Source organism: Thamnophis sirtalis, unplaced genomic scaffold (genome assembly GCF_051295495.1).
Source record: "Thamnophis sirtalis isolate CommonGarterSnake01/CBP01778 unplaced genomic scaffold, rThaSir2_p1.2 scaffold_10, whole genome shotgun sequence".
Lineage (NCBI taxonomy): Eukaryota > Metazoa > Chordata > Lepidosauria > Squamata > Natricidae > Thamnophis > Thamnophis sirtalis.
Window position 1 is genome coordinate 3,228,851 of NW_028261390.1, and position 243,213 is coordinate 3,472,063.

Genomic DNA, 243,213 nt, shown 5'->3' on the forward strand with positions numbered 1-243,213 from the left:
TGTTCCTGTCTTTTTTTTTTTTATACCTTTAAATTAAACCGCATACCTATGAATTTAATTGAAGGGCAAGGCACTGAATAAATAAACCTCATAAAAATCTTTCTGCTTTTGTCGTGGCTCAGTTCAGGCGGGTTAACTTCAATTTATTAGGTGGGTTAAAGAACAATAAATAAAATATGGAGAGAGAGAGAAAAAAAAACAACCCCTCACGAGATATTAAAAATGACTGCAAGTAAAGGAAGCTATATTTCTTCCAAATTTATAACATCTAAAATGAGGAATCGTAACTCCCCGTTTGAGGGGGAGCATGAAAGATTCATGTAAGAGTCCAAGGAATCTATTAAAAGAGGTGAATAAAATGAATGTGAGAAATTTAACACTTCCAAGCTCAGTCTATCTATCTGGATCTCTCCTGAAGTTTGTTTTCGTGCCTAAAAATGAATTAATTTTCAATCTATCTGTTCTGAGCTAGGCTTCCCCCAAAAAGCCCGAGGCATAGTCTTGGTCCCAACAAAACCCCTTTTATTAAACAAAGATGAATTCCTCTCCTTCACATTCAGCCAAGGTTTGGCAAACAGTCTTTCCAAGGAATATTTATGACCACAGACCTTATCTATCTTGGAAGGCTGCCATGTAAATATCTTCCAAATGAGGTGCTGTGCAAGGAAAGGCTGGGCACAGAGTCTCTGAGATTCAGGGACAGATCTTCACACTCCTGAAACGAATCTAACAAACGAACGAAGGGATTGTTTCCTGCAAAAGCCCCCTCCCCTTTCGCTCCTCTTTTATGTCCTCTGGGAGGGGCCATTCACCGTCCACCTGTGATCTTACTCCCAAGTGGACCCCTGTTCTTTAGCTCTTCCCTTCGTCTGGCAACTCTGTGCATGCACTCATTGGGAAGAGGCTCCACCTGTTCTTCTGCCTCACCGATGTCTGACTCTGAAGGCACCTGATCACTGCCAGACGGCCTCGGCCCCCCTCTCTGCCTCCGACGCAGACTCCTCGTCCGAGTCTTCCCCAGCCTCCAGGACTGGCCCATGCTCCTCCCCAACCCTCCTCACTGTCCGTCTCTGCGGCTGGCTCTGCTGGCGGGCCACAACACAATCGTTGTTTTGTAAGCCGTCATTCTATCAACAGGGTTCTTGATCTACAGTGTCATTGTGACTTATGGTACAGGCAGTCCTTGACTTACGACGGCAATTGAACCCAATTTTTTCTGTTGCTAAGCAAGACAGGTGTTAATTGACTTTTCTTCCATTTTACGACCGTTCTTGCCACCATTGCTAAGCGAACCCCTGCAGTTGTTAAGTTAGTCACATGGTTATTAAGTGAAACTGGTTTTGTTGGTTGAAAGGCTGCCCCCCCCCAAAAAAATGATCACATGACCCGAGGAAATACGAAATAGTTGCCTGGTGTCTGATATTTTGATGACGTGGCTGTGGGCAACCTCCAACGGTCGTTAAGTGTGAAAAATGGTCATAACACACTTTTTTCAGTAACGGTCGTTAAATGAATGGCTGTAAGTCAAGGACTATCTGTACTTGGATGTGCAAAGCGTTTTTTAGCTTCTATGCACTTTGTTTTTTAAAAAAATCTCTGTCCAGCATTTTTTTCCCCTCAAATAATTTTTGGAGTGAATGCGCAGTGAATAAATAACAAGAGTTACTTCGGAGGGGGAAAAATACAGAGAAGCGAGATGCAGAAGAAAATTACGTTCTTTGAACTTCGAAGGAATTGGGTTTCAGTCGGCAACAAGACACAATACCTTCGGCAACATAAATTGGAATAAGCTCTCTGCATAGCGCAGATTTCCTCCACTGCAGAAACAAATACAAAACCTCTGAATTTTTGAGAAATCTGTTGTGCTGAACACTGTGCATGGATCAGAGAGTGTGGGAGTCTACGGATGTCGGGAACATAGCTAAGTTTATTCTAAAATGTGCTGCAAGTTTGCAATTGTGGCAGAAAAACACATTAAAAAAATTCCATTAGATTTCTTTTAACCCACCTGTATTATTTGTATACATAGAGCAAGGCGAAGAATATCCCTAATAACCTTCCTCTTTTCCCCGTAACGACAACCCTGTGCGGTGAGGTGGGTTGAGTTGGGCTGAGAGAGAATATCACGACGTCACCCAGCTGGCGTTTCTGCCTAAAGTGGGACTAGAACTCCCAGGCTCCCGGTGGTTAGCCAAAAGTCACCCAACCTGGCTTTCAGGCCTAAGGCGGGACTAGAATTCACCATCTCCTAATGATTGGCCTGAAGGCATCCCGAGTCAATCTGGATGAAGGCAATCCAGAGCCAATCACCAGGAGACGGTGAGTTCTACTCCCGCCTTAAGGCATGAAAGTCGGCTGGGTGACTTTGGGCCAATCACCAGGAGATGGTGAGTTGTAGCCCTACTTTAAGCACAGACGTGTGGGCAACTTAGGGCCAATCACCAGGAGACAGTGAGTTCTAGCCCCGTCTTAGGCATGAAAGCTGTCTGGCAGGGCTAGAACTCACTGTCTCCTGGTGATTGAGCCAAAGTCACCCAGCTGGCTTTCACACCTAAGGTGGAACTAGAACTCACCATCTCCTGGTGATTGGCTCAAAGTCACCCAGCCAGCTTTCATGCCTAAGGCGGGACTAGAACTCATGTCTCCTGGTGATTGAGCCAAAGTCACCCAGTTGGTTTACACGCCTAAGGTGGAACTATAACTCACCATCTCCTGGTGATTGGCTCAAAGTCACCAAGCCAACTTTCATGCCTAAGGCGGGGACTAGAACTCACCATCTCCTGGTGATTGGCCCAAAGTCACCCAGCCAGCTTTCATGGCTAAGGCATAAGAAACTCACAATCTCTGGCTTTCTAACTGCTGCCTTCTCCACTAGAGTTAATGTCTACTCGCAAAACATCCCTGGCCTGCTCTTGAGTTGCCATAGGCAGGAGGGTGGGGGGGGAACTGACAGGAGCAGCATGGCAGCATGAATCAGAAGCACATTTCATGCATCTTTTTCTCAAGGCTGTATCCCAGGATTCCTGCAACAGCTGGAGGGCATAATCTCTACAGCCTGCAAAAGTGCTGCAGTTGGAGAATGTGATTTATGACACACCCTGGGAAGTGTGGGGGAAACAGGGTCATAGTTCGGCCGTAAATTACATGGGGTCAGAGCTGGCTTCACTTAGGTACCTGCTGACATGTTGCTCCTAATAAATAACTGGGTTTCTTTTGAAGCTTGGCTCGAGGCTCAGGCTCTCTGTATTTTACATTACATATTAGACTTCTGCATCAAAAGCAATCCAGGGATATTATTTCACAGGTGTTTCACAACAGCCGTCAAATGCAGTAAGCATTTGAATTAGCCAAATATTTATTTATGATAATATAAAGCCGAGATTCTCAACCCTTGGCAGATTGAAGATGTGTGGCTTTCAACTCCCAGAATTCCCCAGCCGGCCCGATGTAGAAAATAATATTCCAACAATAGTTAAGATTGAAAGGGCTTCCTACTGCAGGGTTTTTTGTGAAAAGCCGCTTCTGCAGATCCCTGCAATTCCACGAGAAGTTAATTAGATCCCAAAAGATTAAAAAGGGGTGGGGGGGAGACCCTCTCAATTTCCACACAAACTTAATTTCCCCTTTTTAAGATTTGGCACCGAATGCCCCAAAAGAAGTTGCTTTGTAAATTATCAAACGTGTCATCTAAATTGGAAGGTGGTTTTTTAACAGGCCCAAACACTCTCTCTGTTGTAGGAAATCTCAAGAGTTTAAATACTTGGGAAAACCAAGGAAGGTTTGCATGCCAATGACTGCATGCCAGAATCAACCCAAAAGAAACACTGGTTTTAATCCAAAATTACGCTTCAGATGGAATTTAAATGGGGGGGATGCAGCGTCCACCTCAAGATATTTGAGTTTGCCAAGTCATTAAGGGAGATTCCCACCAAGAGGCTCTAAGCTTTCGGAGTTACTGGATCTATTTGCAAATTGGTAAAGGTTCCCCTCGCACATATGTGCTTGTCGTTCCCGACTCTAGGGGGCGGTGCTCATCTCCCTTTCAAAGCCGAAGAGCCAGCGCTGTCCGAAGACGTCTCCGTGGTCACGTGGCCGCCATTACTAAACGCCGAAGGCACACGGAACGCTATTCCCTTCCCACCAAAGGTTTCCCTATTTTTCTACTTGCATTTTTTAACCTGCTTTCGAACTGCTAGGTTGGCAGAATCTGGGACAAGGAACGGGAGCTCACTCCGTTACGCGGCGCTTAGGGATTCGAACTGCCGAACTACCAACCTTTCTGATCAAGCTCAGCGTCTTAGCCACTGAGCCGCCACGTCCCTTACTTGCAAATCTGTGTGTATGCTAATTAGAGAGTTAGTTTGGTCCAGTGGTTAAGGGACCAGGCTAGAAAGCTGGAGATCATGAGTTCAAGTCATGTCTTAGCCGTGAAAGCCGGTTGGGTGACTTTGAGCCCATCACCAGGAGGCAGTGAGTTCTAGTCCCGCCTTAGCTGTGAAATTCAGCTGGGTGACTAAACCAATCACCAGGAGGCAGTGAGTTCTAGTCCCGGCTTAGCTGTGAAATTCAGCTGGGTGACTTTGAGCCAATCACCAGGAGATGGTGAATTCTAGTCCCATCTTAGGCGTGAAAGCCGGCTGAGTGACTTTGAGCCAATCACCAGGAGATGGTGAGTTCTAGTCCCATCTTAGGCATGAAAGAAGGATGGGTGACTTTGAGTCAATCACCAGGAGATGGTGAGTTCTAGTCCCACCTTAGGCATGAAAGCTGGTTGGGTGACTGGAATGTCATGCTGGCAAGGGAATTCTGGGAGTTGAAGTCCACAAGACTTAAAAAGTTGCCAAAATTGGATACCCCTATGTTAAAGAAAGGAGAGAAAGTGTTGCGTCTTGCAGCACCCCACAAAGGCGCATGGGAAATGAAAAATAAAGAGGGTCAACCTGGTATCTGAAGAGCAGAGCAAGAGGAGGGAGGTGACTTGATCTCCATTTTTTGGAAGACTAGAACCAAGAGTTTGACTTTGCAAGGAAACAGATTGCGGAGCACTGATAAATATCAATTATTTAACATTTAAAAAAAATACTCCCAAAGCAGATTTTGGTTAAATATACGGAAAGTTCTCCAACACTTACAAGCTGTTCAACAGTGTGACAGCTTTAATTTGGAGGTGGTGGTAAGTGCCCTTTTGCGGAGACATTTAAAGGGATACATAAAGAATGGTCTCTAGTGAGAAAATCCATGTACCAAGCAGGGAGCGTCTTTCAAATAAGGGCCTGCAAGATTACATTTGAATGATAAAACTCGGAATTCTTATGGGAAATAAACTCCTACAGAACCAAAGGTGCTTTTTCCCAAAAAATTTTATTACCGGTTCTGTGGGTGTGGCTGGGTGGGCGTGGCAGGGGAAGGATACTGCAAAATCCCCATTCCCTGCCCACTTCAAAGGAAGGATACTGCAAAATCCCCATTCCTTGCCCACTTCAAGGGAAGGATACTGCAAAATCTACATTTCTACTCCACTCCAGGGGAAGGATACTGCAAAATCCCCATTTCCATTCCACTCCAGGGGAAGGATACTGCAAAATCCCCATTCCCTGCCCACTTCAAAGGAAGGATACTGCAAAATCCCCATTTCCACTCCACTCCAGGGGAAGGATACTGCAAAATCCCCATTCCCTGCCCACTTCAAAGGAAGGATACTGCAAAATCCCCATTTCCACTCCACTCCAGGGGAAGGATACTGCAAAATCCCCATTCCCTGCCCACTTCAAGGGAAGGATACTGCAAAATCTACATTTCCACTCCACTCCAGGGGAAGGATACTGCAAAATCCCCATTTCCACTCCACTCCAGGGGAAGGATACTGCAAAATCCCCATTCCCTCCCTACTCCAGGGGAAGGATACTGCAAAATCCCCATTTCCACTCCACTCCAGGGGAAGGATACTGCAAAATCCCCATTCCCACCCCACTCCAGGGGAAGGATACTGCAAAACCCCCACTTCCACCCCACTCTGGGGCCAGCCAGAGATGGTATTTGCTGGTTCTCCGAACTACTCAAGATTTTCGTTACTGGTTCTCCAGAACCTGCTGAATTTCACCCCTGCTTTTCCCCCAAAAAGGCAATTTGACTTTTTTCTGTTTCTCCCCCCCCTCTTGCGCTTAAAGAACTGAAAATGAAAGAATAAAAGAACAACAACAACAACAACAACAACAAAACAAGAAAGTCTACTTGCCTTTTAGAAAAAACACTTTTAGGACAACCATGATCTCATGATCAAGAAAACCATAGAGAAACTCCCATAGAGTTTTAAGACCTATGGGTATTGACATCCAAAATCCCAGATTATGTTGGGTTCATAACAGCTAAGGAACAAGGGTCGATGGGAGTGAGGCCATAGGTGGATGGTGAATGGCCCCTCCCAGAGGGAATAAAAGAGGAGCGAAAGGGGAGTGGAGTTTGCAGGAGACCATAACTTCATTCCTGCATTCTTGCCAAGCATTGCGGCGTCTGAAAGATATCGGCCTGATATCTCCAAGCCTGATAAAGGTCGGTAATTGTGAGCTATCTTGAAAGACTGTGGGAGAGGAAAGACTTTGCTGGAGATGAATTCACTGTCAATTAAATAAAAGGGGTTTATCGGGACGAGGACTCGGCTTCGGGCTGCTGGGGAAGCCTAGATCAGAACATGAATGAATGAATGAACCATTTCTCTGTTAAGATGATACTCAAACACACGACGAATCCACTCAAATTCATACCTCTTGTTCAAATGGAAAACATCAATGTGAACTGGGTTCTTTTTAGGAACATATGCTACGTGTTTTTCAAAACTCTTTTATTAACCATATCAAGGAGAGAAGCAACTTAGAACTGAGGAGAAATTTCCTGACAGTGAGAACAATTAATCAGTGGAACAGAAATTGCCTCCAGAAGTTGTGAATGCCCCAACACTGGAAGTCTTTAAGAAGATGTTGGGTAGACATTTGTCTGAAATGGTATAGGGCAGTGGTTCCCAAACTTGGCAACTTTAAGACTTGTGGATTTCAACTCCCAGAATTCTCCAGCCAGCTCTGCTGGCTGGAGAATTCTGGAAGTTGAAATCCACAAGTCTTAAAGTTGCCAAGTTTGGGAACCACTGGTATAGGGTATCCTGCCTAGACAGGGGGTTGGACTAGAAGACCTCCAAGGTCCCTTCCAACTCTGCTATTGTATTGCATTGTATTATTATTGTATAAATATATTCGGTTTCTGATTTTTATTTGCTACCCCATAACTACATAAACATAGCTCAGAAGCATTAAAATGTCGTTCTATTTCAAAAAGCTTGTTAGACACAATTGTCCGTTTTGGCGTAATCAGCCTATTCTTTTGAACATTTGATAATTGTTAAATGTTATTGCTTGGAGTCCCACTTTTATAATACCTTGGGCGTGAATTAAGACCGACTACTGCTCGCTGTAACTCCAGCATTTTAGGTTCTTAACTTAGCAGATCAAGAGAGAGAATGTGTAACATTCCCTGTACAGATGCCAGTTGAATTGGTTGCAGCGATGATCAACATCCTAAAGAAAAGACAAACGTGAGCAATTTTTGCTGGTCGCAATAATTGTAGAAATGGACATGAATATCGTAAAATTGGCATGAAAGCTGTCTGACGGGGCTAGAACTCACTGTCTCCTGGTGATTGGCCCAAAGTCACCCAGTTGCCTTTCATGCCTAAGGCGGGACTAGAATTCACTGTCTCCTGGTATTGGCTCAAAGTCACCCAGCTGGCTTTCTTGCCTAAGGTGGCACCAGAATTCTCTGTCGCCTGGTGATTGGCCCAAAGCTCCCAATCAGATTTCCTGCTTGATAAGACTAGAACTCACCATCTCCTGGTGATAGGCCCAAAGTCACCCAGTTGGCTTCCCTGCCTAAGGAACTAGAATTCACCACCTCCTGGTGATTGTCCCAAAAAATCCCCCAACCAGCTTTTCTGCTCAAGATGGCACTAGAACTCACCATGTCCTGGTGATTGGTACAAAGGCACCCAGCCAGCTTTCATGCCTGGCGGGACTACAATTCACCATCTCCTGGTGATTGTCCCAAAGTCCCCCAAACGGTTTTCCTGCTTGATAAGACTAGAACTCACCATCTCCTGGTGATTGTCCCAAAGCCACCAAGTTGGCCTTCTTGCTTGATATGTCTAGAATTCATCATCTCCTGGTGATAGGCCCAAAGCCACCCAGCTGGCTTTCATGTCTAAGGTGGGACTAGAACTCACCATCTCCTGGTTTCTCGGCCCATCCCTTAACCACTAGGCCAAACTGGCTCCCTGATCATGAGGGGGAGCTGCCTGTTTGAATGCAGTCAATTTAGAAACAGAACAATCTAAATAAATATCATTGACTGACAGATACCTCGATTGATTCAACTCTGCAAAACATTGCCTAGATCAATTCCACCCCCATGCCACGCCGAATTAAACAGAGCCAAAAAGTTCCTGTTTCGACAAAGTCCCTCAATTGGCCAGAAGGGAACTCTTTATCTATCTATGTATCGCAAGCACAATTTTCAATTAAAAACACAAAAAAAGGCAACGAGAGATATGAATTTGACGCCTGGCGGGTGAATCATCCGTGCGGTTTTCTTGGCTGAGTTACAAAAGTGGTTTTGCCAATAATACGTATTCCCAGAGATTTTCTTTAAAAACATTGCAAAACCCAACAATTTCTCAGTCTAGCCAACAATCTTGGGAAACCCCGGGTTGCAATGATCGAAGTCTTAACCACAGCCAATCCTGGTTAACCCTTGAGATCAGTCTGTTCTGACCCAGGCTTCCTGAGAGCATGAAGCCACCTCCTTGTCCCGACAAAAACCCCTTTTATTAATTGACTGTGAATTCTGCTCATTCACATCCAGCAAAGTCTTTCAAGGGAGGATTTACAGTCACAGACCTTATCTGGCTTGGAGAGCTGCCAGGCAGATCTCTGCAAAACTTGGCAAGGAGTCTCGGAGAGTCACGAACCAATTAAGCGAACTGATTGTCTCCTGCAAACTCCACTCCCCTTTCGCTCCTCTTTTATTCCCTCTGGGAGGGGCCATTCACCGTCCACCTGTGGCCTTACTCCCAAGTCGACCCCTGTTCTTTAGCTCTTCCCTTCGTCTGGCAGCTCTGCGCATGCGCACACTGGGAACAGGCTCCAGCTGTTCTTCTGCCTCACTGATGTCTGACTCCGAAGGCAGCTGATGACTGGCATGTGGCCCAGGCCCCCTCTCTGCCTCTGACACAGAGCCCTCATCAGAGCCCTCCCCAGACTCCAGGACTGGCCCATCTTCCTCCCCAACCTCCTCGCTGTCCGAATCTGCTGCCTGCTCTGCTGGCGGGCCGCAACACAGTTAAGGAGAACCTTTCTACTGGCCCTGCAGAAGTTTGGAGACCCGATTATTTCTTTAAAAAATGCCCCCGTTTGGTGTGCCAACCAATCACAGATTTGCCATCATCCAAGCTAATTTCCGGAACCACAACTACAGGTAGTTTTCAACTTTCAACCACTCATTTAGTGCTACAGAGGCAGTGGGGGGGGGGGAAGGATTTGTGGCCATTTTCCACCCTTAGGACCCTTGCAGCATCCCCATGGTCATGTGATCAAAATTCAGATGCTTGGCAACTGGCATGTACTGATGACAGTTGCTGCGTCCCGGGGTCACGTGACTTTTGCGACCTTTCAGACAAACAAAAACTCATTGGAGGACCCAAATGCACTTTAAGAACTGCAGACGGTAATTGTTATGTTTGTAACCACAGCAGAGATTGGAAGTTAGTTCTTTAGATATCTTTTTTTAAAAAATTCTTTCATCTTTCCTTTTTTCTACTTTTCCTTTTAAGTTTCTGCAGTAATCCCCGCTAAATTTTTCTTTGAATTAAAAATTAGATTTAAAAAGAAAAGGAAACATTGTACGGCCCCAATAAAAAACCACTTGAACTGTCTCAATGAATTATTCTCTTCGTTAACACTGCAACATCATTCGCTTAATAGATATACATTAATCCCCAAAAGATTCTCCCAAAGTTTTGGTCCAATAAAGTTTACTTCAAAGCACTTTTCCTCCTCCAATACTAGCTGATAACCCGGCGTTTCCCCGGATATTTATTTATAGGGGAGAAATGTCCGAACCAAATGTAATTTCTAATGTTGGATTTCTCCCCTTACCAGAGGAAGCCCACTTGTGGAGGACTGTGAAGCTGTTACCAGGGCAACTCCACTGCTCTGTACAATAGAAGCCATTTTATACCAGTACAGTAGAAGCCATTTTAAGGCACAACAGGCTGTATCTTAACAGTACACATAGCCCAAGGGGTTTTAGGCGGGTCTTACCCTCACAGTATTTGTTTCCAGAGAATAAGTCATCTGCGTACCAAGTTTGGTTGAAATTGCTCGAGGCGTTCCAATTATGCTGGAAAACACACACACACACACACACACCATTTGTGCTGATAAATAAAGGGAGACTAGTATAGATCTATTTCAATCTATTTAGCTCACACATCCGTTTCTATATATTTATTTTCAATATGTAACATTAATTAAATATCTCTAGCGGATAAATCCACAATGGGTATTGTGATCCTTCCTACATACAGCCATACACAAACCAAGAGCCGCTTATAAATCTTTATCTTCTTAAAATAAATGCAACCTTAGACTTACTTTTAGAGATCATAAACACACACACACAAACTCCTCGAGTTATGGCCACTGTTAAGCCCCAAATTTCCATTGCTGAGCGAGGCAGTTAAGTGAGTTTCGCCCCATTTTGTGACCCTTCTTGTCACAGTCGTTAAGTGAGTTGCTGCATTTTTAAAGCGAGTACCACGGTCGTTAAGTGAATCTGGCTCCACCCCCGTGGACTCTGCTTGTCAGAAGGTCGCAAAGTGAATCCCGTGAAACAGCCCCCTCCCCCCAGGCCGGGGGGGCACTACAACCGTCATAAATACGCGTCAGTTCTCAAGCGTCTGAATTTCGATCCCGTGACCATGGGGAATGCTCCAAGGGTCGTAAGTGTGAAAAACGGTCGTTAAGTCCCTTCCTTCGGTGCCGTTAACTATGATCGGCCACTAAGCAACCCGTTGCAAGCCTGAGGACTTCCTGTATTACAGAAAGTGTCCTCTTTTCATAGGGCAATTTTTGTATCCCAATCCTGCAAAACCTCTATATTTGTGGTTGTCAGATTATAATCTTTGAATAAATATTTCCCTTTGGGGGGGGGGGAAACATACTCATGGCTCTAATTCCAGATATTCACTCTGACAAAGCCTCTGTGTCACCCAAAAAAACTATTATTTTCCAGCCGGTAGGTTTTTGTTAGCGCCCCGGTTAAAATGAGGCAGTTTGCACACCAGATGCAAATGTGAGAATGACCAGTTTCCATCTCCTTCTAAAAACTATTTCTCTGCATCCGTCGGGGGCACAAGAATGAGGAGAAGCTAAGTTCGATGTAAAGATGTTATCAATTTTTTATTCTTTTTTCCAATATATTTTAGACTGCTTTTGGGTAAAGATTTATACCTTGTATGGGTTCTGGGAAGTTGGGGAGGGAAGGTTGGGGGGGTTAGGGGGGAGGGTGGGAGGGAGGGATATATATTAGGTTTGACGAGAGGTGTTAGATTTTAACGTAAATTGATTCCACACGTATACTGTCTTCTCTTATTTTTTTCTTTAAAACTAGGAGATGTTAAGTATATTGATATGGAAGCGGAAATAGACACCAAGGAGGGGAGGAGTGGGAAATAGAAGGGAGAAGAAAGATGGGAAGAGAGGGATAGGAGAGAGGGTAAGGGGGGGAAGATGAGGAGGATAAGGAGGAGTGGAATGTAGAGAGAGGAGAAGGAGAAAGGAAGGGGAAGTAGAGTAGAAAAGGATGATGGAGGGAAGAAAGGAGGTAGGAGAGAGGCAGAAGAAAGAGGTGTATGGAGAGTAGAAGAGCTAATAATGGGTTTTTATCTTTCTGGGCGTTGATGACAAGAGGAACTGTTGCAATTACTATTTAATACTATAGGATACTGGCTATGTATAGTATACATGTGATTGTATGTTATGAAAACGGAAAAAATAAATTTAAAAAAAAAAAGAATGAGGAGGAGAAAATCTCATGAAAATATATTTCCCTGTGTATTTGATCCATTGGTGAACTCCGGGGTCTGTGGTGCTCTCTGAACTTGATTGTTTTCTGGCAGGCGTTTCACGACCCAACTAGGGAACATCATCAGTGCTAGAAGGGAGAGAGGGAAGGTGGGAGGGAGGGAGATGGAGAGGACTGTGGGGTCCTTGGTGCTCTCTGAACTTGGTTGTTTTCTGGCAGACGTTTCACGACCCAACTAGGGAATATCATCAGTGTTAGAAAGGGCTTAGCTGTTTTCTCGCACATTTTTTACCCAACTGGGTAACATCATCAGTGCTAGAAGGGAGTAAGATTCTCAAAGGTTGAAGTCCACGCATCTTCGGGGTTGACAAAAACCCTGTTTTAGGGTTTCAATTGACACTCATACACAACACTCAACCGACAGAAAAACTCCAGTGGGAGAATTTTTTGGTACAAGGAAGAAAAAATGCTCAAGACTCTTAATCTTCTTCTCCTTTTTTCCCCCCCAAGATTTCAAAATTATGCCTCACGGAAACTCTGTGGCAGCTTTCTTCCTTGTGAAGGAGAGCTCAAACAAGGACACAATGTTGTATATGCGTACTCATTTCCTTTCCTTAAAAAGATGTTTCTGCGCTAATGGATTTTATTACATCCTTGATCATTTCCTAAAGAAAAATACCAGATTGATCTCAGGACTGACTTGCTATTCAAATGGACTTCATTTCATTTAACCAAGCGCAACCATCCAGCCATTAGAATTAGGAGAACACAGTTTAAAATCATGAATTGTTATCGCAGGAAGAAGAAGACAAAAAAAACCTCCACTATCCTTTTTATTCCTTTTAAAAAATAATAATGAAATAAGTTCATTATACTCACTAGCTGATAACCTGGCTTAACCCGGGTATGTATTTATCCAAATCCTGTATTGGAGTGAGCCCCCTTGCGGAGTAACGTGAAGCTGTTACCATGGCTACTCCACCGTGCTGTACAGTAGAAGCCATTTTAAGGCACAACAGGCTGCATCTTAACAGGACTTGAATCCAAAATGCACACTATCATTGTCAAAAGTACTGTGACTTGACACTATAGATATAATTCAGTCCTTTTCATTTGAGCGGCCCAGGCGTTCCGGAGTTACGCTGAAACACATACACACATGGACACACACACCCCGAGGGGTTTTAGGGGTGTCTTACCCCCACAGTATTTGTACATCATCTGTGTACCAAGTTTGGTTGAAATTGCTCGAGGCGTTCCAGAATTATGCTGGAACACACACATACACAGCCATTTCTATATATTTATTTTCAATATGTAACACACTACACAATATGTAACACACACACACACACACACACACACACACACAGAAGGAAGGAGGGAGGGAGGGAGAGAAAGATAGATAGAGATAGATAGATGATAGATAGATAGATAGATAGATATAGATAGATGATAGATGACAGACAGACAGACAGACAGACAGACAGATAGAGCCAGCGGTGTCTGAAGACATCTCCGTGGTCATGTGGCTGGCATGACTCAACGCCGAAGCCGCATGGAACGCTGTTCCCTTCCCACCAAAGGTGGTTCCTATTTTTCTACTTGCATTTTTACATGCTTTTGAACTGGTAGGTTGGCAGAAACTGGGACAAGTCATGGGAGCTCACTCCATTACAGGGTGCTAGGGATTCGAACAGCCGAACTGCCAACCTTTCTGGTCGACAAGCTCAGCGTCTTAGCCACTGAGCCACCACGTTCCTCTAGATAGATATAGATAGGTAATAATAATAGTTGAATGTGCCTTAAAACCTGCTCGCTGCCCACAATCACTTGGCGAGATGGGTGTGTGTGTGTGTGTGTGTGTAGACACAGAATTAAATAAATCCTTTTAAAAAACAAACAAGCAAAACGTAATAACGAACATTCACATTCGCTTGCTTTCTTTTCCCATCTTTTATTACTGAGCTACTACACTTTTAAGCCGCTTGGGAATCCCCGGGTTGCACCGTTTTGTCTCTGAACCAGGCTGCGGAAATGTTTGAAGGCGGATTAACGTAAGCGTCGGACTCTGCTTACCCCGTATTCTAGGCAAAATCGGTCACTTGAGGAGGAGGATTCCGTGGACGTCGAATCTTCAACTCAGGAGGGCTGCAAATCAAACAGGCAAAAAATTAGGTTTGACTTTGGCGGCTCCGCTGCAACGAGCACATAAAAAGGAGAAGAAGAAAAATAAAGGTTCTACACTTAGGTGGGAAAAACCGAAAGGAATGAGGAACAGGTTAAGCCAGGGGTCAGCAAACTGCGGCTCCGGAGCCGCATGTGGCTCTTTTCTCCCTCTGCTGCGGCTCCGGAGCCGCATGTGGCTCTTTTCTCCCTCTGCTGCGGCTCCGGAGCCGCATGTGGCTCTTTCCTCCCTCTGCTGCGGCTCCGTCACCGGTCGGCGTCACAATTTTGAAAGGAGTTTCCAATGGGGCGGGAGGGGGGGGGGAGAGAAGCACAGTGCGCCAGGAGAAGACTCCATGGCAAGGGGAGGGTTTCCCAGTTGTCTCCACAATCGATAGGGCTTTCGGTTAGGACAGGCAGAGGAAAAAGGATGCCGCGCTAGGAGGAGACTCTACGGTGGCTAACCTTTTGCAGGCCGAGTGTCGAAAGCACGAGCGTGCACATGGGAATATGTGCATGTGTGCCTGAACCCCCACAGTGCAATGCGCGTGGAGCCCCCATGCATGCGCCCCACCCCTCCTGGACATGCCCCACCACCCCGCACATACACGGCAGAGATCCTGGCCGGCGGGAGGCGCAACGCATATGCACAGTGGAGCCGAAGTGGGGCGACAGCTCACATGCCCACAGAGAGGGCGCTGCGTGCCACCTGTGGCACGCGTGGCATAGGTTGGACATCACGGGAGTTAGGCGGAACCCGGCTCAAATGCAGTTAACTGTGAGAGGGATCTTGGAGTCAATCACTTAAATATGAGCTAGTGGTATGCGGTGGCAGCCCAAAAAGTTAATACAAATAAATAAGTACAAATACAATAGGAGAGTTGGAAGGGACCTTGGAGGTCTTCTAGTCCAACCCCCTGCCTAGGCAGGAAACCCTATACCGTTCCAGACAAATGGCTATCCAGCATCTTTTTAAAGGCTTCCAGTGTTGGGGCATTCACAACTTCTGGAGGCAACTTGATTAATTGTTCTAACTGTCAGGAAATTTCTCCTCAGTTCTAAGTTGCTTCTCTCCTTGATTAGTTTCCACCCATTGCTTCTTGTTCTACACTCAGGTGGCCTGGAGAATAATTTGACTCCCTCTTCAATCCTTGGTTGTGAATGGAGTGATATAGTCAAAATCATAAGTGTTAGTACTACTTTACAAAACCTTAGAATGGAATGCCACATCCAATTTTGGTCACCCCGTTATGAAAAAGAAAATGTGGAGACTTTGGGGGGAAAAAATGCAGAGAAGAGCAACAAAGAGGATTAGGGAAATGGAGGCTAAAACATAGGAAGAACGGTTACAGGAACTGGGTATGTCTAGTTTAATGAAAAGAAGGACCAGGGGAGACACGATAGCACTCTTCCAATATCTCAGGGGCTGCCACAAAGAAGAAGGAGTCAAACTATTCTCCAAAGCACCTGAGGGCAGGACAAGAAGAAATGGTTGGAAACTAATCAAGGAGAGAAGCAACTTAGAACCGAGGAGAAGTTTCCTGACAGTTAGAACAATTAACCAGTGGAACTACTTGCTTCCAGAAGTTGTGATTGCTCTAACACTGGAGGTTTTTAAGAAGAGATTGGACAACCATTTGTCTGAAATGGTATAGGGTCTTATGCTTGAGCAGGGGGTTGGACTAGAAGACCTCCAAGGTGCCCTCCATCCCTATTATTCTGTATTCTTTAAGAGAGGGAGGGAGGGAGGGAGAGAAGGAATGGAGAGAAGAAAGGGAGGAAGGGAAGGCAGGAAAGAATGGAAAGGAAGGGAGGGAGGGAAGAAATGAAGGGTGGGAGGGACGGAAGATAGAAAGGAAGAAGGGAGGGAAGGAGAAATAGAGGGACGGAAGAAATGTAGAAAGATGGGAGGGAGGGAGAAAGGAAGGAAGGAGAGAATTGGGGGAGGGAGGGAGAAAGAAATGAAACGACGGAGGAAGGAAGGATGAAGGAAGGAGTAATAGAGGGAAGGAAGAAATGAAGATAGGACAGAGGGAGGGAGGGAGGGAGGGTGGGAGGGAAGAAGGAAGGAAGGAAGGAAGGAAGGAAGGAAGGAAGGAAGGAAGGAAGGAGAGAATTGGGGGAGGGAGGGAGGAAGGAAGAAAGGGATGGAGGAAGGAAGGGATGGAGAAAGGAAGGAAGTAGAAATAGAGGGAAGGAGAAATGAAGGAAGGTGGGAGGGAGGGGGAGAAGGGAGGGAGATAAATGTTTATACACTAACTTTGTTTTGAACTTACAAAAGGGTCACCCCAAATTTCCCCAAGCTCTTATTTTTTTAACAGTCGACTCTACGATGAAGTCTGTTTAGACATTTCTGGTAACGAACAAAAACTGCAAGGAATTAATATTTTTTCACAGCAACGGCAGGTATTTAGCACCTTGAAGTATTTAGCACTCTCGTTTCTCTGTCGCTTGAACTCAAATTTGTTACGGGCATTTAATTTTCAGAAAAAATCACTGCGGCATCATTTTTTTAAAAAAAAGGCTTCAACTTCGAAGAGAGACAGATAAATAAGGTTGTGTTACAGCCCTTCGGGAACAGCTGCTCAGCCCAGATGTTGTCATGCAAAGGAAATCTAAGGAAATTATTATGTTATCCAGAGACGCCTGGGCTGTAATTTATTCATTTTCTTACTACCTCAATTTATATGCTCTTTAATCTCCCATTCCCTTAAGTGGGATATTTGCTTTTCTGGTATTATTTGCTCCCTGTATATCATTTCATCCACAATTTAAAAAGTTGCCTGCCATAAAATAATTTCTTTTTTGCCTCCCAAAGCCCCGTCCCTTCACCAAAATGGCCGTGCGTAGCCGCTAAGAGGCTTTCAGAGAGCTCCTGGGGGGCTGGGGAGGGCAGAAATGAGTGGGAAACGGCCCGAATCACGAACCAATGAAGCGAACTAATTGCCTCCTGCAAACTCCACTCCCCTGTTGCTCCCCTTTTATTCCCTCTGGGAGGGGCCATTCACCATCCACCTGTGGCCTTACTCCCAAGTCGACCCCTGTTCTTTAGCTCTTCTCTTCATCCTGCCACTCTGCGCATGCACACACTGGGAACAGGCTCCAGCTGTTCTTCTGCCTCACTGATGTCCGACTCTGAAGGCAGCTGATAACTGGCATATGGCTCTGTCCCCCTCTCTGTCTCCGACACAGAGCCCTCGTCTGAGCCCTCCCCAGACTCTAGGACTGGCCCAGGTTCCTCCCCAACCCTCCTCATTCTCCGAATCTGCTGCCTGCTCCGCTGGCGGGCCGCAACACACACACACACACACAAACATTTTAATCAAACATGCTTTGATTCTCTTCGGACATAAAAATTTGCACTTTTGCTCAGCTAAGTGAGTTTTCAGAAGGGTTTGCAAGCCTCAGGCCTGCCCAAAAAACCACGAAACGGCGAGCTGTTGCTTGTAACAGATGCACCGAGGCAGCGGAAAGTGGGTTTAGCTGTTACTGTGGTTGATGAGGTTCAGAAGTCCCAAGGGCTTGCCCACCTGTCAAATCCAACACATTTCCTGCCTTGCTTGCAGAGACTTCACACTTTGAATTTTAAAGTGACAACTGTAGAGGTTAATCGAAAAGGAGGATCTTTTCAAAAGTCATTCTGGCCTTTTCCAAACGTCCAGAAGTAATCGCTTCAAAACCTTCTCGACTCTGGATTTGCGACGGCGATGGGAGAAAAAACCCAAGCCTTTCCACATCATTTATAGCTCGTTCTCTCGCTTGCTCAATACTCAACTTTGTTTCCATTGGGTGAAATCCTAATTACCCTATTTTTCAGAGTATAAGACGCACCTTTTTCCCTCAAAAAAGAGGCTGAAAATCTGGGGGGGGGGGGTCTTATATACTGAATATACCATTTTTTCCTCCCCAAACTCCACCCGCCTCACCAAGGTCTTTAGGAGGCTTCCAGAGTCCTCCTGGGGGCTGGGGAAGGCAGAAATGAGTGGAAAACGTGCCATTTTTTGCTCAATTTTGCCCCCTCCCAGCCCCCAGGAGCACTCTATAAGCCTCCTAAAGGCTATGTATGCCCCCTTTTTTTTTGGACAAAAAAGGGGCTCAGTTTTGTGAAAAATGGCCCATTTTTTGCTTGTTTTTGGGGGGTGGGCAGCACCCAGGAGTACAAGCCTCCTAAAGGCTATGCATTCCCCTTTTGGGGGGAAAAACGGGCCTGTTTCTGCGAAAAACGGGACTTTTGGGGAGGTTGCAGAGTTCAAAAACTTTTTAAAAAAAATTTGCCTTTTCAAAATCTTGGTGGGTCTTATACTCTGAAAAATATGGTAATCCGTTCTAATTAATTCCGAATCGATGCATATGTTTATATCAGTGGTGGGTTCCTACCGGTTCAGACCGGTTCGGCTGAAGCGGTAGTGGTTTGGTGGCCTGGATCGCTGGAACCTGCAGCAACCCAGGCCAGCCACGCCCCCAAACCGATTCTCCTATGGCGGTAATATTTTGATTTTAGGTTCTGCGCATGCGCAGAAAAATTTTCATTGAAAAAAATAATTTTGCTTTCATTTTTTAACATTTTGTGCATGCGCAGACCTATTTATGCGCAATTTTGTGTGTGTGTGCGCGCGCACCAAACCGGCAATAACGCCAACAGCATCCCACTCCTGGTTTACGTGTTCCGTTAGTTAGAAGGTTTAGAGGCCGTTCAGTTTCAACGGTACTGAAAAAAATGACTTATGTCCGTTTTTCACACTTAAGGACCGCTGCAGCATATCTGTGGTTACAGGATCCAAATTCAGAAGCTTGGCCACTGACTCATATTTATGACGGTTGCAGCATCCCGGGGTCATAAGGTCAACTTTTGCGACCAATCAGAACAAGCAAAGTCGACGGGGAAGCCAGCTTTACCTGACAACTGTGTGACTAATTGCAGTGGTGCACTTAACAACTGTGGCAAGTAAGGTCGTGAAATGGGGCAAAACTCACTTAGCAACTGTCTCGCTTAGCAACAGAAATGATGGGCTCAATTGTAGTCGTAAATCGAGGAGTATCTTTAGGTGGCTAACTAACTCGTACTATGTAACTCTGGACAGCAATTGCCGATCAGACTAAGAGAAAAATAACACAGGTAGTCCTCAACTTACAACAGTTCGCTTAGTGACCGTTGGAAGTTACAATGCACTGAGAAACATGATTCATGTCCATTTTTCACACTTACGACCATTGCAGCATCCGCGTTGTGACGTGATTTACATTCAGGATGCTTGACAAGTAACTCATACTTATGACGGTTGCAGTGTCCCAGGATCACACGATCCCCTTCTGCGACCTTCTGATGCGCAAAGTCAATGGAGAAGCCAGATTCGCTTAGCAACCGTGTTACTAATTTAACAACGGCAGTGATTCACTTAACAACTGGCAGGGAAGTTCGTGAAACGGGGCAAAGCTCACTTCGAAACTGTCTCGCTTAGCAAAACCTAACTTCTGGGCTCACTTGTACGTCGCAAGTCGAGGGCTAGCGGTAAACACCACCACCAACTAAAGCAATTCAAAGAGAATCGACGTTAGAAGTATGTTTGTTGAATCATGACGATTCATCCTAGATAGCTGGGCAGCCTTTTACATTTCAAGAAACGATCAGAAATAGGAAGCAAACTCACAATTAACTTTAAGGATGCCACCTTGACATTTTGAAAAGCAAAAATAAAAAGGAAAAAGAAGTACACAGAACTAAAAAAAAGCAAAAAAAATGCAACTTACCATCCATTATTTCCCAATTCTGATTTCTTTGAAAGCCAGACACAAGGGTAAATTTTTCCCCGCCATTAGCTTGCAAAACTCATTTAAACTTTTAAATATTTCTCCACTCAGTTCTGACATCCGTTTACCTCGAGAAAACCTACTCGGCGCTGATTTCTTTTAAAAGTTATTTTCTCTCTCCTTGAATGAACACCCCACATGCTCTGCGTGCGATGGCTCCAAATCGAGGCAACTCTTCCTGCTTCTCCTACGCTACTCCAAGGATGGGCATTTTTCTTGGTTGAACAAGGAAGCGAGAGCAAGGGAGCGTGTCTTTAGGAAGCAGGGAGAGAGGGAAAGAATCAGCTGCGAAAGGATAAGCAAGAGTCCCTGGGTTTTCCTTCGCTGGGAAATGGCTCCAGAGCACCCTAATTAAGGAGGCAAATCGAAAAGAAAGGTAGCAATTTTCTACCAAACGACATTCAGAGGGAAGTAACCGGGCTGGTTCGCACCGCCAGCCTCAAGGAAGGAAGCTGCAAATTCTCCAATGAAGAGTCATAAATTAATCACTGCTTCAGCTCCTTCAGTCAAATGCATCTCTAAAAAGGACAGAATAGAATTCTACGTTGGCCAAGCGTGATTGGACACACAAGGGATCTGTCTTCGGTGCATAAGCTCTCAGTGTGCCTAAAAACCACATCCATCAAGAATCAGAAGATACAACGCTTAGTGACGGTCATAGGATAGTAAATAAGCAATCAAAATCATACGGGGAAACTAAATAAAGCAATATAGCAATAGCAATAGCAATAGCAATAGCAGTAGACTTATATACCGCTTCATAGGGCTTTCAGCCCTCTCTAAGTGGTTTACAGAGTCAGCATATCGCCCCCAACAACAATCCGGGTCCTCATTTTACCCACCTCGGAAGGATGGAAGGCTGAGTCAACCCTGAGCCGGTGAGATTTGAACCGCTGAACTGCTGATCTAGCAGTCAGCTGAAGTAGCCTGCAGTGCTGCATTTAACCACTGCGCCACCTCGGCTCAAATTGTAATGATACAAGCAACAAGGTTATAGTCGTAAGTTCATCCGGCCCTCTCAACTCCTGGGAAATAGATGGGGAAGAAATGGAGGTAGTGACAGATTTTATTTTCCTGGGCTCCAAGATCACCGCAGATGGGGACTACAGGCGAGAAATGAAGAGACGTTTGCTCCCGGGGAGGAAAGCGATGGCAAATCTAGACAGCATCCTAAAAAGCAGAGACATCACCATGCCAACAAAAGTACAGTCAAATGCTATGGTTTCCCCAGTTGCAATGGATGGCGGTGAAGGTTGGACCATAAGGAAGGCTGAGCGCCAAAGAATGGAGGCCTTTGAACTCGGGTGCTGGAGAAGACTCCTGCCTTGAGTCCCTTGGACTGCAAGGCCATCCAACCGGTCAGTCCTAGAGGAGATCAACCCTGACCGCTCTTTAGAAGGCCAGATCCTGAAGAGGAAACTCAAATGCTTTGGCCACCTAATGGGAAGGAAGAAGGACACCCTGGAGAAGAGCCTCATGCTGGGAACGACGGAGGGCAAAAGAAGAAGAAAGGGACGACAGAGAAGGAGGTGGCTGGATGGAGTCACCAAAGCAGTCGGCGTGAGTTTCAATGGACTCCAGAGGATGGGAGAGGACAGGAAGGCCTGGAGGAACGTTGTCCATGGGGTCGCGATGGGTCGGACACGACTTTGCAACTAACAACAACAATAGGAAGGATGAGAAAAGTAATAGTAACACAGCCTTAGTAAACAGTTTGATTAATAGATTGCTCTCTACTTAAATCTTTTCTTGCAGGGGTGACTTATGGGAACTAAGATATAGCAATAAAGGATAATATTTGCAGCTCAGGGTTGAACTGTGGGGTCCTCCTTGGTGCTCTCTGAGCTTGGTGGTTTTCTTGCAGACGTTTCAGGACCCAACTAGGTCACATTATCAGTGCCAGAAGGGAGTTATTGAGAGGAGGAGGAGGAGGAGGAGGAGGAGGAGGAGGAGGAGGAGGAGGACGACGACAACTGTGGGGTTAAATGAACTTGGTGTTTTCCTTGTAGATGTTTCACTACCCAACTAGGTAACGGTTCCACCACAAAACCGCGGTAGAATAAAGCGCGCTCGACGAAAGCGCATACGTGACGTCATCACAGCGCGACAAAAACATCATGCTGTGAACGGTAAATTTAAAATTAAAGCGAAAACCTTACCCTAACCCCCCCAAACCTAACCCTAAACCTAACCCTAAACCTAACCCTTAACCTAACCCTAAACCTAACCCTTAACCTAATGCTAAACCTAACGCTAACCCTTAACCTAACCCTAACCCTAACCCTAACGCTTAACGTAACCCTAACCCTAACCCTAACCCTTAACCTAACCCTAAACCTAACCCTTACCTTTATGTGAATCGGCTTGCTTTAATTTTATTTTAATTTATTTTAATTTATTTTTCGTCGCGCTGCTGCTGACGTCACGTACGCAATTTAATCGGGCGCGCTTTAGTGGACCGCGGTTTTGACGGGTCACGCTAGGTAACATCATCAAACACTTGATGTTACCTAGTTTTCCTAATAAAACGTCTGTTGGTTAAGCTCAAAGAGGAGCAAGAACCTCCCATTTCAACCCTTCGTTAAAAAAGAAGTATTTTGGAGATAAATATATAGTGTGGCCCTCAATTTATGACTGATTACCCAGCAACCATCTAAAGTTACAACTGATGATGTTTAATCAAGTAGGTGTCTTCTTTCACCCACGGGACTCACTAAAGTCCTATTCACATCTCATAAAAACCAAGTTTTCTTTTTAAAACAAAATCGGGATTTATTAGCTATGCCGTCGTTTGTGAGATTGACACAGCGTGTGAAATGCAAATCTAATATTACAGGTAGCCCTCAGTTGGAAAATAGGAGGAGGAGGGAAGAGTACGCCCACTGCCTTGATAGGAAAATAATAAAGGAGGGATATAAATAAAATACATAAAGGAATGCTGAATATCCAGTGGCTTCTTCTTACACCTACTTCCTATGACTGCTGCGGATCGGAGCCTCAAAGCTTTCCGAAAACAGCGCCATGAAAAACAAGAAAGGTTTCTGCAGGGGGTTTTTGGGGGGGGGTTGGACTGGGTGTGTGTTTTCGTGTGCTACAACTGCAGTGTCACAACGCAGTCCAATGGCCAGGAAAAAATCATGCGGTTTCTCTTGCCCATTCATGCATCACAGCCCCACAGTGACACAACAGCGCACATTGGCTTGGAAACACAAGTTGGGGGTGGGTGGGAAAAGCAGATAGCAAGGAAACACACTACACACACACACACACACACACACACTCATGTACAGTTTACCACAAGCCAGTAACTGAAAGGCATTATTTGCGGGGGAAGGAAAGCTTGCCGACTTGCGATGAAATGCATCACCCAGGAAGACACACATGGGACATCAAGCCAGCCATTTTTTTCTCTTGTTCCCACTCCCCATCTGCCTCCCCAGTCTGTTGAGTTGTGAGAAGCCATGGCTGAAATTTACGCAATGCGCTTTGCGGTTAGGCATAGCCCTTGTCTGAATGACACAATTCTGAACACACCAAAGGAAGGGGTGGGAAGGAGAGGTGTGAAAATATATGTGTCCCAACTTGGGAACTTTGAAGACTTGTGGACTTCAACTCCCAGAATTCCCCAGCCAGCATGGCTGGCTGGGGAATTCTGGGAGTTGACGTCCCCATGTGTTCAAGTGGCAAAGGTTGAGAAACACTGAGTTATGATGGCTGGGGAATTCTGGGAGTTGAAGTCCCCATGTCTTCAAGTGGCAAAGGTTGAGAAGCACTGAGTTATGATGGCTGGGGAATTCTGGGAGTTGAAGTCCCCATGTCTTCAAGTGGCACTGAGAAACACTGGGTCATGCTGACTAGGGAATTCTGGGAGTTGAAGTCCCCATGTCTTCAAGTGGCACTGAGAAACACTGAGTTATGATGGCTGGGGAATTCTGGGAGTCGAAGTCCCCATGTGTTCAAGTGGCAAAGGTTAAGAAACACTGAGTTATGATGGCCGGGGAATTCTGGGAATTGAAGTCCCCATGTCTTCAAGTGGCACTGAGAAACACTGGGTCATGCTGACTAGGGAATTCTGGGAGTCGAAGTCCCCATGTCTTCAAGTGGCACTGAGAAACACTGGGTCATGCTGACTAGGGAATTCTGGGAGTCGAAGTCCCCATGTCTTCAAGTGGCACTGAGAAACACTGGGTCATGCTGACTAGGGAATTCTGGGAGTTGAAGTCCCCATGTCTTCAAGTGGCAAAGGTTGAGAAACACTGAGTTATGATGGCTGGGGAATTCTGGGAATTGAAGTCCCCATGTCTTCAAGTGGCACTGAGAAACACTGGGTTATGATGGCTGGGGAATTCTGGGAGTTGAAGTCCCCATGTCTTCAAGTGGCAAAGATTGAGAAACACTGAGTTATGATGGCCGGGGAATTCTGGGAATTGAAGTCCCCATGTCGTCAAGTGGCACTGAGAAACACTGGGTCATGCTGACTAGGGAATTCTGGGAGTTGAAGTCCCCATGTCTTCAAGTGGCAAAGGTTGAGAAACACTGAGTTATGATGGCTGGGGAATTCTGGGAATTGAAGTCCCCATGTCGTCAAGTGGCACTGAGAAACACTGGGTCATGCTGACTAGGGAATTCTGGGAGTTGAAGTCCCCATGTCTTCAAGTGGCCAAGGTCTGAGAAATATTGAGTCATGCTGGCTGGGGAATTCTGGGAGTTGAAGTCCACACGCATTCAAGTTTCCAAGGTTGGACACCCCTAATTTAAACGGAAGAGTGCTGACACAATGGTACAATTTTTCAGAGAACTGGCAGTGAATCTAATACGGTCCAAACTTCCCACTGCTAAGCGAGACGGTTGTTGAGTGAATTTTGCACCCCTTTACGACCTTCCTTGCCACGGTTGCTAAGTGAATCACCGCAGGTGTTAAGGTACTAACACGGTTGTTAAGTGAATCTGGCTTCCTCCCTTGACTTGGTTTGTCAGGAGGTCGCAAAAGGAGGATTTATGTGACCTCCGGGACATTGCAACCGTCTTAAGTACATGCCAGTTGCCAAGCATCTGAATTTTGATCATGTGACTATGGGACGCTGCAACAGTTCTAAATGTGGAAAATGGTCATAAGTCACTTTTTCCAGCAATGTTGTAACTTTGAGACGTCACTAAATGAACTGTTGTACGTCAAGGACTGCCTGTACAGCGCACTCAAGTCGATATCCTCCTTTATAATCATTTCTCTTTTCCGCCCTCAGAAAAAAGGGACAAAGTGTTAGGTCACTTTGAGGAAAACGAGGTTAAGTAAACCAAGTTAAGATCTGCATTGTAGGTATATTTTTAGATGATTTCTAGGCTTTCCCAGCTTGGGACCCTGGAGAATTTGGAACACACGGTCAACTAAACAAGAGAATATTGTTCAAAAAAGCCCTTTCTAAGGTTCCAGGTTTATCAAAAGCACATTATTCAGTTATAAGTGTATGTTCCTTGCTTCCTTCCTTCCTTTCCCCCCTCCCTCCCTTCTTCCTCTTTTCCTTTCTTTCCTATTTCTCTTTCTGACTATTTTCTGTCTTTTTCTTTTCCTTCCTTTCCTTTCTCTTTCTGCCTGTTTTCCTTTCTTCCCTATCTCGCTTCTTATTCAGCTGTGTTTTTTCTTCCTCCCTTCCTCCTCTTTTCCTTTCTTTCCTATTTCTCTTTCTGACTATTTTCTGTCTTTTTCTTTTCCTTCCTTTCCTTTCTCTTTCTGCCTGTTTTCCTTTCTTCCCTATCTCGCTTCTTATTCAGCTGTGTTTTTTCTTTCTCCCTTCCTCCTCTTTTCCTTTCTTTCCTGTTTCTCTTTCCATTTTCTGCCTTTCTCTTTTCCTTCTTTCCTTCCTTCCTTTTCTTTCTCTTTCTGTCTCTTTTCCTTTCTCCCCCATCTCCCTCCCTATTTAGCTATGTGTTTTCCTTCCTTCCTTCCTTCCTTCCTTCCTTCCTTCCTTCCTTCCTTCCTCCCTTCCCTTCCCTTCCCCTCCCTCGAATTCAGCTGTTTCTTTTCAGAAAGCAACTTCCAAAGACGAATCAAGTTTTAAGCAAATGTATAAATATCTGAAAAGAAAAAGGAAACAATTTGCTCCCATCCGTTCTCTTCCTTTCATCTTCCTCTTCATTCCCCCCCCCCGGTCCTCTCACCCCCCAAATTAGTTCAGGATTTCATTCAGCAGCGCATTCTGCCTTCCAATCTGTTCTTTTTTTTTTTACAGCTTGGTGCCGTTTCCCAAACATCTAGCGATTTCCAAATAGATCCAGAGCCTCCTTTCTGTTATTTTATGGAATGGAAGACTCGGAAAAATCCTTCGGACGCTTTTATTCAGCCACTGGGAAATGAGGACAAAACCATAAATGTTAAAAATAGAAGTGATCAAAGACAAGATAAACAGGCCAAAAGAAAAAGAAAAAAAAAAGAGAGAGAGAAAAGGCAGAGTTATCTCAAAAGAGGGGAAAAAACAGCTTCTGGATTTCAACTCCCAGAATAATTCCACACAATATCATCGTCTAAATACAATGAAGTCAACCTAACCTATCTATCTATCTATCTATCTATCTATCTATCTATCTATCTATCTATCTATCTATCTATTTATCTATCTATCATCCTATCTATCTATAATCTATCTATCTATCTATCTATCTATCTATCTATCTATCTATCTATCTATTTATCTATCTATCATCCTATCTATCTATAATCTATCTATCTATCTATCTATCTATCTATCTATCTATCTATCTATCATCTTATCTATCTATCTATCTATCTATCTATCATCTCATCTATCTGTCTATCTATGTATCTATCATCTTATCTATCTATCTATCTATCTATCTATCTATCTATCTATCTATCTATCTATCTATCATCCTATCTATCTATCTATCTATCTATCTATCTATCTATCTATCTATCTATCTATCTATCTATCTATCTATCTATCATCTACCTACCTACCTACCTATCTATCGGCATAGGGTTTCCTGCCTGAGCAGGGGTTGGACTAGAAGACCTCCAAGGTCCCTTTCCAACTCTGTCATTCTATTCCAAAACCACTTTTCAACAATATTCTCTTGTTTATTCTCCAGGGTCCCAAACTGGAAAAGACTAGAAATTATCCACCCCGCGCTTCCAACCATCCATAGAATCTGTTCCATGTGTCATAATAGTCTGTCTCTCTTTTGTCTTTTATTTTTAGCGTTGGTCTATCCGTTTCTACAGACTAGTACAGTGTTGGTGAACCTTTTCGGCAACAAAACGGAGGCCTGCGCGCACCCGAAACCAAAAGAGCAGCCGCCCGGTGTGCATGCATGCTCTGGGAAGATGATCTTCCAGTTTCCGGCGTGCGCATACGCACCGCCCACCTGGCCTTCCGGTTTCAGATGCGCATGTGCGTGCAAATCCCAGCATGCGCACAGGGGAAGGTGGTTTTCCAGTTTCTGAAGTGCACACGCGCACCGGCCAACTGGTCTTCTAGTTTATGGCACGAATGCGTGCATGAATACCACCCGGCCAGAGCACATGCATGTGCTGGAAACTGGATCTCATCTTCCTGGCACACACATGCGCACCGGGTGGCTTCTCTTCCAGTTTCCAGCGCTCCCACGTGCATGAAGACCAGCTGGCCGGTGCACCGGAACCTGGAAGAGCAACCGGCCACGGCTCGCGTGTCCCGGAGAGATGGCTCTGCATGCCACTTCCAGCACACTTGCCATAGGTTTGTGTTGTGGCCCAGCAGGAGCCGTTGGAGCTGCAAACAGACTCCAATAGCGAGGGCCCCTATGAGTCGGCTCTGGAAGATGTGGAGGACCCTGGACAGGGTTCCGACTCGAGGGCACAGAGAGGCTGGTTGGCCACCAGGAGGCGCCTGAGGCATGGAGCAGCGGTGAAAGCCGAAGGGAGTGTGCCCATGACGTCAGGCCCTGGAGCAGTGGTGAAGACGTCAGGCCTTTGAGCAGTGATGAGGTTCAGAGGTAATTGGTCCCGGACGCCCGGCAGAGGCGGGCAGATAAATGCCAGCAGCAATTAAGGAGACAAAGGAGATAATTGGACCCAGGTGGTTGTGATTAGGCCCCTCCCAAGAGAGTATATAAGGAGAGACTTTGGGAGGAGGCTGTTTGCAGGATTCAACTATAATACTAATGCTGGAGAAGCTCTCGTGTGTATTTCTTATCTTGGAAGTCTGGGTTGCTGCCAAAGTCTTGTCGGTGTGTTAATTTACTGTCTAGCAGTAATCTTGCGTTGATCTCCCCCTCTGAAGGGGTGTTTTCACTCTTCCACTGCTGCACATACACAATTAGGTATATTGTCCCTTTATCATAACCTTCTGCTATAATGCCCAATCAAAATAATTCTGGCTTGAACCCTATACGTTGCCTAGCCATTTTTTCTAACCGCGTACGAACTCGTATCCAAAATTTCCTTGCTTTTTTTTACAGCTCCACCACATGTGGTCGTATGGGCCTGGTAATTTGTTCACCACACAACACGGTCGTGAAAACATAATGAAGGATTTCATTTACCACCCCGAAGTGATTTTCTAGCAGTTCCGCCTCCCTGTATTCTTATGCATTTGCCACTGTCGGCCGAGAAAGACACAAAAAGCTGTTCTTCTGCAAAATTAAAGTTGTTTTTGTGGTGTCGCGAGAATGCAAGAGACCACCAAAAGTGGCAGCTACAATATTCGACTCAGAAGCCAGGTACCAATTGCTGAATTATGGTTACACAATGAAATAAGGAGTTTCAACTCTCCCTTGCTTTCCGGATAACCACGAGTAACGTTTCTGGGAGAGCAGCAAGCCCATAATGGCTAAGGACATCTCCAAACAGAATTGACACAACACAAAAGCCAGTATCCACCCCCCCAAGACCCGAAGGCGGTTAACCTCAAGCTTTAAGTCCACAATTAGCTACAACACAACGCCGTACACTTTGGGGATATTTTATTTCCTGGACCCTCAAACAAAACCAGGTTTTCACATCAGTCAGAAAACAGGATGTGGTTTCTACCTCCAAGAAATGCAAATTCACTGCAGGTTTTTCGTTGGTGCAGTAGGGGCCCCCGTGCAGCTCAACATATAACGGGTGTGTCAGTGTGCCTGTGTGTTGTGTACGCTCTGCAATTCACCATTTCAGTAGCACCCCAAAATAAACAATTGCTGCTCCCGGGAAAGGCACAATGTAGGTAGTCCTCAACTTACAACCATAACTGAAACCAGAATTTCTGCCCATCAGCAAGGCAGTTGTTAAGTTTGAGTCATGCCCGATTTTACTGCCTTTTTTTGCCATGGTTGTTAAGCGAATCATTGTGGTTCGCCGAGTGAATCCCATGTCACAACAACTGCAGCGATTCACTTAACAACCATGGCATGAAATGTTCTGACCGAGGCTGCCCAAGAGCCTGAAGCAAATTCCTTGTCCCGACAAAAACCCCTTTTATTAATTTCCTGTGAATTCTGCTCATTCACATCCAGCAAAGTCTTTCAAGGGAGGATTTACGGTCACAGACCTTATCTGGCTTGGAGAGCTGCCAGGCCGAGATCTGCAAAACGTGGCCAGGAGTCTCGGAGGGTCAAGAACCAATTAAGCGAACTCATTATCTCCTGCAAACTCCACTCCCCTTTCGCTCCCCTTTTATTCCCTCTGGGAGGGGCCATTCACCATCCACCTGTGGCCTTACTCGACCCCTGTTCTTTAGCTCTTAGCAATAGCAGTTAGACTTATATACCGCTTCATGGGGCTTTCAGCCCTCTCTAAGCGGTTTACAGAGTCGGCATATTGCCCCCACAGTCTGGGTCCTCATTTTATCCACCTCGGAAGGATGGAAGGCTGAGTCAACCCTGAGCCGGTGAGATTTGAACCGCCGAGCTGCAGAACTAGAAGTCAGCTGAAGTAGCCTGCAGTGCTGCATTTAACCACTGCGCCACCTCGGCTCTGAGCTCTTCCCTTCGCCTGGCAACTCTGTGCATGCGCACACTGGGAACAGGCTCCACCTGTTCTTCTGCCTCATTGATGTCCAACTCCAAATGCAGCTGATAACTGTCATAGCCCCCTCTCTGCCTCCGACACAGAGCCCTCATCAGAGCCTTCCCCGGACTCCAGGACTGGCCCAGGTTCCTCCCCAACCTCCTCACTGTCCGAATCTGCTCTGCTGGCAGCTGGCGGGCCACATCGTAAAAAGAGCCAAAACTCAGTTAACAACTCTCCTGCTTAGCAACACAAATTTGAGGCACAGCTGCCGGTGTAAGTTGAGGCAGACCTGTGCACCAATTTCAGAATCTCTTGTGTTTGTTAGTTACCTCCAGCAAACAGGCCCACACCTCCCATGGAGGTGGCTGGTTGGATGCTGGCAGGATGTCAGTTTTCCAGAGAAAGCAAAGAGGTGGGAGGGAGGGATGGGGGAGGAACCCACATCTTCCCATGGAAGATCCCCACAGGTTAAGCCAGGAAGGAACCCCACTTTCCAGGGAGAAGCCCGCAGATTATCTGTTGGGTGTCTTTGATTGGCATTCCCACTCCGCGAAGCTGTTTTCATTTCAGCCCCAAAGATGCCAGCTTCCAGCTTTTCTCCCCCTTCTGGATGCCAAGATCGTTTGCAAAGCCAGGAAGTTGCAATTAAAAAAGAAAAAGAAAATGCATGTTTACTTGGAAAGACCTCTGGCTCCATCGGACGCGCTTGTTCAAGGAGCGCAACGAGATTGTTAGCCGGAAGGTCAAATCCGGCACCAGAGAACAGATCCCAGTTGGAATCCACCAACTTTGGACAGCGGGGCGGTGGGGGGAAACTAATTATACGGCTCAACAAGTTATAGGGAGAGAGGGGGTGGGTGGGCTCGAAGTTCGCTTCCTGGGAAAATTCCAATTTTTATGCCCCAAATTTCTCAGGGCCGAAGGAGGCCACCGGAACTAGTAAATACTAAAAGAGCGCATGCGTTAGGTCCCAGACGAAAAGCAGATTGAAAAGGCAGCAAACACAGATTAATAGAACTACCGTATTTTTCAGAGTATAAGACGCACTGGAGTATAAGACGCACCAAGGTTTTGAAGAGGCAAATTTTTTTAAAAAGTTGGTAGTTAGTTAGTTTAGTTAGTTTACTGGTTTTCTATGCCGCCCACTCCCGAAGGACTCCGGGCGGCTTACAATAAAAGGGGAGGGGGAATAAATAAGACACTACAAAATTTAAAATACAACAACATTCACAATTAAAGTGGGGCTGAATATTTCAACAGCCCCAGGCCTGCTGGAACAGCCAGAACTGTTGGCTGGTAGGTAGGTAGAGGGATAGATAACGAGTGTGTAGGTAAATTGGTAGGTAGAGGGACAGAGAGAGAGAAATAGAAAGAGATAGAGAGAAATGCAGTAGATAGGTAGGGAGAGAGTAGTTAGGTAGGTAGGTAAAGGGAGAGAGAGAGAAATAGAGAGAGAGAAATACAGTAGGGAGGGAGGGAGGGAGAGAGTGGGTGTAGGTAGGTAGGGAGAGATTTCTCAGGGCCGAAGGAGGCCACTGGAACTAGAAATATTAAAAGAGCGCATGTGTTTGTCCCAGACGAAAAGCAGATTGAAAAGGCAGCAAACACACATTAATAGAACTACCGTATTTTTCAGAGTATAAGACGCACCAAGGTTTTGAAGAGGCTTTTTTTTAAAAAAAAAAAGTAGGTAGGTAGAGGGATAGAGAGAGAGAGAAATAAAAAGAGATAGAGAGAAATACAGTAGATAGGTAGGGGGAGAGAGAGTAGTTAGGTAGGTAGATAAAGGGATAGAGAGAGAGAGAAATAGAGAGATAGAGAAAAACAGTAGGGAGGGAGGGAGGGAGGGAAAGAGAGTGTGTAGGTAGGTTGGTAGGTAGAGGGATAGAGAGAGAGAAATAGAAAGAGATAGAGAGAAATACAGTAGATAGGTAGGGAGAGAGAGTAGTTAGGTAGGTAGATAAAGGGATAGAGAGAGAAAGAGAGAGATAGAGAAAAACAGTAGGGAAGGAGGGAGGGAGGGAAAGAGTGTGTAGGTAGAGGGCTAGAGAGAGATAAAGAAAGATAAAGAGAAATACAGTAGATAGGTAGGGAGAGAGAGAGTAGTTAGGTAGGTAGATAAAGGGATAGAGAGAGAGAAATGGAGAGAGATAGAGAAAAACAGTAGGGAGGGAGAGAGTGTGTGTAGGTAGGTAGGTAAAGGGATAGAGAGAAATAGAGATAGAAATACAGTAGATAGGTAGGTGTTTCTGCTGGCACAGCACCTGATCAATGTCATTCTCATCAATCAGTTAAAGAGCTTTCCAAAAGGGGGGGAAAAAGGTTTTTGTACTCTGCAAACCTCCCAAAAACGGGCCCGTTTTTCGCGAACGGGCGTGGCCATACACCTGCCTGTGCAGGTGCTTTCAACACGCGAGTCCAGTCTTCTGCTTAGCAACTAAAGTTTTGGGCTCAGCTGTTTTTGTAAGTCGAGGACTTACCTTGAATACCTTAAGTATAAAATTAAATTAAACCGCTTCCCGGTTGCAAATCAGCCACATTGAGTGCTTCCGATGCTAAAGCCCTTAATTTTTCTACAAAAGAAGTCCCCCCCCCCTTTTTTTTTTCATTTCCTTTCGCCCAGGACAGACTCGCGCTTCACGAAGACGGCAATCGCTCCATTCCTGGATTTCTTAATCCGATCTTAAGGTTTCCCTTGTGGCAAGGCGGCGGGTTGCAGAGACCAATGAACAAATACACTTCCAAGCTCCAGATGCCATATAATTATCCAGGACAAGCAGTTTGTTAAGTAACCCCGGGGATGTCAGCCTACAATTTCTCTTACACTTTCAACAGGAGTCTTTTTTTTTTCCCCCCTTCCAAAAACGAATAATTAGCTGTGATATTTCACAGATGGGGTGAAGGGCTTCTCTGAAAAATTCAGAACAGCTTTGCATAGACAGGGGGGGGGGGAGTCTCTAGCCAGCTCTTGGGCTAAATCTGTGATGGCAAACCTATGCCACATGTGCCACATGTGGCATGCAGAGCCCTCGTTGGGGGGCACGCACACCATCAACAGCTGCTCTTCTGGTTTCATCCTAAAAAACGGCCAAAAAAACCAGGCATGCGTGCGCTGGCCAGCTGGTCTTTGATTTTGACCAAAGACCAGCTGGCTGGGAGGGGGGGCGCATGTACACACATTCCAGTTTCAGCACTCGGTGCCGAAAAGATTCGCCGTCACTAGGCTAAATTCACCTTCCAGTCCAAAAATTCGCATTTTACTCTGAGCTTACGTAGGGCAAGAGAAGGGGGAAACTTGCGGTTTCCTTAATGACCGCGTGATTCATTTAACAAGGGGAACGATTTGATTAACGACGGTGTCCAAAAAAAAAAGCATCGTAAAATCAGGGGGAAACTCATTTAACCACCACTTTGCTTGATTAGTGATGGAAATTCTTCTACCCCATGTAATAACCGAAACTAAACCCAACAATTAATGCTAATTCTTGTACAGCGCACTCAATATATCCTCCTCTATAATCATTTCACTTTTCCGCTCTTAGAAAAAGGACAAGCTGTAGGTCACTTTTGGGGGGAGGGGGAAATGAGGTTAGGTAAACCAAGTTAGATCTGCATTGTAGGTATATTTTGGGGATATTTTCTAGTTTTTTCCAGTTTGGGACCCCTGGAGAATAAACAAGAGAATGTTGTTCAAAAGTGGTTTTGGAATAGAATGACAGAGTTGGAAAGGAACCGTGGAAGTCTTCTAGTCCAACCCCCTGCTCAGGCAGGAAACCCTATGCCAATAGATAGACAGGTAGGTAGGTAAGGTAGATGATAGATAGATAAGATAGATAGATAGATAGATAGATAGATAGATAGATAGATAGATAGATAGATAGATAGATAGATAGATAGATAGATAAGGTTGACTTCATTGTATTTAGACGATGATATTGTGTGGAATTATTCTGGGAGTTGAAATCCAGAAGCTGGATTGGATGGATGGATGGATGGATGGATGGATGGATCCAGAATGACACAGTTGGAAGAGACCTTGGAGGTCTTCTAATCCAACCCCCTGCCTAGGCAGGAAACCTTATACCGTTTCAGACAAATGGCTATCCAGCATCTTCTTAAAGACTTCCAGTGTTGGGGCATTCACAACTTCTGGAGGCAACTTCTGTTCCACTGATTAATTGTTCTAACTGTCAGGAAATTTCTCCTTAGTTTTAGGTTGCTTCTCTCTTTGATTAGTTTCCACCCATCTTTGCAAGGTTTCAGGTTTTAAAAAGCACATTATTCAGATGTCTATTTTCCTTCCTTCCTTCCTTCCTTCCTCCTTCCTTCCTTCCTTCTCTCCTGCTCTTCTTTCCTAATTCCTCCTTCCTTCCCTCTCCCTCCGTCCCTCTCGTCTTTCCTCTTTCCTAATTCCTTCCTTCCTTTCCTTTTTATCAGTGCCACCGAAACCTCGAACGGCCACTAAACGAAACGTCCGGAAGTTGAGGACTCCCTGCCAAAGAAATCAAGAGCGTTGAAAGGCGCAGTTCAGCACTCCGGATTCCGTCCAATTTGCAGCCCCGTTGTTTGATGGCTGTCGACACCCCGCCTCTTTGTGAGTTTGTGAGTCTGTTTGGGCACACTCAGCAAATATATATATATATTTATATATTTATATATTTATATATATATATATATATATATATATATATATATATATATATATATATATATATATATATATATATATATATATATATATATATATATATATATATATATATATATATATATATATATATTTATATATTTATATATTTATATATATATATATATATATATATATATATATATATATATATATATATATATATATATATATATATATATATATATATATATATATATATATATATATATATATATATATATATATATATATATATATATATATATATAAAGCACGCACCACAGCCCTGGGCTGTCCAGTCACAAACATTTCTTCCTGTTAGGTTGTGATTAATATTTAGCTGACCCGTTTCCCTTCCTTGGATGTGACTTTCTCCTAAGATTGGAAACCTCCTGTCCTATTTCCCTGGCTCTTCTTAAAGCCTAAATAAACTTCATTCCCTCGTAAAAATTAGATTTCTAATCCTCCATTCGTCCCCCGGTTTCTGTTCTCTAAACATCCCGGTTTCCTGAAACCTCCCTTTAAAAAAATGCAATTCCCAGAACTGGACATTCTAATCAAGTTGGGGTTGGTTGGATGGATGCAGAATAAAATTAAGCATTTATTTCTCGGAGTTTGGAAACAATGCTCTTAATGGATACTGACTATAATTGGACTGGCCTTTTTCGTTTATTTTTGCAACACCTATTTCAGGAGTCAGGGGACACGGTGGCTCAGGGGCTAAGAGGCTGAGCTTGTCGATCAGAAAGGTCGGCAGTTCGGCGGTTCGAATCCCTAGCGCCGTGTAATGGAATGAGCTCCCGTGACTTGTCCCAGCTTCTGCCAACCTAGCAGTTCAAAAGCACGTAAGAAATGCAAGTAGGAAAATAGGAACCACCTTTGGTGGGAAGGGAACAGTGTTCCGTGCGCCTTTGCCGTTGAGTCATGCCAGCCACATGACCACGGAGACGTCTTCGGACAGCGCTGGCTCTTCGGCTTTGAAACGGAGATGAGCATGGGTTGTAAGCGTGGAAAACGGTCATCAGTCACGTCTTCCAGTGCTGTTGTTAACTTCACTAAACAGTCACTAAATGAACCGTTGCAAGCCAAGGATTACCTGTAGTAATACAGTAGCTCTGAATCTTTACCTGAGTTTGCTTTCTTTGGAAGAAGGCAATTCCTAATCTTTTAGCATTTTTCCTTCTCTGGGTTTAGATTCCAAATAAATCAGGAAAAAACAAAACAAAACAGGGCCGTAACTTATTTCCACAGTACAAGTATGATTCATGCAGCTGCTTTTCCATTTTTTATTAAAGAGAGAGAGAAAGAGAGAGAGAGAGAAAGGGAGGGAGGAGAAAGAGTTAGAGGGAGGAAGAAAGAAAGAAAAAGAAAGCAAGAAAAAAGAAAGAGGAAGGAGAGAGAGAGTTAGAGGGTGGGAGAAAGAAAAAGAGGAAGGGAAGGAGGGAGGGAGAGAAGAAAGAAAAATGAAGGGAAGAAAGGAGGGAGGAGGGAGGAGAGAGAGAGGGAGGAGGAGGGTGGGAGAAAGAAAAAGAGGAAGGGAAGGAGGGAGGGAGAGAAGAAAGAAAGAAAAATGAAGGAAAGAAAGGAGGGAGGAAGGAGGAGAGAGAGAGGGAGAAGGAGGGAGAAAGAAAAATGAAGAAGGAAAGAAAGAAGGGAGGAGGGAGGGAGGAGAGAGGGAGGGAGAAGGAGGGAGAAAGAAAAAGAGGAAGGGAAGGAGGGTGGGAGAGAAGAAAGAAAGAAAAAATGAAGAAGGAAAGAAAGAAGGGAGGAAGGAGGGAGGAGAGAGAGAGGGAGAAGGAGGGAGAAAGAAAAAGAAAGGAAGAAGGAAAGAAAGAAGGAAGGAAGGAGAGAGAGTTAGAGGGAGGGAGAAAGAAACAGAGGAAGGAAGAGAAGAAAGAAAGAGTTACAGGGAGGGAGAAAGAAAAAGAGAGAAAGAAGAGAGGGTGGGAAGAAAGAAAGAAAGAAAGAAAGAAAGAAAGAAAGAAAGAAAGAAGGAAGGAAGAAATCCCAGGGAAGCTTAACTTTTATTAACAAGCAAAAGCAAGAAAAAGAGAGAAAGAGAGGGTGGGAAGAAAGAAAGAAAAGAAAAGAAAAGAAAAGAAAAGAAAGAAAGAAAGAAAGAAAGAAAGAAAGAAAGAAGAAATCCCAGGGAAGCTTAACTATTGTTAACAAGCAAAAGCAAGAAAAGGAGAGAAAGAGAGGGTGGGAAGAAAGAAAGAAAAGAAAAGAAAAGAAAAGAAAAGAAAAGAAAAGAAAGAAAGAAAGAAAGAAAGAAAGAAAGAAAGAAAGAAAGAAAGAAAGAAAGAAAGAAAGAAAGAAAGAAAGAAAGAAGAAATCCCAGGGAAGTTTAACTTTTGCTAACAAGCAAACCCCACCCTTTTTGGGGAGTGGGGTAAAACAGGCTCCTGCATCTTATATAAACTGACATGTTTTCCCTCTTTCCGAAATCCACATTCCCTTCCCCTGAGGCCTCACCCACACCCTTTCCCAAGAGGAATTCCACAGCAGAGTCTAAGCTTAAAGGGGTTAGAAACCAATTGGATGCAATTAACTAACAGAAGTCAATGTAAGTAAACAAGTAAAAAAATAAGTATCTTTATAAGTAAGGAACAAATTTATCCGGTTTCTATTGTTTTCTACCGTAGCCGGTTTTGGGACGGTTAAGGCGTCCACGATCCTCCAATGAGATGGTTGGCTACAGAAATTGGATTAAAGAAACGCATAATCAGCTTATTAAGATGGAAAACTTCATCATACAAGAGAGACGTCGATGTAATTTTCGGAGTTTCTTTTTCCCCCCCTAAGTTGTGGTCAACTTTGAAAGGTGAAGAACACAAAACAACTTTACGTGGACTTCCTAAATTGCATTCCATATGGATTCAATAGGGAACGCGGTGGCTCAGTGGCTAAGCTTGTCAATCAGAAAGTTCGGCAGTTGGGCGGTTCGAATCCCGAGCGCCGCATAACGGAGTGAGCTCCCGTGACTTGTCCCAGCTTCTGCCAACCGAGCAGTTCGAAAGCAGGTAAAAAAATGCAAGTAGAAAAATAGGGACCACCTTTGGTGGGAAGGTCACATGACCACGGAGACAGCACTGGCTCTTCGGCTTTGGAACGGAGGTGAGCACCGCCCCCTAGAGTCGGGGATGACTAGCGTGCATGCGCGAGGGGAGCTTTTATCTTTACTTATTGACAGAATGCTTCCTTCCTCTCTATTTTCAACCCTCAAAGTCATCCAAATAATCGAATGCCAATCTTCAATTAATGCAAAGCGGTCCCTGTATTGAAACGGCACAAGATATCAAGTTAACAACAAAGGGATAAAGGAGTTTCAAAATCTCGTTTTCCTCTGTGGCAACCTACCCCTCTCCTAGAAAAATGAAGATATTTTAGGAAAAAATTAAAAGGGCACAGAGTATTTCCCCTAAAAAGGAGGCAGAAACTCACACACACACACCCTTTGTCAATGGGCCATTAAGGCCTGGGTCAGTTCTATTCTACATAACAAAGGTCTACCTCCTTCAGGCAGAGCCATAACAGGAATTGCCCAAAGCACTTTCATTACATCATCACCCAGCAAGAGTCAACCAAGCTTGGGACTCAGGACAGCCTACAGAGTTGCCCCCCGCATGGCCCCAAGGGAGTCTGACAACCAATCAGAATACCGGCTCAAATTCAAAAGGCCAGAGAGGGTATAAAACCCAGGCACGCTCAGCATCTCTCCCCTTTTTTTTCTTTCTTCAACCAACATCTTCAAGGCATGTGGTCCTGTCCACCATTAAACCATCTTTCCAAGCAGCCTCCATGTTTCCAGGGTCTTTTTCTCCACTTAACCCAGATGGACGTTTCTTCCAACACATCCACAAACACGGGTAGTCCTCCACTTATGAGCACCACTGCGCCCCAAATGTTCGTTGTTAAGAGAAATGGCGGTGAAGTGTATTTTTGCTCCGGACGGAATTTATTTTTAACCATGGCTTTGTTGGAAGTTAAACCCCACCCCTCTCTCCTAGGGAAATGAAATATTTTAGGAAATGTTGAAAAGGCGGAATATTTCCCCTAAAAGGAGAAGTAGAAACTCAGCCGCCCCCACCTTTGTCGATGGGCCATTAAAGGGCCCGAGGCAATCTATTCTACATAACAAAGATCCCCGCCCCCATTCAGCTCCAGGGCGACAGGATTAAGGCATGACAGTATTAGCCCTCACCACAGGGCACCTGGGAGGAAGCGATGCTCACCCAAATGTGGACTCACACCCTGCATGGACCCACCAATCAGAATACAAGCTCAGGTTCAAAGGCCAGAGAGGGCATAAAACCAGGCACTTGTTGAGTAAAGTGAGAATTGTCTGATCTCCCATCAATGAGGCTAAGCATTTCTATACATGACATTATTATGTATACATTACACGTTGGATATATGACATTATCCCCAAATAAACAAAGAGCATTACAGGCTAATATTAGCATGTAAGGGAGGGGGGGAAACACACCTGGATAGGTTTCCACCCTGCATTTAAAAAAATCAACTTGAATTAAACCCGGAGAGGAAAAAGGATGCACCATTTTGAGTGGCCAGCAAACAAACTTTAGGCATTAGTGCCATAGTGCAAACTTCCCATTGCAGAAAATTTAGCAATAGCAATAGCAGTTAGACTTATATACCGCTTCATAGGGCTTTCAGCCCTCTCTAAGCGGTTTACAGAGTCAGCTTATTGCCCCCAACAACAATCCGGGTCCTCATTTTACCCACCTCGGAAGGATGGAAGGCTGAGTCAACCCTGAGCCGGTGAGATTTGAACAGCCGAACTGCAGAACTGCAGTCAGCTGAAGTAGCCTGCAGTGCTGCATTTAACCACTGCGCCACCTTGGCTCTTGCCGGATTCCCGGATTCAATTTGTAATCAGAAGCTGATCTTCCAGAATTTAGGATAACTACATTGTCACTTTGAATGTACACGAATCAGCATAGATTAAAATGAAATTTCGACCGACGCAGCTCCCTTGCGGGAGTACTGTGAAGCCGTTCCCATGGCAATTCTACTGTGCTGTACAGTAGGCGCCATCTTAAGGCACAACAGGCTGTATCCTAACACTATCACTCTAACGCACGCTGTCACTGTCAAAAGTACTGTGATTTGACACTATAGATATGATTCATTCCTTTCCGTTTCAGTAGCAGTTATACTGGAACACACACACACACACACACACAGAGACAAACACACACACACACACCCTGAGTGGTGTCTTACCTCCATTGTTATTTGTTTCCAGAGAGTAAGTCATCTGTGTACCAAGTTTGGTTGAAATGGCATTCCAGAGTTATGCTGAAACATACATGTTTTTATATATGTATATATAGATAACTCAGAGAAACAACAGTCTAGTTCAAATATATACATATATAAATGATAATTCTCCAATTTATTACACAAAGACACACTTTTGAATAGTAATGGTAGAGGTTCCCCTCGCACATATGTGCTAGTCCATCCAACCACCTCCTTCTCTGCCGTCCCCTTCTTCTTCTTCTGCCCTCCATCGTTCCCAGCATGAGGCTCTTCTCCAGGGAGTCCTTCTTCCTTCTCCTTAGGTGGCCAAAGCGTTTGAGTTTCCTCTTCAGAATCTGGCCTTCTAAAGGGCAGTCAGGGTTGATCTCCTCCAGGACTGACCGGTTGGATGGCCTTGCAGTCCAAGGGACTCAATGCAGGAGTCTTCTTCTCCAGCACCAGAGTTCAAAGGCCTCCATTCTTTGGTGCTCAGCCTTCCTTATGGTCCAACCTTCACAGCCATCCATTGCAAGTGGGGAAACCACAGCCTTGACTATATGCACTTTTATTGGCAGGGTGATCGATGTCTCTGCTTTTTAATAAGCTGTCCAGATTTGCCATCTCTTTCCTCCCCAAGAGGAAGTGTCTTTGAATTTCTTGACTGCCGTCCCCATCTGCGGTGATCTTGGAGCCCAGGAAAAAGGGCGTCGGTACTTACCTGATACGCCTCTTCTCATAGTGGGGGAGGAGTAGCCAGGATGGGATGACCTTATCCTCTCGTTGATTGGACTGAGTCAGATAAGCTCTTGGTCATCTTGGCAGGCTTAATTGTACGCAGAAACGATTCTGGGGGAGTTGGCTTTCCAAATGAAAGGGAAAGAAAAATATTGTTCGAATAAAAACCAGATCTTTTCTTAAGACCCAGAACCGGAGCTAAAAACCCTGGCTCCTTTCTCTAGCCGGCTGAAAACCAGATATTGAGTTATATTATGAATCAGAGCACCATGCCGCTATCATTCTTAAATCTTTTTATCTTTCTTCAATTGTCAGAAGGGTGGCTGACATCCCAGTTCTTCTGCAACTGAAGACAAAACGCTTGTCAGTGGCAATTCACCTTCTAGAAAGCTTCTCTCTACACAAGCAGGGCGGGGCGGGGGGGAAACCCATGCAGTTGAATTTCGCTGGGCTGTTTAATCACGCTAAGCATGGCAGTTTCTAGCAAGTCCTGTGGTCTGAGTGATCCCTTTGCATTATCTGTTCCTCTTCTGGAAATCCCATGACCACCAAAAAAATAATAATAATAAAAGGAAAGGAAACTCACAGGGGTTTTCACAACAAATGAGGGCAGGGTGTTTAACAAACTTGCCCCCCCCCACCCCGTGACTTCAGGGGATGGAGGGGAGGAAAGGGGGGGGTGCAAACCAAGAGGTTGTACTTGGGAAAAGTGGCCCAAAGCATCACATTCCTCTTTAGAAATCTTACTCTCGGGGGTTACAAGCCAGCAGCTCCGTAAATGAAAATAGTGCGGGAAATGAGCAAAATACTAAAGGGAAGGATGGATGGGTGGGTGGGTGGGTGGGTGGGTGGATGGATGGATGGATGGATGGAAGGAAGGAAGGAAGGAAGGAAGGAAGGAAGGAAGGCAGGCAGGCCTGGAATTTTGGATGGATTAATGGCCTGGAAGTATGTATGTATGTATGTATGGATGGATGAAGGAATGGATGATGGATAGAAGGAAGACCTGGAATTATGGATTGATGGTCTGGAATTTAGGATGGATGGATGAATGGATGGCTCAGTGGCTAAGAACCTGAGCTTGTCGGTCAGAAAGGTTGGCAGTTCAGTAGTTCAAATCCCTAGCGCCGCATAACGGAGTGAGCTCCCGTTACTTGTCCCAGCTTCTGCCAACCTAGCAGTTCGAAAGCACATAAAAAATGCAAGTAGAAAAACAGGAACCACCTTTAGTGGGAAGGTAACAGCGTTCCGTGCGCCTTCGGCGTTGAGTCATGCCGGCCACATGGCCACGGAGACGTCTTCGGACAGCGCTGGCTCTTTGGCTTTGAAATGGGGATGAGCACCGCCCCCTAGAGTCAGGAAGGACTAGCACATATGTGCGAAGGGAACCTTTATCTTTAGCTAAACATTTTAGCAAGTCATATAAATCCCGTTGTTGACCAGTTTCTGGATGGTTCTATCAGAAATCTCTGTGTGTCTCCATGCCAAGGTGGCGCAGTGGTTAAATGCAGCACTGCAGGCTACTGCTAGATCAGCAGGTCAGCGGTTCAAATCTCACCGGCTCAGGGTTGACTCAGCCTTCCATCCTTCCGAGGTGGGTAAAATGAGGACCCAGATTGTTGGGGGCAATATGCTGACTCTCTGTAAACCGCTTAGAGAGGCCTGAAAGGCCTATGAAGCGGTATATAAGTCTACTGCTATTGCCCTAAATCCCACGCTCACTCAAGGTGTAAAGCTGAAAGGAGATTAGACCTTTCAACAAGTCGAAAATCCAAATCAACCACAAAGTTCTTATAGTAAAGAATGCAAAAAGAGAGAGAGAGAGAGAGAAAAGTTTTAGAATGGTCTTCACAATCTTTGGGCTTCAAAATTATTGAATATCATTTGGGGAGCTCTCCAACACGCAGTGCTGGCAAGAATATTCCTGAACTAGAAAATTTCTGTAAGAAAGAGGGAGGGGGGTGGGAAGCAAGAATAAAAATCCTCGGCTGACAGATAGAAGTTGTTTTTTGCCGAAGGAGAAACCGCAAAGTATTCATTACGAGAGGGCCCAAACTTTTCTGCCCATCATATTCACCGCTTTCTTAATTTGAATCCGTCAGCAACGGGCACGCCAGCTGTAGCAAACCTGTTCACGTTTACACAACAATGCTGTGTTTACTTGTGGCACGTAGACATTGCGTCAGCGTATGCTGACTTGGGGGTGCCTTGAAACGTACAATTGGATGTGCGGTGTCCTAAATTTTAGTTACGGCTGCAAATTACACATTAGCCTCGTTTCCTTTAAATATTTTTGGCTCTGTGTGAAGTCCAAACAGCTGCGATTCTTCACTATGTGCAAGTTGCAACGCCTGTGTCATTTTATCAATGTTGGCATCTTGATTACATCAGAGAAAGTGTCCCAATTTCCCATCTAAGCCAGACTGCAACAATGATGCTTGTCAGAACGCTCAGTTCCTGGGTTGGTACAGGTGGTCCTTGACTTACGAACATTCATTTAGCAAACATTTGGAATTATGAGGACACTGGAAAGAGTGAGAATTAACACAAGTGCTTTTGGCTCTACTCGGAAACCACTTCTGGACTTTGTACTTGAGGAGGGGAGGAGGGAATGAAACTTTGATTTTGGGTTTAGATCGATCTGTTATAGAAATGCCTAGTTTATATTACTATGCAAACGTAAATATTTCAGGTTTGATATTACTTCTTATTATACTGCAGCAAAGAGAGTCCAGAGTCAATGTCTTTTCTTTCTATCTTTCTTTCCTTCTTTCTCCCCTCCCTCCTTTCTTTCTCTTTTTTCTTCCTTCCTCTAACTCCTTCCTTCCTTCCCTTCTTCCTTCCTTTCTTTCTTTCTTTCTTCCCTCCCTTTCTTTCTTTTTCTTTCTCCCGCCAATTCCTTCCTTCCTTCCTTTCCTTCTTCCTTTCTCTTTCTTCCCTCCCTTTCTTTCTCTTTTTTCTCCCTCCCTCTAACTCCTTCCTTCCCTTCTTTCCTTCTTCCTTTCTCTTTCTTTCTTTCTTCCCTTCCTTTCTTTCTTTTTCTTTCTCCCTCCAATTCCTTCCTTCCTTTCCTTCTTCCTTTCTCTTGCTTCCCTCCCTCCTCTTTCTCTTTTTTCTCCCTTCCTCTAACTCCTTCCTTCCCTTCTTCCTTTCTTCCGTTCTTTCTTCCCTCCCTCCCTCCCTTTCTTTTTCTTTCTCCCTTCCTCTAGCTCCTTCCTTCCTTCCCTTCTTTCTTCCTTCCTTCCTTCCTTTCCTCCCTCCTTTCTTTCTGTTTTTTCTCCCTCCCTCTAACTCCTTCTTTCCTTCCTTCCTCTCTACACTTTTCCTCCCCTATTTTTTCCTATTACAGGTAGTCTTCGACTTACAACCGTCCGCTTAGTGACCGTTCAAAGTTGCAACGGCACTGAAAAAAGTGACTTACGACCGTTTTTCACATTTATGGCCGTTGCAGCTTCCCCATGGTCACAATTCAAGCACTTGGCAACTGATTCCTATTTATGACGGTCGCAGTGTCCCGTGTGTGTGTGTGTGTGTGTGTGTGTGTGTGTGTGTGTCACACGATCCCCCGTTGCAACCTTCTGATAAGCAAAGTCAAGGGGGAAGCTGGATTCACTTAACAACAGGTCGTAAGTGTGAAAAACAGTCATAAGCCGGGTTTTTTCTGTGCCATTGTGACTTTGAACGGTCACGAAGTGAACTGTTGTAAGTCGAGGACTACCTGTACCGGTGATGGGTTCAAGAAAAAAAAGGAAACTCTCGTTCTTCACCACAAAGCTCTCCCAAACATCCTAAGCCCATGATGGGGAACCTATGACACATGTGCCACAGGTGGCATGCCAGCCATCGCCCCAGCCCAGCTCCAACACGCGTGTGTGCACGCCTCCCACCGGCCAGCTGATCTTTGGGTCTCTGCCGCGCATGCACGGGGGGAGGGCACATGCGGGGGACACCCGCACGCATGCACGGGGGTGCATGTGCGTGGGGCACTTACATTGCATTTGGAGGGGGTTGCACAAATGCATGCATCCCCGTGCCCCATTTTGAGCCTCCTGAACCAACCTGGGGATGCGCATGCATGCGTGGGGGAGGGGGGCACTTGCATTGCATTTGGGGGGTTTGCGCGCACGCGCTTTGGGCATCACCGAAAGGTTTAGCCATCTCTGTCCTAAGCAAACCCCCAAAACCCAGCAACCCCAGAAGAAAAAATGGGGGTCATCTATAATGTAAGAACTGCAACGGTCACTATGTGGGACAAAGAGGCAGAAGCGTGGCAGAAGGCATCCATCAACCCCAACTGGTCGTCAAAGAGACAACGGACCTTCTTCTATTCCACAACATACAGACAGATTTAACCGTAGTTTGGATTGGGAAAGCGTGACCCTCCTAGGCGAAGGGCCAAGTCCCAAAAACGGAGCCTGGCCCTTGGACAAATCGGCCATCGACGGACACATAGACATTAACAACAGCTACAGACAATGCCAAAGAGACAATCAAGCAGCCCAAAAGGACTCCAGCCACTCTCCACCAGGAATCCGCACTCAGACCAAGGTTAACTTAGGACCAACAATCAAGTAAATTACCCCCCCCCAATCAAGAAACTGCCAAAGAGCCATCAGTAAACAGCCCAACCAAAGGGATCTCTAAGGCTGCCCCCAACCCGCAAGACCCCCAGAATATAAACTGACAGCAAACAACTCTCCTTCATAGCACTGATGATGTTACCTAGTTGGGTCATGAAACGTCTGCACGAAAACAAGCGAGCTCAGGTTGGCTTTTCCAGCAAGCCGGCCTGGCCTGAACAAAATAAAATAAATGATTGATTACACTGTTAATTTTAATCTAATGTTTAAAATGTTTTGTTAATATTAATTGGGTTTGTTTTTCGATACTCTTATCTAATTTTCTTTTTAACTTTTGTAATATATATTTTTTAATGTTGTACGCCACCCTGAGTCCTTTGGGAGAAGCGCGGCATATAAATCTAATAAACAAACAAACAGAAAGTACCAAAGTCGCCTAAAATATTCATCTCATTTTTCCCTTCTAAAGGAATGCAGGAAAGATATAAAGTCCTCCTGCTTCCAATCCCCACTTCCTTCTAGCACTGATGATGTTACCTAGTTGGGTCATGAAACTTCTTGAAGGAAACAAGCAAGCACAGAGAGCACCAAGAACCCCCACAGTCCTCCTCCTCCTCCTCCCTCCTTCATCCTCCTCTTCCTCTCCGCAAGCCCCACTCCCTTCTAGCACTGATGAAGTTACCTAGTTGGGTCGTGAAACATCTGCAAGAAATCAACCAAGCTCAGAGAGCACCAAGGACCCACAATTCTTACAAAAAAGCATCTGTCTGGAGAATGTGACGCTCTGCAGCATTCGGGGGGGGGGGGGGAGGAATCATAACGCAACGACTCTGAACTAGGAAGAAACGTCAGACCTAGTTTTGAATCTATAAAATGTCTCCAGGACTAAGATTATTAATTTTTTTCCCCTTGGGCAGAAGTCTCTGGAGAATCCAGGGACAATTTTATCCTTCCCCGAGAACACCTTGACCCAAAACCTACCGTATTTTTCAGATTATAAGACGCAGTGGTGTATAAGATGCACCAAGGTTTCGAAGAGGTAAGTTAGAAAAAAAAAAGTTTTTTGCCTTTCCCCAGCCCCCAGAGGCACTCTGCAGGCTTCAGCAGGCCTGGGGGAAGGGGGGGGAAAAAACCCAGTTTTTGCGAGAAATGGCCCATTTTTCACAAAAATGGGATGTGGGAGCAAGGCTTTGGGAAGTGAAAAATGGCTGCATTCGGTGTATAAGACGCGCCAACATTTCCACGCTCTTATACTCCGAAAAATACAGTATTTATTTGCACAGATCGGTGAAGAGGTGAAAATGGTGTTTTTTAAAGTCCTCCTTCTCAAATGCTGATTTACAATACAATACAATAGCAGAGTTGGAAGGGACCGTGGAGGTCTTCTAGTCCAATCCCCTGCCTAGGCAGGAAACCCTATACCGTTCCAGACAAATGGCTATCCAACCTCTTCTTAAAGGCTTCCAGTGTTGGGGCATTCACAAGTTCTGGAGGCAAGCTGTTCCACTGATTAATTGTTCTCACTGTCAGGAAATTTCTCCTCAGTTCTAAGTTGCTTCTCTCCTTGATTAGTTTCCACCCATTGCTTCTTGTTCTGCCCTCAGGTGCCTTGGAGAATAGCTTGACTCCCTCTTCTTTGTGGCAACCCCTGAGATATTGGAGGACTGCTATCATGTCTCCCCTGGTTCTTCTTTTCATTAAACTAGACATACCCAGTTCCTGCAACCGTTCTTCATATGTTTTAGCCTCCAGTCCCCTAATCCTCTTTGTTGCTCTTCTCTGCACTCTTTCTAGAGTCTCCACATCTTTTCTACATCGTGGCGACCAAAACTGGATGCCGTATTTCAAGTGTGGCCTTATAAAGTGGTATTAACCCTTCATGTGATCTTGACTCTCTCCCTTCATTTATGCAGCCTAGAACTGTGTTGGCTTTTTTGGCAGCTGCTGCACACGGCTGGCTCCTATTTAAATGCTTGTCCACTAGGACTCCAAGATCCCTTTGATTTGAAGGAACCCATTGGAGGTACAGATTCAGGTAGTCCTTAATTTACAACAGTTCATTTAGCGACCGTACGAAGTTAAAACGGCTATGAAAAAAAGCGACTCACGACCATTTTTCACACTGATGACGGTGGCAGCATCCCCCATGCGATTTGCATTCGGATGGTTGGTTAACTGCTTCGTATTTGTGACCCTTGCTATGTCCCAGACTGTTGCTGTGATCCCTTTTGCGACCTTCCGACAAGCGGGGAAGCCTGATTCACTTAATGACCATGCTACTAATTGAACCATTGCAGTGATTCACTTAACAACGGTGGCAAACAAAAGTCACAAAATGAGGCGGAACCCGTTTAACATCTCGCTTAGCAGCAGAAATTTTGGGCTCAACTGTGGTTAGCAATAGCAATTAGACTTATATACCGCTTCATAGGGCTTTCAGCCCTCTCTAAGCGGTTTACAGAGTCAGCATATTGCCCCCAACAACAATCCGGGTCCTCATTTCACCCACCTCGGAAGGATGGAAGGCTGAGTCAACCTTGAGCCGGTGAGATTTGAACCGCCGAACTGCTGAACTGCAGTCAGCTGAAATAGCCTGCAGTGCTGCACTCTAACCACTGCGCCACCTCGGCTCTATAAGTAAGTCAAGGACTAACTATGGTCAATGGAACAGCTTGCCTCCTGTGGTGGGGGACGCCCCATCGCTGGAGATCTTCAAAAGATTGGACGACCCCTGGGTCTTATTATCATATGTGGTGGACGTGTGTAGAAGCAAAAAAAATACTGGACAAAAATACATACATGGTTGGAGAAGAGGATAAAACAGCACCTGGATTTAATGCCAGAAATATTGCTGTTGGGGATTTTTACCTGAAACCCATAGTAAAGGGAACACATATTTAATTATTCACGTATTAACCACCGCTAGAATTGTATTTGCACAACATTGGAAAAGTGAAGAGATCCCTACCGATGAGAAGATGATTAGGAAAATATTAGAACTGTGCAGAAATAAATAGATTAATGCTGGCAATTAAGGAGAAAGAACAAGCTGAATATTGTATGCTACGGGAATTGTTTTATCAATAGTTAGAGAATAAAAATGGAAATTGGAAATAAAAGGAGGAGTTTAAAGAAGGGTAGGAAATATGTTAAGATAGAGATGTAAACGATATCATTGTTAATATTACGATGGGAATACTGTATTTTTTCAGAGGATAAGGCCCACCTTTCCCCCCCCCCCTAAAAGGGCATGGAAATGTCGGTGTGCTTTATACACTGAATACAGCCATTTTGGCCTCCTGAAGCCCCATCTCTGCATCCCATTCTTGCAAAAAAACAGGTGGAAAACAGGCTGTTTTTCGCAAAAACGGAGGCATTTTTGTCTCCCCTCCCCCCCAGCACTCTGCAGGCTTCAACAGGGCTGGAGGAAGGCAAAAATGCCCCCGTTTTTGTGAAAAATGGCCCGTTTTCTGCAAAAACGGGGGCATTTTTGCCTCCCTCCCAGCCCTGCTGAAGCCTGCAGAGTGCTCCTGGGGGGCGGGGAGGACAAAACCTTTTATTTTCCTTACTTACCTCTTTGAAATCTTGGTGCGTCTTATACACTGGCGCATCTTACAGCCCGAAAAATACAGCATATTAAATATTATTATTACATTTTCATTAGAAGATACATTAAGAGTGAAAAATGAAAAGGCTTTTTACTATGTTCAACCGTTTAATATACCATAATTTTAAGATTAGAGGATTAATACTAATGTGAACGATGTTGTAAATTGTGATGGTTATTATTGCACAGAGATCTTGGTACCCAGACGGCACGCTGTTTAAAGGAAGATGGGATGCTCATGTTTTTAATAAATAAATAAATAAATAAATAATAATAATAGATTGGACAATAATTTGTTCAGCCTGGTAGAAGGACTCCTGCCTTGGGCAGGGGGTTGGACTAGAAGACCTCCCGAGGTCTCTTCCAGTTCTAGGATTCTATGATATGTTGATGTCCTAAATAGGACAACTCATTTTGGGCACCTGGATTCTGAAGCTAATTTTGGCTAGCTGGCAGGCGAATCACATCGTTCATCAGTAATTTGTGCTTTAAAAATCAATGTTAACCATCCAGCCTAGGATTTGCGGGTGAAAGTCTGCCAGTTCAAAGTGCATTCCTTCATGGCAATGATTACATCACGCAGGGAAAGACAGCGCGGTGCAGTGGTGAAAGGTTAGAAACTAGGAGATTGGGAGTTCTAGTTCTTCCTTGGGCACAAAGCTAGTTGCCCCCACGATCCCCCATTTGCAACCTTCCCAATTGGCTTCTGACAAGCAAAAACGGGGGGAAGTTGGATTCTCTTAGCGACCACGTGATTCGCTTAGCAACCGTAGCAAAAAAAAAAAGGATTTAAATTCAGACGCGCCTCACTTAATGATCGCCTCACTTAAGCCATGGAAATCCTGCTACCCTATTTTGTTGTACAACCCTGCTAAATTCAGGACGGATCCCACTAAGCCATGAGGACTAGCTGCATTTAAGGAGGAGTTTGCAATCCTTGGGAATGATTGCAGAGTTAGCATGTATTTTTCCCCCTCCCTCTCCGGTCGATTAATTATTAATTGACTCAAAAATTGGCTCAGTTCTGTAATTGGTATCTGGAAACCCCATGACTTTTTTCACTGTGGTGTTTAATGCACCTTTGTGTTTCTTTTCAATAATTTAACTTTGTAGCCAAGCAAGAGCGATCCTGTTGCATTTAAAAAAAAAAAGTCTGCAAGGAAATGTTGAGTTTGATCCAATACCGTTGCTTGTTTAACAAGCTACATAAACACAGTAGCCATGCTCTCTTTGCACAACTGGAGCTAAAAGTTTTGCAACAGTAACCGTCCACCAGTAAGTTCAAAAAGAAACAACTCAATTTTTCCTCCTCATTTGAAAAGATGGAAAAGATAAAAAACCTTGTTTAAAAACAAAACGATCACACGGTTTTTGTAGCCAGCCCCGAACCGTTGACTCAATCTTGAAACTGTCAAGATCACTGCTCCGATTTCCAAATAATTCAAAATTATCTATACCTCCAAACCCAATTTTCCAGGCCCTGCCAGCCTCCGCTCTAATTAATAATTCTCCCTTTATTGGAATATATGCATGGGTGGGTGGGTGTGTGTGTGTGTGTCGCACTCAAACATATAAACATCAACAGGTATTATAATCCCTAATTCAAAGGATTGCAACAGATGGAAAACATGGCTAAATAAGATAATTATTCCCTTTCCCGAATGCCATCACTCTGCTAAACAACTAATTCCCATAACAGTCAAATTATTTACTAAGACTGGATTGCTATTATTCTTCTCATCCTTCCTAGTTCCTACCTCTTCCCACTTATGATTATAACCATGTTGCTTCTATCTTTAAAACTGATATTGTTTTATTTGTTTCCCACTATGATTTGACTGCTTATTAGTAACCTATGACCATTCACTCAGTGTTGCATCTTATGATTCCTGATGAACATATTCTATTTTATTTTTCTTTATGTACCAAAGACAAATTCCTTGTGTGTCCAATTACACTTGGCCAATAAAGAATTCTATTCTATATTCTATATTCTGTATTCTGTATTCTATATTCTATTTAAATACAAAAATGAAGAAGCTAACCTTAATGGAGAAATCAAGTTTGAAATATAGGAGTAGCAAAATCTGAGAGGAATTACAAGATAGATAGATAGATGATAGATAGATAGATAGATAGATAGATAGATAGATAGATAGATAGATAGATATAGATAGATAAATAGATAGGTAGGTAGGTAGATAGGTATAAATAGATATAGATAGATAGATAGATAGATAGATAGATATAGACAGACAGATAGATATAAATAGATAGAGATAGATATAAATAGATAGAGATAGATAGATAAATAGACAGACAGATAGATAGATAGATAGATAGATAGATAGATAGATAGATAGATGATAGCTAGATAGATATAAATAGATAGATAGATAGATAAATAGATAGGTAGGTAGGTAGGTAGCTATAAATAGATATAGATAGATAGATAGATAGATAGATAGATAGATAGATAGATAGATAGACAGATATAAATAGATAGAGATAGATATAAATAGAGATAGATAGATAATAGACAGACAGATAGATAGATAGATAGATAGATAGATAGATAGATAGATAGATGATAGATAGATATAGATATAAATAGATAAATAGATAAATAGATAGGTAGGTAGGTAGGTAGGTAGGTATAAATAGATATAAATAGATAGATAGATAGATAGATAGATATAGATAGATAGATAGATAGATAGATAGATAGATAGATAGATAGATAGATAGATAGATAATAGACAGACAGACATAGATAGATAGATAGATAGATAGATAGATAGATAGATAGATAGATAGATAGATATAGATAGATAGATATAAATAGAGATAGATAGATAGATGATAGATAGATAGATAGATAGATAGATAGATAGATAGATAGATAATAGACAGACAGACAGACATAGATAGATAGATAGATAGATAGATAGATAGATAGATAGATAGATAGAAATAGATAGATATAATAAATAGTTAGGTAGATAGAGATAGATAGATATAGATAGATAGACAGACATATCTCCTCGAACAATATTGCATGAAGTTTCTTGAAGACAGAACATTCTTAAAAACAATGATTTTTTCAGACTGTAAGGAGAAAGAGAGACCTGCTATTACAAAGAGGTTTCATTATATCCAGACTTTTTTTTTAAATGCATCACCGGAACATTTTAGGTTACCCTATGATGTTCTAAGGATGAATTCCCAAAGGAGGAAGATTGCACAAATTATAAGGAAATAATTAGTTTAAAATCCATGGGGCCTTTGGAAAGAACATTAAAGCTTTTTCAGAAGAACAAAACGTTACTTATTCCGCAGTAGCAACCGACTTAAAAGGGTCACAGAAGCGTCCCTTTTGCTCCACGGATGAAGCCAAAGCAGGGAGAGAGATCCCTAGTCGATCCCTCTCTCCAGGGGATCAAGTTTGAAATCCCTGCTGTGGTTCAGAGCACACAATGGGTAGAGACTTCAAGAGTCAAACAGTCTGGGTTTGAGTTACAAGGCACTTCCCGCGATGCAGGCCGGAGATAAGGAAGGGCCCGGCCCCCGTTGACATTTTAAGTCACAGTTCGGATCCAAAGCAAGAAAGAAAAATCATCCTTCAAACTACTTTTTCAGCCCCGGGAGGAAAGGGACACTGCAGGAGGAGGGTTCTCTCCTACTAAAATCCACCTTTAAATGAAAATATTTGTAGCTCAGGGGTCCTTGGTGGTCTCTGAGCTTGGCTGTTTTCTTGCGGACGTTTCATGGCCCAACTAGAGAACATCATCAGTGCTCTGACGGTAGTGGGTCATGAAATGTCTGCAAGAAAACAGCCAAAATTGAGAAACCACCAAGGAGCCCTCAAAATCCACCCTGAAATACAGGCAAGTCTCGACTTAATAACCACAATCGAGCCCAAAATTTATGTCGCTAATTGTTCCCCAAAGTATATCAAGCTTTAATTTCTGTAGGGGCAGTCCTTGAATTAGGACAATAACCGAGCCCAACATTTCTGTGGCTAAGCTAGAAAATGGTCAAGTGCCCTGTTTTACAACCTTTCTTGCCACGGTGGTTAAGAGAATCTCACTGCAGCTGTTCAATTAATAACAAGGTTGTTAAGTGAATCCCTCTCCCCCCCCCATTGGCTGGGCTTGTTGTACGGTCCAATTGGTGGGTCCTGGATCCCGTCGCAACCGGTACGCTGCGATGGGGCCGGGCATCCACCTCGGGCATCCACGCACGCTGTGCACACTTGCGCATGCCACTGCCCTGCGAGGCCCCAGCTGCTCGGCGGAGGTTGCGCAGGCGCCGTACGCTGTGCGCGCAATTGGCCGATTTCCCTCAAAAAGCGGTAAGGAACGCGGGTGGGCCCAACGAGCCACCGTTCCGGTACGGTGGCCGCTTCTCCCAGCGGCCACCGGTATGCCCATACCGGACCATACTGCCCAGAACCCACCACTGGTTGCAAAACGGTATCACATGACCCCCAACACCCGTCATAAATATGAGTCAGGTGCTGAGCATCTGAATTTTGATCACATGACCCTGGGGGGTGTCACAACCGTCGTAAGTGTGAAAAAATGTCCAGGGGTTGTTTTTTCCCCCAGTGCTTTTGTTACTTCGAATAGTAATTTAAGTCAAAGGACTGCCTGTGCTGAATCTCAGAATCAGAATAGAGCTGGAAGGGACCTTTGGAGGCCTTATAGTCCAGCCCCCCCCCTGCTCAAGGAGGAGACCCTATTTCAGACAAGTGACCGTCCGGTCTCAATCCATCGCTTTGGATGGATGGAGGCCAACCAAAGACAAAAGTGGGGAAAGACCCCCTCTGAATCCCACCCAAATATTTCCTTTTCCTTTCGCCTCGGCTTTATAGATGTATACACATACATACATGCACATGTACACATCATGCATTCACACACAGACACACAGACACACAAAATGCCCCTTTTGGGAAAGGCCTCGAAAAGTCGCCTTTCGCAACAGGCTCTGCTCTCATTCCTTCCTGCATCTCGGGCCGGCCGGAGGGAGAGAAGGAAAAACAGGGTGGAAAGCATCTGTATGAATGCCAAGCGGGCTGGGCCAGAGGCCTGGGCTCACTTCCTCACCGCCGGAAAAGAAGAGAAGGGCCTTGTTAAGCCACCACGGTTAGATAGATTTCCCCCCCCCCCCTGGATTCCCCCAAAAATGATGCATGCGCTTCCTGTATCGGAGAATATACATATAGATATTACGTGCTTTTCCCTTATCTTGGCATGGAAGGATGTTTCTCGCAATCAGACAAACTTGCAGATTCTGGGAGGGGTCAGCAACGCAGCTCCAAAAAAAAAAAAAATCCAGCTTCTCCAGAAAAATATTCCATTCCCCCCCCCCCTCCCGTCTCTTCCCAAAACAACCCACCCCTTTGGCAGATCCAAATCGAAAGAAAAAGCAGTCGGAAATACTTTTCCATCGAGAGAATCGTAGGTAACCCACGGTCAGGAAAACACCCAGCAACAGGGGAGGGGAGGGGGGGAGGCTTTGGGGGCTGGGGTGCAAAGGTGAATTCCGGAGCCTTGCATGGCTGGGCAGCCCGTAAACCTGGTTTATTTCCTGGCAATAACTAGGTTAAAAGCAAGGTTGGAAGGGGGCAGCCCAGGAGGATGGGGACTGGGAAAGGAGGAGGGAAGAAGGTAATCTGCCTTCCATTAAAATACTAATATTACTAATATTACTAATATTACTAATATTACTAATATTACTAATATTACTAATATTACTAATATTACTAATATTACTAATATTACTAATATTACTAATATTACTAATATTACTAATATTACTAATATTACTAATATTACTAATATTACTAATATTACTAATATTACTAATATTACTAATATTACTAATATTACTAATACTACTAATACTACTAATATTACTAATATTACTAATAATAATAACATAATAATAATAAGAATAATTCATAAGCACCAGTCTATGATATTTGCAAACATTTTTCAATGTTCAGTTGACATAGTTTCATGTTTCATGAATAAAAGAGATGATAATAATAATAATAATTACCATCTATATTTGCAATTAAAGGTTCAGTTGACTGAGTTTCAGGTTTCATGAATAAGAGATAATAATACTAATCACCAGTCTATATTTGCGATACATTTTTAAATGTTCAGTTGACTGTTTCATGTTTCATAAATAAAAGAGATAATAATAATAATACTAATAATTACCATCTATATTTGCGATTAAAGGTTCAGTTGACTGTTTCATGTTTCACGAATAAGAGATAATAATACTAATAATACGAATCGCCAGTCTATATTTGCGATACATTTTTAAATGTTCAGTTGACTGTTTCATGAATGCAAGAGATAATAATATTAATAATAATAAATAATAGTAATCATGAGGAAATTTGCACTGGGGAGGGGAAAGGGGGGAAAAGGGGGGGGATTCCACCACCCCAAAGAGAAGCTCAAAGGAGAGTTTGAAGGGTTTCTTCGGGGGGGGGGGTAAGGGGGGTGCTGCGGATGATGGGAGATGGATTCCAGCTCCAACCTTCAAAGGGGGCTGACTTGCACGCCGAAAGGAGCGGGTGCAAAAGTGCAAACGAGGGAGGGGGGGTTAAGGGGGGTTGGGGAGGCGTTCCCCCCGCAGAGAAAGGGAAGAGGGGGAGGGAGGGGGGGAAATGACTCGGACTTACGACGGGCGGAGCTCACAGCCTCCTCCTCCGGTCCCGGGCGCGACGGCGGCGGCACCTCCCTTTCCCCAGCGGCGGCTGCCGAGCCTGCCCGCCGCCCTCGCCGCCACCGCGGTGCCGCTCCATGCACGGGGACGACGAGCGAGGGCGGCGGCGGAGGCGCTTCCAGCAGCCCGAAAGGAGGAGGGGGAGGAGGGTCCGCAGCAACGGCCAGCGCGGGCGGGCGGGCGGCGCTTCCCAACCAGGCGCTCGCGGGCGGCGGCGGCGGCGGCAGCAACAGCGGCGGCGTCTCCCTCCCTCCCTCGCTCGCTCGCTCCCCGAAGCCCCGGCCCACGCGCCCGCTGGCGCATGGAAGCCGCGCGGCGATTGGGCGGATGAGAGGGAGGCTCTGGTTGGACGGGGCCGGACGCCACGCTCCGCCCACCCCCCCACCCACTCTCCCCTTCCCCCCGACCCGACCCGACCCGAGAGGGCAGCCCGCGCTCGCGCCCTGGGACTCGGGAAGCCTCGGCCACCTTCGGAAAAGGGAGGGAGGGAGGGAAAGAGGGAGGCCGTTGGCATGGCAACGGGCGGGGAAAGGGAAGGAGGGGGGGCGTGGAGGGCCCGGGAAGGGGAGGATGAAAGTAACAGATTACAGAGTTTGATTTTATTTATTTATTTTATTTATTTTATTTATTTTATTTTATTTAGTTTATTTAGTTTATTTAGTTTATTTAGTTTATTTAGTTTATTTAGTTTATTTAGTTTATTTAGTTTATTTAGTTTATTTAGTTTATTTAGTTTATTTAGTTTATTATTTATTTTATTTAGTTTATTTTATTTAGTTTATTTAGTTTATTTTATTTAGTTTATTTATTTTATTTATTTTATTTATATTTTATTTATTTATTTTATTTGTTTTATTTGTTTTATTCATTTTTTATATTATTTATTTTGTTTATTTGTTTTATTCATTTTGTTTGCTTTATTTATTTTATTTTATTTATTTTATTTGTTTATATATTTTATTTATTTATTATTTTATTTAGTTTATTTAGTTTATTAGTTTATATATTTTATTTATTTTATTTTATTTGTTTTATTCATTTTGTTTATTTGTATTTATTTTATTTATTTTGCTTAATTTGTTTTTCTTTTCTTTTATTTCTTTTATTTATTTTTATTTCTCTATTTTCTTTTATTTCCTTATTTCCTTTTATTTCCTTATTTCCTTTTATTTCTTTTCTTTTATTTATTTATCTTTTATTTATTTTTATTCATTTTATTTGTCAGCATGTAGAAGGTAACAGGTGTTAGCATAGACATGGGCATTGTCGCATGGGATTGGTACAGATTAGATGGATATAAATAAGTACGACATGGCCATGAACACATAAAATGAGCACATATCAATGGAGGTCATCTAGTCCAACCTCCGGCCCAAGCAGGAAACCCTACATCTGCCTCTACCTGGGATCTAGGATCTCTGCCTAGGTAGTCCTCGACTTGCAACGGTTCTGTTTATTGGCCATTTGAAGTTGTAACGGCACTGGGAAAAGGGATTTATAACCGTTTTTACACATTTATGACCATTAGAGGACAAAACACAAAAAGAAAATGTGAGTAAAAATAATTAGCGGTAAAAACACAACATTCATTCAACATTCGGGAGGGGCGAGAGTAAAGTCTTATCCCCAGGCCTGACGGGCTAGCCAGATCTTGAGGGCTGTGCGGAAGGCCTGGACGGTGGTGAGGGTGCAGATCTCCACGGGGAGATTGTTCCATAGCGTCGGAGCTGCAACTGAGAAGGCTCTCTCGGCACTGACTGGCGGATGGAATTCGGAGGAGGCCTACTCTATGCGATCTGATGGGACGCCCTCTCCAGCCTGTTGCACTGACATAGTATATACTGCATGTATATACATATACATATATACATACACACACACACACACACACACACACACACATATATATATATATGTTGTATTTGTGCTGATAAATAAATAAAGGGAGACTAGTATAGATCTATTTCAAGCTATTTAGCTCTCATCTATTTAGATTTTACAACCCCCGGTATGCCCAAATATGGGAGGAAGATCACTACTTCCATTCTCTGTCCATTGGCTCGTCACAAGAGTCCATTGCGACAGAAACCCAATATTATTACTGTTGCCTTTGTTACATTTGTGTCATATCTGTGCTGATAAATAAATAAAGGGAGACTAGTATAGATCTATTTCAAGCTATTTAGCTCTCATCAGCTAGCCATACCCTTACTGGGATTCGAGTCTGTGCTATATTACATCGTAGGCAGACGTCTTAGCCATTAAGCCACAGGCTCTCCTCCTTATCAGCTGAAGCCATGGAGGAAGGTATATATTTAGTGTCACAACCCCTGGTAAGCCCCAATTATGGGAGGAAGCTAACTGCTTCCATATCTGTCAATCGGCTCATCACAAGAGTCCATCATGACAGAAACCTAATATTTTTACTGTTGCCTTTTGTACATTTGTGTTGTATTTTTGCTGATATATATATATATATATATATATATATATATATATATATATATATATATATATATATATATATATATATATATATATATATATATATATATATATATATATATATATATATATATATATATATATATATATATATGTGTATGTATGTATGTATGTATGTATGTATGTATGTATGTATGTATGTATGTATGTATGTATATATAATTCATTTCCATCAGCTGGAGAACAAATCGAAATGTTTTGGCCCTTTCGTGCCATCTAGTGACCGAAATCGGAATTACAGGCACAGAAAGACCAGCATGACAGTTCATTAATACGCCTTAAGTTCCCTAAACTTCATCTCTCATCATTCTTGAGGGATTTGCTGCAAATTTGAGTAGGGTTCCGAGTTTCATTCAGCCACAGACTGAAGATTGGAGGCTCAAAGACTCTGATCCAGTAATCTTGGAATCTAGGCAGTGGAAGAGGGTAGAGATGAGAAAAATACCGAGATTGAACAGCCAAAACATAGATGCAGAGAGAGACACAGATAAAAAGAGAGGAATATGGGAGGAAAGTCAAAAAAAAGCATAGGAATGAAAGTACTGGAGTGGGCAAGAGACGATGGATAGATGATTTCTTTTTATGGTTATTGTTCTGATTTACTTCTCTCTCTCTCTCTCTCTCTCTTCCCCTTTTTATTGTTCTGTTTTACTTCTCTCTCTCTATTGTTCTGATTTGCTTCTCTCTCTCTCTCTCTCTTCCCCTTTTTATTGTTCTGTTTTACTTCTCTCTCTCTCTCTCCCTTTTTATTGTTCTGATTTGCTTCTCTCTCTCTCTCTCTCTTCCCCTTTTTATTGTTCTGTTTTACTTCTCTCTCTCTCTCCCTTTTTATTGTTCTGATTTGCTTCTCTCTCTCTCCCTCCCTCTCTCTTCCTTTTTTAGGTAGGTGACATGATTAGAAGTTAGGTAGGATAGAAAGAAAGTGCGCCTCTGCGCCCGGATATCATCACGTCCGTTTCTGATCCTCTGCGCATGCGCAGAACGTTGCGCGCGCGCCCACCTTTGTGAACCGTTAGCAGAGGTAGGTAGATCTCCCCCCTGGGTTGAAGGAAAGAGGACAATCAGCGGCAAAGAGGATGAATTTGGCTACACGAGCAATGATGGATCACCAGAAAGGTTCGGTTAGGGAAGAGATCATTGCAGGGAAAAAATCGATTTGGTTGCCAAGAATCGAAAATGCCTTGAGGGCCTTCAATCCATCAATGGATCGAAGCAAAGGAAGTGGTGGTTTATTGGAGCCCCAGAACAAGAGATCAATAAAGCCCCAATTCGGTCCCTTGGTTTGAAAAAGGACAGCGAAGGATGGTGCTATCGTCAGAAGAAGGAAACAATTGTTGCATCTCCATCTGTGCATTTTTGGGAAGATGAAATTATTTCCCCCGAATAATATATGAACTTCCGGTAGGCCTGTTGGGTCTGTTTTGTGCCCTCCCTAGGCTCAGGAAGCATGGGGGGGGGGCTTTGCATTATGGGTGCTGACATTATGGGTGTTGTTCAAAGTTCCAATTTATTAAGACAGCCATGCTGGGACATCTGGGGAGGGGGAACCCGAATCTGAAGCTTCTTCCGTTCCCCCCCCCCAAGTTAAAGTTCAAGATCTTGCCCCCACACCTACAAGTCCATCACATGGTCCAATCTCCCACTGCCATGCTGGCTGCCCCACCCATCCAGTTCCGGTCAGGTGCAGAGAGAAATGATGACCTTGGCTTTCTATAAAGGAATTTTGCTTTGGCTACATAACATTCTACTCCGTACTATCCCCCCTCCCATTTCCCCACTATAGAAACAGCATAGTAGCATAGAAGTGTGGCAGGCTGCAGGCCTGATGCTCACATTTTTGGCACCCAACAACAAAAAGGTTCATCATGACTGGTATACAGGGTTTCCTGCCGAAGCAGGGGGTTGGACTAGAAGACCTCCAAGGTCCCTTCCAACTCTGTTGTGGTTTTCTTCCTCTTTCTCACCTTCCCACTCTCTTCCCTCTTCTGCTCCCTTTGTCCTTCTCTCACCTTACCTCCTTTTTTTCCTCTCCCTCTCCTTTCTGTCTCCCTCCCCGTCTCTTCCCTCCCTCGCCACTTCCTTCTCTCCCTCCCCTTCCCCTCCTGCCTCTTCCCTCCTTCCCTTTCACTCTCTTCTTTCTCCCCACTTCCCTCCTCTGTCTCTCCTCTTCCCTCTTTCATCCTTTCTCTCCCTCCCTCTTTCCCCTCCCTTTCTCTTCTCTTTCACCCTCTTCCCTTCTCTCTCCCCTCCCTTTTGCCTCTCCCTCTGCCCTTCTCCCTCCCCTCCCTTCTCTCCCCTTTCATCCTCTTCCCTTCTCTCTTTCTCCCTCCTCTTCCCTCCCTTTTTGCCTCCCCCTTTCTCCCTCCCTCCCCTCTCTCCCTCTTTCCCCTCCCTTTCTCTCCCCCTTTCACCCTCTTCCCTTCTCTCTCTCCCCTTCCTCCTTCTCTCCTCTTCCCTCCCTTTTTGCCTCTCCCTCTGCCCTTCTCCCTCCCTCCCTTTCCCCTCCCCTCCTCTTTCACCATTCCCTTCTCTCTCTTTCTCTCTCTCCTCTTCCCTCCCTTTTTGCCTCTCCCTCTGCCCTCTCCCTCCCCTCCTTTCTCTCCCCTTTCATCCTCTTCCCTTCTCTCTCTCTCTCCCCTTCCTTTCTCTCCTCTTCCCTCCCTTTTTGCCTCTCTCTCTGCCCTTCTCCCCCTTCTCTTTCTCCCTTTTTGTCTCTCCCTTTCTCCCTCCCCTCCCTTTCTCTCCCCTTTCATCCTCTTCCCTTTTCTCTCTCTCTCCTTCCTCCTTCTCCCCCTTCCCTCCCTTTTCGCCTCTCCCTCTGCCCTTCTCCCTCCCCTCCTTTCTCTCCCCTTTCATCCTCTTCCCTTCTCTCTCTCTCTCCTTCCTCCTTCTCTCCTCTTCCCTCCCTTTTTGCCTCTCCCTCTGCCCTCTCCCTCCCCTCCTTTCTCTCCCCTTTCATCCTCTTCCCTTCTCTCTCTCTCTCTCCTTCCTCCTTCTCTCCTCTTCCCCCCCTTTTTGCCTCTCCCTCTGCCCTTCTCCCCCTTCTCTTTCTCCCTTTTTGTCTCTCCCTTTCTCCCTCCCCTCCCTTTCTCTCCCCTTTCATCCTCTTCCCTTTTCTCTCTCTCTCCTTCCTCCTTCTCCCCCTTCCCTCCCTTTTCGCCTCTCCCTCTGCCCTTCTCCCTCCCCTCCTTTCTCTCCCCTTTCATCCTCTTCCCTTCTCTCTCTCTCTCCCCTTCCTTTCTCTCCTCTTCCCCCCCTTTTTGCCTCTCCCTCTGCCCTTCTCCCTCCCTCTCCTGGGCCTTCTCCAGCAACCCAACCTTCCCAAACGGGCCGAGCGGAAATGAGGCAGGCAGCAGGCAGGAGGTGGGCGGAGGGCGGGCGGAGAACCTTCCCCTGGAAGAAGGGCCCGACTTGCGCCGTTTGCAAAAGAAAGCAGCCGCCGGCCTCGCCCCGACGCCGCCCAGGCCTCCCCAAAACCCCAGAAAATCAGGTAAAACAAAACAAAACCCGAGAGCGCCAGGAAACCCGCTGCCCCCCCCCCGCTTGCAAAAGAAAAGAAGGAGGGGAAAGTTGCAAAAAGAAAAGGTTACCCCGGAATAACCCCGCTTCCCTCGTGGGTGCAGCGTTGCGTGGGAAGTGTGTGTGGGGGGAAAAAAGAGCCGATGGAAGACTTAGGGTAGAATAACCAGAGTTGGAAGGGACCTTAGAGATCTTCTAGTCCAACCCCCCTGCTTAAGCAGGAAAAAAAGAAGAAAAGGTTAAACGGAGGGGGAGGTTTATCACGCAATCGGATGCTGTGTGTGTGTGTGTCCACAAATCTTAAAAGTGGTCCAGTTTGAAGACCTCTGAACTAAGCCTTTCTTTGAATTGCCTCCATTCTCACGCGGGTTCCTGAAAAACACGCATCGGCCCGCCCACACTCGAAACGGCAGAAGATCTCCTGGTTGAGCAGGGGGGGGGGGTGGACTAGAAGACCTCCAAGGTCCCTGACTCTGCTCTTCTGCAATTCTCTGCAAAAGTCTCCCACGCGTGGCTGGAGGCCAGGCCGTCATGTGTGCGTGCAGACAGAGACTTAATTTAAAAAAAAAAAAACAACCTGCAGAAATGCAGGATCGGAATCGATCCTTTGCAAAGAGATGGATTTTTTTTCTCCACCCACGCGTGACCCAACTCCTAACCATCCTCTAGAATCAGATCTTGATTTTGCTGGCTTAAGAGCTTTAACTTTCGGCCTTGGAAAGTCCACCCATCCGCTTCCGATCTTAAAACATTTAACAAGAGTTGGAAGGGATCTTTCAGGTCATCTAGTCCAACCCCCTGCCCAAGCATCTACATCTGCCTCTGCCTAGGATCGAACGCACAACCTCCTGATTGTGAGGCTAGGGCTCCACCTCTAGCTTGGTTTTCCCTTGATGGCGAGTTGCACTTAACCAGGATTGCAGCAGGGACCCATCCTGGTTTGTGGGATTTTTTTGGGCCCCTCTAGCTGAAGGACCGAAGTCCAGGAAAGCTCAGCTGGCTTTCTTTCTTTCTTTCTTTCTTTCTTTCTTTCTTTCTTTCTTTCTTTCTTTCTTTCTTTCTTTCTTTCTTTCTTTCTTTCTTTCTTTCTTTCTTTCTTTCTTTTCTTTTCTTTCTCTTTCCCTTTCTTTCCTCCCGATCTCTCTTTGTCTGTTTCTTTCTTCCTTCCTTTCCTTCTTTCTTGTTTTCCTTCTCTTTCCCTTTCTCTCTTCCTTTCTTCCCTCCTATCTCTCTTTCTGCCTGTTTTTCTGTCCCTTCCTTCTCTTTCCTCCCTCCCTATCTCTCTTTGTCTGTTTCTTTCTTCCTTTCCTTCCTTCCTTTCCACTTCTTTCTTTCTCTTTCCTCCCTATCTCTCTCTTAATCTGTTACTTCCATTACTCTCTTTCTGTTTCTTTGTCTGTGAAGGCCACAATTGGCTTTTTTCAGGCTGACGCCGTGGCGTGCATATTTTCCAATGAGACAAACGTAAGACCGGAAAATTCATTTTATTACAGTTTTATCAGAATATTCAGACCAAAGGAATTCCTCTCATGGAAAAAGAGAACCCGGAACTTTAGCTTGCATCCCTTTTTACAGTTAATATAACAAAGAAAAATGAAAGAGGAAAGTTGATAGGACAGGACAAAAGTCACCTCCCCTTTGCCTAGGAAATCAATGACGTGTAGTCAAACATGTCACGTATTTGCATCCAATGTTCATTAAAATGAGATTTGGCATCTGAAGGGGCCTAAATTGTAAGGCAAAAAGGTTGTTCACAAAAGAGATAAACCAGACAGACAAACTTTTTCTTATATGGAGCTCCTCTCCAGCCAGCTTGATCAGTTTAGGAATGTTAAAAGCTAATAAACCTGAACATCATTTTAAGAGAGAGAGAGAGAATAAATCAAATTACAATACAGAGTCATTATGTTTGTTAACGAATTACAAAACCCACGCCATTTGCCCCTCACTGTTTTTCTGTCTCTTTCTCCCTTCCTTCCTTCCTCTCTCTCTTCCTTTCTCTTTTCTTTCCTCCCTATATATCTGTCTCCATTTTTCTGTCTTCCTTTTTTCCTTTCTTTCTTCCCTGTGTCTCTTTCTGTCTGTTTTTCTCTTTTCCTTCCTTCCTTTCCCTTCCTTCCTTTTCTCCCCGTGTGTCTCTTTCTGTTTCTCTCTTTTCCTTCCTTCTTTCCTTCCTTCTTCTCTTTCCTCCCTTTGTATCTCTTTATGTCTGTTTTTCTCTTTTCCTTCCTTTTCCTTTCTTTCCTCCCTATATGTCTCTTTTGGTCTGTTTTTATGTCTTTTCCTTCCTTCCTTTCTGTTTGGTATTGGTATTGGTATTTATTCAATTTGTAAGCCGCCCTATTCCCCGAAGGGACTCAGGGCGGCTGAACAAAAACCAGGGGAAGGGGAAAACAGATACAGAAAGTAAGACAAACAGGACAGTGATTCAACAATTTAAAAAACACAGCAAGCACAGCAAATTCGAGTAGTGGGTGGGGGGGGGGACGGGGACTCAACCCCAGGCTTGCTGGGACAGCCAGGCCTTAACGGCTGTCTGTCCAGAAGGCCTGAAGGGTGGCGAGGGTCCGAATCTCCACGGGGAGCTCGTTCCAAAGGGCCGGAGCAGCCACAGAGAAGGCCCTCCTCCAGGTGGTCGACAGCCGGCATTGGCCGGCAGATGGAATTCAGAGGAGGCCTAATCTGTGGGATTTAATGGGTCTATGGGAGGTAATTGGCAGGAGGCGGTCTCTCAAGTACCCAGGTCCAATACCATGTAGGCCTTTATAAGTAATAACTAGCACCTTGAAGAAAGTTTTCCTTTCTTCCTGCCCTATCTCCCTCTTTCTCTCTCTATCATTCTCTCATCTCTCGCTTTCTCACTTTTCCCTCCACTGCTGCAGTTGCGACCCTCCCACTGGATTTCAGGAAAGCCCCTAACCGTGTTTGCTTAGCTGCAAAAGAATTTGATTTTGCAATTTTTCTCTCAAAAGAGAGAATTCTGGGACGGTTCTGAGTGACAAAACAGCCAAAGTATTCCCTATTTTGTTTTGTTTTTTTTCCTTTTGCAATCTTCTCCTTTAGCTTCAATACACTTTTTTTTTTTATTGCTTCCTGCATGTTTTAATCCCACCTGAGGGCTTTAGGAGAACTTTCCTTCCAGGATGAATTTTCAGATTGCAAAGTGTTGCTGTGTGTGTGTGTGTGTGTGTGTGTGTGTTGGGGGCGTGGCTTTCAGAATGAATGGAAAGGTCCACCACGAAGATTTCCCCCCTCCCCTCCATTCATCAGATTGGGCAACAAAAGCACTGTTGAGAAATTTCAGATAAATCCTTAATTATCCCAAAAAAATGGAAACCTTTTCTGTTGCTCAGGTGAAGGTTGGAGTTTTTCAACTGGCAGATATATTTTTTAAAAAATGATCCAAACATCTGATTAGATTTCCAGCAATTCTTAAGAGAATTTTAATGCACAAGACTAGAATAATATATGCACATTTTTAAAAAAACAAAACACCTCAGTTTTCTGTGATTATAATATTTGGAATACAGGAAGTTCTCAACCCACAACAGATTATTTACTCACTGTGACCTTTATAGCGTTCCTTTGGTCACGTCAACATTCAGATGCTTGGCCAGACTCATACTTATGACGATGATTGCGGTGTCCCTTTTGCAACCTTCTGACAAGCAGATTCACTTAACAACCCTGTACTAACTTATCAGCTGCAGTAATTCACTTAACAACTGAGGCAAGAAAGATTGTAAAGGGGGGGGCAAACTTCACTTAACAACTGTCTCGCTTAGCGACAGAAATTTTGAGCACTGTTGTGGTCGTAAGCTCAGGACTTAACCTGTACAGTGCATTTTGGGTTCTTCTTTCAATCGAATTCTTAATTTTTGCACTTCTATTGCTGCGTCTCAAATCCTGCAAACTTTTTTTGACCGGCTTAGATCCTAAATTGTATTTCACCAACGTTTTATAAAATGAGACGTTTTGAATTTTGGGCGCGAAGAGATTTCTCCGGGGAGTTAGGTTTAAACCCAAATAAATAAATCGAGACTGGGCAGGTTTTTATCTTTGCCTTGTTACAAATGAATCCTGCAACCTGAACAAGATAATTAACTTCCCACCAAGAGCAGGTCTGGTGATTTCCCACTTCATAAAAATAGACATTTAATAACAGAGTGAAGGGAGAGAAAGCTGCACTTTAATCTTTCTGTGTGGTTGCCCCAGACATTCAGTAAATCCATTTATTTATTTAGTTTATATCTCACCTTTATTATTGTTTATATAAGCAACTCAAGGCAGTGAAGGAAACTAATGTCTCTCTTTTTGCACAATAATAACCCTGTAAGATCGATTAAAAGAGACTTAGTTGTTTAGCTGGTTTTCAGGCCTAAGACAGGACTAGAACTCACAGCCTCTTGGTGATTGGCCCCAAATCAACCAATAGGCTTTCATGTCTGAGGGAGGACTAGGACTTACCATCTCCTGGTGATTGGCCCAGTAGACTTTCATGTCTGAGATGGGACTAGAACTCATCATCTCCTGGTGATTGGCCCCAAATCAACCAATAGGCGGGACTAGAATTCACTATCTCCTGGTGATTGGCCTAAAGCAGTGTTTCTCAACCTTGGCGACTTTAAATCCTGTGGACTTCAACTCCCAGAATCCCCCAGCCAGCTATGCTGGCTGGGGGATTCTGAGAATTGAAGTCCACAGGACTTAAAGCCGCCAAGGTTGAGAAACACTGGCCTAAAATCACCCAGCCGCCTTTCCTTCCTAAAGCAGAACTAGAACTCACTGTCTCCTACTTTCGGGCCTGGTGGCTCGAAATTGGCTCTCTTTTACGATCCCTTGCAAACTTTTTTGGGTAACAGATCTTTCTGCAAACCATTTATATGGTCCTGCTCCTTCGGTAGAAGTGACTGGGCCATAATGGGATTTGATCTCTTCTCAAGACCCCTGTTAAGCACTAGCGAATTTGAAATTTGGAGCCGCTGGTCCAAATTTGCTGTTTGTCGAATCCTGCGTCATCTGGGAATCGATCCTTGGCGTTTTATTTGGAAAAGCTTACCCAAACGATGGGAGATTTCTGCAATCACAAAGGGTCTCCATCGCCTTGACCACTTTGAAGGCTTGTTGTAAGACTTCAACTCCCAGAATTCCTCAGCCAGCAATATAATCCCAAATAATTCAGATTCTTGGGATTTCTCCCGAGGAGACGACAAAGAGAGGGGCATTTTTTTTTTTTTTTTTTTTTTAACAGAACTTTTTTTATTTTTCTTTAAAAAAAAACACAAATATGTCATCATTTGTCAATCATTAAAACATTGAAGTACATTTTTTTTTTGTGTACCCCTCCCTCCCTCCACCCCCCCACCCCCCCTCCTCCTCCCCCCCCCCGACTTCCCAGAACCCGTACACGGTATAGAATTTTAACTAACACAGTCTAAAATCTATTGAGAAAAAAGAAATAAAGAAATTAATGACATTCTAGATTGACCTTAGCTTCTTCTTACTGAACTAACTTTAAACAATTTAAATCATTTCTGATCTTAAGCATAGGCTAACTGGAATTTCTTAGTCCCGTATTTATTTTGTATATAATCAATCCATTTTTTCCAGTCTCGTTTATATCTCTCATTTGAATGATCTTTGAGATATGCCGATATTTTAGCCATTTCAGCTAAGTTTGTTACTTTCAATGTCCATTCTTGAATTGTAGGCAAGTCTTCCTTCTTCCAATATTGCGCCACCAACAGTCTTGCTGCAGTTATCAGGTGCAGAGTCAAATTGGTCTCTACCACTGTAAAGTCAGTACATATACCTAGTAAAAATAACTGAGGACTAAACTTTATCCTTCTTTTAAAAACATTTTGCATGACCCACCATATTTTTATCCAAAATGCTTTAACCTTTTGGCAGGTCCACCATATATGATAATATGTAGCATCGAGAGAACCACATCTCCAACATTTAGGCTGTACATTCGGATACATAGAAGCCAACTTTTTAGGATCTAAATGCCATCTATAGAACATCTTGTAAAAATTTTCTCTCAGATTTTGAGCTTGTGTAAATTTCACATTTCTTACCCAGATTCTTTCCCATGTATCCAACATTATTGGTTCCTCAATATTTTGAGCCCATTTTATCATACAATCTTTAACTAATTCTGTTTCCGAATCCATCTGTATCAATACATTATATATCCTCTTTATATGCATTAAGCTTTGATCTCTTATTTGTTTAAACAAATTGTCCTCAACTTGAATAAAACCAATTTTTTGATCTATTTTCCACCTAGCCTGTAATTGCCCATACTGGAACCATGTTTGAACTACCTTCTCCTCTTTTAATACCTCTAAAGATTTTAATTGTAATACCCCCCTTTCCGAGGTAAGAAGCTGTCTGTAGGTAATTCTGTCCTGTTTTTGTGCTGTATTCATATTTTCAATTGCGTGTCTAGGAATTGCCCACATGGGTATCTTGTCATTTAATTTATATTGATATTTCTTCCAGACCCGCAATAAAGCATTTCTTAAAATATGACTTTTAAAGTTCTTATCCAATTTTTTGTTGAATAACAGGTAAGCATGCCAACCAAATACCAGATCGTGTCCCTCAATGTTCAATATTCTATCATTGGTTAAGTGAATCCAGTCACTAATTACAGATAATACCACTGCATCATAATATATTTTTAAATTAGGTAGTTTCAGTCCTCCTCTCTCACGTACATCTTGCATTATTTTCATCTTTACCCTCGGCTTCTTTCCTGCCCACACAAATTTGTTGATACCCTTCTGCCATTCTAAAAGGTTCGCATCTTTTTTAAGTATAGGTAACATTTGGAAGAGAAATAAAAATTTTGGTAAAATGTTCATTTTCACTGCCGCTATCCTACCCAGCAAAGATAAGTGCAATTTCTCCCATTTTTTCATCTCTGTCTGTATGCTATGCCAAAGTGGTTCATAATTATGCTTATATAATTTCCCATTTGAAGTTAAAATGTTAACTCCAAGATATTTAACTTTTTTAACTACCTCACATCCTAGCATCACTCCTAATTCTTCCTTTTGTTTAATATTCATATTTATAGCTAATATTTTGGTTTTTCCTAAGTTTATTTTAAAGCCCGACACTTGACCATATTGATTAATCATATTCATTAAAACCATACTAGATTCCTGCGGTTGTTCCAATATTATGACCAAATCATCCGCAAAAGCGCGGACTCTATATTCTTGCTGCCTAATCTTGATCCCTTTTAAACCATCCAAGCCCCGTATTTTATTCAACAATACTTCCAAAGTTATAATAAACAATAATGGGGACAAAGGACAGCCCTGTCTTGTACCTTTTCCAATTTGAAAAGAGTCTGTTAGACTTCCATTGACTATAATTTGTGCTGTTTGCTGTTGGTATATTGCTTTAATTGACTGTAGAAAGTTATCTCCTATCTGCATTTTTTGCAGTATCTTCAACAGAAATTGCCAGTTAACTCGATCAAAGGCCTTCTCAGCATCCAAAAATATAAACGCAGCAGGGATCTGGTTGTTCTTTCCCAAATATTCTAATGCATTAATAATTAATCTAACATTACTTTTCATCTGTCTCCCTTGTATAAAACCTGTTTGGTCCGTGTGTATCAATTGTTGAATGACCAACATTAACCTATTTGCTAATATTTTAGTAAAAATTTTATAATCTACATTCAGTAATGAAATAGGTCTATAATTTTTGGGTTGAGTAGTATCTTGTTCTTCTTTGGGTATCAAAGATATAAACGCTGTCTTCCAAGATGGAGGGACTTTACCTTCCGTTTGAATCATATTAAATAATTCTCTAAGAGGTTCTACCATTTCTAACTGTAAGTTTTTATAGTAAACCGCTGTCAAGCCATCTGTACCTGGTGCTTTCCCTAACTTTAATTGCTTAATTACCTGCAGGATTTCCCCGGAGGTTATTGGTTGATTCAATTTTTGCCTGTGTTCTTCTCTAACTGAAGGTATTTTCTCTTTGTCTAAATATTTGTCTATGTCTAAACCATTAATTTTATCCCCTTTATACAGTTCTGTAAAAAATTCCCAGAAAGCCTTTTGAATCTCTTCCTGTTGAAACACCTCCTTCCCTCTGTAAAACAGTTTAGATATATTTCGAGTTTTCCTTTTTTTCCTAATCTGATAAGCTAACCATCTGCCAGGTTTGTTTGCATTACAAAAAGTATTGTGTTTTGCATATAATAGATTAGTAGCCACCTGGTCAGAGATCAACATGTCAAATTGAGATTTTAATATGTTAATAGCTTCCTTAACCTTTGTATCGTCTGGGTTCATTGTTAACTCCAGCTCTTTTCTCTTAATTTCCTCTTCCAGTTCTGTTCGTTTTAACCCTTGCTTATTTCTATGTGTTTTATTTATATTCATCAAAACTCCTCTCATATACGCTTTGCTTGCGTCCCATACAAATTCCATAGATGTACCCTTATTCATATTCAAAACAAAATATTCAGATAATAATTTTTTACAATCATTAATATACTTTTCATATCTAAATAAGTTTTCATTCAATCTCCAAGACCTTCTTGCCTGCACTACCCTTCCCAACTCCATCCAAACTGGATTATGGTCAGAAAGGACCCTAACTGCAATCTTTGTTTTCTTGACCCTAGAAAGCAAATCGTTAGTGGTTAGGATAAAATCAATCCTTGAAAGTGATTGATGCCTGTCCGAGAAGAAAGTGAAGTCATATTCCTCTGCATTTCTTTCTCGCCAAATATCTCTCAATTCAAAATCATCCATAATGTCAAAGAAAGATTTGGGTAACTTTGCTCGCATCTTGGTATTTAGGCGGGAAATCTTCTTATCTCTCTTAGTGTCTATCACTCCATTCCAGTCACCCAATAGTATACAGGAACTATAGTCCCACTGTACTAATTTAGCATGAAGATTTCTATAGAATCTATCTTGCTGTTGATTGGGAGCATAAATTCCCAAAAGTAAAGTCTTTTTCCCTTCTAAGATTAAGTCTAAAGCAATATATCTTCCGAAGGGATCTGCTTCTATTAATTCAGCTTTCATATCTTTTCTTAAGTATACAACTATACCATTCTTCTTTTCCATAGCAGAAGCTGCAAAATGTTGACCAAGTTTTGAGTTGATCAAATATTTTTGATCAGTTGACTTGATATGAGTTTCTTGCAAACAAATTACATCGTTCTTAAACTGTTTGAGATAATGAAATATTTTCTTCCTCTTCTGTGGAGAGTTCAGTCCATTGACATTCCATGTTAAAATCTTAGTTGTCATTTTTGGTTGGTTGAAGCATTTTTAGAGCTTCCTGCACGGCCTGTTTAACCTTAGGTCTAGCTCCTCCCATTGCTTCCAGATTTGTTGTTGTAGATCCTTGATCGATGGCCGATGATTGTTGATGCTGTTGCTTTTTAGCTTGTTTCTCCATACGTCTAGTAGTCGTGCGGCTAGGTCTTGGTTCCATAGCACCTTGCACTTCTAGAGAAGGAAGATGCTCCATCTTGTCTGATGGTTGTGTAATTTGCTGTCTATCCTGTCTTTCTTGTGGTCTTTCTCTGGGTCCAGATGGTGCAGGGTGTCCGGCCTTCAATATATTATAATAAAAATCTCGGGCTTTCCATACAGAGTTGAGGCGGTACCTTTGCTTATCAAATGTAAATATGATGCCAAATGGTGCATCCCATCTATACTGTATCTGACGCTTTCTGAGTTCTTCAACCAAAAAAGCGTAGTCTCTCCTGGCTCTTAACATTGGAGGTGGTATCTCTTTCAAAACAACCAGGTCTTGACCGCCAATTTGAAGCTTAGTGTTATAAGATGCTTGCAGTACCATATTTCTAAACTCTCTTGTAGTAAAATATATAACGATGTCTCGAGGAAGCTGCTTCTGCTTTGCCAGCCAGGAGTTGACGCGGTAAGCTTTGTCAATTTGCCAGCCTTGATTGGTCCCTGGTCTTCCCATCAGGCGGTCAAAAGCTTCCGATAGGATCTGTTTCAGGTTCTCCTGTTTCTCCTCACGCAGCCCCCTTACTCTTAATGCGGACTCCATTTGTCGGTACTGTATCATAATAATTTCTTTTTCAGCATTTTCCACTTTTTGTTCCACCATCTCTGTTTTCAATGTCAAGTTAGCATTGGCATCATTAAGAACCTCTAAAGTATCTTCCACTCCAGAAATATGTTCTGTTAATACAGTTACAAGACTCAGCATGTCGTCTCTAATTTTATCAACCTTAGCCTCAAATTTCTCATACAACTCCTGTTTAAGTCCTTTTATTTCACTTTTAATTTCATTTTTAATTTCTTCTTTCATTTCTTTTATTTCCTCTTTTCTCTCCTCTCTATTATCTCTAAATTTATCTTCCATTTTAATTGTCTGTGCATTAAGAGCCTCTCTTAGATTACTCAGAAAAAATTCTTTCGTTAACACATCCCCAGCAGGGGGCGTAGGAAGCGGAGGCTGCAGCTTTGTGCCAGGCACTGAGAATGTGCCCCTGGAAGTAGAGGGTGACGACTTCAAGTTAATATTTGGTTTTGAGGCCATTTCAAAATTTATCTGCCTGCAGTTAATAAAACTCTATTGCCTAAATAAGCAGCTTTAAAAAAAGAGGCTTTTATTTTGAAGTTTAAGGCTTGGCAAAACTTTCAGTGAGTAAACATTGTAACAAGACCATTCAGCAGATTCATCACCATTTAACTTCCAAATAAGCAAGGTTAATAAAGGAGTAAAATTCTTCTATTGTGAAACCAAAACAAAAGATAAGCAATCTCTCTTGTTTTGAATTCTTTTGAGGATTTGCTTTGTCTAGCAAAAAGTGTTCGTTATTACCGGAGAAACCAGGCTGCTCGGCGCCATTTTAGAAGCCTCTGAGTAAATAATTTTTCGGAGGAGAAAAGAAAAGAAGCTAAAATGTTGATAAGCAATTAATGTCCACAGTGAACGGATCCAGCTCGTGATAAGAATAAATTAAACAAAACTTTGATCAGAGTGGGAGAGACCTACTTTATCCTGCGCAAGGCAGTTTGAAGTTCCCAGCACGGACGGCCGTTCTGCCTTGGGCTAGCCCCCCTTTCCTTGCAAGCACAAAAGCTGCAAAAATCGAAGAGCATTTGCCAGCAAAACAGTTTCTTCTTTCCTTCTTGCCTGAAGGATAAGAAAACCTGATAAGACGTCAGATGGAAGATCCTCTAAACAGGTACGTAGCCAGGAATTCGGAGGCAGCTGATTTTTTGCTGCTTCCACCAGTAGGCTCCTCCCAGGAAGTCAAAGAGAGGGGCATTTTTCAGAGGGCGCCCAGCCTGGAGAAAATGGCATCTCTGTAGGCTGCACCAGCCTGTTGCTATTTGTGTATTGGCAACACAAGTGTGTAAAGAGCCAACATTGGAATGCCCTTTGAAGTGGCAATTGTAATGACCTTCGGACTGGCATTCTTTATCGGTTCCTTAGAGCAGTTTTGCTTTTTCATTACACAGCGAAGATAATAACATCTTATCTTCTATCTATATATTGTATTTTTTCGGAGTATAAGATGCTCCAAAGTATAAGACGCACCTAGCTTTTGGGAAGGAAAACAAGGGGGGGGGGAAATCTGCCTCTGCCCTCCTAGCAATTTGCCTCCTTGCAATAAACAGAAAACAGTTCAGGCAATATACACTGTGTGTAGTGTTACATTTCAGTCTATACTTCTACAGATGCTGTTGAAATTGAGGTGGCTTTCTGGAAGTATCTCTTATCTCTGCTATTTAAAAGAAGATTACAATAGCCCTGGGCCTCTTCAGATCAAGCATTTATTCTAAAAAGCTTCTTCATTTTGTTAAGCTGTCTAGAACAAGAATAAAGCAGTGTATAAAAAAATAAGTCTAATAATTTGAACATTCTATAGGCATTTATAGTGGTTCCACCACAAAACCGCGGGGGACAAAATCGCGCTCGACGAAAGCGCGCATTTGACGTCATCACAGCGCAACGAAAACATCGCGCTGTGATCGAAAAATGTAAAAATAAAGCGAAAACCTTACCCTAACCCCCCCAAACCTAACCCTAATCCTAACCCTTAACCTAACCCTAAATCTAACCCTAAACGTAACCCTTAACCTAACGCTAAACCTAACGCTAACCCTTAACCTAACGCTAAACGTAACCCTAACGCTCTAAACCTAACCCTAACCCTAACCCTAAACCTAACCCTTACCTTTATGTGAATCGGCTTGCTTTAATTTTATTTTTATTTCAATTTTTAATTTTTTTCGTCGCGCTGTGATGACGTCAAATGCGCGCTTTCGTCGAGCGCGATTTTGTCCTCCGCGGTTTTGACGGGTCACGTTTATAGTTATTGACTTACCTCCTTGCACAAAACAGCCTGTTTAAGTTTAGCCTGATTAGAAGGGAAAAAATCTGCCTTTGCCTCCTTGCAGCAAACAGCTTTCACTTTCACTTTGATCAGCTGTTTCAGGCTGCATGGATTGCCATAGCCTATAGCCACCCCCTCAAGCCCCGTTTTCTCCTTTTGCTGCAAGGAGGTAAATTGCTGGGAGGCAGAGGCCAAAATGTGGAGGCTGGTGGGTGGGAGGAGCTACATCCAGTGCATAAGGCGCATCCAAATTTTCACCCTCTTTTAGGAGGGAGAAAGGTGTGTCTTATACTCCGAAAAATACGGTATATAACTATGACTATGTGTATGTTCCAGCATAACTCTGGAACGCCTCGAGCAATTTCAAACAAACTTGGTAAACAGATGACTTACTCTCTGGAAAAAAATACTGTGGGGTTAAGATCCCTCGGGTGTATGTGTTCTGTTAAGATACAGCCTGTTGTGCCCTCTGGAACGAGCTCCCTGTTGCGATCCGGATCCTTACTACCCTCCCGGCCTTCCGCAAAGCCACCAAGTCCTGGCTGTTCCAGCAGGCTGGGGGGAGCTGAGAAGCATCTACCTCCACAGAAATTGTGAATGTTGGTTTTGTTTTTAATATGTTGTCTTTGTCTCATTCCCCCCTTTCCCTTGTCTTTTGTGAGCCACCCGGAGTCCTCCGGGAGTGGGCGGCATACAAGACAAATAAAACGAAACTAAACTAAAACGGCTTCTACTGTACAGTAGAAGTGCAGTGTACTGCAGTGGCGTTGCCATGGTAACGACTTCACAGTACTCCAATGGTACTCCCTCTGGTAAGGGGGAAAATCCAACATTAGAAATTACATTTGGTCCAGACATTTCCCCCTATAAATATTCAAAAGCATGTCATATTTCAAGTACTGGTAGCCCTCAACTTACCAGAATTCATTTAGTGACCATTCAAAGTTACAAGGGCACGGAACAAAGTGAGTTACGGCCATTTTTCACACGACCATTGCAGAATCCCTGTGATCACCTGAGCAAAATTCAGACATATGGCAGCTGGCTCCTATATATGACGGTTGCGGTGTCCCGGGGTCCTGTGACCCATCTTTTGCAACGTGAAAAGTCAGTGGGGGAAGCCAAATTCACTTAATGGCTATGTTATGCCTTAGCAACTGCAGTGATTCACTTAACAACCGTGGCGAGAGCTGATCACATGTCTCTGGGTCAGTTTCCAAGCGTCCAAATTTTGATCCCGCAACCTTGGAGATGCCGCAACGGTCGTAAGTGTGAAAAACAGTCCTAGGTCACTTTCTTTCATTGCTGTTGTAAGTTCGAACAGTCACTGAATGGTTGTAAGCCGGGGACTGCCTATTGTGTAGATTAAGCTGTTCCTCTTGTTTTTTCCTAGTCACTAACTGGAGATGTCCGTCCCGGGAAGAGAACTGGCTGAAGAGCAGGTGAAGAAATATATTTATCGCAACCTACACATGTTCCATCGCGTCCAAGTGAGCCAAATGATCCACTTGCCGTGTTTCACCGAAACAGACCGGGTAATTATACAGTCTTTTTACACACACACACACACACACACACTTTGTGTAAAAATTGGGGCTGTTCTGGTAAACAGTTTTGAATTGATCGCAATAGCACTTACATACCACTTCACAGGGCTTCACAGTCCTCTCTAAGCACTTTACAGAGTCAGCCTCTTGCCCCCCAACAAGCTGGGTCCTCGTTTTACCCGCCTCGGAAGGATGGAAGGCTGAGTCAACCTTAAGCCGGCCAGGAACGACCTCCTGGCAGTCGGCAGAATTAGCCTGCAATATTGCATTCTAACCACTGCACCACCAGGAAGAAGAATGAGAAAGGGAATTAAGAGAGGAAGGAAGGAAGGAATGGAGCCAGGAAAGAAAGAAAGAAAGAAGGGAGGGAGGGAGGGAAGGAAGGAAGGAAGGAAAGAAAGAAAAGAAAAGAAAGAGCAATAGAACTTAGACTTATATACTGCTTTGCGGTGCTTTTACAGCCCTCTCTAAGCAGTTTATAGAATCAGCCTCTTGCCCCCAAACAATCTGGGAACTCGTTTTACCCGCCTCGGAAGGATGGAAGGCTGAGTCCACCTTGAGCCGGTCAGGATCGAACTCCTGGCAGTCGGCAGAATTAGCCTGCAATATTGCATTCTAACCACTGTGTCACCAGGAAGGAGAATGAGAAAGGGAATAGAGAGAGGGAGGCAAGGAAGGAAGGAAGGAAAGGGAAGGGGAAGAGGAATAGCTCTTAGACTTATATACCGCTTCACAAGCCTTTACACAGCCTTCTTTAAGCAGTTGCTAAGTGAATCTGGCTTCCCCATTGACCTTAATTGTCAGGGGGTGGCAAAAGGTGATCACATGATCCTGGGACATTGCAATCGTCATAAATGTGAGTCAGTTGTCAAGTATCTGAATGTAAATCGCGTGACCATGAGGATGCTACTAGAATGGTCCTAATGCCGTGATGGCGAACCATGGCACGCGTGGCACAGGTGGCACACGGAGCCATTTGTCAGGGCACGCGAGGCACAGCTGATTTCAGCCTTTTGAGGCCATTTTTCGTCCTCTGGAGGCTTCCCTGAATGCTCCGGAGGGCTAAAACCAGCCCTATGAGCAACCTGGACTTCCGGTTTGCTTGTACGGTTATTTTTTGCCCTCTGGAGCCTTTAGGGAAGCCCCCAGAAGGTCCCTGAAGGCTCCGGAGGACTAAAACCGGCCCTATGAGCAAACTGGAAGTCTGTTCCTGAACTTCCGGTTTGCCCGTAGGGCCGGTTTTTCACGCTCCGGGGGCTTCAGGGAAGCTCTGAAGCCTCTGGAGGGCGTCCGGGGAGAGGAGGCAGGGGATGCTGTTTTTGCCCTCCCCAGGCTCCTATAAAGCCTCTGGAAAGGGCGAAAAAAGCACACCAAAAATTGGGGGGGGGGAGCGCTGGTCCTGCGTGCATGCGCATTGGGGTCATGCGCAAAGCATTATGGGTGTGGCACGACCGCGCACGACTCCCCTGAGCTCCCCCCTTGCTTTTGTCACACGAGCCAAGAAAGGTTCGCCATCACTGTCGAGGGCTATCTGAGTCTGCCTCAGCTCCGGCCCACCTCGCAGTTCGAAAGCCTACAGCTGCAAGTAGATGAATAGGTACCATTGGGGAAAGTTAACAGCATTCCATGATCCTTGGCCTAGAGTAGAGATGGCTAACCTTTTTGCCATCGCAGGCCAAAAGCGGGAGCAGTGCAGGGGTGTCGTGCGCATGCGTGCCCACCCCCATAATTTTAGGCGCCCTCCCCTGCGCGTGTGCGCGCGACCCCCGCTTTTGGCGTGCGATGGCATGGTGGACCTATTTTTTGCCCTTCCTAGGCTCCAGACCCTTTCTAGGAGCCTGGGGAGGACAAAAGCGATCCTCCCAACCCTCTCGGCGGCCATCTGGAGGCCGAAAACAGCCTGCTTCCTGATTTCTGGTAGGAAACAGGAAGGCCTGAAAATTGGCTGCCTGTGCCGAAGCTCAGCTTGCGTGCCCACCAATATGGCTCTGTGCGCCACAGGTTCGCCACCACGAGGCCACCACGGGCCTAGAGTCGTGTCGTCTACCTTTTTACAACTTTTTCCCCCCCTCCCTTCCTCTCCTTTTCGTAGCAAAATATCAGAGCGAGCTGCGCCAACAAAGGAAACAACGAGACCATCTTCCCTTTTTTTCAATGCTTATGCTGCAGGGAAGGCTGGGTGCCGCTCTTTGTCAACGAGCTCCGGGAACAGAACATGAGCGAATTGGCCGACAGGCTGGATGCTCTGTATCGCAGCAAACTCCTTCGTAAGAAGCTTTTCCTTCTCTTGCAGATTCTTTGTGCTTCTCCCCGCCTCTCGGGGCAAAAAGCCGGCTTTGGAAGGAAGGTTGGCTCCTTTGGGACCCCCCAAAACCTCCCCTCTCCCCTCCTCACCCCCAAGAGAAGGTCCGGGAGGACTTTGGAGGTCTCAAACAAATATACCTTGGATGGAGTGTGAATTCGTTCATCCCTAAAGTATTTGTCTTCTCCAGTAGCTGACACTGTGATACAGGTAGTCCTCGACTTACGACCACAGTTGGCAGCAGAATTTCCCTGGCTAACTGAGGCAGTTGTTAAGTGAGTTGCAATTTTTACAATTTTTTTTCTTTTTTGCCACAGTTACAGGGGTGGGTTTCAACCGGTTCGCGGCGGTCCCTGCGATCCGGTTGGTCGCCGAACCCGGAAGTAAGTAACTTCCGGGAACGGCGAAGCCCCCCCCCCCCCCCTGCCCGTGCCCGCCCGCGCCCGCTCCTTACCCAGTTTTGCCAAATTCTGCGCTTCCACACATGCGCAGGACGCATACAGCGCCTGCACGATCCTCCAGGAGCAGCTGGAGCATCGCACAGATGCTAGTACGCATGTGCGTGCGCGCGAGGACGCCGCCGGCCTTGTTCCAACCGAACCGGTTGGAACGGGGCGAGAAACCCACCCCTGCACAGTTAGTAAGAATAACGGAGTTGGAAGGGACTTTGGAGGTCTTCTAGTCCAACCTCCTGCTCAAGCAGGAAACTTCATACTATTTCAGACAAATGGTTGTCCAATTTCTCCAGTGATGGAGGAGGACCCTCAACTTCTGGTGGCAAGCTGTTCCACTGGTTCATGAATGTCAGGAAATTTCTCCGTTCTCTCCTTAGAGAGATTCTCCCCTCTTAAGAGAATCAACGAGTTGTTAAGTGAATCGTGTGGTTGTTCAGTGAATCTGGCTTCCCCTATTGAAGGTCGCAAAAGGGGGTGCCATGACCCAGGGAAGCGGCCACCGTCATAAAAGCAGGCCAGTTGCCAAGCTTCTGAATTTTGATGACGTGACCGCAAAGATTCCACAAATAGTTGGAAACGGTGAGAACCAACCGCGTCACATTTTTTCAACAGCGTCGTAACTTGGAACGACGGCTAAATCGGGGCTCTCCAAACTTGGCAACTTGAAGTCTTATGGCGATGATGGGGAACCTGTGGCATGCGTACTGGAAGTGGCACATAGAGTCATCACTCTGGCATGCGAGCCATCACCTGTTGCTCTTCCGGGTCCTGGCGCACCAGCTCCCACCTCCCACACACATGGGAGCGCCAAAACCTGGAAGAGCATCCACACTGGGGAGATTATCTTCTGCTTTCTGGCGCGCATATGTGCGCCGGCCAGCTGGTCTTCGCACACACATAAGTGACAGAAAGAAGAGAACCAGGTGGCCGGTGTGCATGCATGCGCTGGGAACCAGAAGATCATTTTCCCCGCACACGCATGTGCACCAGGCGGCTGCTCTTCTGTTTTCCAGCACACACATGCACACCCCCGTTTCGGCACTCGGTGCTAAAAAGGTTCGCCAACATTGTCTTATGGATTTCCAATTCTCCTCTCATTTCCTAAGCCAAGCTGGCTGTGGAATTCTGGGAGTTGGAGTCCACAAGTCTCAAAAGTTGCCAAGTTTTGGAGAGTGTGGGCTCAAAGGATGGTTGTAAGTCGAGGACTGCCTGTACGTGAGAAAGATTTTGGGAGTCATGACTACCATATTTTTCGGAGTATAAGACGCTCCAAAGTATAAGACGCACCTAGCTTTTGGGGAGGAAAACAAGGAATCTGCCTCCCAGCAATTTGCCTCCTTGCAACAAACAGCAAACAGTACAGACGATATATACACTGTTTGTGGTGTTACATTTTAGACTATATTTGTACAGAGGCTGCTAAAATTGATGTGGCTTTCTGGAAGTATAGTTATTCTCTGCTATTTAAAAGAAGATTACAATAGCCCTGGGCCTCTTCAGATCAAGCATTTATTTTAAAAAGCTTCTTCATTTTGTTAAGCTGCCTAGAACAATAATAAAGCAGTGTTTAAAAAATAAGTCTAATAATTTGAACATTCTATAGGCATTTATATTTATTGACTTACCTCCTTGCAGCAAACAGCAAACAGCCTGATTAGCACAAGAAAAAAAATCTGTTTCTGCCTCCCAGCAATTTGCCTGGTGGAGCAAACAGCAAGTTTCACTTTCAGTTTAAGCGAGCCTCCCGATCATCAGCTGTTTCAGGCTGCAGGGATTGCCATAGCCTATTGCCAAGCCCCATTTTCCCCATTTGCTGCAAGGAGGGAAATTGCTGGGAGGCAGAGGCCAAAGGGTGGGGGACGGTGGGTGAGTGGGGCTGCCTTCAGTGTATAAGACACACCCAAATTTTTGCCCTCGTTTAGTGGGGAAAAGATGCGTCTTATACTCTGGAAAATACGGTAAGCGGTATCTAGGCAGCGGTCGGATAAAGAGGCAGCATAGCCCTGAACAGGATAATGCCCTCTGGAGTTTCTTGGGTTGTAAATGGGAGAAATGTACTTTCTGACTTGCAAAATTCTGCTAATGTAGTTTTACAATACAGGGGGTCCTCGACTTACAACCACAACTGACGCCAATTCTTTCTGTTGCTAAGCGAGATTAACAACGATCTCCGCCGAGCGACAGAAATTGGAATAGAAATGCCCCGTTTTGCAACCTTTCTTCCCACCGTTGTTCAGCGAGATCGCTGCCGTTGTTAAGTGAGGAACACGGTTGTTAAGGGAAACCCGGCTTCCCCGTTGACTTTGCTTGCCAGGAGGTCGCAAAAGGAGATGACGCGACTCCGGGACATTGCTAAATGTGAGCTAATTATCAAGCACCCAAATTCATGAGGATGGTGCCACAGTCAGTAAGTATGAAAAACCGTCCTAAGCCACTTTTTTTTCAGTTCGGTTGCAACTTTGAACGGTCACTAAATGAATGGTTGTAAGTCGAGGACTGTGTGTAAAGTAGAATTAGGTCACCTGGTGGCATTTCCTGTCTGGTCTAGTAGGACTGACACTGCATCTTTTCCTTCTCTCTCTCCCCCTCCATATAATGTCCACCTGCATGCAACGTTGTCCTCCCCCAGCCCCGCGAAAGACCCCTCCAGCAGTTTCGGCAACCCCAGCTGCCCATCAGCCTTTGGCTCCGCCTCTCTGGCCTGAAGCAAATCAGCAGAATCATCCTGGACATGTCCTATCGTCTCCTCCGCGATTGGCTGCTCCATCTGCCAATCTGCCCCCCCAGGATACGGGGGATTGCCGGATTCCCGTTCAAGAAAACAGCCATCCGGCTGAAAAGACCAAGTTAGCGGTACATCCTAAGGTATGTGTATCCATGCGTGTGTGTATGCATGTATGTATGTATGACATTTATTTGCTGCTCATCTTGCTTGAGGTGACTCTGGGCAGCTTTTGGATTGATTTTTAGATTGATTGCTTAAACGCCAGGTGAATGCTAGCTCTTTCAGTCAGTTTATGTTATGTTATGCTATGTCATATAATTACATTATATATTATATATATTACATCATATATATATACCATTATACATACATTATCTTATATGTGATATATATTACATCATATATAGCATCATACATTATGTACATATTATATATAATTATAATGTATACGATTGTATATTCTATATTGTTTATATTATAGCATTGCATTGCATTATTATTTTATTTTGTATTTTTATCATGCCTTTTATTACTTTTTATAAATAATTCAAGGCTACAAACATATCCAATACAACCTCCCCCCCCCTCCCCCGGTTTTCCTCACAACGACAACCCTGTGGGGAGGGTTGGGCTGAGAGGAAGGAACTGGTCTGGAGTCAGTCAGCCACCTTTCATGCCTAAACTGGGACTAGAACTCACTGTCTCCTGGTGTTTGACCCAAAGTCACCTAGCTGCCTTTTATGCCTAAAGTGGGACTAGAACTCACTGTCTCTGGGTGATTGGCTAAAAGTTACCCAGCTGTCTTCCATGCCTAAGGCGGGACTAGAACTCACCGTCTCCGGGTGATTGGTTAAAAGTCACCCAGCCATCTTCCATGCCTAAGGCGGGACTAGAACTCACTGTCTCCGGGTGATTGGCTAAAAGTCACCCAGCCATCTTCCATGCCTAAGGCGGGACTAGAACTCACAGTCTCCGGGTGATTGGCTAAAAGTCACCCAGCCATCTTCCATGCCTAAGGCGGGACTAGAACTCACTGTCTCCGGGTGATTGGCCCAAAGTCACCCAGCCATCTTCCATGCCTAAGGCGGGACTAGAACTCACCGTCTCCGGGTGATTGGCTAAAAGTCATCCAGCCGCCTTTCATGCCTAAGGCAGGATTAGAATTCACTGTCTCCTGGTGATTGGCCCAAAGTCACCCAGCCAGCTTTCATTCCTAAGGCAGGACTAGAACTCACCGTCTCCTACTTTCGGGCCTAGTCCTTTAACCAGTAGATGAAACCGGCTTTCATTGGCAGTTCTGTGCATCAATCCCGGTAGTGTGAGAGACAGGAATCCTATCACCCCAGGCTGGTGAGTTTGCTCCTTTATAGCAATGCTCTGCGCAGTGTACAATATAATCAGTATATAAACAGTGTATAAAATTAGCTTAACGTCAGAAATAATACCCTCCTTTTTTGCAGACCGCAGACAAAGGAGCAGAGCCAGGTTTTTCCTCCACTTCTGACGTCAGTTCGGCATCTAATATCGGAGCGGCCGTCGGAGGAGACGCAGCGGTTGAGTCTCCAGGGCCGTATCCTGTCAAAGAGTCGGTCCCGCTTCCCTCGCAATCGATTTCAACCTCGGCTGAGGTGGAGCAGAAGTGGGACGGACGTCAGCACCGCCCGGTGACGGTGAAAAACGGGTGCTTTGGCAACGCGCACCGCTCAGAGGAGAGTGTGACGAGTTCAGCGTTGCCCACAGGCACTTCTAGCAATCAGCCCGAAGAGGATTATTATTCGAGCGATAGCGGCTTGTTGGCGTTGGGCGGTCCGAGAGAGGATTTGGCGGCCGAACGGAAGGTCCATGTCCTCCGAGGGGACCAAAAGTGGGGAAATCCGCCAGCTGCGGACAGTCTACAAAGTCGCCAAGATGACCCGAGGAAAAATCTCCCAGGTGAAAAGCTGGGGTCAAACTCCAAAGGGGAAAGGTCGCATAAGCCTCCCGCACAAGAGTTGAGGGTGTCCTGTCTTGATTCAAACAACCAGGTTGCCCCAGTGTTGTTGGCCTACATCAATGTTGGCGAACCTTTTTGGCACCGAGTGCCGAAACAGGAACGCACAGACATGGGGGAGCACTGGAAACTGGAAGAGTAGCTCCCCCTGGTGTGCATGTGCGGGAGTGCCGGAAACTTGAAGAGCAGTTCTTAGGTGCGCTGGGAAGCTGAGCTTCCAGTTTTCAATGTGCACATGTGCGCTGATGACCTGGAGTTCTGGTTTCTGGCATGCACACGGGCCAGAACCCAGACGGTTAGAGGCCGATGGCTGACATGCCCGGAGAGATGGCTCTGCTTGCCACTTCCGGCACATGTGCCATAGGTTCGCCCTCATGGGCCTACATCAACGGTCCCCAACCTTTCTAGCTTGGTGGCCCGCTGGGGAGGGAGGGAATAGTTCCATGTTTAGTGGCAGCTGGGGAGGGGCAAATGCGTGCAACTCTATTTGTGTAAGCGGTAGGCACAAGCCCTCGCCCACCATTTGTGCAGCCCGCTTCCAAACAGGTAGTGGGACGCAGCCGGGGGGGGGGGGGGAGATCAGGGACCCTCGGCTGACCTCCTTGCAAGATGTCGCAGATAGTCCTCAACGTACGATTACAATTGAGACTAGAATTTGGGTTCCTAAGCCACGTGCGGCTTAAGGAAGTCGTGGCCAGTTTTACGACTTTATTCCGCAGTCGCTATGCACGTCAGCACAGTTGTTAAGCAAATCAGGCAGTCGTTAAACAACACCCCGCTTCCCCTATTGTTGGAAGCAGGCTGGGAAGGTCACAAATGTGGATCAGGCGACCCTGGGATGCTGCAGTCGTCATAAATACATGCCGGGTTGCCAAGTGTCCCGATTTTGATCATGTGACGGTGGGGATGTTGCAGCAGTTGTGAGTGTGAAAAACTGTCTTTTTTTCTCTCCCTCCAGTATGTTGTAAATATGAACCATCGCTAAACAAAGGATTGTAAGTCGAGGATTATAATCTGTGGTTGTTTGTGCCCTATGTACCGCTATATTTCACACTTGGTGTTTAGTAGTTACGCTCCCGGAGGAGGGCAGCTGTTGGGTGCTCAGAAAATGCACGACTTGTAGTGTGTCAGTGGTGTGCAAATAAATTGTGTCGATACTGTTTCTGTGCAGCTTACGAGGGCTCGCCGGAAGAGCAGACGCAGCCCTTTATGGATCCTTCGTCTCGTGGCGCTCCAGCGAATGATGCCCAGCTGTCCTTTACACAAATGGGAACGAAGTCTCCGTTTCCGGTAACCAGCCCGATGCGTCTCCCGCCTTCGGATTTGGACGGTGTCTCTTCCGTTGAAAGAAAGGCACCAAAGCCTCCTCGGGAGGTTTCAGCTGCCGGAGGTGATACACCCTCAGGTGGCTCTAAGCTTCCCAGCACGGGTGCCTTGGGAGGAAGGCCGCAGCGGGTAAGTTGGAGAGCAAGAAATGGGGGAAGCCGATGTTGTCCCAGAAAGAGTAAGGGGACAACTGCAGGGGAGGGTCAACACGGGGATATAGGAAGCTTTGGGCAGTCCTCGACTCTCGGCTGTTTGTTTAGTGATGTGTTCTGACCCACCTCGTTCCACACCAAAGCACACTCCGAGCCAGAGATAAATTACAGCATTTAATTAACAGACAAACAGGTCCTTGGCAGCAACCCAGCACCGACAAGCTTGGGCAGCATTAAACGTAGATAAGACTTGGCAGCAATCCAGCAGCTCCGACATTCGATTCTGTGTTGACTTCTGCAAAGAGGACGTGTGCACAAGTAGCCTTTTTATAGTCTGGAGAGGAGCCTAATAACCATCAGCTGAGTGCAATTACCTCCTGTAATTGTGTAATTGTTCCTGACGCCTAGTAGCTCTTCGATGGCGTGAATCCAGGAACAACTCACTGCTGGCTTCTGGATCACTCTCCCTTGTCTCCTCCCCACTGGTCCAAGGCTCAGGCGCCACCTGGTGGCCAACCAGTCTCTCTACGCCCTGCTCGGAGTCGGAACCCTGTCCAGGGTCCTCCACATCCTCCAGAGCCGACTCGTAGGGCCCCTCGCTGTCGGAGTCTGGTGGCAGCTCCAACGGCTCCTGCTGGGCCACAACACTGACGGTACAGAATTAGAGCTGCTTGGAAAAAATGCGACTTACGACTAGCCCTGGCTCTTGGAACGGTGGCAACACTGTTATGGTCATGAGGTCAAAATTTGGGCACTTGGTAACCAGCACGTGTTGTTGCCGAATCTACTTAACAGTTGCATGATTCGCTCAACAGCTGTGGTGATTCACTTAACCACGATTGTAAAACAAGGTCCTAAAATTCACTGCCTCCCGATGGTCACCCAGCTGGCTTTCATGCCTAAGGTGTGACTAGTATTCCCCATCTCCTGGTGATTGGCTCCAAGACACCTAGATGGCGTTGATGCGTAATTTAGGATTAGAACTCACTATCTCCTGGTAATTGCCCCACAGTCACCCAGCCGGCTTTCATGGCTAAAGCCGAACTAGAACTTCCTGTCTCCTGCTTTCTAGACCATCACTTTAACCACTGGACCAAACTGTTTAATATTTGTGCCTTAACTGTCTATTGCGCTGCTTAACATTGTTTCGGGCGATTCCAGTAGATCACTGACATGTCCTCAGATAGGCTTATTTATTTACGGTCTTAAGATTTCTCTCCCACTTTTTCCTCTGGGAGCTTGACGAAAGAATTTCTTCCCCTGTTGCAAGATTCCTGTAAGGTGGATGAATCCGCACAGGCAGCTCCAAAAGTGATTTTTCCAAAGGCAGCTGATCTTTGTTTTTCCTTGAAGAGGTTTCGCTTCTCATCCAAGAAGTTTCTTCAGTTCTGAATGAATGGCGGAAGGATGGAAGGATTTCTATTCCTTGCGGTCGTCTTTCAAACCTTCACCATTTGGGTGTCAAACTCAATGTCATTGAGGGCCACATCCCGGCTGTAGGCTGACTTCGGGAGATAAGCTGGGTGTGGCCGAGTGGGCGTGGCCACCTTGACGCCACTCCCCAAACCGCTGGCATGTTTCCTCTTCGCATTGGATAGACCGGGCTGAATCCATGCGGGACAGCCCCTTACATTTTCCAGGACAGTCCCGCAGGCTGGATCTGACCACCTCCAGCCTGTGGGCCTTGAGTTTGACACCCCTGAGTTAGAACCAAAGAATCTTCTTGAACGACTTGTACTTGTACTTGACGCCTCTTCACCCATCGTGGGTATAGGCGACTTCCATGGAAATTTAGATACGGCGATCCATGGAAGCTGTTTCGGCTGGATATACCCAAGGGGACGCCAGTCCCAAGGGTCGACAGAGCCCGATTGGTGGGAACGGGGGGCACCACGTGAAGGCCGGGTTGTCGTTTGATAGTTGAGAGGCTTTGCAATAAGCGTTGCAATGTATATTTTGCGCATCAACTATCCTTGCCCCCCAACGTTGAACGACAAGCAAAACGTCTTCACAGAGAAACAAAGCCCAGTTGCCTTTGGAAAAAGCACCTTTGGGAAAACCATGGATGACGGAGAATCTCCACAGGGAATTATTAGCACAGGCGTTTATTTGACCTCTTTGTCCTGTCTCCTTAGGGGATGGAGACTCGGCCTTCCGCTGTTGAGGACCATAAGCGAGACAGCCGCATCTTTCACAGCAACTGTAGTGAGAACGATATGCCTTCCAAGCCGGGCCTTCTGTCTGCAGAGCTCAGTTCAGACGGTGCCGGCGAGACCGGCAATGTGTATTCCGGGTCGTCAGAAAGATTACGCATGAGCAACAGTGACTCCGCTTCGGTGAGCACGAGCAACAGCGACCCCATTTTGATCAGCGAAAGCAGCTTGGTTACCCATCCCCCCATGAGCACCACGTGGGAAAGAAATCGGCCGAGCGGTGCCATTGACGCTACTCTTCCCCCCGAGGTTGACGCTGGTGAAGAAGACACGTCCTTCAGGAGTCACCATGTGCTGGTGGAGGAGAATCGAAGTATGGATCTCATGGGGGTTCCTCCGGAGAGGGCTTCCTGGCAACCTTCCCCGGATTCAACATCCAACGGTCAGCCAGAGAACAAAGCCAAGGACCAGCCGGCGGGTCCTTCTCTTCTAGACAAAGATACGAGTCCTTCACACGACAATTGGATGCTTTTTGCGGGATTTGTTGTGGCCCTTCTGGCAAGCGCAGCTTATGTGCTGTATAAGAAGAAGTAAGCACTGGAGTCACCGATCGGTTGTTGGCCGACTGAAATTCACACCCGGCCACAATCCCTTCCTCCCGTTGCTTGATCCTCTACGGAAGGGAAGCTCGCTGTCTTTGGCTCGCTTTCCGTCACCGATGAGTGATGCGTTGAATCCTTACCCTCACAACACGCCTTGCTTATTTCCTGTAGTCTGCCTTGGGGTCATTAATAACGTCTTTCGATCCAGGTTATTTTAGATCGGTGCCTTCAGTGGCCTCATTTCCCCCCTCCCCCGAATAGCCAAGCGGATCAGAACTAGGACTTTTCCGAGAAATCGCCAGAAAAGCAAAAAATCTGGACATCATAGCAAAATCATGAACGCTCGCTTCCACATCGTTGGCAAGGGAATTGCAGGATCTTGGCGGATTTTCATTTTTTTATTTTAGAAAAGGTCGCATCGCAAAGAATACGCCAGCTGATGTGGACGAGTGACCGCCTTCGTGATTTTAGTGGATCGGTCCATTGGATGTGGCTTAGAAAAGAGAAAGGCAAGCAGCATCTTTGCTTTGTCCCGAACACGACGTTGTTTTTTGGATACGCAAGATGTTACTGTCGAATCCTTAGAAAGTAGCATTCGGATGCCCAGCTCCGTTTTTCCGGAATTAACGCCCGCTCAGGGAAAAAGCAGTAGACTTCACCGAACTGTTTGGGAAAACCCTTGTTCTTCCTTTTCCATTTCTTGAGAAAGAGGAAGCGTAGAAGTTTGTTTTTCAACGATTACAGGAAAAGCCTGTAACACGAACTGCCGCTGTTTGGCATTTTATCCATTGATGTTAATGGAAACGGAATATCTTCGTTCTGTTTTTTTCTGGATGTTATATTTTTTCTGCCGAGGTGGTTACGGCGTGATCTTCGCAAAGTCATTTGTTCCTGGCCATTAAATGACAGGCAGTCCTCGATTTAATGGCCGTAATGAAGGATGATAGATTAGGATGAGTCTGCTGAAACATTCCTGTGGTCGAACAGTCATGAGGCGAGGACTGCCTGGCACCCAAAAAGGGCTAGATTTCACCCTACTGAGAATTTGGGGGGGGGGGGGACGGGACGTGAAGGCTTAATTGCTTGTCTTTTTTTAATGAGCAAGTTATCTTTGAAACAAGCAGGCTGGCTAGGAAATTCTAGGAATTGAAAGCCAGAAGTTACACAGAAACGCTGATTCAATGTGTTCTGTGTATCCACATATGCACCGTCTCCCCAGGAGTTAAATCAGGGTGTGTCCATTCACACTAGTATATGTGTCTATTCATACTGATTATGGTTCCATTTAAAAAAAGGAAAAAGTCGTGTTTTCTTTCTACTTCTGACAGATAGTCAAACCCAAGTTCTAGCTTTCTTTCTATCTTTCCAACGTTCTGTAGCGTTGGGAAAATCAAAACGCTTGAGACTTCCGAATCGAATAACTTTCTTGTCATTAACCAGGAAAAAGAATGAAGGGGGAAAGGGGGGGATTTCAAATATACAGAGCATCCAAAAATAAAAAGGAGGGAGTGATGCGTAGAAAATATGCTAAAAGGCTTCCTTCTTATTAGCTTAAAACTAAGCTAAACTCTAGAATTATAGAGTCCCTGGCAAAATTGAGAATTCCTACTAGAGTTCCTTCCCATTCTTCCCAGTACATCTGCTCACCAAACTGGTCTCTCACGTGCTGATTAAAAAAAAAAAGTTATTGGGTGAAAAATGTGTTGTTATTTCATTCCTCCCAGTTTAATTTCCAGAAGGTTTATTTTGTTCGTGACAACAAGCTGTTGTGTAGATAAATTTTGGATGGGTGGGAGCAAGAAACTTCCAATGGTACAGATTTATATGTGAATAGTAATTTTGTGGAGAAACCTCAGATTTTATTTTGCTGTAGTTGAAAGCCACTTTATTTGTGGACTTCAACTCCCAGAATTCCTGAGCCAGCTGGCTCAGGAATTCTGGGAGTTGAAGTCCACAAGTCATTAAGGGGCCATATTTCCCCACCTTTGCCATGGTCACTTAAATTCACCCAAAGTGTTGATTTGGAAATTGGCATTCATCCTGTACTTTCCATTCTTAATTTTCTTTGGAGTTTCGATGGATCCCTAAATAAATATTCCACTTGTATATATATTTTAAAACCACATTTCTTTCCCATCAAAAAAAAACTCACCGTGACTTGTTCCTTGAAATCTCAGCAACAAGTACGTTCCCATTTCAGTAGGAAAGATTTAATGGAGAAGACGGATACTCATATAGTGAAGAAAGTAAAACATCTGGGTATTCATTTATCAGCGAGATGTGCAACTATAAAAGAAGATTATTAGCTTTAGCAGAGTAAGGAAGACACTCAGAGATGATTCACACCCTGGTCAGTGTCTCTTTTCACTTCTACCTTCGGGCAGAAGACATCAAAGTATAGCCAGCCGAACAAACAGGTTTAAAGATAGTTTCTATCCTTGGTCTGTGAGACTTTTCAATACAACCACAATCATTCCATGCACACGCTATTTTTTTTCCTTTCTTTTTTCGTTTCTGCTATAATTTTGCTCCAGTGACGTTAAAACCAATTTGTACAATGACAATAAAGGTTATACTTACACTTATTATGCTAAATTGATTCAGCAAATTAAACTTGACTTGGAAAAGTGGAAAAACCTGCAGCTATCACTAATAGGAAAAATAGCCACCATTAAAATGAATAATCTACCGAGATTACTATACCTGTTCCAAACAATTCCAATAAAGCTGGAAAAGAAATACTTCAAGGAATTAAACAGATTAATATCAAAATTTACCTGGCAATTTTAAAAAAGCATGAATAAGTCGGAAACTGTTGCAAGACTCTAGTAATAGAGGAGGCTTTGGGTCGCCAGATTGGGAGTTCTATTACCAGGTATCTGCACTTATGTGGCTAAAAGAATGGATAACTTTTGAGACATAAACAATTATTAATTTTGGAGGGACACGATTTGCAACTGGGGTGGCATGCCTTTCCATGGTATGGAAACAATAAATATTTCCAAGGACACTACGTTAGAAATGCTCTGTTTTCAGTATGGGCAAAAATTTGCGAACCAGTAGGGAAAGTAAGTTGTTGGAAAAGTGTGAAACCAAGTTTGATAAATACCAGGTAGTCCCTTGACTTGCAACAGTTCACTTAGTGACCGTTCAAAATTACAACAGCACTGGGAAAAAATGACTCATGTCGATTTTTCATACTTACGACCACTGCAACATCCCCATGGTTCCGTGATTTATTCGGATGATTGACAGCCGACTCATCTTTATGACGGTTGCAGTGTCCCGGGGTCATGTGATTCCCTTCGTGACCTGACAAGCGAAGTCAATGGGAAAACCAGATTCTTTTAACAACGGTGTAGTAATATAACAACTGCAGTGATTCACTTATCAAATGTGGCAAGAAAAGTGATAATAAATGAGGCAAAACTCACTTAACAAATTTCTTACTCAGCAACATATAAATTTTGGGCTCAGTTGTGGTCCTAAGTTGAGGACTAACTGTACCTTGCAAGATTTTTTGTTGGTTGCTACACTGGTGCAATTAAGAAAAAACAAGTAAGGTAATTCTGGCGACTACGCGAAGGAGAGCCTTCTCAGTTGCAGCTCCGACGCTATGAAACAATCTCCCCGTGGAGATCCGCACCCTCACCACCGTCCAGGCCTTCCGCACAGCCCTCAAGATCTGGCTATCCCGTCAGGCCTGGGGATAAGACTTTACTTTCGCCCCTCCCGAATGTTGAATGAATGTTGTGTTTTTACTGCTAATTATTTGTTACTCACTGTTTCTTTTGTGTTTTGTCCTGCACTCCCCTCCCCTATTATTGTAAGCCGCCCTGAGTCCCCTCAGGGAAAAGGGCGGCCTATAAATGTTTAATAAAACTAAACTAAAAAAACTAAACTAATTAACAGGTATGGTGGTTATGCACCTAGATAATTAACCATACTTGACATGTGAAAATCTTCACTTACCTAGAGGTATTCTCGGCTTCCAACCATTCATTTAGCAACCGGTCAAAGTTAATGGCACTGCAAAAAAAAATCAGCTTTACAATCAGTCCTTGCACTTAACGACCATCCTAGCATGTCTATAGAGGGTCACACAACCAAAAATTGAATGTTTGGCAACCCACCTGTACTGCAATTTGATAGTTAAGTGAAGCAGCAGTCCCTAAGTGAAGCAGCAAGTATCCTTAAAATAGGATTTCGGCTTTCCTTTACTTCGCAGATATCAATGCAAGACAGGTTGTAAAAGTTACTTTTTCTTCACCACCTGCAACAGGCTCCATGAGGTCTGTTTGTATACTTTCCCCTTATTTCTTCCATTTGTACGCTGAATGTATATTAATGGGAGCTGGATTAGAAGATGGACATAATTTTAAAATTGGAGGAAGAAATAGTAGTAATGCTGATGACGTGTGTGTGTGTGTGTGTGTGTGTGTGTGTAATGTATGCATATATGTATATGTATTTGAATGGATAGATATAAAGAAAGAATAGAGATAGATGATAGATAGAAATATAGATATAGATAGATAGATGAGATAGAATAGAGAGATGATGGATGGATAGATATAAAGAAAGAATAGAGATGATAGAAAGAGAGATCGATGAGATAGAATAGAGATGATGGATAGATAGACAGGTATAAAGAAAGAACAGAGATAAATGATATAGGATAGAGAGAAAGATAGGTAGGATAGAGATAGATGATAGATGAGATAGAATAGATGATGGATGGATAGATAGATATAAAGAAATAATAGAGATAGAAAGAGATAGATAGATGAGATAGAATAGAGAGATGATGGATGGATAGATAGACAGGTATAAAGAAAGAATAGAAATAAATGATATAGGATAGAGATAAAGATAGATAGGATAGAGATAGATGATAGATAGATGAGATAGAATAGAGATGATAGATGGATGGATATAAAGAAAGGATATAGATGATAGATAGGATAGAGATAGAATAGAGAGATGATGGATGGATGGTTAGATATAAAAAAGAATAAAGATAAATGATAGAGATAGGATAGAGATAGACGATAGATAAGAGATTTGGATGGATAGATGTAGATATATGGAGTAGATATATATATATTTACATATTTATATAGCACATGTATATGTGTGTTATGTATGTTTGGGTAGATACACACATTCTCTTGACAGCAGGCAACACAATTTCATTTTTAATGGGCCAGTGTGCTCTCAGTCAAATGACAGTTATTTTAGATATTTTGATGGGTTAAAATGCAAAGGATCTGAAAAGTCTAGTAGTAAAAATCAAGGCGCAGAATGAAAAAGATGGAATTCATATTAAATATAAAGAAGGCCAAACTAATTTCACACATAGTGCAGTATATATTTGCACATCGATTAATATGCTTGCATTTATTTCTTGCTGCAAATTCCCTCCCTGTTTAGGTAGCCATGGAGACCCGGCCTGGCCATCATCACCTTAAATCCAGCCTCTAGCATCATTTTTTTTTCATTGGGCAGACCGACTGTCAGTCTCCCCTGCGGAGCAGCGGATTGGCTACGGTGATTCCGTTATTCACCCCGCCCCTTTCAGGCCTAACTCTCAGTACCACATCTTACCGCGCGAGGCTTTTATTTTTTGGGGGGCCTTTTGTCGCTCAACCAAGGCAGACGCACGCTCATTGGAAGGATTCCCCTTTCATCCCAGCCCCGCAGGCTTCGCTTCATTCTCATTGGCTTCTTTATCTGTCGCCGCAAAGGCGAATGCTTCCGATTGGACAGATATCTTTTTTGAAGGCCCCGTACTCTGAGGGAGGAAAGAGAAGGCGAGGGAATACTTCGACGCAGGCGCAGTTGCCTGCTTTGGCTGCTGTCGCCGCGGCGTATGGAGCCGCTGCAGAATGGAAGTGACAAGCGACAAGCTAACGCGGAGCCGCCGCCGCCGCCCGCCATGGAGACGGGAAGCGAAGCCGGAGGATCCTCGGAGGAACGGCGGCGGCGGGGGGTATCGGCCTCGGGCATCCGTCGGCGCGCAAGTGGGCCGAGCAAGGCGGAGGCCGCCGCGGGCCGCGAGAAAGAGCGTGATGGCCCCGCCCCCCGGCCGCGCCCGGATTGCCACCGCAAGAGCCGCCCCCGTGAGTGGCCACTAGAGGGCGCGGGCGCTCAAGTGGGCGGGGCCCAAAGGGAAGGGGCGGGGTCTTCGGGCGATTTTGAAAAAAAACATTTAAAGCTGCAGCTGATGGGAGTTCAATGGGAAATTTGGGGGCGCCTTTTGTTTAAGGGGGACCTCCGGCCTCCTGCAGGCTCAGGATGCAGAAGGCCCGAGGATTGGAGGGCTAATAGAATTATTTGAACTCACAACAATCCTGTGAGGTAGGACAGCTTCTCTTGTTATCCTTACACTCTGATGGGCATGATGTCAGAGTAAGAGATTCCTCCTTTTGTTTTATACCTTCCATTTCTTTAGCTAATTAATTGTTTAATGCCTGTTCTGCTTTTTTTTTTTTTGCAAAGTGCAAAAAAAATCATTTATCCCTGAAGGGAGTGCGATATAAGCTCTCTCTCTGTGTGTGTGTGTTTGTGTGTATACGTACAAAATTGGCCCAGATATCATATCTTGGCCTGGCTAGTATACTTGTTTTTAGAATTTTTTTGTTCATGGGCATTAATTGAGAGTATCTCTCTCTCTCTCACACACCATCCATCCTATATCTATCTATCCATCATCTCTATCTCTCAATTCATCCATCCATCATCTATATCTTTCCATGTATTTATTGCTCCATCTATCCATTCTGTCATCTGTCCATTCATTCATAGATTATATCTATCTATCTCCATTTCCATCTCCCTCCAATATATATCTGTCTATCTGTCTATCATTTCATTCTATCTATCAATCGTTTCTTTCTATCTATCATTTCATTCTATCAATCATTTCATTCTATCTATATATCATCTATCATCTATCTGGTATTTATCATCTATCGATGTCTATCATTTCATTCTATCTATCAATCGTTTCTTTCTATCTATCATTTCGTTCTATCAATCATTTCATTCTATCTATATATCATCTATCTATCATCTATCTGGTATTTATCATCTATCGATGTCTATCTATCTATCATTTCATTCTATCTATCAATTATTTCATTCTGTCTATCCATCCATCTATCATTTCATTCTATCAATCATTTCAATCAATCTATCTATCATCTATCTATGGTATTTATCATCTATCGGTGTCTGTTTATCTATCATTTCATTCTGTCAATCATTTCATTCTATATCTATCCATCCATCTATCCATCCATCCAATTTATCATCTTCACAACATCCTTTTCCGAGTTCTCTGCCTGGATTTTAACAGCCCAGGTTTTTTTAAAAAAAGAAATAAAATTTGGCCAATGATAGATGAATGGTGAGCTGAAAAAAAAGGGCTGCACTTTTTATTTATTTATTTCTTTGCGCATGACATCTACAAAGGTCCTGTAATCACTGATAGACAAATATAAGTCTAATACAGCATCAACATCTATCTATCTATCTATCTATCTATCTATCTATCTATCTATCTATCTATCTATCTATCTATCTATCTATCTATCTATCTACCTACCTACCTACCTACCTACCTACCTACCTACCTACCTACCTACCTACCTACCTATCTATCAATCTATCAATCTATCAATCTATCAATCTAATCTATGGTGTCATCTTCTCTTATCTCTATGAAATCTCACCATCTTGTGTGACTCCGGCCGGCTTTCATAGTTACACACCTTTCCAAAATTATGGCTTATCTGGTGAGCCATGTATTTATTTATATCCTGCTTCTTAATAAAATGCCTGCAAAGATTTAATAAATTTCAAGTATGCCAAAGATATAGGACTGCTCCACCAAATATCTCAAACCAGTTTCTCTAAATTGGGCTATCTATTCTGGGCTGCAGAAATCCAAAAGACTCCCTCATACTTTTTCTGAGTTCTCTTCCTGGATTTTAACAGCACTTAGCCCAAGTTTAAAAAAAAAAAATCAAATAAAATTTGGCCAATGATAGCTGAATGGTGAGCTGGGAAAAAAGGGTTTTTTAAAATATTTTTTTTTGCATATGGCATCTATGGAGGTAATGCAATCTCTGATATACAAATATAAATTTAAATTAAGCATCAACATGTATACATATAGAAATACATATACTTATATATTGTCGTAAGTCGAGGGCTGCCTGTCTCCTGCCTTTTATTACAAAAAGAATGGTGCACATTCTGAAACATGAGATGCTTAACATAAGCACAGATTATAGCAACTGGGTTACGAGAAACGCCAGGGAAGGATTTTTATGATCAGAGGGAGAGATTATCTGTCATTATCTGTCACATTGGAAAGATCGGATTATCAACAGCTTCCTATTTTTTTCCTGCCAAAAGTTTGAATATTGGATTGAGGAAGGAGAGAATTCTCCTGCTGCAGTTGATAAGCCATTCTATTATTCTATTCTATTCTATTCCCTTCTCTTCTCTTCTCCTTCCCTCCCCTTCTCCCCATCCCCATTCTGCCTTTGTTTGGTGAAGTGCTGAAATAGTTGTATTAAAATGTAGAGCTGATTTATGGTTTTAAATAGAATGTGTGTGTGTGCATGTGAGGATAGATAGATGATAGACAGATAGGTAGGTAGGTAGGTAGGTAGGTAGGTAGGTAGGTAGGTAGGTAGGTAGGTAGGTAGATAGATAGATAGATAGATAGATAGATAGATAGATAGATAGATAGATAGATGAATGATAGATGAATGATAGATAGATAGATAGATAGATAGATAGATAGATAGATAGATGAATGATAGATGAATGATAGATAGATAGATAGATAGATAGATAGATGATATGATATAGATAGATAGATAGATAGATAGAATCTGCCACTTAGAACCATTTGTTTAGAGACCGTTCAAACATACAATGGTACTGAAAAAAGTGACTTATGACAGTTTTTTCAGACTTAAAACCATTGCGACCTGTCCATAGTCAAATTCAGACCCTTAGCAACTGACTCCTATTTATGACGGTCGCATCATCCCGGGGTCACGGGATGCCTTTTACGACCTCCTGAAGCACAAAGTCCACGGAGGAGCCAAGGTTCACTTAACAACGGTTTCCTTAACCTAACCTCCGCGACCGTGGGCCAGAAAGGTCGTACAGTGGAGCAAAACTCCCTTAACCGCCGCCTGGCTTAAAATTGGTGGGGGGGGGGAGACACACACCCCCTCCCCTCCAACGTCACATTTTAAATCCATTTTTCCCCCTCCCTCCTTCAGCTTTCCCTTGGTTCGGCTTGGACATCGGCGGGACGTTGGTGAAGCTGGTTTATTTCGAGCCCAAGGACATCACCACGGAGGAGGAGGAAGAGGAAGTGGAGAGCTTGAAAAGCATCCGCAAGTACCTGACCTCCAACACGGCCTACGGCGCCACCGGCCTCCGCGACGTCCACCTGGAGCTCAGGGACCTTACGCTGTGTGGACGTAAAGGCAATCTGCACTTTATTCGCTTCCCCACTCACGACATGCCCGCTTTTATTCAGATGGGCAGCGAGAAACATTTCTCCAGCCTCCACACCACGTTGTGTGCCACTGGAGGCGGAGCGTATAAATTTGAGCAGGACTTTCTCACAGTAGGCAATTCTTTTGGCTTCTCTCCCCCCCCCCACCCCCCCACACCTCGCCCCTTTGGGAAAGGAACAGGATTCTGAAAAGGGGTGTGTGGATTAACAGGTGGTCCTCGAATGACGAACTACAAGGGAGCCCAGGATTTTGTGCCGATGGAAAATATAATGTGGATGTAAAAACTTGTTAAGGGAGTTTTTCCCCATTTTATAACTTTCCTTGCTAAGTGAATAACTGCTGTGATACTATCTGTCTGTCTGTCTATCTCTCTCTCTCTCTCTCTCTCTCTATTATATCTCCATCCATCTATCATCTATCACCTATATCATATCTATCTATCTATCTATCTATCTATCTATCTATCTATCTATCTATCTATCATCTATCTATCATCACCTGTCTCTATTTATTATATATCCATCCATCCATCCATCTCTGTCTATATCATCTATCTATCACCTATCTATATCTGTTATATTTCTATCATCTATCTATCTATCTATCTATCTATCTATCTATCTATCTATCTATCTATCAGCTATCTATATCTATGATATTTCTATCAGCTATCAATCAATCAATCACCTATCTCTGTCTGTCTATCTATCTATCTATCTATCTATCTATCTATCTATCTATCTATCTCTATTATATCTCCATCCATCTATCATCTATCACCTATATCTATTATATCTCTATATCTCTATATCTATCTATCTATCTATCTATCTATCTATCTATCTATCTATCTATCTATCTATCGTCACCTGTCTCTATTATATATCCATCCATCCATCCATCCATCTCTGTCTATATCATCTATCTATCACCTATCTATATCTATTATATTTCTATCATCTATTTATCTATCAGCTCTCTATATCTATGATATTTCTACCAGCTATCAATCAATCAGTCAATCACTTATCTCTGTCTGTCTGTCTGTCTGTCTGTCTGTCTATCTATCTATCTATCTATCTATCTATCTATCTATCTATCTATCTATCTCCTATCTATATATTATATTTCTATCATCTATCAGCTATTTATATCTATTATATTTCTATCAGCTATCAATCAAATCACCTATATCTATCTATCTATATCTATCTATCTATCTATCTATCTTTCTATCTATCTATCACCTATCTATATATTTCTATCATCTATCAGCTATCTATATCTATTATATTTCTATCAGCTATCAATCAATCAATCAATCAATCACCTCTATCTATCATCCATCCATCCATCCATCCATCCATCCATCTATCTATCTATCACCAATCTATATCTATTATATCTCCATCCATCCATCTATCTATCTAGTTTCCCCCAAAATAAGGCAGGGTCTTATTTTCTTTTGACCCCCGAAATAAGCGCTTGGCCTTATTTCCGGGGAGGTCTTATTATTTTTGAGGCACAGGAGGCGGCGAGCGTGGTCACCTCGTGGCTGCTGCTGTGTTGCGATATTTTCGGGGAGGGCTTATTATCCGGGGAGGTCTTGTTTTCGGGGAAACAAGGTAGGAACCCGGCTGTTAAGTGAATCTGGGCTTCCCCATTGATTTTGCTTGCCAGGAAGTCACAAAAGGGGATCACGTAACCTTGGGACCAAGCCAAGGTCAGTTGCCAAGCGCCTGAATTTTCATCCTGTGGCCATGAGGATGCTGCGAAGGGCGAAAAGAAGTCCTAAGTCCCTTTTTTCACTGCTGTTGTAACTTCAAACGGTCGCTGAATGAACTGCTGTATGTCGAGGACTACAGTGCCTGTCATTTGCCAATGGCAGCCTTCGTTGTGATCCCTTTAAGCCCATGTAATCTGCTGATCTGGGTGCGAGAGGATAGCTTTTCAGCAGATATATTGGGTTGGTTTTAAAACCTCTAGTTCCGTGAAGCTTTGGCAAGCGTGCCGGAAGTGGCACACACCGCCATCTCTCCGGCCACGCGAGCCGTCGCCTGTTTCTCTTCTGGGTTCCGGTGCTCCTGGCCAGCTGGTTTTCACACGCGCGGCAGCGCCGGAAACCGGAAGAGCAGTTGCCCGGTGCGCATGCACATGCCGGGAAGCTGATCTTCCCGTTTCCTGTGTGCACATGCGCCCCGGCCAGCTGGTCTTTGGTGCGTATGCACGCCAGAAACCGGAAGATCATCCTCCCGGGGCGTGCATGCGCACCGGGCAACTATACCCTTTCAGACAAGAGGCTGTTCAGTCTCTTCTTAACACCCCTCCCCTCCCCCCCAGTAAAACCCAGAACTTCTGGTGGCGAGCTGTTCCATTGGCTCATTGTCATTTTTAGGCCATTTTTGCCCCCCCAAAACGGTCTTTTTTGCAGTTTTTCGGGCCGTTTTGAGGCACTCCGATGCCCCCGAAGACCAGCTGGCTGGCACACATGTGAAGAAGAAAGAGGGGAAGGGAGGAGTGGGGGAAGAGAGGGGAAGAAAGGAGGAAGGATGAGGAGGGAAAGGAAGAAAGGGCAAAGCAGAGGAAGTAAGGGAGGAGAATTAAGAGAAGGAGAGAGGGTAAGAAGAAGGAGAAGAGAGGAGAAGGGGAGGAGGAGAGGGGAAGAAGGGAGGAAGGAGAGGAGGAAAGAAGAAAGGGGAGAAGGGAGGAGGAGGTGGGAAGAGAGGGGAAGAAGAAAGGAGGAAGGATGAGGAGGGAAAGGAAGAAAGGGTCAAAGCAGAGGAAGTAAGGGAGGGGAATTAAGAGTAGGAGAGAGGGTAAGAAGGAGAAGAGAGGAGAAGGGGAGGAGGAGAGGGGAAGAAGGGAGGAAGGAGAGGAGGAAAGAAGAAAGCGGAGAAGGGAGGAGGGGGGAAGAGAGGGGAAGAAGAAAGGAGGAAGGATGAGGAGGGAAAGGAAGAAAGGGTCAAAGCAGAGGAAGTAAGGGAGGGGAATTAAGAGTAGGAGAGAGGGTAAGAAGGAGAAGAGAGGAGAAGGGGAGGAGGAGAGGGGAAGAAGGGAGGAAGGAGAGGAGGAAAGAAGAAAGCGGAGAAGGGAGGAGGGGGGAAGAGAGGGGAAGAAGAAAGGAGGAAGGATGAGGAGGGAAAGGAAGAAAGGGTCAAAGCAGAGGAAGTAAGGGAGGGGAATTAAGAGTAGGAGAGAGGGTAAGAAGGAGAAGAGAGGAGAAGGGGAGGAGGAGAGGGGAAGAAGGGAGGAAGGAGAGGAGGAAAGAAGAACGGAGAAGGGAGGAGTGGGGAAGAGAGGGGAAGAAGAAAGGAGGAAGGATGAGGAGGGAAAGGAAGAAAGGGTCAAAGCAGAGGAAGTAAGGGAGGGGAATTAAGAGTAGGAGAGAGGGTAAGAAGGAGAAGGGGAGGAGGAGAGGGGAAGAAGGGAGGAAGGAGAGGAGGAAAGAAGAAAGCGGAGAAGGGAGGAGGAGGAGGGAAGAGAGGGGAAGAAGAAAGGATGGATGAGGAGGGAAAGGAAGAAAGGGTCAAAGCAGAGGAAGTAAGGGAGGGGAATTAAGAGTAGGAGAAAGGGTAAGAAGGAGAAGAGAGGAGAAGGGGAGGAGGAGAGGGGAAGAAGGGAGGAAGGAGAGGAGGAAAGAAGAAAGCGGAGAAGGGAGGAGGGGGGGAAGAGAGGGAAGAAGAAAGGAGGAAGGATGAGGAGGGAAAGGAAGAAAGGGCACATTGGAAGCCAGAAGAACAGCTGGCGATGGTGCATATGCCCACAGAGAAGTCTCCACATGCCACAGGGTGTAGGGTTTCCTGCCTGAGCAGGGGGTTGGACTAGAAGACCTCCAAGGTCCCTTCCAACCGTGCAATTCTATTCTTACCTGGTTCTTAGAGAGAAAGATCACCCTCCCGCCCCCCTCCGATCATTCCCACGACCCCCTCCGCTCCCCCCCCCAAAGCTTTCTCTCCGGCTCTCTTCAAAGCTTCTCTCTCCGAACAGATGGGCGACCTCCAGCTGTGTAAAATGGACGAGCTGGACTGCCTTATCAAGGGGGTTCTCTACATTGATTCGGTGGGCTTCAACGGACACTCGGAGTGCTACTATTTTGAGGACCCCACGGATCCCGAGAAATGCCAGAAGGTCCCTTTCAACTTGGAGGACCCTTACCCTCTCCTGCTGGTCAACATCGGCTCCGGAGTCAGCATCCTGGCCGTCTATTCCGAAGGCAATTACAAGCGAGTGACCGGCACCAGGTGAGGACTCGGTCCGGAGGCTAGTTGTGCCCCTGGGGGGCGGAGGGGTGTGTGTGTTTCCACGTCGGACCCAGAGGCTTTCAATTCAGGCAGTCCTCGAGTTACGAGCGCAGCTGAGCCCGCTATTCGTGAAGTGAAATGTTTGTTCCAGTGGTGTTTGCCCCGCTTTACGACTTGTTTTTTTTTTAGAGAGTATTTTTTTTTAGTTTTTCTCTTTCAAATTGATTCACAAATATAAGACTCTTATAATTACTTTTAACGTTTATCGATTCGTCATTAATCTTTTATCATTGTTTTCTTACAAATATATAGAATACAGTTTGGGTCACTTTCTTGCCACCCCATGAATCCCATCTTATTTCGCAACAACCTTGCTCCTTCCACCTTCTCAACCTCCCTTCTCTGCCGCCTTCTTTCCTCCTCTCCTTCCTCCCTTCTTCCCCTCTCTCCCTCCCCTTCTCCTCTCTTCTCCTTCTTCTTCCCCTCTCTCCTACTCTTAATTCCCCTCCCTTACTTCCTCTGCTTTGACCTTTTCTTCCTTCCCTCCTCATCCTTCCTCCTTCCCCTCCTCCTCCGCTTTTTTCTTTCCTCCTCTCCTTCCTCCCTTCTTCCCCTCTCTTCCCCCCTCCTCCCTTCTCTGCTTTCTTACTCTCTCTCCTTCTCATGATTGATCATGTCTTCTTTGCCAGCCTCGGAGGAGGGACCTTTTTCGGCCTCTGCTGCCTCCTGACCGGCTGCTCCACCTTCGAAGAAGCTCTCGAAATGGCCTCCCGGGGAGACAGCACGAAAGTGGACAAACTCGTGCGGGATATTTACGGAGGGGACTACGAGCGCTTTGGCCTGCCAGGTTGGACCATAGCATCCAGGTAAGGCCACCCGGAGATGGTTTCCGCTGAGGGCGTTAACACAACCTAGAAACCCCCCCCCCCCCCCCACTCGTCTGTCGTCAGGCTGGGATCCTCACAAGTCAAGGTTGTGTGGCTGGCTTAGTAAATCCACATGTGACCCGACAAAAGCACGCACGACAAAAGCGCAACGACAAAAGCGCGTCGCTAAAACCGCGACGTCATCACCACGACGCCAACAGCGCGGCAACAGAAGGGCGCTTTATAACAGCGCGGCGACAGAAAGCCGATTTAAGTTAAAGTAAGGTTTAGGGTGAGGGTTAGGGTTAGGGTTAGCTTTTGAATGCTAGTAAAAGCATTTTGCTGAGCGCTTCGGAGGGCGCGGATTTGCCCTCCGCGGTTATGTCGGCGCGCTAGGGTCGCCTTTTTCCTTAGCGCTTCGGACGGCGCGGATTTGCCCTCTGCGGTTATGTCGGCGCGTAAAAGGGCTTCGCAGTTTTGTCGGTGAACCAATCCACCTGGGGTGGCAGAGAGCAGGGGTCCCCCAACCCATCCAGGCCGCGGACTGGTACCAGTCTGGAGCTGGTTAGGAACCAGGCCCCACACTTGGAGGTGAGCGGTGGGTGAGCAAGTGAAGCTTCATCTACGCACGAGTGCCTGCGAAAACACCCCCCCCCCCACACACACACACCAGTCTGTGTAAAAATTATGTTCCACGAAACTGATCCCTGGTGCCAAAAAGTGTGGACTGCTGGCATAGAGTCCCAAAGGTGCTTTTTCAGGAGCCAATTGGTCTTTCTGGTTATTCTATTCTATTCCATTCGATTCCCTATTCTGTTCTGTTCTATTCTATTCCATATTCCATTAATTATTTTATTCCATTCTATTCTATACCCATTCCATTCTATTCTATCCTACATTCTATTCTATTCCCCATTCCATTCCGTATTCTATTCTGTTCTATTCTATTCTATTCCATATTCCATTAATTATTTTATTCCATTCTATTCTATTCTATTCCCATTCCATTCTATTCTATTCTATTCCCATTCCCTATTCTGTTCTATTCTATTCCATATTCCATTAATTATTTTATTCCATTCTATTCTATTCCCATTCCATTCTATTCTATTCTATTCCCTATTCTGTTCTATTCTATTCCATATTCCATTAATTATTCTATTCTATTCCATTCCCTATTCTGTTCTATTCTATTCCAATTCCATATTCCATTAATTATTTTATTCCATTCCATTCCATTCTATTCTATTCTATTCCATATTCCATTAATTATTCTATTCTATTCTATTCCATTAATTATTTTATTCCATTCTATTCTATTCTATTCCATATTCCATTAATTATTTTATTCCACTCCATTCTATTCTATTCCATATTCCATTAATTATTTTATTCCACTCCATTCTATTCTATTCCATATTCCATTAATTATTTTATTCCATTCCGTTCTGTTCTGTTCCATTCTCTTCTCACTCCATTCTAAAAACTGCCTGTCTCCCCTTTTTCCATCCAGCTTTGGAAACATGATGAGCAAAGAGAAACGAGAGGCGGCCAGTAAGGAGGACTTGGCCCGGGCAGCCTTGATCACCATCACCAACAACATCGGCTCCATCGCACGCATGTGCGCGCTGAATGAGGTACAGCCTATTTGGAGCTCAGGGTTGAAATGCGAGGTCCTCGGCGCTCCCTGAGCTTGATGGTTTTCTCGTGGACGTTTCATGACCCAACTAGGGAACATCATCAGTGTCAGAAGGGAATGGGGTTTATAGGGAGGAGGACTGTGGGGTCCTTGGTGTTTCCTGAGCTTGGTTGCTTTCTTGCAGACCTTTCTTGACCCAACTAGGTAACATCATCAGTGCTGGAAGGAAGAGGGGTTTAATAGGGAAGTTTATAGGAACTTACCTTGTGCACTCCTTGGCCGTGGCTCTGCGGACTAGCATCGGTCTGCTTGTGGCTGGACTTCATTGGAATAGTTCTGGGGTTTGGAAGAAGGGAGTTGGGGAGTGTGTATGTGTGTGTGAGAGAGAGAGAGACAAAGAGAGAGCTGGACAACACAACTCCCTGAAAAGCCGGAAGTCCCTGCGCTTGTTTCCACCGTGGGAATGAAGCTGGGTGCTTCCAGCTTCTTTACAGTGCTGCCTTGTTGTGACCATGTCAAGCAGCATTGTACAGGGCTATGAAAGACCCCAAGCACGTCTTCTTCTTCGGCGGCGGCGGCCCTGGGCTCACGCGATTCCCCTTTTGCGACTCTCTGTAGGTCAGTGAGCCTGTGGGCTAATGTGGAGAATCAAAACCCCAAATCTGAGCAGAGGGTTGGACTAGAAGACCTCCTTCCAACTCTTCTGTTATTCTGAAAAGAAATAACAACTTCTCGATCGATTGTGTGCCCTCAAATCCGCGTCGACCGTTAATAACCCCCTGCGCAGATTTCCTCCAGGTTGGATCTGACCTCATGTAGGCGCTTCAGGTCTCAGACCTGCCCACCCATCTCCATCGAATCCATTCGTCTGGCTGCTGCTTCTCTTTGACCTAAATCAGGGGTCGGCAACCTTAAACCCTCGAAGAGCCGTTTGGACCTGTTTCCCACAGAAAAGAAAACGCCGGGAGCCGCAAAGCCCTTCCCGCGCCTGACTATTTCCTGAGTGGACACAAAACTGGCATATTATGTAGTTGAATTCAATGTTCTGTTTTCTTCTGAAACTTTCCTTTTCTTGGATTTATTCACGGTTGGCCCACCGGGGGTCGAAAAGCTCAATTAATCGCCTGCCGGGCAGTTGTGATACGTATTTTGAGCGACAGGGAGCCGCAGCAGGGGGATGAAAGAGCCACATGCAGCTCCGGAGCCGTCTTAATTTATTCTTCCTTAGCATCAGCTTCTAATATTATTTTTTTCTCTCTCTTTTCCCCCCAGAACATTAATAAAGTGGTTTTTGTGGGGAACTTTTTGAGAATCAACACAATCTCCATGAAGTTTCTGGCCTACGCTTTGGACTACTGGTCAAAGGGACAACTGAAGGCTCTTTTTCTGGAACATGAGGTAAAAAGTTACGCTGTGGGTCGGAGTTTGTGTTGTCTTCCCTTTTCCCTTTAAAAAAAACCACCCCTTGATTAGTTTCCACCCATTGCTTCTTGTCCTGCCTTCAGGTGCCTTGGAGAATAGCTTGACTCCCTCTCTTTTGTGGCAACCCCTGAGATATTGGAAGACTGCTATCATGTCTCCCCTGGTCCTTCTTTTCATTCAACTAGACATGCCCAGTTCCTGCAACCGTTCTTCCTATATTTTAGCCTCCAGTCCCTTAATCCTCTTTGTTGCTCTTCTCTGCACCCTTTCCAGAGTCTCCACATCTTTTCTACATCGTGGTGACCATATAATGTGACACACCTTGCAGGACGTTAATGGGAACTGTTTCGTATGAAATTGTCCACTTCAACTCATGTGGCATTCTACAATCAATCCTCAGTGGCATGACATGTAGTAATATTTAAACGATGCATTTAATCATTTAGGGTTTCTTCTTCTTTTGTTTTAAAACAGGGATATTTCGGAGCCGTGGGAGCTCTCCTGGAGCTGTTGGAATCATCCTGAATCCATGAAGAAAGCCCGAATCCCGGGTTCAACAGAGCACTTTTTTTTTTAAAACCCAAGACGGAGTTCCTTTGATTCCATTTTGTAAAAACCAGACGGCCTGGTCACAGCGGAAACGAAGGGATCGTGAATGACGTCAGCCGTTCTCTGCCGAAAATGAAAGACAAACGGAGTTGTTTGTTCTCAGCGGTAACCGCGCATGTAGGTTAGTTGGTCAGAAAGCTTCTCTGGCTATGACAACTGTGTGGACGGCGCAAATGTGAAGACGAGGGTTTGCTCTCGTTTGGGTTGAGTCCCGTTTCTTTCGGGGACGTCCAGCTGGCTGCAGCAGTGGTGACGTCAAACAAGGTTTGTGCTCTCCTCAGAATTATTTTAAGGGTGGTTCTGTTTTGTGCAGCTGACTTTTTCACCGTGGCGTCCAGATGCGCACAATATGAAAACCCACCAACCGTATTAAAATTGATTTTCTTAAAAGAGCGGGTCTCGTCCCTTGATTGCGACTACGGGGACTGGTCTCCCACTAACTGTCCCTGTGCATTTCGTTCTACATTTAGGCAAGAAAAACGAAATGCGCAGGGACAGCATAGGTGGTACCTTGCTCAATAGTAGCAACTGTGAAAGGGATCTTGGAGTCCTAGTGGACAACCATTTAAATAGGAGCCAGCCGTGGGCAGCAGCTGCCAAAAAAGCCAACACAGTTCTAGGCTGCATCAACAGAGGGAGAGAATCAAGATCACGTAAGTGTTTATAAGACCTTGGTGAGGCCACACTTGGAATACGGCTTTCAGTTCTGGCCGCCACGATGTAGAAAAGATGTGGAGACTCTAGAAAGAGTGCAGAGAAGAGCAACAAAGAGGATTAGGGGACTGGAGACTAAAACATACAAAGAACAGTTTCAGGAACTGGGTATGTCTAGTTTAATGAAAAGAAGGACCAGGGATGACATGACAGAAGTCTTCCAATCTCTCAGAGGTTGCCACAAAGAAGAGGGAGTCAAACTATTCTCCAAAGCACTCGAGGGCAGAACAAGAAGCAATGGGTGGAAATTAATCAAGGAGAGAAGCAACCTAGAACTGAGGAGAAATTTCCTGACAGAACAATTAACCAGTGGAACAATTTGCCTCCAGAAGTTGTAAATGCCCCAACACTGGAAGTCTTTAAAAAAATGTTGAATAGCCATTTGTCTGAAGTGGTGTAGGGTTTCCTGCCTAGGCAGAGGGTTGGACTAGAAGACCCCCAAGGTCCCTTCCAACTCTGCTATTCTATTGTATAATAAACCGAAGTGAGAGAGGAGAGGCAAAAGGGGGGAGGAAACGAAACCCGGGTTCACAATTTTGTTTACAATGCGACAATGAACCATCGGCTTTCTCCTGCAGAAAATTAAAGGGATGATCAAACATTTCGGTGCTTATTTTCTTGACCTGTTTGACATAGATCTGGGGGGGCTGGGGGGGGTTGTCAAACTCGCATCGTCATCCGGTAAGCCGGGGGGGGGGCAGGGTCAGCACGTGACCCAATTGGCCTGCAGTTCGCGGGTTTGACACCCCTGCCATATATCAAAATCGACCATAGAAACCACTGTGGCCGAGAAGAGAGTTGGTAGAATAGAATAGAGTAGAACAGAGAATCGAATAGAAAAATGAGAGAATAGAGTAATTAATAGAAGAGAAATAGAAAGAAGAGAACTGAACAGAACAGAGGGTAGGAAAGAATAGGGAGTAAGGGAGCAGAGCAGAGCAGAATGGAATATTCTTAATTGGCCAAATGTGATTGGACTCTTAAAGGAATTTGTCTGCAGTGCTGAAACTCTCAAGCAACAAAATGATATAAGACGCCAATAGAATTGTAGATATTATTGTGAATAGCTTTGAACTTTGCTTTTAAGTCTTTGCTATTCAACAGTGCCATGAGTTCAAGTCTTAAACCGACTGGAGTTGAATAACGGTGTTACAGAAATGCCTTACTTAAGGCCCTCTTTCCTCTCTGGCTTTTGAATGCGCCGAAACTCCTGAATCAATTCCATCGTACTTTGGTCTTTCGGTGATTTCTATCTTCCTTGCTTCAAATGATCTTCCGTTCTCCTGCCGATTTGCCACAATCTCTCTGAAATAATTTAGATTCAAGGTCAAGGTTCCCCTCGCGCATATGTGCTAGTCGTTCCCAACTCCAGGGGGTGGTGCTCACCTCCGTTTCAAAGCTGAAGAGCCAGCCCTATCCGAAGAAGTCTCCGTGGTCATGTGGCTGGCATGACTCAATGCCGAAGGCGCATGGAGCGCTGTTCCCTTCCCACCAAAGGTGGTTCCTGTTTTTCTACTTGCGTTTTTTTTACGAGCTTTCGAACTGCTAGGTTGGCAGGAGCTGGGACAAGTCACGGGAGCTCCCTCCGTTAGGCGGCGCTAGGGATTCGGACTGCCAATGTTTCTGATTGACAAGCTCATCACCTGAGCCACCGCGTCCCTTCCTTAGATTTACAGAATACTAAAAAATGGTTTTGCCCTACTTGTTGTTTCCTGCAAGAGGCTTCTTGTCTTGCCTACCCTGAATATGAATTTAGTGACAATTTCTATTTCTCTCTCCACTTATAAATCACCTGTTGGAACAGAGATGGGAACACAGATTGGGTATCGGTGTGGGTTGGAGCAAATTTTTTATCACATCACACAACCCAGTATACCTCTTCATAGTTCCCCCGGGGGGGAGTAATCGTTTTTTTTACACCTAAAGTAGGTTAAAAGTTAATGTACAAATAGATTGAATTCACAACCCAGTTCCATACAGCTAAGTCCTCAATCACAACTGTGCCCATCAGTTCTAGAAGGGATTGGGGTTTGAAGAGGAGGAGGAGGAGGAAGAAGAGGAAGAGGAGGAGGAAAAGGACTGTGGGCTCCTTGGTGCTCTCTGAGCACTGTTTTGTTGTAAACATTTCATGATCCAACTAGGGAACATCATCAGGGCTAGAAGGGATAGGGGTTTGGAGAGGAGGAGGAGGAGGAGGAGGAGGAAGAAGGGAAGAGGAGGAGGAAGCGAGACCTTCAGTGAATTTAGTCCCATTTTATGACTTTTCTTGCCCTGGCCGTTAAGTGAATTGCAGCCATCGTCGTTAAGCGAATCTGGCTTCACGTTTTGACTCTGCTTGTCAGAAAGTCACCAAAGGGGATCCTGTCACCCTGGGACGCTGCGGCCGTCATAAGTAGGAGGCGGTTGCCCAGGCTCTGAATGTTGATTCCGAATTTTGACCGCGTGACCTTGGGGATGCTACAACAGTCGTAAAGTGTGAAAAATGGCCGTAAGTCACTTTCTAAAGCGATGTTGTAACTTTGAACGGTCACTAAATGAACTGTTGTAAGTCGAGGACTACCTGTGCTTGCTGAGCTCAACTCTTTCCATCCATGGCCTGTAGGGGGCAGGCTAGTCCTTCCCAAACAGCCTGGAATGAACAGTTCTTGGTGCTTAAATCTTCTTCTGATATTCAGATATTTCCCAAATGTTCGAATTATTTTTCAGATTCAAATATTAATAGAAAGAGAGCTGATGAGAACAGGAAAAATTTAACTTAAAGCTAGAAATGAGCCCAACATTTCTATTGCTCAGCGATAAGTGAGTTTCATTTTATGACTTTCTTGGCACTGTTGTTAAGTGAATCCTTGCAGTCTAATGTAATAAGTATGGTCGTTAAGCAAATCTGGCTTCCCCGTTGATTTTACTAGTCAGAAGATTGCAGAAGTGGGCCACATGACTCCCGGAACACTGCTGCGACCGTCGTAAATACGAGTCAGATGTCAAGCCTCTGAATTATAATCGCGTGACTCCGGGGATGCTACAATGGTCATAAGTGTGAACAATGGCCCCTAAGTCCCTTTTTTCCGTGCCTTTGTAACTTTTAATAGTCACTAATAAACAAAAAGGTTATAAGTTGAGGATTATCTGCGTTGCAAAAATCACTTGCCCCAGAGGGTGATTTTAACTCTGCACCAGCATTTTACAGGAGATATCTTGGTGTATATATAGGAACGTGGTGGCTCAGTGGCTAAGTCGCTGACCTTGTCAATCGGAAAGGTCGGCAGTTCGGCGGTTCGAATCCCTAGCGCCGCGTAACGGAGTGAGCTCCCATGACTTGTCCCGGCTTCTGCCAACCTAGCAGTTCGAAAGCATGTAAAAAATGCAAGTAGAGAAATAGGAACCACCTTTGGTGGGAAGGGAACAGCGTTCCGTGCGCCTTTGCTGTTGAGTCATGCCGGCCACATGACCACGGAGACGTCTTCGGACAGTCGCTGCTCTAGGAGACTCTATGGTGGGGGAAACCGGACTTCCGGTTGGCAGCGGGAAAAAGACGCTGCGCTAGGAGACTCTATGGTGGGGGGAACCGGACTTCCGGTTGGCTCCAGAATCGAGTGGGGGGCTTCCGGTTACAACCTTTGCGTCGCCGACCCTGGTATAGGGTCTCCTTCCTGAGCAGGGGGCTGGACTAGAAGACCTCCAAGGTCCCTTCCCACCCTATTCTAAAATACTAACTGCAGTGGTTCACTTGAGAAGCGCGGCCAGAAAAGAGTGAAATTGGGCAAATTTGGCTCACTTAATAACCACCTTGCTTAGCCGTGTAAAGTTTGGGGCGGCGGTTGAAGACCACCTGCATTCCAGGAACTGCCCTGGGCTGCAATATGGGTGTGTGTGTGTGTGTGTGCGTGTGTGTAGGAAAACCATGTGTACTGGCCCAATTGACAGTTCTGTGCAAGATACGTGCGAGACAGGCACCCGAAATGCTACGCTCGCAAAGTGTCCCGGCAATCGGAGATGGTAAACATGGCTCGCCGCCTCCCTCCAGACTTGAAAGAGTTCCAGATTCTTCCAACTGCCAGCCTAGCTTGCATCTAATTCTGCTTTCTGCAAGTGTTTGCAAATTGCACTTGGCAATCCAGAGAGAGAAAAGAAGGAAGGGGGGGGGAAGGGGGCGGCACATGAGAGCAGTAATGCGGTATTTGAGGGACTGCCCCCCCCAAAGAGGAGGGGGGGCTCAATTTATTCTCCAAAGCACCCCAGAAGGCAGGACAAGAAGCAACGGGTGGAAACTAATCTCAAGGAGAGGGATTTCCTAACAGGAAGAACAGTGGAACAGCTTGCCACAAGAAGTTATAGAGGCTTCCTCACTGGAGGTTTTTAAGAGGAGACTGGACAGTCTGAGATGGCTGACCTTTGTCTCCTCGCGGGCCAAAATCATGTGCTCACACCCATAATGCATATGTGCCCCTATTCATGCACGCATGACCCCCTGTGCATATGTGCTACCCCTCCCCGTGTCTGATTTGGGCCTAGCGGGCCTCCCTGAAGCCTCCTGGGAGCAAAAATCGCCGTGTATCTTCCGCATGTGCAGCAGGGCCCCGAAAATCAGTTGGCCAGCGGGATGCGCCGGTGGAGCTGAGCTGGGGAGACGGCTCGCATGCCCGCAGAAAGGGCTCCGCGTGCCAGGGGGGGGGGGAAAGACACTGCGCTAGGAGACTCTATGGTGGGGGAAACCGGACTTCCGGTCGTCTCCAGAATTGAATGGGGGGGCTTCCGGTTACAACCTTTGCGTTGCTGACCCTGGTCTCCTTCCTGAGCAGGGGGCTGGACTAGAAGACCTCCAAGGTCTCTTCCGGCTCTATTCTTTGTGCAAGGAATGGAACCAAACCAAAAGACATCGGCTTGGGATGCCCCATTTGGCAGGGTTCACACAACGTGGTTAACCCGGTTTAACGAAGGAAATCTATTTCCTGTGTTTTGACAACATGCAGGTACGGTCATGAGATTTACATCCCGGATGCTTGACGGCTGACTCATATTTATGACGGTTGCAGTGTCCCGGGGGGGGAGGGGGGCACATGATCCCCTTTTTGCGGCTTTCTGACCAGCAAATTCAATGAGGAAGCCGGATTCACTCAACAACCGTGTTACTCGCTTAACAGCTGCAGTGATTGGCTTCAGGGGTGCGTCAAGAAAGGTCGTAAAAGGGGCCAAAACGTAACACGGGTCTCACTTAGCAGCACAAATCTTGGGCTCCATTCTGTTCGTAAATCGAGGACTGCCTGTATTACTACCACGTTTGCGAATAGAATTCCCCTCCTTTTGTTGTTTCCTCTTATGACGACGTTACTAAACTGGGATTATCCAAAGCCCCTTTGCCCCATACAGATCCATCATCCGCTCTGTGATGTCCAAAATTTGCTTTTTATTTACATTTCAAGTCAAATCGCATGCGAATGCCCGCCCCGGTTTTTTCTTTTAAGAAGTGTGTGTTTGTGTGTGTGTGTGTGTGTGTGTATGATTAGCAAAAAAGATGCATTAGAGTTTTAAAATAGCAATTAAATATACAAAAATAGAGCTTACAAAATAAAACCCCAGCGAGTCATTTTCTTTTGTCCTTTTCTTTAAAACAAAAAATTCTGCTGCAGAACTATATATATATATATAATTTATTTGTTGTATTTGTGCTGATAAATAAATATCAGTAATTATATATATATATAATTAGTGTACAAATATGTCTGGATCCATGTTGGATCACTAAGGTTCATAAACTCTCAAGAGTCAGGCGTATTTACAAAATGGTGGGTTTTTTGTGGGGGGGAAACAGGAGGGGGACGACTGGACTTGGGGGTCCTCTAAGGTGGTTAAGGACAATTGTGTGCCTGGGCCGTTCTTGCCAACTCCATGAAACTTGTTGCCAGAAATCAGGAACTGTTGTTATCGGAGGGCCCGAAGGAACAGTGATGTATATCAGGGTGTCCAACTTTGGCATGGCTCCGGGGTGGGAGGGGAAGAGTGCATAAATCAGATGGAAGTCCAGATTTTGATGAGCGGAAAATAAAGGATTTGGAAGGAAAGTGTTCTCGTCTCGGTAGCTTGCCGTTCTCAGCTGCCCTCCAGATGGTTTGCGGGCTGCCGTTCCTAGAATTCTCAGTTTGGAATGGCTGGGGATTTTGGGAGCTGTAGTCCTACACCAGTTTGGGGATGGGATGCATGTGCAATGGAGGAGTGGTGCGGTGGCCTAGAGGTGGAACTCTCGCCTCACAATCAGGAGGCTGTGAGTTCAATCCTAGGTAGAGGCAGATATTCCTCTCTCTGAGCATGAGGACAATGCATCTGCCAAATATAACTCCGTATTGGCAACAGAAAGGCATCCGGCCAGTAAATACTTCACTCCATTCAGTTGCCTAAACTCCACCCCGCAAGGGATTATGGGGTTGTTAAAAGAAGAAGAAGATGATGATGATGATATAAGTGCAATGGGTAGAAGCCATTCCAGTTGCTTCCCCATAATTTTAATAAAACATTTGTGAAAATCGGACAAATTCTGGCTGATTTCACACAAGAGGGAAACATGATTCTCGGCAATATCACGAGATTCCGGGAAAGATTGGGGTGAGCCTTTTCACAATTCCTCAGCTTTCCCTCATATATTTATTTTTCATCTTGGTCGACCAGCGCGTGTACAACCTAAATCTGGGCCGGGAAGACTTTTTTTTTTTTTTTACGACCTAGAGGAATTGTACCACCCAAATCTGCCCGTCACTCTTGCAAAACCCGTTTCAACACTCCATCAGGGCCCCGAAATGTATCTCACTTTTACATTGGAAAAAAAAAGAAAGAAAATCAAATCCACGCGAATTCTGCAAGATAATCTTTCTGTGCCGGCAAACCATTCGGGAAAAAATTCCCATGAGGGGAACGAGAGACGGAGGCCGTACGGCCAGTCCCATCGTCCCTACAATGTCCAAGGAATTTATTCGGGACCTCATCGGCTCCTCAATGTCTCCGAAAGTAGCCGACAGTCGGCGAGAAGCTTTTTCTTCCCCTCCTTCCCTTTTCAACGGGGAATCCCCCGAGGCTCGGGGAGATTGGCAAACGCCCCCTCCCCAAAGTCACAATTCCGACAGAACCCCATTCTCGTTTTAAACCAAGCCGTGTTTCCTCTGGAGGCGACTCGTTTACCGATCCCGAAGTCGCGGGAATTGCAACGAACGACACACAATCTTATCCTTATCCCGGCTCTTCCTCCAACAAGGATTTCCTTGCTTTGGATTTCGGCCCCGGGATCTCCCCCAGCAAATCTGTGAGAAGATCATCCTACATGCTGGAATCGAACGCAATTTTTCTCACGTTGCGGCCTCTCTCTCTCGCGCGCTCTCTCTCTCTCTCTCTCCCTCGGGACACTTGCTCCCTACGGCGAATCCCATTTTTGAAGTCTCCCTTTCTTTCTCTCTCTGGCCGTCTGATTTGAATCCAAGACCGGCAGCTGACCTCCGCACGCCTCTCTCGGTAAAGTGCACGTATAAAAAGAAAAATAAAATTTAAGAGACAAACAAAACCGCAGACTCGCCAGTGTCCTGGCGGGTTCCTGTCCTTTCGGGTGTTTTCCCCCCCTACTCGGAGCATCGGTTCCCCTTCGGTGCGTCCCGGATGTTTTTCATGAGATAAAGGGAGTCCGGGAAAATGCTTGGAGGCCGTGAGCAGCAGGGTCAGAGACTGGCGAGTCTCTGTGGGAATTGGAGTCTGTTAGGGAGGAGAAAGGGGCAGCCGGCGGGGAGCTATACGATGTTGGCTGTGCCGGGCAGGGGTTCCTGGGGCGGTCCGGGGTGATCTGGCTTGCTGTGAAGCTGGGCCAACTGTAGGACGGCCATGTTGCAGAGAGGACAAACTTTCCGGACCTCCAACCATTTAATGAGGCATCTGTCAAAAGAGAGAAAGAGAAAGGAAGAAAAAAGTAAGCCTTACTGATAGTCCTCAGTTTATGACCACAATTGAGCCTAGCGTTCTGACCTAGGCTTCACCAGAGCAGGAAGCCAACTCCTGGTCCCGACAAAACCCCCTTTTATTAATATCCTGTGAATTATGCTCATTCACAGAGAGAAAAGTCTTTCAAGGGAGGATTTATAGTCACAGACCTTATCTGGCTTGGAGAGCTGCCAGGCCGAGATCTGCAGAAATTGGCAAGGAGTCTCGGAGAGTCACGTACCCAATTAGCAAACTAATTGTCTCCTACAAACTCCACTCCCCTTTCGCTCCTCTTTTATTTCCTCTGGGAGGGGCCATTCACCGTCCACCAGTGCCTTTACTCACAAGTCGACCCCTGTTCTTTAGCTGTTCCCTTCGTCTGGCAGCTCTGTGCATGCACACACTGAGAACAGGCTCCAGCTGTTCTTCTGCCTCACTGATGTCTGACTCCAAAGGCAGCTGATAACTGTCAGACGGCCCTGGCCCCCTCTCTGCCTCCGACACAGAGCCCTCCTCAGAGCCTCCCCCAGACTCCAGGACTGGCCCATCTTCCTCCCCAACCTCCTCACTGTCTGAATCTGCTGCCAGCTCCGTTGGCCACTGGCGGGCCAAAACACCTAGCATTTTTTTGTTGCTAAGCAAGAGTGGTGCGGTGGCCTAGAGGTAAAACTCCCACCTCACAATCCAATCATTGACTGATTGGAACTCACTTGCCTCCTGCTGTGAGTTCGATCCTAGATGGGGGCAGATATTTCTCTCTCTGAGCGCAATGAGAATGCATCTGCTGGACAAAACTCCACATTGGGGACAGGAAGGGCATCTGGCCAGTAAACACTCAGTGCCATTCAGTTGCCCAGACTCCACCCCACAAGGGATTATGGGGTCATTAAATAATATCAACAAGTTGTTAAATGAGTTTGGCCCCATTTGGTGACCTTTTCCCCACAGCTGTTAAGTGAATCCCTGCAGTTGTTTTCAATAAATCATACGGTCATTAAGGGAATCCATTCCCACCCACCCCCCATTAGACTTTGCCTGTCGGGAGATCAGCTGGGAAGGTCACCCGTGGTGATCCCATGATCCTGGGACACTGCAAACTTGTCATAAACACAAGCCAGTTACCAAAGTGCCCGAATTTTGATCATGTGATCGCAGAGATGCTGCCAATAGCAACCCACGCAGTCAGATGCTGGCTGGGGAATTCTGGGAGTTGAGGTCCGCAGCACCTTAAACGTCCCCCCAATTCGGAGAGCACGCTACTAGTCGATCGTAACTTACTTTCTGTGGAACGCATGTTTGCAGGGGCAAATTCCCAGCTCATCTTTGGGTCTGAATTCTTCTAAACAAACGGCACAGATCTTGAAAAAAGAAGCAAAAGAAAGGATTTGCAGACAACCCGAGTTTGCAAGGGGGGATGTCAAAAGTACAGAAATGGGACAAGAAAAGGGATTGGGGGAATGTTAATAAAAGAGGGAGGGAGTTTGCAGGATTCGCCAAACGGATTTTGGGGAAGGAATTCCGCGCTGTTTTGCTACGGGGAATGAGATGGTGGGTTTCTACGTTTGACAAGACAGATATGATAGGCAGCAGATGGATTAGAGAGACAGAGAGGGGAGAGAAAGAGTAGATGATAAATTAGATGGATTGATTGATAGATTATATAGAATAGATGAGAGAGAGAGAGATTACCCTCTTTCCCTGAAAATAAGACTTTCCCGGGTAATAAGCCCAATCGGGCTTTGCGTACATGCGCTAAAATAAGCCCTCCCCGAGAATATTGCAACACAGCAGCAGCCATGAGGTGACCACGCTCCATGCCTCCTGCGCCTCAAGAATAATAAGGGCTCCCCCAAAATAAGGTCAAACGCTTATTTCGGGGGTCAAAAGAAAATAAGACTGTGTCTTATTTCCGAGGAAACACGGTAGACAGATAGAATAGATAGATATGTAAATAGATTAGATAGTTAGGATAGATAGATAGATAGATAAGATAGATGATAGATAGATAGATAGATAGATAGATAGATAGATAGATAGATAGATAGATAGATAGATAGATGATGGAGAGAGAGATTGATAGATAGGTAGATGGATGGATGGCTAGAATAGATGGATGGATGGATGGATGGATGATAGATAGATAGATAGATAGATAGATAGATAGATAGATAGATAGATAGATAGATAGATAGATATAGATAGATAGATAGATAGATGATGGAGAGAGGGAGAGAGATTGATAGATAGATGGATGGATGGCTAAAATAGATGGATGGATGGATGGATGATAGATGATTGATAGATAGATAGATAGATAGATAGATAGATAGATAGATAGATAGATAGATAAATAGATGATGGAGAGAGGGAGAGAGAGATTGATAGATAGATAGGTGGATGGATGGATAGAATAGATGGATGAATGATAGACACTCCAAAAGCAGTTTGTTACCCAGGCTAAATTACAACGAAGATGTAGACATGACAATGGAGGTGACTTATAACAAAATAGAACATAGAATCACAGGTTTGGAAGGGACCTTGGAGGTCTTCTAGACCAACCTCGTGCTCAGGCAGGAAGGCCTATACCATTTCAGATAAGTGGTTGTCCAATCAATTTTTAAAAAAAACCCCTCCAGTATTGAGCCGAGGTGGCGCAGTGGTTAGGGTGCAGTACTGCAGGCCACTTTAGCTGACTGTGATCTGCAGTTCAGCGGTTCAAATCTCACCGGCTCAAGGTCAACTCAGCCTTCCATCCTTCCGAGGTGGGTGAAATGAGGACCTGGACTGTGGGGGCAAGTTGCTGACTCAATTTGCTAAAAAAAATTGTAAACCGCTTAGAGAAGGCTGAAAGCCAAATAAATAAATAAATAGTTATGGAGCACCCACAAGTTCTGGAGGCAAGGAGTTCCACGGATTAATTGTGGAGATAAATTTCTTCTTGCCCTGCCTTCTGCTGCTTTGGAGAACAGGTTGACAACCCCTCTCCTTCGTGGCAGCCCCTCAGAGATTGGAAGGCTGCTATCATGTCACCTTTAAGCCTTCCTGCCACTAGACGCATCTATTTCCCTCAATCGTTCATCGTATGGTTTAGCCCGAGATCCTGAGATCTTAATCAGTCAATGGTAGTTTAAGCAACCCAGGGGCCATCTTACCTCGTGCAAATTCAATTCTTTGACTTTCTCCTTTAGGATAACCTGAAAACAAAGAATCATATATTGGCAGGGGAATGCTATCGTTGCAAAAGATAGAAAAAAGCAAAATACAACCCCAAAATTTTCTGAAGTCTTTATAAATGCATTTGCCCCCCCCCCCAACCCTGTTGTAGCCCGCCAGCGGAGTGAGGAGGTTGGGGAAGAACCTGGGCCAGTCCTGGAGTCTGGGGAAGGCTCGGAGGAGGGCTCTGTGTCGGAGGCAGAGAGGGGGCCAGGGCCGTCCGACAGTTATCAGCTGCCTTCGGAGTCGGACAACAGTGAGGCAGAAGAACAGCTGGAGCCTGTTCCCAGTGTGTGCATGCGCAGAGCGAAGGGAACAGTTAAAGAACAGGGGTCGACTTGGGAGTAAGGCCACAGGTGGACGGTGAATGGCCCCTCCCAGAGGACATAAAAGAGGAGCAAAAGGGGAGGGGGCTTTTGCAGGAAACAATCCCTTCGTTCGGTGGTTAAGATTCGTTTCAGGAGTGTGAAGATCTGTCCCTGAATCTCAGAGACTCTGTGCCCAGCCTTTCCTTGCACAGCACCTCATTTGGAAGATATTTACATGGCAGCCTTCCAAGATAGATAAGTTCTGTGGTCATAAATATTCCTTGGAAAGACTGTTTGCCAGGCCTTGGCTGAATGTGAAGGAGAGGAACGCACCTTCGTTTAATAAAAGGGGTTTTGTTGGGACCAAGATTATGCCTCGGGCTTTTTGGGGGAAGCCTAGCTCAGAACAGATAGATTGAAAATTAATTCATTTTTAGGCATGAAAACAAACTTCAGGATAGATCCAGATAGATAGATTGAGCTTGGAAGTGTTCAATTTCTCACATTCGTTTTATTCACCTCTTTTAATAGATTCCTTGGACTCTTACATGAATCTTTCATGCTCCCCCTCAAACGGGGAGTTACGATTCCTCATTTTAGGTGTTGTAAATTTGGAAGAAATATCGCTTCCTTTACTTGCAGTCATTTTTAATATCTCGCGAGGGTTTTTTTCTCTCTCCATATTTTATTTATTGTTCTTTAACCCACCTAAAATGCAAACCTCACATTCGTTTAATAAAAAGGGGTTTTGTCACGACCAGGAAGTCTGCCTCGGGCTTTGGGGGGAAACCTAGCTCAGAACAACTGTTATCATGTCTCCCCTGGTCCTTCTTTCTATTAAACTAAACCTACCCTGTTCTTGCAACCGTTCTTCACATGTTTTAGCCTCCAGAACCCTAATCCTCTTTGTTGCTCTTCTCTGCACTCTTTCTAGAGTCTCATCTTTTTTTTAAAATATTGTGGCATCCAGAAGTGGATGCAATATTCCAAGTGCGGCCTCACCAAGGCATTAGAACATAAGTGCTGCAAATAATGAGAATTTACTCTCCATTGCATTGCCTGGATACTGGAAAATAAGGTCGGGCTCACCTGTTTATAGGCGTAAAGTTCTTTGTGAGCTTGATGTCTTAATCTGGAAAACAAAAAAACAGACATATATGTAAAAGGAGATTCAAATACACACACGGGGGAGGGGGGGAACACACACAAAATATAGGTAGCTCCCCTCAGTTCTCCCACTCCTCTCCCACTCCTCCTCTCTGCAACCTCTCCTTCCATCAAGCATGGATGACGTTACCTAGTTGGGTCCTGAAACATCTGCAAGAAAACAGCCCAGCTCAGAGAGCACCAAGGACCCCGCTACTCATCCTTCTCCTCCTCTTCCTCCTCTCTGGAAGCCCCATCTCCTCCTTGAGTGGATGATGTTGCCTACTTGGGTAATGAGATGTCTGCAAGAAGACCACTAAGCTCAGAGAATACCCTCCTCCTCCCTTCTAGCACTGATGATGTTACCTAGTTGGGTCATGAAACGCCTGCAAGGAAACAACCAACCTCAGAGAGCACCAAGGATCCCACAATTCTCCTCCTCACCTTCCACTTCCTCCTCCTCTTTCTCCTCCTCCTCCTCTCTGCAAACCCTCCTCCCTTCTAGCACTGACGACGTTACCTAGTTGGGTCATGAAATGCCTGCAAGAAAACAACCAAGCTCAGAGAGCACCAAGGACCCCACAGTCCTCCTCCTCCTCCTTTCCCCCTCCTCTCCTTCTCCTCCCCTTTCTCTCCACAAACCCCACTCCCTTCTAACACTGATGATGTTCTCTAGTTGGGTCATGAAACGTCTGCAAGAAAACCACCAAGCTCAGAGAGCACCAAGGACCCCACAGTCATTGCTCTCCTCCTCCTCCTCCCCTCTTCCTCCTCCCTGCAAACCTCCCTCCCTTCTAGCACTGATGACATTCTCTAGTTGGGTCATGAAACGTCTGCAAGAAAACCACCAAACTCAGAGAGCACCAAAGACCCCACAGTCATTGCTCTCCTCCTCCTCCCCCCCTCTTCCTCCTCCCTGCAAACCCCCCTCCCTTCTAGCACTGATGACATTCTCTAGTTGGGTCATGAAACGTCTGCAAGAAAACCACCAAGCTCAGAGAGAACCAAGAACCCCACAGTCCTCCTCCTCCTCCCCACTCCTCCTCCTCTTCCTCTCCACATGTCCCCCTCCCTTCTAGCACTGATGATGTTCTCTAGTTGGGTCATGAAACGTCTGCAAGAAAACCACCCAGCTCAGAGAGCACCAAGGACCTCCTTATCTTTCTCATGTCGGGTGATAGGGTGACCAAGTACGATACCGAAGGTTTCTGGCCCTCAAAATGTACAATTTGTCCCCCCCGAGGGAGAAAATATAAAAGCGGTTGAGGAGTTGGTACGGAGACAGAAGGGTTTCCTCAAAAGAGAAGGACACCGTGTTTTTTTTTTCCCAAACATTGTCCCATTGGTGAAACGCAGTGAAAATGGAATTTACGGCTCTGGTTTCCCCCTTCCGTGAATTAAAAACACGCGCGCACAACGCCCAGAACGCTCCTGTTTGGGACACGCCTGGAACATCAAACCTTTGGTGTTCTCGGAGACATTATCTCGGAGAACAATAAAGAAAGATTCCACTAAGTAATCCCGTGAGTCACTCGGCTTTGAAACAAAGGAGGAGGATAAAAGGCAACGCGTCAGCGTGAGGAGCTGAGCGAGGAACAAACATCATGGGCTTTGGAGTACCGCAGAAGTACAAAGAGGTTTGAGATAGGAGGCAAAGAGCACTTTCTACTTTAAGTTATATATTTTTAAAAAAGGGCTCTTTGTGCTGTTTCACACCCTAACACAGAATTCAAGGATGCATTTAATAAAATTAAAAAAAAACTCAGAATGTGCACAGATCTTGTGATGAAATCCTGCAGCAGATGTCTCCGAAGGGTGTGCAAGGCCGTCTGGGACAGAACGGAGAAAGCCGAGTATCCTGGTTTGGATCGGAAAGGATTAATTCAGAATTTGCTTTGGAAAGATTCCAAAACCATCTGGTTCGGACATCTTGGGAGCTGCAACACCGAGGGTGTGAACCCGAAGCAGCTGTGCGATTGGGCCCTTCCAAATTCTACATGGGAACCTCACAAAAGAAACCCAACCTTCCTCCCGTCTTCTTCTCCATATCATCTCCATCGCTTTCTTGGTTTTATTGTTTTTTAATCCATCTCCATCTTCTCCTCCTTCTCATCTCCATCACTGTGTCCTGCATCTCCATCTCATCTCCCTCTCCAGCTGTCTCCATCTCCCTTCTTCTCCATCTCATCTCCTTCTTCTCCATCTCGATCTCCATCTCTTTCATTTCCTTCTCTATCTCCATTTCCTTCTCCATTTTTTCCATCTCTATCTCATCTCCATCATTGTCTCCTGCATCTCCATCTATCTCCATCTGTCTCCTTCTCCATCTCATCTGCTTCTTCTTCATCTCCCTTATTTTCTCATCTCCATCTCTTTCATTTCCTTCTCTATCTCCTTCATTTCCTTCTCTATCTCCTTCTCCATTTTCTTCCATCTCTCTCATCTCCATCACCGTCTCCTGCATCTCCATCTCATCTCCCTTTCCAGCTATCTCTATCCCTCCTTCTCCACCTCATCTCCTTCTTCTTCATCTCTCTTATTTTCTCCTCTTCCATCTCCATCTCCTTCATTTCCTTCTCCTTCTCCATTTTCTTCCATCTCTATCTCATCTCCATCTCCCTCTCCAGCTACCTCTATCTCCCTCCTTCTCCATCTCATCTCCTTCTTCTCCATCTCCATCTCATTCATTTCCTTCTCTATCGCCTTCTCCTTCATTAGCTTCCCATCTCCTTGTCAATCCCCATTTCTTTCTCCGTCTCTATTTCCATCTCCTTCTCCATCTCATCACCATCACCTTCTCTTTGGCTCCCCTCTTCTGCTTCAACCCTGCTCCCATCAACTCCAAGAAGTTTCCAAAACTCTACGGTAGTTGTGCTGCCCCAGCAGTGTATAGCTAGTGTAGGAATTAAGAACTGTCTCCTTTAAGAAACTACATTTCCCATAAGGCAGTCTCTGCCTGCATTTCCCATGAGGTAGTTTCTTAAAGGAGACAGTTCTTAATTCCTACACGTAGTGTAAAAAGAGGATGATTTTTATCCCCATGCTGAGTGGAGATGTAGAATGCTACTATTCCGGTTCACAAAAGCAATTAAACTGCCCGGCTATAAACTTTGGATGTGGGCAAGATGCCCCGGTGGCCAATTATAAACAGAGATGTGATCACATGTCATGGAACTACATTTCCCACAAGGCAGTCTCTGCCTGCATTTCCCATGAGGTAGTTTCTTAAAGGAGACAGTTCTTAATTCCTACACGTCGTGTAAAAAGAGGATGATTTTATCCCCATGCTGAGTGGAGATGTAGAATGCTACTATTCCGGTTCACAAAAGCAATTAAACTGCCCGGCTATAAACTTTGGATGTGGGCAAAATGCCCTGGTGGCCAATCATAAACAGTTCACATGTCATGGAACTACATTTCCCACAAGGCAGTCTCTGCCTGCATTTCCCATGAGGTAGTGTCTTAAAGGAGACAGTTCTTAATTCCTACACTAGCTATATACTGCTGGGGCAGCACAGTAGTGAAGACTAAAACACCCAGCCCACCCCCCCAAGACCAACAACCATCTCTCACCTACACCTCCCCTACAACCTTCAGGAGAACAGTTCATGTTTCACTTCCTCCTACAGAGCTGGCCTTGGCTGTTTTCCAAACTTCTAATGGAGAAAGCCCATCCTTCTCTCCCAACTGGACCCCAAGACAGGAGTCCTGGGGCCCCTGGAGCTGCCACCAATTTGGGGAGGGATTCAAATTTTCTCTCTTGGGTTTCCCACAACGGGTTAGGCCCTACAATGTCACTCACCCAAGTCCCAAGCCATTAGCACCCTGCGTACCATGTAGGTTAGCATGCAATGAAACGTGCATTATTTCTCTGTTCTATCTGCTAAGCGAACGTAATTTTCCTTTATACTTCCTCATCTGTTCCCCTGTGGGCAGGAACTTGCTTCGGTTTAAGCTGGGCTCCCCGTTGTGCAATGTGTACACTTAGCAAGCACAACTTACTGAACCGACTCTGAAGCAAGAAGCAAGCCCACTTGACTCGGCGCTCGCGCTACAAACCCTTGCTTAATCCCCTTCTGCTTCAAAACACCGGAAGGCGGGGACTTTGCAAACCGGAGGCAAAGCTATAAGGGATTTGATCGTTTTCCAGAGGAACGGCTTCACCCCTGCTAAAATCCGTCCTCCTCCCCCCCCAATCACCCATCTTCACTTCCTCTTAAGACAGGGGGTCTGCAATCTGCGGTTCTGGAGCCGCATGTGGCTCTTTCATCCCTCTGCTGCGGCTCCCTGTCGCCAGTCGGCTCAATTGATAGGGCTTTTGGTTAGAACAGGTAGAGGAAAAAGGATGCCGTGCTAGGAGGAAACTCTATGGTGGGGCAACCAGACTTCCGGTCATCAGAGGAAAAAGGACGCCGCACCAGGAGGAGACTCTATGGTGGGGGAACTGGACTTCTGTTCATCAGAGGAAAAAGGATGCCGCACTAGGAGACTCTATGGTGGGGCAACCGGACTTCCGGTCATCAGAGGAAAAAGGACGCCACACTAGGAGGAAACTCTATGGTGGGGCAACCGAGCTTCCAGTCATCAGATGAAAAAGGATGCCGCACTAGGAGGAGACTCTATGGTGGGGCAACCGGACTTCCGGTCAGCCCCAGAACTGAAGGGGGGGGGCTTCCAGTTACGACTTTTGTGGCTCTTTTGAGTATTTTAAGGTTGCCGACCCATCTTAAAACAAAGGTCGGAGTAACCCAAAAGTAGCTTGATAAATTTCCCCCCAAAGTGATGATCCAGGTGCCCCCAAGCAGGTGGGATTGAATTTGGACTAGACCTAAAACTAATTTGCAATTTTGCAATTAGACCCAAGACTAAGCTTTGCAATTAAGACCTAGCTCTGGGATTACACCAAGGAATAATTTGGCAATTTTGTAATTGGACCTAAAGCTGGCCTTGCAATTAGGTTAGCTTTAAGGTTTTGGATTAGACCCAAGACTAACTTTGCAATTTTGCAATTAGACCCAAGACTAACTTAGCAATTAAACCAGGTTTTGGGTTAAATCCAAGACCAACTGCCATTTTTCAAGATTAACTTTGCAAATAGACCTAGTTCTAGGATTAAATCAAAGAATAACTAGGCAATTTTGCAATACTACTCAAGATTAACTTTTAAGGTAAAGGTAAAGGTTCCCCTCGTGCATATGTGCTAGTCGTTCCCGACTCTAGGGAGCGATGCTCATCTCTGTTTCAAAGCCGAAGAGCCAGCGCTGTCCGAAGACGTCTCCGTGGTCATGTGGCCGGCATGACTCAACACCGAAGGCGCATGGAACGCTGTTCCCTTCCCACCAAAGGTGGTTCCTATTTTTCTACTTGCATTTTTTACCTGCTTTCGAACTGCTAGGTTGGCAGAAGCCGGGACAAGTCACGGGAGCTCACTCCGTTACGTGGCGCTCGGGATTCGAACCGCCAAACTGCCAACCTTTCTGATCGACAAGCTCAGCGTCTTAGCCACTGAGCCACCGCGTCCCTTTTTGTAAAGATCAACTTTTCAATTTTGCAATTAGACCCAAGACTAACTTAGCAATGAAACCCAGGTTTTGAGTTAGATCCAAGACTGCCATTTTTTCCTCAAAACGACCAATTGTCCTGAGCGGGTTGAAGAGAAACTATGAGGACTTCCCAACTCAAGAATTTGAAGAAGTGTTCACTGCTCCTGAAGAATGTGAAGGAGGAAGACAAATAGCTGAGCCAAACATTCGAACATTCTTCAACTCAAGTAAGCCTCCTTAATAACTTGCTTATAAACATTTGAAGACTTACTCATGACTTACCTGAAATCAACATTTGAATTTTAAACAAGAAGTAATGACAACTACTCCTTGACTTAAAGGTAAAGGTTCCCCTCGCACGTATGTGCTAGTCGTTCCCGACTCTAGGGGGCGGTGCTCATCTCCGTTTCTAAGCCGAAGAGCCAGCGCTGTCCGAAGACGTCTCCGTGGTCATGTGGCTGGCATGACTCAATGCCGAAGGCACACGGAACGCTGTTCCCTTCCCACCAAAGGTGGTTCCTATTTTTCTACTTGCATTTTTTACACGCTTTTGAACTGCTAGGTTGGCAGAAGCTGGGACAAGGAACGGGAGCTCACTCCGTTACATGGCGCTTAGGGATTTGAACCACTGAACTTCTGACCGACAAGCTCAGCATCTTAGCCACTGAGCCACCACTTCCCGTACTCCTGACTTACAACAGTTCATTCAGTGACCGTTCAAAATTACAGCAGCACTGAAAAAGGGGAGTTAAGACGTTTTTTCACATAAGTTTTGCAGCGTCCGCTGATCAAAATTTGGATGCTCGTTGACTGACTCATATTTATGACGGTTGCAGTGTCCTGGGGTGGTGTGATCCCCTTTTGAGACTTAGGTGACTTACAACTGTTTTCCATTCTTATGACCGTTGCAGGTCACTTGATTGGCTGATATTTATGATGGTTTTTAGGTGTCCTGGGGGTCACTTTTTGACGACCTTCTGACGAGCAAAGTCGATGGGGAAAGCCAGATTCACTTTAACGACCGGGTGACTAATTGAACAGCTGCAGCGATTCACTTAACAAATGCGGCAAGGAAAATCGTAAAATGGGGCAAAACTCACCTAACGGATTTTTCACTTAGCAGCACTTAAATTTTGGCCTCAATTGTGGTCGTAAGTCGAGAACTACCTGTACAGTCTCGAAATCTTTAAACTTTCTTAACTTTAAATCTTAAAATCCTTAAACTTTTTTAACTTTAAATCTTAAACTCTTTAAACTTTCTTAACTTTAAATCTTTAAACTTTCTTAACTGTAAATCTTAAAATCCTTAAACTTTCTTAACTTTAAATCTTTAAACTTTTTTAACTTTAAATCTTTAAACTCTTTAAACTTTCTTAACTTTAAATCTTTAAACTTTCTTAACTTTAAATCTTTAAACTTTCTTAACTGTAAATCTTAAAATCCTTAAACTTTCTTAACTTTAAATCTTTAAACTTTTTAAACTTTAAATCTTAAAACTCTTTAAACTTTCTTACTTTAAATCTTTAAACTTTCTTAATTGTAAATCTTAAAATCCTTAAACTTTCTTAACTTTAAATCTTTAAACTTTTTTAACTTTAAATCTTAAAACTCTTTAAACTTGCTTACTTTAAATCTTTAAACTTTCTTAACTGTAAATCTTAAAATCCTTAAACTTTCTTAACTTTAAATCTTTAAACTTTTTAAACTTTAAATCTTTAAACTTTCTTAACTGTAAATCTTAAAATCCTTAAACTTTCTTAACTTTAAATCTTTCAACTTTTTAAACTTTAAATCTTAAAACTCTTAAAACTTTCTTAACTTTAAATCTTTAAACTTTCTGAACTTTCTTTGAGTAAACTACATTTTCCCCCCCCACATAAAAGGAAAGGGGTGTTTGTTTCTTACCTTATCAAATAGCAGCAGAAAAGTAAACTGAGAATAAACACAAAAATCGCCGTGCCAAAGACCACGATGTATATGTTGAGAGGCAGGTTCTGGAATCCAATGTTTGGCATCCTGAAACTATAATGCTGGAAATCTGAGCTCATGGATGGTCTGTGGAAAAAAACAGGAAAAACCACATGGTGAGAATTCAAAATTCTGTTTAAAAAAAAAAAAGATAATTAAAAAAAAAAAGAATTCAAAACTCCTGGGAGGGGTTTACATTCCATCCTTCAATGCCGCTCTTGAAACAAAACAAAAAGAGGATACAGGTGTGCCTCGACTTACGACCATTCATTTAGTGACCATTCAAAGTTGCAACAGCCCTGAAAAAAAATGGAATTAGGAGCAGTTTTCTGATCCCCCCTTTTTGCGACCTTCTGACCGTGGAAAAAGCCAGATTTCGCTTCGCCACCTGGCGACTCGCTTTAAACAACGACGGCAAGGATTCGCTTAACAACCGCGGCCAGAGAGGTCATAAAATGGAGGCGCGGCTCGCGTAACAAGGGTCTCGCTTAGCAACAGAAATGCTCAGTTTGGTCGTAAAGTCAAGGACCGCCCCTACGAGGCTGAAAATGAGAGCAGATCCAGAAGCATCCCCAAAAGATAGATGGAGAACGAGTGGCGGGAAGCTGTTGGCACAAGAGGTAAACACAACTTTAAACAACCTCCGTGACTTTAAACTGTCCAGCGTGGACCTCACCCCTAAGAGGTCCGTAAAGGGGGCATGCATAAGCGCACCAGCGTGCCTTCCGTCCCTCTCCTACGCCCCCCATTTATTTGCACTCATTTCATGCGTTCATGTCCACGTTTATACTTAAACCTGTACATGTTTGGCAAACTAAATAAATAATAAATAAAATAAACGACACAACAGCCACAATGAAAGACTAGGAGAAAAGGCAGATTCTGTTTCTCCAAATATCCAAAGGATGGGAGCACCAAGATACGGGATGGAAATCGAAATTGTTTTGGATTGGGGCAGTCAAAAAAAAAAAAAAAACCCAAGGAAAAATTACCCATATTAGGTGAAGCAAAACTAGGTATAGAATAGTATAACAGAGTTGGAAGGGACCTTGGAGGTCTTCTAGTCCAACCCCCTGCTTAGGCAGGAAACCCTACGCCACTTCAGGTGGGTGGGAGAAAAGGATTGTTGACATAGCTCTTCTTATTTTTCTAAAAAGGTTTTTAAAATTAGAATTCAGGGTGATATAAAATCCAAATAGAACTAAAGATCAGTGGGAGAAGGGGAAGAAAAAGAATCCAGGCTTAAAAAAAAAGGAGAGAGAGAAAGGAAAGAGGAAAAGAAAGGACTTCGGATTTTTTTATTTTGGGGGTAAAGTATAAAAATTATAGCCTTGACATTTTTTTACACGTTACATTTTTAAGAGAGAACAGCTATTTCTGTAACAGGAGGTGTTATTTTGGTTTTTTTTTGAGTTTACGGCAGCATAAAATGGAAAGGAAGGGAAGGAAGAAGAGACAGAGACAAGGGAAGGGTGAAGGAGGGGAGGGAAGAAGAAGGGAGGGTACCGAAGAGGAAAGGGGGAAGAGAGGAGAGAAAAGGAAAGGATGAAGAAGGGAAGGAAGGGAAGAAGAGACAGAGGAAAGGAAGAAAAAGACACAGAGACAAGGGAATGGTAAGGAGGAGAGGGGAGAAGAAAGGATACGAAGGGGAAAGGGGGAGGAGAGGAGAGAAAAGGAAAGGATGAAGAAGGGAAGGAAGAGAAGAAGAGACAGAGGAAAGGAAGAAAAAGACGCAGAGACAAGGAAAGGGTGAAGGAGGGGAGGGGAGAAGAAGGGAGGGTACCAAAGAGGAAAGGGGGAGGAGAGGAGAGAAAAGGAAAGGATGAAGAAGGGAAGGAAGGGAAGAAGAGACAGAGGAAAGGAAGAAAAAGACACAGAGACAAGGGAATGGTAAGGGAGGAGAGGGGAGAAGAAAGGATACGAAGGGGAAAGGGGGAGGAGAGGAGAGAAAAGGAAAGGATGAAGAAGGGAAGGAAGAGAAGAAGAGACAGAGGAAAGGAAGAAAAAGACGCAGAGACAAGGAAAGGGTGAAGGAGGGGAGGGGAGAAGAAGGGAGGGTACCGGAAGGGGAAAGGGGGAGGAGAGGAGAGAAAAGGAAAGGATGAAGAAGGGAAGGGAAGGAAGAAGAGACAGAGAAAGGAAGAAAAGACACAGAGACAAGGAAAGGGTGAAGGAGGGAAGGGGAGAAGAAGGGAGGGTACCAAAGAGGAAAGGGGAAGAGAGGAGAGAAAAGGAAAGGATGAAGAAGGGAAGGAAGGAAGGAGACAGAGGAAAGGAAAGGAAGAAAAAGACACAGAGACAAGGGAAGGATAAGGGAGGAGAGGGAGAAGAAGGGAGGGTACCGAAGGGGAAAGGGGAGGAGAGGAGAGAAAAGGAAAGGATGAAGAAGGGAAGGGAAGGAAGAAGAGACAGAGGAAAGGAAGAAAAAGACGCAGAGACAAGGAAAGGGTGAAGGAGGGGAGGGGAGAAGAAGGAGGGTACCGAAGGGGAAAGCGGGAGGAGAGGAGAGAAAAGGAAAGATGAAGAAGGGAAGGGAAGGAAGAAGAGACAGAGGAAAGAAGAAAAAGACGCAGAGACAAGGGAAAGGGTGAAGGAGGGGAGGGGAGAAGAAGGGAGGGTACCGAAGGGGAAAGGGGGAGGAGAGGAGAGAAAAGGAAAGGATGAAAGAAGGGAAGGAAGGAAGGAGACAGAGGAAAGGAAAGGAAGAAAAAGACACAGAGACAAGGGAAGGATAAGGGAGGAGAGGGGAGAAGAAAGGAGGGTACCGAAGGGGAAAGGGGGAGGAGAGGAGAGAAAAGGAAAGGATGAAGAAGGGAAGGGAAGGAAGAAGAGACAGAGGAAAGGAAGAAAAAGACACAGAGACAAGGAAAGGGTGAAGGAGGGGAGGGGAGAAGAAGGGAGGGTACCAAGAGGAAAGGGGGAGGAGAGGAGAGAAAAGGAAAGGATGAAGAAGGGAAGGGAAGAAAGGAAAAGAAAGGGCTCTGATTCTTTTCGGTGGGTAGAACACGAAAGAGAGTTACACCCTCAAACGTCTCCCTTTCCTAATAGATGCCAGCCATTTCTATAACCGAAGTCACAGATACGGCTTGTAGCTATAGTTAGAAATATATTTTGCTTTTATTAGCCTTCATTATCACATAAAATGCAAATAAAAGACCACAAGGGAAAGGGGGAGGAGGGGCTCACCCCTCCATCATGAACGCCAAGAAACCCAAAATAGCAAAATACAGGAAAAACCCCATTTCAAACCCAGCCCGGGACTCCGGAACCCACCCACAGCATAGACCAAACGTGTCCCAGACCCATGGACTGCCCCGTAGTTTCCCCTGCCCTCCTCTCCTTCACCCACCCCGCAACCTCCATCCTATTCGAACCACAAAACAGAGTAGGGATGATTGACAAGCATAAGCCCCCCATTCTCCCCCCCCCCGACAAACCTGTGGACTTCAACTCCCAGAATTCCTGAGCCAGCCTGGCATTCTGGGAGTTGAAGTCCACCGTTTTGCCAAGCTGCCCTCATCCATATAGGTGCCCATCCCTGGAAGACAGTTCCAGAATACACTTCAACAAGAGTTGGGGACCTTGGAGGTCATCAACACCTCCCTCCCCTTTCTGCTCAAAACAAGAAACCAATAGTCGTCCAGGCCTCCAGGGGAAATCTGCAGGCAGATGGTGCCCCTCGAACCCAGCGCACAGCCCCAAGGCTGAGCCGGTAGCATTTGGCAAGTTCTCAGGTACGCCACCTCCCTTCGGTGGAAGGGACGCCTGGTCGACAGGCTCCAAAAACTGGTGAAGACACTCACATGTTGTGCGGCATGGTCCCGAGACACCTCCCAGCCAATTTTTCGCGGCACGGCAAAAGTTGCTTTTAACGCAAAGCTCCAGAGAAAGTGGATTTCTTTCTCCACCCCACCCCTGCAAAACAGCTGTGCAGCAGCTGCCACTTGTCAGCGTGGCAAAGGCTGGCTTTGCATCCGGTTGAAAACACCCCCCGGAGAAGGCTTTTGGGGGGGGGGGGTGCCTTTAATTCTAATGGGGCTGGCGCTTCTCCCAGGCCGCTCCGGCTGACCGAACCGTCTGTCCCTCCGTCCTCTTCTGGAATCAGATCTCTAACTTTGCTTCCTTCCTGAGAAGCTGCGAGCATTCCTGTCTTTACAAGGCGTGGCCTTCCCAAGCTTGGTCCTTCGCTCTGTGTCGTTTGCAAGAAGAAAAGGGGGAGGGAGAGAGGGAGGAAGAGGAGGAGGAGGAAGGAGGAGAGGAGATTTCCACGGGGCACCAGAAGCTGCAAGGGGAAATTTCCAAACCGCCCTAAAAATAGATCTTTTGTGTTTTCTTCCCAGCCCGCAGGCAACTTTTCGCCACCCAGCTGCTCGGCAGGTTTTGGGCTGAATCCCTTATTCCGAGAGCCCCGTAAACAGGATAAATTGGGAGACGGTGCAGATTGTTTCCCTCTGGGAAAGTCTCCAACTTCTCCACCCCAATGCCAGGGCTTCCTTGAAGGAAGCAGCAGGAGGTGTGCGTTGGTAAGACCTGGTAGGATACGGCTCTGTGCATGCAACTTAGAACGAACGAGAAATTTCCTGACAGCGGGAACAATTAATCAGTGGAACTCCTTGCCTCCAGAAGTTGCGAATGCTCCAACACTGGAAGTCTTTAAGAAGATGTTGGCTAGCCATTTGTCTGTAGTGGTGTTGGGTTTCCTGACTAAGCAGGGGGTTGGACTAGAAGACCTCCAAGGTCCCTTCCAACTGTTATTCTATTTATTTGATTCAATTCTATTTTATTCTATTCTATAATGTTTAATAGCAATAGCAATAATAGCAGTAGACTTATATACCGCTTCATAGGCCTTTCAGGCCTCTCTAAGCGGTTTACAGAGAGTCAGCATATTGCCCCCAACAATCTGGGTCCTCATTTTACCCACCTCGGAAGGATGGAAGGCTGAGTCAACCCTGAGCCGGTGAGATTTGAACCGCTGACCTGCTGATCTAGCAGTAGCCTGCAGTGCTGCATTTAACCACTGCGCCACCTTACTCTATTCTATTCTCCAGTATTTATTCTATTCTATAGTATTTATTTGATTCAATTCTATTTTATTCTATTCTATAATGTTTACTCTATTCTATTCTATTCTCCAGTATTTATTCTATTCTATAGTATTTATTTGATTCAATTCTATTTTATTCTATTCTATATTTACTCTATTCTATTCTATTCTATTCTCCAGTATTTATTCTATTCTATTCTATAGTATTTATTTGATTCAATTCAATTCTATTTTATTCTATTCTATAATATTTACTCTATTCTATTCTATTCTCCAATATTTATTCTATTCTATTCTATAGTATTTATTTGATTCAATTCTATTTTATTCTATTCTATAATATTTACTTTATTCTATTCTATTCTAATTCTATTCTAATTCTATTCTAAATTTCTGCATAGCCCACCCTCATTTCCTCCCTAACTAGGAGCAGATCTACAGAGTATTTTTCCACACGGTTCAAAGAGAAAAACACATGACTTAAAAAAAAATTCTTTCCACCCCCAAGAAAAAAGTCAATTTAGGCTACAAGAAAGACCTCGTGGGGAGGCATTGCTTGCCAGACCAAGGAATTTACCCACTATGGGCTCACCCCATAGGAGAGAAATATTTTTTTTTTGGCCTTAAACAAAATAGGAAGGGAACAGAATAACAGGGTGGGAGGGTACCTCGGAGGTCATCTAGTCTAAACCCCCCCCCCCGCTCAAACAGGAGACCCTAGATCGTTTCTGACAAGTGGCTGTCCAGCCTCTTCTTGAAAGTCTTCAGGAATAACTCGTTGACTATTTTTCCTTTCATATATACAATATAATACAATAGCAGAGTTGGAAGGGACTCTGGAGGTCTTCTAGTCCACCCCCCCTGCCTAGGCAGGAAACCTTATACCGTTCCAGACAAATGGCTATCCAACATCTTCTTAAAGATTTCCAGTGTTGGGGCATTCACAACTTCTGGAGGCAAATTCTGTTCCACTGATTAATTGTTTTGAATGTCAGGAAATTTCTCCTCAGTTCTAAGTTGCTTCTCTCCTTGATTAGTTTCCACCCATTGCTTCTACCCTCAGGTGCTTTGGAGAATAGCTTGACTGCCTCTTCTTTGGGGCAACCCCTGAGATCTTGGAAGACTGCCATCATGTCTCCCCCTACTCCTTCTTTTTATTAAACGAGACATACCCGTTCTTCGTATATTTTAGCCCCCTAATCTTTGATGCTCTTCTCTGCACTCTTTCTAGAGTCTCCACATCTTTTCTACATCGTGTCGACCAAAGCTAGATGCCGTATTCCAAGTGTGGCCTTACTAAGGCTTTGCAAAGCAGTGCTAGTATCTCATGGGATCTTGATTCTGTCCCTCTGTTAATGCAACCTAGCATGTTTTTGCTGTGTGTGTGTGTGTAACACAGGGGAAGGGTTTTCAGGGGGAAGGTGAGACAACGCCACCACGAAGCGATGTGGTCACCTTCCTTACTCGACACGGATTTGCGCAAAGCGAGAAGTAAACAGAAGAGGCGGTAGGAAAACAAAGGGGGGGGGAAGCTGACAGCATGGCGAACGGGCAAATTCCAGGAAATGTGAAAGCAACACACCCACAAAGACATCATCCTTAGCATCTGCACAGACTTCCTGTCTGCAAAGGGAATGGACCCAGTGACTCTTGATGGAAGCCGCAATCTAAGATACGGTGCAAGGTTTAAAAAAAAAAAAACCTTGGAATTTGCCGTAGGGTTGTTGTTGGAAAGAAAATCCACCTGATTCAGTTCCAAACAAGGAAAAAAAGACGCCAGAGGCTGGAGGCTGATTGGAAAGAAAGCCCATTTATTGGGGAACGGAACCACCAGGGTTTGTGGTTCTGGGCCAGCTGACAAAGTGGAGTTGAGAGTAGGGTGGGTTTTTTTAAATACCTTTCTTGATTCCTATGGGCTCTATAGGCAAAAGGGGGAACGCGAATCCTAGGTGTTTGCCTGAGCTAATCTTATCAGCCTCTTTTTGTCACTGCTTATCTGGAGTTTCTGTCTGACCCAGTCTTTCTGAATGGATTACCCGATCTGCATTTCTAAAGGCTGGCCTCCCGAGTTTCTGCTTGGGGCAGGGAGACTGGGGCTGGTTTCTGCCTCCCCCCCCCTTTTGGGGGAAATATAATAATCTGCCTTTTTCAATGTTTCCCAAGCTATTTCATTCTTCCGGGGGGGGGGGGGGGGGGTGAGGAGTGGAGGGCTTCCTACAATGTGTTGAGTTAATGCCGCCTTGGAAAAACAACCGTGTCTGTGTGATTCTTTCCTTCCTGAGACATGTCTTACTTTTTATTTATGTATTTATATCCTGCCTTTTACAGGTAGCCCTCGACTTACAACAGTTCTGTTCTTTCCCCTCTCCTAGGATGAGCTAGGAATAACAATGCAGGGTGTTTATATTCACTGCAGGTCTTTCAAACTCCTCCATTCACTTTTCCACCATTTTTTCAAAACATTAGGGGAATATATATATATATATATATATATATATATATATATGTATGTATGTATGTATGTATGTATGTATGTATGTATGTATGTATGTATGTATGTATGTATATATATATTCCCCTACTGTTATATATACACACACATACATACATACATGCATACATACACATATATATATACATACACACATACATACATATATATATATATATACACACACATACATACATACATATATATATACACACGCATATATATATATACCCCTACTGTTTTGAAATATATATATATGTATATATAAATATATGTATGTATGTATGTATGTATATATGTGTATATATACACACACACACACACACACACACACACACTCTTCATTGCTTATTAGTGCTTTTGCACACGGCTTCAAACGTAGAAGCACCTGGAAGGCGATATTATGTTTGAATCTGGAGCCAACCCAAATTCCAAGCTCAGCTACTTTTACAGTTGTGAACAAGTGTTGGGTTCGGAAAGCCAAGAAGAGGCTTCAGGCTAGAAAGAAGGGGAGGAGGGGGAGGGGGAGGGGGAGGAGGAGAAGGAGGAAGAGAAGAGAAAAAGGAGGAAGAGGAGGAGAGGAGGGAGTCAGAGAAGAGAAAAAGGGGAAGGAGGAGGAGGAGGAAGAAGAGGAGGAGGAGGGGGAGGAGAAAGAGGAGGAGGAGGGAAAGGAGGAAGAGGAGGAGAAGGAGGCGGCGAAAGAGGAGAAGGGGAAGGAGGAAGAAAAAAGAAAAAGGAGGAGGGGAGGAAGGCAGAGGAAGAGGGGAAGGAGGAAGAGGAGAGAAAAAGAGAAAAAGGAGCAGAGGAAGGAGGAGGAGGAGGAGAGAAAAAGGAGGGGAAGGCGGAAGAGAGAAAAAGGGGGAGGGGAAGGAGGAAGAGGATGGAAAGGAGGAAGAGGAAGAAGGGGAGAACGAGGAGGAAGAGAGAAAAAGGAGGGGAAGGAGGAGGAAGAGGAGAGAAAAAGGGGAGAGGAAGGGAGGAGGAAGAAGAAGAGGAGGAGGAGGGAAAGGAGGAAGAGGAGGAGAGGGAGAACAGAGAGGAAGAGAGAAAAAGGAGGGGAAGGAGGAGGAAGAGGAGAGAAAAAGGGGAGAGGAAGGGAGGAGGAAGAAGAGGAGGAGGAGGGAAGGAGGAAGAGCACCACCAGCTAGCACATCTGGAAATGGATTATAATCCACACCCCAGGGCTGCATGTTTAGCCCATACAGCCAGAGAAGATATGGTTGCATGGCCCTACAGTTGGATTTCTGGCCTATAGAAATGAATGGGCGTCCTCGGGGAGCCAACTTCAGAGATCTGGGTGGTTTCAGAGATCTCCTGTGGGGCTTAAATCTAGACACCCCCCTCCCCAAATCAACATGGAACTACTATGATCTATTGCAACAGTCTCCAAACACGGCGATTTTCACAACTCGTGGACTTCAACTCTCAGAATTCCCCAGCCCAAGGATTCTGGTAGTGGAAGTCCAGCTATCTCGAGGTGGCTTCGGTTGAGAAAAATTGCTCTGTACCACAAGTGGAACACGAGGCCACCAAATGATTCCTCTCGCTAAAAAGGCGGATGCTATTTTGAGATGCATTAACAGGAAGGCAGATCCTGCGCAGACAACTGGCCCGGTCAGTGGCCCTCTTGCAAAACTGTTGCCAGTTCCGGGCAGCCCAGCATCCAGAAAGGGATGGGGGGGAAAAAAAGGGGAACCGTGAGGAACCATGAAAAGGATTTTGAACTGTTTGACCTACAGAAGAGATGATGAGGAAGAAAGATCATCGGTTTCATAGACAGTCCTTGACTTTTGACTGTAACCTAGCCAAGAATTTCCATTGTTGAGTCTTGAAAGGCAAAAGTCCAAGCTTAACCAGATATGACTTTTTAGGTGGAGGTCATTTAAGGGAATGCTGCCGTCGTTAAGTAGACACAGTGGTTGTTAAGGGGCTTTGGGCCAATCACCAGGAGACAGTGAGTTCTAGTCCCCTTTAGGCATAAACCTGGCTGGGTGACTTTCAGCCAATCACCACGAGACAGTGAGTTCTAGTCCCACCTTAAGGCATGAAAGCCAGCTGGGTGACATTGGGCCAATCACCAGGAGACGGTGAGTTCTAGTCCCACCTTAAGGCATGAAAGTCGGCTGGGTGACATTGGGCCAATCACCAGGAGACGGTGAGTTCTAGTCCCACCTTAAGGCATGAAAGCTGGCTAGGTGACTTTGGGCCAATCACCAGGAGACGGTGAGTTCTAGTCCCACCTTAAGGCATGAAAGCTGGCTGGGTGACATTGGGCCAATCACTAGGAGACGGTGAGTTCTAGTCCCACCTCAAGGCATGAAAGCCGATTGGGTGATATTGGGCCAATCACCAGGAGACAGTGAGTTCTAGTCCCACCTTAAGGCATGAAAGCCAGCTGGGTGACATTGGGCCAATCACCAGGAGACGGTGAGTTCTAGTCCCACCTTAAGGCATGAAAGCTGGCTAGGTGACTTTGGGCCAATCACCAGGAGACGGTGAGTTCTAGTCCCACCTTAAGACATGAAAGCCGGCTGGGTGATATTGGGCCAATCACCAGGAGACAGTGAGTTCTAATCCCACCTCAAGGCATGAAAGCTGGCTGGGTGACATTGGATCAATCACCAGGAGATGGTGAGTTCTAGTCCCACCTTAAGGCATGAAAGCCGGCTGGGTGACTTTGGGCCAATCACCAGGAGACGGTGAGTTCTAGTCCCACCTTAAGGCATGAAAGCTGGCTAGGTGACTTTGGGCCAATCACCTGGAGACAGTGAGTTCTAATCCCACCTCAAGGCATGAAAGCTGGCTGGGTGACATTGGATCAATCACCAGGAGAAGGTGAGTTCTAGTCCCACCTTAAGGCATGAAAGCCAGCCAGGTGACTTTGGGCCAATCACCAGGAGACAGGGAGTTCTGCCTTAAGAATAAAATCCCGCCGAATTACTTTCGGCCCGTCACCAGGAGACAGTGAGTTCTAGTCCCAACTTAGGCATGAAAGCCGGCTGGGTAACTTTGGGCCCATCGCCAGGAGATTGGGAGTTGGACTCCGGAATAAAAACTGGCTGAATTACTTTCGGCCCAGCACCAGGAGATGGTGAGTTCTAGTTCAGCCTTAGCTATGAAAGCCAGCTGGGTGACCAGGGGGCCAGTCCCCTCTTCTTCAGCCCAACCCACCTCTCAAGGTTGTTGTTATAGGGGAAATAAGAGGAGGAAAGTGTGTGGGATCCCTTCCCTTCCTTGGGTTGTTTGTAAAGATAAGAGAGGCAGAATGCAAGTAAATAAAACAATGATAAATCAAAACAAAACAAAGAGAACCACGATAAAATTGTCCACTGTTGGAATAGGCTGCTTCATAAAGCCCTAAGATTCCCTTATCGCTGCTTTAAAAACAGAGAATATCCCTGGCTTTGCTTTTGCAGATCCTGCCCGGAGCCTGGGGTTGGACTAGATGGCCTCTGAGCTCCCTTCCAATCTCTTGATTCTCAGAACAGCTCAGAGCGGCTGGGACAAACTCCAAACACAATCAAACTTTGGAAAGTTTCATTTTGGGCAGATAAAGAGCGCATGGGTCGTTCCCTGCCCTCTGCATTTCTACCATTATTCTCCCCCGCTGTTATCTAGGCCATTCCCAGAGTTTGCAACCGCCTATCTCTCTCTGCCGTTTGGGGAGTTTATTAATATCTTTAAAATCCTGATTAGAGAGGGACCAAATATATCTCTGTTGCTAATGTTCTGGATGGGATCCAGAGCGAAAGAAAAAAGAAAAAAGAAAATGCAAGCTGGGGAAAGCTGTGAGTTCGGGCGAATTGTGGGAGGAAAGAATTGGGGGGGAGGGGGGAGGCCAGGACTTTGGGGACGAGGAGTTTGACAAGAGGCGAGTTAACATCAGAGGATGCCTCTGTCCATGCGTCACGCATCGCTGTACTTCTCCTCGCACAGCTGTTGCTGCCGATGATGACAAAATCGGGCAAGTTCTTATGCCTTCGGAATCCACTTGCAAAATGTAGGTTTGTGGAACTTCGGTAGGCGTGTCCCTCCACTCTGCACATGCTCTTGTTGACTGCTGGTTTGTGATTAGAGTTAATCACAAACTAGCATAATTAAGGAAAGGGGAAAGGAAAGGGAGCAGAGAGGGGGGAAGGAAGGAAAGAAAAGGGGGAAGGAAAGGAAGAAAAGAGAGGGTGGAAAGGAAGAAAAGAGAGGGAGGAAAGGAAGGAGGTAAGAGAAAAGAAAGACATAAAAAGGCAATGGAAAGGAAGAGAAGAGAGAGGGGGGGAAGGAGAAGGGGAGGAAAGGAAGAAAAGAGGGAGGAAAGGAAGAAAAGAGGGATGAAAGGAAGAGGGGGAGGAAAGAAAAGAAAGAAAAGAAGATAGGAAAGGAGGAGGGGGAGGGAAAGGAAAGGGAGAAGAAGGGAAAGGAAAGAGGAAGGAAAGGAAAGAGGGAAGGGAAAAGAAAGACAGAAAAGGGAATGGAAAGGAAGAGAATAGACGGGAAGGAGAGGGGGAAGGGGAGGAAAGGAAAGGAAGAAAAGAGGGAGGAAAGGAAAGAGAAAAATGGGGAAAGGGAAGGAAGAAAAGAGAAGGAGAAAAGGAAAGGGACAAGGGAGGAAAAGAAGATAGAAAAGAGAGGGAGGGAAGAAAAGAAAAAGGGGAAGGGAGGAAAGGAAGACAGGAAAGAAGGAGAGGGAGGGAAAGGAAAGGGAGAAGAAAGGAAAGGAAGAAGGAAAGGAAAAAGAAAGACAGAAAAGGGAATGGAAAGGAAGAGAAGAGACCGAGGGGAAGAGGAGGAAAGGAAAGGAAGAACAGAAGGAGGAAAGGGAAGAGAAAAAAGGGGAAGGGAAGAAAAGAGAGGGAGGAAAGAAAGATAGAAAAGAGAGGGAGGAAAGGGACAAGGGAAGGGAGGAAAGGAAGATAAGAAAGGAGGGGAAGGGGGAGAGAAAGGAAAGGAAATTCTAATGAGTACATGGACCAATCCAGACAGTCCTCTGGGGAGCAATTCAGAAGAATTTCATCGCTTTCTCCAACATATATTTCCAATTTCCCACAATCCTGAAAATCCCTGCTGGTTTTTCTATCCAAGAACCTCTCATGACAGCCTCTAGAAGCTGCCAAGCCCAGAGAGTTTTTGCAAAGGGCTGGTCTCTGCTGAGGCTCAAGAATGCAGAACAAGGCTTACATCAAATTAAGCATTTGACACAATAGACAATCTTCCTTTTTGTAGCATTATACTGGAAATTTCAAAGTTGGATTCGGGATCCTTTGGCCCCGGAAAGCCTTTTTCCGTGTCTAATGATGGAAAAGGGAGGAACTGGTCTGTGAAGCAGTTCCAGGGACATTGAAAATCCACACTTTGCATCCAGTGCACAAAAAAGGGGCCTCTTCTGGGGAGATTTCTACTTTTTTTTTTTTTTTGCTTTCTGCAAGTTTTTATATTCACCAGTTTTCCTCTATTTTAACCTTTAGCAAAAAAAAAAAAATTATTATCAAAACTTTGAGGAAAGAAGGCAAACAGGATGAATTAGGACAGTAGACTTCAAGTCCCAGAATTCCCCAATCATTAGGTATATGGCTTTAAACTCTTAGAATTCCCCAGCCAGAATAAGTGGACTTCAACTCCCAGAATTCCTCAGCCAGTGTGTTTGAACTTCAACTCCTAGAATTCCTCAGCCAACATGCTTGAACTTCAACTCCCAGAATTCCTCAGCCAGTGTGTTTGAACTTCAACTCCCAGAATTCCTCAGCCAGTGTGTTTGAACTTCAACTCCCAGAATTCCTCCGTCAGCGTGTTTGAATTTCAATTCCCAGAATTCCCCAGCCAGCATCTGTAGATTTCAAGTCCTAGAATTTTTCAGTCCCCATTTGAGCCAAGGTGGCGCAGTGGTTAAATGCAGCACTGCAGGCTACTGCTAGATCAGCAGGTCAGCGGTTCAAATCTCACCGGCTCAGGGTTGACTCAGCCTTCCATCCTTCCGAGGTGGGTAAAATGAGGACCCAGATTGTTGGGGGCAATATGCTGACTCTCTGTAAACCGCTTAGAGAGGCCTGAAGGCCTATGAAGCGGTATATAAGTCTACTGCTATATTGCTATATATTGCTATATTTGTGGACTTCAACTCCCAGAATTCACCGGCCAGCATATCTGAACTCCCAAGTTCCAGAATTCCTCAGCCAGAATGTGGACTTCAACTCCCAGAATTCCCCAGCCAGCGTGTCTGAACTCCAAATCCCAGAATTCCTCAGCCAGAATGTGGCTTTCAACTCCCAGAATTCCCCAGCCAGCATCTGTAGATTTCAAGTCCTAGAATTTTTCAGTCAGCATGTATGGACTTCAACTCCCAGAATTCCCCAGCCAGCATGTTGGCAGGAAAATCCTGGGAGTTGAAGTCCATCCATCGTAAAATTGCCAAAGCTTGAGAAATGCTGGGTTAGGAAACCACTTTTCTAAGCCAAATTCTGGAGAAATGTGACACTCGGTAAAAGAGGAACTGTGACCCAGAGAGAAAATTCCACGGCGGCCGAAATGAATGGAAATTTCCAGCAGATTTTCACCAGAAGCCATTTCCTTGGGGAAAGTTCCAAGGGGTTTCTCGCAAATGTGTCCCATTCTTTAAAATTCCCATGTATGACGCCAGAAAGAAGGTGTTAGGAACACAGGGCCAACTATATAAGGGATCTGTCCTTGTAGTTACTTATTGTGAATAATTTCAATTCCTTTCAGATCTGGAATCTTCCTATCCTGGGTCCCGGGCACCAGAAGATTTCTCAAATTAAATTAGTCTGAAAACAGAAGTCCTGATATCAATACGAATCTCACTGAATCTCGATTTACTCCCATAAGTTCTTGCAAAATTTCTAGAGCAAGAGTCGTGCGGCTCCGGAGCCACATGTGGCTCTTTCATCCCTGACCAGGTTACATATAATGCCCATCAAAATTTGGGGCGATTTGTGTGGGGAGATTACAGAATGGGCCCCCAGCAAATCAAAAAAGAGAACTGATCGCGGTTTGTGGTAGCATTTTTCCCAACTGTTGAATTTTATATCAAGGCAAAATCCTTTTTTAATGCAGACGAAAAGTGAATAAAATTGAGGGGAGGAGAAGGAAGAAAGGAAGGAGAGGAGAGAAGAGACGGACGGGAAGGAGGGAGAGAGGGGGAGGGAAGAGAAGAAAAAGAGGAAGAAAGGAGGGGAAGGAAGAGAAAGGGAGGAGTAAGGAAGGGAAGTGGATGAGTGGGGGAGATGAGAGAGAGAAAGGGAGGGAAGGGGAAGAGAAGGGGAGAAGGAGAAAAGAAGGGGAAGAGGAGGGGAAAAGAAGAGAAGGGAGAGAGAAGGGGGAAAAAGGGAAAGAGGAGAAGAGGGAGGGAAGTGGAGGAAGAGAAGGGGAGAGGAGAGAGAGAAAGGGAAGGGGAAGAGAAGGGGGAAAGAAGGGAAAGAAGAGATGAAGAAGGGAGGGAAATGGACGAGTGGGGAACAGAAGGGGAGAAAGAGAAAAGGGGAAGAGGAGGGGAAAGGAAGAGAAGGGAGAGAGAAGAGGGAAAAAGGGAAAGAGGAGAAGAGGGAGGGAAGTGGAGGAAGAGAAGGGGAGAGGAGAGAGAGAAAGGAAGGGGAAGTGGGAAAGAAGGAAAAGAAGAGATGAGGAAGAGAAGGGAAGGAAATGGAGGAATGGGGAAGAGAAGGGGAGAAGGAGAAAAGAAGGGGAAGAGGAGAAGAGGAAGAGAAGGGGAGGAGAGGACAGAGAGAAAGGAAGGGAGGGGAAGAGGAAGGAAAGGGCGAGAAGGAGAAGAGAAGGAGAAGGGAGGGGAGAAAAGAGAAGGGGAAGAAGAAGAGGAGAAGAGGAAGAGAAGGGAAGGGAAGCCGCAAAGCAGAATTCGGAGAGAGGGTGGATATGGCATCTTGTTTCCAAAACCAGTGACCCAAAGCCTCAGGAATGCTGGTGGGTGTTATTTAAAGAAGGGGAAAGTTCAGCTCCGCAGCCCCAGCTGGTTGCGATTTCAACCTCAGCTATTTTTTAACTTGGCAACTGTCACTGCCCGGCCGGGAAGGGCAAAGGCAAAACAGCGGTTGAAAGATTTGACTTGGATTCTGCATCAGGAGGGCTCCGGTTTCATCACCAGGCCGGTTAAAGGAGCAGGCAAGGCTGAATTGGCACCCGTGCCCACCTGCGCTGGGGCCAGGATCGGCTAAGATTCTCCACATTATGCAGCTCAGGAAACTCCAAAACTCCACAGAGCGTGGAATAAGCAGAGTAGGGGGGGACCTTAGAGGCCATCTAGCCCAACCCCCTGCTCGAGCAGGCAAATGGCTGTCCAACCTCTTCCAATGAAATTAAAACACATTTTGTTAAAAAATGCATTTCAAATAATGCATGGACGGGCTATCAAGCCTCCTCTTTTCTCCTTCAACCTACGATACACCTAGGAGTAAATCTCTCCTTCCCAACTACAATCTTGCACCCAATTGTCCCTTTCCAGCCTCGGCTTGCTTCGTTGGGCCCTTGGGAATAAAGCCAGAGGGGTGTGTGTGTGTGTTTGTTTATGAATTTCCACAGAGATAGCCTGAACACAAATCATGAATGCATACCCAACCAGCCAGGCTTAAAACAAACAAGAGTTGACATTTGTGGGCCACAAAACTAGCGCGAAATACACACCAACGCACACACCCTCCATGCATAAACCACACACCATTGTCGTCTTGAGTATTTGTAAACATTGTGCAGCCGGTGAGTCACTTCCAAAGACGGCAGGCTGGTGTGCATGCATGAAACAACAACAACAACAAAACCCTACTACCCTGTTTTCCCAAAAATAAAATCTCGATGGACAATAAGCCCAATCGGGGTTTTGAACACAAGCCCTCCCTGAAAATATCGCAACACAGCAAATAACAAGACCTCCCCGAAAATAAGGCCAAGCGCTTATTTCGGGGGTCAAAAGAAAATAAGACTCTTGTCTTGTTTTGGGGGAATGCGTTCTGCGTATTGCACAAAAAATGATATCCAGTGGATAGTCAAAAGATTGTATCGTCATCTGTTCGGGTGGATTGCTGTTGAGTGGGGAAAAGGGGGGTAGGGGTTGGACTGGAAGATCTCTTAAGGTCCCTTCCAAGTTTGTTACGTGTACGTTAGTCTAATCAGGAATATTCTTGGACTGCAAAAAAAAAATGTCTACGCTGCATTTCAACACCAGACACTTTTTCTCCCAAGTTTGGGGTGGGGGGGGGAGCTTTCTAGAACAACCTGGGGGATGGAATCATCGGTTTATAGGGCTGGAAGGGACCTTGGAGGTCTTCTAGTCCAACCCCCTATACCAGCAGTCTTCAAACTTGGCAGCTTTAAGACTTGTGGACTTCAACTCCCAGAATTCTCCAGCTGGAGAATTTTCCTCTACCTGTCCTAACCGAAAGTCCTATCAATTGTGGAGACAACTGCAAAACCCTCGCCTTGCCATAGAGTCTTCTCCTGGCGCGCGGTGCTTCTCTTCCCCCACCCCCAACGAAAACTCCTCTCAAAATTGTGGCACTGACCGGTGACGGAGCCGCAGTAGAGGGTGGATAGAGCCATATGCGGCTCCAGAGCCGCAGTTTGCTGACCCCAATTTAGGCTACAAGAAAGACCTCGTGGGGAGGCATTGCTTGCCAGACCAAGGAATTTACCCACTATGGGCTCACCCCATAGGAGAGATTTTTTTTTTTGTCCTTAAACAAAATAGGAACGGAACAGAATAACAGGGTGGGAAGGTACCTCGGAGGTCATCTAGTCCAACCCCCCTGCTGAAACAGGAGACCCTAGATCGTTTCTGACAAGTGGCTGTCCAGCCTCTTCTTGAAAGTCTTCAGGAACGGTGAAGCCACAATTTCAAGTTATTCCATGGGTCGAGTGCTCTAACCACTAGGAATTTTCCCCTTAGTTCTAAGTTGCTTCTTTCCTCGATTAGTTTCCCTCCGTTGCTTCTTGTCCTACCCTCAGGTGCTTTGGAAAATAGGCTGATTCCCTCTACTTTGTGGCAGCCCCTCAAATATTGGAAGACTGCTATCGTGTCACCCCCTAGTCCTTCTTTTCACTAGAAAGATCCAATTCTTGCAACTCTTCTTAGTATGTCCCCAGTCCGCTAATCCTCTTTGTTGCTCTTCTCTGCACTATTTCTAGAATCTCAACACCTTTTTGTATTGCGGTGACCAAAACTGGATGCAGTACTCTAGGTGTGGCCTTACTAAGACATTACAATGCAGTATTAACACTTCATGTGTTCTTGATTCTCTTTCTTTCTTTTCTATCTTTTCCTCTCTTCCTCTTTTTCTTTCTTTACTTCCTTCCTTTTTTTCCACTTTTTTGTCTTCTCTCTCCCTCCCTCCCTGAACTATCTCCTTCCTTCCCTCCAGAATGATGGATGGATCTCCCTCCCTCCCCAACCCAAGCCTCCTCCCTCCTCCTCCTCCTCCTCTAATTTGCCTCCCTTCTCTTGTTCCACTTTTCATTTCTTCGTGTTTTTTCGACAGGTGACAGGAAAGGCAATTTCTCCTGCTGTGTTTTGCTTTCACTTCTCCAGTTCCTGGCAAGCCACAAAGCAGTCATTTATAATAAATTACAATCGATACCTATACTGGGAAATGCCCAGGCAGCTCATCCCCATCGCATCCCATAACTTTTCTGCGGACCGCCAAAATTTTCTCGTGGACCACCAGTTGGCTGTTCTAGAAGTTTTCTTCCCAAACATTGGTAGGTTTATTGGTTTATTGGACTTATACGCCGCCCTTCTCCCAAAGGACTCAGGGCAGCGTACAACATAAAAACACACATTACAAAATGAAAAGAATGTACGAATACCTCCAAGGTCCCTTCCATCTTTACTATTCTGTATTCAGTTCAACCTTGAAGCCACCAATATTCTCTCCTATCTGAAATTCCACCGATCATTTCATGGATTGTGCCCTGTCTGGTCCATTGAAATTCTGCAGACACACATCGAGCCTCCCGAATGCACGAATATCAACATCCAGGGTGCATCTCCGCAAGGCGAAACAATCTTGAAAAACTGTCTGAGCAGCATCTAATCAATATCTCAAAAGGTTTTAGGCTGAAATGCTCATGGTTTGCTTTCTATTTGTGTCCCCCCCCCCATCCCCTCCCCCAGGCTAAAAACCAGAAGTTCTTCACAGTCATGACAATTGGCTAGAAAATGATGAATCCTATCTCCCAGAAAATTCAACAAAGCCTAAGGCTGTCCTTATGTTTATCTATAAGCCGATATTTCCCAGCGGGGGTGTGGGATTAAAATACAGGGGCAAAGGACACACAACAACCACCCCTGGCAGGAAGAGGACAAGGGGGTGGGGGGGGAGATTGTGTCAGATTATGCAATGAAATATTAATTTATATTTCGCCAACTTTTCAGAACAGCAACTGCAAAATAATTTGCCTTCATTCTAAAGCGCGTGGTTAAAATTCAGAGAGAATTTGGGGATGCATTATTTGTGCAAGGTCATGCACGCATGGTGGTGGTGTCACGCGTGCATTGCATTATGAGTGTGAGTACGCACGCACATGCAGTCACACATACCCGCTTTCGGCACGCCACGGCAAAAAGGTTAGCCAGCACTGATCCCTGACACTATTATTCGAATTTTAAAGAGATCATGTTTTTGTCTTTTTAATGCAAAGTGTTCTGGACTTGGAAAACGAAAAATAAATAAATCAGCCCGAGTTGCCTGTGGATACTAAAACAAACAAACAAACAAATAAATTGCAATTAATCACAGTTCACACCACCTGGAAATCCCCTGCATACGATAATGCTAACCGGTGGAGGAGTAATTCATCATGGTGTTGTTTGGAAGAAGGAATGAAAAGGAAACACCAGATGAATTTACAACTAATTGGGGTCCGAAGGGCCAAGCTGCATTTCTGTGTATTTTCCATAGCTCTGATTGGTGGATTGAGGGGTGTGGAGCAAACGGATCTCTTTAATCTGCTGGCTGCTAATCCACAAATCAGTATCAAATTGATAGCGAGAGAGATTTATTTTTTTCCCTTGCTTGCAAGTCCCGTTGGTTTCTCTTCCCTCGAGCTAGGAGCAGGCCAAGAAACTCAAACCCGGCTCGTTAAAATTAAACCGATTGAGTAATATTTGACTCCAGTTTTTCAACTCTGGGAAATCAACCTAAGGGTGAACCCGGCCAGCCAATCAAAAGCTTGCAAAGCGTTGTAAGGGGAGACGTGTTTGGCTCCTGGTTGAATTGACACCGGGAGTCGAAGCGGGACCTATTTTTATGCCTTTGCTGTATTTTATGTAACTGGAACCTTGAAATGCTTCAAAATGGAATAATATCCCCCCCCCCCTTTGGAACCATTGAAGGGCCAAGGGCCAGAGAGATTACGCTCAAAAGGTCAGGATGGCATAGGGGAAACTGAGTCAGGTTGTGTCACTCTAGGATACTCCAGCTTAGGGGGTGTGGTGGTCTTGCAAATGGGCCAGACTTCAGCTCCCTGAATTCTTAGCTGCGATGGAAAGGACATCAACTGGCCAATTCTCCCAAATTTATTTCTTTTTTTAAATGAAGGGAAAAGAAGGAAGGAAAGAACGAAGAAGGGAAAAAGAAAAAAAGAAAGAAAGAGGAAGGGAGGGAGGGAGGGAGGAACGGAAGCAGGAAAGGAAGGAGAAGGAAAGAAAGAAAGAGGGAGGGAGGGAAGGAAGGAAGGAAGGAAGGAAGGAAGGAAGGAAGGAAGAGGGAGGGAAGGACAGAAGAAAAGAAAGGAGGGAAGGAAGGAAGGAAGGAAGGAAGGAAGGAAAGGAGAGAGGGAAGGATGGAAAGAGGAAAGGAAGGAAGAAAGAAAGAAGGGAAGACAGAAAGGACAAGGAAGGGAAGAAGGAGGGAGGGAGGGAGGAAAGAAAGAAAGAGGGAGGGAAGGAAGGAAGAAAGGAAGGAAGGAAGATACCAACTGGCCAATTTTCCCAAATCAATCAATCAATTAATCTATCTATCTAGCTGCCTGCCTACCTACCTTTAAATTTATAAATAAATAAAGACACCAACTGTCCAATTCTCCCAAATTTATCAAGAATCCATTGGTTTGCAGCAAGTCCTCGAGTTACGATCATAACGAAGCTTGTCCTTCACAGTCATAACTTGGGACGGCTGCAAAGTGGGTGCTTCGCTCACGATTTTGCAACCCTTTTTGTGGTGGCCATTAAGCGAACAACGCAAGTCATCACGCGGACTATGGTCCAGGGGGCAGTCAGCCACGTGACGACCGGAGAGGCGACCGTCAGAATTCGAACCTGGGTCCCAAGTACTGCACCTCCAGTGGGTCCATCGTAACGGCTGTAAACTCAACGTGACCTTACTACGCCTTTTCATATATATATATTTTTGGCAGCGGTCGTTAAGCAAAACAGAAAGAGAAATCTGACCCACATCGCGGCGCCTGGCTTGTTCTTAAATTGTTATTCAACGGGTGGAACGAGGTGGCTAAAAATAAACCGGCCCTGGGAAGCTCCCGTCTTAAAAAGGATGACTTCTCCCTCTCCGTGCTGAAAACGTCACTCTTTGCTTTGTGTATATTATTATTATTATTTTTATTATTTTTACAAAAGAAAAAGCAACACACCCCATGCTGGCAAGCACATCCTGGGCGGTGGAGCGAAGGTTGCCACAGCCAGAAATAAAATCGCAGAAAAACGAGACAAACAAGTCAGATAGTTTCAAAAGAAGAAACCCACCCACCCCAAATATGGTTTTTCACCCTCCCTCAGTAAAATTCTATATTTTGAGAAGAAAATACAGAGAGAGAGGCCTTATAGCCGCGATGGCGAACCTATAGCATATGGAACCCTTTGTGGGTATGCGAGCCGTTGCCCCAGCTCAGCTCCACCACACATGCACGTGCCTCCCGCCGGCGGCTTATTTTCGGGTCTCTGTTGTGCATGCGCAGGGCGCATGCGGGAGATGTGTGTGCATGTCTGGGAGTTGAGGGGGTTACACATGCGCTCCCCCCATGACCTGTTTTTGGTCCCAGGAGGCTTCAGGGAGGCCTGCTAGGCCCAAAACCCACTGTGAGGGGGGCGCCCTCCTCACCCCGAGGCCCGTTTTTGGTCCCAGGAGTCTCCAGGGAGGCCTGCTAGGCCCAAAACTCACTGTGAGGAGTGCGCTTTCCCCACCCTGAGGCCCGTTTTTGGTCCCAGGAGGCTTCAGGGAGGCCTGCTAGGCCCAAAACCCACTGTGAGGGGGGTGCCCCCCCCAGGCCCATTTTTGGTCCCAGGAGTCTCCAGGGAGGCCTGCTAGGCCCAAAACCCACTGTGAGGAGTGCGCTTTCCCCACCCTGAGGCCTGTTTTTGGTCCCAGGAGGCTTCAGGGAGGCCTACTAGGCCCAAAACTCTCCAGGGAGGCCTGCTAGGCCCAAAACTCCAGGGAGGCCTGCTAGGCCCAAAACTCACTGTGAGGAGTGCGCTTTCCCCACCCCGAGGCCCGTTTTTGGTCCCAGGAGGCTTCAGGGAGGCCTACTAGGCCCAAAACCCACTGTGAGGAGTGCGCTTTCCCCACCCTGAGGCCCGTTTTTGGTCCCAGGAGGCTTCAGGGAGGCCTACTAGGCCCAAAACTCACTGTGAGGAGTGCGCTTTCCCCACCCTGAGGCCCGTTTTTGGTCCCAGGAGGCTTCAGGGAGGCCTGCTAGGCCCCAAATGGGGCCCATGTGTGTGGGTGTGTGGCACGTGCGTATGTGCGGGAGGAGCACAGGGGGGGTTATACACGCATGCTCAGTGGCACATGCAGGGGGTGTCACGCACGCATTGCATTATGGATGTGGGCACGCATGCACACGTATGCTGTCGCACAAGCACGCTTTCGGCACGCAACCACAAAAAGGTTAGCCATCGCTCCCTTATCGGATACGGTTATTTGGGGGAAATAATAATTCCCAAGTGCAGGTAGTCCTCGTTTAGTGACCACTCAAAGCTACGCCGGGCCTGAAAAAAGTGAGTTATGATCAGTTTTCACATGACCGTTGCAGCATCCCGATGGTCACGTGATCAAAATTCGGAGGCTTGGCAACTGGCATGTACTTAAAACAGTTGTGGCATCCCCAGGTCTATTCTGCATTCCATTCTATTCTATGAATGATTCATCAAAAAAAGGAACATTGAAACTCTGATGGTAGGACTTCCGTGGCTGAGTTAACCGATCCATTTATAAAGCTCATATTAAGATTGGGTACAATTTGTGTACTTGCTCTAATTATAAATGTCATTGTTTCAGCACACAATGTCCAGTTTTACCATTGGGCCCTCTCTGACCAGATACACAAGAGAGTTAACGCACAATATTTTTAATATCAAATAAAAATGAGAAGCAGGGCATATCGATGGAAAACACACAGCCTTTTAAAGCAATTTGCAATTCTTTTAATGAGGAAAATGGCATTTAAAAAAACGATGATTATAAGTAAGTAAATGCCAGGCCCTAAGGAGGAGTCCTGGTCTTTGGAAGAAGAGCTGAATCGTTAAATCTGAATTTTTATTTTGCGCAGGGCAGTTTTGCAAGCACAAAAGTTAAAAAGCCAAGTTTGACATGCCCCGCGCGCAAGGAGGGGCGATCAAATAATAAAACCGCTCCTCCGTTAGTACCCGCGTAAAAGGCATCACAGAAAGACAAATGGAGCCTGACAAAATTTCTAGTCCGTTCTACACAATTCAGAAGCTGAGCTGAATTCACAAAACCAGTCACGCGTCTACCCATCTCGGCTTCAACACAATAGATTGCACGCTGTCAAACACACACACAGACACACACACACAAAGACACACACACACACAAACACAAATCCAGTGGTCACGAATCCATTGAAAGAGCGACACCGCAATTGCAGAATTCGTCATGCAACTAGACCCACATACACAATTCACTCCTAAGTGCACAGAGTTATTCCACACCAGAAGTCCTCAAATTCTTCAACACATCAACCCTTTTCAAGAAGTTGCAGTTTGTTCACTGATCCTCAAACTGTTTAGGATATGAAAATAATTTAACCCACCAGGTAGCACTGGCTTTATGGATTGGGCAGGGGTTGGACTAGAAGACCTCCAAGATCCCTTCCAATCCTTATGATTCTACGTTTGCAGGAAACAGCATCTGCCTTGGCCCAGTTTGTGTCCCATCCTTACAGGTACGTCCTCGGCTTAAAAACAGTTCATTTAGTGACTGCTCGAAGTTGCGACAGAACTGGAAAAAAGGGGTCTTATGACCGTTTTTCACTCTTTACGACCGTGGCAGTATCCCCGTGGTCACACAATCAAAATCCAGATGCTCAGCAATGGGTTCACGTTTACGACCGGTTGCAGTGTCCTGGGGTCACACTTTTGAGACCGTCTTCGGACAAGCAACGGGGAAGCCAGATCTGCTTTAACAACCGGGCAATTCACTTCACAAGAAAGTTTGCAAAATGGAGCAAAACTCACTTAACAAAGGTCTCACTTAACCATAGACATGTTGGGGCTTGCTTGTGGCCGTAAATTGAGGACTACCTGTACAATATTAATTAATGAAACAGACTTTTCTGCTTTTCAAAACGCAAAATTCATAAAACGGCAAAAAAACTTTTGCATTCATGCAAATTTTTCGTCCCCGTTAAGGAACATGTTGGTGTGCGTCTTCCCTTGCTCATCCCAGCACCAACGAAGACCAAGTTTATTTTTTATTTTTTACCATTCTATCAGTTTGTTTTATTCACTTTCGGGGGGAGAGTGGGGGGGGAACGAGATAAGGAACCGAAGGTCGACTTACAGCAAGTTGGTCATTTGCATGGAGATGGACATCGGTGAGGTTTCGAGCCAACGGCGCAGCCACCTCGCCAGAAGCACCGCCGAGCTGGGAGCCGAGACACAGTTCCGCTAACCCCCAACCCCACCGGCTGCCTGAGCTAAACAGGGCTGGGCAATCCGACGGCAGTGGAAATTAAAGCCCAGCCTGACAAGGCAAGGCAAGGATGAGTGATGAGGACATCTGTTCCAGGGCAGCTGTAGCCAGGTGTTCTGACTGAGGCTTTCCAAGAGCATGAAGCAAACTCCTTGTCCGGACATAAACCTCTTATATTAATTGGCTGTGGATTCTGCTCATTCACATCCAGCAAAGTCTTTCGAGGGAGGATTGACAGTCAGACCTGGAGAGCTGACAGGCCGATATCTGCAAAACTTAAATTTAAATATATAAGCTGATAAGGAGGAGGACCTGTGGCTCAATGGTTAAGACATCTGCCTAAGATGTAATACAGCACAGGTTTGAATCCCAATAAGGGTATGGCTAGCTGATGAAAGCTAAATAGCTTGAAATAGATCTATACTAGTCTCCCTTTATTTATTTATCAGCACAAATACAACATACATACATACATACATACATACATACATACATACATACATACATACATATATATATATACACACACACACACACATACATACATACACACACACATAGACACACACACACACACACATATGTCATCGCGAAATCGCCAAACTTGAAATTTGGCATGGCTGTTGCTCTTGGCTTCTAGATGCTCGCTAAGAAAGGATCTGTCGAAATGACCATCAGATCATTAGTATTTCTTCTGCAATAATTAACACACTCTGATGCTAAGGAGTTCTACTCCCCCTCCCCACCTGAAAGGAACTCTGTTCCAACTGCCACTTGCCTCACATGCCGTTACCTCAGTTGAAAGGTTCCACTCCGTCACTCAGGAGCGGTCTGGGGCTCCTCAGAGTACTAAATGTCAGTACCTCAGCAAAATGTCTACGCCTTCCACCTATGGAACTGCTTGTGGAGTCAGGGTAGCAGGAGAGATATTCCCTTATATGTTTCAATCACCGACCAGCACTGAGCCAAACGGATTGTGAATTTCTCCTGCATAGCCCGATCACATATTTTTGTCGCGAAGCACAGGTATCCAGCTAGTAAATAAATATCCACTCACAAAATTGGGTTGCAGTTGTAAAGGTTCTTTCTCCCTCCAGCACGAAGGACCAAAGAAGGGGGAAACCGGGTTTTTGGAGAGAATTTCTCAACTTTTAAAGCTAAGAGACCAAGATGAATAAAGCAATGTGACTTTGGTTGGAAAGAAAGAAAAAATTAATCAAGCTTGTTTCCTGGGACATCATGGGACCTCTTCATGTGGGTAATATTTTTTTGGCAGCCTATAGAAGTGATTTGGCATGACTTCAATTCTTAACTTCCACTTTAATGTACTGTCTTGGTGGTCTCCCACCCAAGGAATCCAGAAAGTCTGATTCTGCTTAGCTGTTTTCAAGATTAGCCGAGATATAACATCTGGACATCTGCTATATATGTTCAGGATCAAACTAGCATTCCTCGTGCAGCCTTCTCTAAACTGGTGCTTGCCAGATGCTTCCATAATCCCCAGCCCTCGTGGCAACATCTAAATGACTAACCGTTTCCTGTTGGTGATACAAGATCTCTTTTCCCAACCCTTTCTTTAACCCACGATTCACTGAATCATGGTTTATGCAACCCAATTTCCTGAGTTTGCAGAACTCGGGAAGTAAGAAAAAGAAGGCCCATCATTAGTACTACAAAGCCCATGGCATCAGAGAGAGGGGGGGGACTGATGAAATACATGGGGAGGAAGCATGCAAATGTTGTGAATTATGTACAGGTAAGTCCTCGACTTACAACAGTTCGCTTAGTGAACGTTAAGTCACGAGCGCACGGAGAAATGTTGACCGAGGACCGTTTTTTTCAAAGTTACAACCGTTGTAGCATCGCCATAGTCTCGTGCTCAACATTGGCAACTGATTCATAATTACGACGGTGGCGGTGATCCCCTTTTGTGACCCGACAAGCAAAGTCAATGGGGAAGCCAGATTCACTTAACGACCGGGTTATCATCTTATCCACCACTGCAGTAATTCGTTTAACGATTATGGCAAGGAAGTTCTTAAAATGGGGCCAAATTCATTTAACAAATGTCTCACCTAACAGGAACTTTGGGCTCAATTGTGGTCATAAGCCGAGGACCACCCGTGACATTCGTTTAGCGACCAAAGTTACAACGACTTTGAAAAAAAGGGACTTAGGACCACTTTTTATACCAATAACTGATATGTGGACCTTAACGGGAATTTAAAATCACAGCCTTACATTCTCTTCCTAACCATCTTCCTTAGTGATGTCAGTTCCAGTTCCAATTGTGGTCGTGACTCCCAGATCTCTGTCCTACACAGATGGTCCTTGACTTACGACGCCAACTGAGACCAAATTTTCGGTGGCTAAGCGAGACACGTGTTAAGCGTTGTCAATTCTGGGAGTTGGTCCACGCATCTTTAAATCATGAAACCTTAGAAATTCTAATCTAGACTCTAGATATATATATATGTCGTCCTCAACCAACGACAACAATTGACCCCAAGATTTCTATTGCTAAGTGAGACATTTAAGTGAATTTTGCCTCGTGTTATCACTTTTCTTCCCACTGTCGCTAAATGAATCCCAGCAGCTCTTAAGTTAATAACCTGCTTAAGAGACTTCCGCATTAACTTTCCTTGTCAGGAGGTCGCAAAAGGGGATCGCGTGACACTGGGGCCGTCGCAAATATGCGGCAGTTTCCAAGCATCTGAATCTTGACCCCATGGCCACTGTAGCCGTTGTAAATAGGTCAGTTGCCAAGGGTCTGAATTTTGATGGTGGTCACGGGGAAGGCTGCAACGGTCGTAATTGCGAAAAATGGCCACAAGTCACTTTTTTCGATGCCGTTGTAACTGTCACTGGATGAGCCGTTGCAAGTCGAGGACTACCTGTACATGGGGAGGGATCATGCAAATGTTGTGACCACCTTTATAACTGTTCTGACTTTCCCCACAAAAACCCCTTTTATTAATTGACTGTGAATTCTGCTCTTTCACATCCAGCAAAGTCTTTCAAGGGAGGATTTACAGTCACCGACCTTATCTGGCTTGGAGAGCTGCCAGGCTGATATCTGCAAAACGTGGCAAGGAGTCTCGGAGAGTCACGAACCAATGAAGTGAACTGATTGTCTCCTGCAAACTCCACTCCCCTTTCGCTCCTCTTTTATGTCCTCTGGGAGGGGCCATTCATCGTCCACCTGTGGCCTTCCTCCCAAGTCGCTCCTTGTTCCTTAGCTGTTCCCTTTCTCTGGCAGCTCTGCACATGCGCACACTGGGAACAGGCTCCAGCTGTTCTTCTGCCTCACTGATGTCCAACTCCGAAGGCAGCTGATAACTGTCGGACGGCCCTGGCCCCATCTCTGCCTCCGACACAGAGCCCTCATCAGAGCCTTCCCCAGACTCCAGGACTGGCCCCAACCTCCTCACTGTCTGAATCGCTGGCGGGCCACAACAACAGCACTTCCTTTAAGGTAACCCACAACTCCTGCGACGCTGACACAACCTTTCTGCTTTGGAAGACCGTTTTAGAAAATCTGGATCTTCCTCCGGCCTGCTTCCTTTCCAGCTTCCCTGCTGCTATTTGGCCAAGAGCTGAGTTCCGATTTCCAAGTTTCTTGTCCTGGAATGACTTCGAGGCTAGTGTAAATATTTTGGAGCACTTCCACCCAGTTTTCGGCTATTGTTGTTTAAAACAATATGGAGCGTTGAGTTCTCAGTTCCCAACGTTCTCTGCTGCTGACCCTCCTTTTTGCAAGCTACACCATTCCTGCCCGCTTCAAACTCTTGATTCATTTCTTTAGAACAGCCTCGGAGTATCATCCGGAGATGTGAGGACTTCAACTCCCAGGATTCTTAGCAGCAGCCCAAATCCTGGTGGGGAATCCTGGGAGTTGAAGTACCACTTACCAAGAAGGCCTCCATGTTGGAAGATATTCTACAACCGACTTTCTCGACTTTTTTTTTTCAAAAGAGAAGCTACTTATCAGGTTCAGAGATCAACCTCTTTATGTTTCACTGGGAATTCAACTTATTATTATTATTATTATTATTATTATTATTATTATTATTACTATTATTATTATTATTATTATACAATTGTATCACAGCGGCCAGTTGTTTCGACGGATTTGGCATTGGTTACTAGTTGGGCCCCACCCAGGGGCCTAGGACGTCGTAACGTATTTTCGTAATATGCGTGCAGATCCAAGCAGTGCGGCTTTTTGCATTTGACTGATGGTGATTTTGTCAATTTTTAACTGTTTTAAATGTAATTCCAGTGCTTTTGGAATAGCACCCAGTATGCCAATTACCACTGGAATTACCACTGCTGGTTTGTGCCATAGTCGTTGAATTTCGATTTTTAAGTCCTGGTATCTTGCGATTTTTTCATGTTCCTTCTCGGCGACCCTGCTATCACCTGGCATTGCGATGTCTATGATTGTGACCTTTTTAATTCTTATTATTATTATCTCTTATTCATTAAACATGAAACTCAGTCAACTAAATATTAAAAATGTGTCATAATTTGACTTGTGCTGATGGTTGATACAGGTTGCTCCCAGCATCCTAGATATCAACCAAGTATCTTCTTAAAATGTACAATGTTCTGCGTAGGGCAGTTTTTTTGCAGTTCCGCTGGTGTTATTGCAGGAAGCTGCCATTCGTGGATGTATCTTGTAAAATTCTTGGACATGGTGCCAAGTGCCCCGATGACAATGGGTATCCCTGTTACATGCCAGAAGTTGTGAAAGCCCCAACACTGGAAGTTTTTAAGAAGAGGTTGGATAGCCATCTGTCTGAAATGATGTAGGGTTTCCTGCCTAGGCAGGGGGTTGGACTAGAAGACCTCCAAGGTCCCTTCCAACTCTGCTATTGTATTGTATTGTATATATGAAAGGGAAAAAAATAGTCAACGAGCTATACAACAGCGGAGTTAAAAACTCAAAGCACTCAAAGTTCTTTTCCTTCCTAACATTTCTTGGGTTCTCGGGCAGGACAAAGCCATCATTGGTTAACTTCTGAAGGGGACATCAAAACTAAACAACTATGGAGGGGGTGTGTGTGAAGTTCAAGGTCCCAACCGCTGATTAGAATGTCGAAATCCTGGAAAACAGTTCCCAGTCCTTGCTTTGTTGACACACAACCGTTGACCTCAGCACTGAAGAGGAGGAGTAGGTCATATGGCCGGTTTGAACCTTCAATTCACCCCAATGACCCATGGATTTGCCCAACGAAGGTTACGACCAAACATGGCAAAAATGCCTACCAAGGCATCATCAAAAATGGACATTAGTCACAAGGAGAACATCCGTTTGCAAATCCCCAGGGATATGTACCTGTTGTGGCCTGCCAGCGGCCAGCGGAGATGGCAGAAGATTCGGACAGTGAGGAGGTTGGGGAGGAAGATGGGCCAGTCCTGGAGTCTGGGAAAGGCTCTGAGGAGGGCTCTGTGTCGGAGGCAGAGAGGGGGCCAGGGCCGTCTGACAGTTATCAGCTGTCTTCGGAGTCAGACATCAGTGGGGCAGAAGAGCAGCTGGAGCCTGTTCCCAGTGTGCGCATGCACAGAATTGCCAGATGAAGGGAACAGCTAAAGAACAGGGGTCGACTTGGGAGTAAGGCCACAGGTGGACGATGAATGGCCCCTCCCAGAGGACATAAAAGAGGAACGAAAGGGGAGTGGAGTTTGCAGGAGACAATCAGTTTGCTTAATTGGTTCGTGACTCTCCGATACTCCTGGCCACGTTTTGCAGCTATCGGCCTGGCAGCTCTCCAAGCCAGATAAGGTCTGTAACTGTAAATCCTCCCTTGAAAGACTTTGCTGGATGTGAATGAGCAGAATCCACAGTCAATTAATAAAAGACATAAAAGAGGAGTGGAGTTTGCAGGAGACCATTAGTTCATTCCTGCATTCTTGAGTTTTGTCCCATTTTTCGATGGCCACAGTCATTAAGTGAATCACTTCAGCTAAGTGAATCTGGCTTCCCCCTCGTGACCGTTAAACCTTGGGAAGTGAACCGCTGCAGTTGCTGAGTCACGGTTGTTAAGTGAATCTGACTTCCCCACTGACTTTGCTTGTCAGATGGTCGCAAAAGGGGATCACGTGATCCCCGGGACACTGCAACCGTCGTAAATGTGAGCCGGTTGCCAAGTGTCTAAATTTGGATCACGTGACCCCGAGGGGTGTGGGTGGATGCAACAATGGTCGTTAAGTGTGAAAAAACATTCCTAAGTCACTTTTTTCAGACCCGTTGCAACTTTGAACGGTCGCTAAACGAATGGCCGTAGGTCGAGGATTACGTGCAACCGTATGAGATAGGGATACAAGCAAAATAGATGTTTAGTCCACTGGACTAAAGTTTCAAGCATTCAAACATGTCTGACTGGAACGCTAAACAGCTGGAGGAGAGATGGTGGTCCAGGACTAACATCTGTAGAAGATTGGAAAGAGAAGCATCTGTTGCGGTGGGTTTCTCAAAGCCAAATCAAAAGATAAATCAAGAATCTTCCCCATCACCCTCTTCCGAGAATCATAGGGATTTAATTGTTTCCTTAAGATTAAGGTTGACAGAAAGACGTGACTTATGAAGCCGGAGTTTTTCCTTCTTCTTCTTCCCATGTTGAGAAAAATTCAACCTGAGGGAGGATAAATGAATCTTTGAAGCTCAGGAATTCTGGGAGTTGAAGTCCACAAGTCATAAAGGAGCCATATTTCCCTCTGCTGGCTCAGGAATTCTGGGAGTTGAAGTCCACAAGTCATAAAGGAGCCATATTTCCCTCTGCTGGCTCAGGAATTCTGGGAGTTGGTCCACAAGTCATAAAGGAGCCATATTTCCCTCTGCTGGCTCAGGAATTCTGGGAGTTGAAGTCCACAAGTCATAAAAAGGCCACATTTCCCCTGTTGGCTCAGGAATTCTGGGAGTTGAAGTCCACAAGTCAAAAAAAGGGCCATATCTGTTGGCTCAGGAATTCTGGGAGTTGAAGTCCACAAGTCATAAAGGAGCCATCCTTCACCCATGTTAGCTCAGGAATTCTGGGAGTTGAAGTCCAAAAGTCATAAAAGGGCCATATTTCCCTCTATTGGCTCAGGAATTCTGGGAGTTGAAGTCCAGAAGTCATAAAAGGGCCATATTTCCCTCTGTTGGCTCAGGAATTCTGGGAGTTGAAGTCCACAAGTCATAAAGGAGCCATATTTCCCTCTGCTGGCTCAGGAATTCTGGGAGTTGAAGTCCACAAGTCATAAAAAGGCCACATTTCCCCTGTTGGCTCAGGAATTCTGGGAGTTGAAGTCCACAAGTCAAAAAAAGGGCCATATCTGTTGGCTCAGGAATTCTGGGAGTTGACGTCCACAAGTCATAAAGGAGCCATATTTCCCTCTGCTGGCTCAGGAATTCTGGGAGTTGAAGTCCACAATTCATAAAGGAGCCATATTTCCCTCTGCTGGCTCAGGAATTCTGGGAGTTGAAGTCCAGAAGTCATAAAAGGGCCATATTTCCCTCTGTTGGCTCAGGAATTCTGGGAGTTGAAGTCCACAAGTCATAAAAGGGCCATCGTTCCCCGCATTTGCTGGTTGGGGAATTCTGGGAGTTGAAGTCCAGACATCTTCAAGTTGCCAAGGTTGAGAAACACTGGTCTATGGGGTGGCCAGATTCCCTTTACAACCATGTTGCTAACTTTAATGGCAGCGATTCACTTAATGGCTCTGGCAAGGAAGGTCGTAAGATGGGGCAAAACCCACTTAGCAACTGTCTCGCTTAGCAATAGAAATCTGGGGCTCAATTGTGGCCCTGTTGAGGAATTCTGGGAGTTGAAGTCCACCCAAGGTTGAGAAACACTGACATAGGAACTTAACTAGGCCCTGATTAGTTCTTAAGTCATATAGTACATAGCAGGAATGAGAAATGGTGGCCCTTTTATCAACTCTGGACTTCAAGTCCACAAGTCATAAAGGAGCCATCGTTCTTCATGATTGGTAGAACAGTCATGATTTCAATGTTTGTCCAGACATTTTCCAGCTGTTGACCTCATTAGTTGTTGATCATGGGACTTCCCAACACAGGGAAATCCCTTCCTTTAGCAGAAAAGTAATGTAGTTTCCCTACCACTCCACGCTTCCTTGTATTATTTGCAGGAAGAAAAACAATATCCCGCTTGCAGTGTGGAAAACTTCGGCAACGTTGGCAGGCTGAGAATTGAGATATCTGGGGACGGATCTCCCATGGATGTCCAGAGGTTAAAAACATGGTGCAACCTTTAAATCAGAAGCTGATGCAATTCAGTCTGGCATTCAGACTAATCGGCCATCAACAGACACGTAGGCATAAATAACATCTGCACACTGTGCCAAAGAGACAACTATTGACAAGCCAATATAAGAACAAAAGGTCAAGTAACACCCAGAAGAGTGGAGATTAATACAAAGATTAACACTAGACCAACATTCAAGCTAACAGTAAACAGCTCAGCCAAAAAAACCACCAAGACCATTCCGACCAAAACTGCTAGGGCAAGCTGCTAGAATATTAATTGAGAGCAAACCCCACTCCTTCTAGCACTGATGATGTTACCTAGTTGGGTAATGAAATGTCTGCAAGGAAATAACCAAGCTCAGACAGCACCAAGGACCCCTGCAGTTCTCCTCCTCCTGTTTACCCCCTCTTTCCCCCTCTCCTCTCCTCCTCCTCCTCTCCACAAACCCCACTCCCTTCTAGCATTGATGACGTTATCTAGTTGGGTAACGAAACATCTGCAAGGAAACAACCAAGCTTAGAGCGTACCAGCAACCCTTCACTGATGTAACACATTCATTCTAGAAAATAAAATTATAGATAGATGGGTAAGTAGGGCATGGAGACAGCAATAATGTAGTCTCACCTTGTCTAATTTCTCTAGTAGAACCCTGGATCCTATTTAAGATCCGCTTTGAATGAGATCTGGACTGCAGCCAACGTGGGAACGTTTCCAAGAATTTTATGGCTACCATGTCTGAGCTAAGATATCTAGATCAGTTTTTTTAAAAAAAATGTTTTCCACATAAAAGGAAAAATGCGGCCCGTTTTCCATCATTAGGTCTTTGATCCCGACTGCAGAATTATTTGAAATGAAAAAGTTGCATAGCCTGAATAGCATGATAGCCCGATGCAGATAATCTCTAAAATATGTGAGATTTCTAGAATTTTTCGTTGCCATCTGGTATCGTTTGCAAACGGCTCTGATCTTAGTTCCCCTGTGCGAAAAGCGGCCATTTCTGGGGAAATAAAAATGTGGAATATATAAAAATTCAATGGTAGACATTACCTCAGGGCGGGCTCAGAATTATACGATCCAGAAAGCGTTCCACCGTGGAACTTCAGCTGTACAGAGACTGGGCGAGAACACAACAGAAGAGACGCGACATATTGGAGAAGCCAACAGAGATCATTTTGGAGACAGAGGCCGATTACCTTCCCTGCAACTCAACATTCCTAAAAGATTAGACTCCCAACATGAAAGACTTAAGATGCCAGAAACAGAAAACGAAATGAGACCAACATCAGCCATGCTGGCAGGAGATGAAATGCAATCATTAGAATAAGGCAAGAGAGTTGCAACTGTGTAGGAGTACAAAGTCATATGAAACAGGCCTGGAGAAATATTCTACTGAATCCTGAAATCCAGCTACTATCTGTCCATCCATGCATCCATCCAATATGTCTATTATCTATTACCCAACTATCAAACCATCCATCCCTCCACCCATCATCTATTTATTATCTATTGTGGGAATAAGGAGAACTTTTCTGACAGTGAGAGCAATCAACCCATGGAACAGAAGTTGCCTTCAGAAGTGGTGGGAGCTTCATCACTGGAGGCTTTCAAGAGGAGACTGGACTGCCCTCTGTCAGAAATGGTGTGTAGGATCTGCTGTTTAGGTGGTGGGGTTGGACTAGATGACCTACAAGGTCCCTTCCATCTCTGTTAATCTGTTAATATCTATGTTTTGTGTATTTATCTATCTGGTTATCCATCCATAATCTATGTATCCATCTATGCATCTTTCCATCTCTATATCCATCCATCTATCCATCTCTATATCCATCGTCCGTCCATCCATATCATATGTCTATGTCTATTATCTATTATCTGTACTCACCATCCATCCTCTATCATCTATGTATCATCCATCATCTATCAATTATGTACCCTCTATCAATTATGCACCATCTACCAATTGTTTATCATCTAGCTAGCTATTCATCCATCTATCATCCATCCAGCGTCCATCCATCCATCTGTTTATTATCTATTATTCACCATCTATCCATCATCTATCATCCATGTATCATCCATAATCAATTGATCATGTATGAATTCTTTAGCTAGATGATAAATAATTGATAGATAATAGATACTATCTTCTATCAATTTGTTTATCATCTAGCTAGCTATTCATCCATCATCTATCCACTGTCCATCCATCCATCCATCTGTTTATTATCTATTATTCACCATCTATCCATCATCTATCATCCATGTATCATCCATAATCAATTGATCATGTATGAATTCTTTAGCTAGATGATAAATAATTGATAGATAATAGATACTATCTTCTATCAATTATTTATCATCTAGCTAGCTATTTATTGCTCTATTTCTCTGTATCTATCTATCCATCCAATGTCTATGTCTGTTATCTATTACTTATCTATACATCTCTCCATCCATCATCTGTTCCATCTATTTATCATCTATCTAGCAATAGCAATATCACTTATATACTTATATACCACTTCACAGTGTTTTACAGCCCGCTCTAAGCATTTTACAGAGTCAGCATATTGGCCCCAATAATCGGGATCATTTGAGTGACCTCAGAAGGATGGAAGACTGAATCAATCTTGAGCCAGTGAGACTCGAACTGCTGACAATCGGCAGTCAGCAGAACTAGCTAGCAATATTGCATTCTAACCACTGTGTCGTTACCTATCTAGTTAGCAATCCATCCATAATCTATGTATCCATCTAGGCATCCATCCATCTCTATATCCATCCATCTCTCATCTATCCATCGTCCGTCCATCCATCTCAGATGTCTATGTCTATTATCTAGTACTCACCATCCATCCATCCCCTATTATCTGTGTATCGTTCATCATCTATCAATTATGTACCAATCAATAATTTATCATCTAGCCAGCTATTCATTCATCTACCATCTATGTATCCATTCTTCCATCTATTCAACCATCTATTCATTATATCTATTTATCATCCATCCATCCCATCTCCACCCACATTCATTGTCTTCCTGCACACAACTATCTTATGAGGAAGGATAGGCCGAGAGTGGTTGGCCTCAAGTTGAGGGGAGACCAATCCCCCGCATCCTTTAATCACTTCAATTAAGTGCCTCTCCTGATTCAAAATAAATACACTGATTATCTGAGACGGGCAGAGAATTATGGCCCCTTTATGAATTCTGGACTTCAATTCCCAGAATTCCTGAGCCATCATTCCCCATGTTGGCTCAGGAATTCTGGGAGTTGAAGTCCACAGAGCATAAAAGGCCCATAGTTTCCTCATGCTGGCTCAGGAATTCTGGGAGTTGAAGTCCACAGGGCATAAAAGGGCCATAGTTTCCTCATGCTGGCTCAGGAATTCTGGGAGTTGAAGTCCACAGGGGCCATAGTTCCCCATCCCCCTGATCAAAGAATTAGGGTTGAAAGGATTCTTTCACACTATAGCAACTAGATTTAAATTTGGATGTACAGATTTAAAGGCAACAAACTTCATCAAACCAATTTACAGGGCTGTGAAGTTGTGGGCTGAACTTGTGGGTTAAATCTGGCCCTATAGGTTAATTTACCCATTGTGCAATTCCAAGTTCATTCAATAGCTGGGTTGAGGATACAGGTAGTCCTCAACTTACAACAGTTCTGAAAAAAGAAAGTTATGACCACTTTTGCAGCTTCCCCATGGTCATGTAACTTACACTCGGATGCTTGACAATTGACTCACATTTATGATCATTGTAGTGTCCCCTTTTACGACCTTCTGACAAGCAATGAGGAAGCCAGATGCACTTAACAACCATGTTACTAATTTAATGGGATTCACTTAACAAACCATGGCAAGAAAAGTTGTAAAATGAGGCAAAGCTCAAAACAAATGTCTCACTTAGCAACATAATTTTTGGTTCAATTGGGGGTCGTAAGTTGAGGACTAGTTGCATTGTCTGAAAGCTGCCTATGCATTTCCCCAGTTTAATTAACAATCTGAACTGGTCTCTCCACACGTCACCTTTAATGAAGCATGCAAACCGGCGTCTGCATTTCCTGCGTCGGATGAGGAGAGCACATCTTTCTCCTTCTGTCCTGGCCACTTTTTATGGAGGCATAATGCAGAGCGCTTTAACAAACTGCATCCCTGTTTGGTTTGGTGGTAGCAGAGCCTCAGATAGAAAGCCCATACAGAGAGTGGTGAGGACAGTGGAGATGATTATATGAAGCTTGCTTCCTGTTATTCAAGAACCTGCCTATAAGCGCTATGTGCTTAGAGCTCACAGCATCGTTAGAGAGCCCACACACCCACTTCACAGTCTGTTTCTGTTGCTCCCCACTGGGAGGAGGTTTAGAAATAGGAGGAGAACTAGCAGATTCTGTAACAGCTTTGTACCTTACACCATCCGTCTGGAAAACTCGCAAGATTTGTTTCTCTCGCCATGTACATGTATATATCCGGACTAGACTGTGCTGTTTCTCTGTGTCATATAACATGTGGGTAGATACATAATTTTGTACTTATTTATTTTGTCATATTCGCGTAGTGTATATTGGAGATGAGAGCTGTGCACTGCGAAATTTCATTTTAATGTATGCCGATTCGTGTACATTCAAAGTGACAACAAAGTTATTATTCTATTCTATTATTCTTTAGCTCGCCTTTCTGCTGTCAGACGACAGAAGTGGGTACATGACCCACCCTTTAAAACAGGGGTCACCAACCTTTCGGACCTCAGGGACCACTAAATTCATAATTTTAAATTTGCGGATCACGAATATGATCTGCCTAATGAATGGCTGGGTGGGTGTGGCTAGGTGGTCACGTGACTGGGTGGGCATGGCCAACTCGATGTCACTCACATCAAGGGATGCTATTCCGGTTTCTATTTGCCCCTCCCCTCCCAGCCTGCCCGTCCGGGCTCCTTAAGAGCCGAGGTGGTGCAGTGGTTAAATGCAGCACTGCAGGCTACTTCAGCTGACTGCAGTTCTGCAGTTCGGCTGTTCAAATCTCACCGGCTCAGGGTTGACTCAGCCTTCCATCCTTCTGAGGTGGGTAAAATGAGGACCCGGATTGTTGTTGGGGGCAATATGCTAACTCTGTAAACTGCTTAGAGAGGGCTGAAAGCCCTATGAAGCGGTATATAAGTCTAACTGCTATTGCTATTGCTATTGCTATCCTTAGGGCCCCAACAGAAAGTAGTTGTTGGAGCTAAGCAGCCACTATGAGAAAGAGTTGGCAAAACACCTCAGTTCAAATTGGATCTAACCGAGAAGGAGGTTCAGCAGAAGCACCTCACTGAGGACTAGGAACATAGGCTTTCCAAGCAGAGGGAAGACCTGCAGGAGTGCAAGGCCAGGTGCCAGCGCCTGGAGGCTCAGCGGGCCGAGATGGTCAGCCAGTTCCAGGCCATGATGCAGTCCCACTGGAACGAGGCCCTCCGGCTCTTCTCCACCAGTGGCTCTTCCCTCCAGCCTTCGCCCAAAGCCCCCCCCCAGGAGGCTGAAGCAGACCCCAAGTCGGAATTTCTGCCCCCCACAAAAAGACCCCGAAGGGGGAGACTCTCTGCAGCAACACAAGCGTTCATTGCACGTATCCGTCCCAGGGGTCGTAGTTTGAGGACCCCGGATTTAGTGCAATATAAAAAAGGCAAATAATTTTTCTGCGGACCACCAAAATTTTCTCACGGACCACCAATGGCCAAAGACCACCAGTTGGTGACCGGTGCTCTAAAAAAAGTTGTGCGATACCCACATCAGTTTTGTGAACTGCGCGGACTGGGAAGAAGATGGGAAAATATTAAGTCCTGCCAGAATTTGGATGTGAAGTTTGGCAAAAAGCTCCTTTCAAAATCATTCCAAAATTTCCCCGTCTTCTCTTTTTGCCATTCTTTCTAGGAAGATCATTAAAACTATTTTGTTCCAGCTTTTTCCTTCTCCAAACTACAGTTCACCTCTGCAAATCTGGGCCCTTTGAAGCTGCGGTACCGGTAGTCCTCGACTTACAACAATTCACTTAGTGACCATTCGAACTTACGGCGACTGGTGACAAATCCTCACCCTTATGGCCGTCGCAGCATTCCCCCCCTCCCAGGGTCACGTGATCAAAAATTCAGATGCTTGGCAACTGACTCCCATTTAATGACGGTCGCAGTGTCGTGCGATCCCCTCTGGCGACCTCCTGACAGGCCGCTAAGCGAACGTCTGCCGTGATTCCCTTAACAACCGTGGCAAGGGAAGCCAGGTTCACTGTCTTGCTCAGCAACAGAAACTTTTGGCTCAGTGGTGGGTCGTAAGTCGAGGATTCCCCCCTGCACCGCAATCCCCACGCTTTGCAACCACCTTGTGTTTATGGGGAAATTCTGAGATCGGAAAACTAAAATGTCTGGATTATCCGCGGTGAACAGGGCTCGAAGGCCAGGACGAAACACAGCGAGGGGCCTGGCACGACTGTTTTGCCGACAAAAATCAGCAGGAGTGATTCCCCAGTTTTAAAGAGGAGAGTATAATAAAAACGGTGGTGTAAGCACTGGGATAAGCTGAATTCTTCCTTTCTTTTTTAAACAAAAAACATCCCCTCAAATGGATCCCTGCTGAGGCAGAATATTCTAGCAGCGTCATGCCATCAATACAGTTTTTTCCCTCCCGTGAAATGGGAGTATTTGTCTAGTCATAAAAATATTGCCCATCCCTGCGATCGGCTCCGATGCATCTCTGGTTACACCGAAGAAGGAATGGGAAGCTTGTCTGAAGCCTTTAGGGGACGCGGTGGCTCAGTGGCTAAGATGCTGAGCTCGTCGATCAGAAAGATCAGTAGTAGGCGGTTCGAATCCCTAGCGCCGCGTAACGGAGCGAGCTCCCGTGACTTGTCCCGGCTTCTGCCAACCTAGCAGTTCGAAAGCTCGTAAAAAATGCAAGTAGAAAAATAGGGACCACCTTTGGTGGGAAGGGAACAGCGTTCCGTGCGCCTTTGGCGTTGAGTCATGCCGGCCACATGCCCCCGGAGACGTCTTCGGACAGCGCCGGCTCTTCGGCTTTGAAACGGAGATGAGTACTGCCCCCTAGAGTCGGGAACGACCAACACATACGTGCGAGGGGAACCTTTACATTTTCCTTTACCTGAAGCATTTTAATGGGGCAGAGGCAAGATCCTTATCGCGTAGAAAAATTATACGGGTGATCCTCGACTTATGACCATAAGCAAACCCAAAATCTGTTGCTAAGGGAGACAGAGGTGAAGTGAATTTTTTCTCCATTTTTTGACCCTTTCCCCCCCGTTGTTAAGTGAATCACTGCGGTTGGTAAGTTAGTAACCAGGTTGTTAAGTGAATGCGGCTTCCTCATGGACTTTGCTCGTCAGAAGGTCGCCAAAGGGGCCCCCCAATGGTCGTAAGTATGAACCCGTTGTCAAGCACCTCAATTTTGATCACATGATCACAGGGATTGCTGCAAAGGTCGTAACTGTGAAAAAACAGTTGTAAGTCACGTATTCCTGCGCCGTCGTAACTTTGAACGGTCACTAAATGAACTATTGTATGACGAGGACTACCAATATTGACTATATCGAGGATTTCCTACGGCATCATTAGGATACAATACCGCTACTCTGGACTGCTGGTTCCCCAGAAGTTTACTTTATCAATACTCCCTCTTCAAATGAGTTTTTCCTTTGAAAAAAATGTAAATTTACGGTTCAGAGGTGGGGAAGAAGTTTGAAAATTAACTCACCAGGCCCTGTTAAAAGAGCTACACATCTACTCATATACCGCTTATTAATGTTTAATTTCAACAAAACATCGAGTTACCAATGTGTGCAGAAAAAGCATCCTATAAATGAGGCAGGAAAAAGGGGTGTGCGGTAAACTCCCTACAGGGACGACAACAGGAAGAGAAGAGGACAGAGGGAGGGGAAGGGAGACAGAAAGGAAGGGGGAAGGGAAGAAAGGGAAAGGAAAGGAAGAAAAGGAAAGGGAAAAGAAGGGAAGGGAAGCGAAGGGAAAAGAAAGGAAGAAAAGGGAAGCGAAAGGAAGGAAAGAAGAGAGACAGAGAGGAAGGGGGAAAGGAAGGGAAAAGAAAGGAAGAGAATGGAAGAGAAAAGAAGAGAAGGGAAAAAGAAAGGAAGGGAGGTGGAGCGAAGGGAAAAGAAAGGAAGAAAAGGGAAGCGAAAGGAAGGAAAGAAGAGAGACAGAGAGGAAGGGGGAAAGGGAAAAGAAAGGAAGAAAATGGAAGGGAAAAGAAGGGAAGGGAAAAAGAAAGGAAGGGAGGTGGAGCGAAGGGAAAAGAAAGGAAGAAAAGGGAAGCGAAAGGAAGGAAAGAAGAGAGACAGAGAGGAAGGGGGAAAGGAAGGGAAAAGAAAGGAAGAAAATGGAAGGGAAAAGAAGGGAAGGGAAAAAGAAAGGAAGGGAGGTGGAGCGAAGGGGGAAAAAAGGAAGAAAAGGGAAGGGAAGGGAAAGGAAGGAAAGAAGATAAGAGAGACAGAGAGGAAGCGGGAAGGGAAGGAAAATAAAGGAAGGGAAGGAAAGGAAAAGGAAGAAGAGAAGAGAGAAGAGACAGAGAGGAAGGGGAAAGGGAAGGAAAGGAATGGAAGAAGAAAAGAGAATGAAAGACAGATAGGAAGAGGAAAGAGGGAAGGGAAAAGGAAGGAAAAGGAAGATAATTCTTTCTGAAATATAATATTCTGGCATAATCATGCCACCCATAAATAAATATGTGACGTGCACCAAGGGATCATCTTGAAGAAGAGAAATAAACTTGCTCCGGCATAAATAAACACGGTAAAGTAAGTAAATTATGACATGCAAAATCTTGGAAAAGATAAATAAATTCACCCGGACAGCCTTCTGTTTGGAGAACAGCCTTTCCAATGAGAAAGCAACAGAAAACCAAACAGGAGAGGAGAGTTGTCTGTCAGTGCAGCTACAGAAACCCCCAATTTCATTGTATATTTTTTTTTAAAAAAAAAGCCCAGATCCTAAAGCTCTCTTCTGCATTTAGCAGGGATCCTGCACGAGGCAACCCCCCGAGATGTTCTTGCGGGTTGGCTAAGCACAGTTTGTGCACGATTTCGGAGATGAAAAAGGAAGAGAGGCAGGAAGGGCATCACGCCATGGCCAAATCTTGCCAAGGGTTCTTCTTTTCACCCATCCGTACACCACAACACACACACACACACACACCAAGTGCGACAGGACTCTGGATGTCTGCCCAAAGAAGAGCCAGCAGGGAGTCAACTCAAAGGAGCGAGTGAACCACATCAGCCGGAATTAGGGACACCCAGGAACAAAACCAGTTGTTTTGCTAAGCTTTTCTCCAGCTGCAATTTTAAAATCCCCTCTCTCAGCCTGGCCTATGGGTTTTTCCTTTTCCTCTTTTTCTTTCTTTCTGTTTCCTTCTCTCTCTTTTTCCTTCCTACTTTCTTTCTTCTTCCTTTTTCTTTCTCTCTTTTTCTTCATTCTCTTTTCTTTCCCCTTCCTTCTTTCTTTCCCTTCTTTCTTTTTCTCTTCCGTTCTCTTTCATTCATTTTCTCTTTCCTCTTTCGTTCCTTTCTCTTTCCTTCCTTCTCTTTATTTCTTTTTCTTTCCTCTTTCTTTCTCTTTCTCCTCCCTTCCCTTTTTTTCTTTCTTTCTTTCTCCTTCCTTTCCTTTCTTCCTTTCTTTCCCTTTCCTTCCTACCTTCTTTCTCCTTCCTTTATCTCTTTCTCTTTCTTTTTCCTTCCTTTCCCTTCCTTTCTTTCTCTTTTCTTCCTTCTTTCTTTCTCTTCTTTTTCCTTCCTTCCTTTCCTTTTTCTTTATCCTTCCTTACTTCTTTTTCTTCCTTCCTTTCTTTCTTTTTCCTTCCTTTCCTTTCTTTCTCTTTTCTTCCTTCTTTCTTTCTCTTCTTTTTCCTTCCTTTCCTTTTTCTTTATCCTTCCTTACTTCTTTTTCTTCCTTCCTTTCTTTCTTTTTCCTTCCTTTCCTTTCTTTCCCTTTTCTTCCTTCTTTCTTTCTCTTCTTTTTCCTTCCTTTCCTTTTTCTTTATCCTTCCTTACTTCTTTTTCTTCCTTCCTCTTTCTTTTTCCTTCCTTTCCTTTCTTTCCCTTTTCTTCCTTCTTTCTTTCTCTTCTTTTTCCTTCCTTCCTTCTTTTCCTTTCCTTCTCTTTTTGCTCTCTTTATCCTTCCTTACTTTTCTTTCTTCCTTCCTTTCTCTTTCTATTTTTCCTTCCTTTCTTTCTCTTTTCTTCCTTCTTTCTCTTCTTTTCCTTCCTTCCTTCTTTCCCTTTCCTTTTCTTTCCTTCTCTTTCTTCTTTCTCTTTATCCTTCCTTACTTCTCTTTCTCTTCCTTCCTTCCCCTCCCCTCCCTACAAGAAAAGCAGACGCTTCCCTGCCACGCCAATGCCTCCTCGGTGTCGGAGACACACAAGGGACTCTCCGCGTCTGCCTTCCTTTTTGCCCAAAGCTAGAAAAATGGTGTGGCTTTCCTCCCGCAGCTTTTGAAAGAGGTGAAGCTGGGTGGTCTGCTTCGTGCCTTTTGAAGCCCGGGTGGAGAGAAAGAGAGCAGGGATCTCTTGGGAATCAGGGGGGGGGGGGGAGAGAATAAATTGTCTGCTGAGCTGCTTTCTTGCTCTAGAAGCCAGATCAATACCAACCGGAGCTGAACGGACAGCATGTTCGGGCTCGGACACTGGCCAAATCAAATAGCAAGGACTGAATTAGAAATGAGGACAGTACCATGGGGAGCTGCCCTCCCTCTCCCTCCTTCCCTCCACCCACCCCCCAGGCAAGGAAAGTGGGGAAGACAGCCCAGCCCTACAAAAACGTCCCAGCTGACAAAACAGTGCATTGCAAAAAAAATAAAATAATAATAAAAGGCAAAGACACCTTCCTTTTCCATGAATCTACTATCCACACCTTTTCCAGCTTCAGGGATTTAAACCCCCCCACTCCCCCATCCAACAGACCTGGTTGGAAGGATGCACCCCTCAGCTCCAGAATGAAGGACGGACACACGGACACACACAGTTTCCCTAGCCGGATCCCAGAGGCAAGTCTACGGATTTGACACCCAGCAGGTGCCAATGGGGCGATCCTAAATCATGCCATTAAAGAGAAGGAAGGGGGATCAGTCGGGGTGCCTCCCCTAACTCCCCCAGAAGATCCAGGAACACCCCCCTAAATGGGGTGTACTTGGAAAGATTTCCCCAAGAAGCAAAGATCAGAGGAGTAGAAGGATCTGGGGGTTCTTCTTCTCCCCCCACCTCTTGAGAAGAGGGGGACCCTTCCCCCCATTGGAGATACAGGGAAGAATCCAGTTTAGGAAGTTCTTGGAGCCAAATCTTGGAGCCCCATCTTGACAGCTCAAGGGGGGGGGGTCTAAGAGCTGTCCATGATGGGGGCATCTTCTCATAGACCTGCCCCCACCCCCATGCTGGGCTGGAAGGGAAGCCGGACGGATCGCACCCCCCATTTCTTGCAATTGCCCTATAGACCAGCCCCCAAATTGCTAGCAGACCCCCAGCTCTCTCTCCAATTCCTTTACTCCAAAGGCAGTCCTCCCTTTTGGGTTAGATGGGTGGGTGGGTGGGAGGAGAAGCAGCAGATCCTTTGAACCTTCTTCTTCCCCCATCCCCATTAAAAAAAACTAACCTTCAGCTTCTCCCCAGCACCAGATGGGACTACAACTCCCATCGCCCCCTGCAATAAGCCCGCTCTCCCCCCCCCCCCCACCAGCCAATTTGACCCTTCTTCTCCAGCCATGCAATCCAGAGGGAGAAAAAAAAGAAGGGAAATGGGGAGGGGAGGGGAAAAAAAAACACCAACCCACCAGCCGCGGATGATGGGCATTGCAGTCCATTGCTGGAAGACGGGGGGGGGGGCCGATCAGCCACCGCAATTCCGATTCTGGACCCCCCCCCACCCCACCCCAATTTCGCCACTCACCCCGTGAAGGTCCGGGCAATGCATCGAGGCTCCCCCTTTGCAAATTTTGCAAGCCGTGCACCGAAGGGAAGCAACCCCCGAAATGAAGCGAGCGAGGCTGGGCGCAAAGCGTGGCCCGACACCCCCCGCCCCAAAGTCGGGGAAGGGGCCGCCGGAGGGACTCCTTACCTGCAAAAAAGATGCTCCAGCTCCTTGAGCCGGCGGAAGAGCACTGAGGCGCCGCGAACGTTCTCAATGCCGCTTTACCAGCGCTCGGCGCGAGGACGCCGCCGATTCAGACCGACAGACCACACGGCGGGGAGGGGGGGGGAGGTTCCCGGATGTAGACCGCTCCGCCCCCCTCGAGTCGTGCCTCGCTCTGACCCGCCCTTGACTCCGGCCGGAGACGGGCAAGCCGATGGCTTCGCCCTCCCCACTGCGCAGGCGCGAGGGCGATTTTGCTGAGGGAATAAAAGTTAGGGTTTTTAGAAATATAAATTCGCCCGCCCAAAACTCATCCCAAGTCGGATTTTTCATGCAATTCGGTCGAGGCGTTGGTTTTTAGGGAGTAAACGCGCCGCCGGCCAGCTTCCCCTTCACCTGGTGGGCGCCAGGTTGGGAAAGCATCCCTGGGTTTCTGTCAGTAATAATAAATCTTTTTTAAATGCACGTATTTCTCTGTGGAGAAATGGGCATAAAGCGCCTGTACACCAGAAAGTTTGCAATTCAGCAAAGGAAAGCAAAACTATGTTAGTTCCATAAAAACTCAATGAGCCCAGTTTTTTAAAAAAAGCATCTGTAAAGCATCATCACCTTCATGCTGGAAACCAGGAGGCGGTGAGTTCTAGTTCTGCCCTTAGGCATGAAAGCCAGCTGGGTGACTTTGGGACAATGACCAGAAGGTGGTGAATTCTAGTTTGCCTTTAGGCAGGAAAGCCAGCTGGGTATTTGTTGGCCAATGACCAGGTGGCAGTGAGTTCTAGTTCTGCCTTAGGCATGAAAGCCAGCTGGGTGACTTTGGACAAATGACAAGGAGACTGTGAGTTCTAGTTTTCCTTTAGGCATGAGAGCCATCTGGATGGTTTTGGGCCAATGGCCGGGAGGCAGTGACCTCTAGTTCTCCTTTAGGCACCAAAGGCGACTGGGTGACCAGGAGACTGTGAGTTCTAGTGCTGTGTTAGATATGAAAGCTGGCTGGGTGACCTTGGACCAGTCCCTATCTCTCGGCCCAAGTTACCTCACAGGGTTGTTGTGGGGAAAATAAGTAGGGGCATTATATAGGTGTGCGCTGTTGCATTATTTATAAAAATCTTAAATGTGGGGAGATAGATAGACAGACAGACAGACAGACAGACAGACAGACAGACAGACAGATAGATAGATAGATAGATAGATAGATAGATAGATGATAGATAGATAGATGTTAGATAGAAGATAGATAGATAGATAGATAGATAGATAGATAGATAGATAGATAGATAGATAGATAGATAGATAGATGATAGACAGACAGACAGACAGACATAGATGATTTATATATAGATAAATGGATGATAGACAGACAGACAGACAGATGACAGACAGATAAATAAACAGATAGACAGTCATGGATGATAGATAGATAGATAGATAGATAGATAGATAGATAGATAGATAGATGATAGATAGATAGATAGATGATAGATAGATGTTAGATAGATGATAGATAGATAGATAGATAGATAGATAGATAGATAGATGATAGACAGACAGACAGACAGACAAACATAGATGATTTATATATAGATAAATGGATGATAGATAGATAGATAGACAGACAGACAGTTGACAGACAGATAAATAAACAGATAGACAGTCATGGATGATAGATAGATAGATAGATAGATAGATAGATAGATAGATAGATAGATAGATAGATAGATAGATGATAGATAGATAGATAGATAGATAGATAGATAGATAGATAGATAGATAGATAGACAGACAGACAGACAGACAGATATAGAGACAGAAAGATGATAGTCAGACAGATAGACAAATAGATAGACATGGATGATTGATATATAGATAGATGGATGATACATAGATACATAGATACATACAGTAGATACATAGATACATAGATACATAATGGATGATAGATACATACCAGTGGTGGGTACTGGTGCCTGCTGGGAGCATCAGGCACTGTTCCGATATGGTGCTTCGGCGGGCCCACCTGCCCACCCGCATTCCTTAACTGTATTTGGACCCAACTGGGCCATGCGCACACAGCATATGGCACCTGTACAACGTTCCACCGAACAGCTAGAGCATCGCGGGTGGTGGGTGTGCATATGTGTGCAGTGCACGCACATAGTGAATGCCCAGCCCCATCGCAGCATACTGGTTGCGACGGGATCCGGACCCCACCACTGATACATAGATGAATGATTGATAGATAGCTGCTAGATGATAGATAGAAAGAAAGAGACAGACAGACAGAATAGATGCATGAGAGATAGACAGACAGATGGATGATATATGAGATAGACAGAGACAGATTGATGGAACCAAAATGTTGTAACCCATCTACTAAATTTGAAGTACAGGTATTTCTTACCTATAAACTGTATAATGTAGCTTCAACAATCCCCCCCCCCCATTTTTTTCCCCTGGCTCAGACCAATCCAGGCTGTCTTTTTAAATGGAACTGCAAAAAACTGGGTAAAACCAGGGGAAAAAAACAAAGGGGAAAAAAAACGATAAATCTGTAAGTTCTCTGAGGAGGCCGACATCTCACTTTGCCTGTCTATTTTCTCAGGAACAAGTTGTGCTGCCTTATAACACAGTGTGTTCCCACTTTTTCTGTGTTTTGGAGAATTGTTTGGTGTGTGTGTGTTTGTGTATGTCTGTGTGTAGGAGATTTTCAGCTCCAGTCACAATTCAATCTTTGTGTCTCCTTGCATCTTTGTTTCAGATGAACTTTTGGACTCCAGCCTTCACCGGCAATGAACCCTAAACCCAACTGGCTGCCCCCTCACTGTAGCTTCCTGTTAAAATGGTAAATCTTTTAATATTATCAAGCTGTGATTTTTCCTCCCTACCTCTTATAGGGAGTGTAATGCAAGGGACTAACAGAATAGCAATGTTTGAAGGGATCTTGGAGGTCTTCTAGTCCAACCCTATAGAGACTATACTGTTCTGGATAAAAGGCTGTCCAATCTCTTCTTCAAGTCCTCCAGTGATGAGGTTTTGAAGTCACGGTCCTAAGTCATTTTTTTCAGTGCCATTGTAACTTTCAACAGTCAATAAGTGAACTGTTGTAAGTCAAGGACTACCTGTAGCAATATAAAGCTATGGACCTAGATTTGCTTCTAGAATGGTTTGTAAAACCATAATTTGTGGCTTCAACTTACAACTAAAAATGGCAGCACGCTTTATGTGGCTAAGGAAGGCAGTTGTTAAATTAATTGCATCTGATTTTACAACCTTTTGCCATGGTTGTTAAGCAATTCACTGCAGTTGTTAAAGTGAATCTCACAATTGTTAAGTGAATCAGGCTTCCCCCTTGACTTATTTTTTTATTTAGAGCACAGGTTCGAATCCCAGTAAGGGTATGGCTAGCTCATGAGAGCTAAATAGCTTGAAATAGATCTATACTAGTCTCCCTTTATTTATTTATTAGCACAAATACAACACGTGTATATATATGTATGTATGTATGTATGTATGTATGTATGTATGTATGTATATATATACGTGTTGTATATATATATATATATATACACATACATACATACGGTACACACGGTACACACACACAGACAAACACACACAGACATATATATAATTTTATTTTAAACACATATACACATAAACAAAACAGAATGTAGATTAAAACAACAAAGGATCCAAACGCCCCCTCATACAGCAGTTCCATATCAGTGTGTATATACAATTGATTGTTTGCCCCCTATACATTCCTAACTTACATTCGTGGTCCCCTTATTCTGTACTTATTTATATATACTATTCCATATTTATTTACATTTACCTGTTTATATTAGACTATCATAATACCTATGTTGTACTTTGTGCTCTAACTAACTTTACTATGTCTTAATTTATCTTAGCTGTATCTTATTTTATCCCTCTCTGCTAATACTTCTATTAATCACTGTTTTAGGTTTCCTTATTTTTTGCTTCTGTCCATTTGTTCCAAGTTAGATAATATTCTGATTCCTACTTTCCTTGTATTTCTTTCATCAGTTTGTCCAATGGATGGTGCAATATTGATTGGTACACTTATATTCCCTGGTGATGTGTAAGACCAAAACATTACAACTGAAACAGCCACAGTAATACATCAACAGTTCAAACATCCGTAGTTTCATTATTAAAACATTTTTTTGCAAATACTTAACAGACAGAAGCTGTACTCTTAAGCAAACTTTCTTTTTCCATTCTGAATTCATGGAAATGTGAGCAACCAAGACACGGGGAACAGGTTCAGCACTGTTTATTCATTGATAAGAGGAGCAGTGAATGAAGAAAACAAACAGATTGATTAAGAGAAGGTCAAACTACAAAGTGATTCATGACAAAGAACTCCGTTTTGCAAATACAGATAGTCCTGGACTTACAAAAACCACAACATGAAAAAACAATCCTGTCCTTTTTTTCAGGGCCATTGTAACTTTGTACGATCACTAAATGAATGGTTGTAAGTTGAGGACTCTCTGTATTGGAGATCCCTGGGCTCAAATGTTTTCATTATGGAATGCTATTTGAACTCCTTGGAAAGAGAGGAGGGAGGGAGGGAGGGAAGGAGAGTAGGAAGGGAGAGGGGGGGGAGAAAAAAGGAAGGAGAAAGAAAGGAAAGAGAGGAAGGAGAGAAAGGAAGAAGGAGGAAGGAAGAAAAGGGAGGAAAGAAAGCTGGGAGGGAGGGAGGATGAGGGAGGGAGGGAAGAAGGAAAAAAGGAAGACAGGAAGGGTGGAAGGAGAGAAAGAAAGGGAGAAGGAAAGGAAAGAAGGGAGAGAGGGAAGAAGGAAGGAAGGAAAGGAGAGAAGGAAGGGTGAGGGAAGGAAGGAAAGGAGAGAAGAAGAGGGAGGGAGGGAGGAAAAAAGGAAGGAGGCAAGGGGAAAGGAAAGGAGAGAAAGAAAGGGAGAAGGAGGGAGGGAGGGAGGGAGGAAAAAGGAAGGAGACAGGAAGAAAGGAAAGGAGGAAGGGGAGGGAGAGAGAAAGGGAGAAAGGAAGGGAAAGGGAGGGAGGGAAGGAGGAAGGAAGGAAAGGAGAGAAGGAAGGGTGAGGTAGGGAGAAAGAAATGAAAGGAAGAGAGAGAGAAGGGGAGAAAGGAAGGAAAGAAGGAAGGGAGGGAGGGTGAATGAGAGGAGGGAAAGGAGACAGAATGAAAGGAAAGGGAGGAAGTAGAGAGAGAAAGGGAGAAGGAGGAAGGGAGGGAGAGAAGGAAGGAAGAAGGGAAAGAAAGAAAGAAAGAAAGAAAGAAAGAAAGAAAGAAAGAAAGAAAGAAAGAAAGAAAGAAAGGACTGTCCATTTGGCAATCAAGCTGATGCTTTAGCCTCTGCCTGTTTGTTGCCGTTGTGGCTACAAGGCAATCTGGACGAGGAACATACAATTGTCTCCGGGGCCTTTTCCATTCCCACCCGTCTCCCTCCGTGATCTACTGGAAAGGGCAGATTGCACAACGGGCTTAACTGGATCACAGGGAAAGGATTAAATGTGTGGTTCAATCGGCTGACCTTGATGACTGACCCAGAGGGAGTGCCTCACCCCCAGCCCCTCCAGAGAGCGCGACAAGCAGCTGCTTGGCTGGCTCCGAGGGCTGCCAGCCGGGCATCATCCGTAGGATGCTGAAGTGGGCTGGGTGTTCATTCCCAGGAATGGTGGGCCACAGAGGAGAGTGACCCTCGGAGGCCCAGGTGGGCAACCAGAGCAGCTCTGGGCATGGCTGCTGAGGCCAAGCCAGCCTCCAAGTCCCATGCTCTCTGGATTCACATGGCCCTCAGCCTCCACAAAGAGTGGCAACCGGGGGCCTCTGCCAGCTGCTTCCCGCCTTCCTTCCAACCTCTCCCCTTCTCCTTCCTTCCCTCCGCTTCACCTTCCTTCCTTCCCGCTCCACTCTTTCTCCTGCCATCCATCCTTCCCTCGCTCTTTTTCCTTCCTTCTCCATCTCTCTCCTCCCTCCCTTTCCTTCTTTCCTTCCTTCCGGTTTCCTTCTTTCTGTTCTCCTTCCTTCCTCTCCACTTTTTCTCCTTCCATCCACTCTTCCCTCACTCTTTTTTCTTTTTTCCTTCCTTCCTCTTCCCTTCGCCTTCCTTCTTTCCTTTCCTTCATACTTTCTTCTCCTTTCCTCCCTCCATTCCTCTTTTCTGCTTCCAGCCGCCCTCCATCTCCTCCCTCCTTCCCTCTCTTCCTTCCTTCCTCTTCCTGTCACCTTCCTTCTTTCTTCTCAAATTCTTTTTCCATCCTTCTCCTTCCTCCCTCCCTCCCTCCATTCCTCTTGACTTCTTTCTCCTTCCCTCTTCCTTCCTCTCCTTCCTCCTTCCCTCCCCCTTCCCTCCCTTCCTTCCATCCTTTTCCCATCACCTTCTTTCTTTCCTCTCTAATTCTTTTTCCTTCCTTACTCCTCTCTCCCTCCCTCCTTCTCTCTCTTCCTTCCTTTCTCTTCCCATCACCCTCCTTCTTTCCTCCCCAATTCTTTTTCCTTCCTTCTCCTTCCCTCCCTCCCTTCCTATTCCCCTCAGAGATATCCCCAAATATACCCTTAATTCTCTATACTCAGCCTTGCCTTTGATCAATGTTTCTGCAAAACGCTCACCCCAATTTTCAATTCCCAGCTGAATTCTCACTTCTGGTTCTCAAGGGAGAAAGCCAGGGGGATTTCCTTGTTTTCTTGCTTGAGTTGAACAGACCTCTCTCCTCTAAATCCAGCCTTTTCCGCCCAGGAAATTGTTTCCAATTTCCCCCAGCCTTTTCCTTTTTCTGGGGAAAGGAATCTGCCTTGGTTACACATCCCCCCCCCCAAAAAAAAACCCTAGGAAACACCAGAAAAGTCAAACTTTCCACTCTGGTCTGCAGTCCATTTAATCTGGCCGAGAAACACTTGACGTCAATGGAAATAATCCACTTTAGGTGCAAATGGTCTCCTTTAAGTGCCGTGTTGGGTTTGCCTGCTCACTGATTTTGGGGAGGGGAAAAAAGGCACAGAAGCAAAAAAATTAACACCAAGATTAACGCTAGACCAACAACTAAACTGTATGAAAAAAACAATCCAACCCAGTGAAGGAACTACCAATTCAGACAAACAGTGAACAACAGAACTACGAAGAGGAAACCCAAGGTCCCATCAATAGAGTAGAATATCAGAATAAAGAATAGAATAGAATTCAGAAAAGAATAGAATAGTATAGAAAAGAATAGAATAGGAATAAAATAGAATTCAGAATAAAGAATAGAATAGAATTCAGAATAGAATACCAGAATAAAATAGAATTCAGAACAGAATAGAATTCAGAATAGAATACCAGAATAAAATAGAATTCAGAACAGAATAGAATAGAATAGAATATCAGAATAAGAATAGAATAGAATTCAGAATAGAATAGAATAGAATTCAGAATAGAATAGAATTCTTATTGGCCAATTGTGATTGGACACACAAGGAATTTGTCTTTGGTACATATGCTCTCAGTGTACATAAAAGAAAAGATATATTCATCATGAATCATAAGGTACAGCACTTAATAATAGTCATAAGGTAGAAATAAGCAATCAAATCATACTAGGAAACAATCAATATCAATATCAATCGTAAGGATACAAGCAACAAAGTTACAGTCATACAGTCATAAATGGGAGGAGATGGCTGATAGGAGTCATGAGAAGACTAATAGTAATAGTAAAGCAGCCTTAGTGAATCGTTTGACAGTGTTGTGGGAATTAGTTGTTAAGCAGAGTGATGGCATTTGGGGAAAAACTGTCCTTGTGTCTAGTTGTTCTGGTGTGCAGTTCTCTATAGCGTCGTTTTGAGGGTAGAAGTTGAAACAATTTATGTCCAGGATGTGAGGGGTCTGTAGATATTTTCACAACCCTCTTTCTGGCTCGTGCAGTTGTGAAAGTGAAGCCACATACATAAAGAGAGAGCAAACCCATCTTTTGTAGCACTGATGATGCCACTTAGTTGGGAGAGTCGGGACTTGACCTCACAATCTCCTGCTTTAATCCATCTATCATAATAGAGCTGGAAGGGACCTTGGAGGTCTTCTAGTCCAACCCCCTGCTAAAACAGGAGACCCTGTACCATTTCAGACAAGTATCTGTCCATTCTCTTCTTAAAACACCACTAGACCAAACTAAACGTTTGCCACCTTGAATTATTTCTAAAAAAATAATAAAGGCAGGATTCAAATAAAACGATGGATAAGGCAAATGTCTGGATTGTAAGGTTTTGGCCTTAAGATAAAGTAAAACATCTGTGGAGCCCAAGGATGGAGACTGGATAATTTCAGAATATACCAAGCAATTTAATCCGTTGAGTCTTCTTTAATCCGATGAGCCCCGGCCGGCCTAAGTATTTGACTCACCTCTGAAGACCGATGGAAAACTGTCCTGGGTAATAATTAAAAGGGATTGGAGACTAGCGTAGTGAGTCGGCCCGGGGAACTGGTGGTGATGACAAGCAGTCTGAACTAGCCTTAAACCTTTCCAACAAAGGGTGTTTCAGCTTTAATAGTAGCCGAAATTACGGCTTTTTAAATGCCTTTGCGTATTTGTGCCTTAAAGTCAATTTGGTGACTCTAAGCCACAAATGAAAGGGGCGCTAAGAAACGCTGTATGTAAAATGTATATATCGTCCTTGACTTAATGATCACAACGGTGAACCCATTTTTCGTTGCTAAGCAAGGCATTTAAGTGAGTTTTGCCCCATTTTATGACCTTTCTTGCCACCGTTGTTAAGTGAATCGCTGCAGGTGTTAAGTTGGTAGCACGGATGTTACGTGAGCCTGCCGTCCCCATTGTCTTTTGCCCGTCAGAAGGTCGCAAAAGGTCTTGGGAGAGACTGTGACTGTCATAAATATAATGTCAAATTGCAAAACATCCCTGGCCTGCTCTCGAGTTGGTGGGATGGGAAACCGATGAAATGGCACGGCAGCAAAAGACAGAGGCACATTCCAGGCTTATCTCTCTCAAGGCTGTATCCCAGGTTACCCACAGCAGCCGGAGGGGGGGAGTGATCTCTACAGCCTGGGGAAAATGCTCAGTTGGAGGATGTGATTTATTAAACACCCTGGGGGGCATGGGGGAAAACAGGGTCATAATTGGGCTATAAATTACATGGGGTCAGAGCTGACTTCACTTGGGTACCTGTTGACATGTTGCTCCTAATAAATAACTGGATTTCTTTTGAAACTTGGCTCCAGACTCTGACATGTGAAGCAGTTGTCAAGCGCAAACCCAGTGAAGCTTTTGCTATGGTTTTTGGTTAACCCACCAGCAGTTTTTTGAAAAGAGGTAGTCCTCGACTTACAACGGCTCATTTAATGACCATTCGAAGTTACAACGGCACTGAAAAAAGTGACTTAACAACCATTTTTCACGCTTACTATCGTTGCTGCATCTCCATGGTCAGGTGATCAAAATTCAGACACTTGGCAACTGACTCATAGCTATGACGGTCACAACGTCCCGGGATCACGCGATCTCCTTTTGCGACCTTCTGACCAGCAAAGTCAAATAGGGAAGCCAGATCCACTTAACAACCATGTTTCTAACTTAACAACTGCAGTCATGCACTTAGCAATTGTGCAAAGAAAGGTGGGGCAGAACTCACTTAGCAAATGTCTCACTTAACAACAGAGATTTTGGGCTCCATTGTGGTCGTAAGTTGAGGATCAGCTGTAGAATATCCGCCAGTTGGAAAGGCTATTTTTCATTTTTAATCTCATTTTAAATGAGATTTAAATGAGATTCAGAGGCCAGACCGAAGCCATAAATCGTGTATATTTTCACCGGCTTTGTTTTTATTTATTATGCATCCATTCTTGTCAATCGGCAAAGCTTTTTTTGAACAGATCGGTTGATTGGCAGCTGACTGAATTCCCAACCGGCTGGGAGAACCAGTTGAGACAGTTTACATTATTATGATCTCATTTGACCTCAGTTTACTCCAAGTACATTCTTGTGTGTGACATTATGCACTCGGTTGCCAAAGCGTCCCTCACGTACAACTCCCCGTCTTTCTACAACACAATTAAGTTGTCGAAAACTCTGTGGATGCATCAGCATGCACAAACGTTGGCTAATGCTAGCCCTGGTTACTTTGCATAGCTGGATGTTTTGGTGTGGAATGCAAACTCATTGGTTATTTAGGGCTTAAAATACTGTGCCAACACGGAACATTGTGTGTTCAGTAGCTGGAAATTTTATTTATTTTTATTTTATTTATTTGTTTGTCAGACATGTACAAGGTAACAAGTAGAGCTATGAACATAAACACAAAGGAAGTAAATGCAGATAAATGGGCACAGTAAGACAGGGACTGTAGCAGAGGTGGGTTCCTACCAGTTCGCACCTATTCGGGAGAACCGGTTCGTCAAATCTACCAAACCGGTTAGAAGAGGTTCCACCAGTGGACCCAGAAAGCAGGCCGCACCTACAGAAGAGGGTCCAAATTTTTTTTGAAACCCCCCCCCCACACAGACAGACAGACTCACACAGAGAGAGAAAGAGAAAGGAAGAAAGAAAGAAAGAAAGAAAGAAAGAAAGAAAGAAAGAAAGAAAGAAAGAAAAAAGAAAGAAAAAGAGTGAGAGAGAGATGAAAGAAAAAAAGAAAAAAGGGACAGAGAGACAAAAGGAAGGAAGGAAAGAGAGAGAGAGAGAGAGAGAGAAAGAAAGAAAAAGAAAGAAAGAAAGAAAGAAAGAAAGAAAGAAAGAAAGAAAGAAAGAAAAAAAAAACGCATAGCCGTCAAGCTACTCCCATCAGGTCACATGGCCGGCAAGCCACTCCCACAAAGGAGGCCACACCCAGAGAGTAGGTTCCAAAAATTTTTGAAACCCACCACTGGACTGTAGGCACACTGGTGCTCCCTTTACGGACTTCTTAGGAATGGGGTGAAGTCCATGGTAGACAGTTTAAGGTTGAAGCTGTGGAGGTTTGAAGATGTAACAATGGAGTCAGCCTTCCTTATGGTCCAACCTTCACAGCCATCCATTGCAACTTGGAAAAACCATAGCCTTGACTATACGCACTTTTGTTGGCAGGGTGATGTCTCTGCTTTTTAGTACGTTGTCTAAGATTTGCCATCGCTTTCCTCCCCAGGAGCAAGTGTGTTTCTTGGCTGCGGTGATCTTGGAGGCCAGGAAAATAAAATCTGTCACTATCTCCATTTCTTATTAAACAGCAACAAACAACAACAAAGTAGAGCTCGCAGGGGGTTGGACCAGAAAATCTCCCACTCTTGTTATTCTGCTACACTTTTTGAAAGTCATGGCTATAATACAGGTTAGTGCTTGACGTGCAACCAAAATTGAACCCAAACGATCTGTTGCTGAGCAAGGCAGTTGTTAAGTGAGTGTGGCCCCATTTTACAACCCTTCCTGCCACCGTTGTTCAGTGAATCTCTAGTTTTTCAGTTACAAACATTGCTGTTAAGTGAACCTGGCTTTCCCATTGACTTTGTCTGTCAGAAGGTCGCAAAAAGGATCACATAACCCCAGGACACTGCAACCGTCATAAATATGAGTCAGTTGCCAAGCCTTGGAATTGTGATCGCATGATCTTGGGGGTGCTGCAATGGTCATAAGTGTCATAAGTCACTTTTTCCCAGTGCCGTTGTCACTTTGAGCAGTCACTAAATGAACTTTGTAAGTTGAGGACAGCTTTCCTGCTTCATTGGACCTTAAACCTCAGCATTATGCCCAACAGATTTTGCTACACCACCCACAACATAAAATATAGATTCTAAGGGCCGAAAGGGACCTCCGAGGTCTTCTAGTCCAACCCCCTACTCAAATGATTGTTCGGTTTAGTTTTGACAACGTCCCTAAATAAATAAATGTAGTCCTAAATCCCTAAACTGCTGAGCTGTTATTGGGTTGTCCCAGTCCCAGCTGTTGGCTGGGTGGTGAAAGTTAGAAGCCTTCTCCTTTTCAGGAAACTGTGAAAGAAACAATGGTAATCTGGGCTAAAAAATTTGGGTACAATATTGAATTGGATCATTTGGATAATTGTGGGGGGGGGGATTATAAATTGACGATGTTGGCTGCGTACAAAGAGAATATCTCCAAAATGTTTTATAGGTGGCATTTACCCCCAGCGAGATTGGTCAAAATGTTCCCCAATAGACCCCCAAATTGCTGGAAATGCAACCATCAACAAGGGACCTTCTACCACATGTGGTGGACATCTCCCAAAGCTAAGGAGTACTGAGGGGGGAAATCCAAAAATGGTTGGAACAAAAAATTTATATGAAGCCAGAGCTGTTTCTTCTGGGAATAATAAAAAGAAATATAAGTAAAGAAATTCAATATATTATGCTTCGCCTTATTATTGCAGCCAGAATTACATTCGCCCAAAATTGGAAACAAAAAAACATCCCCTCAAATGCAGAGATTATTAAAAAAAAGGCGCTAGAATGCGCGGAAATGGATAAATTAACGATGGAACTAATGGATAGAGTGGAAACAGAGTATTACATGATATGGAATAGGTGGTATCATTGGTTTGAAAAGAAATGTAAAATTAATGTATAATGAGTAGATAGAAAGTATAACAAAAGGAACTGGTATATATTCAGAGAGTAACAGAGGTGTTTACTCATTTATTATATAAATGAGTAATTATGAAATAAGGAGGTATATGTATAAAACAATAGGCCTTAGAATAGAAAATTGAAATTGGGGGGGGGGAGAATTATACCGATAACTGAAAGCTGGAAAAGTGTAATTGTGATTTTAATGTTTAAAAAAATGTTGATTTTTTTAAAAAGAAGCCTTCTCCTTTTCTGATTGCATGATTGAGAAGACCGGTAAATTAAAGGAGATTCATTGAGTGACGTGGAACACATCCTTGAACTCTGTTTTGTGTGCGCGTCATGGTTTGTCTTTCCAAATATGTTCAAAGAGGACTTCTCCCTTCTCCTCTTACTCAGAGTTTTTGTTGATTTTACGGCGTGCTTCTGGATCACAAGGGGAAGGAGCTGCTTATCTCTACATGATTGTTCTCCAATCTCACTCTTTCCTGCCTGTGACCCAACCGGAAATACCGCCTGTTCGATGGAATCATCGACATGTTGCTAAACAAAGACTTACATCGTTGGCTTCTCCTCTTGGTAAACCGGTATCCTTCAGGGTTCACGGGGACTGTGGTTCCATCACTCTTGGCAACCACCCAAGTTCAGCTCATGGAGAGGAAGGGATGAAACTGAGGAACATCTGGGCAGGAAGAAAGAATGGATTCCTTGAATCCAGTCGCATTCCTGAAGTGCCTTGGAGGCCTTCCTTGCTATGACTCAACTCTTCCCGTACTGTGTCTTGTTGATTTGACTTTCCTTTGCTAACTTGGCAAGCTTCCGAAAAATATTTGTGGGCCTACATCTGTGTTGTGGGTATGTGTGTGAACCAGAGGTGGTATTCAGCCGGTTCTGACTGGTTCTGATGAACCCATAGTGGGAATTTTGAGTAGTTCGGAGAACCGGCAAATACCACCTCCGGCTGGCACTGCCTCCCGAGTCCCAGCTGATTGGCTGAGTCTTCTTTTGTTGCTCTGCACAGGAGAACAGAGCTAGAAAGCAGGTTAGTGGAGTGGGGAGGGATTGGGGATTTTGCAGTATCCTTCCCCTGGAGTAGGGAGGGAATGGAGATTTTGCAGTATCCTTCTCCTGGAGTGGGGAGGGAATGGAGATTTTGCAGTATCCTTCCCCTGGAGTGGGGAGGGAATGGAGATTTTGCGGTATCCTTCCCCTGGAGTGGGGAGGGAATGGAGATTTTGCAGTATCCTTCTCCTGGAGTGGGAAGGGAATGGAGATTTTGCAGTATCCTTCCCCTGGAGTGGGGAGGGAATGGAGATTTTGCAGTATCCTTCCCCTGGAGTGGGGAGGGAATGGAGATTTTGCAGTATCCTTCCCCTGGAGTGGGGAGGGAATGGAGATTTTGCAGTATCCTTCCCCTGGAGTGGGGAGGGATTGGGGATTTTGCAGTATCCTTCCCCTGCCATGCCCACCAAGCCACACCCACAGAACTGGTTGTAAAAAAAATTGAATCCCACCACCGGTGTGAACATTCAGAAGACACTGTTGGGTTGATGAGTAGGCTTTCCTCTCTACTGGTTAAGACCCAGGTGTTTCCTCTGAGAATGTTCCCCAGGATCTTCCCAAGACATGCCGGATGTTGAGAGAGGGCAGTGAGGTTTACACACAATGGTTCTGTGATGTACATCTTAAAGCAGGAAGAGATTCTCACGTGATGTGGGTTGTTTGGACCAGCGATGAAGCAGATGACATCAACTTTATGTGAAATGAGTCAGTGTTATGTAACCCAAGGGAAATTTTCGAGATGGTGAGGGAGCTGAAGGCACATCAGGAGAGGATCTGGCAGATCTTAAGAAACTTGTGATCCTTCTCCAGACAAGGTGGACCATAGCTTGCCTCGTAATGAGTCACCTTGCTCAACTCTGGAGGTTTTTAAGCAGAGATTGAACAACCATTTGTCTGACATGGTGTAGGTTTTTCTGAATGGAATGGAATGGAATGGAACAGAACAGAAGAATGGAATGGAATGGAACGGAACAGTATAGAATAGAAGAGATGAGAAAAGAAGAGAAGAGAAGAGTTGGACGGGGCCTTTTAGGTCATTTAATCAACCCCTCCCCCCCAAGCATGACACCCTACACCATTCCTGACAGATGGCAGTCCACTCTCTCCTTGAAAGCCTTCAGGGATGAAGTTCCCACAACTTCTGTTCCATGGGTTGATTGTTCTCACTGTCAGTCAATTCCTCCTTATTTCCAGGTTGAATCTCTCCTTGGTCCGTTTCCATCCATTATTCCTTGTCTGGCCTTCGGGTGCTTTGGAAAAAAGCTTGCCCTCTTCCTCTCTGTTGGAGCCCCTCAAATATTGGAAGACTGCTATTATGTCTCCTCTGGCACTTCTCTTCATTAGATTAGCCCTGCCCAGTTCCTGCAACTGTTAATTTTAGCCTCAAGTCTAAAAAAACAGCCTCCAGGATTTGGGTTTGGCTAGTCTAAAGAAAAGAAGGACTAGGGATGACATGATAGCAATATTCCAGTATTTGAGAAGCTGCCACAAAAGGTGTCAAATTATTCTCCAAAGCACCAGAGGGCAGGACAAGAAACAATGGTTGGAAACTAATCCAAGAGAATTAGAAACTTTCTAATAGTGAGGACAATTAACCAGTGGAACAGCTTGCCACCAGAAGTTGTAGGTGCTTCATCTCTGGAGGTTTTGAAGAGATTGGACAGCCTTTTATCCAGAACAATATAGTGTCCAGGGGATTGGACTAGAAGACCTCCAATGTCCCTTCCAATTCTGTTATTCTTTTAGTCCCCTTCATTCCACTCCCTATGAGTTCTAAAATTCTCCCTGGACAATTTTAAGAAGAGACTGGACAGTCACTTATCTAAAATGGTATTGGTTTTCCTGCTTGAGAAGGGGGCTGGACTAGAAGACCTCCAAGGTCCCTTTCAGCTCTATTCTAAACTTAGTGTTGTCCAACACGAACTCCTGGAAGTTTGGGCCACTCTATACCAGAACCTCATTTTCTTGGAGGAACGATCAGGACCTTGGGTTTGCAGAGCTGATCAGCGCTTTGATCCACAAGATGGTTTTTAGTTCACGTTGCCCTCCCTTTCCCCTACTGTTGAAGACGGAGATAGTTTATACAACTCTCCAAATCATGAACTGGCCCTCATAAAGCCCATTGGTGGGCTTTATGAGTCAACCGAAGAAGAGACAATAAAAAAATTTTTTAGATTGTGCAGAGATGAATAGGTTAACCTTGAGAATAAAGGATAAAGAGGAATTGATGTACTTCAAGACATGGGGAAGATTTTATCATTGGTTAGACCAGTGTTTTTCAACCTTTTTTGTGCAAAGGCACACTTTTTTCATGAAAAAAATCACGAGGCACACCACCATTAGAAAATGTTTAAAAAAATTAACTCTGTGCCTATATTGACTATATATAAAGTAATTTTCCCACGGCACACCTTACACTATGTCACGGCACACTAGTGTGCCGCGGCACAGTGGTTGAAAAACACTGGGTTAGACAAAGGAATTTAGAAAAGAAGCAAGAGAGAGAAATATATAGAACTCAGACAAGACACTATTGAGTGGAAAAGTGGGGGGAAGAGGGGAGGAAATAGAAAAGAAAGTATTAATATATGTTCAAGAATGACATATTGAGGGGAAAAAATAGTTAGGATATGATAATGAAGAAAAGGGAATAGGGAAGGATGTATAAAATTATAACAGGGTTTGCCGGGATACCATCCAGAAAACACCCCAGTTCAGAGTTGAAAAGAGATAACCACAACAACAGAAATGGAAAGGAAGAGAGTAAGAGAGGAGAAGAGAGGAAAGGGGAGAGAAGGAAGAAAGAGGAAAGGAGAGGAAGGAATAGAAAGAGAAGGAGAAAGGGTAGGAGGGGGAAGAGTGGAGTAGGGGAGAGGTAAGGGAAGTAGGAAAAGGAAAGGAGAAGAGGAAGGAAGAAAGTAGAGGAGGGAGGGAGGGAGAAAAGAAAGGGAAAATATGGTGTGATAGCATAAATAGGTGTATGGGATGGCAAGCAAAGCAACCCAGAATGTATTTTTTAACCTTTTACATGGCAAAACAAATATGTAAAAGTGATAAAGATAAATAACAACAACTCTGTGAATGTATGCCTACAAATATATACTGTATAAGAGAATTGTTTAAAAAAAGCCCGTTGGTGGGGAAATCCTGCCTTTTAATATCATTCCTTCACTCCGGGGGGGGGAGGTTTCCAGATGCCTTTTGATGTCCTGCAAGATCAGAATTTCGGTTCTGCTGCAGATCAAGGGGAAAAAAACATCTGAAGAACCCAACACACTATAGTGAAGCTGTAGGCCTCTCTCAAGAGCACCGACGTCCATCAATCTCTTGATCTTTTCTCGCTGACCCAGTTCTGGAAGACCAAAGTACCCAGATGTCTCTGAAAGACAATGGCGGTTGTGTGGAAAGTGTGTAGAAAAGAGCAACAAAAGAGATAAGAAGCCTGGAGGATAAATTGCACGATGAATGGCTAAGGGAACTGGATATCTTTAGTCTGACGAAAAGAAGGCTTAGGGGAAACCCGATGGCTGTCTTTCCATACTTGAGGGGCAGGCTGTCATGGAGAAGAGGACGCCAACCCTATTCTCCATAGCATTTGAGGTCGCTGCAATGGGTGGAAGCTCAGCAGAGGGAAAACCAACCTGGAACGAAGGAGGAATGTCCCAACAGTGAGATTGTTCCAACATCTCTGGGGCTGCCCCAAAGAAGAGCGGGCCAAGCTATTCTCCAAAGACCCTGAAGGCAGGACAAGAAGCAACGGATGGAAACTAACCAAGGAGAGAAGCAACCTGGAACGAAGGAGGAATTTCCTGAGGGTTAGAAAAATTAACCAGTGGAAGGATTTGCCTCCAGAAGTTGTGGGTGCTCCATCACTGGAGGCTTTCAAGAAGAGATTGGACAACAACAACCATTTGTTGGAAATGCCCTAGACCAGAGTTGCCCAAAGTTGGGAACTTTTAAGACTTGTGGACTTCAACTCCCAGAATTCCCCAGCTGGGGAATTCTGGGAGTTGAAGTCCACAAGTCTTAAAAGTTCCCAAGTTTGGGCAACTCTGGTCTAGGGCGTTGATGACTAATCTTTTTGTTGTCACGTGCCGGAAGCACCCATAATGCAATGGATGTGCGACACCGGCCTCCCCCCGTGTCCTATCCCTCTGCACATGTTCGTGCAAACACACACACCCTGTGCTCCTCCCACACCCCGTTTTGGGCCTAGTAGGCCTCCCTGCAGCCTTCTGGGACCAAAAACAGGCCGGCAAGAGGCATGCGTACATGTATGGTGGAGTGACAGCTCGCAGGCCCGCAGAGAGGGATCTGTGTGCCATCTGTGGCACGCATGCCATAGATTCGCCATCACGGGTCTAGGTTTTCCTGTTTGAGCAGGGGTTTGGACAAAGACCTCCAATGTCCCTTCCAACTATTCTATTCTTTTCTGTCTTCTGTTCTGTCCTGTCCTATTTTATTCTGTTGTTCTGTTCTTATTCCTATTCCTGTTTTGATTCAATCCGGGATGATATAAGGACTCCTTCTTGGGCAGGGGGTTGGACTAGAAGACCTCCCAGGTCCCTTCCAACTCTGCTATTGCAATTAACTAGTGGAATGACTTGCCTCCCAACGTTTTGAGTGCTCCCATCACTAGAGGTCTTCAAGGAAAGATTGGTGAACCATTCATTCCGGATGATATAAGGACTCCTCCTTGGGCAGGTCCCTTCCAGTCCTAGCATTCTCCATCTCTCTCCTTGGGAACCGTCTTCAAGCTGTGGTGACTAACAACCTTGAAACATGAGCACATGGATTTAACTTCTGGACAGCAGCTGTTAGATAATGAGGTGGCCATATCGGGTTGATCTGAATCACCCCTGGCTAAGATCTGAATGCCCGCTGCAATCAGCATTGCCTTGCCCTGTAATTAGCTGTGATGGCTCTCACAAGACCAAACTATCTTTTCCTTTAATCCCTGCAGGGATTTCTGGAAAGCACATGACTGACACCCATCACTTCCTTGTCATTAGTTTCTGTCCTTCCAGCAAGGGGTCCAAAGCAACATGATTGGGCAGCTGTGGGTAGATGGTCATGCATGCAGTTCTCGTGTTAACAATGGACTTTCCCCACTTCAGGTCAGGGCTAAGAGCCCAGATGCCTACAGGAGGTGTCAATTTATTGTCCAGGGACATAGCAATTCACTTATTAATGGTATTTTTTATGTCTGGGGAGGAAAGTGATGGCAGATCTAGGCAGTATCCTAAAAAGCAGAGGCATCCTGCCAATAAAAGTGCGTATAGTCAAGGCGATGGTTTCCCCAGTTGCAATGGATGGCTGTGAAGGTTGGACCATAAGGAAGGCTGAGCACCAAAGAATGGAGGCCTTTGAACTCTGGTGCTGGAGAAGAAGACTCCTGCATTGAGTCCCTTGGACTGCAAGGCCATCCAACCGGTCAGTCCTAGAGGAGATCAACCCTGGCTGCTGCAGTCCATTAAGCAATTCCATTGTCCTCAATGGTTTTTGGTCTTTTTTAATGAATTAAATGCCAATTGCTGGCCAAAAAAAGGTCACAAATCATTGTCACATGACCCTAGGGTGCTGCAAATGGCCGTAAATGCAGGGCACAAAAAGGCAAGGCGTGCAGCTGCCGTAACTTCGAGTCCAGGTGGCAAAAGAGTCTTTGGGGAGCTTTCATCATAAACTTTAAATGGTCACTAAGTGGCCGGTTGTAAATCGAGGACGCCCTGTCTAGATTGGGTTCTGTGAACTCTGCTGCTGCCCCCTTTTGGATGTCCCTGGAAGGCCAACTGCTAAGACAGATATCCTTGTCCCCTTCCTGCCTCTCGGCTTGGCTCCCTTGTCATTTAGAGGGAAAACAGTTCCAAGGCAGCGCTCCCTAATGGGTTGCAATCGATAGTCTGGCTGCAGTGCAGAAGAACAGCTGAGGTTTGCAAAGACTTTATTAAGAGAGTCTCTCTGACTGACTCCCAATCGTAACTAAGGAGGAGCGTCTCATGGAGATTGGTGGCTTTTGGGTTGTGGGTGCAACAACAATACTACTGGCCCCTACTTATGTTGTTGTTGTTCTTCTTCTTCTTCACCTCCTCTTCCTCCTTCTTCTCTTTTTCTTTTCTCCACCTCCTTCTCTACTTTCCCCTCTTCCTCTTTCTTCCTCCTCTTTCTCATCTTCTTTCTCCTCCTCCTCCTCCTCCTCCTCCTCGTTTTCTCCTCCCCTCTTCTTTTCTCCTCCTCTTCCTCTTCTTCTTCTCTTTCCTCCTCCTCCTCCTCCTCCTCCTCCTCCTCCTCCTCCTCTTCCTCCTCCTCCTCCTCCACCTCTCTTTTTTCCTGCTCCTCTTGTTTACTCCTTCTCTTCCTCTCGTAAAGGTCGTAAAATGGGAGCGAAACTCACTTAAGAATTGTCTCACTTAGCAACCGATGGGCTTGATTGTGGTCCTATGTTGAGGCCTAGCTGCATCTCCCTGGCCTCGGGGTTTTTTTCCTGAGTTCAGAACAAACCGGTTTCACTCGTTGTTCAAAAGGGAGATGAAACGCTTGGCAGGCAGGAGGGTGATGCAGGTAAAAACCAGGCAGGTGATCCAATCATCCCCGCCTTGTGGACTCCCTCCTCCCTGCAGACAAATTGCAAAGTCATCGATGGTTCTGGTTTCGTTTTTTCCATTAAGGCAGATGTGTCCAACCTTGTCTTGAACTTCCAGATGAATGGACTTCAACTCCCAGAATTCCCCAGCCAGGCATTCCCTCTCCCTCCCTCTATTTCTTCCTTCCTTCCTTCCTTCCATCCTCCCTCGCTCCTTCCCTTCCTACTTTCCTTCCTTCTTTCCCCCACCCCTCCTTCCTGCCTCCCTCTCGCCTCCTTCCCTTCCTCTCTCCCTCCCTCCCTACGTTCCTTCCTTCCTTCCATCCTCCCTCCTTCATTCCGCCCACCTGTCCCCCTCACCCTTCCTTTCTACTTTGCTTCCACCCTCCCTCCCTCCTTCCTCCCGTCCCCCCCACACCCTTCCTTCCTCCCTTTCTTCCTACTTACCATCCTTCCTTCCATCTTCCCTCCCTTCCTCCCTACTTTCCTTCTTCCATCCCCCCTCCTCCCTCTCTCCCTCCCTCCCATCCCCCACACCCTTCCATTCTTCTTCCCTTCCCCTTCCTCCCTACTTTCCTTCCTTCCATCCTCCATTCCTCCCATCCCCTGCACCCTCCCATCATTCCTTCCTTGCTCCCTCCCTCCCTCCCTCCTTCCTACTTTCCTCCCTCCCTCCTCCTTGGCTGGGGAATTCTGGGAGTTGAAGTCCACAAGTCTTAACATGATCAAAGTTGGACACCCTTACAACCAACACGGAATGGGACTCTTCTCATACCCTTTGCTGCCCCTTGTTCACCCCCAGGGTTTCCCCCTCACTGAGGGAGAAACCTTGGGGTTGGGGCGAGCAAGGGGTGGTGAAGGGTACAAGGAGAAGAGTCCTAGCCCAACCAGCAGCCTCCGCAGCCATCTGAACATCTTGCCATGTTCCTGCCATCAAAAAACTCTCGGCTCGGCTCCTCCTGGTGGGGCCCAGCCCAGATGTCCCAAGAAGGACTTGAGTAGGAGTCGGGGCGGCACCAGTGACATAACATTACAGCCTGCATTGGACCAGTGGAAGAGTGGAGCAACCCTTGTTGACAGCATCAGGTGTTACAACGAAACTTAGGTGAAAAGGGCCACTCCTCGCTCTCTGCTGCTTAGACAATCCCGCCCTGCAGAAACTCTGTTGACTATCCTTGGCAATGCAAAATTACTTTCCCGGGTTGCATCAGCGCAGTGCGTCTGGCCACCAACGTGTTTACCACGTAAAGCTTTTGTTTCCTTAATTAGCAACATCGGGCTGGTTTTCCCGGTTCATAAATATGCGGAATAAAATAGGTAGGAAACCTCAAATATCTCTGGAAAACCCCACCCCACTTTCATTCTATCTTGTGAAAACTCTTTAGGATAACTGCAGACTATCTATCTATCTATCTATCTATCTATCTATCTATCTATCTATCTATCTATCTATCTATCTATCATCTATCATCTATCATCTATCTCTATCTATCTATCTATCTATCTATCTATCATCTTCATCTATCTATATCTATCTATCTATCTATCTATCTATCTATCTATCTCTCTCTCTATCTATCTATCTATCTCTATCTATCTATCTATCTATCTATCATCTATCTATCTATCTATCTATCTATCTATCTATCTATCATCTACCTATCATCCATCTATCTATCTATCTATCTATCTATCTATCTATCTATCTATCTATCAATCTATCATCCATCTACCTACCTTCCTATCTGCCTATTTATTTTTTAAAAAATAAATAACTAAATAATAAATATGGTGGTGAGCAAACACAACACTCCTTCCTTCTCCTACTTTCCACAACGACTACTCTGTGAGGTGGGTTGGGCTGAGAGACAGACACTGGCTCACAGTCACCCACCTGGCTTTCATGCCTAAAGTGGGGCTAGAACTCCGTGTCTCCTGGTGATTGGCCCAAAGTCAATCACCCAGCTGTCATGCCTAAGGCGGGATTAGAACAGAGAGTCTTCTGGTGATTGGGCTAGACTCACCCAGCTTGCTTTCATACCTAAGGCAGGATTAGAACTCATCGTCTCTTAGTGATTAGCCCAAAGCCACTACACCAAACTGCCTCTCTTTGTCCTTTGAACCTAGAAGTGTCTCCTAGAATTAGGGATTTAAAATCATTTACATTCCTAAAAAGGGTTTTAGAATTTTGTTTCCTAGTGGATCTGTGGAAGAGAACTCCTAGTGGGGCTGAATTTGTCTAGTCCTAGGGCAGCGGTGGGATTAAAAAAAAATTGCTACTGGTTTAGTGGGTGTGGCTAGGTGGGTGCACATGTGACTGAATGCGCATGACCAACGTGATGTCACTGACACCCACTCAGTCACATCATGCCCCACCACCCCATGCCGATAGGAAACAGTAGGAAATGTTATAGGATTTCTCCCTGTCTACCCTTACCCTCCCTCCCTTCACTAGTCACCCTGGTTCCCCTCCTTTAGAGCCCTAGCACCACTTCCTCCCCCCCCCCAACCGCCTCTTTGGTTGCTTACCTTCCGTGGCGGCTGGTCCAGAGTCCAGAAAGCAAGCTGACCGGAGTTTTCGGTGGCCCCCAGCCAGCTACCACTGCTGGGAAGCAGCTGGCAGGCAAAGAAGCCTAATGACCGAGCCGTATCCCAATTTCGGTCACTAAACAAGGACTACCCCAAATGATGTCATTGCAAGGCAAACTCCGGTCTTCCCAACACAAATGATCACATGCGCGGCTAAAGGAACAGAACTTGCATCACGCATGACATAATGCTAATTTCATCATTTCAATAAAAGCCTTTAATCTCCCGGACATGTTTGGACTCTTTAAAGTAATTTCTGGATCACATGATCCTCTGGTGAGTCCAGGAAACCTTGCAAAAGAAGCCACCAAGGGCTGCGAACCAGCAAAGCAAGTTTTTTTTCTCCAAAAGGAAAGAAAATCCCCAATTAGCGAAATATGTAAGCATGACCCCTTTTTTCTGTCCTCGCATAGCCCAGTGAATTTATTTTAAGAAACCGGTCGTGTTTTTCTGGCAGAGATCTGCCCTTCGAAGTGAGCAGGAAAATGGATTAAATTTACATCAGTGCCTCCATCTTTTCTTTAAAAAAAAACATTTTTATTAAGTTATGAAGTATTATTCTACCTTCTTACCTACCTACCTACCTACCTACCTACCTACCTACCTACCTATCTATCGTGTGTTTGTGTGTGTGTCCGTCCCAGCATAACTCTGGAATGCCTCGAACAACTTGGTACGCAGATGACTTACTCTCTGGAAACTAATATTGTGGCGGTAACACACCCCTAACACCCCTCTGGGTGAGTGTTCTGTTAAGATACAGCCTGTTGTGCCTTAAAATGGCTTCTACTGTACTGCCGTAAAATGGCTTCTACTGTGCAGTGCAGTGGCGTCGCCATGGTAATAGCTTCACAATACTCTATAAGGGGGCTCTCTCTGGTAAGCAGGAAAATCCACCATTAGAAATTAAGGTGGTATCACTTTTCTTGGCACTTCTGGGGACACAGGGAAAACATTTGGAGCTAATTTAATTGTCGCCGAAATCAGGGCTTTTCTTCTCTAATACAGGATTAGGATTAAAAAAAAAAAAACCCGGCCAACGCCAGGTTATTAACTAGTACAAAATGCAAAAGTAAATAAAAGGGCAGTGAGAGGGGAGGGGAAAGGGGAAAGAAAAGCGAGGAAAGGTAGGAAAAAGGAAAGAAAAAACAGAAGCATTGACTTCCGAAAGCAAGAGGAAGAGGAGGACTGTGGGGTCCTTGGTGCTCTCTGAGCTTGGTGGTTTTCTTGCAAACGTTTCATGACCTAACTAGGGAACATCATCAGTGCTAGAAGGAGGAGAGTTTGCAGAGAAGAGGAGGGGAAGGAGGAAGAGGAGGAGGAAGTGGAAGAGGAAAATTGTGGGGTCCCTGGTGCCTTCTGAACTCAATGGTTTTCTTGCAGGCGTTTCATGACCCAACTAGGGAACATCATCAGTGCTAGATGGGAGTGGGGTTTGAGGGGTGGAAGAAAAGAGGGAGGAGTTGGAGTCGTGTGGGGTCAATTATGGTCTCTGAGCTTGCTTCTTTTTTGTGCCGACATTTCATTACCTAACTAGGTAACCTCATCAATGCTGGAAGGGAGTGGGGCTTGGGAGGAGGAGGAGGAGGAAGCTGGTCATGTAAATTCCCCACCATTCAGTCAGAACTGAAGAAGTTTCTTGGATAAGAAGCAAAACGTCTTCAGAGAAAAACCAGAAAGTCCAGGTGCCTCTTGAAAAAAAAAAAAGGATCTTTGGGACTTTGGTTGAACCTTAACCGATCTTGTCTGGGCCCATCATCACCCTTATGGATTTGTCAAGGCTTACCTGAAAGACTCAATGGAATTATGTCCAGCTTCTCTGGGCCTCCTATCATTTTTGGCCTATGATTCATGCCCATCTGCTCATGCTCTCCAGCTGTGGATTTAGCTGGTTCACCACAGAGCTTTCAAAGCCTTGCCAAGCAGAACCCGGTGCCCCTAGGGCCAGTTGAGATATGCCTACTCTGATCATTTGCCCTTAAGGATGGTCTTATGGACATAACTAAACAGGATTCAGAGGGAAACAGAGTTGGAAGGGACCTTGGAGGTCTTCTAGTCCACCCCCTGCTCAGGCAGGAGACCATACATCATTTCAGACATATGGTTGTCCAATCACTTCTTAAAAACTTCCAGTGTTGGAGCACTTACAACCTCTGGAGATAAGCCGTTCCACGGGTTAATTGTTCCACTGTCAGGAAATTCCTCCATATTTCTAGGTTGCTTCTCTCCTAAATTAATTTCCATCCTTTGCTGCTTCTCCTGCCTTCAGGTGCTTTGGAGAACAGGTGGACCCTCTCTTCTTTGGGGCAGCCCCTCAAATATTGGAACATTGCTAACACTTTCCAGGATCCAGAGAGATATCTCTGTGGATAGGTAGGTAGGTAGATGGAGATAGATAGGTAGGTAGGTAGGTAGGTAGGTAGGTAGGTAGGTAGGTAGGTAGGTAGGTAGATAGATAGATAGATAGATAGATAGATAGATAGATAGATAGATAGATAGATAGATAGATAAGGTAGGTAGGTAGGTAGGTAGGTAGGTAGGTAGGTAGGTAGGTAGATAGATAGATAGATAGATAGATAGATAGATAGATAGATAGATAGATAGATAGATAGATAGATAGATAGATAGATAGATAGATAGATAAGTAGGTAGGTAGGTAGGTAGGTAGGTAGATAGATAGATAGATAGATACATAGATAGATAGATAGATAGATAGACAGACAGACAGACAGACAGACAGACAGACAGACAGACAGACAGACAGACAGATTTTAGATAGATTTTTAGATAGATACTGTAGATAGATAGATGAATAGACAGACAGACAGACAGACAGACAGACAGACAGACAGACAGACAGACAGAAATAGAGTTGTTGATAGAAGATAGAGACGGGGTGGGGGCAGACAGACAACTTTTTTAAATTTTATTTTACTCTTCACGAGCTGAAAACCTAAAATTATCTCATCTTGCAGACAAAGCTGAATCTGTTTAAGTCAGAGCTACCAGATGTGATGGCAATATTCCAGGCAGTTATCCACAAGATAACAGAAAGGAAAAAAAAAACCCAAAGCCTTGGCTTCTATCTTGTGGTTTTCTGGCATGTTGCAACCCAGGTGCGGCACCCCACAACTTATCCTTCTTCCTCATTCCACTGCAGATCTTCTATGTATAACCCAGTTCCATATAATTTAGCAGTTTTCGAAGCTCACCCCCCAAACCAGTGGTGACTTCCTGCCAGTTCTAACCTCTTCTATAGAAGAGGTTCCACAAATCTACAGTGCCGTTTAGAACCGGTTCCAGCTCCCTCCCCCTGCCCGTCCGCACATCATCAAGATGAAGAGCGAGAGGAGGAATTCTGGGAGTTGAAATCCACAAGTCTTAAAGCTGTCAAGTTTGAACACCCCTGGGTTTTTTTCTCTCTAAAGGATTAGGGGTGCAAGGGTCTTGTTAACTTGACAGCTTTAAGACTTGCGTGCTTCAAATGCCAGAGTTCCTGAGCCGACATTTCGGTTGCTAAGCAAGAGCGTTGTTAAGTGAGTTTCACCACATTTTACAAGTTGGCCATGCCCATCCAGTCACATGGCTGGCAAGCCACTCCCACCCAGTCACATGGCTGGCAAGCCACTCCCACAAAGTAGGCCACACCTACAGAAGAAGTTCTAAAAATGTTTGAAACTCACCACTGCCCCAAACCATTGCTTGACCGAGACCTTGTCACTTTCCCTAAATGGGAGTTTGTCGTGAGACAGAACGCATATGGTCGTAATAATTAAACCCACCGTCTCCATGTTCAGCAGCGGAAAATCAAAGCGGCATCATTTAAAAGCACCAATAATATCCTTAAAAAGTCAAACAAAAAACCTAGAATTTTTCATATGACAGCTTGGATAGTGTTAACTTTGCTTCGTTTTTGTGGGTCTCAGTTCCTAGTTCCAAGTTGTGTAAACTCCAGGAAATAATCACCATTGGTTAGCGTATTGTGTGAATGCAGCCAATGGTTATATAGGAGGGGTTCAGCGTCACATTTGAAAAGCAACTGGAATGTCCCTACAGGTAGTCCTTGACTTACAACCACCATTGAGCCCCATCACTAAGCAAGACAATGGTTAAGTGAGTTTTGTCCGATTTTACGACCGTTTGCGTGGTTCAGCAAATCACTGCAGCTGTTTAGCGAGCAACACGGTTGTTAAGTGGATCCGGCTTCCCCAATGGTCATTGCTTGTCAGAAAGTCGCAAAAGGGGATCGCTTGACCCCAGGCACACTGCGACCGTCATAAATATGAGTCAATCCTCCGAATTCCGAGCACGTGACCATGGGGGTGCTGCAACGGTTGTTAAGTGTGAAAAACGGTCATGATTCCCTTTTTTCCAGTGCCGTCGTAACTTCCAGCAGTTACTAAACAAATGGTTGTAAATCATGAACTACTCGTCCTTCGCTGAAATAGGATGTCCAATAAGAGTGTGAAAATATTAGACTGTGCAGAAATGGATAGGCTAACATTAAAGATAAAGGAGAAAGTAGACACAGAATACTATTTAACTTGGGATTTGTTTTATCAATGCTTAGATAATAAAAGGTAGAAATTAGAAACTGGAAGAATATTAGTATATACCCGTGATGGTGAACCTATGGCATGTGTGCCACAGGTGGTATGCGGAGCCATATTTTCCGGCACGCAAGCCATCAGCTCTGGCATGCACAGAGCGCCAGGGGAGACTGTTTTCACCCTCCCCAGGCTTCAGGAAAGCCTCCGGAGCCTGGGGAAGGTGGAAAATGGGCCCAACTGACCAACCGGAAGTTCGGAAACAATCCGTTTCCATCTTCCTGACGGCCTCTGGGGGATTTTCGCTCTCCCCAGGCTTCAGGAAAACCTCCAGAGCCCGGTGAGGGTGAAAAATCCCCCCCCCTGCACGTGTAGGGAGCCATGTACGAATGCGCGGGGCAGGAGTCATGTACACATGCGCAGGTGGGTGGGGAACATTGTGTTGTAGCACACATGCTCACATTTTTTGGCACGCCTTTACAAAATGGTTCGCCATCACTGGTGTATACAAATAAAGAATGTTATTATTGTTATTATTATATATTTGTAAATTGACTCAGACAATATATAAGGCTTTAAGCACTCATCTATGTTAAGGAAAAATATATGAATAAAGAAAGGAAGGAAGGAAGGAAGGAAGGAAGGAAAGAAAGAAAGAAAGAAAGAAAGAAAGAAAGAAAGAAAGAAAGAAAGAAAGAAAGAAAGAAAGAAGAAAGAGTGCGAAAATAAGTCCAGCCTTTCTGTCTGGAAATGTGAGAACGTGAGAGAGTATGCAGGGCAAATATGGGGAGTATTACAAAACCCATCCTTGCAAGCTGTCAGCTTCCGTGATGCTAGCAAGACCTGCTCGGAGTAAGGCAATGAGGCAATTTTGCATGTTATTGCACAGTTCTTTAAATAGCAGGCAAGTTGTAAGCTTCCGTCCAGTCTTGTCTGCTGGGTTTGCCCATGCTAAACTGAATCATTTGGTTGACCCACATGCGAAATTCCCGGTGAGGTGACGTAACGAGCCGGACTGGTTCGGGTCATATCCCAAAACACGCTGAAGCCCAAACTAGCCAAGGTTTGCCCAGGTTAGCCTAATGTTCCCCAAAAGTTAAGTCTTCAGCAGATGATATTGAAGGATTCATATTAGTTCTTGGTGCTCTCTGAGCTTGTTTTCAGGCAGACGTTTCGTGACCCAACTAGGTAATATCATCAGGGCTAGAAGGGAGTGGGATTTGTGGAGAGGAAGAGGAGGAGGAGGACGACGACTGTGGGGTCCTTGGTGCTCTCTGAGCTTGGTTGTTTTCAGGCAGATGTTTCGTGACCCAACTAGGTAACATCATCAGGGCTAGAAGGGAGTGGGGTTTGCAGGGAGGAGGAAGAGGAGAGGAGGACTGTGGGGTCCTTGGTGCTCCCTGAGCTTGGTGGTTTCTTGTAGAAATGTCATTACCCAACTAGGTAACATCAACAGTGCGCCAGGGATAAACGGATTCACAGCAGATAAATAATCAACCAGAAGACAATTGGTTGTTGACTTTGTCTGGTTTAGCAGATTGTGTGAATCTCCATTGTATCTTCAAATGTTGTGAGATGTTTCATTTATGACCCCTGGATTTATTCTCAATGAACATATGTGGGACTTCAGGTCAAATGTCCTGTTCAAATTTTAAACTGAGGCATTTCCTGCCAAATACTTGCTCCTCGCCCCCACAGCCCTCTTATCTCTTCCGTCTCAGCCATCTTGCTGGAGAATCCATGCTTGCAAAGAATGACTTCCCTTGAGGCCGGTGATCTGAGAAATCCTGCAACTTGCCTCTCCGCCAAAATAAGGGACTTGCTGCCCTCTTCCGGTTGCTATTTTCATTTTGAAAAAGAAAGCAGATCTCGGAGTCAACCCAACCTTTTAAGAAAAGCAGGAAACAAGCAACAACAATAATTAATTACTTCAATTAGTTAAAATATAAATAGCATCAACCCCAGTGATTGGAGCCCCAAAACCTTAGCAGAAAAATAATATCCTTGGATTTTAACAGGGGAAGGTTTTACTCTTGTCTGGGAAAATGGAAGGGGATTTATTTATTTATTTGTCAAGCACGTACAAGATAACAGATGTAAGTATAAATGTGATTATAAATAATGAAATAGATACAAATAAATGGGGGCAGTAGGTCAGGAACGGTAGGCACTTTTTAAAAATAAGTTTTTTGTTTTTTATTTTCAAAGCAAATACAACACATACAATCTTCCTTCCTTACATACTGTAGAAAGTGTATCAGTTGTTTACAAAAGACTTGTGCATCTCTTCCACAGTCATCAAGCATAATTCATATTAACTCAAGTATTTTAACTCAGATATTTATACGTTACCATCATCATACCTCCATTTTCATTTGACTTTCAGTTGTTTAAACATCCTTCATCATAAAATATATCAAGATTTAATACATAACCACATACTGGCGTTTCATTTACTATTTCTAAAATCCTCCAATGACACTAAATCCTTATATCCTATTCTAGCTAAACATCCCTAATGTTTAATAACAAAGTTTTCTATCCTTCTTTCCAAATCATTGTTTACAATTTACATCTCATTTCCTTATATTGTATGTATATGTATATGTATATATAATGCTATATATATAATGCTATTATCATTATCCCTCCTTTATTTGACTATATCCTGCATCATATCAATTTTCCCCCTAGTAATCAAGACTTAACTAAATCTAACAATTCTTTTTTTAATTATTATTAAGCTTTATATATAATCCAAAAGAGTTTCTAATCTTCCTTTCATGGGTGCCATTCAATATTCATATCCAGTTATTATTTATCATAACACTACACATTGTATACATTATTTTCATTATCAATTATTTATTTAACTATATCTATTATCACTAAATTTCGCTAAGTTTAGCTAGTTTTAAATTATACTCTTCCAGCTATCAACCAGTATCTTTCCAATAACAGAACCGTGTCATCTCTTTTGCCATTTGTGGCATCAGTCCTCCGATCATCTCCTTAATCAGCTTTGTATGGACTCCTCTTAGCAACTCTTTGCTTATAAGATCTCTCACATAATTTCGATGCCCTTGTTCTGTTTCCTTGATCTGCTTATCTTTGATTGTCAGTGGTGTTATCAAAACTATTGCTAATAAGGTTTGTCTCTTTGAGTCCATAAATTCAGAGGGACGGTAGACACTTTGGTGCGCTTATGCACTCCCCCTTTGAGGACCTCTTAGGAATGGGGTGAGGTCCACAGTAGACAGTTTAAGGTTGAAGCTGTGGGGGTTTGGGGATGAAATTGTGCATTCCAGGCGTCGATCACTCTGTTGGTCGTATTTTCTGCATTCACATTTGGAGCAGATTATGTTAAGTTTGTATCTATTGTATGCTCCTATACTACTGCCGTTAAAGCTGAAGTAGTCATTGACAGGTAGGACATTGCAGCAGATAATTTTATGTACTACGCTTAGGTCAGACCGAAGGCGGCATGGTGCAAGCCCAAAATTTCAAGCCTGGTGGCATAAAGTTTTCTGTTGTGAGCAGAGGAGGACCCTTCTCGTGAACTGTCTCTGGACTCGCTCAATTAATGTCCAATATGTAGTGCGGGTTCCAGACCAGACGAGCTGTATTCAACAATTGGTCTGGCAAAGGTTTTTTTTTTCCAATATATTTTTATTATTTTTACATTTAAAACAATGCAGTACCGTGAAGTCGTAGTGACTATACATTCACATTATACACAGCTAGTCACAGCTATTAACAATTAGCCTACTAAATACATTATCAATCCTTCTGTCCAATCACAGTAGATACAGCTTGTTCCAGTCTTGTCCCCTTGTCTTATACCAGTCATAAAATCTATTCCAGACTTCAAAATATTCTGATTCCCCTTTATTTTTAAGTTCAAGAGTGAGCCTATCTGCTTCCACACAGGCCAACACTTTTCTGATTATATCTAGCTCTGATGGTGTATTTTCTTTTTTCCAATATTGCACATAAGTTATGCGCGCCGCAGTTAGTACATGAATAATTAAATAAAGTGTATCTTTCTGGCAAAGGCTTTGTATGCCCTAGTTAGCAGTACAATATTACCAGAGAAGAAACTACACAGGATTAAGTTAATAACCCTTAATGCCTTTTTGGCAATGCTGTTACGGTGAGCTCTGGGGCTTCGATTGTTTGAGATGAGGACTCCGAGGTCCTTGACAGAGTGGAAGTCGTCTACGAGGTCGAATGCACTGGATTAAAAACACTGGAAGTCTTTAAGAAGATGCTGGAAAGCCATTTGTCTGAAGTGGTGTAGGGTTTCCTGCCTAAGCAGGGGATTGGACTAGAAGACCTCCAAGGTCCCTTCCAACTCTTCTAAACCATCTTTGGACTTGTGAACTCATCAGGTTTGCTGCATATCCAGTGATGGGGTGATTGGCACCTGGAACTGCTTGAGTTGCCATCATCATTCAGATAGGCACAGTTCCCTCCATCACCAAGGACCTTCCACCTGCAACACAAGGGGTTAAGAGTTAGGGCAACAAGGGTGAAAAGTTATGTCCCGTCTCCCGCTCCCACTGGCATCTAACTGTGTCATCAACTTGCCCTAGTAACGTCTTTTTTCTGCCAGGTCCCCACAGCATTGCTTTCCTCCCCCCGCCCCACCTGTGAGTAAGAGAGACTTAAGTCACCCTTAGCCGACTTTAATTTGGTGCTCCCAATTGGCTTCTTTATTCACCTCCAAGGGCAATCACAAGGTATGCAAGACCTACGTCATCAGATCAAAGTTGGGCAATGGGAATGACTTGGAGTGGAGAGGCAGCAATCATCATCATTTAACGACCCCATAATCCCTTGCAGCGTGGAGTCTGGGCAACTAGACAAAGAGCTGAATGTTTACTGGCCAGATGCCCTTCCTGTCGCCAATGCGGAGTTATATTCAGCAGATATATTCTTAGGGTGCCCAAGAGAGAGAAATATCTGCCTCTGCCTAGGATCAAACTCACGGCCTACTTGATTGTGAGGTAAGAGCTCCACCTCTAGGCCACCGCAACATTCTAGTGGAGAGGCAGCAATGAAGGTCCTGAGCCGAGGTGGCGCAGTGGTTACAGTGTGGTACTGCAGGCTACATCAACTGACTGCTAGCTGCAGTTCAGCAGTTGAAATCTCACCAGGCTCAAGGTTGACTCAGCTTTCCGTCCTTCCCAGGTGGGTCAAATGAGGACCCAGATTGTTGAGGGCAAGAAGCTGATTCTATAAACCGCTTAGAGAGGGCTGGAAAAGACTGTGAAGCTGTATATAAATGCTATTGCTATTTTTCTTTCTTTCCTTTCCTTTCTTTCCTTTCTTGACTTCTTTCTTTGTTTATTTCCTGGCTTCCTTCCTTCCTTTCTTCCTTCCTTCCTTTCTTCCTTCCTTCCTTCCTTCCTTCCTTCCTTCCTTCCTTCCTTCCTTCCTTCCTTCCTTCCTTCCTTCCTTCCTTCCTGTTAGACTGCAGTATTGCAGGCTAATTCTGTTGACTGCCGGGAGTTCAAGTCTCACTGGCTCAAGGTTGACGGAGCTTTCCATCCTTCTGGGGTGGGTTAAAATGAGGACCCAGATTGTTGGGGGCAAGAGGCTGACTCTGTAAACTGCTTAGAGAGGGCTGGAAAGCACTGCAAAGTGGTATATAAGTCTAAGTTCTATTTCTTTCTTTCTTTCTTTTTCTTTCTTTCTTTCTTTCTTTCCTGGCTCCCTTCCTTCTTTCATCCTTCCTTCTTTCCCTCCTTCCTGTTAAAATGGAGTATTACAGGCTAACTCTGCCCACTGCAAGGAGTTTGATTCTTATTAGCTCAATGTTGACTCAGCCTTCCATCCTTCTGAAGCGGGTAAAACGAGGACCCAGATTGTTGGGGGCAAGAGGCTGACTTTGTAAACCGCTTAGAGAGGGCTGGAAAGCACTGCAAAGCGGTATATAAAAGGGCTACGGCTATCACTATGAAAGAAAAAGGACTGCCCTGGATGATCGATAAACCAAACGCCACTTCTTTTCAGCGTTAGCCTGTTGTAGAGTTTATTTCATTCATTTATTAAATGTATATGCCGCCCATCTCACCATTCCCTCAAGGGAAAACACAAGAGGGAAAGAGATGACTCACGTTGATACATTTCCATTGGTCCATTTCCAGGGTTGATTTGGGTCCCGATGGAGGCCAATCCAGTGGGAAAGGCTGCCTTTGTAACGGTGCACAAAAGCCTTTGGAGAGAATAAATGGTGAACACTAAATCCTTCTGAAATATTTATAGACCCTCCCCATATGTTTTAATCGTTTTAACTATTTCCTCAATAATCAAATCGCAGATATATTTAGAGTCGGCAAAACATTCTATAATATTGCTTGATTATACCCTATTATATCCCAAAATATAACCCAACTGGAAAATTAGCACTAGCATGGGGTAGGTGATTGCATGAGGTAGCCTGGGGTATTATGATATAAGCCCTATCCCCAAAATAAGACCCAGTTAAGACCATCAACCAGACGGATGCATTTAGTACTGTATTTTCAGAAAACAAGACCTAAACAGAAAATATTCCCCAATACGTCTTTTGGAGGAAAAATAAATATAAGACCTAGTGTTATTTTCAGGGAAACACAGTATATTACCCTATTTTTCAGAGTATAAGATGCACCTAGCTTTTGGGGAGGAAAACAAGGGAAAAAATATCTGCTTCCCAGCAATTTGCCTCCTTGCAACAAACAGCAAACAGTACAGACAATATAGGCTGTTTGTGGTGTTCACAAACACAACCCTGATGCAGCCCTCAGTGAAATAGAGTTTGACACCCCTGCAGTAGGATATTTTCACCATTTCTTACCAGTTCTTCCTTTTCAATAATGGCCAGAGAGGAATTGTACCGAGAGCAAAATGCTTTGCTAGCGAACCAAGTTTCCTCTCTATCTGAGTAGTAGTAACATTTCATCCGGTGTCCAATCCAGTCAGGTGGGCACGGGCGTCGCCAAGGTTCAGCGGCTGCCAAGCACGATTTACAATCATTTACCGATGAGTCTAAGGGAGGCGGGGGAGAGAAGAATCACAATCTAACAAATGACAGCGTTCCTAGTAATGCACCTATGGAAAGCAAAACTTTTGAGGCGGGCAAATTCCTCAAAGAATAATTTTATTGGTTACATCATATTCGCCTTTTGGAAAAGTAAACGTTTCCCTTTCCCCCTCCAAGTCACTGGTCATGTTGTCCAATCAAGCTGTTGGCTGGTTGCTTGGTTACTTTGCTCCTCCTCTCGCCAGCCACCTGTCGGAAAGTCCTTGGTTCCCACTGGAAAACTTTCTTGCTTTGGCTACAAAACCCCATCTAGCTATTCCCCCCCTCCCTATCCCTTGCTCTGCTTTGTGGCAGCCCTGAAGCATCCAATAGCAATAGCAATAGCAGTTAGACTTATATACCGCTTCATAGGGCTTTCAGCCCTCTCTAAGCGGTTTACAGAGTCAGCATATCTCCCCCACAGTCTGGGTCCTCATTTCACCCACCTCGGAAGGATGGAAGGCTGAGTCAACCTTGAGCCGGTGAGATTTGAACCGCCGAACTGCAGCTTAGCAGTCAGCTGAAGTGGCCTGCAGTACTGCACCCTAACCACTGCGCCACCTCGGCTTCGGCCACTTCCGCTTCAGGGTTGACAACAATCAGTTAGTTAATGAAGCACAAATGTCCATGGGGAATACAGCTAGTCCTGGTGGACCATGGGTGACACTCCCAAGTTCCGTTTTCACTGGCAGAGGATTGCAGGAGGCCACCGCAGCCGAAAATGGAGCTTGGGAGCCCATTTTCGCTGGCAGAGCACTCGGGCCACCTGTTATGGTCTGCCAGCGGCCACCGGAGCTGGCAGCAGATTCGGACAGTAAGGAGGTTGGGGAGGAACATGGGCCAGTCCTGGAGTCTGGGAAGGCTCAGATGAGGGCTCTGTGTGGGAGGCAGAGTTTTCCAACGATCAGCTGTGATGCACAGCTGTGATGCACAGGAGCCAAGGTGGCGCAGTGGTTAAATGCAGCACTGCAAGCTACTGCTAGATCAGCAGTTCAGCGGTTCAAATCCCACCGGCTCAGGGTTGACTCAGCCTTCCATCCTTCCGAGGTGGGTAAAATGAGGACCCAGATTGTTGGGGGCAATATGCTGACTCTCTGTAAACCGCTTAGAGAGGGCTGAAAGCACTACAGTGTGGCACTACAGATTCCCCCCCCCCTTCCCGCTGTTCGCTTACTTTTGCAGGCACGCTCTGCGCACGCGCAGAAGGTCCTCCACGCACGTATGCGCGCTCACTTTGCTACCGAACCAGTAGCAAAGATAAGTGGATTTCTCCCCTGCTTAATTCCCTCTGCATCCCAGCGGAGGCAGAAACGGAGAAGGAAAGTCCTGCCTTTTCCACATGAACGAGGTGGTCTGCTAACTTTTCACCATCTTATTACCCTCTGCAACCTTCAGTTCCTTGCTCCCAAAGCTCCGTAGGCTCCTTAGCCAGTATCAAGGATGCAGCATCAACGGCATTAAATACCCGGTTGTTAAATTGGCAGGATCCCACCACTCAACTTATGTCCTGTGAACTGTAAGCTGTTCAGAGTTATTTACTGAGATAGGCAACTATAGTAATCCAACAAACAGATAAATAACCCTGGCTCTCCGCAAGGCCAATCCAGAGGGGGTATTCAGCCGGTTCTGGCCAGTTCTGGAGAACCAGTAGCAAAAATTTGGAGGAGTTCAGAGAACTGGCAAATGCCACCTCTGGCTGGCCCCGCCCCCATCTATTCTCTGTCTCCCGAGTCCCAGCTGATCGGGAGGGAATGAGGATTTTACAGTATCCTTCCCCTGCCATCCCACCACGCCACGCCCACCAAGCCCCACCATACCACGCCCACCAAGCCCCACCATGCCACACCCACCAAGCCACGCCCACAGAACCGGTAGTAACATTTTTTTTGAATCCCAGCCCTGGGCCAATGCAATCTCTTTCATCAACGTGGCTGCTGTCATTCCCCAGAAAAAAAAGAGGGGGGGGGGTTTGAAAGGAATGCAAAAAACAAACTCCCACTAAAAATAAAAGCCTCACGTAGCTGGCAATATTAGAGTTGGAATAACTTACGGATGAAGTATCCAAGAACACCACCAAAAACCAAAGCGATAAATGCAGCAGTGGCAATATGAGACCACACGCAAGGTTTTCTGCAGTTCTCCATATTATCTAAAGAAAAAAAAATCTTAAACCAACAAAGTCGCGTTTGGTTAAGAGAAGGTTGACCAGAAGATAAGAAGGTTCAACGCACTGCTGGATGGAAGTACTGGGTATAATATGGAAGTAGATACAGCTAGATAGACACACACACACACACACACACACACACAATTTTAGGTAGCCAGATAGATATCTAGATATCTAAAATCAATCTGTCTGTCTGTCTGTCTGTCTGTCTGTCTGTCTGTCTGTCTATCTATCTATCTATCTATCTATCTATCTATCTATCTATTGATACATACATTTTAGATAGATAGACACAGAGATAGATAGATATCTAAAATCTATCTATCTATCTATCTAAAATCTATCTATCTATCTATCTATCTATCTATCTATCTATCTATCTATCTATCTATCTAAAATCTATCTATCTATTTGATAGATACGGTAGATTTTAGATATCTATCTAAAATATATCTATTTGATACATAGATTTTAGATAGATAGATAGATAGATAGATAGATAGATAGATAGATAGATAGATAGATAGATAGATAGATAGATAAATAGAAAGAAAGAAAGAAAGAAAGAAATATAGTACCTACCTGGAGAAAAAGTTAGAATCTGATTTCTCTTAAACAACTTCTTGCCTCACTTTTTTATTACTCATCATCTGAAGGAGGAAGTTGTTTAATTTGTAATAACATTCCCAGTCAGATGCACAGCATTTTGAGGTTTAAAAAAATGGCTTTATTGCAATGCTCCTCCAAAATATTTAAAGATTTCCCTTTTCTTCGTGCAGGAGCAGCAATGGCTGTTCCGACCAAAACCAGTAGATGGGTTTCTCTCATTGTGGGCAACCTGGAAATGTGTTGACTTCAACTCCCAGAATTCTTGGCTGGGGAGTTCTAGCGGACCAGGTCCACACACCTCCAAGCTTCTCAATTCTTCAGGTGGGGCCACACCACTGTAGAAGATCCAGAAGCTGTTTTAGAACTTTGCAGAGCTTACCCCAAAAAGCAGAATAATCTAGTTCTAGTCCGTAGATCAATGATAAATACAAGTGTGACAGGATCTACTGCCTTATGTAAAAATATGTACATATAAATACAATAGCAGAGTTGGAAGGGACCTTGGAGGTCTTCTAGTCCAACCCCCTGCCTAGGCAGGAAACCTTATACCATTTCAGACAAATGGCTATCCAGCATCTTCTTAAAGGCTTCCAGTATTGGGGCATTCACAACTTCTGGAAGCAGGTAGTTCCACTGATTAATTGTTCTCCCTGTCAGGAAATTCCTCCTCAGTTCTAAGTTGCTTCTCTCCTTGATTAGTTTCAACCCATTGCTTCTTGTTCTACCCTCAGGTGCCTTGGAGAATAGTTTGACTCCCTCTTCTTTGGGGCAGCCCCTGAGATATTGGAAGACTGCTATCATGTCTCCCCTGGTCCTTCTTTTCATTAAACTAGACATGCCCAGTTCCTGCAACCGTTCTTCATATCTTTTAGCCTCCAGTCCCCTAATCCTCTTTGTTGCTCTTCTCTGCACTCTTTCTAGAGTCTCCACATCTTTTCTACATCGTGGCGACCAAAACTGAATGCAGGATTCCAAGTGTGGCCTCACCAAGGCTTTGTAAAGTGGTATTAATCCTTCACGGGATCTTGATTCTATCCCTCTGTTTATGCAGCCTAGAACTGTGTTGGCTTTTTTGGCAGCTGCTGCACACGGCTGGCTCCTATTTAAACGGTTCTCCACTAGGACTCCAAGATCCCTCTCACAGTTGCTACTATTGAGCAAGGAACCTCCTATGCTGTACCTGTGCATTTCGTTTTTCTTGCCTAAGTGTAGAATCTTACTATGTATCACATAGACAATATAATGAAAGATTTCACTAGGGCCGTGATGGCGAACTTATGGCACGCATGCCACAGGTGGCACACGGAGACATTTCTGAGGCTCTGCCCTTCCAGCAGATTTTAGCCTTGATTTTCAGCCGTTTTTCGCCCTCCGGAGGCTTCCCTGAAACCTCCAGAGGGCAAAAAACTGCCCAACGTGCAAAACAGAAGCTCGGGAACAGACTTCCGGTTTGCACGTTGGGCTGCTTTTCGTCCTCCAGAGGCTTTAGGGAAGCCTCCCGGAGCCTCGGGAGGGAGAAAAACGGCCCAATGCGCAAACTGGAAGTTCAAGAATGGAGGCAGAAAAGGTTTGCCATCTCTGCATTAGGGTATATCTCTCTGCTTTGGTGGGCCTTATCCGGGAGGACAATGAGGATGCATATAGAGAAGAGGTGAAGGCTCTGGTGGACCAGTGCAACAAAAGTAACCTGGTTCTAAATGTTAATTGAAAAAATGAGATCATCGTAGATTTTTTAAAAAGTCAATATGGTCATACTCCATTCATTATCAAGGATGCAGCTGTAGAGGTGGTCAACAGTATTGTATCCAGGGGTGCAGAAAATTAACAATCTGAATCTCCACACCGTCGTCCTTAGTGAAGCGTGCAAACTGGCATCTGCATTTCCTGTGTCGGATGAGGAGAGCACATCTTTCTCCTCCTTTCCATTTTTTTTTAAACAAAGATTTGATTGTGAGCATTTTAACAATCTGCATCCCTGTTTGGTTTGGTGGCAGCAGTTCCTCAGATAGAAAGTCCCTACAGAGAGTGGTGAGGACAGTGGAGAAGATTCTAGGAAGCTTTCTTCCCATTATTCAGGATGCTGCTTATGAATTCTATATAATTAGCGCTCACCCACCCACTTCATGGTCTGTTTCTGTGTGCTCCCCTCTGGGAGAAGGTTTCAAAATATTTCTAGCAGGACTATCAGATACTGTGACATCTTTGTTCCCCAGTCCATCCACCTGGTAAACTCTTAAGATTCGTTTCTCTCGTCACGTACCTGTATACATCTGAACTAGACTGTGTTGCTTCTGTCATACATCTTATATGTGGGTATACGCATAATTTTGTATTATGTATTTTGTCATGTTTATATAGTGTATATTGGAGCTGGTGACCTTTTGAGAGCTACATGCAACTAAATTTCATTTCAATGTATGCCGATTGGTGTACATTCAAAGTGACAATAAAATTATTCCATTACAGTCCAATTCCTATTAATTCCATTCCATTCCAAATTCCGATATTGTATTTTCTATTCCTGTGATGGCGAACTTATGGCACGGGTGCTGGAAATGACATGCAGAGCCATCTCTCTGGGCACGCCAGCTGTCGCCCGTTGCTGTTCCGGGTTCTGGCCTGCACATGCACGCTGGCCAGCTGGTGTTTGCGGACGTGGGAGTGGCAGAAACCGGAAGAGCAGTTTCCCGGCATGCATACACACACCTGGAAGTTGAGCTTCCAGTTTCCGGTATGCGCATGTCTACTGGCCAGTTGGTCTTTGCATGCGCATGTGCACCAGAAACTGGAAGCCCAGTGACTGGGCGCGCATGTGCTCACCGGAAACTAGGAGCTCAGCTTCCCGCCGGGCGCAGGCGTGCAGGGGAACTGCTCTTCTGGTTTCCAGCGCTCCCATTTCGGTGCTCGGTGCCGAAAAGATTCATCAACACTGCATTCCATTCCATTCTAAATTCCAATATTCTGTTCTCTATTCCATTCCATTGATTCTTTTTGTTAGTTTTTATTGTTTTAAATGTGGCTTTATATTCTGTAAGCCGCCTTGAGTCGCCAAGGGCAAATAGGTGGCAATATAAATTCAATAATAAATAAATAAATAAATAAATAGTAAGTAAATAAATAAATTCCATTCCATTCCAATTCCTATTAATTCCATTCTATTCTAAATTCCAATATTCTAGTCTCTATTCCATTCCATTCCACTGATTCTTTTTGTTAGTTTTTATTGTTTTAAATGTGGCTTTATATTCTGTAAGCCGCCTTGAGTTGCCATGGGTGAACAGGCGGCAATATAAAATCAATAAAGAAACAAAACAAATAAAAAAAAAACAAATAAACCCCATTCCGTTTCATATTCATTCCATTCCATTCATTCCATCCCATTGATGAAAAAGCGACCTACTCCGGTTGTTCAACTATAGTAGCCGAAGTTGCCTTGATTGAAAGCCACCATCCTTCCGTGGGATAAACCCGAGCACCAGCCTCCCTTCGAAGGGAGGCAATACAAGCCCTTCCTATCGTGCCCTCCTCGTGTTGTCCAAGCCGCGCAGCGTTTCCCAACCTTGGCAACTTGAAGATGTCCGGACTTCAACTCCCAGAATTCCCCAGCCAGCAAATGCTGGCTGGGGAATTCTGGGAGTTGAAGTCCGGACATCTTCAAGTTGCCAAGGTTGGGAAACCCTGGTCCAAGGAGTTGGGTGGGCTTTAGCGGGACTCAACCTGGCAATTCACCGGCCCTTCGCTCACCCAAAGTCACCCAGAAGGAAAGTTCGACGTTAAAGTTGAAAGTCAAGAGCTTGACCGACAGCCGCCGGCCATGCTCGTCCTCCCCCCCCCTTCTCCTCCAGCCTGCTCTTACTTAGGAAGCGTGAGAGGCGGGAGCGGGAAGCCTTCGGGAGTCCCATGCGGACGTTCCAGTCGGAGCCGGCGGCAAAGGATTCGGGAGTTGGGGACAGAGTTCCGGAGATGAGAGAAGAAGGACCACGCGTGGCCCGCCTAGAGGAGTTCAGAAACAGGGCGGAACCCCGCAGGAGAATCGGAATTCGGGAGGAGGCTGCGCTGCGCAGGCCCGCGGGAAATTCCGCAGGTGTGGCTCGGCTGATGTGCTTCTAAACTGCCATGGGTCAAGCCACAAGTGCAGAGAGCCCCAAGGAGCCCCCAGTTGTTGTTTCTTCTTCTTCTTCTTCTTCTTCTTCTTCTTCTTCTTCTTCTTCTTCTTCTTCTTCTTCTTCTTCTTCTTCTTCTTCTTCTTCTTCCTCTTCCTCCTCCTCCTCCTCCTCCTCCTCCTCCTCCTCCTCTTCCCCTCTCCCTCCTCCCCCTCTCCTTCTTCTCCTTCTCTTCTCTTCTTCTTCCTCCTCCTCTCCTCCTCTTCTTCTTCCCTTTCCCTTCCTCCCTCTTCTCCTCCTCCTCTTTTCTCTTCCTCCTCTTCTTCCCCTTCCCCTCCATCCTCCTCCCCCACTTCTTCTTCCTCCTCCTCCTCCTCCTCCTCCTCCTCTTCTCTTCATTCTCTTCCTCCTCTTCTTCCCCTTCCCCTCCACCCTCCTTCCGCACTTCTTCCTCCTCCTCCTCCTCTCCTCCTCCTCTTTAATCCAGAAGAGGAGCTGCCCAGGGGGCATGCACGCTCTGGAAAATGAACATCCAGCAAGTCTTCTGGTTATTGGCGCGCATGTGTACATGCCGATGACCTGTCTGGCATGTATCCTCATGCTGGAAAATGGAAGACCAGCTCTTCCAGTTTCTGGCACTGCTGTCCTCCTGAAGGCCAGCTGATGCCATAGGTTGGCCATCACGGATGTAGGATCTCCTGCTTGGGCAGAGGGGTGGACTAGATGACCTACAAGGTCCTTTCCAACTCTGTTAATCTGTTTAACTGTTTATTCTATTCCAGTCCATTCATTATTCTATTCTATTCCATTCCATCTATTCTATTCTATTCTATTTCATTCCATTATTCTATTCCATTCCATTCATTATTTATTTTTTTAATACGATTTGTATGCCGCCCACTCCCTTGGGACTCTGGGCGGCTTACAGGCAAGGTAAAAAGAAACATTTTAAAAAATTAAAAATAAAAAGATACAATTATTACAATTCCACATTCTGTCTAAGTGGGGCTGGATATTAATCAACAGCCCCAGGCCTGCTGGAACAGCCAGGTCTTGGTAGCTTTACGGAAGGCCGGGAGAGTGGTAAGGGTCCGGATCTCTACGAGTAGATCGTTCCACAAGGCCGGTGCAGCTACAGAGAAGGCCCTCCCCCGAGGAGTCGCCAGCCGGCATTGTCCGGTCGACGGCACCCGGAGGAGGCCCAACCTGTGCGATCTTGTTGGTCATTGGGAGGTAAGTGGCAGGAGGTGATCTCTCAGGTAGCCAGGTCCTAAACCATGTAGGGCTTTAAAAGTAACGACTAGCACCTTGAAGCGCGTCCGGAGACCAATGGGGAGCCAGTGCAGCTCGCGGAGGATGGGTGTAACATGGGTGTATCTAGATAAACCCAATATTGCTCGCACGGCGGCATTCTGGACCAACTGCAGTCTTCGAACACTCTTCAAGGGCAGCCCCATGTAGAGCGCGTTACAGTAATCCAGTCTTGAGGTGATGAGGGCATGAGTGACCATTTGAAGTGCCTCCCGGTCCAGGTAGGGCCGCAACTGGTGCACCAGGCGAACCTGGGCAAAAGCCCCCCTGGTCACAGCCGACAGATGGTGTTCTAACGTCAGCTGCGGATCCAGGAGGACACCCAAATTGTGGGCCCTCTCTGAGGGGTGTATAATTTCACCACCCCCCAAGCTAAGAGGTGGAATGTCTGGACTATCCTTGGGAGGCAGCATCAATAGCCACTTGATCTTGTCTGGATTGAGTGCAAGCTTGTTCGCTCCCATCCAGACCCTGACAGCCTCCAGGCACTGGCACATCACTTCCACTGTTTCACTGAGTTGGCACGGGGCGGACAGATACAATTGAGTATTCCATTCCATCTATTCCATCTATTCTATTCCATTCCATTCCATTCATTATTCTACTCCATGCCATTCCATCTATTCTATTCCATTCCATTCCATTCAGTTCATTATTCTACTCTATTCTATTCCATTCCATCTATTCTATTCTATTCTATTCTATTCCATTCATTATTCTATTCTATTCCATTTCACTCCATCTATTCTATTCCATTCCATTCAATTCCACATTCTATTCTATTTTATTCCATTCCATATATTCTATTCTATTCTATTCCATTCCATCTATTCTATTCCATTCCATTCCACATTCTATTCTATTTTGTTCCATTCCTTTCCATATTTTCTATTCTATTCTATTACATTCCATATTTTCTATTCTATTCCATATTCTATTTTATTCCATTCCATATTTTCTATTCCATTCCATCTATTCTATTCCATTCCATTCCATTCCACATTCTATTCTATTCCATTCCATATTTTCTATTCTATTCCACTCCATTCCACATTCTATTCTATTTTGTTCCAATCCATTCCATTCCATATTTTCTATTCTATTCTATTTCATTCATTCTACATTCTATTCTATTCCATTCCATATTTTCTAAGCAGTATGCTTCATAACCTGTCTTGCATTTCTGAGATACCAGCAATACCCATCTTTGGAAAGAACCTGGCCATCATTCAGGATGTGGTGCATCAAATGCTTGAAAGTTTGTGAAATATTGACTGAGCGGAAGTTTAAAAATAAGCCCAAATTAAAACTAAGCAATTCGTTGTTGACTTGTCTGGTTTAGCAGATTGTGTGAATCTCCATTGTATCTTCAAATGTTGTGAGATGTTTCATTTATGACGCCTGGATTTATTCCCAATGAACATATGTGGGACTTCAGCTCAAATGTCCTGTTCAAACTTTAAACTGAGGCATTTCCTGCCAAATACTGGCTCCCCCCACCCCGCCATAACCCTCTTATCTCTTCCGTCTCAACCATCTTGCTGGAGAATCCATGCTTGCAAAGAATGACTTCCCTTGAGGCTGATGATCTGAGAAATCCTGCAACTTGCCTCTCAGTCAAAATAAGGGACTTGCTACCCTCTTCCGGTTGGTATTTTCATTTTGAAAAAGAAAGCATTGATTCTCGGAATCAACCCAAAGGGGCTTTTTTCAGGAGGCACCTGGACTTTCTTGGTTTTTATTTTGAAGACGTTTCGCTTCTCATCCAAGAAGCTTCTTCAGCTCTGACTGGATGGTGGAGAATGGAAGGATTGATTCTCCTTGCAGACAGCTGGTCATTTGCATCCTTTTTAGAGAGTCATTGAGACCACTTGGAGGTTTATTTGTGTCCTCAGGGTCACTTGAGTGGTGCAAATGGTTCCCGTAGTCTGCAATTTTTTTCCCTCTGGAAATACATTCCTACTCCCACATCATTCCAAGGGGGTTTATCCAGAGGTGAGTTCCTACCGGTTCAGACCGGTTCGGCCAAACCGGTAGTAACTTGGTGGCCTGGGTCACTGAAACCGGCAGCGACCCAGACCTGCCATGCCCCCCAAACTGGTTCTCCTATGGGGCTGCCATCTTGTTTTTCGGTTCTGCACATGCGCAGAACAGTTTTCAGTGCCAATTTCTTTTTATTTTTTTCAAGCTTTTCCGCATGCACAGACCTTTTTATTTGCACATGTGCACACATCCCACTCCACTCCATTCCATTCCATTCCGACCTTGGAGGTCTTCTAGTCCAACCCCCTGCTCAAGCAGGAGACTGGAAGTTTTGAAGAAAAGGCTGGATGAGAATGGACAGCCAGTTGTCTCAAATTTATACAATTGTCCAGTCTCTTCTTAAAAATATTCACTGATGGAGCACCCACAACTTTTGGTAGGAAGCTGTTCCACTGTTTAATTGTCCTCACTGTTAGGAGGAGGTTTCTCCTTAATTCCAAGCTGCTTCTCTGCTTGCTTAGTTTACATCCATTGTTTCTTGTTTTGCTTCTCCAGTGCTTTGGAGAATATGTTGACCCACCCTCTTCTCTGTGGCAGCACCTTAGATATGGATAAGCTCTATCATGTCACCTCTAGTCCTTGTTTTCATTAAGGTAACGGTTCCCCTCGCACATATTTGCTAGTCGTTCCCGACTCTAGGGGGTGGTGCTCATCTCCGTTTCAAAGCCGAAGAGCCAGCGCTGTCCGAAGACATCTCCGTGGTCATGTGGCCGGCATAACTCAATGCCGAAGGCGCACGGAACGCTGTTCCCCTCCCACCAAAGGTGGTTCCTATTCTTCTACTTGCTTTTTTTACGTGCTTTCGAACTGCAGAAGCTGGGAGAAGTCACGGGAACTCCCTCCGTTACGCGGCGCTCGGGATTCGAACTGCTGAACTGCCGACCTTTCTGATCAACAAGCTCAGCATCTTAGCCACTGAGCCACCACGTCCTATTTTGTTTTCATTAAACCAGAACTAAATAAAGTAAATATGGAATAGCCACTACAAACAAACACACACTTTGAAGATTGTATGGGTGTGAGAGAGTATAGGAGTGAACAGAGAGTGAGTATCATTTTTGCATCACACTCTGAATTAAATATATCAGTCACTAGAGGTCAGAATACACCCGTTTTCATATTGTTTCAAGAGGGCTATGAGAGTGTACAACAGCAGAAAATGAAAATCAGAAAGAATCTAGGAGCAACTTTTCTAAATAAAGCTTTTTATTGGAAGGCACAAATCATTATTTAATACCGTGTTCCCTTGAAAATAAGACCCGGTCTTATATATACCATATTTTTCACACCAGAGTATAAGATGCATCAAGATTTTGAAGAGGCAAATTTAAAACAAAGTTTTTGTACTCTGCAGACTTCCCACAAACGGCCTGTTTTTTGTCAAAAAAAAGTGCATGCATAGCTTTTAGGAGGCTCGTGGAGTGCTCCTGAGGGCTGGGTGGGGCAAAAATGAGCGAAAACGGTCCATTTTTTGCTCATTTTTGCCCTCCCCAGCCCCCAAGAGCACCCCAGAAACCTCCCAAAGGCTATGCACGGCCATTTTGGTGTAGTGGGCAGGGTTTTGGGAGGCCAAAAATGCTGTATTCGGTGTATAAGACAGAACCCAGATTTTCAGCCTCTTTTTTGAGGAAAAAAGGTGCGTCTTATACTCCGAAAAATACGGTATATCTTGCCTTCAAAAGAGGCATTAGGTCTTATTTTCGGGGATGTCTTATTTTTCCAACATCTGCCCCAGTTCCTCTGCAGCCGTCATGTTTGTGCCACTGCCATCAGGGGGGGGGGGGAGTTGCCACGTGTACCATGCACCCGTCTACCATGCTGTAGGTACTTTAACTACATTTCACCGTCTCCTTGTGATTGGCCTAGAGTCACCCAGCTGACTTTCATACCTAAGGCGGGGCTAAAACTCACCGTCTCCCGGTGATTGGCCCAAAGTCACCCAGCTGACTTTCATGCCTAAGGCGGGGCTAAAACTCACCGTCTCCCGGTGATTGGCCCAAAGTCACCCAGCTGACTTTCATGCCTAAGGCGCGCTACAGCTCACTGTTTCCTGGTGTCAGCTCAACAGCGCTGACACCGAGGGCGGTTTTTAAGTACTGCACGCGCAAAGCACGCGGTAAGCATGTGTGCGCAAAGCACTCTCTCACAGAACCGGTAGGAGAAGATTTGGGATCCCACCATTGGATATATATATCCCTGTTGGCTGGAGGACAGGAGGATAAGCAGGAGGACATATTCTCCTTTTTTTCTGAATATCTGATATCTGGTGCTGAGGAAGCCTCCATATATGGTGACCGGAGTGAGCCCACGCAGACCAAGGAAAGTTCATGTGGTCTTTTGATCCCTGGAAGTGATGTGTAAATGCAAACTCAGCTGGATAGAGGCACATCTGTTTCGGGTTTGGGGTTGTTTGCTTTGGCCAGAAACCTGCAGTGTTTTACACATCAGAAACCAGCATGTGATCCTTGGTGGATGACGAAACCTGGAAGCAAACTCAGCTGGATTCGAAAGATGCCGCCGATTTTTTATTTCATTTTTGGGGTCTTCTGACATCATTGTTTGGCCCGGCGATGATTTAAATTTAACTGGCATTCGCCAAAGATAGTCCTCGACTTACAACCATCTATACAATGATCTTTTGACGTTACAACGGCACTGGAAAAAGGGACTTATGGCCATTTTTCACACGACGGTTACAGCATCCCCGTGGTCACATGATCAAAATTCACAGGCTTGGCGACTGAGTCGTACTTATGACGGTTGCAGTTTTCCCAGGGTCGCGTGATCCTCTCCTAAGAAGCAAAGTCCATGGATAATCTAGATTCACTTAATGGCCATATTGCTAACTTGACAGCTTCGGTGATTCATTTAACAACTGTGGCAAGAAAGCGTCTGCCATCAAGATACAGCTAGTCCTCGACTTATGACCACAATGGAGCCCACAATATTTCTGTTGCTACGCAAGACGTTTAGTCAATTTTGCCTCATTTTATGACTTTCCTACCAGAGTCGTTAAGTGGCTTCCCCCTGGACTTTGCTAGTCAGAAGGTCTACAATAGTTCTATTGCAGAACTATGGACAAAATTGGGAGTTCCGTTTCAGTGCTTGTGTGTGTGTGTGTGTGTGTGTGTGTGTGTGTGTGTGTGTGTGTGTGATGGGATTCAGCCAGTTCGGACCAGTTTGGGTGAACCAGATGCTAATTTTACATCTGGTTTGCCAAACTTGTAATTGCAAGGACTGGCTGGCCACGCCCACCCTGTCCCTCCCATCCCAGGAGTCTCCACGTGGCCCATTTTGGATGCCAGGTAAGTGCAGGCCCTGCACGGAGGCTCTGGGAGGGCGAAGAATGTGCCTCCTGGAAGTTCCAGAAGTCTGGAAATGGGCCTTTTTCTGTCTTCCAGAGCCCGGGGGAGGCAATTTTCGTCCTCCTGGAGGCTCAAGCAAAGCCTCCAGAGCCTGGGGAGGGGGAAAACACCCCTTCTCTCGTAGTGTAAGAGGCCGAGTAGGCCACACCCACCATGGCCACGCCCACCCAGCAACCCGGCAGAGAACCAATTGCTAACATTTTTGAATCCCATCCCTGGTGTGTGTGTGTGTGTGTGTCAGTGGTGGGTTCCGGATCCTGTTCCAACCGATACGGTTGGAACGGGCCCGGTGGCGTCCACATGCATGTGCACAGTGTGTGCATACATCTTAGCGCCTTCACAAGCCTCCGTGACACTCCAGCTTCTCAGCGGAGTGTCGTGTAGGCGCTGTATGCACCATGCGTGTGCATGGAAGCGCTGAAGACCTAAAAGACCAGTAAGAAGCTCGGGAGGGCGGGCCCTCCGGAGCACTGTACTGGAACGGTATCCGGTGCTCCGGGCAGGCTCCTGTACGCTCGTACTGAGGCGTACCGCCTGTAATCCACCACTGGTGTGTGTGTGTGTGTGTGTGTGTGTGCGCGTGTGTCCACCCTACCCCACCCCAAAATGATACAAATAATGCTCACAGTTAACCACAGAACCACATAATCTCTGTCACCCCAAGTGTTATCTTTAAGTCACATCTCCCCAAACACACCATAACATCCTTCCTTCCTGCACTGCTATGAACAGATTGTGTGTTCAAATTGCAAAATATTTGTCGGTCTTCTTAAACATCTACGATTATTAATCCATCACGGGAAAAGTTGACATTTCAAAACCAGTCTTCCCGAGTGCTGATTTCTCTTGGCAGCGAAATATCTCTCAGTTGCAATAAACTCTGGGAGATCCAGGGAACAATCTTTGTATGCAGCACGCAACCAGGGTTTGAAACACAACTTTCTGAATCAGGCGAGAAGTGTGAGGTAAATTTTGGCTGGGTGTTGCATGCTCCGGCCTCCCATCCCTCTTCTGTTTCCAATCCGATGTGATTCTGACCCTCCTTCATTCCTTTCCCTTTCTATCTTTTCCATTTATAAGAATGGGAAAAAAATAATAATTATAATAATAATAATAAATCCAGATAATACATTTTGTTTTCAGCCGGCCTGAAGATGTGGCTGTTCATTGTGGAGCGCTGGAATTTGATTCCGAGGGAGGAATAGCAAATTGTTTGTATGAGGTCCTCTCTTTCACCAGTCATAAACAAATAAAAGAGCTCTCTGTTTTGTGTGTGTGTGTGTGTGTGTGTGTGTGTGTTAAGGAATAAGAAGGACAGAGGAAAAAGAAAAAAGCCTTCAGCATTTGGCGAAAGATAGACCATCCATCACTCCAGAGATGGGTTTCTAACGGTTTGCACCGGTTCGGACGAACCAGTAGTGGTAATTTGGCCTGGCTCACAGAATCGGCGGCGACCCAGGCTGGCCACGCCCCCCCAAACCGGTTCCCCAGTCTCTGCTGCCATTGCCGGCATCGTTTTTATTAGCTTTTCATGGTCTTCGCGCAGGCGCAGAACAATTTACAGGGAACTGTACATGCACGAGCAACACGCATCTAGTGTGCGTGCGAGCGAAGCACACGCGAAGCGAACCGGTACCAACACTGGTACGACTGCATCGCGCTACAAAAGTAGGACAGAAATGCATATTTTTATTTGCAGAGAGCAACAATCGTGCTTATTCCGATTAACATTTCAGTGATCAGATGGCCTTAAATTAACCTGCTCCATTGTGCTTAAAGTACAGGCCATCCTCGATTTACAACAGTTCACTTAGCGACTGTTCAAAGTTACGACGGCACTGGAAAAAGTGACTTAGGACTGTTTTTTTTCCACAGTTACAACCTTTGCTGCATCCTCAGGCTCACGTGAACAAAATTCAGACTCTTGGCAAGCGGTTCATACTTATGACCGTCGCAGCATTCTATCATTCACATGATTCCTCTATTGCAAACTTCTGGACAAGCAAAGTCAACGAGGAAGCCAGATTCACTTAACAACTGTGTTTCTGTGTTTCTCTGCAGGGATTCGCTTAACCAAATGTCGTAAAATGGGGGGAAACTCACTGAACAATTGTCTCACTTCGCCACAGAAATGTGGGCCTCGATTGTGGTCGTAAATCGAGGACTATCTGTAGCTGGCAATCCAGAGTGTGACTTTTTATCCACTGAATTCTCCAGATTTGGAATTTTATCCGGGCCGCTCGATTTACATATGACCTCTTTTTAGGACACTTGGCACCCAGAATTCGCTCACATTTTCTGGAACAAATTGTAATTTCACATCTCCTGCGGCGATGTGGTTTGTGGCACTTCTGGCCTGGGGTGGCTTGCCAAGAATGAGACACTTCAGTTTAGGGGGAGGGGGAAAAATAAACAATCAGATTTATTTAGAAGCAGATCTTGATATCCTCCCTTTGGAGGGGAAATATTTTGCCTCAGTTCGTACGATGTGCTTAACTGTGTTGGGAAAAGAGGAGAAGCCATGATGTAAACATTTTAACCCAGTTAAATTAAAGATCATTACAGGCCTGGAGACAAAAACATATGAAGAACGATTGCAGGAACTGGGTAGAGCTAGTCTAGAGAAAATAAGGACTGGGAGTGGGGGGGGGACGACAGGATAGCAGTATTCCAGTACAGGGAGCCCTCGACTTATGACGAGAATGGAGCCGCGAATTTCAGTTGCTAAATGAAATGTTTGTTGGGTGAATTCTGCCCCGTTTTACTACTTTTCATGTTGTGAGAAGTAATAACGCACTGACCCTCCCCTCCCCAGAGAATGGGGTATATTAAAAGAGGCAGAATATTATATTTCCCCAAAGGAGAAATGGAGAAACATGTTCTTAGAGGCAGAAAGCAGCCCCAGTTTCCTGCAGAGTAAAACAGCTTCCAGCAGATGACTGAAGTCTTTAGAGAGGGATATTTTGGGCCCATTAAGAAATCCAGGCCAGCCTATTCATAAACAAAAGCATCTTCACCTCCAGGTGAGGGGATTAAGGACAAGATGTGACCTTTTAGAAGTGTTCTGCCCTGCCGGAAGCTGGCAGCAGATTCAGACAGTGAGGAGGTTGGGGAGGAACATGGGCCAGTCCTGAAGTTTGGGGAAGGCTCTGATGAGGACTCTGTGTCGGAGGCAGAGTGGGGGCCAGGGCCGTCCGACAGTTATCAGCTGCCTTCGGAGTCAGACATCAGTGAGGCAGAAGAACAGCTGGAGCCTGTTCACAGTGTGCGCATGCGCAGAGTGGCCAGACAAAGGGAACAGCTAAGGAACAAGGATCGATTTGGGAGTAAGGCAACAGATGGATGGTGAACAGCTACTCCCATAGGAAAGAATGGAGCGAAAGGGGAGTGGAGTTTGCAGGAGACAATTAGTTCCATTCACGCGGGTGAAGATCTGTTCCTGACTTCTTGCCAAGTATTGTCTGCCTGCTTCAGGCATGAAAGCCAGCTGGGTGCCTTTGGGCCAATCAACCAAGAGACTGTGAATTCTAGTCCCACCATAGACATGAAAGTCAACTGGGTGCATTTGGGCCAATCAAGCAGGAGATTGTGAATTCTAGTCCCACCATAGACATGAAAGTCAACTGGGTGCATTTGGGCCAATCAACCAAGAGACTGTGAATTCTAGTCCCACCATAGACATGAAAGCCAGCTGGGTGCCTTTGGGCCAATCAACCAGGAGACTGTGAATTCTAGTCCCACCGTAGACATGAAAGCCAGCTTGGTGACTTTGGGCCAATCAACCAGGAGACGGTGAGTTCTAGACAGTGAGTTTAACCTCCCAGCTAACCCACACTAGTACAAACCAATACGGCTGTGCTAATCTTGTAGAGATGAAGCAAAAGTGTAACATAGAGGATGGGTTCACACAATATAGTAAGTTCTGCACGCTGAAAACGTGCCGTGGTTGAACAAGAGAAATTTGGCCAGTTGAGCAAATACAGAACTAAGTCTTTATCTGATGTAATATTTTGTTGAATGTACGGTTTGGCTTATCATAATATTTATATAAGACAGAAGAAAACATCATGCGGTCTCATCCTTGCAAACCCTTTGTATACAAATTTGATGGATTTTTTTTTCCTGCTATGCATATAAATAAACAAAAGATTTATTTATAACCCTGTCAACATCAGGGAGATAGTGCTGCTCCAATTGTTGCAAAAATGGACAAGGGAAAATGAAACAAACAAATTACACAAAGGCAAACAAAGCTTATAGAAACTTTGAGACCATTTGCCACAGGGTAGTTCTATGACATTTTTCACCTTTAGATGTATGGATATACAGGTGATCCTTGACTTACGACCATAACGGAATCCGAAATTTCCTTTGCTAAGCGAGATATTTGTTAAGTGAGATTTGCCCCATGCAGACGTTTCATCGCCAAATTAGGTAACTTCATCAGTGCTAGAAGGTGATGGGGTTTGTGAAGACGAGGAGGTAAAGGTTAAGGGGGACTATGGGATCTTTGGTGGGCTCTGAACATGGTTATTTTCTTGCAGACGTTTCATCACCAAATTAGGTTACACCATCAGTGCTAGGAGGTTGTTTTTTTTGCAAAGTAGAAGACAAGGGGGGGAGGAGGAGGAGGAGGAGGAGGAGGAGGGGTCAAGTAGAAGGAGGACTTTGGGGTCTTTGGTGGTCTCTGAACATGGTTATTTTCTTGCAAACATTTGATCACCAAATTAGGTTACACCATCAGCGCTAGGAGGTGTTTTTTTTTGCAAAGTAGACAAGAAAGAGGGGAGGAGGAGGAGGAGGAGGAGGAGGAGGAGGAGGAGGAGGAGGAGGAGGAGGAGGAGGAGGAAGAGGAGGAGGCCAAGTAGGAGGAGGACTATAGGGTTCTTGGTGATTTCTGAGCTTGGTTATTTTCTTGCAAATGTTTCGTCACCAAATTAGGTTACACTGTCAGTGTTGGAAGGGTTTTGGAAAGTGGACGAGAAGGGGAGGAGGAGGAGGAGAAGGAAGAGGAGGAGGAGGAGACCAAGTAGAAGGAGGACTATGGGGTCTTTGGTGGTCTCTGAGCTTGGTTGTTTTCTTGCAGGCGTTGTGTTACCCAACTAGGTAACTTCATCAATGCTAAGGATGTTATTGATTACTGCTGTTCTGCTACTACAGTACTGATGATATAACCTAGTTGGATAATGAAATGTCTGGGTGGGGGGGAAGCCCACCACAGAGAGCACCAATTTTTCTGTGTTTTATGCTTTGCCTTCTGATAGGCCCTAATGGCTAATCAATAAAGCATTTATTACTCTCATCACAAGGGGAGCCTCAGTCTCTCTAGCCAAATAGCAATAGGACTTAGATGTATATACCGCTTTCACAGTGCTTTTACAGGGCTCTCTAAGCGGTTTACAGAGTCAGCTACCAGGCCTGCAGCCATCTTTTCTTTTGAATCTTTGTCTTGCCACACTTTCTATTATTCTACTTTGCATTTTCTATTGTGAGAAAATGGGAGGGAGGATTGTACGGAGTTAGATGATATGTAGCCATAATGACATTCTTTCTAGAAAGCCAAGGTCATCCTTTGTCTCTGCACCTGACTGGAACTGGATGTGTGGAACTGCCAGCATGGCAGTGGGAGATTGGACCATGGGATGGGCTGATGGGTGTGGGGGGCAAGATCTTGAACTTTCAACTGGGTGGGGAAAACCAGGAAGCTTTCAGATTTGGGTTTCCCCAGATGTGCCAACATGGCTCTCTTCATCAATTGGAACTTTGAGGAATCCTTTGCCTTGGACTCTGATTTAATTTTTGGATGCTATTCAGAACCCTGACATCGGCATTTTGCCCTGAACAAATAGGGGGGGAAATGATGCAGGAAAACACAAGGGGCTTCTCTAGGACCTGTCACGACTTGGAAATAGGCGTCTAAAGAAAGGGGAAGAAAGAGGAGGAAAATCATGCCGGCTTGGTGAGATTGGCCTCCTTCGACATGCTTGGCTGGAAAAATCGTGGTTTTTTTTAAAGTCAGCTGTTGGGACTTTGGCCAATTTTTCCTCCCAGCTGTTGAAACTCCAGCAAAGTGTGTGTTTCTGTTTGGATGTGTTAAAAAAGAGAATGGCGTGGCGCAGAAGGTCGTAAAATGGGGATGGAATTCCCTCCACAAATCTCTCACTTCCCAACAGAAACTCTAGGCTCAATGGCGGTCGTAACAGCGAGGACAACCTGCAACTGATAACATTGACATTTAAATGTTTCCTGCCATTTATGGTCAGCCTTTTCTGGGAATTTTGGCCACATTTTGAGGGTTTTCTAGCCTACAGTCACTGCTTGTTCCATTCGATGGAGCAAGGAGGGGTAGTCATCCTTTTTATACCTACCGCCCACTTTTGTATCTCTGTTAGTAGTAAAATTTTCTAAACGCCCACCGGTTCCACAGTAACGGTGATTTTATGAAAACCTAATGGAAATGTTTTTAAATAACGCTATGAATTATTTTTTAAAAAGTCAATTAAATTAAAAAAAAAGGAAAATGCTTCAGTGTCGGACAAAACCCCTACCGGCCACCATGAAAGCTGGAACGCCCACTAGGGGGCGGTAGGGACCAGGTTGGCTACCACTGCTATGGAGCCTAGATCTGGATTTGGATTTGAGCAATTGTATTTGTCCTACTTCAGGGGTGTCAGACTGGATTTCTTCGCGGGAAGGACTAGAATTGAAGTTCTCCTCTGTGGGCCAGCATTGGGGGGGGGGGGGCAGGGGAGCTGGAAGAGTGGGGGGAGATGGGATGGATGCCTTCTATAGCACAGTGGCAGCCAAAATGGGTAATTGGGAGGGGTGGGCGAATGAGACCATTTTCAGCCAGCAGAGTGCTGCAGGAGGCTGTGGAGGCCAAAAACGGGCTGCGGTGGAGCTGTGTGCATCCCCCGCGTCCCGATTTGGCTGTCCGAGACCCTGGTCCTTTTATTTCCATGCGGACTCTATGGGCCAGATCTAAGCACCCTGCAAGGCTGGGTGTGACCCGCAGGCCTTGAATATGACACCCCTTTTCTACTTTATTAGAGAAGAGCAGAGAAGAGCAACAAAGATGATTAGGGGACTGGAGGCTAAAACATATGAAGAACGGTTGCAGGAATTGGATATGTCTGGTGTAATGAAAAGAAGGACCACGGGAGACATGATACCAGTGTTCCAATATCTCAGGGGTTGCCACAAAGAAGAGGGAGTCAAGCTATTCTCCAAAGCCACTGAAGGCAGGACAAGAAGTAATGGGTGGAAACTAATCAAGGAGAGAAGCAACTTAGAACTGAGGAGAAATTTCCTGACAGTGAGAACAATTAATCAGTGGAACAACTTGCCTCCAGAGGTTGTGAATGCTCCAACACTGGATGTCTTTAAGAATATGTTGGATAGCCACTTGTCTGAAATGGTATGGGGGTTCCTGCTTGAACAGGGGGTTGGACTATTATTATTATTTAATGGATTTATAGGCCGCCCAATCCCGGAGTTCTCTGGGCGGCCTATAAATCCATTAAATAATAATAATATTGGACTAGAAGACCTCCAAGGTCCCTTCCAACTCTGTTATTCTATTATTCTGTTTATTGCTTTAAAAAGTTGTGGCTTTTGATATTCTTTATACAAAACTGGAAGCAACCTGAAGTTAAGGAGAACTATCCAATATCTCAGATAATATCAAAGAAGGTCAACCTATTCTCCAAAGCACCTGAAGGCAGCACAAGAAGCAATGGAAGGAAACTAATCAAGGAGAGGAGCAACTTGGAATGAAGGAGAACCTTCCTGAATAATCAAAACAATCCATCAGTGGAACTCCTTGCCTCCAGAAGTTGTGGGTGCTCCAACACTGGAGGATTTGAAGAAGAGACCGGGGAGCCATTTGTCTGGGATGGTTCTAAGGTCTCCTGCTTGAAGGGTTTGGACTATAAGACCTCCAAGGTCCCTTCCAGTCTGCTATTCTGTTATTCCGTCATTCAGATACTGAGGCACCCACATACCTCTCCACCACGATACGACCCACTCCCTGCTTGATGGTTGGCCTGAGGAATTTAAAATCTAGTGTTTGGTTTCTGCCACACACACAAAAAAACCACCCACACAGCAAGAAATGTTGACTCAGGTGTTCGAGGCGAACATCCGGATGTTCGGTCAACAAGGGCTTCTACCTTGCTCCTCTTCCAGTTTTGCTGCTGGTTGTGACATAACTACTACCAATAGCAATAGGGAATGGGAATGGGATTCAGTCTCTCAGTCGATCCTCTTCCAAATTCCATTTCTGATTAGGTGGCTGCCCAGGCTCTTCTTAAAGACCTCCGGTGTCCCCTTTTGCGACCGTCTGAGAAGCAAAGTCAACGGGGAAGCCATTTCATAATAACCACCTTACTAACCTAACACTTAAGAGCGATTCCCTTAACAACTGTGGCAAGCAAGGTGGTACAACGGGAGAAAGCTCCACGTCTCGTTTAGCGACACCAATTTTTGGGTTCAGGGGTGGCCGTAAGTCGAGGTCTCCCTCTATAATCAAAACTCGGCTTAAGGAAGAAACCTGACGTTGGACATTGGACTAGCTTTGGTATCAAACCAGGAAATGTTTCACCCACTTTCGAGTGAAGTGCGTCTGAGGTAATTAAATCCTATCTTCAAAGTCTGGATTTTCCACCAGCTGATTTTTCTAATGGTTGTTTTTTTTTTATTTATTGCTCAACTCTAGCCTCAAATTGAGAAGCTATCAAGAGGACTGATAAAGCTGCTTATACTGACCTTGCGGTCGAATAAGAATACACACGAAGAAGAGGGAGTCAAGCTATTCTCCAAAGCACCTGAGGGCGGGACAAGAAGCAATGGATGGAAACTAATCAAGGAGAGAAGCAACCTAGAATGAAGGAGGAATTTTGTAACAGTGAGGACGATTATTTATTTATTTATTTATTAGACGTATATACCGCTTCATAGGGCTTTCAGCCCTCTCTAAGCGGTTTACAATTTTTTTTTTAGCAAATTGAATCAGCAACTTGCCCCCACAGTCCGGGTCCTCATTTCACCCACCTCGGAAGGATGGAAGGCTGAGTCGACCTTGAGCCGGTGAGATTTGAACCGCTGAACTGCAGATCACAGTCAGCTAAAGTGGCCTGCAGTACTGCACCCTAACCACTGCACCACCTCGGCTCTTAACCAGTGGAACGACTTGCCACCAGAAGTTGAGAATGTTCCAACACTGGAAGTTTTGAAGAAGAGATTGCACAACCATTTGTATGAAATTGTATGGGGTTCTTTCCTGCCTGAGCAAGGGGTTGGACCAGGGGAGGGTTCCTGCCAGTTCTAGGCTCTTCTATAGAAGAGGTTCCACAGATCTACAGTGCCGTTTAGAACCGGTTCCAGCTCCCTCCCCTCGCCCGTCCGCACATCATCAAGATGAAGAGCGAGAGGAGGAATTCTGGGAGTTGAAGTCCACAAGTCTTAAAGCTGTCAAGTTTGAACACCCCTGGCGTTTTCCCCCCCTAAAGGATTAGGGGCGCAAGGGTCTTGTAACTTGACAGCTTTAAGACTTGCGTGCTTCAAATGCCAGAGTTTCTGAGCCAACATTTTGGTTGCTAAGCACGAGCGTTGTTAAGTGAGTTTCACCACATTTTACAAGTTGGCCACTCCCACCCGGTCACATGGGCGGCAAGCCACTCCCACAAAGCAGGCCACACCTACAGAAGAGGTTCTAAAAAAAATTGAAACCCACTACTGGGTTGGACATATATTTACGACGGTCGCAATGTCCCAGGGTCATGTGACACCCCCCCCTTTTGCGACCTTCTGACAAAGGAAGTTAAATTAACAACCGTGTTGATAATTTAACAACTGCAGTGATTCACTGAACAACGGTGGCAAGCAAAGACTGTAAAATGGGGCAAAACTCGATTAACAGTCTCGCTTAGCAACGGGAATATTGTGCTCCGCTCTGCTTGCGAATCCCTTCTTGGGAGGGACGGAAGCGAGTTTGGCTTCTGAATCCCATCTACTATTTATTTTCATAAAAAAATATTGGACAAACATTTGTCGGGGATGGGATAAGGGCAGGGGGTTGGACTAGAAGTCCTCAAGGGTGCCTTCCAGGCCGATGACTCTATGTTCCTCCATTCTGTGTCCTCCCAATACATCCTGCAGGAGATATCATCCATCATAATACTTTCATGTGGATTTCCCCCGCCCCCAGACATTTAATGACCCAACTAGGTAACATCATCCATGGAGGTGTGCTCTCTGGTTATACATTCGTGCCTTGCCCTGTCGGGGTTGGTGGCAATGATCTTGCTGGTTCCTTGATTACGCTGTGGTTCCATTGTTTGTTTAGTATTAAGCTTGGCATTCCCCTCTTCTTATCTGGGTGTTGATTGCTGGTCAGAAGGTGCTTTAGCTTTTGGATTGTCTGTTTTCAATGGCGTGTAGATGTCATTTATCTTCATGTGAATGTCGATGGCTGATTTGTCTGACTGTTGGGCTTGCAGGAATCCTCTAGCCCAGTGATGGCAAACCTACGGCATGCGTATACCAGAGGTGGCACGCAGAGCCCTCTCTATGGGCACTTGTGCCGTTGCCAGCTGCTCTTCTGGGTACCGTTGCGCGCATGCGTGCCGGATAATTGGTCCGGAGTGCATGTGCACAGCAGTCACCTGCTCTCTTCCAGGTTCTGGCGCATGCATGTGCACCCATCAACTGGTCTTGGTATGAAGCTGGTCTTAACATGCATGCGCTGGAACCCAGAAGAGAGCTGTCCATGCATGCTGGACCAGCATGCGTGTGACGGAACCCGGAAGTGCAGCTGCCCACCAGGCGCATGTCCACTGGCCAACTGGTCTCTTCTGGGTTCCAGTGCTCTCTCAAGCACACACACTCCAGTTTTGTCACTCAGTGGCGAAAAGGTGAACCATCACTGCTCCAGCCTTTTCGGATTTGGCTTGGTGTAGGATGCTCATAGTTTCTCAGTTGAAGGGATCACCAAGAACACTCCCTCCTTCTAGCACTGATGATGTTCCCTAGTTGGGTCATGAAACGTCTGCAAGAAAACCACCAAGCTCAGAGAGCACCAAGGACCCCACAGTCCTCCTCTTCCTCCTGCTTTCCCTCTCCTCTCCTCCTTCTCCCCTTCCTCTCCACAAACTTCCCTCCCTTCTAGCACTGATGATGTTACTTATTTGGGTAATGAAACATCTGCTAGAAAACCACCAAACTCAGAGAGCACTAAAGACCCCTACAGTCGTCCTCCTCCTCCTCCTCCTCCTCCTCCTCCTCCTCCTCCTCCTCCTCCTCCTCCTCCTCCTCCTCCTCCTCCTCCTCCTCCTCCTCCTCCTCCTCCTCCTCCTCCTCCAAGCTCAGAGAGCACAGGTGAAAAGATCACTCAATCAGGCAGCCAAGATCCTTAGCAAACCCAAGATCCCATCTTCCTTGGGAGTCCCAGGTTGAAGAATTTTATTAGAGCACCAGATCTCCTCGTCTTTCCCCAGTTTCTGTTTACAGGGAACACCCCTGCAGGACCTGTCGGGCCAAGAACAGGCGGCTTACACACCCAAAAGAATTGTGTTTCGTCTCTGACCTTCCAGCTGTTCTCCTGCCTGGACAACCCCACCCAGCTCGTTTCTATATTTCAGCGGCTTGGCTTCCAAGTGGAGTTTTTACCTTGCGATGCCATCCTAGGAGTGGCTCCTCGCCTTGAAAAACGACCTCTTAATTAATGTCCTCATTAGCTAATTGATAGCTGGATTAGACTTTTGCTCTGCCTTTGACCGGGATGCCTAGATAACCTTTGGATTCCTTTTGCGTCTTGGGTTGTGACCGGGGCTGCATGAAGAAAGCTCCTTGTCCTTCACCCCTGTTATTAACTGGCTGTGAATTCTGCTCATTCACACCCAGCAAAGTCTTTCAAAGGAGGATTTACAGTCACAGATCTTATCTGTCTTGGAGAGCTGCCAGGACGATCTCTGAAAAACTTGGCAAGGAGTCTTGGAGAGTCACAAACCAATGAAGCGAACTAATTGTCTCCTGCAAACTCCACTCTCCTTTCGCTCCTCTTTTATTCCCTCTGGGAGGGGCCATTCACCGTCCACCTGTGGCCTTACTCCCAAGTCGACCCTTGTTCTTTAGCTGTTCGCTTCGTCTGGCAGCTCTGCGCATGCGCACACTGGGAACAGGCTCCAGCTGTTCTTCTGCCTCACTGATGTCTGACTCTGACGGCAGCTGATAACTGGCATACGGCCCTGTCCCCCTCTCTGCCTCCGACCCAGAGCCCTCATCAGAGCCTTCCCCAGACTCCAGGACTGGCCCGGGTTCCTCCCCAACCTCCTCACTGTCCGAATCTGCTGCCAACCCTGCTGGCCACTGGGAGGCCACAAAATCTCGATGGAAAGGTACTGGATGAGGACTTTCTAGAAACAAGGTCTAATTTCACTGAAATGGTAATAACAGGGTTGTCCTCAGATTACGGCGGTAAACCAGACCTGGATTTCCGCTGCTCTGCAAGACGGTTCAGTGAATCCCGCTCCATTTTACGACCTTTCTTGCCACAGTGGTTAAAGGCATCCCTGCCGTTGTTAAATGAACCTGACTTCCCCATTGACTTCGCTCGTCCGATGATTGCCAAAGGGAAACATGTGATACCCCCCCCCTCCCGGGGGCACCGCAACCGTCATAAATACGATCCAGTTGGCCAAGGGTCACGTGACCACCAGGATGCTGCCATGGTTGTGTGAAAAACGGTCGTTAAGTCACTTTCTTCAGTGGCGTCGAAACGTCCAACGGTCGCTAAATGAATTTGTTGTAAGTCGAGGACTACCTGCGAGGTGGATTCTCCAGGAGGAATCGCAGCGTGCCTGAAATGGGGGCTGAACCGGTGAGCTCCTGGCACCGCCGCGATGACTCCTGGCCTTTGGGGTTTCCCGCCTGAGCAGGGGGTTGGACTAGAAGACCTCCAAGGTCCCTTCCAACTCTGGCTATTCTTTTCTATTTTATTTATTTAGTTTGTCAAACATGTACGAGGTAAGAGGTATAAGTGTAAACCTGGAGATGAGCACAGGAAATGGGGAACGAATAAATGGGGGCCGTAGGACAGGGACGGAAGGCATGTTGGTGCGCTTATGCACGCCCCTTTGTCGGACCTCTTAGGAATGGGGTGAGGTCCACGGTAAACAGTTTGAGATTGAAGCTGTTTGAGGGTTTGAGGATGTAGCAATGGAGTCAGGTAGAGCATTCCAGGCGTTGACCACTCTGTTGCTGAAGTCGTATTTTCCGCATTCGAGTTTGGAGCAAATTTACCTTGAGTTTCTATCAATTGTTTGCCTGTGTATTATTGTGGTTGAAGCTGAAGTAGTCATTGACAGGTAGGACGTTGTAGGAGACAATTTTGTGTACTACGCTTAGGTCAGACTAAAGGCGACGTAGTTCCAGGTTGTCCAAGCCCAAAATTTCGAGCCTGGTGGCGTAAGGGATTCTACTGCGAGCAGAGGAGTGGAGGACTCTTCTCGTGAAATACCTCTGGACTCGCTCGATCGTATTCATGTCCGATATACAGTGTGGATTCCAGGCAGACGAGCTGGATTCATTGATGATCTATTCCAAGGCTCCCCAAACTTGGCCACTTTAAGACTTGTGGACTTCAACTCCCAGAATTCTCCAGCCAGCCACAAGCCTTAAAGTGGCCAAGTTTGAAGACCTCGGTTCTAAGTGGAGAGATTGCAGAGGAAGGGATTACAAGAGAGTAAATCATGCTGGCTGGAGAATTCTGGGAGTTGAAGTCCAGAAGTCTTAAAAGTTGCCACGTTTGAAGACCTCTGATCTATTCCTTGATGGCCCGTGTCCAGCCTCAGGGTACGTCTTTGGTCTGCTCCGGGGCAGGATCGTCCTCCGGTTACTCCCGGCTTGCTCCTGCCCCTGGGTGTGTTCACACGCCTGCAATTTATTCTCGGAAGCGAGGCTGTTTCCTCCCTTTCTGCCGCACCTTTGCACCTGGATCCATCCTTCAAGGCTGTCCTTTAGTCCTCGGCAAAGGGCTCGAAGTTAGCTTGACGCAACACGAAAGATCCCTTGCGGAACCTGGGACGTGCCACTGCTTGAGGAGGTAAGTAGAGTCTTTGTGTTTGCAGAGGGCCACCACAAGCCCGGGCAACTGAGTAGCTGCGATGGCGATGCCAGCTCTGCTTGGGTGGGTGGTGGTGGTGGTGGGGGGTCAGAGCCCTGGATTGGGGATTGTTGGGGTGTAGCCTTGGTTTAGGCTGGAGGGGAAGGCGTTGTGAGCCACGCCTTTATCGCCAAATGCAGGGAAAGAGTTGGGCAGCGCATTCTCGGATGGCAATAGGGGGAGGAAAGTTACGGCCCTGTTCTCACCTGTGGACTTCAACTCCCAGAATTCCAGAGTCAGCATTCCACAAGAACAGCATTCGATAGCTCCAGATGCTTTCTCCTCTCTTTTCTCCTCTCGGCACTAGCACGGATGACGTGACCTAGTTGGGTCATGAAACGCCTGCAAGAGGACAGCCACGCTCAGAGAGCACCAAGGACCCTACAGTCCTCTTGATAAACCCTCCTCCCTTCTAGCACTGACGACGTTCCCTAGTTGGGTCATGAAATGCCTGCAAGAAAACAACCAAGCTCAGAGAGCACCAAGGACCCCACAGTCCTCCTCCTCCTTTCCCTCCTTCCCCCTCCTTCTTTCCTCTCCTCCTCTATGCTCTTTCTCTCCACAAGCCCCACTCCCTTCTAACACTGATGATGTTACCTAGTTGGGTCATGAAATGCTTGCAAGAAAACAACCCAGCTCAGAGAGCACCAAGGACTCCACAGTCCTCTTCCTCCTTCTTTCCCCCTCCTCTCCTTCTCCTCCCCTTCCTCTCCACAAACCCCACCCCCCTCTAACACTGATGATGTTCTCTAGTTGGGTCATGAAACATCTGCAAGAAAACCACCAAGCTCAGAGAGCACCAAGGACCCCACAGTCCTCCTCCTCCTCCTTCTTCCCCTCCTCCTCTTCTTCTCCTCCCCTTCCTCTCCACAAACCTCCCTCCCTTCTCCCTCCCTGATGACGTTCCCTAGTTGGGTCATGAAACATCTGCAAGAAAACCACCAAGCTCAGAGAGCACCAAGGACCCCACAGTCCTCCTCCTTCTCTTGATAAACCCTCCTCCCTTCTAACCCTTCTAACCCTCCTCCTCTTTCCCTTCTTCTTCTTCTTCTTCTTCTTCTTCTTCTTCTTCTTCTTCTTCTTCTTCTTCTTCTTCTTCTTCTTCTTCTCCTCCTCCTCCTCCTCCTCCTCCTCCTCCTCCTCCTCCTCCTCCTCCTCCTCCTCCTCCTCCTCCTCCTCCTCCTCCTCCCTATGACAATTCGCCATGGCCGACTCACTACCGATAACTTCCCACAACGTAATTTGCTGCAGGGCAAATTGTTGGGCCGTAAGAGTTCCACCAGCATCAAAGAAATAGTGGAATAGAATCGTTAAAAGAAAGGAGGGAGAGAATGAAAGGTGAATGGCAATAGAATTTAAATAATTTTTTTTAAAATTTATTTTAAATCATGAAACAGAATTGCTAAATTGTCCCAGGGTGACTTGGTCATTCGTGATGAGTTGTCCTGCTGCGCGTCGGCCACGAGAAGTTGGGTCCCATCGCAAGGTTGACTTGCTCCCATCAGGGTCATGCCACTCTGCTCATGCTCAGAGGCAAGGCCCCAAACTAAGAAAGGCAGACTCGCTTCTGTCCAGGCTGATAGCACTCTGCCCATGCCCGGAGGCGATGCTCTTGGGAAGAGGTGATCGCAGCAAATAATCATGAAGGCAGAGTCGCTTTTGCTCAGAATCGGGGCACTCGGCCCATGCTCAGAGGTGACGCCCCAAAGGGACAAAAGGCAGATTGGCTTCTGACCTGGATGAGGCACTCGGCCTATGCTCAGAGGAGATTCCCCTTGGGGAGTGGTGAGCACAGCAAAGTCAACGAAGAAGGCTAACTCGCTTCTGCCTAGGATCTGGTATTCTGCCCATGCTCAGAGCCAATCCTTCCACCCAGGATCAGTGCACTCTGCCCATGGCCAGAGGCAACTCTTCGGCCCAGGATCAGGGCACTTTGCCCCTGTCCTTCGATCCCAGGATCAGGGCACTCTGCCCATGCCCAGAGGCAACTCTTCGACCCCAGGATCAGGGCTCTTTGCCCCTGTCCTTCGATCCCAGGATCAGGGCACTCTGCCCATGCCCAGAGGCATCTCTTCGATCCTAGGATCAGGGCTCTTTGCCCCTGTCCTTCGATCCCAGGATCAGGGCACTCTGCCCATGCCCAGAGGCAACTCTTCGACCCAGGATCAGGGCTCTTTGCCCCTGTCCTTCGATCCCAGGATCAGGGCACTCTGCCCATGCCCAGAGGCAACTCTTTGACCCAGGATCAGGGCTCTTTGCCCCTGTCCTTCGATCCCAGGATCAGGGCACTCTGCCCATGCCCAGAGGCATCTCTTCGACCCAGGATCAGGGCTCTTTGCCCCTGTCCTTCGATCCCAGGATCAGGGCACTCTGCCCATGCCCAGAGGCAACTCTTCGACCCAGGATCAGGGCTCTTTGCCCCTGTCCTTCGATCCCAGGATCAGGGCACTCTGCCCATGCCCAGAGGCATCTCTTCGACCCAGGATCAGGGCTCTTTGCCCCTGTCCTTCGATCCCAGGATCAGGGCACTCTGCCCATGCCCAGAGGCAACTCTTCGACCCAGGATCAGGGCTCTTTGCCCCTGTCCTTCGATCCCAGGATCAGGGCACTCTGCCCATGCCCAGAGGCATCTCTTCGACCCAGGATCAGGGCTCTTTGCCCCTGTCCTTCGATCCCAGGATCAGGGCACTCTGCCCATGCCCAGAGGCAACTCTTCGACCCAGGATCAGAGCTCTTTGCCCCTGTCCTTCGATCCCAGGATCAGGGCACTCTGCCCATGCCCAGAGGCATCTCTTCGACCCAGGATCAGGGCTCTTTGCCCCTGTCCTTCGATCCCAGGATCAGGGCACTCTGCTCATGCCCAGAGGCATCTCTTCGACCCAGGATCAGGGCTCTTTGCCCCTGTCCTTCGATCCCAGGATCAGGGCACTCTGCCCATGCCCAGAGGCATCTCTTCGACCCAGGATCAGGGCTCTTTGCCCCTGTCCTTCGATCCCAGGATCAGGGCACTCTGCCCATGCCCAGAGGCAACTCTTCGACCCAGGATCAGGGCACTCTGCCCATGCCCAGAGGCAACGGCGATGCGCTCGGAGAACGACAGCATCGCTCACGTTCCGAGTCCGAAGCCGAGCCGGCGTGGATCGCAGAGGGACTTTCACCCGGGCGCTCTGCACGTTCTCAGAAACCGGCCGCTTTGCAGGTTGCAGGAAGCGGCCGGCGCCGGGCTCGCCCGTCCTTCCTGCTTGCCTGCCGCGAGGCGTGGCCGGAGGGGCGGCCTGCGAGGAGGAGCCGGGGTCGGTGGGCGGCCGGGGAGGAGGAGGAAGAGGAGGAAGGACGGGCTGCCGAGCAGCAGGCCGCCGGTCGTCGCCCGCCTCGCCGCACCAGCCGCCACCGCCGCTGCCCATCGCGGGCTCCACAGGGCTCCAGCACCAGCCGCCCCTCTCCGAGCCAACCCAGCCTCCTTCCCCGTCGCCCGCAGGAGAGAGGTACCGCGGGGGCTCCGGACAGGCGAAACAAGGGGAGGGGTCGCCCTTTATGCCCCGTCCCAGATCTCAGAGAGGGGGGCTTGGTCAGCCCCCCCTTCAGTCTGCTTTCAGCTAATTGGGGAGGGGGCTAAAGAGAACGACCCCCCTCTTTTCCTCCTGCTTCATCCTGGGGAGGGGTCTTCCTTAACCCCCCCTTCCTTCTCCCTTCCCCCCGTCCTAGATCTTGGAGAAGGGGGTCTCGCCCAGCTGGGAATGCAACCTTCCTTCACTCTGCTTTCAGCTAATTGGGGAGGGGTCTCCCTTCGATCCCTTTCTCCTTCCCCTCCCCCGTCCCAGATCACAGAGAGGGGGGCTTGGTCAGAGGGGGAAGCAACCCCCCTTCAGCCTGCTTTGGGGTGGGGACTGCAGAGAACGACCCCCCCTCTTTTCCCTTCCTGGGGAGGGGTCTCCCTTTGATCCCTTTCTCCTTCCCCAACGTCCCAGATCTCAGTGAGGGGGGGAGGCTTGGCCAGACCGAGAGGCAATCCCCCTTCAGCTTGCTTTCCAGCTAATTGGGGAAGGGGCTGCAGAGAACGACCCTCTCCTTTTCCCCCCTGCTCCCTCCTGGGGAAGGGTCGCCCTTCACCCCCGTTACTCACGGATCCAGATCTGAGAGAGAGGGGCTTTCCCCAGCAACCCTTCTCAGCCTGCTTTCCAGCTAATTGAGGAGGGGGCTGCAGAGAACGACCCTCTCTTCCCCCCCCTGGGGAGGGGTCTCTCTCTGACCCCTTTCTCCTTCCCCACCGTCCCAGATATCAGACGGGGGGGGGGTGGCCAGATAGGGAAGCAACCCCACTTCAGGCTGCTTTCTAGCTAATTGGAGGGGGCTGCAGACCCCCCTCTTCTTCCATCCTGGGGAGGGGTCTCCCTTCACCACCCTTCCCCACGGATCCAGATCCCTCATAGAGGGGGGCTTGCCTAGCTGGGGAAGCAGCCCCTCCCAGCCTGCTTCCAGCTAATTGAGGAGGGGGTCTGCAGAGAAAGACCCCCCCTCTTTCTTCCCTTCTGCTTCCTCCTGGGGAGGGGTCTCCCTTCACCTCCTCTACCTCCTTCCCCACGGATCCAGATCTCGGAGAGGGGGGGGCTTTGTCCAGCCGGGGAAGCAACCTCTGCTTTCCAGCTAATTGGGGAGGGGGCTGCAGAAGGACGACCCCCCTCCTTTTCTCTCCTGCTCCCTTCCTGGGGAGGAGTTTCCCTTTACACTCCCTTCCCCCCACCATCCTAGATCTCGGAAAGGGGGTCATTCCCAGCCGGGGAAACCAAGCCCCCCCCCCCGCCTGCTTCTATCTAATCGGGGAGGGGGCTGCCTAGAAGGACCCCTCCTCTTTCCCCCCTTCCGCGTCCCTCCTTCCTCGGCGGCTCTTTTTCCTCCTCGTCCCCCCCCCCCCTTTCTTCTTTTCTCCCTGGCTCAGCAAATGGCCTTGTTATTGCCTCTCCAGCCGCCTTCTCCAACCGGGCGCCCTCCGCAGGCGCCGGGCTACGAGTCACCTGGAGAGCAGCCGGTTTAGCGAGGAGGGAGTGGGGAGGGGGGGCACGATTTATATTTCGCCTATTTTTAACCCCCCCCTCCCCTTGCTAAGACCCTGCAGGGGAACAATGACCTGATTGCAATGGGCGGCCTTGGGAATCTAGAGACCCCTCCCCACTTATCTCAGCCAGGGGAGGGAGGCATATTCACCCACCACACGAGGGGATATTTTCTCTCTCTCATTTCTAAGGATGAAAATTGAGGGGGGGGGGCGGAGTGTAGGGTCCATCATTCAGCTGGGCTGAAGCTCCCACCCCTTCTTTTAAAATCTGCAGGATGTGCCTTTTGGGGTGTGTGCTCCCTTTCCCCCCCCTCCTTCCCCTCCTTTTAAATTGGGGGAGGGGGGCAAGGATTCTGGTGGCTTAGCAAGCAAAGACACCCCCTCCCCTTATTCTGGTGTCAGCTTGGTGCCCTTCAAGTTGCTTCATCTACGAGTGTGTTTATGTGTGGTGAGAGGCGTGAAGGTTTGCATTGTCTCCCCCCCCCAGAGAGGGGGGGCCGCGGCTTCCAGTCCCACCCTGCTTCTTGTCGGGTGTGCATGGGTTTGTGCACGGGGTGTGCAAATCTGGGAAGCTCGTGGGTTGCGAGGGGCTACATTTGCACAGGTGTGGAATTGCATCCCGCTTTGCTTCCTTTGTTTTCAAGGGATATATCTCTTTTTTCCCCTCTTGCTGGCCTCAGTTTCCCCTGCCGGGATTACAGGATTTATTTCCTGGGCGATATATTACATGTCTGAATGTGTTTTTGGGGAGTGAGACTGTTTCTCCAGCTCTTTCCTAGAAGAAGTCAGATCTTTTATTTTTAATTTTTTTTAATTTTAAACACATCAACAAAAAACAAACACATAACTTCAAACAACACAGGAACTAAACGTTCCATCCTACAGCAGTCCCCCATCGGTGTATCTTTACATTTAGTGTTTCCCCTCCTATAAATGCCAATTTCCCCCTTGTTCTTACTCCTTTTCATGTACTATTCCTTAGTTATTTATACTCGGCCGTTTATATCAGATTATTGTTTTTCCTATATTACCGTAGATTACATATATACTTTTCTTTTGTTAGTATATCTTTCCTATCCCCTATCCTCTCGCTGTGTCCTAATTCTTCTACTTCGTCTTAATTTTACATTTCCCTATTTCTTGTTTCTGTCGTCTTAACCATTTGTAATAGGAAGGCAGGTCGTATTTGAGCCTGCGTATTTAGGAATCGCCCCCTAATATTGATATTTCACCCTCCTCTCCCCCAAATGTCACGAATGAAAGCGGCAACAGACGCCGGAACTGTGAAATTCTGTTGGAATAACAAGAGCGTTTTTAAACCCCAAAGCGGATGAAAATATTTCTGATTTGTGTGTGTGTGTGAAAAATGATCACGCATCCGAGTTGCATTTTGAATGGAGGCTGGTACGGGAGGATTCGGAGGCAAAGGTTAAAAATTAAAGGCCATAAAGGGAATTTTTAGAACTCTGGGTGGCAAAAGGATAACGGGGCTACAGCTTTCAGCTTTGGCTTCCCGGGGGGGGGGGGGGGATCTCAACTCCTGCAGCTCCACCCACTCCCATTAAAAATTGCAAGATTTAAGCCCTCCTTGTTGGATGAATGTGTAAAATTGCTGATTTGTGGATTCTTGCAAACTTTCCTTGGATGTTATTTTATTTTATTTCCAGCTATGGTGGATGATGAGTGGAGGGGATCTTCCCACATGTCTCTCTCTTTTTCTTTTTGCAGAATGGAAGGATGGAGGGAAAAGAATTTGCAAACAAAATATTTGCTCTTTCGCTCTTCTTCCTCCTCCCCCCCCCAACATTGGGGGAGGGGACATCATTGCTGGTTTTAACTGCATCAATCTGGATCTCTTTGTGTCGAGCAAGTGTGCTATCTGGGGCACCCCTCTGGCATTTATATGTCAGTGGAAGCATTCCAGAAAAAGCATCTCTCTTTCTCTTGCTGGTTAAAAACTGCTGATGTCCGTAAAGAGCAGCTTCATTCAGTTTAAGGAGAGAGAGAGAAGGGGGTGGGGGAAGAGAGAGAAAGTGAGAGAGAAAGAAAAAGAAAAAGAGAGAGAAAGAGACAGAGAGAGGGAGGGAGAGAGAAAGAAAGAAGGAGAAAGAAAGAGAAAGAGAAATAGAGAGAACGGGGGGGAGAGAATGAGAGTGGGAGAGGGAGAAAAAGAGAGAAAGAGAAAGAAAGAGAGAGAGAGAGAGAAAGACAGAGAGGGAGGGAGAAAGAAAGAAAGAGAGAGAGAAAGAAATAGAAAGAAAGGGGGAGGGAGAGAGTGAGAGCGGGAGAGGGAGAAAGAAAGAGAAAGAGGGGGAGAGAAAGGGAGAGAAAGAAAGAGAGGGAGGGAGAAAGAAAGAGAGACAGAGCAAGAGAGAGGGAGAGAGAAAGAGAGAAAGAAGAGGGAGAGAAAGAAAGAAGGAGAGAGGGGGAGAGAGAAAGGGAGAGAAAAAGAAAGAGGAAAAAAAAGAAAGAAAGGGAGAGAGAAAGAGAAAGAAAGAGAAAGAGAGGGGGAGAGAAAGGGAGAGAGGTTATAGGTTATAGGTTTATTAAACTTGTATGCCGCCCTATTCCCGGAGAGAAAGAAAGAGAGGGAGAGAAAGAAAGAGAAAGAAAGAAAGAGAGCAAGAGAGAGAGGGAGAGAGAAAAAGAAAGAGAAAAAAGAAAAGAAAGAAAGAGAGTGAGGGAGAGGGAAAGAATGTATCGAATCAAAATCACATGAAGTATTAGCACCGCTTTATAAAGCCTTAGTAAGGCCACACCTGGAATACAGCATGCAGGTGTTTTGGGCCTAGCAGGCCTCCTTGAAGCCTCCTGGGCCCCAAACCGCCCCCCCCCCCCCCGGCCGCATGTACACACGTCTCCCACAGGCACAGCAGAGACCCGAAAGTCAGCTGGCCAGCGGGAGGCGCACACGCATGCACGGTGGAGTTCCGCTGGGCGACGGCTCGCGTGCCTGCAGAGATGGCAGCGGGGCTGGACTAGAAGACCTCCAAGGTCCCTTCCGGCTCTATTCTGATTCTGAGAAGAGAGGTCAGTGCGGATTCTGTCAGTCAGGACATAGTTGTCCCCAAGGAACTTTTTCCAATTTTTTTTTAATTTTTTTACCTTGAAAACGTTTCGCTTCTCATCCAAAAATTAAAAACAAAAAACTTCTTGAATGAGAAGCAAAAACTTTTCAAGGAAAAAAACCCCAAGAAAGAGAAAAGGTTTATAGGCTTCTTGGTGCCCAGCTTCACTTGTTTCTCGCAGGAGTCAGGCGGTGGAGAAATTTGCAGAAGTAGAAGGCAGAGATAGTCCTTGACTTACAACCATTCATTCAGCGACTGTTTGAAGTTACAATGGCAAAGAAAAAAAAGAGATTTATGACCATTTTCCACACAACCGTTCCAGGCTTGGGTTGTCGCAAAAGGGGATCATGTGACACATGTGACCGTCATAAACGTGAACAAGTTGCCATGCATCCAAATTTTGATCATGTAATCATGGGGTGCAGCCTTAGCGCCTCCACAAGCTTCCGCAAGCCTCTGGAATGCTCTAGCTGCTCATTGGAACGTTGCGCAGGCGCTGTATGCGCCGTGCGCATGCGCAGAAGCACCAAAGATTTAAAAAACCAGTAAGGAGCTCGGGCGGGTGGGTGGGCCCTCCGGAGCACTGTACCGGAACAGTATTTGGTGCTCCGGGCAGGCTGCAGTACTCCTGTACCGGGGTGTACCGCCTGCAACCCACCACTGGGGTGCAGCAGCAGACATAAATGTGAAAAATCATCAAAAGTCACTTTTTCGGCTCCGTTGTAACTTTGAACAGTCACTAAACGAACCGTTGTAAGTTGAGGCCTACCGGTACAGATCGTTCTTGACTTACGATCACAATTGAGTCGAAAATATCTTTTTGTTGAGGGAGACATTTGTTGAGTGTCTGAATTTTGATCCCTTATCGTAGGGATGCTACGAACGTCTGAACTACGAACAACGGTCATAAGTCACATTTTTCAGTCCTGTTGTGACTTTGAACGGTTACTAAACAGGCTGCTGTAAGTCAAGGAGTACCGTTTGTCTTTCCCCTCGTCTTCCTGGCTTAAACATCTTTCATTGCAATTAGTTGCTGGGTATCCAACTCCATCACTGGAGGTTTTTAAGAAGAGATTGTACAGCCATTTGTCCGAAATTGTACAGGGTCGCCTGCTTGAGCAGGGGGTTGGACTAGAAGACCTCCAAGGTCCCTTCCAACTCTGTTATTCTGCAATTCTCTGAAACCATTATTAGAGGTTATTGAATTGACCTAGATTTGTAGAGCTGGGGTTTGCTCAAGATACGAAACTGCAAGAAGAAAAAAATTCAGACTATCTGCCGACTTTTTAAATGTCACTAGGATGTTGTTGTGTTGTAGTAGCCAAGAAATAAGTAATGCTAAAATGCTTTAGTAGCAATAGGCTGGAAATTTGCAGTGAGCAGAAAAGTACTTCTGATTTAATCTGTTTCTTTCAACTGGAAAATATTTTTTTTTATATTGTCTGCACCGTTTGTTATTCTCATTGTTTTAGTCCAGACTGCCTTTTTTTTTTTTTTATTGTTTTCATTGTTTTAACTATTTTTACTGTTTGGAGATACTTTTTTTGCAGATTTTTAAAGCTGCCCAGAGTTTTCTGGAGTGGGAGGCCATCTCTTATCAAACCAATTCTTTAATTCCATTCAA

The 243,213-nt window shown here is 45.4% G+C and overlaps 6 protein-coding genes and 1 long non-coding RNA gene across 14 annotated transcripts in view; 4 read left to right on the forward strand and 3 right to left on the reverse strand.

Moving 5' to 3' along the window:
* PTPRA (protein tyrosine phosphatase receptor type A) overlaps window positions 1–55,963 on the reverse strand; it is a 106,781-nt gene extending 50,818 nt beyond the window's left edge. For both annotated transcript variants that reach the window (XM_087723933.1, XM_087723932.1), the window contains exons 1-2: window positions 55,654–55,963; window positions 14,206–14,277 (exon numbers count right to left, since the gene is read on the reverse strand). The gene's annotated coding sequence lies outside the window, so the exon portion shown is untranslated. The remainder of the gene's footprint in view (window positions 1–14,205; window positions 14,278–55,653) is intronic.
* Window positions 55,964–61,542: 5,579 nt separating this feature from the next.
* Window positions 61,543–89,928, forward strand: MAVS (mitochondrial antiviral signaling protein). The gene is made up of 7 exons (XM_087723935.1): window positions 61,543–61,692; window positions 75,485–75,626; window positions 77,731–77,905; window positions 81,025–81,260; window positions 82,581–83,052; window positions 84,282–84,565; window positions 86,724–89,928. The coding sequence occupies exons 2-7, from the start codon at window positions 75,498–75,500 to the stop codon at window positions 87,333–87,335; spliced, it is 1,908 nt and encodes a 635-aa protein (XP_087580061.1). The 5' UTR covers window positions 61,543–61,692; window positions 75,485–75,497; the 3' UTR covers window positions 87,336–89,928.
* A 3,206-nt stretch (window positions 89,929–93,134) lies between these two features.
* Window positions 93,135–106,061, forward strand: PANK2 (pantothenate kinase 2). The gene is made up of 7 exons (XM_087723937.1): window positions 93,135–93,465; window positions 96,652–97,004; window positions 100,882–101,135; window positions 101,825–102,001; window positions 103,515–103,638; window positions 104,913–105,038; window positions 105,537–106,061. Exons 1-7 carry the CDS (start codon window positions 93,216–93,218, stop codon window positions 105,585–105,587), a joined length of 1,335 nt encoding a protein of 444 aa, XP_087580063.1. The 5' UTR covers window positions 93,135–93,215; the 3' UTR covers window positions 105,588–106,061.
* A 5,708-nt stretch (window positions 106,062–111,769) lies between these two features.
* RNF24 (ring finger protein 24) lies at window positions 111,770–171,433 on the reverse strand. Of its 3 annotated transcripts, none has more exons than XM_087723940.1 (6): window positions 171,299–171,433; window positions 126,454–126,603; window positions 118,949–118,991; window positions 117,491–117,532; window positions 115,614–115,693; window positions 111,770–114,290 (listed from the first exon to the last, which is right to left on the reverse strand). In XM_087723940.1, exons 2-6 carry the CDS (start codon window positions 126,594–126,596, stop codon window positions 114,149–114,151), a joined length of 450 nt encoding a protein of 149 aa, XP_087580066.1. In that variant the 5' UTR covers window positions 126,597–126,603; window positions 171,299–171,433; the 3' UTR covers window positions 111,770–114,148. The 3 variants fall into 3 exon arrangements, with proteins under 3 accessions (XP_087580066.1, XP_087580064.1, XP_087580065.1); XM_087723938.1 differs by lacking the exon at window positions 171,299–171,433 and adding an exon at window positions 150,821–151,384; XM_087723939.1 differs by lacking the exon at window positions 171,299–171,433 and adding an exon at window positions 130,320–130,626.
* LOC148043747 (uncharacterized) lies at window positions 170,151–175,509 on the forward strand. The gene is made up of 3 exons (XR_015697841.1): window positions 170,151–170,262; window positions 174,069–174,152; window positions 175,361–175,509. It is a non-coding gene; the product is annotated as an uncharacterized LOC148043747 (long non-coding RNA).
* A 27,485-nt stretch (window positions 175,510–202,994) lies between these two features.
* LOC148043748 (C-type lectin domain family 2 member D-like) lies at window positions 202,995–207,080 on the reverse strand. Its single transcript, XM_087723878.1, has 4 exons — window positions 207,071–207,080; window positions 205,485–205,675; window positions 204,763–204,860; window positions 202,995–203,135 (listed from the first exon to the last, which is right to left on the reverse strand). Exons 1-4 carry the CDS (start codon window positions 207,078–207,080, stop codon window positions 203,000–203,002), a joined length of 435 nt encoding a protein of 144 aa, XP_087580004.1. The 3' UTR covers window positions 202,995–202,999.
* A 26,174-nt stretch (window positions 207,081–233,254) lies between these two features.
* Window positions 233,255–243,213, forward strand: part of SMOX (spermine oxidase) — a 44,180-nt gene continuing 34,221 nt past the window's right edge. For 4 of the 5 annotated variants that reach the window (XR_015697842.1, XM_087723942.1, XM_087723947.1 and 1 more), the window contains exon 1: window positions 236,790–236,953. The gene's annotated coding sequence lies outside the window, so the exon portion shown is untranslated. Of the gene's footprint in view, window positions 233,409–236,789; window positions 236,954–243,213 lie in introns of those variants that run through there. The other variant, XM_087723943.1, reaches the window with a different exon arrangement.

What these genes read in the sequence shown, in the direction of transcription:
- PANK2 (XM_087723937.1), top strand. Translation starts at nt 93,216, where the DNA reads ATGGAGCCGCTGCAGAATGGAAGTGACAAGCGACAAGCTAACGCGGAG. An exon ending in CCACCGCAAGAGCCGCCCCC is followed by an intron (nt 93,466 to 96,651) that starts GTGAGTGGCCAC and finishes TCCCTCCTTCAG; the next exon opens with CTTTCCCTTGGTTCGGCTTG. An exon ending in CTCTTTTTCTGGAACATGAG is followed by an intron (nt 105,039 to 105,536) that starts GTAAAAAGTTAC and finishes GTTTTAAAACAG; the next exon opens with GGATATTTCGGAGCCGTGGG.
- LOC148043748 (XM_087723878.1), bottom strand. An exon ending in TTATTGAAAAGGAAGAACTG is followed by an intron (nt 204,861 to 205,484) that starts GTAAGAAATGGT and finishes TTCTCTCCAAAG; the next exon opens with GCTTTTGTGCACCGTTACAA. An exon ending in ACCAATGGAAATGTATCAAC is followed by an intron (nt 203,136 to 204,762) that starts GTGAGTCATCTC and finishes CTTGTGTTGCAG; the next exon opens with GTGGAAGGTCCTTGGTGATG.
- RNF24 (XM_087723938.1), bottom strand. Translation starts at nt 150,852, where the DNA reads ATGTCCATCTCCATGCAAATGACCAACTTGCT. An exon ending in AACTTTACGCCTATAAACAG is followed by an intron (nt 117,533 to 118,948) that starts GTGAGCCCGACC and finishes CTTTGTTTTCAG; the next exon opens with GTTATCCTAAAGGAGAAAGT. An exon ending in AAACATGCGTTCCACAGAAA is followed by an intron (nt 114,291 to 115,613) that starts GTAAGTTACGAT and finishes CTCTTTTGACAG; the next exon opens with ATGCCTCATTAAATGGTTGG.
- MAVS (XM_087723935.1), top strand. Translation starts at nt 75,498, where the DNA reads ATGTCCGTCCCGGGAAGAGAACTGGCTGAAGAGCAGGTGAAGAAATAT. An exon ending in GTTTCACCGAAACAGACCGG is followed by an intron (nt 75,627 to 77,730) that starts GTAATTATACAG and finishes TCCTTTTCGTAG; the next exon opens with CAAAATATCAGAGCGAGCTG. An exon ending in GTATCGCAGCAAACTCCTTC is followed by an intron (nt 77,906 to 81,024) that starts GTAAGAAGCTTT and finishes GTCCTCCCCCAG; the next exon opens with CCCCGCGAAAGACCCCTCCA.